The 235,288-nt window shown below is 43.2% G+C and overlaps 5 protein-coding genes, 2 long non-coding RNA genes, 1 other non-coding gene and 1 pseudogene across 26 annotated transcripts; 5 read left to right on the forward strand and 4 right to left on the reverse strand.

The window, feature by feature from the left end:
- Nucleotides 1-234: 234 nt before the first annotated feature.
- On the forward strand, nt 235-24,788 carry LOC139562247 (rho GTPase-activating protein 22-like). 5 transcript variants are annotated; one of them, XM_071379757.1, is made up of 11 exons: nt 235-693; nt 1,006-1,103; nt 9,194-9,372; nt 9,700-9,787; nt 16,186-16,311; nt 16,679-16,895; nt 17,281-17,413; nt 17,617-17,690; nt 18,571-18,692; nt 19,597-20,779; nt 20,928-24,788. In XM_071379757.1, the coding sequence occupies exons 2-11, from the start codon at nt 1,079-1,081 to the stop codon at nt 21,142-21,144; spliced, it is 2,364 nt and encodes a 787-aa protein (XP_071235858.1). In that variant the 5' UTR covers nt 235-693; nt 1,006-1,078; the 3' UTR covers nt 21,145-24,788. The 5 variants fall into 5 exon arrangements, 4 of the variants coding, with proteins under 4 accessions (XP_071235858.1, XP_071235857.1, XP_071235859.1 ...); XM_071379756.1 differs by lacking the exon at nt 235-693 and adding an exon at nt 704-889; XR_011672327.1 differs by lacking the exons at nt 235-693; nt 1,006-1,103 and adding an exon at nt 2,536-2,854 and having other exon boundaries at nt 20,928-22,184; nt 22,236-24,788.
- On the reverse strand, nt 11,597-13,194 carry LOC139562248 (uncharacterized). Its single transcript, XR_011672329.1, has 2 exons — nt 12,934-13,194; nt 11,597-12,646 (listed from the first exon to the last, which is right to left on the reverse strand). It is a non-coding gene; the product is annotated as an uncharacterized lncRNA (long non-coding RNA).
- An 11,528-nt stretch (nt 24,789-36,316) lies between the features above and the next one.
- On the reverse strand, nt 36,317-56,112 carry LOC139562697 (mitogen-activated protein kinase 8-like). 4 transcript variants are annotated; one of them, XM_071380632.1, is made up of 12 exons: nt 55,922-56,112; nt 47,379-47,557; nt 45,091-45,220; nt 44,578-44,636; nt 44,145-44,283; nt 40,923-41,088; nt 40,198-40,269; nt 39,722-39,904; nt 39,514-39,638; nt 39,283-39,346; nt 38,779-38,859; nt 36,317-38,441 (listed from the first exon to the last, which is right to left on the reverse strand). In XM_071380632.1, exons 2-12 carry the CDS (start codon nt 47,504-47,506, stop codon nt 38,278-38,280), a joined length of 1,311 nt encoding a protein of 436 aa, XP_071236733.1. In that variant the 5' UTR covers nt 47,507-47,557; nt 55,922-56,112; the 3' UTR covers nt 36,317-38,277. The 4 variants fall into 4 exon arrangements, with proteins under 4 accessions (XP_071236733.1, XP_071236730.1, XP_071236731.1 ...); XM_071380629.1 differs by lacking the exon at nt 40,198-40,269 and adding an exon at nt 40,685-40,756 and having other exon boundaries at nt 55,922-56,111; XM_071380630.1 differs by lacking the exon at nt 40,198-40,269 and adding an exon at nt 40,685-40,756 and having other exon boundaries at nt 38,174-38,446; nt 55,922-56,111.
- A 5,060-nt stretch (nt 56,113-61,172) lies between these two features.
- On the forward strand, nt 61,173-74,193 carry LOC139562160 (BLOC-2 complex member HPS6-like; annotated as a pseudogene).
- Nucleotides 74,194-86,490: 12,297 nt separating this feature from the next.
- Nucleotides 86,491-118,141, reverse strand: LOC139562202 (prominin-1-A-like). 2 transcript variants are annotated; one of them, XM_071379663.1, is made up of 24 exons: nt 117,857-118,141; nt 108,980-109,255; nt 101,500-101,555; nt 100,897-101,102; nt 100,669-100,789; nt 99,334-99,397; nt 99,068-99,157; nt 98,624-98,820; nt 96,927-97,001; nt 92,246-92,309; nt 91,135-91,291; nt 90,876-91,028; nt 90,546-90,669; nt 90,336-90,424; nt 90,118-90,202; nt 88,874-89,017; nt 88,700-88,768; nt 88,495-88,581; nt 88,244-88,297; nt 88,037-88,117; nt 87,550-87,618; nt 87,214-87,303; nt 86,994-87,106; nt 86,491-86,727 (listed from the first exon to the last, which is right to left on the reverse strand). In XM_071379663.1, exons 2-24 carry the CDS (start codon nt 109,221-109,223, stop codon nt 86,676-86,678), a joined length of 2,484 nt encoding a protein of 827 aa, XP_071235764.1. In that variant the 5' UTR covers nt 109,224-109,255; nt 117,857-118,141; the 3' UTR covers nt 86,491-86,675. The 2 variants fall into 2 exon arrangements, with proteins under 2 accessions (XP_071235764.1, XP_071235763.1); XM_071379662.1 differs by lacking the exon at nt 117,857-118,141 and adding an exon at nt 117,435-117,452.
- Nucleotides 118,142-128,142: 10,001 nt separating this feature from the next.
- On the reverse strand, nt 128,143-172,407 carry LOC139562251 (LIM domain-binding protein 1-like). 11 transcript variants are annotated; one of them, XR_011672330.1, is made up of 13 exons: nt 172,273-172,407; nt 165,829-165,930; nt 140,342-140,447; nt 140,198-140,242; nt 139,976-140,051; nt 139,740-139,842; nt 139,438-139,610; nt 139,116-139,238; nt 136,601-136,684; nt 136,175-136,298; nt 133,042-133,178; nt 130,889-131,801; nt 128,143-130,685 (listed from the first exon to the last, which is right to left on the reverse strand). XR_011672330.1 is itself a non-coding variant. In XM_071379770.1 (12 exons), exons 2-12 carry the CDS (start codon nt 165,854-165,856, stop codon nt 131,046-131,048), a joined length of 1,041 nt encoding a protein of 346 aa, XP_071235871.1. In that variant the 5' UTR covers nt 165,857-165,930; nt 172,273-172,407; the 3' UTR covers nt 128,143-131,045. The 11 variants fall into 11 exon arrangements, 10 of the variants coding, with proteins under 10 accessions (XP_071235871.1, XP_071235868.1, XP_071235863.1 ...); XM_071379770.1 differs by having other exon boundaries at nt 128,143-131,099; nt 133,048-133,178; nt 136,601-136,678; XM_071379767.1 differs by having other exon boundaries at nt 128,143-131,099; nt 136,601-136,678.
- LOC139562252 (uncharacterized) lies at nt 171,271-179,744 on the forward strand. The gene is made up of 3 exons (XR_011672332.1): nt 171,271-171,437; nt 174,345-174,456; nt 174,553-179,744. It is a non-coding gene; the product is annotated as an uncharacterized lncRNA (long non-coding RNA).
- Nucleotides 179,745-181,470: 1,726 nt separating this feature from the next.
- Nucleotides 181,471-227,168, forward strand: LOC139562249 (peroxisome proliferator-activated receptor gamma coactivator-related protein 1-like). Its single transcript, XM_071379759.1, has 14 exons — nt 181,471-181,630; nt 193,987-194,112; nt 194,283-194,435; nt 203,042-203,122; nt 203,387-205,556; nt 205,664-205,717; nt 215,443-215,503; nt 215,796-215,863; nt 217,369-218,083; nt 218,411-218,626; nt 224,373-224,451; nt 224,759-224,880; nt 225,431-225,582; nt 225,758-227,168. Exons 1-14 carry the CDS (start codon nt 181,550-181,552, stop codon nt 225,856-225,858), a joined length of 4,179 nt encoding a protein of 1,392 aa, XP_071235860.1. The 5' UTR covers nt 181,471-181,549; the 3' UTR covers nt 225,859-227,168.
- On the forward strand, nt 225,091-225,232 carry LOC139562729 (small nucleolar RNA SNORA50). Its single transcript, XR_011672436.1, has one exon. It is a non-coding gene; the product is annotated as a small nucleolar RNA SNORA50 (small nucleolar RNA).
- Nucleotides 227,169-235,288: the final 8,120 nt, after the last annotated feature.

Raw genomic sequence — 235,288 nt, forward strand, 5'->3', positions numbered from 1 at the left:
CAAATCATTCCACCTCTCTTTCAGAACAGACGTAACTTTTATGTTTGCAGGTTTTGCAACCATGGGGTGGTCAACCCTCCTCCTGGAGAGCGATGGGATGTGCAAGTTTTTTTCCAGTCCTGCTTTAACACACCTGATTCAAGATCCTGATCAGCAGCTGATCAGCAGCTGATTAGAATTAGGTGTAAGAGCAGGGTTGGACTTGGAACTAAATCCTGCACAACCAGTAACTCTCCCAGGAAGATGGGGGTTTGCCATCCCTGGCACAGACGAAAATGTGAATGTTAATGCTACGACTGTCAGTGTGGGCTGTCTATTAATACCTAGAGGAACCAGCATGTGTTTAGCCAGAGGGCTGCACATTCACTTCTCCATACTGACTACCCACTTCCTGAGAGACAGAGAGAGAGAGGAAGCGTGGTCACACAGCACATGATTCTGACCCCACACTATGTGAAGACCTGTGTCTGCATTTCGTACCACTGTCTCCGAGCTGTGTATTTCTTTCTGTTTTCTGTGTGTGTGTGTGTGTGTGTGTGTGTGTGTGTGTGTGTGTGTGTGTGTGTGTGTGTGTGTGTGTGTGTGTGTGTGTGTGTGTGTGTGTGTGTGTGTGTGTGTGTGTGTCCTATCTCCACAGTGAGCTATTGAGGACTGAAAGGCGTCTCTCTCTCTCTGTCTGAGATGACGTGGCAGGTAATAGTCTCTGTCTCCTTAGTAGCAACATCAGTCCTGAGCATAGCCTTCTATAGCTCCAGACTATCACTGCTCTGGTGTGCTGGTGTCAACTCTGGGTATATGGCATTAGCGCTATCATTATCATCTGATTGCCTCTCACAATGATCAATTATATGACTGACCGACTGAGCATTCAGGCTGCTGAATACATCTTGTAAGTGGAGTGACGGTCATGGATTGAGATAGTTGTTGACTTTCTGTTGTAGTTTTTCTCAGACTCTCTCTCTCACTGTGTGTGTGTTGACTCTGAATGTTTGTGTGTCCGGTCAGCATTCCAGATCGTGGTACCGAGCAGTAGACAGATGGAGTAGTGTCTGTGATTAACCTTTCCAAGACTCTACCCATGGACAGACAGAGACGAGGCTCAGGTAATGACCAGCTCTATGCTCTAACAACACCTGAGCTGTGTTCGAATACCCATACTAACATACTGTATACTACATACTAAGGAGTGTATGTATTTTATTCCCCCTACCAGAGCTGGTTAGGCTGTTTTTGTGTTATCTAGAGCGTTGGTGACTAACTGTGCTGCTGGCAACAATTTAATTATGCTTTTTTGCCGACTTTTACTGACACCGGTCATATTCAATGGATGTTGAGCGTTTGTAAATTCATCAGTTATTCTGCACTCTGGCACACTCAGACACAAGTGCTCTGAAATCGGAGTAGAAGGCCGGAGCGAATTAACAATGACCATTGAGAACGCACAACAACTATACCACTTAGCTAAGGCAAGAATGACATATAGTTAATATACTGGCAAGTTGGATGTATTAGTAGCCAACTAACGTTAGGTAGCGAGCTAACATACCCGTACATACTGCTGTAATGATATGCTACGAGGATAACGAAGCTAACAAATTGTCAGCCAACGTAACGGATTTGAAAAAGTCATTACTTTATTGACACTGCTGAAAATGTTCTTAACATTTGTCATATTTACTTAAAGCAAAGAAATTGTATCCGCTCTCGCCGGACTTCGGCTGCATATTTTCTGCCATTTTCTTGAAATCTGAAAATGTTGTGAAGCCACGCCCATTTTCTGAAGAATTGTATTATGGGCCCTAAAAGCACAGAAATAGTGTCCACAGCTTGTATACTTCGTATTTTGGCGAATTTAGTACGACATCTGGTAACTTTTGGCATACTAACTCTATCCTTACTATAACCAATAAGCATATTACATACTCGATTTACATCACAAATAGTATGGTTAGTGCGGTTAGTATGAGTATTCGAAACACAGCTCTAGAGTGTTTGGTGTACACAGAATATGCTGTTCTAAAATGATACGGACAGCATTGGTAGTCTTTTCTTCCTTTTATTGTATGTATTTTCAATTGTCTGTACCTTTCCATAATGGGGTCCCCCGTCTGCGTTGCTGGCTTTTTGAGGGAGTCATGTGGAAAGAAAGTCTGGTTGCAGAAGGCTAGTGAATGGTTTACCTGAAAACAAGAGTAGAATAGTTTTACATACCTGGCTAGTAACCTGAAGTGGACTATGGCAAACTGTGAACATGTGTGTTTGTGCATGTGCTTGAGTGTGTGTGCGCCCGTCTGTGTCTGTCTGAATAATGCAGCAGCAGTAATATTAGAACTGAGCATGTGCAGGAGATGTCTATCCCTCGCTATACCTCTACATCCCTCTAAACATATACCTCTCTCTCTCTCTCTCTCTCTCTCTCTCTCTCTCTCTCTCTCTCTCTCTCTCTCTCTCTCTCTCTCTCTCTCTCTCTCTCTCTCTCTCTCTCTCTCTCTCTCTCTCTCTCTCTCTCTCTCTCTCTCTGTGAGGAGGAGAGTGGGCAGGGCTGTAAGGAGAATGGGCTAGTGAGACAGAAAGAGAACGGGAGAGATAAAGGGGAAGGAAGAGAGAGTGTAACTGGAAAGGAGAAAGAGAGGGAGAGTGGAAAGAGAGCCCGGAGGGTGCTTGCCCAGAAGGAGATTGGGTGGCAGTGAAGAGGAGAGATAGAGAAAGGGTGGTGCCTCAGTGAACAAGAAACAGGGTGAGGCAGCAGAGTGAGAGGAGAGAGCAGTGTGCGTGTGACTGAAGGGATCCAGACATGGGACTAGCACTGCAATGACAACCATGCTTAGCCCTAAAAACAGACAGACACGCAGGGGTAAGAACAATCTTTAATCTCTCCTCCCCTCTTTCTCTCTCTGCAGCATCTCAGCAGTATGCCGGTCTTGCTGTCTCACTCTCTCTGCGACTGTGATAGTAGCTGTGTCTCCATAATGCATGCAGCACACTTGATCTCTTAGTGTTTTGGCTGTGTGATAGTTTACTTCTGTATTTGGATGATATGATTATTGTATCTCCTTGGATGTGATAAAGACACTATCTGATGAGAGCTGTTCTTTCTTTTCCAGTCTCTGCTAGGCTCAATGAAGTTTATGGAATTGATAACAATTGATCAAGTATTCAGAATCCTTGACTTTTTCCACATTTTGTTACGTTAAAGCCTTATTCTAAAATTGATTAAAAAAAATATTGTCATCATCAATCTACACACGATACTCCATAATGACAAAGCAAAACAGGTTTTTAGCCACTCTTCAGTAAAAGGCACATGACAGCCCGCTTGGAGTTTCCCAAAGGGGGCCTAAAGACTCTCAGACCATGAGAAACAATATTCTCTGGTCTGATGAAACCAAGGTTGAAATTCTTTGGCCTGAATGCCAAGCGTCACGTCTGGAGGAAACCTGGCACCATCTCTACGGATTAGCATGGTGGTGGCAGCATCATGCTGTGGGGATGTTTTTCAGTGGCATGGATTGGAAGACTAGTCAGGATCGAGGGAAAGATGAACGGAGCAAAGTTCATCTTTGGACCTCAGACTGGGGCGACCTTTCACCTTCCAACAGGACAACGACCCTAAGCACACAGCCAAGACAACGCAGGAGTGGCTTCGGGACAAGTCTCGGAATGTTCTTGAGTGGCCTAAACAGAGCCTGGACTTGAACCCAAACAAATATATCTGGAGAGACCTGAAAATAGCTGTGCAGCAACGCTCCCCATACAACCTGACAGAGCTTAAGAGCATCTGCAGAGAAGAATGGGAGAAATTCCTCATATACAGGTGTGCCGAGCTTGTAGCGTCATACCCAAGAAGACTTGATGATGTAATCACTGCCAAAGGTGCTTTGTCATTATTGGGTATTTGGTGTAGATTGATGAGGGGGGGGAAACTATTTAATACATTTTAGAATAAGGCTGTAACGTAACAAAATGTGGAAAAAGTCAAGGGGTCTGAATACCTTGCGAAGACACTGTATCAAAATACACGTTCTAACACAGCGACCATGTTATTTTTGTGAAGCCCGTTTGATTTTTGAGTTCAGACATATAAAGTTTATATGTGAAAAATATTTCTAAGATCAATACTTTCAGTTTATCCAAATTCACTTCACTTGCGCAAAAGAAGGAAGCTCGCGCTGCTCATGCTAGCACATACGCAGATCAAATACACTTCTGTAACTCTGATTAAGGTGTTTACATAATCTTAATCATTAGAAAGATTGCTCAGAAAACCTCACGCCAATTAAGATAAGCGGAGAAGGGTGTTTTACATGACTAATGACATACTCGGGCCTGCAGCCATAATCAGTTTAATATCGAATCGTTAGTGTACATGTAAACGTACTCCTTGAAAATTATACACTGTCTCCTTAAGAGCATATGTGAGTGAATACATTGTTATGGACCTTGTATCTTCTAAAGAATCTATCCTTTTTCCTTTATTTCTGTGCCCCCAAATGTTTAGATATATTGGTAAAGTAACCAGGTTGTTAACTAGCTAGCTAATGAGGTAACATGACTGAACAAGGTGTAGCCTAAACAAATGCCTGTGAGTGGTTTTGGAACGAACCCTTTTGTTCCACCAGGCACTGTGGTAGGTAGATACATTATTTTTTTTACCAGCCAATACATTTATTTGCCATAATAACACCGGATTCGGATTTCTGAAACCGGTGGGACTGGTGTTTTGCTAGCAGTATTTCTGTACTGAATGCACAATAGCAGAGCTTGCAAAACAAAAGACCACCTGATTGTTACAAATGATCGTGATATCATATCATTCTACCAGTTAAGCCTACTTTGCAGTTAACATTTAATTTGGAAAGTTTTATGGGAAAGCCTTTAGAAATGACTGTTTCAGCATAACTAACTGGCTACACAAAGTGGTAGACACAGGTATTCCCATGTGTTACCTGTCAGAAAGTTGCAAAAAATGATTGCCAAGATAATCCACCCACCTGACAGGTGTGGCATATCAAGAAGCTGATTATACAGCATGATCATTATACAGGTGCACCTTGTGCTGGGGACAATAAAAGGCCACTCTAAAATGTGCAGTTTTCAGGGAGCAAAAATGTCCAACAGAGCTGTTGCCAGAGAATTGAATGTTCATGTCTCTACCATAAGCCGCCTCCAACGTTGTTTCAGAGAACTTGGCAGTACATCCAACCGGCCTCACAACCGCAGACCACGTGTAACCACGCCATCTCATGACCTCCACATCCGGCTTCTTCACCTGCGGGATCATATGAGCGTGGGGAGGGAGGTGCTCAGGATTATTTCTGTCTGTAATGAAGCCTTTTTGTGGGGGAAAACAAATTCTGATTGGCTGGGCCTGGCTCCCCAGTGGGAGGACCTGTTTCTTAAGTGGGTGGACCCATGGCTGTGCCCATGCCCAGTCATGTGGAATCCACAGATTAGGGCCTAATTAATTCATTTAAATTGACTGATTTCCTTCTATGAACTATAACTCAGTAAAATCTTTGAAATTGTTGCATGTTGCATTTATATTTTTGTTCAGTTTACAAATCACTGATGCATGCATTCTTTAAAGGTACAATGCAGCCATTTTTATCTCATTATCAAATAATTGCTATTTAACATTTAAGTACCTTACTGTGATTGCTTTCAATTAAAATACTAAAAAGAAACCAAAATAGCTTCTTAGCAAAGAGCAATTTCTCAAGCAAGAATTTTGCTAAGACTGTCTGGGAGTGGTCTGAGTGGCACTGGCGAACCGGACACCCCTGCAGCCTCCGCAAGGCGTGGGGCCCACGAGCTCTGGGAGCCCATGCTCCTGTCATCATTGTCTATTTTTTATATAAATAATTTTAACAGTAACCCTCCGAAAGGTTTTCATAAACCTTTTTTAATTTCCATATGTACTAGGAAGCTAAGTGTTTGTTTCTTGGGCTTGAAGAATGGGATCAAAGTGCCTCAGACCTTGAAAAAGAAATGATTGAACTGATTGAAAATAAGGGGATATTGTAGCGCTCTCAGTTCCATTACATTACACATAAGAGTCATTGGACAAAGGCGTCTTCTGTATGGGGGAGTTTTATTAAGAGCTGCAATGCTCGGTCTAAACATTAACACGTATCGTTTGCAGTACGGTTTTCGAAACATATCAGCGAGAAAATCATAAAAAAAAGGTTCAATTGATACACACGGCCATATTTCCATGGTACAGCGCTTGTTTGCGGAAAACAGACAGAAGACAGAGTGGACTACCTGTGCTAATTAGCTATCTGTGTCTCCGAACACCTGCGTGTAAATAAAAGACTGACTCCACAAATGTGTTGTCAGCTGCAACTGTGTTAAAACCAGTTAAAACAGTGTACAATAAGTGTGTATTTTACATTTGTGAAATTATTTTGACGTGATATGAAAGTAGAGTGATTTATGTTTCTAGAACCATACCCCAATTGAGAATCGATTCACGTTTAGACGGATTATTTGGCTGTTTTGGCTTCCAGAGCCAATTCACCCTTTAAACAGAACATGTAATGTCCTTGTTAAACTGGACAGAAAGGAGTGGTGCTTCAAATACAGCAGTTCTGGAACATCTTTAGTTCAGCCTCTTGCATTCACCTTAATTGCCAGCCTCAACAGGTTGCGGAAAGAGATTTACTGTAGGATTTTGGAAGCTCTGGGCAAAGGGTGGCTACTTTGAAAAATTCAAAATATATTTTCATTTGTTTCACACTTTTTTGGTTACTACATGATTCCATATGTCTTATTTCATCATTTTTATGTCTTCACTATTATTCTACAATATATTACAGAATATTATTTAGTTTATGTAAAGACAAGATTAAATCAAGAATAGTCTGATGGGTGACAATATTACCCTATCACTTGTACCTTTCCCCAGATCTGTGCCTCGACACAATCCTGTGTCTGAGCTCTATGGACAGTTCATTCAACCTCATGGCTTGGTTTTTGCTCTGACATGCACTGTCAACTGTGGGACCTTATATAGACAGGTGTGTGCCTTTCCAAATCATGTCCAATCAATTTAATTTACCACAGGTGGACTCCAATCAAGTTGTAGAAACGTCTCAAGGATGATCAATGGAAACAGGATGCACCTGAGCTCAATTTCGAGTCTCATAGCAAAGGGTCTGAATACTTAAGTAAATAAGGTATTTCAATTGTAGATTTTTTATACATTTGCAAAAATTTCTAAAAATATGTTTTCATTTTATCACTATGGGGTCTTGTGTGTAGATTGATGAGGATTTTTATTTCTTTAATCCATTTTAGAATAAGGCTGTAACGTAGCAAAATGTGGAAAAAGTCAAGGGGTCTGAATACTTTCCAAAGGCACCTTAGGTATAAAACACAGTTAAATCAAGTTTATGACTGCACTGGTCCTTTAATATTATTTACATGTAGCCTTTGAAGTGAATGAATCAGCACTCACTTTTTCAGAAACAACTGTAAAGTGAAGCCTATCATTACAACAGTTGTTATCTAGGTGATTTTCTTCCCAGGTCGCACAGCATTATATCTAGGAGCATGTGCAACCAAAATGGTCGCACTTTAGAGCCCTGGTTACGGATATGCATACATATGCATCTTACAGTCTACAATTCCACACTAGGGAGTTATAGTTATTGATTAATGAAAAATATGGTTGCTTGGCCCTCTTATCTCAGAAGGATATTTCTATATTTCAATAGAAGACGGAGCTGATCATAGTGTACTGTACATACTACGTCGAGATGTTGTATTTATTCCCGATGATGAATTGTAGTTGTGGCTTTGTGACATGTAGGACTTACTACTGCTGTATATCACAGCTTACTACTACTGTCAGGGCTAAAAGTGTCCATCACAACAGCTGAGTGATAAACATAGTTCCTCTCACACGGTACTAATAACTGACGCAGTAGACAGCTCCAGGCCTACAGGCAGGCAGACCTGCCCACAGCGTGACATACCTCATGCATGACTGGATGGACATGGATATGGAGGCAGTAAATCACAAGACTGAGACTAGGCACAGACTGTATGATGTACTACCACTTAACTCTTGCTCTTGTCGTTCATCCACTCACACTGCTATTTGAAGAAGGTTTTACTTGAAAAGATTGATCGGTGGTTATTTTACCTACCAAATGTGTCGTGAAATACACGTCATCTATTGCGATCGTGACTCTGCAAAATACAAGAGAGAGGTGGAGAGCGAGAGATGGAGAGAGAGAGCTCAGCCCTGAGCTGTCCTCAGCAGAAACAGGGATGCAATTAACAAGAAAAAGATAAATAATTTATTCTCTCTCTGTCTCCTCTTGCTCTCTCTCTCAGCCTGACACTGAGGTTTATCCGATACACCAGTGTCTGATGTGTAGTTTCTCTTTTAATCAGTTTGTTATGGTTGTTCTGAGCTGTTGGAGAGACAAATAGGACCTCTACAAGCATTTATATCTACGAAATTGGAGGGTTTTGCTTCAACTTTATTTCAACATACCTGATCCTATAATCATCTGCCCCATTGGCTGTATCAGGTGTGTTAGAGCAGGGTTAGAGCAAAAGCCTGGACAGTCAGTAGCTCTCCAGGATGGTTTTCAATTACTGATAATAGACCGGTCCAGGTAGTAATGGATAAATCAGCATGCGTGGCTCCATTGGCTCCATTGGCTCCATTGGCTGTATCAGGTGTGTTAGAGCAGGGTTAGAGCAAAAGCCTGGACAGTCAGTAGCTCTCCAGGATGGTTTTCAATTACTGATAATAGACCGGTCCAGGTAGTAATGGATAAATCAGCATGCGTGGCTCAGACTCTGGGATCAGCCTGCTCTCATATTATAGGGACCTCAGTGAATAGAGGTTAGGGATGCTCTAGCTGTGTGTGCCTTTGTACATGCATAGGTTATGTGTGTGTTCATCTCTGTGGAGAATGAACTACGATTCAGGTGTGTTAGAGCAGGGCTCCAGCAGCTGAGGGTTGTCCATCCCTGATAATAGACTGGTCCAGTTGATAATGAATAAATCATTATGCAGGGCTCAGACACTGGAATCCGACTGTTCTCATAGGGACCTCAGTGGAGAATGATTAGGGATCGTGTGTGCGTGCATCCGTGCGTGTGTTTGTCCGTATATAGGTTATATGTGTCTGTGTTCATGTTTCTCTCCCCTCCCCCGTCTCGAACTCCCCAGCCCGCTCTAAGAGCATGGTGCTGGGCCGCTGCAGTTCTCCTCTTGGCCAGGAGATGACGCTGAAGGCCGGCTGGCTGAAGAGACAGAGGAGCATCATGAGGAACTGGCAACTACGGTGGTTCGTTCTCCACACTGAAGCACTGTACTTCTATAAGGACCAGGATGAGACTAAACCTCAGGTATCCTACACTCTAGTTTAATGCACATACTCAGGACACTTTCAAGTCACTCTACATATATCAAGACTAAAGGAGACGATGGAGTCTATAATGTTTCGTGACATTTCTGTGATGTTTTTCATGCACAGCACGTCTTCCTTCCCTGTGCTTTAAGTGATTTCCATTTCAAACAGAGTTAATTAATGTTTCTGTTTGATTATAGCAAACCACACAATGCTCTACCTTTAATACTGTGTTCTCTCCTTTCTTTCTCTCTCTCTCTCTCTCTCTCTCTCTCTCTCTCTCTCTCTCTCTCTCTCTCTCTCTCTCTCTCTCTCTCTCTCTCAGGGATGCATCATTCTCCAGGGCAGTCAGGTCAGTGAGCTGTCGGCCAATCAGGATGAAGCTGGTCGCCACCTGTTTGAGATTGGTCCAGGTAAGAAACCATGGAGATCATCTAAACCCTCCCTCTGATGATACACTTCCTGGTTCAAATCAAATCAAATTGTATTCATCACATGCTTCGTAAACAACAGGAGTAAACTAACAGTGAAATGTTTACTTACAGGCCCTTCCCAACAATGCAGAGACAAAGAAAATAGAGAAACTATATAAAAGTAAAACACATAATAAAAGTAACAATAAATACACAAGTAATGTGTGGCTATATACACAGGCTATCAGTACCGAGTCGATGTGCAGGAGTATGCGGTAATTGAGGTAGATACAGTATGTACATAAAACTAGGAATAAAGTGACAGATAATAGACAGTAGCAGGAGCGTATGTGATGAGTCAAAAAAGTTAGTGCAAAAAGGGTCAATGCAGATAGTCTTGGTAGCTACAGATGAAGTCGTAAGTTTACATACACCTGAGCCAAATACATTTAAACTCAGTTTTTCACAATTTCTGACATGTGATCCTAGTAAAATTCCCTTTCTCAGTTAGGATCACCACTTTATTTTAAGAATGTGAAAAGTCAGAATAATAGTAGAGAGAATTATTTATTTCAGCTTCTATGTCTTTCATCACATTCCCAGTGGGTCAGAAGTTTACATACACTCAATTAGTATTTGGTAGCATTGCCTTTAAATTGTTTAACTTGGGTCAAACGTTTCAGGTAGCCTTCCACAAGCTTCCCACAATAAGTTGGGTGAATTTTGGCACATTCCTCATGACAAAGCTGGTGTAACTGAGTCAGGTTTGTAGGCCTCCTTGCTCGCACATGCTTTTTAAGTTCTGCACGCAAATTTTTTATGGGATTGAGGTCAGGGCTTTGTGATGGCCACTCCAATACCTTGACTTTGTTGTCCTTAAGCCATTTTGCCACAATTTTGGATGTGTGCTTGGGGTCATTGTCCATTTGGAAGACCCATTTGCAACCAAGCTTTAACTTCCTGACTGATGTCTTGAGATGTTGCTTCAATATATCCACATAATTTTCCTCACTCATGATGCCATCTATTTTGTGAAGTGTACCAGTCCCTCCTGCAGCAAAGCACCCCCACAACATGATGCTGCCACCCCCGTGCTTCACGGTTGGGATAGTGTTCTTCGGCTTGCAAGCCTCCCCCTTTTTCCTCCAAACATAACGATGGTCATTATGGCCAAACAGTTATATTTTTGTTTCATCAGACCTGAGGACATTTCGCCAAAAAGTACGGTCTTTGTCCCCATGTGCAATTGCAAACCGTAGTCTGGCTTTTTTATGGCGGTTTTGGAGCAGTGGCTTCTTCCTTGCTGAGCGGCCTTTCAGGTTACGTCGATATAGGACTCGTTTTACTGTTTCCTCCAGCATCTTCACAAGGTCCATTGCTGTTGTTCTGGGATTGATTTGCACTTTTCACACCAAAGTACGTTCATCTCTAGGAGACAGAACGCGTCTCCTTCCTGAGCGGTAGGACAGCTGCGTGGTCCCATGGTGATTATACATGCGTACTATTGTTTGTACAGATGAACGTGGTACCTTCAGGCATTTGGAAATTGCTCCCGAGGATGAACCAGACTTGTGGAGGTCTACAATAGTTTTTTCTGAGGTCTTGGCTGATTTCTTTTGATTTTCCCATGATGTCAAGCAAAGAGGCACTGAGTTTGAAGGTAGGCCTTGAAATACATCCACAGGTACACCTCCAATTGATTCAAATGATGTCAATTAGCCTATCAGAAGCTTCTAAAGCCATAATATTCTGGAATTTTCAAAACTGTTTAAAGTCACAGTCAACACAGTGTATGTAAACTTCTCTCAATCAATCAATCAATCAATTTTATTTTATATAGCCCTTCGTACATCAGCTAATATCTCGAAGTGCTGTACAGACACCCAGCCTAAAACCCCAAAACAGCTAGTAATGCAGGTGAAGAAGCACGGTGGCTAGGAAAAACTCCCTAGAAAGGCCAAAACCTAGGAAGAAACCTAGAGAGGAACCAGGCTATGAGGGGTGGCCAGTCCTCTTCTGGCTGTGCCGGGTGGAGATTATAACAGAACTATGCCAAGATGTTCAAAAATGTTCATAAGTGACAAGCATGGTCAAATAATAATCATGAATAATTTTCAGTTGGCTTTTCATAGCCGATCATCAAGAGTTGAAAAACAACAGGTCTGGGACAGGTGGCGGTTCCATAACCGCAGGCAGAACAGCTGAAACTGGAATAGCAGCAAGGCCAGGCGGACTGGGGACAGCAAGGAGTCACCACGGGCGGCAGTCCCGACGCATGGTCCTAGGGCCCAGGTCCTCCGAGAGAAAGAAAGAGAGAAGGAGAAAATTAGAGAGAGCCAAGATTTTCAAAATTTCCATAAATGACAAGCATGGTCAAATAATAATCAGGAATAAATCTCAGTTGGCTTTTCATAGCCGATCATTAAGAGTTGAAAACAGCAGGTCTGGGACAGGTAGGGGTTCCATAACCGCAGGCAGAACAGTTGAAACTGGAATAGCAGCAAGGCCAGGCGGACTGGGGACAGCAAGGAGTCACCACGGCCGGTAGTCCCGACGTATGGTCCTAGGGCTCAGGTCCTCCGAGAGAAAGAAAGAGAGAAGGAGAAAATTAGAGAGAGCCAAGATTTTCAAAATGTTCATAAATGACAAGCATGGTCAAATAATAATCAGGAATAAATCTCAGTTGGCTTTTCATAGCCGATCATTAAGAGTTGAAAACAGCAGGTCTGGGACAGGTAGTGGTTCCGTAACCGGAGGCAGAACAGTTGAAACTGGAATAGCAGCAAGGCCAGGCGGACTGGGGACAGCAAGGTGTCATCATGCCCGGTAGTCCTGACGTATGGTCCTAGGGCTCAGGTTCTCAGAGAGAAAGAGAGAACGAGAGAATTAGAGAGAGCATACTTAAATTCACACAGGACACTGGATAAGACAGGAGAAGTACTCCAGGTAACCAACTGACCCTAGCCCCCCGACACAAACTACTGCAGCATAAATACTGGAGGCTGAGACAGGAGCGGTCAGGAGACACTGTGGCCCCATCCGAAGAAACCCCCGGACAGGGCCAAATAGGAAGGATATAACCCCACCCACTTTGCCAAAGCACAGCCCCCGCACCACTAGAGGGAAATCCTCAACCACCAACTTACAATCCTGAGACAAGGCCGAGTATAGCCCACAAAGGTCTCCACCACAGCACAAACCAAGGGGGGGCGCCAACCCAGACAGGAAGATCACGTCAGTAACTCAACCCACTCAAGTGACGCACCCCTCCTAGGGACGGCATGAAAGAGCACCAGCAAGCCAGTGACTCAGCCCCTGTAACAGGGTTAGAGGCAGAGAATCCCAGTGGAGAGAGGGGAACCGGCCTGGCAGAGACAGCAAGGGCGGTTCGTTGCTCCAGAGCCTTTCCGTTCACCTTCACAAACGAGTTTTAATGACTCCAACCTAAGTGTATGTAAACTTCCAACTTCAACTGTATATACAGTATTTTATAGCATCTATTGCATCTTGCATATGCCGCTCTGTCATTGCTCATCCATATATGTACATGTATATATTCTTATTCCATTCCTTTACTTAGATTTGTGTGTATTAGGTAAATGTTGTGGAATTGTTAGATTACATGTTAGATATTGCGGCCCTATCGGAACTAGAACTAGGAACTGGAACTAGGAACCAGAACTAGGAACCAGAACTAGAACTCACTATTGCTATTTTACTGCTGCTCTTTAATTACTTGTTACTTTAATCTCTTATTCTTTTCCGTATTTTTTTTAAACCGCATTGTTGGTTAGCGGCTTGTAAGTAAGCATTTCACTGTCGTATTCGGCGCATGTGACTAATAAAATTTGATTTGATTTTAGAAGCACAAGAATTTCTCTACACTCGCAATATCATCTGCTAACCATGTGTATGTGACCAATAAAATTTGATTTGATTTGAGCTAGTTGGATGGTTAACTAGTTTCTCTAATGAAAAACTATAGAGCTTACATTTTTTTCGTCGGCCATCGTCCCTAATGCTACTTCACCATTAAACCGTTTTTCAGGGGAAACGGAACATAGGTTGAAAATACTGTACCCCTGAAACCCAGATGTTAGTGTTTTCTGGCGACTCATAGGCTACTTCCTTACTTTGCCTTTCACCGTCAAAATCCGATTGGAGAGCAGTCAAGCTGTGATCGGTCCAGAAACCTGATGAATTGCGTTTCAGTAAAATGCTACAGGCTATGTTCATTACCTAGAATTAAAGTAAACGATTGCAGTTGCGATATTTTTGGGTGTGAGATGAGAAATCCATGTGGGGATGCAATGCATTTGTGAGAACGCCGTAACTTCTGAGTTTAGTAAGTATCTGCAAAACAACAACAAAAACTATCTCTGTTCTAGAATTCATATTTTGCAATAATGTTCTGATCACTCAAAGTGACACTTGCAAGTGCAACTCAAGTTTAATTTGCGTGACCCCTGCTGCCTGCCCGCTCGTGGGACCCGTCCGCTGCTCGCTCAACCACATTCTGCGCTCTCGACTGGCCTTTGTGCTTGTGGAACCCATCCTCTGCGCTCTCGACTCAGTGTTTGCTTGCTCAATTATGTCTGATCTTGCTCGACAGCGCCATCTCGCACGTGCTCGACTTTAGAGATCCATTTGACACCATACATATAGACAGACAGGACTGAACATGCCCTGTAGTATCTAGGGGCTCCTGAGTGGCGCAGCGGTCTAAGGCACTGCATCTCAGTGCTAGAGGCGTCGCTGCAAACCCTGGTTCGATTCCGGGCTGTATCACAACAGGCCGTGATCAGGAGTCCCATAGGGCGGCCCACAATTGTCCCAGTGTAGTCCGGGTTAGGGGAGGCAGGGGTAGGCCATCATTGCAAATAAGAATTTGTTCTTAACTGACTTGCCTAGTTAATAAATAAAGGTTAAATAAAAAAATATATAATAATAGATTGATATTAGGAGCAGAATATCTTATATTTTAGTAATTTAGCAGATGCTCTTATCCAGAGCGTGCATTCATCTTAAGATAGCTTGGTGGGACAACCCCATATCACAGCATAGAAAGTAAATTTTTCAGTAGAGTCAGAGCTAGTGCTGGTTGTTTTTTTTTTGGGGGGGGGGTTGTGGTGAAGAGGAGGTTGGGTGGCAGAGGAGAGTGCTCGGGTTGGGGTGTAGGGTTTGACCATAGCCTGAAGGTAGGGAGGGGCAGTTCCTCTTGCTATTCCGTATGCATGCACCATGGTCTTGTAGTGGATCCAAGCTTCGACTGGAAGCCAGTGGGACTTGGGAAGGTTGAAAACCAGGCGGGCTGCAGTGTTCTGGATAAGTGGCAGAGGCCTGATGGCACAAGCGGGAAGCCCAGCCAACAGCGAGTTGCAGTAGTCCATATGGGAGAGAACAAGTGCCTGGATTAGGACCTGCGCCGCTTCCTGTGTGAGATAGGGTCATACTCTACAGATGTTGTAGAGCATGAACCTGCAGGAGCGGGTCACTGCTTTGATGTTTGCAGAGAACGACAGGGTGTTGTCCAGGGTCACACCAAGGTTATTTGCACTCTGGGAGGGCGACACTATGGAGAGGTCTTTGAGTGGCAGGCCTTCCCCGGGAGGAACAGCAGTTCCGTCTTGTCGAGTTTGAGCTTGAGGTGGTGGGCCGACATCCAAGTTGAGATATCTGCCAGGCACGCAGAGATGCATGTCGCCACCTGGGTGTCAGAAGGGGGGAAGGAGAAAAGTAGGTGAGTGTCATCCGCATAGCAATGATTGGAGAGACCATGTGAGGATATGACGGAGCCTAGTGACTTGGTGTATAGAGAGAAGAAGAGAGGGCCTAGAATTGAGGCTGGGAGACACCAGTAGTGAGAGTACGTGGTGCAGACACAGATCCTCTCCACGTCACCTGGTAGGAGTGGCCTGCCAGGTAGGATGCAATCCAAGAGTGTGCAGAGCCTGAGACGCCCATCCCTGAGAGGGTGGAGGGGAGGATCTGATGGTTCACAATGTCACTGGCATAAGTTGCACCACCAACATCTAGTGGTCTGCTCAGAAAAATACAAAGATTAGCGCAACTGTTAAAGGCTCTTTGTATGGCACATAAGCACAGAGCATTGCATGATGACACTGACAATACCAATGACAACGTACTATGTAGATGGCATCCGTGCTAAAGACAAGCACTGTGCTCATGAAGACATCAACAGTGCACTCTGCATATAGTTACCAATGACAATGTACTACGCATACAGAATCAATTTCCACCTGCCATACTTGATGCTAGTGGGTCCTGCGTTGTTTCTAAATCCCCTCAGAGACTGAAGAGTAAGTGTTTAAATGTACACTGTTGGTGCCATGTCGGTTGCTCACACAGGTTGTGCGTGTGTGTGTGTGTGTTTGCAGGAGGCAGTGGAGAGAAGGATCGTTCAGGTCTGAGCGAGTCTTTCCTGTTGATGGCTAAGTCTCAGAGTGACATGGAGGAATGGGTCAGAGCCATACGGAGAGCTATATGGGCCCCGCTAGGAGGAGGTAACACACACAAACACACACACACACACACACATGCTCATACACATACTCACACACAAATACACACACAGACACACACGCACAGAAAACACACACATACTCACACACAGACACACACGCACAGAAAACACACACATACTCACACACAAATACACACACAGACACACACGCACAGAAAACCCACACATACTCACACACAAATACACACACAGACACACACGCACAGAAAACCCACACATACTCACACACAAATACACACACAGACACACACGCACAGAAAACACACACAAACACGTAACGTCCTGTAAGAGCCAGTTGATTGTGTGTGTGTGTGTGTGTTCTTGGAATCTGGGTGTCATTGCTCTAGGTATTTTTGGGCAGCATTTAGAGGAGACAATGCAGTGTGAGAGTGGGTGTGGCAGCAGCAGCAAGCCTCTGGTGCCTCTGCTGGTGCAGCAGTGTGTGTGTTTTATACACCAGCACGGCCTAACGGAGGAGGGGCTGTTCAGAATGCCTGGACAAACCAATCACGTACGAGAGCTGCAGGATGCCTTTAACTGCGGGGAGAAACCACTGTTTGGCAGGTAGAAGTACTTTCCCTTTACATCCCTTTTCCTTTACAGGTCACAGAATAACACAATGTAAAACACAACCTATTGGGGGGCTCTCGAGTGGCGCAGCGGTCTAAGGCACTGCATCTCAGTGCTAGAGGCGTCACTACAGACTCTGGTTCGATTCCAGGCTGTATCACAACCGGCTGTGATTGGGGGTCCCAAAGAGCTGCGCATAATTGGCCCAGCGTCGTCCGGGTTAGGGTTTCGCCGGGGAAGGCAGTCATTGTAAATAAGAATTTGTCCTTAACTGACTTGCCTAGTTAAATAAAGGTTTAATTTTTTTTTTTACAAAAACACAACACAGACAGGTAGATGAGCTCTATTGTAAATCAGTCATAATTCTTATGTTTAACAGTAACACTGATGTCCACACGGTGGCGTCCCTGCTGAAGCTGTACCTCAGAGAGCTGCCAGAGCCTGTGGTGCCTTTCAACAAATACACAGAGTTCCTCTCCACTGCTCAGCTCCTGGCCAAGGACCAGGAGGAGGTGTGTGTGTGTGTGTGTGTGTGTGTGTGTGTGTGTGTGTGTGTGTGTGTGTGTGTGTGTGTGTGTGTGTGTGTGTGTGTGTGTGTGTGTGTGTGTGTGTGTGTGTGTGTGCGCACACGTGACACATGTGCCCCTTTTCAAAGTAGTAATGCTCTCATTCAAACCCTAATGAATAATGATATTGGGACTTTCTCTTTTTGAAGGGGATCCTTGAGCTGGGCAGGCAGTTGAAGAGTCTTCCTCAGGTCAACTACAACCTCCTCAGCTACATCTGCAGGTAAAAATATGCTCTACCAGACGGTTGAGTTGCCCATTAAAGAAATGCTATTAAGTCTAAGCTAGTGATAATGGGCAATAAAGACATATTTTTATGGGATTTTCTTTGTCTGTGCAAATATAATAAATTTAAAAAATTAATATCATTATTTACTGTCTGCCTGTTATCTTCAATATGTTTCATAATATCATTCCGTACATGTCATTAAAATGTAAATGCATACATTTACATGCATTTGAATATTCAGATTTTGACACACAAATGTAGCATATTTTATTAATATTTCATATCCTTATCTTCCATTATAAGTAAATTAAGCAGACATAATGTAAATTAATGTATATTTTTTGTTATTATTTAAAAAGTATATTCAAATTCCAATACAGTTTACTCTAATTGGGCAGCTCAACCTGCTGGTTGAGATGTTTGCCCTGTGTTATCTATCAAAGTTTAAGTCATGTAAACAAAAATGATTCATTTATGGCCTATATATAGTGAGGCTAAATACACATATTTTGCAGAACAATAATTTTTCTGTTTTTTTTTTTTTCTTGGTGTGCCAGTTAAAGGGTTAAAGACATCATCTAACACTAGAAATAGATGTTTAATGGCATCGACAGGCAGCTGAGACAGCAGAATGAGGCAGATCACACAGACCGTGGCAACAGCATGACTCACCACCACTTCTCATACTGTATCTGTCTCAGGTTGAATCATACCGAACATACAAGAGTTGAGATATTCAGACAGTCTTGGAGGAAATAAAATGTTGCTTCAGGGGGCTATTTATATTTCTATATTATTCTTATATTATTATTTTTGTGCGTGCATATATGCGTGTGTGTGCTTGCATGTGTGCATGTGTGTATGTGCACTACAGATTCCTAGATGAGGTCCAGTCCCACTCAAGTCAGAACAAGATGAGTGTTCAGAACCTGGCCACTGTGTTCGGACCCAACATCTTCCGACCCAAGATGGAGGACCCACAAATCATGATGGAGGGTAGATACCAGCACATTTTTCTCTGTGATGACACGTGCTATGAGCAATCTAACCATAACATTTCACATAGAGGGGATTTGTTCAAGTTGAAACTTTTATTTTACAATATCAGTGAGAAGGAGGCATTGTTTAACCAGAGTTTAAAGCCAATATATGTCATGTATTTCTCAGCCAACCAGCAGCCCTGCCACTTTTTTGCTATAATCTGTGGGATGAGGCTGGAGAAAGCATTTTCATTGCCTGGTGTTAGGTTCTGAACAAACTGAGTAAAAACTCTAGGAAAAAACAACTAGGAAAAGCTGAAACCAAGTTTATTCACCCACTGCGTCAAACAGCTGCAAAGACAAAGATATGTTTACACCAGCACATATATTTATACCCTCCTACTAGGAATATTCAACTTCTTGCACATCTAGACAGCCAATAAATACTTTGTTGCTAGTCAGGAACTTAAGTAGTTCCTCTCAATGATGTAGTCATGGCCCTGCCTCATGCTAGAACCTTCGTGGGCATGGAAATACATGTGTGTGGGATAGGACTGTTCCTTCTCACTTCATCTGACCTGACCTCGGGCCGAATTCCTTGATCCTCCCTAATCCACGGCTGTCCTAATTTATCAGTGACTGAAACCCTTTGCCTCCCTCCTTAGGAGCCATGAGATTGAACAATATCATGTTTTGACAGAATGCAAACTTTCTGCACTCCCCCCTCCTCACGCAGTAACTTTCTATACACCTAGTTCTTATCCCCCCTCCATGGACCCCAACATATACATGTAAAGTAATCAATAAGTTCTAGTATGGAAACATGAAAAAATATATATTTCAAGCTAGAATCCCACACTGGAAAAGGGGTACATACAAATCCTCTAAATAACGATTTGCTTTTTTATTGCACCCTGCAGGCAGTTCCCAGGTGCAGCACCTGATGACTGTACTGATCAGTGAACACTCTCGTCTGTACCAGGGGCAGGCAGAGACTCCCAGGCAGGACCAATCTGCCCCTCCTCCAACTCCCTGTCCCCGGATCCCCTCGATTCAGCGCTGCAGTGTGGAATGGAACTCACAGGAGGACATCCCGCCCCCCAACCCCGCCAAGGACTATCCATCCCTGGGACAGACCCCTACCACCCCAAGTCAGGAACCACTTCAACCCCTCCCGACCTCCACAGTGTCCTCTCTTGACACTGACCACCCTGGATCAACCCCCAAGGAAAGAACAGAGGGGGATTCTGAGGGAATGAATGGCGGAAGAACAGAAGAAAAGACGGAGAGGAAGAGTGAAGGAAAGAGCCAAATAAAGGTCTCGGGTGGTAGTGGCGCAGACCTCGGTCCCAGTAAGCAGTCCAAAAGCCAGTCTTCATGGAGGTCCTCTTTGAAGGGCAGGTCCGGGTCAGGGGGGGTAAGGGGGAAGTTGGGGGGGTCAGCAGTTGATGTGTCGACAGTCACCGGAGGCCACTGGCTGATGAATGGCCTGACGTCCTTCCGGAGTCACCGGCGGACCGCTTCGACCGGCGAACGACTCAAAGAGTCCTCGCTTTGCCTGAAAGAGACACATATAGACTCTCCGCTAGACTCATATACTGAGTCCTCTTTGTTGCTAAAAGACTCTTCACACTCCCAAAGAAGCACCCTGAAAGACTCAGCTCCTTTACATATAGACTCCTCCTGTTCTACTATAGTCTCCTCCTATCCCAAAATAAAGCCCTCCCTATCTGTCAGAAACTCCCCCCATTCCAACAGGCTCTCGACCTATGACAACGTTATTGTCACTCCCTGCAGTCTGAGCTTGCCAATTGGCAGCCCCTCCCCCTGGACCTCTTGTGAGATCCCGTTGGCTGAATCTACAGGAATTGAGCACGACACACTGATTTCTGGTTTAGGGTCAGGGCAGGCTGTGGCGGGGTCCTCGATGGCTGGGGGCAGTAGCTCTCCTCTAGAACTGTGTGTGAGCAGCGCTGAGGGTGACTCTGGGGATGATATCACAGGTCAGAGGTCAGGGGTCAATGAGGGTCTGTTCAGCCTGGAGACAGAGTTGAAGGAGGAGCTAAGGAGACAGAGGATCAGCTATGAGACACGCATACACAAGTAAGAACTAGCTTGTGTTCTTGTTGATATGGCAATGTTATGTTGTGGTGTTTGTGTATATGTGAGTGTGTGCACGTACATGCATGCGTGCACATCCACGCGTGTGTGTCTGCTGTACTCTCTAGCCTCTCTCTCTTTCTGTTCTCAGATTAGAGGATTCGTGTTCAGGTCTTCGTCTCCAGTCTGGTCGTTTAGAAGAGGATCTAGGCCAGGAGAAGAAGAAGTTATTCATGATGGAGATCCGACTGGGGAACTCGGAACACGCAAGGCAAGATGCTGAGAGCCGGAATGTTCTCCTGCAGAAAGAGATGGAAGAGTTATTTGCTACACTGGGGAACCTGACCACTGGCACAGATACCAGCTAGACCTGAGCAGACAGCGTTAGCCCACCGAGCAAAAGCCTACCCGCTGGGCACAAACTGGATGACTCACTGTTGTTTCAACATAATACGTCAACGTATAGCGACATGGAATTTATGTGGGAAATACATTAGATTTGGGAAAAAGTAACGAACGTAAAATGTGGTTTGGGTGAAATTTCAAACACAGGATTATGTCATCATGGTAACCAGATGTCAACATAGACAAACCTTGTATAAAATATGTTGAACTTGTACCTTTAAGAAAACATCAGATCTTCAACCTTATATCCACAATCAAAAAAATAACTATAGGCTGGGCAGCACCTCCTACTGGATAATTTATCTATGACTACCCTTTGGTCTACCATCCAGGGTTTTAACCAGGCCCTGCGTAACTATGATAGTTGTCACTGACTATCACCAATGTGCTATTGCGAGAATGATTGTTGAGAGATCTCCACTTATTCCACAAACTGGAATTAAAGCCAGACTAAATCAGTGGCACAGATGGAACTATCCAAGCAGAAGACACATCTCCTTCAAATGTTGATATTTGGTTGTGTTGACAAACAAACACAATTCAATGTCACTTTTGAAATACTATAAATAGCCAATAAACTTGTCGACAAATGATATGTTGGATTCACTTCTCCAACTCAACCAAAAATACAAGTTAAAGAATGGGATTAAGCCAGTGGCTCAGATGCAACTATCCAAGAAGTAGATACATCTCCTAACACAATTCAATATGGGCCCGATTCAGACTTAGGAAAGGCGTACACACTTTTCAGTAGTTCCTATTCAGACTTAACTTATGCAGGTGCATAACGGGCTTTGCAGGTGTGGTTCCCTTGCACGCTCAGAATAAATGTAATTCAACTGCTGAAAACCCTCCCACTTGCTAGCTAACAGATTTTCTTGTGGAGTTTTCATTGAATAGGGTTTTCAGTACCTTACCCCTTTAAATTAGGTGTACCTTTTCATTTTCATTTTCTCAACAGACTCACTATTCAGAGCCCTTGGCTTTTTCCACATTTTGTTACGTTACAGCCTTATTCTAAAATTGATTAAATTGTTTTTTTTCCCCTCATCAGTCTACACACAATATCCCATAATGACAAGGCAAAAACTGTTTTTTTTGTGCGAATTTATATATATATAAAAAAATAAAGGAAATATCACTTTTACATAAGTATTCAGACCCTTTACTCAGTACTTTGTTGAAGCACCTTTTGCAGCGATTACAGCATCAATTATTATTCGGTATGACGCTACAAACTTGGCACACTTGTATTTGGGGAGATTCTCCCATTCTTCTCTGCAGATCCTCTCAAGCTCTGTCAGGTTGGATGGGGAGAGCTATTTTCAGGTCTCTCCAGAGATGTTTGATCAGGTTCAAGTCCGGGCTCTGGCTGGGCAACTCAGGGATATTCAGAGACTTGTCCCGAAGACCCTCCTGTATTGTCTTGAATGTGTACTTAGGCTCTGAGGTCCTGAGCGCTCTGGAGCAGGTTTTCATCAAGGATCTCTCTGTACTTTGCTCTGTTCATCTTTGCCTCGATCCTGACTAGTCTCCCAGACACTTTCGCTGAAAAACATCACCACACCATGATGCTGCCACCCCCATGGGATGGTGCCAGGTTTTCTCCAGACGTGACGCTTGGCAATCAGGCCAAAGAGTTCAATCTTGGTTTCATCAGACCAGAGAATCTTGTTTATCTTGGTCTGACAGTCTTTAGGTGCCTTTTGGCAAACTCCAAGCGGGCTGTCGTGCCTTTTAATGAGGAGTGGCTACCATCTGGCCACTCTACCATAAAGGCCTGATTGGTGGAGTGCTGCAGAGATGGTTATCCTTATGGAAGGTTCTCCCATCTCCACAGAAGAATTCTAGAGCTCTGTCAGAGTGACCATCGCGTTCTTGGTCACCTCCCTGACCAAAGCCCTTCTCCCCCGATTGATCAGTTTGGCCGGGTGGCCAGCTCTAGGAAGAGTCTTGGTGGTTCCAAACTTCTTCCATTTAAGGATGATGGAGGCCACTGTGTTCTTGGGGACCTTCAATGCTGCAGAATTTTTTTGGTAATCTTCCCCAGATCTGTGCCTCGACACAATCCTGTCTCTGAGCTCTACAGACAATTCCTTCGACCTCATGGCTTGGTTTTTGCTCTGACATGCACTGTCAACTGTGGGACTGTATATAGACAGGTGTGTGCCTTTCCAAATCATGTCCAATCAGTTGAATTTACCACAGGTGGACTCCAATCAAGTTGTAGAAACATCTCAAGGATGATCAATGGAAACAGGATGCACCTGAGCTCAATTTCGAGTCTCATAGCAAAGGGTCTGATTACTTATGTAAATAAGGTATTTCTGCTTTTTATATTTTATAAATGTGCAAAAATGTTTGTTTTTTTATGTTTTCGCTTTGTCGTTATGGGTTATTGTGTGTAGATTGCTGAGGATTCTTTTTTTTTGCATTTAGAATCAGGCTGAAACTTAACACAATGTGGAAAAAAGTCAAGAGGTCTGAATACTTTGCGAAGGCACTGTATGTAGACAACGGTTCAGAAAATTAGAGATAATTTAATGAAAGCCATGTAAATACACACATATGTCTCATTTTCAGCATCTATTGGTATATTTAAAAATGCTCTGATCTTGTATTATTTAGGGTTAGGAAATTAATTATGAATAAAATAAAATAAAATAAAAACTGGTTTATGCGCAAAATAATGGTGAATAAAACAATAGAAAATATTCCCACGTGAAAACCTCTCACATGTAAACATTTTAATTGGTAGTTTCATGTGAAAAACGTTTACATGTGATTGTTTTTCACGTGAACTTGCAATTCCACATGTGAAAGGGAGAATTTAATGTGAAAGTTTTTCATATTTGAAACTGCAAATTAGATTTGTTTTACATGTGATTTGTTTGCAATTTGCAATTCCACATGTGAAAGTGAAAATCTAATTTGCAGTTTCATGTAGAAAACTCCACATTTACTCCAATGTTTGTAAACAAAGTAAATGTAAACAAACCATATATAACCTAAAAACATGCTTTAAACTATAATATTGATATCATGGAGTTCTTGCAGCCATAGTGTAGTCTATGGATTTGAGAGCAGTTGCATTTCTCCAGCCCCAGGCCTTAAATTTTTTTGCGAAACAAAGGTAGGGATCACACTTAGTTCATGATTAAATTAAGGATTGCCGCTTTAAACACCTTTAATAGATTAGTAGTGTTATTATATGGTCCAATCCTTTAGTGATTGAGTTACTTTTGTGCCATTAGTATCAAGCAAAACTTCTTTTTAATGCGAGAGCAATAAATTGTAAATGGATGCAAAAAATGTGTTTTCAGGTAAAACATTTTTGATAACGCAATTAAATAAAACATCTCCCTCTTTCCTGCAATTTTCCCTATCTTTGATTGTTAACCTGGCCTTTTTTCCAGTTGCAAGTTTTAGCACATTAATTCCAGCAACATAGCACCCTGCATCACACTTCTGGTTTGCTGCTGAAGCGAAGTACGGTTTGTCCTGTTCGGTCCCTGGATGTAGCTGGAAGTGGTGTCCGAAATCCAAGTCAGACTCGTGAACATTTCACATGTAAAACAAATAAATAAAAGTTATATGTGATTTTGTTCATGTGTGTCTGAAAACCAAGCTTTTTTCACATGCTTTATTTCATGTTTTGTTTTAAGGGTTGGAAGGTGAGAAAAGTGTACAATTGGGGTTAAACAGTAGTCCTATAAATATACCCTAATAATCCTCACTAATCATGGAACTGTGATAACGTTCTTGTAACACCAGGTGAAAGTGTTTTGCACCCTAAAAGAAACATTGTAGAAATCATACACACAACTGGACAGTTTTTGTGTTTTGCAAACCTATCTTGTTCCCATAGGCGTGTACTATCTATGACAGCCTCGGCAGTTAGCTACCACTTTTGTGATGTCCTTACAATGTTCTCACCTGCCATATAGAAAACTCCCTGAGCCACAGAAAGACTGAATTACTGCAACGCACAGCCCCACAAACACCTTGAAAACTACTCGTTCCCATAGGCGTGTACTATCTATGACAGCCTCAAATCAAATCAAGTTTATTTTATATAGCCCTTCGTACATCAGCTAATATCTCGAAGTGCTGTACAGAAACCCAGCCTAAAACCCCAAACAGCAAGCAATGCAGGTGTAGAAGCACGGTGGCTAGGAAAAACTCTCTAGAAAGGCCAAAACCTAGGAAGAAACCTAGAGAGGAACCAGGCTATGAGGGGTGGCCAGTCCTCTTCTGGCTGTGCCGGGTGGAGATTGCCTCAGCAGTTAGCTACCAAAAGCTCAGCAGCTTTTGCCTCAGCAGTTAGCTACCAAAAGCTGGCAGACATGTTTACATTTGGTTACATTTGGTTCGTGTTATTTAGATGGAAAACGTGAGCTAAATACTGTAGCTCTATAACTAGCTAACGTTAGCATAGAGGAAGTAATCTAGCCCTTTCACTTACCCAGTTCACTTCCATGGCAGTGATTTTTTTTTTTAAGTGCAAAAACAGCAAATAACGTTCTGTTTCCATGCGCTTAACTCGGGTCGGGAATTCCCCCCTATTACTTTTGTAATACAGTATAGCCTAAAGTTAAGTCTATTTTATAAACTAATGTAAAATTCATCCTTAAAATGTGACCCACCATCTCTTTTCTGTCTTATGTTCTAAAATTTGATTATTTTTTTTTTTTTACATTGGATAAAAGTAAAGACTGACATTTAAAATGGCATATCATTCACTGTAGTTGGAGGAAACATGGGGAAGTAATGATGCTTTAAAAGTTTATACATTTATAATCTCATTTAGGATTAAAAAAAACATTCAAAAATGTTGCTGTGATTTTCACACTTGCTCTACATTAATCCTTGGGTAACATATAAACAGAAAGGCATACTTTCACCTAAATGCACTCTCTGAACATTGTCACATTAACAAACATAAAATCGCTTATTGTTGTATAATAAAGAACCTTTCACATTGAACAGCTACAGTACTGTTCTTTGTTTACCACCATTTATGCACGCTCACAACCTCTAAAGCTTTACACCAACCCATCTCTTCACTTTGGAACACGTGACTGTGGCCATGTGCTAAATCAGTGAGGTAGTGCTTAAAAAAAATAAAGGAAAGATTTCAAACATAAAATACTTTATTAACTAGGTAGTAGCCTACAATAACAGTACCAGTCAAAAGTTTGGACACACCTACTCATTCCAGGTTTTTCCTTATTTTTACTATTTTGTACATTGTAGAATAATAGTGAAAACATCAAAACTATGAAATAACACATATAGAATCATGTAGTAGCCAAAAAAAGTGTTAAACATTTGTATTTAAGATTCTTCAAAGTAGGCACACTTTGCCTTGATGACAGCTTTGCACACGCTTGGCATTCTCTCAACCAGCTTCATGAGGTAGTCACCTGGAATGCATTTCAATTAACAGGTGTGCCTAAAGAACACCAATAAGAAGAAGAGACTTGCTTGGGCCAAGAAACACGAGCAATGGACATTAGACTGGTGGAGATTTGTTCTTTGGTTTGATGAGTCCAAATTTGAGACTTTTGTTTCAAACTGCCGTGTCTTTGTGAGATGCAGAGCAGGTGAACGGATGATCTCTGCATGTGTTGTTTCCACCGTGAATCATGGAAGAGATGGTGTGATGGTGTGGGGTTGCTTTGCTGGTGGCACTGTCTGTGATATATTTAGAATTCAAGGCACACTTAACCAACATGGCTGCCACAGCATTCTGCCGCGATACGCCATCCCATCTGGTTTGCGCTTAGAGGGACTATCATTTGTTTTTCAACAGGACAATGACCCAACACACCTCCAGGCTGTGTAAGGGCTATTTGACCAAGAAGGAGAGTGATGGAGTGCTGCATCAGATGACCTGGCCTCCACAATCACCCGACCTCACCCCTATTCAGATGGTTTGGGATGAGTTGGGCCGCATATTGAAGGAAAATCAGCAAACAAGTGCTCAGCATTCCAGGTGAAGTTGGTTAAGAGAATACCTAGAGTGTGCAAAGCTGTCATCAAGGCAAAGGGTGGCTACTTTGAAGAATTTGTTATTTCATAGTTTTGATGTCTTCTCTATTATTCTACAAGGTAAGAAAATAGTAAAAATAAAGAAAAACCCTTGAATAAGTATGTGTGTCCAAACTTTTAAATGGTACTGTAGTAAAAACGTATACGTACACAAAGGTAAAAACAATATGTTAACATAGGCCTACAGTTGAAGTCAGAAGTTTACATACACCTTAGGCAAATACAATTAAACTTGTTTTTTCACAATTCCTGACATTTAATCCAAGTAAAAATTCCCTGTTTTAGGTCAGTTAGGGTCACCACTTTATTTTAAGAATGTGAAATGTCAGAATAATAGAGAGAATGATTTATTTCAGCTTTATTTATTTCATCACATTCCCAGTGGGTCAGAAGTTTACATACACTCAATTAGTATTTGGTAGCATTGCCTTTAAATTGTTTAACTTGTGTCACACGTTTCGGGTAGCCTTCCACAAGCTTCCCACAATAAGTTGGGTGAATTTTGGCCCATTCCTCCTGACAGAGTTGGTGTAACTGAGTCAGGTTTGTAGGCCTCCTTGCTCGCACACGCTTTTCAGTTCTGCCAACAGATTTTCTATATGATTGAGGTCAGGGCTTTGTGATGGCCACTCCAATACCTTGACTGTGTTGTCCTTAAGCCATTTTGCCACAACTTTGGAAGTATGCTTGGGGTCATTGTCCATTTGGAGGACCCATTTGCGACCAAGCTTTAACTTCCTGACTGATGTCTTGAGATGTTGCTTCAATATATCCACATAATTTTCCTCACTCATGATGCCATCTATTTTGTGAAGTGCACCAGTCCCTCCTGCATCAAAGCACCCCCACAACATGATGCTGCCATGCAACCGTGCTTCACGGTTGGGATGTTGTTCTTTCGGCTTGCAAGCCTCCCCCTGTCACGACTTCTGCCGAAGTCGATGCCTCTCCTTGTTCAGGCGGTGCTCGGCGATCGACGTCACCGGTCTTCTAGCCTTCATTGATCTATGTTTCATTTTCCATTGGTTTTGTCTGGTCTTCTTACACACCTGGTTCCAATCCCATTCATTAATTGTTGTGTATTTAACCCTCTGTTTCCCCTCATGTCCTTGTCAGAGATTGTTTACTGTTATGTTCATGTTTTATGGATTGGTGTGCGACGGGTTCTTGTACCCACATTGATTTTATTCTGGACTTTGGTTTTGGTGTTCATGTTTTAAGTTATTAAAATACTCCATTTATACCAAGTTTAATTCTCCTGCGCTTTACTTCCCTGCCACCTACATACACGACGTGACAGAATCTCTGACCCAAAATATGGAGGTGGAGGAACGCGTCCAGGAGCATACGGAGAAGCTTTACCATCTGAGCGTCGCCATGGATCGCGTTGTCCAGAATATGGACCGCTGGGAGAGACAGGGAGTTCTTCCAGTGCCTTCACCAGCACAACTGGGGTCTATCCTGGGCGCCCCTTTACCACCTGAACCCAGTGGGATCCGTCTACCCATAGCACAGGGGTACGACGGAAGTGCTGCCAACTGCCAGGGTTTCCTCCTCCAATTAAACATTTATCTGGCCACGGTCCAACCAGCTCCATCGGACCATGAGAAGGTTTTCGCCCTTGTCTCGTGCCTCACCAGGAAAGCACTGGAGTGGGCCAGCGCCGTCTGTGGAGGGGAAGATGCGGCGTTGGACCATTTTGAGGAGTTCACCAGTTTTCGACCACCCACCCGAGGGCAGAGCGGCGGGTGAGCGTCTCTATCATCTGAGGCAGGAGACGAGGAGCACGCAGGAGTTTGCTCTGGAGTTTAGGACCCTGGCTGCCGGCGCGGGATGGAACAACAGTGCCCTGGTCGACCATTACCACTGCAGTCTACGCGAGGACGTCCGTCAGGAGCTGGCCTGCAGAGACACCACCCTCACCTTCGACCAGCTGGTGGAACAGTCCATCCGGCTGGACAACATGCTGGCTACTCGCCGACGTCCAGATCGGGGTCTAGTGGTTCCATCCTCCCGCACCCCCTTTCCAATAACCATGGAGCTGAGAGGGACGGTGCGCAGGGAGACCGGAGGGGGTTCACGCTCGTGCACCATCTGTGGCCGCAGAGGGCACACTGCTGGTCGGTGCCGGTTTGGTTCCTCTGGGAATTGAGGCAGCAGGCAGGGCGCTCTTGCGTCACCCCAGGTGAGTCGGCACCATTCTCACCCAGAGCCCTCTGTCGCACATATATTTGTGTCTGTCACTTTTCCAGATATATATATATTTTTTTCATTGATAAAGTGTTAGCTCATAGTTTAGGGACTCCTATTGTTCCCGTGGATGTACCTATCCCCGTTCACGCCTTAGATAGTCGACCATTAGGGTCAGGGCTTATCAGGGAGACCACCGCTCCTTTGAGCATGGTGACGCAGATTAGTCTTTTCCTTATTGACTCTCCTGCGTATCCAGTGGTGCTAGGCCTACCCTGGTTAGCTTATCATAACCCCACTATTTCTTGGCCACAGAGGGCTCTCACGGGGTGGTCGCAAGAGTGCTTAGGAAGGTGTTTAGGGGTTTCCGTTGGTGCTACTACGGTGGAAAGTCCAGACCAGGTCTCCACCGTGCGCATCCCCCCAGAATATACCGATTTGTCTCTCGCCTTCTGTAAAAAGAAGGCGACTCAATTACCACCCCTTCGACTGTGGGATTGTGCGATAGATCTCCTGGTAGACGCTGCACTTCCCGGGAGTCACGTGTTTCCCCTGTCGCAAGCGGAGACGGTGGCTATGGAGACATATGTCCCCGAATCCCTGCGTCAGGGGTACATTCGGTCCTCCACTTCGCCCGTCTCCTTGAGTTTCTTTTTTGTGAAGAAGGATGGAGGTCTGCGCCCGTGCATTGATTATCAAGGTCTAAATCAAATCACGGTGAGGTACAGTTACCCGCTACCTCTTATCGTCACGGCGATTGAGTCAATGCACGGGGCGCGCTTCTTCACTAAACTGGATCTCAGGAGTGCATACAACCTGGTGCGTATCCGGGAGGGAGACGAATGGAAGACGGCATTTAGTACCACCTCAGGGCATTATGCCGTACGGGTTGATGAATGCTCCATCAGTCTTCCAATCCTTTGCAGACGAGATTTTCAGGGACCTGCACGGGCAGGGTGTATATCTATGACATTCTGATATACTCCGCTACACGCACGTTAAAGCTTTGAAGATGTGGAGACATTTGCTTGAGGGGGCTAAACACCCTTTCCTCATTTGGACTGAACACCGCAATCTGGAGTACATCCGTGCAGCTAGGAGACTGAATCCTCGCCAGGCGAGGTGGGCTATGTTTTTGTGTTTACCCTCTCTTACAGACCAGGTTCCCAGAGCGTCGAGGCAGACCCACTGTCCCGGATGTATGACACGGAGGAGAGGTCCGCGGATCCCACTCCCATAATTCCAGCTTCTTGCTTGGTGGCGCCAGTAGTGTGGGAGCTGGACGCGGACATTGAGCGGGCGTCACGTGCAGAGCCCCCTCCCCCACAGTGTCCAGTTGGGCGTCTGTACGTTCCGTTTGATGTCCGCGATCGTTTGATCTGTTGGGCCCATACGTTACCCTCCTCTGGTCATCCTGGTATCGGTCGGACAGTGCGCTGTCTTGCTAGGAAGTACTGGTGGCCCACTTTAGCTAAGGACGTGAGGGTTTATGTGTCCTCCTGCTCGGTGTGCGCGCAGTGCAAGGCACCTAGACACCTGCCCAGAGGGAAATTACAGCCTCTTCCCGTTCCACAACGACCATGGTCCCACCTGTCGGTGGATTTTGTGATGGATCTTCCTCCGTCACGGGGTAATACCACGATCCTGGTCGTTGTGGATCGGTTTTCTAAGTCCTGCCGTCTTCTTCCTTAGCCCGGTCTCCCTACAGCTCTACAGACTGCGGAGGCCCTGTTCACCCACGTATTCCGGCACTTCGGGGTGCCTGAGGATATAGTTTCTGATCGGGGTCCCCAATTCACGTCTAAAGTCTGGAGGGTGTTTATGGAACGCCTGGGGGTCTCGGTCAGCCTCACATTAGGTTTTCACCCCGAGAGTAACGGGCAGGTGGAGAGAGTCAACCAGGATGTGGGTAGGTTTCTGCGGTCCTATTGCCAGGACCGGCCGGGGGAGTGGTCGGTTTTCATCCCCTGGGCGGAGATTGCCCAAAACTCCCTTCGCCACTCTTCCACTAACGTATCTCCTTTCCAGTGTGTGTTAGGTTATCAGCCGGTCCTGACACCGTGGCATCAGAGCCAGATCGAGGCTCCTGCGGTGGATGAATGGTTTCGGCACTCAGAGGCAACATGGGACGCTGCTCATGTCCATCTACAACGGGCCATCAGGCGGCAGAAGGCGAGTGCCGACCGCCACCGCAGTGAGGCCCCAGTGTATGCACCAGGGGACCGGGTCTGGCTCTCGACCCTTCACCTGCCACTTCACCTGCCCTGCCGGAAGCTGGGTCCTCGGTTTGTGGGGCCATTTAAAGTCCTGAGGAGATTGAACGAGGTTTGTTATTGGTTACAACTCCCCCCTGATTACCGTATTAACCTCTCGTTCCATGTGTCTCTCCTCAGGCCGGTGGTGGCTGGTCCGCTCCAGCAGTCTGAGGTGCGGGAGGTTCCTCCGCCCCCTCTGGACATCGAGGGAGCCCCGGCGTATACTGTGCAAGCCATTATGGACTCAAGACGTCGGGCGAGAGGCCTTCAGTACCTCGTGGAGTGAGAGGGGTACGGTCCGGAGGAGAGATGCTGGGTGCCGGTGGAGGACATCCTAGATCCATCTATACTGCAGGAATTTCACCGCCTCCATCCGGATTGCCCTGTGCCTCGTCCTCCGGGTCGTCCCCGAGGCCGGTGTCGGCGCGCTGCTGGAGCCGATGCGTCAAGGGGGGGTACTGTCATGACTTCCGCCGAAGTTGGTCCCTCTCCTTGTTCGGGCGGCGTTCAGCGGTCGACGTCACCGGATTTCTAGTCACCACCGATCCATGTTTCATTTTCGTTTGGTTTTGTCTTCATTATACACACCTGATTTCTATTCCATTAATTATGTTCCTTATTTACCCCCTGGCTTCCCTCTCTGTTTTGTGCGTTATTGTTTGTCATGTGGGTTCTCGTTATTTGTGCTTTTGATGATTGTTTACTTTCCTTGTTGGAATCTTACCTTTTATTGAGTAAATCTTGGATTATTACTCAGAACTGTGTCCTGCGCCTGACTCTGCCTTTATTCAATTTTACCAACGGCCTCACACCTGCTTCCAGACCAACAATTGCCAACAATTGCAATAACTAGCTAGATTTATCAAACATTTAGCTTCATAATTACCAGCTGGCTGGATGTAAATGGTATTCATCTAGCTAGTTCAAGATGCAAAAAAGTGACATCTAAAATCCAATAGCTAGCTAGCTAGTTAGCAACGATAAAATGATAGCTAAATAGCTAGCTTGCTATTGGATTTTAGATGTCACTTTTTTGCATCTTGAACTAGCTGGTTAGCTAGATGAATACCATTTACATCCAGCCAGCTGGTAATTATGAAGCTAAATGTTTGCTAAATCTAGCTAGTTATTGCAAAAACAACTTAGTATGTATCCCTATGACGTAACATGGGGTTTAATAAGCACTCGCACCACAGTGGCTATTTTCAGAAGCTAGCTAGTTAAACCTCTACCGACCCCCCCTCACGGATCCGGGATCCTCCTCATCAGAAACGCTGACTAGGGAATATCATATAATATAATTTCATGAAATCACAAGTCCAATACAGCAAATGAAAGATAAACATCTTGTGAATCCAGCCAACATGTCCGATTTTTAAAATGTTTTACAGCAAAAACACAACATATATTTATGTTAGCTCACCACAATAGCCCAAAACACAACGCCATTTTTTCACCGCAAAGATAGCTTTCACAAAACCCACAAATAGAGATAAAAATAATCACTAACCTTTGAACAACTTCATCAGATGACAGTCTTATAACATCATGTTATACAATACATTTATGTTTTGTTCGAAAATGTGCGTATTTATAGCTACAAATCCTGGTTTTACATTGTGAACATGGCGCCAAAATGCTCCAAATTGTCCGGAGAAATTTTAGAGAGTCACGTAATCTAACAGAAAAACTCATCATAAACTTTGCTGAAAAATACATGTTGGACATATAATTAAAGAGACACTGGTTCTTAATGCAACCGCTGTGTTAGATTAAAAAAAATAACTTTAGTAAAAAGCACAGCATACAATAATCTGAGACAGCGCTCAGCCATTCTCCGCCATGTTGGAGTCAACATATTCAACAGAAATACGAAATAACATCATAAATATTCTCTTACCTTTGATGAACTTTCATCAGAATGCAGTGCCAGGAATCCTTGTTCCACAATAAATCGTTGTTTTGTTTTAGAATGTCCATTTCTTCTGTCGAATTAGCAACTTTGGCTAGCATAGTGGAGCTCACGTGTCCATGAAAGTTTGACGCATGGAACGAAAAATTCAAAAAGTGATAATAAAAGTCGAATAAACTGGTCAAACTCAGTTGAGAATCCATCTTTAGGATGTTTGTCTCGTATGTATCCAATAACGTCCCAGACGGAGCATTTCTTCGTGTCTACCTAAGGCATTGCAGACAACGATATGGTGCACCCAGGTGCGCAGCAAAATACTGCCAATATGGCTGACCTGTCACTCCAAAAGCTCTCATTCGGTCCCACATCAGGCTAGACACCTCATTCAATGTTCTACTGCCTGTTGACATCTAGTGGAATGCGTATGAAGTGCATACATATCCATAAATACAAGGCAATTGAATAGGCGAAGCCTTTCACAGAGACCCATTTCAGAATTTTCACTTCCTGTTTGGAAGTTTGCCTGCCAAATGAGTTCTGTTTTACTCACAGATATAATTCAAACAGTTTTAGAAACTTCAGAGTGTTTTCTATCCAATAGTAATAATAATATGCATATCATATGATCTAGAACAGAGTACAAGGCCGTTTAATTTGGGCACTATTTTTTCCCAAAGTGGAAATGGCGCCCCCTATTAATTAAACATCACAAACATCACAAACATGAAAAACATTATTATCATGTTATGCATGCCTGAGCACATCAGCAATCAACATTAACAGCAGAACGCAACTGGCCACCTCAGCTTGCTTAACGTTGCCTCGTCCCACAACGAGCCATCTGTAAACAATGGTTCATTGTGAAACAAAGCAAGCTATAACGGTAAGTACAGTACCTGTAAGCAACTGTCTAACTACCTAGCTATATACACTACATGACCAAAAGTATATGGACACCTGCTCGTCGAACATCTCATTCCAAAATCATGGGCATTATTATGAAGTTGGTCCCCTCTTTGCTGCTACAGCATAACAATCTCCACTCTTCTGGGAAGGTTTTCCAGTAGATGTTGGAACATTGCTGCAGGGACTTGCTTCCATTCAGCCACAAGAGCATTAGTGAGGTCGACCACTGATGTTGGGCGATTAGGTCTGGCTCGTAGTCGGCGTGCCAATTCATTCACAAAGTGTTCGTTGGGGTTGAGGTCAGGGCAAACTGTTGCCACAAAGTTGGAAGCACAGAATTGTCTAGAATGTCGTGTTAAGATTTCCCTTCATTGGAACTAGCCCGAACCATGAAACACAGCCCCAGACCATTATTCCTCCTCCACCAAACTTTAAAGTTGACACAATGCATTGGGGCAGGCAGCGTTATCCTGGCATCCGCAAACCCAGATTCGTCCGTCGGACGGATAAGATGGTGAAGCGTGATTTATCACTCCAGAGAACGCATTTCCACTGCTCCAGAGTCCAATGGCGGTGAGCTTTACAACACTCCAGCCGACACTTGGAATTGCGCATGGTGATTTTAGGCTGCTCGGCCATGGAAACCCATTTCAGGAATCTCCCATTTTAACTGTAGACTCTTACCGGTGTATGGATTATGATGATTCACTGCTTTAGCCACAGAAGACAGAGCTGTGTCGATGCCAGCAGCTGTATTCAGGACAACACCGGTATTGAAAGCTGCAGCTACACTTTACATAGTGCACGATGAAAATATGAGTAAATCCAATGGCTCTTTTAAATATTAGCGGTAGCAGAGAGCAGGATGTTCCATTTGACAGAGAAGCCCTTGAATGACAGAATGGACTCTCTTTCTTGTGAATGTCCCATCCCCCTCATTATCTGCACCAGTGTGTCAATTTAAGTAACAATCAAAAAATCCCCATCCAAATCTGTCAGTTTAAGCTAGAGATATGTTTTTGTTTTTGCATGGGCTGTGTCTCAATCCACCTCATTTGCCTATTGCGGCTTTCCGCATCTGCGGAGGAAGGTGGCCGAGCTGCAGCGATGTTTGTCAGACCATATGACCACTCTACGGAGAAATGAGACTCTGACGAACACAATGGTGATGTTTTGCTCCACGACCCCCACAAGTGTCACGGGACTCGTCTGAAGTCGGTACCGTCGTCGTGCCAACGTCTGCCCGAACCGTTTGGGCTCCAAACTAATGTGAGCCCGCTTTCAGGACCCGCTTTTGTTCCCACGTTCGTGTGAACTGCATTCACGGTAAATGCTGCATACTGTATGTCGGCTCAATTACCTTTAAATGTCAAGCGCGTTATAATCGCAGATCTACAGTTGATTGGAATTAATCTCGGCCTTAATCTGTGTCTGGGAAACTGCCCCTGTGTGTGCTAGACTGTTAGTGATCACTTTATAAAAAAGCCCTCTAAATGGTTACATTTGATACTTACTGAACTTTACACTGTTAAAATATCTACCTCAGGTGTTCCAAACATTCTAGGCTAAGAGATGCTGTATCTCTATTCCCGCTCTTGAATACTCCTCAGAACCAGATAACTTTACCACGCCACAGTTTCACCACACCACAGAAAAGTTTAGCGATTTTTTTTTTTATGTGCCTTGTTTATCATAGCGGTATCAGGTACATGTCCCAAAACTGACCAGACTCTAGTGAAAGCCTCCATTCATTTGTCAACATAAACAAATGTCCTTAACAAGAAGTATGTGTTGAGAATAAAAACAATTGAAATATAATCAAATTCAACCCTTTATTTGCAGGAGTTGCAGGTTGACATTGTCTAACTTTTTCCAGTGTGTACATTAAGTCTGTAGTGAGGCCTTGTCCAGATCAAAAGGCTAAAATTTATACAACTGGCCTTCGCGGAAAACATCACGAAACCTGGGTTGCGTTCAGGATGGTGAAACTTACTAGACGGATTCCACAGATTCCATCTGAACGTTCCAAAGCATTGAGCCCTCCTGAACGCAGCCATGTTTCTGGTGTGTGATAGGCCTGACCACAGCCAGGGATGGGGCCCAGTTCCAAACATACACAGGGCATATAGGGGATTGAACGGCGAGAAGAGGGGTGAGGGATCGGTTTGGAATCGAGCCATCGAATACGTCTTCATCTAGAAAAAGGGAAACATGGCTGGCGGCAAACCTTTTTGAAAACCCCTGGAGAACATCCATCTAGCATACAAATCAACCACTCACTACCTACTCTATAGTCTACAAATCATAGGTATTGCACATCAACTGAAAATAAAACAAAAATAAATGTATATACACATAGGTTGACTCAACATCGTTTCCACGTCATTTCAATGAAATGATGTTGCACCAACGTGGAAAAGACGTTGAATTGACGTCTGTGCCCAGTGAGTACGTACAATACTAGCAGTCTTCTAACATTGATAATTGTACATTTCCAAATAAATCAATCAAACGAAAACTTTATTCACATCTGTTTCTTTAAGACCGTACGCTGCGGACTGTTATGTCAATCAGAAACTCATATAGGCGAGGTAGTTCATAGTAACCAAGTCCTCTAACAGAGACGGCACAAAGAGAGGAGCTTAGGCTTGACTAAGCTAACAAAACACTCTTGAGTGCCTCAACAGCAGAGCGAGATAGAGAGGGGTTAAAAACACAGACAACTGTAAGAGCACTTAAATCAAATCAAATGAATAGGGCTAGGGGTCCTGCCTGGTCATGTAACCTGAGGAAAGACTCCTGGCCCCACCAATAAAACATAAGCAGCCAATTTGTCCCAAATTGGTCCCTTACCGTTACCCTTGGCCCCGACCCGTTGATGTTTGCAGAACTGTACAGGTGTTTATACTTATCCAGAACTACTAGATCTGCAAACATCGAAGGGTGAGGGACAAGTAGGAGGGTCGGGGAGCAAATTGTAACTGGTTGAAGAAGTAAAGCAACAAAGAGGGGAAAGTGTCTAAAGTATTTGGGCCAAATTATTTATTGCCTTCCCATACTCCCATATCGGTTCATTAACATTTGATAACAAAGCTATCTCCAGATCCAACACCCAGAAACGTTACAATTACAGTCATATAATAAATAAAGAGATGTTCCACTAATAGAAAAAAAGTTGTAGCCATGACTACAGAACACTACAGCTACGGGTAGGCAGAGTAACAGGGTGTCGAAATATGTTCAATGGTTTTTAGGATCCATATAAATAGAGATGAACACTAAATACTAGAAAATGAAATATGTGTTTGTAAGGAAACACTTTCTAATAGAGAAAAGGGGGAAAAAGTTCCATCCACTGTGAGATCCAAAAGACTATAACTTACAGCATAGAAATACTGTACACAGCTTGGAGGGACAGAAGCTGACACAAGAAAATAAATAAATAAATATAATAATTTACAGCATGTACACAATCGGCAATACAGAATATAGTATTAGGAGACAGAGAAATTAAAAGAAGCTGTACATAAAAATAAAAAAAACATGTTTTTAACAAAGGACCCTTAAGTGTCTCAAACTATGTATACTATGACAGGATGTGTGTGTGTGTGTGTGTGTGTGTGTGTGTGTGTGTGTGTGTGTGTGTGTGTGTGTGTGTGTGTGTGTCCGTGTGCGTGTGCGTGTGTGTGTGCGTGTGTGTGTGTGTGTGTGTGTGTGTGTGTGTGTGTGTGTGTGTCTGTGTGTGTGTGTGTGTGTGTGTGTGCGCGTGTGTGCGTGTGTTATCTGCAGCAGGCCAGTGCTCCCAGGGAGGTGTGGCTGTCCAGGCTGATGTCCGTGTCAGAGGTCATGGTGGGGTCACTTGGCTCAGTCGACATGGAGGATACGTCATTGGCCGAGGAGGAGGATGAGGCGGGCTGAGGGGAGCTGTCAATCACTGCTGCACCTGTGCTGCGAGAAACACACAGGATGACTGATACACCTGTACTAGGTACTAGCACGCGCATTTACAAACACACACACTGTCCTGTAAGCTACACCTGTGTGGCACACACCATAGGGTGCCGGAAGAGCCCCTCTGAGTCTGTAAGGGGTGCAGCAACCCCCCTCTACAGTATCCAACTACATAATTCACCTCCCTCCTATGAGTCAGATCTGCATGCTCTCTTTCAGTAACAGCCTTTTACTCGTGGTGTTTTTCCAAGTGAAATGTAATACAATAACAGCAGAGACCAGCTCACATAAGTACAATAAAAAACATCAGAAACAGTCTGTTAACTAACCTAAAGGAGGAGGTTGTCCTCTGATCACTCCATTCTGCTTGGTCCATTCGTCCCACTCATACACCTCCTTCCAGATCAGGTCTAGGAAGAGAGGGAAGGGAGGGAGAGAGAGAGAGAGAGAGAGAGATTTGCCCTCATGACAAGTAACAAAACACAGAAATCATCACCGGGGGAAGATCATAAACACCCATTGGGGGGGGGGGGGGGGGGGGGGTCAGTATCAGTGATATTTACACCCAGCCTTTGAACCTGGCCAGCACTGCAGCATCACGTTTCACACCATAACATGGGAGAGTCGTAAACCAGTCAAACGTCAACATTACAGTGAAAATGTTGTCGTGAAAAGTGAAAGCTCCTCTGGTACAATGGAACCAAAAATGAAGTCCTAAAAGTGCAAACTCCAAGATAAATCGAGCATATACGTTCAAGTATTTCAAAGTTGTTGACAAATATGTATGTGACACATGTCTAGTGAAAAGTGATAGTTGTAGTAACGTCTCTAACCTTTCCACTCCTCCACCGTATGCTCTCGCTCATCCAGCTGCTTGTCTGTGATCTTTGGAGGGGGCTGAGAGGGAAAAGAAAGCAAAAGGAAGACAGGAAAGAGGGAAGAAAGGTTCATCCCTACATCAAACCATTGACCGTAGTTCACCCTTCTGACTAGGAGTGTCAACCGTTTCAGTCCAATTTCCAAGTTTCCCCTACAATAGATCATACCACTTGTTAAACACTTACTGCCTCCACTTCTGCTGGGTCGTACCACACGTTGATATAGGGGTGTTTCAGGGCCTCGTCCACCGAGATCCTCTTAGACGAGTCGATCACCAACATCTTAGACAGCAGGTCTCTGGCCTGGCTCGCTGGGAATGGAGAGAAAATATAGTTCAGACCAGCACAAGCATACACACAAACCCTACCCACACACATTCTCAGTCTCCAGTACCTTTCAACTTGTTGTGTTCTGAGTCTGCAGGGAAGAGGACGTCAGGGAAGAGCTTGTCGAAGCTGTATCCTGCGTAGCGCGGTCGGTTCTCAACATACGTCCTTACTGATTGGTTGAGCTTCATCAGGAAGTCCTGGGGCGGAGTCCCGAGCTGCTCTATCACTTTGTTCCACTGGTCAATGTCTGAGCAGGTGGAGTTAGGGAAAGAGTACACACAGATTTCTCCACAAACACACTTTTACTTTGTTGGAGAACTACTTTTCCAGAACTATCTCTATTTTCTAGAACTATCTGTGTGTACTGGCAGAAGCTGAGGGGATTATTGGGGAGGGAGGATGGCTGTACTTGGATATGGTGGATATGATGGTGGGTGGAGTGCAAAAGCGGTGCTCTATAGAGCTGTGCTTGATGGTATAAACATGGTAAAAACACACAGACAGGACAAAATGATATTATGGTAAAAGAGGAAAGGATACGGTCAGTGCCTGGGAACAACACACTACCTCTGACCATCTCAGCCACAATACAGCCCACTGACCACACGTCCACTACACGATGATCGGAGAGATGACATGCGAGCACAACGGAGAGAAAAAAAAAATAAGAACAGAGGAAGGAAATGAGAGAGTAAAAAATGTATGGATTACAAAAAAAATGGATATCACAAATAAATCAGATGAATGAAACAGAAAATGGCAAGAGTGATAAATCTGATGAATGAAGGAGAAGCATCGAATGAGTAAATTGGGTAAATGAGAGTGAGAATGGATGCAGCATGAAGCATCTGCAAGTCTCGAGCGACGGAGCCCTCTGTCAAACGGGAAGGAAAAAGCAGGAAATCAGGACGTGCAATTCATTCTCCATCTCGGGAAACTGAGAGACTGAAGAGAAATGGCTCCACAGAGGTGGAAAACTGTTTTATTACTCAAGGAGATGATTCACAGCCAGAAGCACTAAGGATACAGTCCCTTCCTGGGAACAGGATTTTGTGACGGACCATTTCTGCCAGAATACACCCCACAGACCATATGTCCACTGTTTACAACATGGAGAAGAGGAGGGGAGGGGGGTGGAGACACAGAAACAAGCTAATTAGATTTTAGCAGTTAATAAAGAGACCATTGTTTCTGCGGTGGTGGTAAATGCATACAATCGTTATGGGTAGAATAAATATTTGATTGATTGATCGACAGGTACTGACCGTTGGCCTGGTAGCCCATCCCCAGTATGACCTCTGGTGCTCTGTAGTATCTGGTCACTACGTAGGGGGTCATCAGTAAACCTGTAGCCGCTGTCCGAGCCAAGCCAAAGTCCAAGATCTTTAATGTACAGTCTGACTTCACCACAATGTTACTGGGCTTCAGATCCTAGAGGAGGGACAAAGAGAGATCATAATTAGCAACGTTGTCATCATCATCATCAATAGCAGCAGCATACTTTAAGGCCCAGACACATACACAGGACACTCTCTCTCTCTCTCTCTCTCTTTCTCTCTCGCTCTCTCAGGACCTGAGCCCTAGGTCCATGCCTCAGGACTACATGGCCTGATGGCTCCTTGCTGTCCCCAGTCCACCTGGTCGTGCTGCTGCTCCAGTTTCAACTGTTCCGCCTGCGGCTATGGAACCCGGACCTGTTCACCAGACGTGCTACCTTGTCCCAGACCTGCTACCCTGTCCCAGACCTGCTGTTTTCAACTCTCTAGAGACAGCAGGAGCGGTAGAGATACTCTGAATGATTGACCTGTTGCACCCTCTACAACCACTGATTATTATTATTTGACCCTGCTGGTTATCTATGAACATTTTAACATCTTGGCCATGTTCTGTTATAATCTCCACCCGGCATAGCCAGAAGAGGACTGGCCACCCCTCATAGCCTGGTTCCTCTCTAGGTTTCTTCCTAGGTTCCCGGCCATTCTAGGGAGTTTTTCCTAGCCACCGTGCTTCTACGTCTGCATTGCTTGCTGTTTGGGGTTTTAGGCTGGGTTTCTGTACGGCACTTTGTGACATCAGCTGATGTAAGAAGGGCTTTATAAATACATTTGATTGATTGATTGATTGATTGATGGTAAAGGAACATAATGCTCCCCAAACAATGAGAGAGACAGATGGGGACATTAGTGAAGCTACGTAGGAGTATAGGAGTGGCGTCAACATAATATATTATAACACAGTCAGCATCCATATTCCTCATCATATTAACAACAGTAATGAGTCACACCATTTTAACTACAATAGTATGGTGAGTCATCTTTCACAGATTTGCATGTATGCTAGCAGCTTAGTAGTATGACATACAAACCAGTTACAGTGTTATAGAATCAAGATTAATCTCAGAATGATCTCGATGGTCATTGGGATTTTACCATTCTTGTCTAAGGTGTACAGTTGAAGTCGGAAGTTTACATATAACGTATGTTGGAGTCATTAAAACTCGTTTTTCAACCACTCTACAAATTTCTTTTTAACAAACTATAGTTTTGGCAAGTCGGTTAGGACATATACTTTGTGCATGACACAAGTAATTTTTCCAACAATTGTTTACAAACAGATTATTTCACTTATAATTCACTGTATCACAATTCCAGTGAGTCAGAAGTTCACGTACACTAAGTTGACTGTGCCTTTAAACAGCTTGGAAAATTCCAGAAAATGATGTCATGGCTTTAGAAGCTTCTGATAGGCTAATTGACATAATTTGAGTCAATTGGAGGTGTACCTGTGGATGTATTTCAAGGCCTACCTTCAAACTCAGTGCCTCTTTGCTTGACATCATGGGAAAATCAAAAGAAATCAGCCAAGACCTCAGAAGAAAATGGTAGACCTCCACAAGTCTGGTTCATCCTTGGGAGCAATTTCCAAGGTACCACGTTCATCTGTACAAACAATAGTACGCAAGTATAAACACCATGGGACCACGCAGCCGTCATACCGCTCAGGAAGGAGACGTGTTCTGTCTCCTAGAGATGAACGTACTTTGGTGCGAAAAGTGCAAATCAATCCCAGAACAACAGCAAAGGACCTTGTGAAGATGCTGGAGGAAACAGGTACAAAAGTATCTATATGCACAGTAAAACGAGTCCTATATCGACATAACCTGAAAGGCCGCTCAGCAAAGAAGAAGCCACTGCTCCAAAACTGCCATAGAAAAGCCAGACTATGGTTTGCAACTGCACATGGGGACAAGGATCGTACTTTTTGGAGAAATGTCCTCTGGTCTGATGAACCAAAAATAGAACTGTTTGGCTATAATGACCATTGTTATGTTTGGAGGAAAAAGGGGGGCACTTGCAAGCCGAAGAACACCATCCCAACCGTGAAGAACAGGGGTGGCAGCATCATGTTGTAGGGGTGCTTTGCTGCAGGAGGGACTGGTGCACAAAATGATGGCATCATGAGTGAGGAAAATTATGTGGCTATATTGAAGCAACATCTCAAGACGTTGAGATCAGTCAGGAAGTTAAAGCTTGGTAGCAAATGGGTCTTCCAAATGGACAATGACCCTAAGCATACTTCTAAAGTTGTGGCAAAATGGCTGAAGGACAACAAAGTCAAGGTATTGGAGTGGCCATCACAAAGCCCTGACCTCAATCATATAGAAAATGTGTGGGCAGAACTGAAAAAGCGTGTGCGAGCAAGGCAGCCTACAAACCTGACTCAGTTACACCGGGCTCTGTCAGGAGGAATGGGCCAAAATTCACCCAACTTATTGTGGGAAGCTTGTGGAAGGCTACCCGAAACATTTGACCCAAGTTAAACAATTTAAAGGCAATGCTACCAAATACTCATTGAGTGTATGTAAACTTCTGACGCACTGGGAATGCGATGAAAGAAATAGAAGCTGAAATAAATCATTCTCCTTACTATTATTCTGACATTTCACATTCTTAAAATAAAGTGGTGATCCTAACTGACCTAAGACAGGCAATTTTTACTTGTATTAAATGTCAGAAATTGTGAAAAACTGATTTTAAATGTATTTGGCTGAGGTGTATGTAAACTTCCGACTTCAACTGTACATGCTCCATTGCTCCAAATATGTATCCCAAATGACACCCTATCTATCCCTCCCTATACAGTGCCCTACTTTGACCAGAGCCCAGGAATAGAGTAGTGTTTAGATCATTAGCAGGTTCCTCTTGATCTCCTGTGGATTTAGCCAACATCAAAGCTCTGACATCATCACCTACTCTTTGTGGAGGAGTTACTGTAATCAGAGCTTTGAGCTTACTTCTCCTGGAAATACAAAAATGCCCCAGAATTTGTAATGACAAGCTACAAATCATAATGATGAGCTACATTACTGCTACATTATTAGCTTAGTGTTACCCTGTTAGCTAAGTGTTAGCACGTACAGCATGAGCCGATGGCTGCGTCTACATGTTAGCTTAGCGTTAGCGTGTATGAGCCCGCGTGAGCCTTACCCTGTGTATGATGCCGGCATTGTGGAGGTGTTTGATGCCACAGAGCATCTGGTAGAGCAGGTAGGACAACCTCTCATGGTCCAGCTCCATCTGAATCACCTGGCACAGGTTGGCATCCATCAGCTCCATCACAATGTATCTACACAGGCAGGAAGTGAGATGAGAATATGCACACACAGGCACACATACGTAGGCGCAGACACACACATCATGAGGTAACTGTGGAGCCAGCTGGATGGCTCGAACAGAGAGAGATATGCCGCCGGCAGAGAGATTTCACACAGTTATTCTGGTAATAGCCGAGTCATTCTGTCACGGATGACAGACAGGCCTGTTCAAAAGACCCTCCTGTGTCTTAATTTCCGAACGGCATGTAACCATTTTACACTGTCAAAGGTTGATCGTGTTATTCGACACCAATTCATGTACTTACACGTCTGCAAATTCCTCGAGTGATTTTTGTGGGCTGAACACGTTTAATAAGCCAATGATCTGTAGAGGTAACGACATCAACACATGAACACAACAACATAAGTCACACAGGTTGCTTGCTAGATTAGTTTCCTCAATATACGAAAAACAGTCCACGTGTTTGTAATCAATTCAATTCAATCAAAACGTTGATTAATGTGCACTGTCCCTGTAAAAATAAAAATAAACTCAAACTCAATTTCAAACGTATTATACAATAAAACAATAAAAAGTCCTCGATGCTGATTGACTGAAACCGCCTTCTAGTCCTCTGTATATTCACAATATAAGCTACCATGGCAAATGCCTGTTTACTGTTCTAGCTATCGAAGTATCATTATGCATTTATAACATATTATTCCTACTGATCCTGTCCAGCCAGGCCATTCATAAACATAATTGAGCATAATTATCATAGAGTCTCATCTAGAATATAACAGAAACAGCAGGAAGAAGTAATTGGCCAGTGACTTACATTTTTGTGATTGACACATTTCATTAACACCAGTTCTCTGTACGCTCTCTTGGCATGCGTCTGGTTCTGGAACGGCCGACTCAACTTCTTAATAGCCACATTTCTCTCAAGGTTGTGGTCATACGCTGAACTGAAAGGCAAGACCAAGAACATGGCAATACATGAACACATCCGTGACAATGGCGTGATACAGACTGTAGTAAATAGGGTAAATAGGAATTTAAATGGATGTCTGATTGGTGTTTCTTTTCATTGGGTCTTTTACAGCATATGACCTTGAAACATAACCTAAAATGAGGACACTGTCCAAATGAATGAATTCCATGGTCCATTTTGCCATTGATGGACCAGCTTTGGCATTAGCCTTGGTCCATTGATTCAGCACCACAGTGTTTAGACAAATTCAAAACATTGGGGTACTTTGGTGTGTAGCTTTAAATTGTATGTTACCTTGGAAACCAATTGAATCTCAAATAAAAGTATTTCATGGGGCTAAATAAAATTCTAATAAATCTCAAGCAAAAAGGATTTGAAAACAATAAACTGCAACACTATATTTGGCATCCCATCGTTTACTGGTAATTACCTGGCACAAACCGCTGTTCAAACATTAATGAAGTAGTATATGACTGGCAGAAAAAAACTAAGGGGAGGAAAAAGTACCCAATTGTCATCCTTGAGCAAAAGTAAAGATACTGTACCTTAATAGGAAATGACTCAAGTAAAAGCGAAAGTCAACCAGTAAAACACTACTTGAGTAAAAGTATAAAAGTTTTTGGTTTGAAATATACTTAAGTATCAAAAGTAAATATAATTTCAAAAATGTACTTAAGTATCAAAAGTAAAAGTATAAATAATTTCATATTCCTTATATTAAGCAAACCATTTGGCACAATTGTTAGTTTTTTTAAATTTACGCATAGCCAGGGGCACACTCCAACACAGACATCATTCAGAAATAAAGCACTTGTGTTTAGTGAGTCGCCAGATCAGAGGCAGTAGGGATGAGTGTGTGAATTTAACATTTTCTGTCCTGCTTTCAAAATGTAATGAGTAATTTTGGGTGCTGGAGGGGCCTCCCGAGTGGCACAGTGGTCTAAGGTACTGCTAGCTGTGCCACTAGAGATCCTGGTTCGAGTCCAGGCTCTGTTGCAGCCAGCCACACCGGGATACCCATGGGGTGGCACGCAATTGGCCCAGTATCATCTGGGTTAGGGGAGGGCTTGGCCGGCAGGGATGCCCATTGCGCATTAGCGACTCCTGTGGCTGGCCGGGCGCAGTGCACGCTGACATTGTCGCCAGGTGTACGGTGTTTCCTCCGACACATTGGTGCGGCAGGCTTCCGGGTTAAGTGGCCATTGTGTCAAGAAGCAGTGTGGCTTGGCTGGGTTGTGTTTCGGAGAATGCATGGCTCTCGACTTTCGCCTCTCCCAAGTCCGTACGGGAGTTGCAGCGATGGGACAAGACTGTAACTACCAATTGGATACCATGAAAAAGGGGTTAAAAAAACAAACAAAAAACTTTTAGGTGCCATGGAGTAAAAAGTACATCATTTTCTTTAGGAATGTAGTGAAGTAAAAGTAAAAGTTGTCAAAAATATAAATAGTAAAGTACAGATACCTCAAAAAACTACTTAAGTTGTACTTTAAATAATTTTTACTTAAGTACTTTACACCACTGCCACCAAATTAGATTTTGTTTTTTAAATGTATCGTGGGGCTGACATTTTCCATCAAGGCACTCTTGAAGAAAACAAATTGATGAACTTGTTGATTAAAGCATTTATTTTCTTGCCATTTTTTTCTAAATATTTTAAAGCATAACAAACAAACACCAATGCATTTCGGCATGATGTCAGCCTTCATCTGGGGGTAAAGGTTGTAATGTCCACATGGGGGCTCTATAAATCACATTTGAGTGGCAGAATAACTTATAAGAAAACATATCACATAAACAAAATAACAACATAAGGAAATTAAACAGGGGTGTGAACATAAAGTAAATTATAAAATAATAATTAAAATTAGCCCCAAAAAATCATACAAATAGCATAACAAAGATATATACACAAAAAGTACCATACCAATCGAACAATTTGTATTTACTGTATTTACTAAGGGGTGACCTTCACCCCCTTGGTTTTTTCTGCCAGTCATAGACTACCCTTGTCAAAGAGTACCTTGTACCAAGTCTCCATGGCCTTATAGTTTTAACCCATTTGAGCCCACCAGCACATTGTTTTTTTCTTCTCAGTAATGAAATAGTAATTGCAAAGTGATTACACTTACCAGACGATTCCCTGTGCTCCTGAGCCGATGGGCCTTAGATTCTGGTAGCGCTTCAGAACTTTGAAGGTGGAATCTCCGACATCTAAACTATAGAACTCCCTCTCTTCTCCTCGCTTGTTTTTATTCATGATGAAACCTGGAGGAGCTACTTTCTGGGCATCCAAACTAGGCTCTCTGTACTATGGGCCCGCACACACACACGCACACGCTCGCGCACGTGCACAAACACACACACACACACACAGAGAAAGAGAAAAAGAGAGAGAGAGCATAACATATTTTTAGGATACAGAACACAGGTAGCTACGGTATGGTCGGAAGTGCATGTTTCTAGCTTTAAGATCGAATCCGCATTAGGGGAAATAGCAACACTGTTCACCCCCAGCGCCTTTGTTATTGTTTTTTTTGCTGTTGATAAAAACGGAGGAGAGTTGCATTCGGCAGTGTGGTTAAAAAAATGTTTTTGCATATTCTGCTGTCCTATCGTGAGTGCAATGATGTCAGATAAAAAAAGTATTTGATGTTTGCAATAACTTCTTTATTGTTGTAATATTCCGAACGGACATTGCAGTTCCACAAATTAAGGATTCCAGTTTGAACCTATTCTTCTTCTTAACCTTATCCAATGTGATCCAGTTTCCTTCTTCAACCTAAAAGGTTTCAAAAATCAGATGATCAGATGTTTTCAAAACTCAAAAGCAATCTTCTCTTGAGATAAGTCCATGTCCCAGGCCATGTGTGTATATGCCACAATCAAAAATGAATGGAGAAGATAAGCACCGTGCAATTTCCAAATCTGTGGTGCTTATCTTTCAATTATTCTGTTGGTTGAGGTACTGTATATACAGTGCCTAGTGAAAGTCTTCACACCCGTGAACAGTTGTCACATATTGCTGCCTTAAATTAAAATCTAAAAAGGAATATAAAAATATCATTTTTTTCCTACAGATCTGCATAAACTGCTCCACACTTTCAAAAGCGTAAGACAAATTGTAGACGTATGCGGAAATGAATAAAAAAATGGAAAACAAAGATATCTTGATTGCGTAAGTCTTTACACACCTTCCTGTGTGAAGAGCAAATATTTTCAGGAAAAAAAATCGCTCAATTTATTGAATGGTGTCCACCTGTTCACATAAGTAGTGGTTCTCATTATTTAATAATAACTTACACTGTCTTTGTAAGGTCCCCCTGTTAGATAGTGATATTCAAACAACGATTCAACCTCAGAGCCACCAATTAGTTTTAAAAACATGTCAGTGATTCATTTTTAGACAGGGGAGGTTCCAAAATATTTCATAGACACTAAAATACTTGGGGCGGCAAGTAGCCTAGTGGTTAGAGCGTTGGGCCAGAAACCGAAAGTTTGCTAGATCGAATCCCCGAGCTGAGAAAGTTCAAATCTGTCATTCTGCCACTGAACAAGGCAGTTAACCCACTGTTCCTAAGCCATCGTTGTAAATAAGAATTTGTTCTTAGCTGACTTGCCTAGTTAAATAAAGGTTAAATATATATGTCGCTTTGGGTAAATAATGTGTAGGCGGTGTATCATATCACTGGGGATCTGGCTGTCCTTCCTAACTGAGCTGCAGGAGAGAATGGAAACTGTTCAGGCATATCACTATGTGGCCAAATCTGATTTTAAAACAGCCACAGAGTTCATTGGCTGAGCAGAGAGAAAACTGTGCATTGATCAACAACATTGCGTTCACTCCACATTACTGGCTTGTTTGAAAGAGTGAAAAAAAATGAATCTTTTACTAAAAAAAATCCCTACTGTTTGCAACATGGCCCTTAACATGGCCCTTGTACTTCAAGTCAGCATGGCAAAATATGACACTTTTTGGACTAAATGAAAAACAAAGTTTTGGGTCAAATCCCACACAACACATCACAGAGTGAAGCCCTCTACATTTTCTTGAATTGTGGTAGTAGTATCATGTTATAGGTATGCTTGTCACAAGCAGGGACAGGGGGAGTTGTGTCAGGCCCAAAGTAAATATGAAAGGGGCAAAGCCCAGGGAAAAACTTTTGAGGACCTGCATCAGTCTTTTGAAGACCGAACACTTCTTTTTCCAAAGGGTAAATTACACACGTTTTAAGACATAGGACACACCAGCTTTCCAAAAGGTGTTGAGTGTTCCTGAGTAGTCCAGTCTCAGTGCTGTCATAAATCTGTTTGAAAACCTGAGATAAGACCTGAATATTGCTTGTCCATCAATGATCCCCAAGCAAATTGACTTAGCTTCAGCAATTTTGCCAAACACAAAGGATATATACTCAGAGGACTGTTATTAGCATGTTTAACCACTCGTTCGCATGTTTAACCACTCAATGGTAGATTATCAGACACTCAACAAGGTCTGATTTAATTATTACTGAAACAGGATACAAGTGGTAAATATAATGATCCAGTCCATTTAAAAAAATTGGAGGCCCCTTACACTTCAGTGTTGCGATGCAAAAATTAGAGCAAAATGTACAGCGCATAGAATTAAAAAGGTATTGTCTGACATTATTCATTCTAATCAGACAGTTTTTTTTTACATGGATGATACATTGGAGATAATATAAAGGCAAGTTCTGGAAACAATAGAACACTATAAAAAAAATATGGGAAACCAGGCTTGCTATTCATAGCTGACTTGCCTGGAACATTTCAAATTTAGAGAATCTCTTATAAAATGGGTTAAAATCATGTGTAGTAAAATAGTAAATAATGGCTACTTCTCAGCAAGTATTAAACTGTCAATAGGAGTAAAACAAAGTTGTCCACTATCGGCATACATGTATGTTAGCTATTAAATTCAGGTCCAACAATAATATCAAGGGATTAGAAATGTGGTGTCATTGTTTGCTAATGATTCATGTTTTCTTTTAAATCCTCAGAAGATCTAGATATTTTTTTCTAACCTCTGGATTACAAACAAATTATGCTAATTACGTATTTGATCATTCAAAAAAATCGCGCTTTTACATTACCGTGTAGTTTACCAATAAAATGGTCTGACGGCGATGTGGATATACTCTGTATACATATTCCGAAATAAATCATCTCACTTCTATAAATGTTTATAGATAATATCTTGCTACCATGGACAGTTAAATAGCTGTCTATTTGTGTGGGAAAAAATCACCCTGATTAACTCTTTAGTCATATCCCAGTTTACCTACTTGCTTATGGTCTTGCCTACACCTAGCGAACAGTACAAAATTATGAGAAAAAAAATGATTAAAAAAACACCTTATGGAACAGCGGGGACTGTGAAGCAACACAAACATTGGCACAGACACACGATAACATACGCACCATACATACACATGGATTTTGTAATGTAGATATGTTGTAGTGGTGGAGTACGGGCCTGAGGGCACACAATGTGTTGTGAAATCATTAAGGCAAAGTGTGGCTACTTTGAAGAATCTCAAATATAAAATATATTTAGATTTGATTAACACATTTTGGTTACTACGTGATTCCATGTGCATAATTTAATAGTTTTGATGTCTTCACTATTATTCTACAATGTAGAAAATAGTCAAAATAAAGAAAAACTCTTGAATGAGTAGGTGTGTCCAAACTTTTGACTGGTACTGTATATATATTTGAATAAAAAATATATGGAGGATTGGAAGTGATGCAGACAATTACATTGATGGAAGCTACAATCTATCTGAAAAATATTAAAGCTGATCTACCCCCCCAACAACAACAAAAATAAGGATATATGCTGCTCCAAGAGTTGTGTAAAGTTGGTGAAATCTTACTCAACATGATTCACAGCTGTAATTATTGCTTCCCAAGGTGCTTTGAACAAGTATTAACTCTGGGGTGTGAAGACACATGCAATCAAGATTTATGTTTTTTTTATTTTTTATGAATTTTTTAAAATGTTTTTTTTATTTACTTTTAAGTGTAGAGTAGGTTGTGTAAGTCAGTAGGAGAAAAATATAATGTAATCCTTTTTATATTTAAATATAAGGCAGCGAAATGTGACAACTGTGCAAGGGGTGTGAAGAGTTTCCCTCGGGACTGTAGCTGGATCTGAACAACGGATGGTGTGGGATGTTGATTCTTCGTGACATAAGACTACTTTCGTGGTCTGAGAACACCTGACAAAATGTGAAGCGGAATGTAAATGTCCCTTAAACTTTACAAACAGAGGAGGTGGGAGTATACAATATCCTCAGAAGCCACTGGTCTGAGTGTGAACCATAGGTGGTCTACTTCTCTCAATAAAGTTGTATATGAAACATGAGGGTTCAAGAGGATGGGGTCATACTGATACTGACCCTCCAATGAGTGTTTCTCCCTCTTTCTCTCTCTCCCATCTTCTCACTGATCTACACTGAACAAAAATGTAAACGCAACATGTAAAGTGTTGGTCCCATATGTCACGAGCTGAAATAAAAGATCGCAGAAATGTTCCATTTGCACAAAAAGCTTATTTCACTTTTTGTTAATTTCTCTACCATTCTCCAACGTTGTTTTGGAGAATTTGGCAGTACGTCCAACCGGCATCACAACCGCAGACCACGTGTAACCACGCCAGCCCAGGACCTCCACATCCGGCTTCTTCATCTGCGGGATCGTCTGAGACCAGCCACCCGGACAGCTGATGAAACTGAGGAGTATTTCTGTCTGTAATAAAGCCCTTTTTTGGCAAAAAACTCCTTATGATTAGCTGTGTCTGACTCCCCAGTGGGTGGGCCTGGCTATCAAGTGAGTGGGCCTATGCCCTCCCAGGCCCACCAATGGCTGCGCCCCTGCCCAGTCATGTGAAATCCATAGATTAGGGCCTAATTCATTTATTTAAATTGACTGATTTCCTTATATGAACTCTAACTCAGTAAAATCTTTGAAATTGTTGAATGTTGCATTTATATTTGTGTTTAGTATAAGTTTTCACTACTGTCTTAAGCCCAGTCTGAACTGGACTAAAACCCAGAAACATTGGCCAGATTTGACTACACTGAAAATACATCCTTTGTAACCATCAGGTAGTAACGTCTGCATTCACCTATCATGTCAGACAGCCTAGTGGTAGCCTCGCGGTTAAGTGCATTGGGATAGTAACTGAAAGATTGCTGGTTTGAATCCCTGAACCGACTAGGCGAAAAATGTGTTGATGTGCCATTGAGAACTTAATCCTAATGCTCTGGATAAGAGTGACTGCAAAATGACTAAAATGTAAATCAATGATTTCCCTCCATTTTGAAATACATCCTTCTTTACCATTGGAGGTAACAGCCACTAAGGGTTTCATTCGCTTTCACATATCTTATCAGCTCAAAACTGTGGTTTCCCAAGGAAGGGAGGACGGAAGCATGCATTGTGATTAGTCCATCATAATAGGGCTAAATATGTTTCAGCCCATGCTGTTTCCTCTGACGTCCCGACTGTCCTGCTAACGTCACACTTGCGCATCAGCGACATCCCCCGCCGTGTCAAAGTAAACACTCAGATTCCACACACACACACCCCGCACAGTGTTACAGTAATTATTTATATCAATCATCAGACAGAAGCCAGGCATTCGTACGATCATGGTTCAGATGGATCAGGTGAGTGGACGGAGCGTGGTCCTTAGCGTACTGCTTTTAACTGTAGGTTATATACCTGCATGGGTAACATACTGTAAGTCTGAATGAATGAATGAACAATTGCTGTATAATGATTACAAACACACCAGGGTTAATGAATAAAGCACAACCTTATGCAGCCAAACTTATGCTATACCAAATTGAGCTAAAAATTCGACTTAGCTCTCGGATGATGTCAATTACTGTAAGATGCAGTTACCAGTGAACGGTAGCACCTGTTAATGTGTTACAGTGACTATTTATTATGTGTAATCGTTACGAGACAAAAGGATGCATACTGGCGATAAACGCAGTATCTTATCTGTCAACTTCAGTCAGTGACTGGCTGCACCAATAACAGCTCTCTTTCTCTCTCCCCCTTTCTATAGCTCCCCTCCTCCTCTCGATCCTTTCTCTGTCCATCTCCACTTGGCATTATTAGGTAGTCTATCGAGGGCCGATGAGTCAGGCCGGCAGCTACACTTCTACAGCCCTGCAATTACAGTCAGCGACCCTCCACTCCAGTTTAATGACTGATGATCTGTCTTCCTAATTAACATGATAAACAGCCCCTCAACACTGGCAGTCAACCCTGAGCACCACCAATACAGGAACTGACTATAGCGTATATCTGACAAAACATCCACAATCATGAATCTCACCTCGAGCTATTAAAGGAGCAATGCAGTCAAAAATGTGATTTCCCTGTGTTTTACACATATTTCCACACTATGAGTTTGAATATAATACTGTTAAATTGTGAAAATTATGATAATGCCATTTTAGTGTAAGAGCTGTTTGAAAAGACCACCTGAAATTTCTGCTTGTTTGCACGGGTGGGGTTTTTGGACCACCTGGCGACATCACCAGGCGGTGTAAGTTAATACACCAATAACAAAGAGTTTTCCCTTCCCTCTGTTAAAGATGCACTATGCAGATATCGCTCCGCCATTTCCTGGTTGCTAAAATTCTAACAGATTGCTTAATTTCAGTTTATGTGACAAAACAAGCAAGTATAGTGTAGAGAATCATTGTACCAGGGGCCAACTTTCACTGGGGATGGGGAGGGACATGAAAATAGAAATAGCACACATAGAACAGATCTACCACGTCATAGACTTGCTTTCAATGAGAATGACAGATCTATAACACACATTTCTATGTGAATTTGGTTACATATTGCAGTTAGTTAATAGCAGCTAATTTTCAGGTTACATATCCCTCCCATTAGGCTCCTCCAACTAGGCCCTTCACTCAGGCCACTCCCAGATAGTCCTAGCGAAATTCTTGCTTGAGAAATAGCTTTTTGCTAAGAACCTATTTTTGTTTCCTTTTTTACCATTTTAATTGAAAACAAATTACATTAAGGTACTTAATTACTTAATTTCTGTTACCCAGAAATTATTTGATATTGACACAAAAACAGCTGCATTGGACCTTTAATACAGTATAACTAAGCAATAAATAACATTGGAACATACACATAAACCGTCTGATTAAATTCCTACATTTCCCTCTGTATTTTTATATAGAATAATAGATTGTTCACCAATGTCATTACCTATATGGGCTTAATAACCTCTACGGGATCAGTGTCTCCCCCACGCGATGGTTGAGCTAACATAGGCTAATGTGATTAGCATGAGTAACAAAACAAAATCCCAGGACATAGACATATGTGATATGGGCAGAAAGCTTAAATTCTTGTTCATCTAACTACACTGTCCAATTTACAGTAGCTATTACAGTGAATTAATACCATGCTATTGTTTGAGGAGAGTGCACAATTATGAACTTGAAAATGTATTAATAAACCAATTAGGCACATTTGGGCAGTCTTGATACAACATTTTGAACAGATAGGCAATGGTTCATTGGATCAGTCTAAAACTTTGTACATACACTGCTGCCATCTAGTGGCCAAAATCTTAATTGCGCATGGGCTGGAATAATACATTATGGCCTTTCTCTTGCAATTGAAAGATGGTACAAAAAAAAAATACCCCAAAAAATTCATGTTTTTTTCTTTGTATTACATTTTACCAGATATAATGTGTTATATTCTCCTACAATAATTTCACATTTCCACAAACGTCAAAGTTTTTCCTTTACAATGGTATCAAGAATATGCATATCCTTGCTTCAGGTCCTGACATACAGGCAGTTAGATTTGGATATGTCATTTTAGGTGACATTTTTTTTATCCTTAAGAGGTTTTTAAGTCTTGAACATGTTATTGTATAAGTGGGTGGGTATACAGATAAGACCATAAAATAATATGGGCCTATTCTGGCACTAGACTATATGTAAATACTAGGCCTATACTTTCCACTTGTTATTGTACCTTAAATATATCCCAGGCATAGCTGTCTTCATCATAACATTGTACACTGAACATCGTGTTGCCAAGACTTCAAGAATGACAGAGGGAAGATCTTCAGGCTTAAATATCGACCATTCAGATTGTTTATAATCAGTAGTGATCAATTGCTTTAATGGCCCTGACAATCCCCGGTGTGTAACTACAGTCATGATAACCTTGGCCAGCCGACCCTTTATCGTTATATCTAGATGTGGCTGCCAGGTAAAAACAACACAGGTGCCTTGAAAACATGACAATAATATGACAATAACCAACCTCGCTACAATGTAGCAAGTGAGTCTATACTTCCAAAGCCGGCTTTTGGTAATAGCCTGGTTATTACCGCCTGTATGTAGCCTAGCCTATGCGATGCAGTATTGTGCTACACATAACAGGATAACTTATTTTGAGCGCTATCTACAGCAACATTAAATCATGGACACGTTGTGCAATTAGCTAAATACGATAGAATAAATTGCACAATTCTAATCTATTTACAACAAACAGCATCTGTAAATTGTGTGCGGTGCGGCGAAAACGACCCTCCCCCACAGCTAAACAATACCATGGACAGCGTCGCGGAAACATAAAGGCTTACCTCCGTCACCAAAATACAGAATGTCAGTTCTGGATTAGCCACAAAAGTCCGAGTCCTCGAAGATGAATTAAGTTTAATTATTTGGATAATAAATGATGGCTATTCTGTTGTCCTGCTACAAAACATGACCTCACGGAATGCACTACAATCTCTCTGCATTGACAGGCCGAGCGCGCACTGCAAGAAGGCATGCGTACTACGTCACTAAAGCCCTACGCATCCGTGAGATAGGAGCTACCGCCCTATCCTTTCCTTTTATCAATAAAAATACATACAAAAATATCCTCTTCCCTTTAAATGAATAAAATCAATACCAAAATCAATACAAATCTCTCTCTCACACGCACATTCTGGGCCTACCTCAACCATTTTGGCTGAATGCTGGTTTCAGGCCTGTCTTTTTGGGATGGTACCATATCAAATGATTATCTTCCACACAACAGCCAATCCACAGACTTTGCTATTATATTTGTACAGGCCTATTCATCCACCTCTGTTTTGGAATGTTCGGAGACTGATGGCAGACATGTTGTGACAGAGGCAGTAAACTGAGGGATAATGAAACGAGAACATTAAGAATGTCAGCTTTGGCACCCAGCCAATGAGTTAGTACCTTCACACTAAAGAGTCATGCCAGTAGTTATTTACACAGTGACAGTGGGTCAAAAGTCAGACGGAAAGGGGTTAAAACACAAAGCACAGCGCAGTGCATTAGGGAAGAATTCAGAACCCTTGACTTTTTCCAAATTCTGTTTACTTTACAGCCTTATTCAAAAATCGAATCAATCTACAATCTATGGGCTCCCGAGTGACGCAGTGGTCTAAGACACTGCATCTCAGTGCAAGAGGGGTCACTGCAGTACCTGGTTGGAATCCAGGCTGCATCACATCCGGCCATGATTGGGAGTCCCACAGGGCGGCGCACACTTGGCCCAGGGTAGGCATTCATTGTAAATAAGAATTTATTCTTCACTGATTTTCCTTTTTAGACATTTTCGCAAAAACGGAAATATCACATTTACATAAGTATTCAAACCCTTTACTCAGTAATTTGTTGAAGCACCTTTGGCAGCGATTACAGCCTTGGGTCTTCTTGGGTATGGCGCTAAAAGCTTGGCACACATGTATTTGGGGAGTTTCTCCCATTCTCCTGTGCAGATCCTCTCAAGCTCTCTCACAGCTATTTTCAGGTCTCTTCAGAGATGTTCGATCGGGTTCAAGTCCGGGCTCTGACTTGGACACTCAAGGATATTCAGAGACCACTTGTCTGTGTGCTTAGGTTCGTTGTCCTGTTGGAAGGTGAACCTTCACCCCAGTCTGAGGTCCTGAGCGCTCTGGAGCAAGTTTTCATCAAGGATCACTCTGTACTTTGCTCCGTTCATCTTTCCCTCAATCCTGACTGGTCTTTAAGTCCCTGCCGCTGAAAAACATCCCCACAGCAGGATGCTGCCACAACCATGCTTTACCGTAGGGACGGTGCCAGGTTCAATCTTGGTTTCATAAGACCAGAGTATCTTGTTTCTCATGGTCTGAAAGTCTTTAGGTGCCATTTGGCAAACTCTAGGTTGGGCTGTCATGTACCTATTACTGAGGAGTGGCTTCATTCTAGCCACTCTATCATAAAGGCCTGAATGGTGGAGTGCTGCAGAGATTGTTGACCTTCTGGAATGTTCTCCCATCTCCACAGAGTAACTCTGGAGCTCTGTCAGAGTGACCATCGGGTTCTTGGTTACCTCCCTGACCAAGGCCCTTCTCCCATGATTGCTCAGTTTGGCCGGGTGACCAGCTCTAGGAAGAGTATTGGTGGTTCCAAACTTCTTCCATTTAAGAATGATGGAGGACACTGTGTGCTGTACATTCATATACACATACATACACTACCATTCAACACTTTTGGGGTCACTTTGAAATGTCCTTGTTTTTGAAAGAAAAGCAATTGTTTTGTCCATTAAAATAACATCAAATTCATCAGAAATACAGTGTAGACATTTTTTATGTTTTAAATGACTATTGTAGCTGGAAACGGCCAGCATCCCGGAGTCGCCTCTTCACTGCTGATGTTGAGGCTGGTGTTTTGCAGGTACTATTTAATAAAGCTGCCAGTTGAGGACTTGTGAGGCGTCTGTTTCTCAAACTAGACACTCTAATGTACTTGTCCTCTTGCTCAGTTGTGAACCGGGGCCTCTCACTCCTCTTTCTATTCTGGTTAGAGCCAGTTTGCGCTGTTCTGTGAAGGGAGTAGTACACAGCGTTGTACCAGATGTTCAGTTTCTTGGCAATTTCTTGCCAAGAAAGAAAGTGGTTTCATTTCAAGTTAAAGTGTACTGTTAGCTAGCTGAAGTTACTGTGTGTGTGTGTGTGTATGTGTGTATGTGTGTGTGGATGGCAGGCTAAACCGAAATGCGATACTTCGGCAATGTATTCAATCGTGATCTGCTGGCATGTCGGAGAAAGCAGACAGGTTTTATTTAGAGGGGTGGATTGTGTAGTTTACTCAATGGGAAAGTTTATTTATGGAGCTTACTGCATGAGTTGTGTTTTGGGAGCCTATGTTTGTCTGCACTTGGGCTCTCTGTGTGTGTGGATGGCTCAGTTTTCTATAGAGCATGCCTGCGGGCTAAATTGAAATGTGACGATTTGGTCATGCATCTGATCGTAGATTTGGGGTCAGTCCGGGAGACAGGCTTTCTTTGGATAGGATTTTGTTCAAAGGTAAAGTTTATTATTTTTATCTTAGGATCAACGTTGTCACAGTTGCCTCTTGTTGAAGAGGCATCAGCTAACTTTAGCATTTGGGGCGGCAGGGTATCCAAGTGGTTAGAGCATTGGTCTAGTAACCAGAAGCTTGCAAGATCCAATCCTGAGCTGACAAGGTAAAAATCTGTTGGTCTGCCCCTGAACAAGGCAGTTAACCCACTGTTCCTAGGCCATCATTGAAAATAAGAATTTGTTCTTAATTGACTTGCTTAGTTAAAAAATGCTATAGCTATCTATCCTCTTCCTCCGTTTCTGAATTAATTTTTGGCTAGCAAAATAATTGAGCTAGATTTTGTTTGTGCACTACCATATGTCGATAGCCAAGTTTGTCACTGGTATGGGATAGTAAATGTCCTTAAGCTAGCCAGCCAGACAGTGATAGCCGCAAGCTAAAACCGGAGAGAGAGTGAGAGAAGTCACTTTCTGTTTCAAGTCCTCAAATACATTTTTCTACATTTAATTGATGAAATTACATTTTTATTCTATAAAGATTGTAATTGTGGCTATAAAGCCCTCACAGCCGTTTTCCATACTAAAACATGAAGCACAACTTCATGCACACCAGCTTACCGTGTACAGTAAGCTCACTGTGAGCCATCAAAATTGCAGTCTTGAATTCGGGCGTTTCCAGTAGACTTCGTGGTTTTATATGCGGGGAACAAACATTGTCCAATCGTAAAATAACAAATCATTTCTCGAGTTAGAACACATGTATGCTGAACAAAGATAATCTACCTGACAGGTGTGACATAACAAAAAGCTGATTAACAGCATGATCATTACACAAGTGCACCTTGTGCAGGGGACAATAAAAGGCCACTCTAAAAATGTGCAGTTTTGTCACACAACACAATGCCACATTGGTCTCAAGTTGAGGGAGCATGCAATTGGCATGCTGACTGCAAGAATGTCAACCAGAGGTTTTGGCAGAAAATGTAATGTTCACCATAAGCTGCCTCCAACATCATTTTAGAGAACTTGGCAGTATGTCCAACCGGCCTCAAAACCGTAGACCAAGTGTAACCACATCAGCCCAGGACCTCCACATCCGGTTTCTTCACCTGCGGAATCGTCGGAGACCAGTCACCCGGACAGCTGATAAAACTATGGGTTTGCACAACCGAATAATTTCTGCACAAACTATCAGAAACCATCTCAGGGAGGCTCATCTGCGTGCTCATCGTCCTCACTAGGGTCTTGACCTGACTGCAGTTCTGCGCCGTAACCGACTTTTGTGGGAAAATGCTCACCTTTGATGGCCACTGGAGAAGTGTGCTCTTCACGGACGAATCCTGTTTCAACTGTAGATGGCAGACAACGTGTATGGTGTTGTGTGGGCCAGCGGTTTGCTGATGTCAATGTTGTGAACAGAGTGCCCCATGGTGGAGAAATCCTGAGACACATTTTCGTGCCATTCATCCGCCACCATAACCTCATGATTTAGCATGATAATGCACGACCCCATGTGGCAAAGGATCTGTACACAATTCCTGGAAGCTGAAAATGTCCCAGTTCTTCCATGGCCTGCATACCCACCAGACATGTCACCCATTGAGCATGTTTGGGATGCTCTGGATCGTTGTGTACGACAAAGTATTTCAGTTTATAGAGATGAGGAAAGGGCCTAGAAACGAGCCCTGGGGCACACAGTGAGAGTATGTGGTGCAGACACAGGTCTTCTCCACGTCAAATGGTAGGAGAGGCCTGCTAGGTAGGATACAATCCAAGAGTGTGCAGAGCCTGAGATTCCCAGCCCTTAGAGGGTGGAGAGGAGGATCTGATGGTCCCCAGTGTTGAAGGCAGAGGATAAATCTAGGAGGATGAGAACAGAGGAAAGAGAATCAGCTTTGGCAGTACGGAGAGCCTCTGACACAGAGAAGAGCAGTCTCGGTTGAGTGACCTGCCTTGAAGTCTTTTCGAAAGAAAATAAAGATGTTTGATGTCAGAGGAGTGGAGTGTTGGTTTCTTGAGGAGGGGAGCACTTGGGCTGTTTTTAAGTCAGAGGGGACACAGCCAGTGGTCAGGGATGAGTTGATGAGGGAAGTGAGAAGGTCTCCAGAGATGGCCTGGAGAAAAGAGGAGGGGATGGTGTTGGTTGTCGGGCAGCCGGACCTCACTAGTTCCAGGATTTCATCTGGAGAGAGAGGGGCGAAAGAGGTCAAGGCGTAGGGTAGTTCTGTGTCAGTGGGACCAGTGGACTCAATAGGCTGAGTGAATGAGGAGCAGATATTGTCAACCTTCTTTTCAAAGTGGTTGACAAAGTCATATGCAGGGAGGCAGGGGGTGGAGGATTAAGGAGGGAGAAGAAGGTGGAAAATAGTTTCCTAGGGATAGCGACAGAAGCTTGACATTTAAAGTGATAGAAAGTGGCTTTAGCAGCGGATACAGAGGAAGAGAAGGTAGAGAGTAGGGAGTGAAAGGATAATAGACCTCCGGAAGTTTAGTTTTCCTCCATTATCACTCAGCTGCCCAAGCCCCGTTCTGTAGGCTCGCAATGAATCAATCAGCCATGGAGCAGGAGGGGAGGGCCGAGCTGGCCTTGGAGGAAAGGGGACAGTGAGAGATAGGATGCAGAAGGGAGGAGAGTAGGGTCGAAGAGTCAGGATCAGGAGACAGGATGGGTAAGGATTTAGCAGAAGGGAGAGATGATAGGATAGAAAAGGACAGATTAGTGGGAAAGAGAGCGTAGATTGTGACCATCTGTGTAGGGCTGAGTGGTTAGGGTTGGAGGAGAGGGAGACAGAAAAGGAAACAAAGTTGTGATCAGAGACCTGGAGGTGGGGGTTACAACGAGATTAGTAGGTTAACAGCCTCTAGTAAAGATAAGGTAAAGCATATTGCCTGCCTTGTGAGTGGGAGGGGACTGGAAAAGGATGAGGTCAAAATAGACAGAGTTGAAAGAAATTAATCGAAGTCAGACATCGGGAGGTTGAAGTCGCCAAGTACGAAGAGCGGTGAGCCATTGTCAGGAAATGAGCTTATCAGGGTGTCAAGGTAATTTGAGGAACTCTAAGGACACCTGGTGGTGCGAAAGATGACTACAATTTTAAGCTTGAGGACACCTGCCTGAATGAGGAGTTGGACAGGTGAGTGAGGGAGAAAAGAGAACATCTCCACATAGGAGAAATTAGTAGCCCTGTGCCACCAACGCGACGACCAGATACGCTCTGACTATGAGCGAAAACATAGTCAAAGGAAGAGAGAGCAGCTGGAGAAGCAATGTTCTCTGGGGGCGATCCATGTCTCCGTCAGGGCGAAAAAGTAAAGGGACTGAAGGGCATCATATCTGCATTCTTGACCTCAGATCGGCAGTTCCAAGCGCTGCCAGAGACCAGGAATTCCACATGGGTTGTGTGCGCAGGGTACACTAAATTAGAAGGGTTGCAGCCAAGAGGTGGGGAGCGTCTGTAAAGCCTACAGGGAGAAGAGTGGACAGGTATAGAAAACACACATAGTTGCCAAAGCTACAAAAGAGCTAAATGAGATCTGAAAATAACTAGGTAAGATACTCAAGTGAGAGAGTGGTGTGGAACCTTCCTCTCTTCACTTCCTCAAACAACTCAGCAGATACCGTCTTAGTTTTGCAACGAGACCGCCACTGACACAGCCGCCTCAGAGAAAACAGTGGAGACTGAAGTACTAATTACTAAATGCCTTGCAGAGGTGAAAAGCACAACTCCCAGTGCTAATTGCTAACTGACTAGGAGAGGAGAAACCACCTCGCCTCCAATACAGCCACTGATTACCAAAACAACAACAGTCACGTATTGCTCTGCCCCTTAATCCTGGTTGACGAGTCAACAATCATCTGCAAGTTATGCGCAGTCAGCGGTTCACACACCAGGTAGGCTACTGGGAAGACAGGCAGCACTTAAAGTAGCTAGGCTCTATTTAGCAAAAAGACAATAAGTACTAGACAACGACAGACAAACAATTGATTTAGCACTCCTGGGGATATCAGGAGTCTTCTAGCTATAGAAGGACTAACCAGTAACAAAATAAAACAATACTGTGTGTCTTTCTATGCATTTAATGTCTGTGGGTGAATTATGCAACAATTACTGTAAGCAGATGTGCTAAAAAAATGTGATGTAGATTTGTTTATGCCATTGCTTGATCTATTATACATAATATATCACATTATGGCCTAGTTGTCACGATCGTCGTAAGAAGCAGACCAAAGCGCAGCGTGGTTTGAATACATTCTTCTATATTTAATGAAGAGCACTTAAACAAAAACAACAAAATAAATAAGACGAACGTGACCGCTATATAAACACAGTGCTAACATGCAACATAACATAGACAATAACCCACAACACAAAACAGGCTACCTAAATATGGTTCCCAATCAGAGACAATGAATGACAGCTGCCTCTGATTGAGAACCATATCAGGCCAAACGAGAAAACCCCACATAGAAACAGACAACATAGATAATACCCACCCAACTCAAGTCCTGACCAACTAAATAAAGACTAAACAAAGGAAATAAGGTCAGAAACGTGACACTAGTAGTCAAAATGATGACCAGTCGGTCTAATAGAGGACACAATTATGACCAACTGTTCAGAAAAATACATCATATTCGGGTCAGTAAAAATATATTTTAAAAATTCAAATAGTTTGTGACCAGAAAAATACATACTGACATAGGTTTATGGTGCTTTCAAGACAACTGGGAACTTTGAAAAAAACTAGGTGAAATCATGACGTCAAGTGGTCTTCAGGTCGGAAAGTCGGAGCTCTAGAAAGATGTCTTCAACGCACTAAAGAAGGTTCAAATCGTCTTACACGGAACACATCTTAACACTTGTATTTATCATTTTTCACTTGCTTTTTTCAAGTGTCAAATGTCATTTTTTGTACACGTGTTCTTTACACCTGTTTGGTGTGCATTTACAGGGGATTAGAACGCTTGTTATGGTCATTTTTGCACGTGTTCTTTACACCTGTTCTGTGTGCATTTACAGGTGATTAGAACGCTTGTTATGGGCACATTTTTACACGCGTTCAGCCTATTGGGTAAGGAATGGCGTTTTGTACTTGATTTTGGATAATTGCCGAAAACAACTTATTTGGTAGCTTAACGTCACATTTTGTGATTTATTAAAAACATTTATGTATTGAAAAAAGCTCAAAAAAGCTTCATAATTGATAAAGGCATTGTTAAATTAATGATATTATCTCATAGAAGAAAACATATAAAATCTCCTAAGCCCATCTTAACCTGACCTTATTTTAGGCGGTTTTTTTCATATTTCTACCCTTATTACATTTACATTTGAGTAATTAAGTTCTGGTAATATTTTGCTAAATGCATATACTGTAACTCACATCCCTGGGCCATCTTTTAGCATTTTCCTCACATTAATACACATTTTCAGTCTTTATTGGTCTTGTTACACAAATTATTAATTCATTTCTGCCCAGAAAAATCTATTCAGTCCCTCCACATTGAAATAAATGGTGGCCAACTTGAAAATAGGCTGCTGAATCCATGATGACTCTATGAAACTTTTCCAATGGGTCTCCTTGTTCTGTGGGAAGTTTGGTGTAGTTATTATCTTGGGTACCATGTAATAATAAAGCACATCCCAATGCTGCCCAATATGTCTCATAAATATCCCCCAGAATACATACAGGTACTGTATGACCTTTGACCCCCCCCCCCCCCCAAGTTGGACCCATGGAGATATCATTAACATTCCAAACATGTTATACCTTATTTCATACCTCAAGTTAATAACATATCAATTGCCTTATTTGTCAAAGATTGTTCCCTGATAATACATTCATTTCTATTTTCTGCATATCAACAATTTTGCCTCTGAAGTAAGTCCATGTGAAAGCAAATCCCCTCCATTGTGTATTAATTATTTTATAGTAACAATATGTTCCTCCAGCCTTTGTCTTGAATAGTGATTTCTTACTCATTCTAATGACACTATATATCCACTAGATGGGGGTGTTTTGACTAAAGTACCTACTTTTCCAAAATCTCATCTGTTTGATGAATGTGTTAATAGTCACTACCCTTTCCAAGCCACAAAGCATGGAGGAAAAGACCTGGCTGCAGTGGAGGAAGGACATGGGTCATTTCAAAGGCCATTTATTCTCGAACAGGGTTATAAATCAAATCAAGCTGTATTGATATAGCTTCAGACATGCACTTCACAGGAAAAAACTATGAAATTAAAAACTGAAATATTTACACAATAAACAAAATTATTATTATTTTAAACTAAAAGACTAAAAAACCACCCTAAGGAAAAGCAAAGCTAAAAACGTGTGTTTTAAGATCCACAGTTTCGGGCCTTATCAGGTTCTCCGGCAGGCTATTCCAGAGGCAGGGGGCATATTAACTAAAGGCTGCCTCTCCATGCCTCTTGGTCCTTTGACCCCCCCAAGGTGGATAGTTAAAAGATCAGTGCCAGAGGACCTGAGGGACTTACTGGGTACATAACTCAAAAGCATGTCTGACATATATTGGGGTGCACAATCGTTGATTGATTTAAAAACCAATAGAAGAATCTTAAAATGAATTCTAAAACTCACAGGCAGCCAGTGCAGCGACCTTAAAACCGGTGTGATGTGTGACCTCCGTCTGGTCCTGGTCAGTACCATGCTGCAGCAGTCTGTTTGTTTTGCATTTGACCAATGGCTTTGTTGGGTAGACCAGACAGGAGAGCATTACAGTAGTCAAGCCTGCTTGTAATAAAAGCATTGATGCGTCTCTGTATCAGCCTGAGATAAAAACGGACGTACCTTGGCACCTGAGGGGTGGTAAAAAGCTATTTCGGTCACAGTCGTAATGTGTGATTAGAAGTTGAGTTCAGAATAAAAGATTACACCTAGGGTTTTTACCTAGTGTTTTATCTTTGGTGGCCGTGAATTATCATGTCCGGCCCGATTCTCTCTGTGATTTGGCTCCAATAATTACCACGGTCTTGTCTTGATTTAGCTGAAGGAAGTTAAACTTGCTTGAAGGAATTAGTCAGTGGGCTTCTATATTTACATATTGTATATATATATAAAAATATCTAAATGTAAAGGCTTTTGGATAAGAGAAAATCAACCATATACAATTTTCCTACTTTGAAAAGCAACTTCACAGAAGACACTAGTTTTCTACACTTGTAAATGCAAACACAACATGTGGAAGAATCACGTGTAAAAATGTACACCAAGGGATTAGAACGTTTGATTATTGTACTTTCAGACGCATGAAATTGTGCCACCGTTCCGAATGCACGTTCCGAATGCATGTGTAGTAAGGGGCCCATATGGGATCAATATCATGCCAAATGTATTCACAAATGTAAATCACCAATCCACGAATGTAAATCGCTATCCACAAATGTAAATCGCTATCCACAAATGCAATTCACTATCCACAAACAAACACTTTTTGATTTGTATTTGTAAATCGATATATTGCATTTTAGTTGTTTTATCACTGCAGATATGCAGGTCATTCCTAAGGGCCTTAAGTAAAATGACTGCCATAAAGATTTGCACATAGGAGAGAAATGCACAAACATGTGCATTGACGAGACGAAAAACACAAAAAGTTAGCACTCGTAGAAAGCGATTTGTATTCATAGAAAAAAAGTTAGCACTCGTAGAAAGCGATTTGTATTCATAGAAAAAAAGTTTGTACCCATAGAAAGCGATTTCTATAAATGAGAAATTATAGTACGGTAACCATAGTATGTTAACCATATGTGTAACCATAGTATGTCCAACGTAAATAATCGAAACCCTGGCCCTAGATTACTCTATATTTCCAACACTATTGCGGTGTACACCCGTTCATCACCCAAATAGTTGAATTAGCTGGCCAGTGTGATGGCACCACTAAATGTGAAGGATATGTCATACATTGTAAGTGATTATAATCCATCCGCTGTCTCATGTTGCACAGACGATGAGCATTAAGGATACATAAGTATTCCTGAGGACTCTAACCGTTTCACCAGGAGAGGCATGCAAAAGGTAGTAGGATATGGAATCAGACTTCGTAACAGGATTGCTTTTGCCCCAACCTGGGCTTGAACCAGTGACCCTCTGCAGACATCGACAACAGTCAAGTGCCCCTGACTGCAGTGTGTAGTTCGTGGTGAGGCTCAATATGGGCGGAGTCAAATGTTTGACCCCGCCCACCAGTGTTTTTTTTGTCTGAGGTTTGACAGTCTCACACTGAATACAAACACACACACGTTTGTGCAAGGTACATGTTGAATACAAACGCATTTCATTTTTGAAGATCGTAAGAAATACTATATATTAAGTGGTACCAAAACATGTGTTGTAACACTTTTTGCTTCATGCTATATTTGAGACAAGCTACTGATATTGTTGCAGTGAACAGCAGATTTATTATGCATGTCAGGTACTGTTAAAATTGTGTTGATAAATGTTATAACTTTGTAATTATATTATTTAATTGAGCACATATATACAGTTACTACCTATCCTGATTCATAATGCTATTTACTTTCCTCATGAGAATGGAGACAGACTATACCATATGGACATATTGACAAGTTGAATGTGCACTGTATATTAAGATATACCAGCTCCAAAAAATAGATCAGAGACTCGGGTGACTTCTACGTCATCTTTATTAAACAACATAACACAATTAACACAGCAGACAAAAACAAGATTTGACCACTCCTCAAAAACGGCTTCACTCCTGCTCCTCAAAAGAGGCAAAGACAGTCATTTTCTTGTTGTCAACTGCCTTCACATAGAACATCTCATAATCTCTCTTTACCTGGAACGAGAACATGAATGATTCCTTGAGGAGAATATTTTCCTCTTCATCCAGGCCATGATACAACTGTAGTTCTTTAAGGGTTGTAATGCGGTCTTCCCCGTCCATCCCAACTAGCGAGGGAAACGGTGCCTTTAAATGTTTGGCGTTCGCACCACCTTGCTGCCTCTAGGGCAGTGGTTCTCAATCCTGGTCCTGGGGACCTAAAGGGGTGCACATTTCTGTTTTGCCCCAGCACTACACACCTGATTCAAATCAACAACTCCTCATCAGACTTTGATGATTTGAATCAGGTGTGTAGTGTTAGGGCAAAAACAAAAATGTGCACCCCTTTCGGTCCCCAGGACTAGGATTGAGAACCACTGCTCTAGGGTGTCCCTTAGAAGAACATCTGCTTCCTTGGAGAAAAAGGAAGAATAAATATTAAGAGTAATGGCTCATTGGGTGATCAAGACAAATTACACCCCACTTTCACAATACCACCGTGCAAGCAAAAGCCACTATTACTAAAGGGGTTTTCAGTGATATCTATAACTGCGCAACAAGTCATCACAACTATTATATCTTGACATGCATCAAGTCTTCAGCATTACACACAGTAGACTACATACCCAGTTCACAGCTTCCAGTTCGCCGTGCATTTTGTTTTCAGTATCGTTTCGAAAGAAAACAGACTGTGGACATTAAGTAGTGTAATGGAACCTCTAGGGATGTGTGTACAAGAATGTGCCTTACTTTAGCTAATAGCCTATACAGTACCTGACCCTGCAGAGCTGGATGCTGATGTGACATGTTGTGACTTCTTGGGGGGGGGGGCATCTTCTACATCATCCTGAAATATATTGGAGAGGGAGGGGTTTAAGTCTTTAAACATTGGTTTAAGACTTAAACCCCTCATCATATGAGGAGGATTTTTTTTTAAACGTCTTTAAACATTTGTTTAAGACTATACCAGTCATCATATGAGGAGGGGGGGGGGGGGGTTACGTCTTTAAACATTGGTTTAAGACTATACCACTCATCATATGACACCTCCTACCTGTAGTGTGTTTTGTTTTTTCTCCGCCTTTTTCGATCTTTCAACCTCTCTTCTTCAGACCTTAGTGAATGACATACATTACATACTTTCAATATGAAAATATATTCAGGTCAGTCTGGCTACAGTGAAACAAGTGATTTTAAGGATGCAAATGAAAAGTTTTTAAAATGTTCAAAACCTACGGCATGGGAAAGTTCTGCAGGAGAACTAGGCACCACCGTCGCCTAATTTGCAGCATGTTTTCCTTTGAAAAAGAAAATCACACAATCCGATGGGTATCCCAAAAAGAACTTACATCCACTAGTGATGAGAATTTAAGGGTGCTCTTGAGGGGCCACTGGATGCTGATGGTATGTCAGGTGCTTCAGAAACTGTGCTCTGTTGAATATTGTTGCCGTGCAATAGCAACAATGAACGTGTGTCGCATTTCTACAACTGAAGTCACACTTTATGATTGTGAACTCTGAAAGAGAGGAATAATACTAAAGTAACAAGTTATACAATTGAATTAAATACGCTGATGTAACTGAAAAAAATCATGAACCTATCATGAAATATATTCAATAAACAAAGAAAGAAAGAAAAAGAAACAAAGAAACAAAGAAAGAAAAACTTGAACCTCAAATATATTCAATAAACAAAGAAAGAAATAGTACCTCTGTGCCTCACTGAAGCATGACCTTTGATGTGGTTGTTGACCTTTGATGTGGTTGTTGACCTTTGATGTGGTTGTTGACCATATATTGTTCAGCCATATATGTGCAGAAGAGGCAGTGATGAAGTTGACTGCTACTGCATTTTTTAATTTTGGTCATTTGGGTGACCTTGAAGGAGACGGGAAGGGTTCGGGTTAAATGCGTTTGACTCCGCCCACATCGAGCCAAGCCCTGAACTGCACACTGCAGTCAGGGGCTTCTCACAACAGTCCCCCTCGAAGCATCGTTACCCATCGATCCACAAAAGCCGCGGCCCTTGCAGAGCAATGGAAACAACTACTTCAAGGTCTCAGAGCGAGTGACGTCACCGATTGAAACACTATTAGCGCGCACCGCTAACTAGCTAGCCATTGTACACCTTCTCCTTTTCCGCAGCAACCAGTGATCCGGGTCAACAGCATCAATAGGATCAAATTTATTCGACCAACTTTTTTCTACGACTACAGATCGCTTTCTACGAGTGATAACTTTTTGTCTTGATGGCAGTCATTTTACTCAAGACCCTTGGAAGTGACCTGCATATCTGCAGTTATAAAAAAAAGTATAATGCAATATGTCGATTTACAAATACAAATCAAAAGGTGTTTGTTTGTGGATAGTGAATTGCATTTGTGGATCACGTTTTACATTTGTGGAAAGTGATTTACATTTGTGAATTGGTGATTTACATTTGTGGAAAGTGATTTACATTTGTGGAAAGTGATTTACATTTGTGAATTGGTGATTTACATTTGTGGAAAGTGATTTACATTTGTGGAAAGTGATTTACATTTGTGGATTGGTGATTTACATTTGTGAATACATTTGGCATGATATTGATCCCATAGCTCTCACTTTGCCTCTTTCTCTCCTCTGAAACTATATCGCCAAAGAATACATCTAAGCGAGCAAAACAGCGCCCCTCTGTATGTAGTCCATGTATCTGAATCTGACTGGCCAGAAATAGTGTGACATGCCATACTCTTGGTCCAAACAGCATCAGAGACATGGTCTACACATATTGAGACAGAGACAGAGGGGCAAGGAGGTACGGTAGGGTGGCCCATAACGCCAGCCCTGAAAAAAAGCTGTCACACCGTTGGAAATCTGAGGCTGTATGGTCCATTTTGGGCCTTATTGTTAACAGTAAGCCTTCCATATGATTTCACCAAAACATGTTTTCATTGCTTTTTATACTTAAATTGTCAAAAAAGTATTGTTATTTACATACTGTATATACATTCAAATGGCAACACACTAAATGACTAAGAAACGGACCCCTTTTGAGGCAATGGCAGAGAAGTGCCATATTTTTTATACATCACTCTGATAGAGCTTACAATCTGTTCAGGCCATGTGCTCCAGCCATGTCTTTTGTACTTCCTCATTGCAAGAGAATGACACAGTATGGTGACACGGTATTGGCACAGTATTGTGTCACACGAAGTGGACATCGCTTTTAGGGACAAAATGTAATCTATAAAAAAAAAACTGATTTGATTTCACGAATAGACTTGGGAACTATTGTGTATGAAATAAACTTCTGTGATAGAACTAAAAGAGTAGGTGAAGGGAATTGTATACTTTTTAACAATTCATTTACTTGAAGTTCAAAATTCCACAACCTTACCGGGGACAGTCACACCATTTGGGCAATTGTCACGTTTGGTTCAAAGTTGTAGGAGAACAAATAATACACTGCATGAATTTACTCACAAAGCTTTTAGAATTACATCACCATTTTTGAAAAATGTAAGTTATATTTGTGTTAGCCATCATGGACAAAAAAGGGGGGTCCCCTATAAGTTCTCAGAAGAACCTGTTTAAAAATGTGCTGTGTGCAATAATAGTGTTTAATATGATTTTTGAATGAGTACCTCATCTCTGTGCACAACATATACAATTATCTGTAAGGTCCAGTGGCGACCCGTCATTCAGGGCAGGTGGGGTAGAGCCCCACCAATTTTGAGCCCCACCTGTTTAGCCAACAATTTTTTTATTATTAGAATTTTTTTGCCTGTTTTGCATGTCATTTTTCCATTAATACGCATCACATATCAGTTTGCAAACAATGTATAATTTTTTTTTTTTGTTAGTAATAAAGCTGGATACAAACATGGTCTCTTTTTTGATTTCTTGAGTAAGGCAGCTCCAAAATGGCTCAGTGTTCTGTCACTCATAGGGACACTACATAACAGCACAATCTACGGGTAGAGCCCAAAAATTCAAGCCCCTTGGGTGCTGCCACAGAGTTACATTAGAAGTGCCCATCCAAGAAGGCTCAAGGTCATTGGCCACAGATACAATTATGTCAAATCACATTATATCCACCATAGCTTTGATTGGACTGATCATGTCAACATCATATTTTCGAGATCTTAACTAGAAAGCTAAACAACCTGTCATCCTCATGAATCACGTCAACCATTTTACCTCCTTTTTGCCAGCATGTTACATGTGCAACCAGAGGGGAAAAAACTCTATACCACTTTTACTCCACACACAGAGACGCGTACAAAGCTCTCCCTCGCCCTCCATTTGGCAAATCTGACCATAATTATATCCTCCTGATTGCTGCTTCGAAGCAAAAAATAAAGCGGGAAGTACCAGTGACTAACTCAATATGGAAGTGGTCAGATGAAGCAGATGCTTAGCTACAGGACTGTTTTTCTAGAACAGACTGGAATACGTTCCGGGAATCATCCGATGGCATTGAGAAGTATAGCACATCAGTCACCGGCTTCAGCAATAAGTGCATCGATGACGTTGTCCCCACAGTAAAAAAATATATATACTGTATATATTTCACCTTTATTTAACCAGGTAGGCTAGTTGAGAACCAGTTCTCATTTACAACTGCGACCTGGCCAAGATAAAGCACAGCAGTTCGACACATACAACAACACAGAGTTACACATGGAATAAACAAACATACAGTCAATAATACAGTAGAAAAATGAAAAGTCTATGTACAGTGAGTGCAAATGGGGTAAGATAAGGGAGGTAAGGCAATAAATAGGCCATGGTGGCGAAGTAATTACAATATAGCAATTAAACACTGGAATGGTAGATGTGCAGAAGATGAATGTGCAAGTAGAGATACTGGGGTGCAAAGAAGCAAGATAAATAAATAAATACAGTATGAGGATGAGGTAGTTGGATGGGTTGTTTACAGATGGGCTATGTACAAGGTGCAGTGATCTGTGAGTAGCTCTGACAGCTGGTGCTTAAAGCTAGTGAGGGAGATATGAGTCTCCAGCTTCAGTGATTTTTGCAGTTCGTTACAGTCGTTGGCAGCAGAGAACTGGAAGGAAAGGTGGCCAAACTCGGAATTGGCTTTGGGGGTGACCAGTGAGATATACCTGCTGGAGCGCGTGCTACGGGTGGGTGCTGCTATGGTGATCAGTGAGCTGAGATAAGGTGGGGCTTTACCTAGCAGAGACTTGTAGATGACCTGGAGCCAGTGGGTTTGGCGTTGAATATGAAGTGAGGGACAGCCAACAAGAGCATACAGGTCGCAGTGGTGGGTGGTATATGGGGCTTTGGTGACAAAACGTATGGCACTGTGATAGACTGCATCCAGTTTGCTGAGTAGAGTGTTGGAGGCTATTTTGTAAATGACATCGCCTAAGTCGAGGATCGGTAGGATAGTCAGTTTTACGAGGGTATGTTTGGCAGCGTGAGTGAAGGAGACTTTGTTGCGAAATAGGGGTGTGTGAGAGTCTAGTGCAGCAGGAGGTGGGGAGAATCCTCTTGTCGTCAGAGCTCGACCGAGACTCTACGCTACCTCAACTCCATCTTCAGCCTGTTCCCCGGTCAGGCCTGGAGGGCCACTCAGAGCGCTTTGCAGCTACACTGCAACATAGAGGGCTGTCTGTCTTCTAAAGCATCCACAGAGGTCTGGAAGACTGTCCTCAGCCCTGTACAGGTCCATACTGTCCCGACAAACCTTCCCTACACCAATGGCAACAGCCAGCCTAAACTCAAGTCACCCAAACCTTGCTCCAGCACTGGCCCTAGTTTGAAACTTAGACCCAGCCATAGCTCCAACTCCAGCCCTACTGCCGCTAACTCGGCCATTCACATCTTCGAGCTCCTGTGTCACTCCGTCTTCCGCTTCCAGCCCAGCTGGCTGCCCAGGTTCCTGGAGCTAGCCCAGAAGCAGCAGTCCTCGGCGAGCTTCGAGATGGGTCTAGGCTTGGGTGGCTCCATCTGGGGCTAATCTGGAGGTAGGGGATCAGCTGAGAACGGAGAGAGCCTGTCCCTGTATAAACACGCCCTGTTGACTCTGCCTCTGCCTCTGCCCTGCCCCGGATCAGACCTGAAACAAGACACAGATTATGAACAAAACCAGGACTTGGAGGTGGATCTTCTCCTGGTGAGTGGTAGACCCAACACGGTCCTCCAGGCTCTGAGAATCTTGATGGGGAGACGGCAGTGGGAGAAGGTCACCCAAGTGGCCCAGAGGTTCTGCAGGCAGAGTCCCTTACTGATCTTTACTACATTACTGTATGAGGTGGCCCAGCATCAAGACTTGGATCCATACCTAGACCTCCTATGGGCCCTGTGTCCTGAAGAGCTCACGGTCACGGCCATACTCAACATGGTGCTGAAAAATATACCTTCATCATCCTCCTTGAATGTCCCTCCCTTCTCTTCCTCTCTCTCCTCTTCCTCATCCTCCTTTACCTTTGCTGATCCCCAATCCAGCCAGTTGACCATTGGGTTGTTGAAGACGTTGCTCAGTGGGGTTCTACAGAGAGTGACCAGTCCCAACCAGCGGTATGCTGACGTCCTCCAGTCGCCCTCGTCCCCCCCTCCCACGCCCCCTCGCCAGGCTAAAGGACTGCCCAGGGATACTACCGATCCCAGTATAGGCTTAGCTCAGCAGCACAATCATGATGTCAGCAACACGGTGGCCATCTTGGATCAACATAACCCTTCTAAACACAGGACTGTCCCCGGGGGCAGGGTGACCTCACTTCCTTACCCCATCTGAGAACAGACACACTTGACTCTCACCACAAAACCCCCGTCTGACTCTCCCACAACCTGTCAACCCTTATCCTGCCATACCCTAAACACACACACACACACACACACACACACACACACACACACACACACACACACACACACACACACACACACACACACACACACACACACACACACACACACACACACACACACACACACACACACACACACACACACACACACACACACACACACACACACACACACACACAGTCTCGTTCTGCTCTATACAGAATAGAAGAGCTCTACTTTGGACATTCCCAGCCTTACTTGGTTGGGGAGATATCTTGATTTTACTCTACTTGATGTGCAGTTAGCTACGAAAACATTTTAACAGCCAAAGCATATGAGTAAAAATAACTGAACTATTGATACCAGTATTGACATTTCTGTTGATTGGTGTGTGGTAGTGGGTTGTTAGATTGAGATTGCTTTCATCTGCTATTGAACAACATTAAACTAGTATCTCTTCAGTGCTTCCTATAGACTGGAGCAGGGCTGTGCCCGAACAACGAAGTCGGTCAACAAAACAAATGTTTCTCCTTTAGGCAGGCTTTATGAGTTTATGTGCTGTTGTCAATCATAGGCAGATTAATGGCCATAGCTGACAGCGTACATTCCGAACAAAATATCACTTTAAAGTTTTTCCAGGTTATTAAATGACTACTAAATCTTACCATTGTACATACCTCTCTTTGACTTTCATTTTGTATTTTAAAATGTGTATATACACGTGGTGTTATTTAAGTATTATTGTGTGATCAGGAATGCACACCGAGTAGAATGCTGTCTTGCATTTGATAGGCTATTAATGTTCTTTCGATTTAAGTCTATTATAAACTGGGTGGTTCGAGCCCTGAATGCTGATTGGCTGACAGCCATGGTATATCAGACCGTATACCACGGGTATGACAAAACATTTATTTTTACTGCTCTAATTACGTTGATAACCAGTTTATAATAACAATAAGGCACCTCAGGGGTTTGTGGTAAATGGCCAATATACCACGGCTAAGGGCTGTATCCAGGCACTCCGCATTGCATAAGAACAGCCTTTTGCCGTCGTATATTGGCCATATACCACACCTCCTCGGGCCTTATTGCTTAAATATACACTGAGTATACAAAACATTTAGGACACCTGCTCTTTCCATGACAGACTGACGAGGTGAATCCAAGTGAAAGCTATGATCCCTTTATTGATGTCACTCGTTAAATCCATTTCAATCAGTGTAGATGAAGGTGAGGAGACAGGTTAAAGAAATATTTTTGTGTATCAAGAATGGTCCACCACCCAGAGGACTTCCAGCCAACTTGACACAACTGTGGGAAGCATTGGAGTCAGCGTGGGCCAGCATCACGGTGGAACGCTTTCGACACCTTGTGGAGTCCATGCCCCGACGAATTGAGATTGTTCTGAGGTCTAAGCGGGGTGTGCAACTCAATATCAGGAAGGTGTTCCTAATGTTTGGTATACTCAGTGTATGTATTGATGTTATTACATGTGCATGTCACAGAGCTACCATTCTTGTCTGTAGTGTGGTTGAAACACATTAAGGTTTTTCCCAATTGCTAAAACACAATTTTGCAAACTAGGCTGGTTTTATCAAAATACTTAACACAATTCACAAAACCACACACCCAAACTGCAAAATACCTCATATATCCTGCAAAATGAAGCATTGCAACCAAAATACATATAGCATTATCAAAATCAAACGTTTGCACAAAATGGCACACACTTCATATTACCAGATTTTTGTCTAACCAACTACACACTGTTGGGCATAATGAAAAGCACTCTCATCTTTAGTATGCTTTGCCATAATACTAAAATAGTTCAAATTGTAGAAAATTCTTCAGATGCACAGAAATATTTGCAGATACACACACACACACACACATGCGGTTGAAACATTTTTTATTTTTTTTTTCACCAAACAAGTCAGTGCAACATATGCACAGCAGATATATTTACATTGGACTGAACAAAAATATGCTCACAAAAAAACAGTAAACTGAAAAAGAAAATTGCAGAAAAAATATATAGAAAAAAAGAGGCAAGAAAAATAATTAGGCAGCATCTTGCCGCACAGCTGGGTCTGGCCACAACGCCTCGTCCACATCACAGGCAATATCTTCCCTTGCCAGACATCGAGGGAAGAAGCGCCTTGAGTGCCTTATCCATCCCTGAATCGCACCCACATCAATCTCATCACATGCCTCTTCCATAGCCTGCACAAGAGGCATGCGCACAAAGGGCTGCCGGTCGTATATACCTTCCACCGCCGAAAATAACTCTTCTATGGGGTTCAGAAATGGTGAGTATGGTGGGAGGTATTGCACGAGAAATGGTGGGAGGTCAGCAAACCAGTTTTGGACTGGGGCTGCACGATGAAAGCTCACGTTGTCCCATACTACAACGTACCGGGTTCTTTGATGGTCTGCATCATTCATACGCTCTGGTGGTATGAGAATGTTGTGGAGTCTGTCCAGAAATGTGAGAATATGGGCTGTGTTGTATGGTCCAAGGTTGGCATGACGGTGGAGGACACCATGCGTATTGGAGATGGCAGCGCACATTGTGATGTTCCCACCACGTTGGCCAGGAACATCTATAATGGCTCTGTGGCCAATGACGTTTCTCCCCCTTCTTCTGGTCTTTGCTAGGTTGAACCCAGCCTCATCTATAAAGATGAACTCATGTGGGATTGCATGAGCATCCATTTCCAGTACTCCCTGAAAACAAAGAACAAAAGCAGTCAATATGGTGTTATCCACTACACTGGGAAACAATGCTGCGTGTAGTGTACTGCAGTCAATATTGTACTTACATCCATATGCTCGTCTGACCTCTTTGTTTCTTTGAGAGTTTCTCTCAAACGGCACCTTATAAAGTTGTTTCATTCTGATTTGGTTTTGCTTGAGAATGCGAGCCAATGTGGACAGACTGACTTGTTGAATGTTGTTGAATATGGTGTTGTCTTGTTGTCTTTTAATTTCTCGTAACCTGATTTCATTATTTTCCAAAACCAAGTTTACAATGGCAGCTTCCTGTACCCCGGTGAACATTTGGGCCCTTCCTCCACCATGGTTGTGTCTCTCAGTCCTTTAGAAAAACAAAAAAACTAAAATATAGAGCTTGGACAATGCAGCCTAAAGATATTTCCCCCACAGTAGAGTAAATTCTACAGGAAATTTGTGCAGTTAGTGTATGACATCAGCCATTCATGAAGTAAACAGGTGTCACCCAACTGATACACTATGACATGGGGTGTACTACATAGTGTGAAAGAAATGTTGGTTACATTCCTGTACTCCAGTCTAACTGTTCGGATGACACAGGCGACATTCTCACCCTCCCTCTTCCTCTTCCTCTCTCTGCAACGGCTTCCATTGTTGTTGTAAAACAAAAGGTGCTCACCTGTGGTCTTTTCATAGTGCTTACTTCCTGATTGAAATGTTAACAATTAACCATTGAGGTGTTTGGCCAGGTGGCACATGTATTGGCCAATTAGCTCATGTAGTGTCATTTCGAATGGCAGTGTTTTGAAATGGCAAACATGTGACTTTATGTCAGATTGTTGTGTCTTATGCAGAGAACTGTGTGCAGTGCATTTAAAAAGTGCCATTTTGAATTGCAAAATGTGTGTAAAGCAGAAAATGTGTTTAGACTTTTGGTGACTTGAGAAGAGGTTTTGCTCTCTGTGTGTCAGTTTAAATAATTGCGCTGTGCATGTCATTTTAGTGTGTTAGCAATTGGAAAAAACTGTAACTGCCCTCTTTTTTTATTTGTATTTTTTTCTCATTGTCACACCCTGGTCTTAGTTATCTTTGTTTTCATTATTATTTTAGTTAGGTCAGGGTGTGACATGGGGAAGTTTGTGTGTTTTTGTATTGTCTAGGGTGTTGTATGGTTTAGTAGAGTGGATGGTTTAGTGTTCAGTGTAGGTGTCTAGGAAAGTCTATGGTTGCCTGAATTGGGTCTCAATTAGAGACAGCTGGTTATGGTTGTCTCTGATTGGGAGCCATATTTAAGGTAACCATAGGCTTTAGCTGTTTGTGGGGAATTGTCTATGTTGAAGTGTTTTGTGTCAGCACTGCTTTTTGTATAGCTTCACGGTCGTCTGTTTGTTGTTTTGGTTAGTTTGTGTATAGTGTTCGTTTTGTGTTTTTCCTCTTTTAAAATAAAATATGTACTTTCCACGCGCTGTGCCTTGGTCCTCACTCTCTTCAGTAGATGATCGTGACACTCATCAACTTGCTCAATATTCATTTATTGTTGTGGCTTGTAGGCACAAAAAACAACATGTTTTCAAATGGAAAATGTTAAAGCTACAATTAACATTCTCATGTTCAGGTAGTGCCTCCTGTCGTTCAAAATGCTATCTTCTATTTCGGGCCTACTGTACACAACCCGGATCTGTTTTTTTTTGCTTTTGCCAACTGTGTCAAATCATCCCAGGTGTTCTACTGTATAAAGCCCTTTGTCAGCCCGTTGTGATACAGTTATCGGACCCTGATTCTGTGTTGAATATTTAATTTGTTTTGAATATTTTTAACCCTGGAGCTTTAGGGGGTAAAGGTTTAGTCTCTGGTACGAAACTTCTGGGTTTAGTTTGTTACTCATAAAATCAGTCAACAGTTATGCTCAACTTAAACTATCTTTTACTGAACCGTGTCTGTTTGACAATAACATTGACATAGTGACACCTTTTCCAGCAGCAGTGGGAAAAAAATCTATGGCGAAACATATTATTCAAGAAATGTATACAGCTCTTCAGTAAAAAAAGTGTGCCCATTTTCTTCTAGCGGTAGATGGATATCCTATGAATAAAACACAATCAAATATTCCTACTTCTTAAAACACTCTCTGCGTTCTCTCTATTTCCATTCTCCTCTTAGCCCTCTCTCCAATCTCTCCCCTGTCCTTCTCTCTAGTACCTTTCTTCAGTCCCACCTAGTACATTCCTACCAAACTTCCCTGTAGAGTAGAGGTGACTAACCGTCTTCAAGCACCTGTAATTGAATTAGGGATAACTGTTATGCCCTTGGTTTGGGTCTACCCCAACCCCACAAAGGCATATCGTGCACACGCACCATGCAGACATGCACACACCACGTGCACACGCACACAGACTAGGCACGCTGCACCAGGTCACGTCTCCCTGCATGTGTCCAGTAACACTAATGTCATTATAGATGTAAGACCCTCCTAACATTTTTTTCTCTCTTCCTATCCACTGTTGGGATTCTCTCTTTCTTTTGTTAGCGTTCCTTGTCACCATCTCTGCTCTCTGTCTCCTCTTTCTCTCCCTCTGATAGCATTCTCCCCCTCTGTCTTCTGCCACATGGTTCAAACACACATACAGACAGATGAGCTTTCCCATTGTCAGTATTCTAGAACATCCTATTTATTGTTTATTTGTCATGCCTGGGTTAAAGGTTAAAGTCTGGAGATCAAACCTTGTATATGAAGCACGATGGATAAAGATCATTGTTTTAAAGTGCCTAAATGATTGTTTTCTAAAATGTATGTCTTTTTTTGTGTGCCTTTTGCTGTGATTTTGAATTTAAACTGATTCTCTAAATGTTTTGTGCAGTGCAGTAACCCGAGGTACAGACAGATCCGGGACTCAGGCTAACAGAGCTGTGGAACCACCTCGAAAGATTCTACATTTTTAATGAGGCTTGCGAAGCAACAGTCCCCACTTTAATTCTTAGACCTTCTTCTTTCTTTTAATTTGGAAGGATACTCCTACACTGTTTAAGCTAGAAGCGGCATTCAAACTTTTTAAAACAGTGCAGGTCGGTCTGGAATAGTGTGCTTGTATACAACTTTTAGATTTATTTTAAACTATTACGCTTTTTGTCCTCTATCCACTTTCATGGGCTTTTCTCAACACTCTAAAAGGCCCCATTTTGTGAAATCATCACTTTCAACATTCCATTCACTTTAAATGCAACAATGTAACTTTTGACACAAATCAGCTACTTTGATCACTTTGCCAACAATTTAGACCAAAAAATTGAGCATATGAACTCTTCCTCTACTACTTTGCTTTTAAAATCTGAACGCAGAACAAAAATCTTATTCCGATAAGTTACAGCTTTTCTCAAAATACAAAAAACAACAAAGTGAAAAGCAAAACAGTTCTATCTGGTGCAGACACACAAAGACTGAAGACAACCACCCACAAAACCCAACAGAAAACAGGCTACCTAAATATGGTTCCCAATCAGGGACAACGATTGACAGCTGCCTCTGATTGAGAACCATATCAGGCCAAACACAGAAAACCAACACAGAAATAGAAAACATAGATTACCCACCCAACTCACGCCCTGACCACACTAAAACAAAGAAAATACAAAAGAACTATGGTCAGAACGTGACAAATATATTGTTTTCTTTCTTACCCATGTACACAATATCCCACAATGACAAAGATAACATGTTTTTAGACATTTTTGCAAATGTATTCAATTAAATACAGAAATATCTCATTTGCATAAGTATTGACACTCCTAAGTCAATGCATGTTAAAATAACCTTTGGCAGCGATTACAGCTGTGAGTCTCTTTCTGGGTAAGTCTAGACTTGACAGTTATGCAGCTTTTGTATTCTGAGAATGGAGTTCTGAACACCTCATCTGTCTACATTTACATTTGTCCACCATGTCCACATTGTGTCCATTCCCGTGCTATATTCAAATGACAGTATGCCTTCTACAAACGGTGGAATAGGCAGAATATGATAATACAACAACTGATGGTAGTAGCTAATGTAAGTAGCCAGCTAACCTCTAGTTAGCCAACAAGCTAGCCAGCAACGCTAAAGGGATTGCAAACAAGTTAGCATAACTCTAGCCAAACACATTTTTTATTCTAAATATTAGCTAGCTGGCTAGCATTTGAGGCCAGCAAACACATTTCCACATGCTAGGAACGTATTTCCTCCAACGTTATAATGCAAAGGTGCCTCTCGTTTTCTGGAGACGTGGGAGGAGTGCTGATGACGTTGCCCACTGTATGCACTTTCCGTAGCCTGATTGTATCCAGACTGAGAAGAAATCCGCGCACAGTGCATCCCTGACCCCTTCCTGATAGATCTGAACACTATCCAGACCACTAAAAGACTTTTGTGCCTATATACCAGTCTTTTCAATGCGAGCTTCGTATTCTGCTAGCAGAAGTCGCATGTAAGTGTAAAGTGTAGCCACAACCTAAGAGCTTTCGAAAACGTGGATTGTACAAAAGTTGCACATTATTCTTTTAAAAAATCTTCAAACTCTGTCAAGTTGGTTGTTGATCATTGCTCGACAGCCATTTTCAAGTCTTGCCATAGATTTTCAAGCCGATATAAGTGAACTTTAACTAAGCCGCTCAGTAACATGCAATATCGTCTTGGTAAGCAACTCCAGTGTATATTTGTGTTTTAGGTCAGGGGTTCCCAATCTTTTTCAATCAGGCCCCCTTTTGAACATTGGACAACATCCCGCACATGTGCATGCCACATCTATTTCTATGAGCACAAGCACTATTCACACCCCTCTTTTAGGTTTAAAGCTTATTTCCTGCCATTCTTAAAATTTTGTCATGAGATGCAGAGAATATTTTGCTGTTTTTAAAGCTTATTTTCTTGCAATTCTATACATTTTGCCATGTCTAATGTGTATTTGTGTGATGTTTGAGGGACTCAAACATTACAACATAATCTATGGGCTACAAAACATTAGCTGACATGGACTAGTTGATCTGGACATTTTGGACAAGTTATAAATAGCTCCCCCTGCCGACCCCTTGCACCCCAGGTGGGTGCCCCACAGTTTGGGAACCACTGATTTAGGTTGATGCCCTGCTGAAAGGTGAATTTGTCTCCTGGAAAGCAGACTGAACCAGGCTTTTCTCTAGGATTTTGCCTGTGCTTAGCTCTATTCCGTTTATTTTAATCCTAAACTCCCTAGTCCTTGCCGATGACAAGTGTCATGACGTTGCAAAGACACGACACAAGCATACCCATAACATGATGCAGCCACCACCATGCTTGACAATATGACTAGTGGTACTCAGTGACGTGTCGTGTTGGATTTTCCCCAAACATAACGCTTTGTATTCAGGACCAATAGTTCATGTCTTTGCCAATTTTTTTCCCCCAGTTTTACTTTAGTGCCTTATTGCAAACAGGATCCATGTCTTGGAATATTTTTATTTTGTACTGGCTTCCTTCTTTTCACTGTCATGCAGGTTAGTATTGTTGATCCATCCTCATTTTCACCTATCACAGCCATTCATCTCTGTAACTGTTTTCACTCTTGGCCTCATGGTGAAATCCCTGAGCGATTTCCTTCCTTTCCCCAACTGCGTTAGGAAGGACGCCTGTATCTTTGTAGTGACTGGGTATATGGATACACCATCCAAAATGTAATTAGTAACTTCACCATGCTCAAAGGGATAATCAGTGTCTGCTTTAAAAAATTTAAAAAACGATTAGGTGCCCTTTGCAAGGCATTTGAAAACCTCCCTGGTCTTTGTGGTTGAATCTGTGTTTAAAATGCACTGCTCTACTGTGGGACGGTAACAACTATCTGTATGTGTGTATAGAGATGAGGTAGTCATTCAAAAATCATGTTAAACACTATTATTGCACACAGAGTGACTCCATGCAACTTACTATGTGACTTGGTAAGCACATTTTTACTCCTGAACGTATTTAGGCTTGTCAGAACAAAGGAATTGAATACTTATTGACACAAGACATTTCAGATTTTTTTTAAATATGAATTTGTAAAAAATGTCTAAAAACATAATTTCACTTTGACTTTATAGGTTGTGTGTAGGCCAGTAACAGAAAATATCTATTCAATCCATTTTAAATTCAGGCTGTAATACAACAAAATGTGGAAAAAGTCAAGGGGTGTTAAAACTTTCTGTAGGCACTATATCCTGTAAATTGGTAATACAGCCTAACCGACTGAATGCTGTGCTCACCAAATGTGGCCTGCTGAAGCAGACACAGTGAGACTCCAGAATGCTACCGGACAGACTGAGTTCCTTCAGAGAGCTGCTGACCCTCACACATATCTGCTCTAATGCCGTCACCACCACCGCTATAGATACAGCAGTCAGGACCATGGGATGGTGACCATGGGATGGTGTGTGAGACGGGGCGATGAGCTTTTCCTGATCACACGACTCGGCCAGGAAAAACTGGTCGCCTGCTCTGAGAGCCAAAGATGAATTTGCTCTGTGCCCAAATTCTCCATCCTTTTCCTTTAAGTGGTTCAAGGAAATACCCCACATAGATTAAACAGCATAGGGCTAGTGTAAGCACGGGTTATTACACCAATCCTATGCTTTTAAATCCATGTGGGGGAGTGCATACTAGAGCGAAAAGGGTTGAGAATTGGGACGCAGGATATGACTCATGAGATGCTGTGATGACGTTCTGTTTGATGTTTCACGGTGCATATGATGAGTATGTCCTAGGTCCTGGAGGGCCAAAATGTCTCTTGATTTCCATTACCTTTTAATCACAGACTGTGTATATTCTCTCTGGCCAATCATTGACATTGACTGATCAATAAGTGAAGCTTGTGCCAGAATGAAACTGAAACCAGTAGGATTAGATGGCTCAATGGCTTGAATGGATGTGTAAAGCTTTAGAACATGACAATAACAGAAAATCCCATTGCCTAGTATCCTACTGTTCAATCCAGACATGTTTTTAAATTGAACCTTTATTTAACTGGGAAAGTCAGTTAAGAACAAGTTCTTATTTTCAATGACGACCTACCGGGGGAACAGTGGGTTGACTGCCTTGTTCAGGGGCAGAACAACAGATTTTGACCTTGTAAGCTCGGGGATTCATTACAGCAACCTTTCAGTTACTGGCCCAATGCTCTAACCACTAGGATACCTGCCGCTCCAGGTGATTGTGCTCTTAAAAGGAAGTCTTTGTTTATTTGCCTTGGCTCCATTTTGACAGGCGGAGTTCCCCATTTGTATTGCCTGTTATCAAAATGTTTATTTCCCGATCAGTTCTGAAAACTGTCCAGCAGTGTTTCATTTTCAGCCACACAGATACAAAATGTTTGGGTATTTATGAATGAATGCAACATATGTGTGTTATAAAAGTTACAACTTCAACGTGGTCTCTGTTTGTTTGTGTATGTTTGCTATTTTGGAATAAACTGTTTGATTGGATTGTATAATATTTTGTCAGCTTATTTCTGATTTACGCTAACTGGTCGTTGTCAGGTACCCAGGCTAACTACAGTAGTTGTGTCATTGGGTGCGTTCCAGATAACCATATTGTGTGCAAGCTTGCAAAGTTTACAAGATCATTATAACATAGTGATGTGGTAAAGATGGTAAAGATCTGATATTCTACGCAGGACTTAGCATTTGTCTATCTGGAATGTGCCCAGTATGTGTGTCACTGTGAGAAGTGCCCTTTTCTGTTTTGACCTTCTCTGTTTTGTGAATAGTTTGTCATCCTCACCATATGGCATGGCTCCCACAGGTTGTTCTGTTTGATAGGTCGTTGACATCGCCAACTCACTCCGAGTTTCAAAAACATAGTTGTTACCCTTTGTTTAAACTAGCCTGGTACCAGATCTGCTCGTGCCATAGGAGTTGGCAAGATAGCTCAAACAGACCAATCACAGAAATTGAGGAAATACTACATTTACTAGAGCTACATTCAAGACACATTACCCACTGCTCCCATAACTTTGGATTTTAACCTCAATATGGCCATAGCCCAGCAATGACCAAATCTCTTTATAGCTCCACACAGCCTTGTGTGTGAACCAGTGCAGTTGGTTAAACGTTGTTTTTCTCCTGTATGCTAATTATGAGAACAATGCCCATACCATGTCTGCTGAGCAGCACCACTCCTTATTGTCATGGCTATGGAACTGTGTGTGTGTGCATCTATGGAGAAGGGAGAGAATGGTGGGAGGGAAGGGAGGTGCACAGAGGACCGGCACCCACTCATTGTCTTGCGTCAGATTGTAGTCTGCCCTCTCAGTCGAGGAGCCCTTGGAGTGATGCCAACAGCCTGAAGACAATGGGGAGTCTTATCTCTTTGTTAGAAAATCCTGCTGTGGAGAGAGAGAAGGACTGATGGTGAGAGAGCAAGGCTGCTCCAAGAGGCTAGAAAACCGCAGATACGTCATTTGGGTTCAAATTCCAACCCTGATATCCATGCTTCCATCCCCCACCTCCCTCTCTCCCCCATTGTGATGCTGAGAGGCTGTGTTCACTGATTCAGGTGCATCTGTGCCGTAAAACTACACGCATCGATTGATTTGTTCCATTTTTAGACCGCATCCTGTAAACAATAATCTAATGCAGAACTCGTTTCTGCTGGCCGTTGATGCTATTCTATCAGAAACATGCTATAGTACAAAGTACTATAACAGTGACACATTTGAGAAAGAATTAGCTGACACACAGTCATCTCTATCAGCAGCAAATCTTTAATTACAGTAATTTGCACAATGCTAAAAAAAAAATGGAAATATATAAACAGACCTAATAAAGTGCTTTGTAACATAAACATCCTACTCATTATTTGGCACAACATTTTATCATCGCGGAATCACATATTTCAGTCAGTATAATTATTATTTTTTTTTTTAAATTCAATAAAAACTAAAAACCTCACAATGAAATGATCATAAACATTATATTGAATACCTATCCTATTTGATTTCATATATACTGTATCATTATACCAAAAATACTGGTTGAAAACATACGTTATATACATACAGTCAATCCATTAGATATCATGAACCACATTTGGGAAATGTTGAGTTTATGTAGATTGCATTTTATCCTGCAACACTCCTGAGAGGGAGGGAGGGAGGGAGGGAGGGAGGGAGGGAGGGAGGGAGGGAGGGAGGGAGGGAGGGATGTCTGTCTGTCTGTCTGTCTGTCTGTCTGTCTGTCTGTCTGTCTGCGTACTGCAGACATTGAGAATGTGGCCTTTAATTCCTGACACACAGCATGGAAATATGAGGCGCATGTGTGGCGCACATGCCGTCTCCAGAAAACAGTTCCTCTGTCCATTAAGTGAGTGTGAGATCGCTCCTCCATTTCAGTCCATCAATGAGGGAGAGTACCACTTCCTTATTGAAATACACCATGTGATTGTGTTCAGTCCTGTTTTGAATGTTCCCATGTAGTAGTTTTAGGTAGGTGTGCCAGAGTCCTGTTAGTGACAATCATTTGATTTCTATGAAGGTTTCTTTCTTTCTTTCTTTATTTAACATTTATTTAACTAGGCAAGTCAATTAAGAACAAATTCTTATTTAGGTGACAGAGTTCTGTTTGAAATGCTCCATGATCCTCTGTCAGGGAGTTGTGACAGAGTCATGGTTGTAGTCCCTGAGGGCAGTAACAGTCCTGGCCAGTCCTCTTTCCCTCAGCTCAGTAGGGTTGGATTTGGGCTCGGGGGATGATGTTCATGGCTATGTGGTTGCTGTGGGGAGAAAGATGAAACAAGAAAAAAAAGAGTTTGTATCTTGGTCCCACACCCCCTTTATCACAACAACGTTTCAATCATAGTGTCCTGGGCCCGTATTCACAAAGAGTCTCGCAGTAGTAGTGCTGACAAAGGATCGGTTCAGCCTTTTTATGTCGTATTGAATAAGAAGATAAGATGATATGAGGCGGGGGGATATGGGGCCCACCCAGTACCTAAGTGCAATCATCGGATGCATGTGTGTAAATATCTTAGCTACTCACTCGTAGATATCGCTGTGCTTCATTCTCCTGTAGAACTTGGCCAGATTGATGGAGAAGATGATGCTGGGGACCAGGAAGATCGTACACCAGCCCAGACTGAACCAGAATGCGTTCTGGACAAACACACACATTTAGGTTAATAAACAATGTTAGATTAGCACAGTGAATCCTTTTCTGCCTGTCTGCCTGTCTGCCTGTCTGTCTGTAATAGTTTTCTCACCAGAGATTGCACCATGTTTGAGCAGACTATAACCTCAGCTGAGTCCATAGCTTCTGCCACTGGGCCACAGAGACCAACCTGTTGAGTGATCTACGAAACACACACACACACACACAGAAGTGTCAATCAATCAAATGTGTCAGTCAATTGTATTTTATATACCCAGCCTAAAACCCAGGCCGTGTCAACCGAAGATGATCAACCACAACCACACCTTCTTACACGTATGGTTGAGGCTAAACCACACACACAAACATAGGAACCTAAAATTAAACCAAACACACACGGTAGAGTAATGCAGTGACACAGTAACAGTAGTACACTAAGTGAACACACCGTGAAATTAGCCCAGTCAGCGTACGCCGTGAAGTACCCCATCTGACAGTCTAGGAACGCCCTACTCTCCTGAGACAGAGAGAGAGAGAGAGAGACAGAGAGAGAGACAGAGAGATAGAGAGAGACAGAGAGAGAGAGCGAGAGAGACGTGTAAATTCGATACACTCAGAAGTCATGAGAGTCAGTGGAGCTTTGCAGCAGAGAATCAGGGGGACTTCGCTGTAACTATGTGAAGTGGGCCTTGTGAGCTAAGATGTGAGTAATGGCTGTGGTGCTACAGGATAAGTCAGACAGAGAGCTGTGCTTGTCACACTCATCAGAACTCATCTCTCCCTCTTCACTGCACAGAACACAAAGTCATGAACCAGATTAAATGGTTTATCTTTATAGAAAATAAACACAGTGCGGTAAATGTGGCATATGACGTCGTTTTCTGGTTGTAAAGTTTTTTTTTCGTGACGGGATGTGCGTGTGTGTGGCTACTCACGGCCTTGACAATCTGTGAAGTGTTAGTGTCGAGGAAGTCTTGAGCTGTTCCCACTTTACTCAACAGATCTCCTACTGTGCGCTAAAGAAGAGAGGGAGAGAGAAAGAGAGAAGGGATGAGCGCGCGTTGCACAGCTAGATTGTGACGGGGTCTCATGAAAGAACACTCGCTGCTCATGCTTTCCGGAACATTCGGCCGCATACTCACGTTGATATGTGACGCTACGACACCGAGGGCATCTATGGTGGAGTTCAAACGAGTCTGAAACACAAAAGGCAGACACTATATCTACATGTGTACACAACATGACTCTGCTCTGAATTAATGACCTCTGACGAATTGACGAAATAGTCATAGAGAGTTCGGATAGCTGTACATTTAGTACAACCACACGCACGGGACATTTAGCCGACATTGTCCAGAGCAGAAACCGACAGCGCCAGGCCGGTCGGACGTACCAGTTGTGGGATGACGGCAGTGTTCACGTAGAACTGGATCGCTCTCAGGTCTGTAGCCTCCTGTGTCAGCTCTAATTTAACACCGGTCTGGAGGGAGACGGCGGGACATGCTTCCCATTTAGTGTCTTTCTACAAATGTCCATATGCACAGTCCACACTGAGGATCACATTATCCGATGATGACTGAGTGGGTTTTACTACTCACTTGAACAGAAGCAAGTTGGTCTAGCCTGTCTGCTGTTTCATCCAGATTAATGCTGGAAATATTGTTGATCTAAAAACAGATGTAGAAACAGTTATGGTATGTCATATGATATATACTCAAATTCGATACAAACTATGAGACCAAAGGTCACACAGATGCGCACACACTTTGTACCTGCTGTGTGACAGAGCTGAAGTCGACATCAAGGGCCTTGTCAGAGAAGCTGTGTAGCTGTTTGCGTATCTCATGGGTGAGCAGGGTGATGGTAGACAGTTTGATCTCACTACTATTAAAGTGCTGCTGAATCTCTTCTGTGTACTGGGAGGGGAGAGGTCAACACGTAATTAGAAGGACTAGAGGAAAAATTGTCCTAGGAGAGCAGATGGTTTAAAATATGGCCTTTACACCAATTTGGAAGTGGAAACATAAGATGATTCATTTGGGAATTAAATCCCCATGTAAAGTGATTCCCAGTGATCATCAATAGACAGTATATGGTGATAGAAAAAGTTGAAACCATATGTGATCGAGTAGAAACCATACGTGACAGAGTAGAATCAGTAGGAACCATACGTGACAGAATAGAAACAGTAGGAACCATACGTGACAGAGTAGAATCAGTAGGAATCAAACGTGACAGAGTAGAATCAGTAGGAATCAAACGTGACAGAGTAGAAACAGTAGGAACCATACGTGACAGAGTAGAAACAGTAGGAACCATACATGACAGAGTAGAAACAGTAGGAACCATACATGACAGAGTAGAATCAGTAGGAATCAAACGTGACAGAGTAGAAACTGTAGGAACCATACGTGACAGAGTAGAAACAGAAGGAACCATACGTGACAGAGTAGAATCAGTAGGAACCATACGTGACAGAATAGAAACAGTAGGAACCATACGTGACAGAGTAGAATCAGTAGGAATCAAACGTGACAGAGTAGAATCAGTAGGAATCAAACGTGACAGAGTAGAAACAGTAGGAACCATACGTGACAGAGTAGAAACAGTAGGAACCATACATGACAGAGTAGAAACAGTAGGAACCATACATGACAGAGTAGAATCAGTAGGAATCAAACGTGACAGAGTAGAAACTGTAGGAACCATACGTGACAGAGTAGAAACAGAAGGAACCATACGTGACAGAGTAGAAACAGTAGGAACCATACGTGACAGAGTAGAAACAGTAGGAACCATACGTGACAGAGTAGAAACAGTAGGAACCATACGTGACAGAGTAGAAACAGTAGGAACCATACATGACAGAGTAGAAACAGTAGGAACCATACGTGACAGAGTAGAAACAGTAGGAACCATACGTGACAGAGTAGAAAGAGTAGGAACCATACGTGACAGAGTAGGAACCATATGTGACACAGTAGAAACAATAGAAATCGTAGTGTGACAGTCGTACTTTGGACACGTTGAGCAAAGCATTGAGGTCTATGAGATCATACAGATGGAGTGTTGTCCATAGAGGCCTGTTCTTTTCACAATCACTACAAACACACAACAATACATCGTTACATTGCACAATAGCAGAACAAAAACAACATGACATTTCGAGTGACTTATAATAAGCAGAAAGCAGATATTTTAATTTGTATAACCCTTTATAATGTTTCTACATACTTGTATACTTCAGTGAGTGTCAGGTTGCTCTTCAGACCCAGTGTCTTTCCTAAATTGAAGCCATGTATCAGGCCCGGAGTGTCAGCAAACTGGGGAGGGGGGAGACACACAATCAATCACTGAGTCAATGAATCTATTGTGTGTGTGTGTGGATGTATGAGTGTGTGTAGGCGTGTGAGTGTGAGTAGGCGTGTGAGTGTGTTTGTGTACCTGTAGTAGCTGTCCACTGCGCCAGGGCTGGCAGATCAGTGTGTAGACATTTCCTCCCAGTATAAACAGTACTAACACCACCAGCATGAAGAGCCAGGAAAACAGGAAACTTAGCCCTGCACCCCTACACACACAAATACGTTGAGATCACTCTTTTACTAGATGACTTTGGTTAAGGGCACGAGCGTCACTTATGCCGATGCTCTCACACACACACACACACACACACACACACACACACACACACACACACACACACACACACACACACACACACACACACACACACACACACACACACACACACACAGTGACAGTGACAGTACATACGCCATGAGGAAGGTTCCTCCACAGTCTGCGGTGCTGGATCGTTCTGTTGGCTCGTCCTTTGGGCTCAGCCCAACCGGACCCAAAAACAGACCCAGGAGGTTACAAACTACAACCAGGAGAACTAAACAGCTCAGGATAATACACACACCCCACCTAGAGAGACAAAAACAGAGGATCTTTACCTTATCTGTTCAGTCCTGTCAGGTCAGTGTGTGTGTATGTGTGTGCGTGTGGGTGTATGTGTATGTGTGTTCATTACCTGGTCATCTCTACCCTCTCTGACTGTTGTGAGTACATGCCGATGTATCTCTGAGCCTCTCCCAGTGTGTCTGAGATGTTTCTGAGGGCAGAGACAGGGATGTTTCCCTTCACCTCAGAGATTTGTCTCTCGATGCCTTGAAGCTGCTGCTTCACATCTGAGGGAGAAGGATGAATATACCTCTAGACACTGATCCAAGGTCAGTTTTAAAGGTATTTAGGTAAGGTTAAAGCATAAGATGTGGCTGTAAGGCTAGTAGACATAGACTCTTGATAGTGTGGGTGTGCATAATGACCTATACAAGGCAGAAGTTTAACTGAATCTAATTGATTTATAAAGCAATTTTTACATCAGCAGATTCCACAAAGTGCTTATACAGAAACCCAGCCTAAAACCCAGAGCAGCAAGCAATGCAGATTGTGGCGTACAGCAGGTCTGCCACCAGGGGGAGACTCGTCTAGGTCTTGTGACAGACGGAGTGTACATCACAAGGCGATGGCTCCCTCTGCTGGACGTGCCAGGTCCTCGACGGGATCTCCGGCCAGGACTAATTGGGGCTAATTGGGGTTGGTGAGTAATCAAGGGCTGATTTCTCACCAGCCGTATGAGTCCCATAAAGCTGCCAGAAGGGCAGCATACAGGAGAGAGACTGGAGGAAGAAAGGACTCCCGTATAGTTGGGGACGGTTCGAGACATAACAGAAGGCAGTTCAGTTTTTTTTATCCCCACGGGACGGTATCCCGGAGAGGGTCTCATGGGGGAGACCTGTTCTTTTCTTTTGAACTATTATTTTAATAAACACCTTTGAAACTGAGCTAATCCTACTCTGTCCATGTAAACTTTTTGCCACAAGATGTAGAAGCACGGTAGCTCTGACAATCTCCCTAGAAAGGCAGGAATCTAGGAAAAAACCGAGAGGAACCAGGCTCTAAGGGGTGCCCAGTTCTCTTCTGGCTGTGCCAGATAGAGATTAGAAGAGTACAAGGCCATTAAGGCCAGATCGTTATTCAAGATGTTCATAGATGACCAGCAGGGTCAAATAATAATCAGAGTAGTTGTAGTGTCTTAGTCCTATAACAGTTAGTAGTGACATTGAAGGTAAAATACTCACTCTGTACCACGTCCTTGGTGTCATTGGTCACTTTTTGGGGAATACTGGCAAAGAAGTCTTCTCCCTGACACACACACAGTCAGAACCATACTCAGTAACTCAGTAACTCATAAATGATGCATAGAAGTCAATGGAGGACTTGCATGAAAAATGTAGTAACACGCATGGATCTCAATTTCCCCCTCAGAACAGGACCATGCATACTACTGTATCATGCCAGTAACACTTCACTAATCTATTGCAACTGTGTGTAAACCTCAGTGCATTGTCTATCCCCCCCCCACGCACAAACACTCAAATCAAATCCAATTGTATTTGTAACATGCACCGAATCTGTCACATACGCCGAATGTGAAGACCTTACCGTGAAATGTTTACTTACAAGCCCTTAACCAACAATGCAGTTTGAAGAAAATAAAGATAAAAAAGTGTTAACTAAATAAACTACAGTAAAAAAAAAGTGCGGGGGTACATGTTAGTCGAGGGAATTTGCACAAGTAGGTAGGGGTAAAGTGACTATGCATAGATAAACAGCGAGTAGCAGCAGCGTAAAAGCAAAGGTCCGGGTGTCCGTTTTCAAATAGTCCGGGTGTCCGTTTTATTAATTGTTCAGTAGTCTTATGGCTTGGGGGTAGAAGCTGTTAAGGAGCCTTTTGGACATAGACTTGGCGCTCCGGTAACGCTTGCCACGCAGAAGTAGAAAGAACAGTCTATGACTTGGGTGACTGTAATCTTTGAAAATGTTTTGGGCCTTCCTCTGACACCACCTAGAATATAGGTCCTGGATGGCAATAAGCTTGGCCCTGTGATGTACAGGGCCGCACGCACTACCCACTGTAGCGCCTTATGGTCAGATGCCGAGCAGATGCCATACCAGGCGGTGATGCAACCGGTCAGGATGCTCTCGATGGTGCAGCTGTATAACATTTTGAGGATCTAGGGACCCATGCCAAATCTTTTCAGTCTCCTGAGGGGGAAAAGGTTTTGTCGTGCACTCTTCACGACTTTCTTGGTGTGTTTGGACCATGATAGTTTGTTGGTGTTCTGGACACCAAGGAACTTGAAACTCTCGACCCACTCCACTACAGCCCCGTCGATGTGAATGGGGGCATGTTCGGCCCTCCTTTTCCTGTAGTCCACGATCATCTCCTTTGTCTTGCTCATGTTGAGGGAGAGGTTGTTGCCCTGGCACTACACTGCCAGGTCTCTGACCTCCTCCCTATAGGCTATCTCATCATTGTCAGTGATCAGGCCTACCACCGTTGTGTCGTCAGCAAACTTAATGATGGTGTTGGAGTCATGCTTGGTCACACAGTCGTGGGTGAACAGGGAGTACAGGGGTGGACTAAGCACGCACCCCTGAGGGGCCACCGGGTTGAGGATCAGCGTGGCAGATGTGTTGTTGCCTACCCTTACCACCTGGGGGCAGCCTGTTAGGAAGTCCAGGATCCAGTTGCAGAAGGAGGTGTTTAGTCCCAGGGTCCTTACCTTAATGATGAGCTTTGAGGGCACAATGGTGTTGAACGCTGACCTGTAGTCAATGAACAGCATTCTCACATACAGTGGCTTGCGAAAGTATTCACCACCCTTGGCATTTTTCCTATTTTGTTGCCTTACAACCTGGAATTAAAATAGATTTTTGGGGGGTTTGTATCATTTGATACAACAAATACAACAAACAAAAAAAAACGGAAAACTTGAGCGTGCATACCTATTCACCCCCCCCAAAAGTCGATACTTTGTAGAGCCACCTTTAGCAGCAATTACAGCTGCAAGTGTCTTGGGGTATGTCTCTATAAGCTTGGCACATCTAGCCACTGGGATTTTTGCCCATTCTTCAAGGCAAAACTGCTCCAGCTCATTCAAGTTGGATGTGTTTCGCTGGTGTACAGCAATCTTTAAGTCATACCACAGATTCTCAACTAGATTGAGGTCTGGGCTTTGACTAGGCCATTCCAAGACATTTAAATGTTTCCCCTTAAACCATTCGAGCATTGCTTTAGCAGTATGCTTAGGGTCATTGTCCTGCTGGAAGGTGAACTTCCGTCCCAGTCTCAAATCTCTGGAAGACTGAAACAGGTTTCTCTCAGGAATTTCCCTGTATTTAGCGCCATCCATCATTCCTTGAATTCTGACCAGTTTCCCAGTCCCTGCCAATGAAAAACGTCCCCACAGCATGATGCTGCCACCACCATGCTTCACTGTGGGGATGGTGTTCTCGGGGTGATGAGAGGTGTTGGGTTTGCACCATACATAGTGATTTCCTTGATGGCCATTCTGCTCAATTTTAGTCTCATCTGACCAGAGTACCTTCTTCCATATGTTTGGGGAGTCTCCCACATGCCTTTTGGACAACACCGAACATGTTTGCTTATTTTTTTCTTTAAGCAATGTTTTTTTTTGGGTTCTCTTCCATAAATCCCAGCTCTGTGGAGTGTACGGCTTAAAGTGGTCCTATGGAGAGTTACTCCAATCTCCGCTGTGGAGCTTTGCAGCTCCTTCAGGGTTATCTTTGGTCTCTTTGTTGCCTCTCTGATTAATGCCTTCCTTGCCTGGTCCATGAGTTTTGGTGGGCAGCCCTCTCTTGGCAGGTTTGTTGTGGTGCCATATTCTTTCCATTTTTTAATAATGGATTTAATGGTGCTCCGTGGGATTTTCAAAGTTTCTGATATTTTTTTATAACCCAACCCTGATCTGTACTTCTCAACAACTTTTTCCCTGACCTGTTTGGAGAGTTCCTTGGTCTTCATGGTACTTCTTGGTTGGTGGTACCCCTTGCTTATTGGTGTTGCAGACTCTGGGGCCTTTCAGAACAGGTGTATATATACTGAGATCATGTGACAGATCATGTAACACTTAGATTGCACACAGGTGGATTTTATTTAACCAATTATGTGACTTCTAAAGGTAATTGGTTGCACCAGATCTTATTTAGGGGCTTCATAGCAAAGGGGTTGAATACTTATGCACGCACCACTTTTCTGTTTTTATATATATATATATATTTTTTTTTTATACAAGTTACTTTTTCATTTCACTTCACCAATTTGGACTATTTTGTGTATGTAATTTAAATTACAGGTTGTAATGCAACAAAATAGGAAAAACACCAAGGGAGATGAAAACTTTTGCAAGGCACTGTAGGTGTTCCTTTTGTCCAGGTGGGAAAGGGCAGTGTGGAGTGCAATTGAGATTGCGTCATCTGTGGATCTGTTGGAGCAGTATGCAAATTCGAGTGGGTCTAGTGTTTCTGGGACGATGGTGTTGATGTGAGCCATGACCAGCCTTTCAAATCACTTCATGGCTACCGATGTGAGTGCTAAGGGGCGGTAGTCTCTTAGGCAGGTTACCTTTGCTTTTTTTAAGCACAGGGACTATGGTGTTCTGCTTGAAACATGTAGGTATTACAGACCCGGTCAGGGAGTGTTTGAAAAGGTCAGTGAAAACACTTGCCAGTTGGTCCGCGCATACTCTGAGTACATGTCCTGGTAATCCGTCTGGCCCCGCAGCCTTGTGAATGTTGACCTGTTTAAATGTCTTGCTCACATTGGCTACGGAGAGCGTGATCACCCAGTCATCTGGAACAGGTGGTGCTCTCATGCATGCTTCAGTGTTGCTTGCCTCGAAGCGAGCATAAAAGGCATTTAGTCCGTCTGGTATGCTCGCATCACTGGGCAGCTCAAGGCTGAGTTTCCCTTTGTAGTCTGTAATAGTTTGCAAGCCCTGCCACATCCGACAAGAGTCAGAGCTGGTGTAGTATGATTCAATCTTAGTCCTGTATTGACGCTTTGCCTGTTTGATGGTTTGTCTGAGGGCATAGCGGGATTTTTTATAAGCGTCCGGATTAGTGTCCCGCTCCTTGGAAGCGGCAGCTCTAGCCTTTAGCTAGGTGCGAATGTTGCCTGTAATCCATGGCTTCTGGTTGGGATATGTACGTGCGATCACTGTGGGGACGACGTCGTCGACGTACTTATAGATGATGCCGATGACTGAGGTGGTACACTCCTCAATGCCATTGGATGAATCCCGGAACATATTCCAGTCTGTGCTAGCAAAACAGTCCTGTCTGAATGACGGGGATTTGGGCCTTATATCCTTCGCGTCAAACTCATTAAACAAAAAATCTTTATCCAGTTCGAGGTGAGAAATCGCTGTTCTGATATCCAGAAGCTATTTTCGGTCATAAGAGATGGTAGCATCAACATTATGTACAAAATAAGTTACAAGCAATGGGAAAAAACATACAAAATAGCCCAATTGGGTAGGAGCCCTTAAAACAGCAGCCACCCCCTCCGACGACATTCTTCTAAAAAGCACACACACACACTAACTCACTGTCTTCCATGCAGAGGTGACCTTAACCTGTACTTACAAAACAGGGATTCCCATTGATTATGAATCTGAGATACATTATCTGTGATCACTGACCGACTGACCTGACCTATTTCTACTCATGTTTTCCACAATGGCATACAGTACGCAATACTGACAGAACAAGAAAGGTGCCGTTGTGTATGATTACTTTGCATGACATGCCACAAAACACCTCATTTGGACATTGAACATATGTTGCATATAAAATCAACTAGTTAATTGATAGTCTTCGCTTCCGTAGCCCATATGGAACTATCCAAATGCATAGTCTTCAAAAATGTGTCTATTTAAGTCCAGACAGACTCACCTCTTTCACTTTAGAGTTTAGATCAGCCTTGGTGACGTTATTAACAGCCGACTGCAGCTCACGCAGACTGGGTACCTGTGGAACACACACACACATACACACACACTTTAGACTGCAAACTGCTCATAATCTTCAATGACTTCTTTGCAGTAAATGTCATTATTATGCTTTGGCAGAAGGGGGCAGCAAAGCCAGAACTATCAACTATGCTGACATTGCCTGCCTTATCTTTATTTATTTTTATTTATCCCGGTTTTTCTCATTGAGATAACATCTCTTTTCCAAGAGAGACCTGGTCCAATAGCAGCAGGGGGAACAATATTTCAGACAAAACAACTAACATACACTAACACAACATTAAACAAAACCATAAACCCAACATACGGTACAACAATGACCTATTACGTTAAAAACACGAAAGTCTTGACTAAAAACAGCTGTCCTAAAGACAATTACACCCTTCTATGCTATATACATCGATCAAGTGTTTAAACTCCACAAAACGAAACTAGATCATCACATTTTAAAATGATGCTTGTTATCGAAGTAGATCAGTGATTGGGATGAATGAAATACTGCATTGTCTATGATAAAATAAACTGATGTCTAAAAACAACATTTATATGGAACTATTCAGGCCTTTTGTTGGACATGTATTTAGAAGATAAATACACAATGCAGAGGACGAAAGGTCAATAGAGTACCAAAGGTCAAGAGGACTAAACGTCATTAGAGTACTAACGATTAATGGAAATAGTTTTTTTTTTCCTGTAATAGGGATTAATGATCAATGGGTCAGAGACATGGGAGGAATTTCAGTCCGGGACTCATAGCTACATGGCAAGTTCTCATTGGTCCAAATTGTTTATACATTGAGCCCGAAATAGGATACTTGTTACTTGGCCATTGGCACAGTTTTATTGCAAGGAATTCTAATTGGTCAACCACAGGCTAGGGCTGGGTTATAAAACGACATCCTGTCCCTTTGTTCTGTGGAGAGAATCACTGAGGACAGGGGAGAATGAACATCTACCTCTCAGCATAACATCTACGATTTGTCCTCCTCTTCGAATAAACCAATTTTTCTCCCCCCGATATGCTTAAGGGTCTGTGTTATTTTAGAGTAACATCAACTGCTAACAGACAGAAATGTCTGGTTTCGTCTTGTGTCACTGACAAGGTGTGTGTGCATGTGAGCATGCATTATGAGCTGTAATTTTCCTGAAACCCAAGCCTTCATTTGTGGTAGCCTGTTTGAGAGGGGGGAGGAGAGGAGAGAGTGCGTCAGAGGGAGTAGGAGGAGGAAGAAAGGACAAGTCAGGTCAGATTACAACCTGAAACCTGACATCGAAAGATAACACCATGAGTCAATTCTACTCATTTGCCTGTGTCGTATCAATCTCATTAACCCAGCAATGTGTTCCTCCTGTTGCAAGGCAATTTCCTCAAAACACAGTCCATCTCCACACACCACAAACTGTCCAAAACCACACACACACACGTTACCAGGAACACACAAGAGGTTGATTGTGTTTAACAAAAGGCCTGAGTCCTTCCTTATCAAGAACAAACCAGTAGGATGAAAAGACACACACCAGTGTGTACAGGGTGATAACAGGGTACCAGAACCACCATGGAATTGGCATTCAATAGTGGAAATAGGAAGAGGCGGCAACACGAAACGAAGTTGTACTCACAGCGATAGTGGTGGCAAATGTTAGTTTCTGTAGCTCTGACTGATGGGTAGAGCACGCGGTACAGTTAGGGTTTCTCAGTGTGCTGTTGATGCGGTCTCTGACAGAGCTAACATTAGCCTGGACCACAGATACATCCGACTGGAACTGGGTTAGAGTAGAGTCTAACCTCACCAGCAGGACACTGGTACTGTTCACCACTAGGATACAAATGCAACATACACACATATTAAAATGCCAGAAGACTTTAAAAAGCACTTTGTTAAACAACTAATGTAGATCATTCAAATGAACCTATATCAGAAGAGGAACATACACACAAACAAGCGCACACACACGGAAAAACCCGTTAGAATATCGGAAGAGGAATACACACACACACACACACACACACACACACACACACACACACACACACACACACACACAAACAGGATGGAGTTGTACCATTGGCTATATCTCTGACAGACTGCAGGGAAGGTTTCAGGGGCCCCTCTAGTCTTCTCTGGATCTCCTTGCCCAGCAGATTACCTATATCTGGGAGCGAGAGAGAAGGTAGAGATGTATGTAATTGTTGACCGGTGTTTCCCAAATTGCGAATGGCAGCTGGTCACTTCTGGGTCAAAACGACGATTGGCATCACAGTTGTTTCCGTGTGTTTGTACTTTGCAGAACTCGGGATGCATTATGTGACTAGAGGCTCAGGTACTCACTATTGAGGCTTCGGGTGACTTCATCCACTGTCTCATTGCTCTCCATCAGCACACTATCAATTTGCTGAGGAGAGGATGGAAGACACACGCACTTAGACACGGGAGAGACGACGTAACATTGAGGAGACAAAACTGAAACTTCAAAGCCACTACCGACAGCCAGAATGAATGATTGACCAGTTCTAACAACACGGCCTGCTCCACCATTAACTTATCCTTCTCTCTCTCCATCCTTTCCCTCCCTCTTCCCCCCCTTCTTCCTCTCTCCCTCTCATCCTCTGCCTTTTTCACCCTTGTCCCTCTCTTCCCCCGGCCTCCCTCTCCCTCTGTCGTACCAGATAAAAGTGTTGACATTGCAAGCTTGACAGTCCATTAACCATTAAGGTGAATGGGAGACTAACGGTGTGACAGAGGGTCAAAGATCATACCCCCAAGACATGCTAACTTCTCGCCATTGCTAATAACAGGGGTGGTGAGCATGTTTTGGGGGTATGATGTTTGACCCACTGTTTTTGAATCACTCGTCATTATTCACAATTCATTTAGGATTATCCGTAACCACGGTATCATCCACATGAACGTCGAAGTGTTTAGAAACATATTATATTGTTATTTACAATAAAAGTGACTCCAAAATAACAATACAATATTTACCATTGATTTCTAATGGGCACGAAATAATCTGAAACACAACCAAAACGAACTGCAAATGCATCCGACAAGTTTGGAGAGTCACGCTTGATGTAGTCATTGCGTCCTAGGAATATGGGGCCAAAACGTAAACCTGTGACAACTTTATTCATAATAATCTTTAGGGGTGTCTTTTCTTGAGAAAAAAATACATATTACTTGTTAAACAAAATCTCTTTCTCTGAGCAGTTGTATTAGTATAAAATAATGTCATTTCCCCCCAAAGAAATTGCATACCAAGGGCAGCTGAGGGGAGGACATCTCATGATAATGGCTGGAACGGAGTGAATGGAATCGTATCAACCACATGGAAAACATGTTTGACGTGTTCGATGCCATTCCATTTATTCCGTTCCAGCCCTTACCATGAGCCCGTCCTCCCCAATTAAGGTGCCACCTGTTGCCTGTAGAGCATACTCTCTAGCTCCAGTATTTGAATTATTTATTTTATAGTCATTCTTGCTCATCTTTATCAATGTTGTCAATCATTTCAGACCCCACTGTGTATCTATAAAACGGTCTGTATTGACATGTCTATAATGTTTTAGAAACTAAACTGGTCTTCCTTCTTCATTTATTATTTAGGTTTTCTACTCCCTTCTGAAAATCACAGGTAAGTCCTCTCGCGCACGCACACGCACACACCTGTGGGACAGCTGTGAGGTAGGTTTGAAGGTTGTCAAGTGTATTGTTGAGTTCTACAGAGCTGTTCTCGACACTCCCGTTCAGAACCTGGTTGCTGAAGAACATGCAGATGTTCCCTGAGCTACACACACGTGCACAGAAGAGTTAGTTTGTGTTTCATTGTTTCACTTCATATCAAAAATGCTTGTTTTGTCTCATCCAAACGCTTAAACGTGCGCACACGCTTACAGTATGACTAGCGTGGTGAGTAGCGTCGCCCAGTAGAATCCTCTCCTGTGACAGTGGACAGCTTTAGTCTGCTTCTGGTACATGTGTCCTCCACAGTGTCCACAGCAGCGACAGCAGGCCAGGCAGAACCCAACCAGGGGCATCAGGATAATGTATACGATCCCTATAGCCGCACACACTAGGAAACCAACTTCATAGAGAAGGACCTGAGGAGATTCACACACAGTTAACATACAGACACACACACACACATTAACATAAACACACAGACACACTAGTCGGATATATAGGATTATAAACACAGTGTAAATAATAATAAGAAGAAACGTTGGCTGATTCAACATTGGTGAAGAGAAAGATGATGACACTGCTCAAATATATTAACATTGCACATTACTGTGTAGTGTTAGCGTACTTTACACTGTCGTCTACTACTACCGCAATACTGTGAAAACTGAATTACCAGAAATATTCATTAGACCAATCTTCTATCTAAAACAATGAGGAGTCATTGTTGTTCGACGGGACGTCACACTGTCAAATATCCCTGGACAATAGATTGACTGTGACGTGGACAGGAGTCTTACACACATCTGTTCTCACCTCTTTAATGGTCTTGTCGTCATTGTCATTTCCCTCCAATAAATTAAGCAGCAAATCTAAGAGAGAGGGATGGAGAGGGAGAGAGAGGGAGAGAGAGATAAAAAAGAAAGATGAAGGGGGATCTGGATAAGCACTACACAATACGTACAAGTATACGGGTCTTGAAATCATACGGCATATGAAAACAATTATGAAAACGTACAGTTATGATATAACTATTGTTCCCTGAAGGAGGGAATGAGGTATAACATTCTACGGGGAGTCGACAACCAATCGTATTCACCTGAAGAACTGAAATCACGCCAAACGAGTGCCGAGTGCCGAGCCCGCCCTCGGAAGTCCCGCCTCCCTGTCTATAATACCGGGGGTCGCATACATTTCCTCAATTAAGTACCGCTCGTCAGCGAGCCCAATTCCCCTGTAGGCGCGGAGTGATTGTATGTTCCCATAGTATGTTATACCTCGTTCCCTCCTTCAGGGAATAGTAGTTATATTCATAGCTGTACGTTCCTTTTCAGTTGGTCACTCGGTATAACATACTATGGGAACATACAATCCCTCACCAAGCCTAGCACGCCTATGACAGCCCATGCACACACAGGAGGGGGGGGGGGGGAATGGCGGCGCATGTGACAAATAAAATTAGATTTGAGACCCTGGGGTAGAACTGCCAATACCTACATGACGCGCCAAAGTGGCTGCCACATAAGCTTCAAATGTATAAAAAAAGGAGAAACTCCTTTAACCTGACATCAAACCTCAAACGCACGCCACTTATATGTATACAACCCTCTCGTAGAGGGCGCACGGGCCGAGCGTATAGACATAATCACATTCGAGGGTGAACCCCTAGCCGTCAAATTCAACCTTTCAGGGGCCAAACCCACAGATCCATATCTGCGGCGGTGGGTAACAAATTCTCACTTGCGACTGGGACAATAGATCCCAACGACACGGAACCTTTCATGGATCCCTGTCCAACAGGCGGATGGATTATCTCTGGGAATCAAGGTTGTTTGGGCCAACGGGGTGCCACCAGAATCAACAGACCCTCCTGACGGACCCTCTCCACATTGGCCTGAATCAGGTCCGGCGGAGGAACGCACGGACCAGGATCCAAGTCCACTGACACGCCAAAGCATCTGTTCCCAACGGAGCGCCCATAACCGTCATTGAGAAGAACAAATGACAATGCACATTTTTCGAGCGATCTGGGAAAAAGGGGTGCAGTCTCCACTCCCCCTTGGAAAGTAGAACTGTCCCATGTTGAGAGATCGGGGAAGATACATCGCCCTGAGTGACGGAAAATGCACACTGCTTCATACGAGCGTCCCCCACTGCCTGTTGATGTACGCCACCGCCAGCCTGTTGTCGGACATTACCAACACATTCTCCAACATTGGAAGGAAATGCCTCAGTGCTCGCAAACAGTCAGTGGCTCTAGGTAATTGATATGCAGCGCCCTTTGCGCTGTTGACCAAATCCCTCTTTTCGAGTAGCCCACACAAAGCGCTCCCCATCCCAGTAGAGATGCATCTGTCGTGATCAACATGCAGCACACTACCCGGCCCATGAGAACCCCTTGCAAGAACTGACTCCATGGAGGGACCCGCGTTTGTTGTTGCAAGGGGTTCTCATGGGCCCGAGTCAACTCTCGCAGTAGCGAGATGTGTCCAGATGCGTAGCAGTCGCTAGCGCTGAAACAGACGCCTCAACAGAAGTCCCAGAGGCACCACAGCTTTCATAGAGGCCATCAGACCTAATAACCGCAGGCACAAGCGAAAAGGCGCAGAATGCCCCAGCTGAAACCGTGCCAGACAGAGCCGGAATGCGACCCTCCTTTGTTGGGACAATAAACACGGGATTCAGAACCGTGTCCAGAATGAGACCCAGACACTGAAAGCACTGAGCCGGAGTCAAACAACTTTTATTGTAGTCCACTATGCACCACAGAGACTTAATATGGGAAACCAGCGTGGCAGGGTGGAGCTCCACCTGTTCCCTCAACTCCGCTATGACCAGCCAATCATCCAGATAGGCCAATACTCTGATCCAGTGGCACTGCACCGGTGCCAAAGTCGCCTCCACTGCCATAGAAAAGGTGCAGAGCGATAGGGAGAGTTCGAAAGGCAGGACCAGAAACTCGTAGGTCACACCCTCGAAATGAAACCTCTTGAAATTAAATCTTCCGTGGGGAGAATGTATAGCCACATGAAAATATGCATCCTTCAGATCTATGTACGTAAACCAAACGCTGGAACACACCGACTGCAATAGACGGGCGAAGTATTAGCATTTTGAACTTGCAAACCTTGAGGTGATTGTTTAAAACACGCAAGTCCAGGATGGGACTCAGCGTTCCATCGCTCTTGGGAACTGACACGGGGACCACCCGAATAGCCTGCTTTTGAAGGAGAGAGGAAATCTCCTCTCTCAAGACAGGCGCTAGGACCTCGGAGACCATTGACATAATGACATCAAGAAAAGGAGGACGCACAGCGAACTACAGACTGTACCCCTTGTCACCATCCTCATCACCCATGGTGAAACTGTGCATGCCAGCCACTGGACGGAGCACGCTGCCAGTCTCCCATGCATACTCATGCCTCCTTGCAGCATGCCTAAGGCACGTTCACGCAGATGAGCAGGGACCATGGGCATCTTTCTTTTGCTGTTTTTCAGAGTCAGTAAAAAGGCCTCTCTAGTGTCCTAAGTTTTCATAACTGTGACCTTAATTGCCTACCGTCTGTAAGCTGTTAGTGTCTTAACGACCGTTCCACAGGTGCATGTTCATTAATTGTTTATGGTTCATTGAACAAGCATGGGAAACCGTGTTTAAACCCTATACAATGAAGATCTGTGAAGTTATTTGGATTTTTACCAATTATCTTTGAAAGACAGGGTCCTGAAAAAGGGAAGTTTCTTTTTTTGCTGAGTTTATAAACATCTTCTGGCTTGTTCATGTGAGAGGATCAGAGTTCACACTTTCACAGGCTGAATGGAGATCAGGCGTCTCATTTTACATCAACCCTCTGATCTCTCTCACTCTCCTCTCCCTCCCTCTCTTCGTTTGTTCCTCCCTCTCTCTCTCTCCTCCATTCCTCCCTCACCCTCTCTCTCTTTCTTCCTCTCTCTCTCTCTCTCTCCTCTCTCTGACAACAATGAGATAGGAAATAAAACCGACCGTGTGTTATTTAGATGTAACCTAACGTAAGGATCGTGAAACCGTGGGTAACCATACCAGTGTTGTAAGACCTGAGCCAACCACACATTAAAGAACTGTTTGTCCACCAGTGTCTTGTCTAACCCTGGTAGTTATGGTTATTGTTCATACACCAACGGCTGGCATTCTGGAGAGAAACTTGAGAGGAGATATATCATTGTCTAGTTGGTAAGGAGGAAATTCTGCTTTTTCCCATTCTCTCTCCATTTCTGCATTTCTCGCTCCCTCTTTCTGTCTCTCTCTCACACAGAGCTATTCACAGTCTAGTGAATGCTGACGGACTAGGTAAGTTGCATTGAATTGTGAAAACTGTTACAGAGTAACAACGAGGGGTAAACCACCGTATTGTTTTTTGAATTAGTGTTTTTCTCCTCTGTTTCACAAATGTGTGTGTTGGTGACTACCACACATGTTGAATATATCATCTACAGATGAGCGGTAACCATCATTTGTTTTTCTTAAAAGTTTAAATTACTGCTCATTGCCTGGCACATAATAACAGACAAATGTAATGTTCTCAACAAACATAAAACCAAAACAAGGGTTGAAATACTAAGCTACAATAATACCTCCAACCCTGATTGGATAGAAGCCTACGATCAAAGAGACTATCGCTATCCAATCCGTGCATAGCAACCTGAGAGCTCTCTGATCTAAGACGAGTTTCACCTGGGCCAAGGTCAATGACTGATTAACTTGTGTGTGTGTGTGTGTGTGTGTGTGTGTGTGTGTGTGTGTGTGTGTGTGTGTGTGTGTGTGTGTGTGTGTGTGTGTGTGTGTGTGTGTGTGTGTGTGTGTACCTGAGGGACCTTCACTGTTGTTTGTCAAACGGGATCAATAATGGCTGTAACAAGGAAGTAATAGGTCAACTGAGCCAGCTCTGAAATCATAATGAAACGTACTGTCGTGACAAAGGAGATGGACAATCAGATTCCATCAGTGAGACAAACTACAGTGGAGTATTGTCCACAGGCCTACGGTGTTGCTCTGCTCTGTGGATTCTGAGTTAACCATAAGTGTATGAGTCACTCACTTTATAATTTTTTTTTAAGGAAACACACCATCTACAAATACTTTTATCTGACTACAGTAGTTAACCATTGACAGCCTGACCCACAACACACTAAAGGCATTCCCATGAACACACTTACTGGCTAACGGCGTCACCAGTTTCTATGGTCATAGAGCGCTGGTTGGTTCTAAATGTTTAACCTATCACATCACTATAGGCACACATGCTCAAATCTTTGGGGAGAGTTAGGAGTAGAGCAAACAATGCATTTCCTGGTGGAAACTAATCTCAGTTAAGCTAGAAGTAAAATATCGTGTAATGTTTACGTAGTCTGTTCACAAGAGATTAGTTGGCAACAGAAGGAAAAAGTACAATATACTTCTGCTATAGCTCTATACCATTTTCCCTCTGCAAATTGGAGGAAGCCCATGTATTTGTATGGGATTTACATAGTGGCTACACACAACTGGCTAGGTCAGTATGACGTCAGTATGATATATTGACTGCTGTAGAAAAGGAGCGCTGTCAGACTAGGCTGTGTCCAAAACGGCACAATATTCCCTTTTTTATTTCACCTTTATTTAACCAGGTAGGCTAGTTGAGAACAAGTTCTCATTTGCAACTGCGTCCTGGCCAAGATAAAGCATAGCAATTCGACACATACAACACCATAGTTGTAAAAAAAAGTTATTTTCTACACAGAGACAAATCTTCTAGATTGCTGAAGAAGATCACTGGAGAGCAAAGATTTGTCAGTAACACTTGGCAAATGTCTGTAGACATTTCATTTAGTACAAAATGCCTTGATTCTAAAAAGGAAGATACCCCCCCTAGCTAAACCTGGGACATATTTGAGGTTGGTCTTCTAGAAGTGTAATAAACACATGGAATAAACAAAACATACAGTCAATAATACAGAAGAAAAATAAGTCTATATACAATGTGAGCAAATGAGGTGAGATAAGGGAGGTAAAGGCAAAAAAAGGCAGTGGTGGCGAACTAAATACAATATAGCAAGTAAAACACTGGAATGGTAGGTTTGCAGTGGAAGAATGTGCAAAGTAGAAATTATGGGCTGCAAAGGAGCTAAATAAATAAATACAGTAGGGGAAGAGGTAGTTGTTTGGGCTAAATTATAGATGGGCTATGTACAGGTGTAGTAATCTGTGAGCTGCTCTGACAGCTGGTGCTTAAAGCTAGTGAGGGAGATAAGTGTTTTCAACTTCAGAGATTTTTGAAGTTCGTTCCAGTCATTGGCAGCAGAGAACTGGAAGGAAAGACGACCAAAGGAGGAAATGGCTTTGAGGGTGACCAGAGATATACAGTGGGGAGAACAAGTATTTGATACACTGCCGATTTTGAAGGTTTTCCTACTTACAAAGCATGTAGAGGTCTGTAATTTTTATCATAGGTACACTTCAACTGTGAGAGACGGAATCTAAAACAAAAATCCAGAAAATCACATTGTATGATTTTTAAGTAATTAATTTGCATTTTATTGTGTGACATAAGTATTTGATACATCAGAAAAGCAGAACTTAATATTTGGTACAGAAACCTTTGTTTGCAATTACAAAGATCATACGTTTCCTGTAGTTATTGACCAGGTTTGCACACACTGCAGCAGGGATTTTGGCCCACTCCTACATACATACCTTCTCCAGATCCTTCAGGTTTCGGGGCTGTCGCTGGGCAATACGGACGTTCAGCTCCCTCCAAAGATTTTCTATTGGGTTCAGGTCTGGAGACTGGCTAGGCCACTCCAGGACCTTGAGATGCTTCTTACGGAGCCACTCCTTAGTTTCCCTGGCTGTGTGTTTCGGGTCGTTGTCATGCTGGAAGATCCAGCCACGACCCATCTTCAATGCTCTTACTGAGGGAAGGAGGTTTTTGGCCAAGATCTCGCGATACATGGCCCCATCCATCCTCCCCTCAATACGGTGCAGTCGTCCTGTCCCCTTTGCAGAAAAGCATCCCCAAAGAATTATGTTTCCACCTCCATGCTTCACGGTTGGGAGGGTGTTCTTGGGGTTGTACTCAACCTTCTTCTTCCTCCAAACACGGCGAGTGGAGTTTAGACCAAAAAGCTCTATTTTTGTCTCATCAGACCACATGACCTTCTCCCATTCCTCCTCTGGATCATCCAGATGGTCATTGGCAAACTTCAGACGGGCCTGGACATGCGCTGGCTTGAGCAGGGGGACCTTGCGTGCGCTGCAGGATTTTAATCCATGACGGCGTAGTGTGTTACTAATGGTTTTCTTTGAGACTGTGGTCCCAGCTCTCTTCATGTCATTGACCAGGTCCTGCCGTGTAGTTCTGGGCTGATCCCTCACCTTCCTTATGATCATTGATGCCCCACGAGGTGAGATCTTGCATGGAGCCCCAGACCGAGGGTGATTGACCGTCATCTTGAACATCTTCCATTTTCTAATAATTGCGCCAACAGTTGTTGCCTTCTCACCAAGCTGCTTGCCTATTGTCCTGTAGCCCATCCCAGCCTTGTGCAGGTCTACAATTTTATCCCTGATGTCCTTACACAGCTCTCTGGTCTTGGCCATTGTGGAGAGATTGGAGTCTGTTTGATTGAGTGTGTGTACAGGTGTCTTTTATACAGGTAACAAGTTCAAACAGGTGCAGTTAATACAGGTAATGAGTGGAGAACAGGAGGGCTTCTAAAAGAAAAACTAACAGGTCTGTGAGAGCCGGAATTCTTACTGGTTGGTAGGTGATCAAATACTTATGTCACGCAATAAAATGCAAATTAATTACTTAAAAATCATACAATGTGATTTTCTGGATTTTTGTTTTAGATTCCGTCTCTCACAGTTGAAGTGTACCTATGATAACAATTACAGACCTCTACATGCTTTGTAAGTAGGAAAACCTTCAAAATCGGCAGTGTATCAAATACTTGTTATCCCCACTGTATACTTGCTGGAGCGCGTGCTACGAGTGGGTGCTGCTATGGTGACCAGTGAGCTGAGATAAGGCGGGGCTTTACCTAGCAGAGACTTGAAGATAACCTGTAGCCAGTGGGTTTGGCGACGAGTATGAAGCGAGGGCCAACCAACGAGAGCGTACAGGCCGCAATGGTGGGTAGTGTATGGGGCTTTGGTGACAAAACGGATGGCACTGTGATAGACTTTATAGTGCACTTGTTTTGTTTTTGACTATGGCACCCTGTTCCCTTTGTATACTGTAGTACACTACTTTTTACCAGACAAATTCAGCCCTAGACTGACCTTTGGGGAAGGGGTTGGGCTGGACGGTGTGGAGGAAGGACTGGACCACCCCGGACATGAAGCCTGTGTCTGCTCCTGGGACTGACTGGTACTGGGGCTGGCTCAGGTTCGAGGGAGTGACTCCTGTAGGACAGGAGTCAGCGGGAGGCTGGGCCAAGCTGGAATCCAGGAACAGTGCCCCGATCCAGGCCAACACCGCCCCGACGCAGCCCCCCAACCTCCAAACTCTTCTATATGCTCCCATCACTGCAGCTGGAGACAGGGCCGGAGGTTGTGCTAGGGTAAGGATGGAGAAATTAGTGTGGCGCAATCAACTTATGGCACAATCTCAGTATTGCTGGGCCTGCAAACGCACAGAGCAGAGAGAGACTGGGTTGAGGGTGGAAACGCACAGATACAGAGGAGAAAGCCAAGAAAAACACAGAAGTAAAGAGATTGTTGTGAAAAAGTGCAAGCACTGGAAAGGAAACACATACACATATTGTATAGTAAAGTATTGTATAATAAAGTATTGTATAGCAATTGTAAGAAATCCTGCCTTGAAGGAAACCATACATGTGATAACAAGTGAAACGTTCTTCTGTTCATGTGTAAAGCGCTTCCCTAATGATCTGTAAACATTTGTCACAGCATCATTCTAGAGACCATATGTCCGTCTTAGGCCTATGGTTGCCTATGCAACCATGAAAAACACATTAAAATGACAAATAGTTACACATATATGTTTTTGTTTATATTCAACTGTTTATCAATGACAAAACATACTGCGAAACTTTGTTTATGCATTGTTTAAAGTACTTAGGGTTAGAAAATTGGCTTGTCCCAGTAGTGATGTGTAGAGTTGTAGAGAGATGTTTTGGGGATTTAGAGAGATATCTATTATTTTGAATGCTAGAAAGTTAAAAAAAGTATTTCATATATTGTATAGATCAAAAAAAATGAAGAAGGCTATTACAATACCAATCGTTTTTTACTAGTATAATGTCTTTCCCCCAGTTCTATGTCATTGGTGTTACCATCTTGAAAATAATTCCCTCCAATAGCAAACTGTTATCGGGGGAAGGGTCTATTTTAAAGAAAATTGTTTTCTAATCACACCCTTTTAGTAGGTCATAAATTTGAGTTTTCCATTGATAATTTGGTGTCTAAATGTGTCACTTGAATGTGAAAAAGCACTTGATGTTATTCAATTTAAATGAAGGGAAATTATTACATTGTGAGCAAAATTATGAATCATATCGCTTAAGTAAATTATTTTCAAACAGTTAATGACCTTAGATTTGTGCATCTGTGGCCTCCATTTAAGAAAATCCTCAATAACCTCAAATTTTTCATTGGTGTTACCATCATTGGTGTTACTACTCCTACTGGTGGCACAATATTATCATAATGGTAAAAATTATTCAAAGTCATTAACCCCTTACACCCGTGGAAATTTGTCTACAGTATATGGATAGGGCCAAATTGAAATGTTTGTAAAAGAAGAACTATAAAAAGCATATGCATAACCATGGTAGCAATTGAAAGAGAACACTTTGAAGATTATGGGGAAATGATCAAACTAAAAGGCGAGGACACAACAGTTCACCTGACAAGACTGAATCCAAACATTACACTGTTGATTTTATGTGCATTTTACATTTATTGTCATTTTCACCGCATTTGTCAATAATGAAATCTGAAAATACTCTGGAAACATTCAGTAACATAATAATAATAATAATAATATTCATTGGAATTGTGGAGAAAGTGCAAGCTACCAAAAAACGATTACAATGGTTTGAGTGAGAGGTTTAACTGGTGTCTCTAAGTGGCCAAACACCTCTCCAAACTGTGCACAGTTCTTAAGTAATTTCAATGTACTTTTATGACAGAAGGAACGAGCCTTTAACTATAAAGTGCTATTTTTTTTTTTTTAATCTCTCCTAGCTTTGACATTGAGGAACTGAAGCAAGTTTTTTGTTTGGTAAACAGCCCTGCGTCCCCACCGTCACACAAATACTGTTGTTGTTTACGCAATCCCAAAACTTTTCCTATATAAATCAGTATCTAGGTCAGGTGGGCATAATTTAAAAGCTTATTCTAATGCCAACATGGCTAGCTAAGTTATAAAATACGATATTGCAGTGTTAGGCTTTCAAAAGGCACTTCAGACAAACAGGTTGTCATTTTGAGTGCATTCAAGTGCGTGTTCCGAGGCAAGTTTTCTTCACATTACGACAAACACAGGCTCATTCTTTTCAGGACAACCCAGGGTATAACGCATGTCGTCCTTGTATCTGTGGATCAAATATAGCAGGACATGTTTTCAAATATGAAATGCAAATTTGGACTCATGTGTGTGTGGTTTGCTTGTATGACAACAAAGTGGTATTTATTGAAATCCTCAACGTCTCATCTTTCAGAACACAGACTTCTCTCGATTTACAGCATTTCCCTGACTCAGACAACAAAGGTGCAAAAGTAGCCCAATTAGCTGGAGGGATGAGGGCATCTTCTTGTGTTCAAGTTTTTAACGGCTATTAGGCAAACCCAATAGAGCGCTGTGGTGGAGAACCACGTATAGCATGTTACTGTACAGCCACTGCGTTCAAACATAGTAGCTTATCAATGACAAAATCTGCAATTTTCAACCCCTATATGGGATGACAGAGGCTGTGAGTGGAAAGAGCTACGCAGCCATATTAGTTTATTTAGAATGGGAAGATGTACCCAGATCATTTTTTTAATCTAGAACAATTTTGTAAATTCTTTCCAAAATTCCATTACCAAATGACACCACAATTCAAGAACGACCCAGATGCTTTTACCTGACGCTATTTACAGTAATGCGTGCATACATTTAACTTACGGGTGGTCCCGGGGAATCGAAACAACGATTTTGGAGTTGCGAGCGCCATGCTCTACCAACTGAGCTACCACTGATAAGGTTATCAACGTCTTTAAATACTTGAGTTTTGATCAATTAACCACCAACACATAATAATACATTACTTGAATCGTGCAATTCTACATCCTCTTCCTATATAAATAAAGAAGAAACACATAAAACCCTGAGAAAGATCCTGAGACAGATCACCAAAAACATAAAACATTTCCATAATGCAAAACCACACTGTATTCTGAGTCAGAAAATCGGTAATGTTTGTAGAAAAACAAAGACTGCCCCAACAGATCCATAGATGATGCAATCTCAATTGCTCCCCACACTGCCCTCACCCACCTAGAATACCTATGAGAGAATGCTGTTCCTTGACTACAGCTTATCATTCAAAACCATTGTCCCCTCCAAGTATCTCTAAAATTATTGATGTTCATCAGTCCACGGTAAGACAAATTGTCTTAAAATTGCTGCACATCTGAAGTTCGGAAAAGAGCATCTGGTTGTTCCACATTGCTAACCTGATGTTACAAACAGGGCCGTAGGGTGATGACATGGCAGCGTGGTAGGCACAGCTTGTCCCATGAATTGATCACAAAACTGGAGGATTAGTTGATAACTACGAAACAAACATTCTGGATAATAGAGAATCTGGAACTATTTATTGATCAGCATTTAAGATATTTCCTTGAGTTCGGCGAGCAAAACGGGAAGAAAGCCGCCGTCTAAATTTCCAAACTTAACATTGGAGGGGGACGTTTTTATAACTACAGTTGAAGTCCGAAGTTTACATACACCATGCTGACGAGACCGGACACGTCGCGTGCGCGAGCGTCGCAAAATAAATTCAGAAATCCATGTTATTCAATTATTGCGTGCGCCAACGAGCGTCTGCGTTTGCCAAGGGCTAAAATAAAACTAATTCCTATTTCTGACGCAGATCGCGCTGAAAGTCCTGCCTCTCCCATCTCCTCATTGGTTTATAGAAGCAGGTACCCACGTGCCATCTCCTCATTGGTTATACCCACGTGGGCGATTGAAAGACGAAATGTTTTGCAGGTTGTCATGGTAAAAGTGTAAGTTAGATGCCAATCACCATATAAATTCAAAGATGAAAAGGAAGGAGGAGCGATGACTAGAAACGAATCGGCTAGGTAATTAACGTTAGCTAGCAAGTTCAAAGTAAATTGCCATACATGTTTAATGCTTTTCGACCTGTCCCCAAATTAATGTCATTGGTTCAGAGTTTGTTTTGATATTTTAACCTGCGTGTGGTGATCCCGTTTGGTGTGGGTGCGGCAAAATACATTTATGCACGATAGCGCAGCTGGTTTGGGTTCCGCGCAGCCGGTTTGGGTTCTGTTTTAGGTTGTGTTACATGAGATGACGCTGGAGAGACGAAGCAGGAACGGGAAGTAAAACATTTAATAAATAACGGACATGGAACGAGACAGGAAAGCATAAGAAAACTTATAAAAAAGACAAAAACAATACAATGAAGCAGCGGGGAACAGAGCTGGGGAACTGACAAATATAGGGGAGGAAAAATACAGATGATAAGTGAGTCCAGGTGAGTCCAATTTCGCTGATGCGCGTGACGACGGAAGGCAGGTGTGCGTGATGGATGGCAACCTGGTGACCTCAAGCGCCAGGGGGAGGGAAGAGCGGGAGCAGACATGACAAGTTGGAGTCATTAAAACTCGTTTTTGAACCACTCCACAAATGTCTTGTTAACAAACTATAGTTTTGGCAAGTCGGTTAGGACATCTACTTTGTGCATGACAAGTAATATTTCCAATAATTGTTTAGACAGATTATTTCACTTATAATTCACTGTATCACAATTCCAGTGGGTCAGAAGTTTACATACACTAAGTTGACTGTGCCTTTAAACAGCTTGGAAAATTCCAGAAAAGGTCATGGCTTTAGAAGCTTCTGATAGGCTAATTGACATCATTTGAGTCAATTGGAGGTGTACCTGTGGATATATTTCAAGGCCTACCTTCAAACTCAGTGCCTCTTTGCTTGACATCATGGGAAAATCAAAAGAAATCAACCAAGACCTCAGAAGAAAAATTGTAGACCTCAACAAGTCTGGTTCCTCCTTGGGAGCAATTTCCAAATGCCTGAAGGTACCATGTTCCTCTGTACAAACAATAGTACGCAAGTATAAACACCATGGGACCACGCAGCCGTCATACAGCTCAGGAAGGAGATGCGTTCTGTCTCCTAGAGATGAACGTACTTTGGTGCGAAAAAAGGAAATCAATCCCAGAACAACAGCAAAGGACCTTGTGAAGATGCTGGGTAAAACGGGTACAAACGTATCTATATCCACAGTTAAAACGAGTCCTATATCGTCATAACCTGGAAGGCCGCTCAGGAAGGAAAAAGCCACTGCTCCAAAACTGCCATAGAAAAGCCAGACTACGGTTTGCAACTGCACATGGGGAAACATATTGTACTTTTTGGAGAAATGTCCTCTGGTCTGATGAAACAAAAATAGAACTGTTTGGCCATAATGACCATCGTTATGTTTGGAGGAGAAAGGGGGAGGCTTGCAAGCTGAAGAACACCATCCCAAACGTGGCAGCATCTTGTTGTGGGGGTGCTTTGCTGCAGGAGGGACTGGTGCACAACACAAAATAGATGGCATCATGAGGAAGTACAATTATGTGGATATATTGAAGTAACATCTCAAGACATCAGTCAGGAAGTAAAAGCTTGGTCGCAAATGGGTCATCCAAATGGACAATGACCCCAAGCATACTTCCAAAGTTGTGGCAAAATGGCTTAAGGACAACAAAGTCAAGGTATTGGAGTGGCCATCACAAAGTCCTGACCTCAATCCTATAGAAAATGTGTGGGCAGAACTGAAAAAGCATGTGAGAGCAAGGAGGCCTACAAACCTGACTCAGTTACACCAGCTCTGTCAGGAGGAATGGGCCAAAATCCACCCAACTTTGACCCAAGTTAAACAATTTAAAGGCAATGCTACCAAATACTAATTGAGTGTGTGTAAACTTCTGACCCACTGGGAATGTGATGTAATAAATAAAATCTGAAATAAATCATTCTCTCTACTATTATTCTGACATTTCACATTCTTAAAATAAAGTGGTGATCCTAACTGACCTAAGACAGGGAATTTTTACTAGGATCAAATGTCAGCAATTGTGAAAAACTGAGTTTAAATGTATTTGGCTAAGGTGTATGTGAACTTCCAACTTCAACTGTACATTGTTATTGGATTTTTAGTTTGCAAGAAAGGCATTTCACTGTATTTGTGAATGTGGATGGGGGCAAGCACGATGGGGCTGCAGTGGAGCAGGTTGAGAAGTTCCTCGGTGTCCAAATCACTAAAGACTTTAAATGGTCCAAACACACGCAAAGTTGTGAAGAAGGCGCGACAGAGCCTCTTCCCCCTCAGGAGGTTGAAAGAGTTTTGCATGGGCCCTCAAATCCTCAAAAAGTTCTACAGCTGTACCATTGAGAGCATCACTGCCTTGTATGGCAATAGCACCGGCCTCGATTGCATGGCACTACAGAGGGTGGTGCGGACAGCCCAGTACATCACTGGGGCCGAGCTCCCAGCAATCCAGGACCTCTATCAGGCGGTGTAAAAGCAAGGCCCGGAAAATTGTTAGACTCCAACCACCCAAGCCATAGACTATTCTTTCTACTTCCGCACTGCAAGCGGTACCAGTGCATCAACTAACAGGCTCTTGAACGGCTTCTATCCCCAAGCAATAAGACTGATAAATAGCTAACAAAATAGCTACACGGATTATCGGAGTTCACCTTGTATCTTCATTGACCTTTTATTATTCTTTTGGCTCTGTGTCTATGCACACTCACAGGGCTCTACTCACACTCACTCCATCATCTTCTCACTCACACAATATGCACATACATTTATACTGACTCTACACACACACACACGCACAGCCACTCACATACAAGCTGCTGCTACTCGGTTTATCTTATATCGTGTTGCCTAGTCACCCCTATTCATATCTACTTCCATCATTACAGTATCCCTGCATTGTAAATACGGTATTGGAACTGACACTGTATATAGTATGCTTATTTACTTAAATATTTCTTCTTATTTCTCGTGTTTTTTTTTATAGTATTACGTTGTTATTGATTATTGCATTGTTGGGTTTTGAGTTGGCAAGAAAGGCATTTCAGTGTATTTGTGCATGTGACATTTAAAAAAACTTGATCTTGGTCCTGCTTACTACGATTGTGTGACTGAACATACCGGTATTCTGTTTGTAAAGTAAAGAGAAAAGCTTTTACTGGTTTTGCATGAGCTCAAACACAGTATTGCAATGTCAATGTTTGTCCAACAAGTTTCGGTACATTATATTTCTTTATACAACGGGTGGGTCTGATCCTGAATGCTGATTGGTTAAAACCGCATTTGAACCGGTGTCTTTGCCACAAGTTGCCACCGGCTAAATCTACAACGTTAAACTGCCTATTTACTCTGTTCCATCTGACTGCGCAGTCCACTGTCTCACCAGCCCAGTCGGGAAATGTATCAACTTAATCTCCACTATGAAAAGCATCTAGACATTATCTCACATTTCTTTCAGACTAATATTTAGTTGTCAACAGCGGAGTTTATTGCTGTCTGTCTATCAGACATTTGCAACATTGTTTCAATATTCCAATTCGATCTCCAGCTCTCCCATAGTAATGAACGTGACAGACAGGCAGGCCGCGTTTCTCAGCCAGTCGAAAACATGAATCAGCTGGCATCATTTTTATGGATATATACAAAGAAATGTCAATAGGAAAAAAGCTCAAACGAAACGAAGTGCAGCTAGTTGGCAGTCTTTCCAGCTTCAGTTTGAAGTGATTGTGTTAGCTAGGTTGTTAGCTAGCTCCTCTGAACAACAGTGTCCTGACGGGAGAACACATTTTCTATGCTAGGCCTCATTAGCTCATTGTTATGGAAGTATTCAAATAAATGTCACTAGAAAACAGCTTAAACAAATGCAACTACTGTTGTTATTCTAGCTGTTTGACATGGCTGTAAGTTATCCATAGTTTGCTAGCTAGCAAGCAAGGGATAAGAACGTTGCCAGCCAGTATGGACTGGGTCTTTTTGTTCCATAGATACAGAACAAAAAGACTGAACGACCAGGTCGTCTCTCTGACAACCGAACCGATAGAACGAACGACCAGCCGGCTTGGGTAGCAACCCTAGATTTGTATCGGGACTATATCTTGTGGAAGGATGAAATAGTATGAATAAATTCAAAATGTTTTTAATATAAATATGTCAATCATTATTTGAATATGTCGGTAACCCGTTGTATAAAATGGACAATGCCCTCGGAGCCGGTGTTTGGAGGAAAAGAGTCGGGCCTAACAACACCCGTGCCAATACATCTTCCTAACACCCGGCTTCTCTGGCATTGTAACATGATTACACAATACTAGGACAACAGAAAGAGGGAGAAAATAGATAGAGAGAGAACATAGATAGGGAGAGAGAGTAAGAAATAAAAAATAAAAGAAAGCAAGAGAGAAAGTACAGACTGAAAAGCTCTCACTCACTTCCCACAGTGCAAACAGAGTTCTGTTGAGAGTCGAGCAGAGAGAGAGAGCAGGATGTATGGCTCCTTTGTACACTACACACACAGTCCTATTGGAACACAAAACACACAGTCCTGGAGTCCAACCCTCTACAACTGCTGCTTCAGCTGTATATAACTACTCCATAGCTCTTCTATAGAAACGTGGCTTTATTCATTAACTACTGATATTGCCTCTGGGTGTTTACCTCAGTATCTCTGGGAGCTAACTGCAGAGCTGTTAGCCTACCTTCCCTGTATGAGGCTCTGGGAGTGTGTGGCGGAGAAGGGGAGACAGATAACTGGAGAGAGGACAGGAAAGAAGAGGAAAGAAAGTAGAGTGTGTTGGAGACTAGAGAGGAGAGTGATATCGGAGAGAGGAAGGGAACGAAAACAGGACTTTACCTGTTGTTCCTTCAGTCGAGTCAGGAAAGGGGTGAACCAGTAGAGCTGGAGCGTAAAGAATATAGTCCAGGTGGGTGGGTGAGTTTGAGTGTGTGTGTCCGCTTCCTGGACTGCAGGTGAGTGAGTGTGTGTGTCTGGTCTCTGCCCTGGTCTCCCCACTAGTGTGTTTGTATGTGCGTGTCTGGTGTGAGGGAGTATGTATTCCTTCCTTGATAAATCTGATAGGGTCTACAACTGCTGCGGTGAAGGTCAAGTTGACTGCCTCTCTCCCTGCCTGCCTGTGAAATACTGGCACTGAGAATAGAGGGAGGGAAGAAGGGATTGGAGGAGGGAGAAAGGAAGGGTTTTAACTGGACAAGAGCGAGAGAGAGAGAGAGAGAGAGAGGGAGACATGGGAAGGTGGGGGGAGGGTGGGCTCAAAACAAATACTTTGAGGAGGGGGTGGTCGCTTAGCAGCAGTGGTGTAAAGTACTTAAGTAAAAAGACTTGTAAGTACTACTTAATTAAGTCGTTTTTTGGGGTATCTGTACATTACTTTACTATTCATATTTTTGACTACTTTTACCTCACTACATTTCTAAAGAAAATTATGTATTTTTTATTCCATACATTTTCCCGGACCCCCAAAACTACTCATTACATTACTCATTACAGTCTTCACTAATATTTTACAATGTAGAAAATAGTTTTTAAAAAATTAAAAAGTAGGTGTCTCAACTTTTGACTGGTACTGTATATTTTTGCAATAACATTTACATTTGATACTTAAGTATATTTAAAACCAAGTACTTTTAGACTTTTACTCGAGTGGAATTTAACTGGGTGACTCACTTTTACTTGAGTCATTTTCTATTAAAGGTATCTTTACTTGTACTCAATTATGACAATTGGGTACTTTTTCCACCACTGCTAAGCAGTGAAAGGCTACTATACATAAGTGATTTTCCTCGTCTTGGATCAAGCCCAAGTGGTCAATAGAACATTGCTAGGAAATGTCAACTACAGTCCACAAATTACAGTCTGTTTCAAAATGTGAACATTACTCAGAGACATCACTGTCATTCACCGGAAGTATATTGTAATTACAACATAGTTTACAGTGGAACCTAATGACTCTCCTGGCCGTAACGGGATGACGACACTGTTTATAGTTTATGGTAATATACTGTATGTCTCAAGTACATCCATGTATGTATCCCTAAGTCACACTGTCTCATGTATCACTCGAAGTGTGTTTATCATTGATTTACTGAAGCCGTGTCTAATAAAGGGATGGGTCACACAAAGCCACACAATATGTATACCTTAATTTGTAACACATAAATCTGCCATTATAAATGCTTCATCAACTATTGTAAATGTTATAAATGCTTATGACTTGTGCGTAATGCTTAAAGGCCTACTTTAAATAAGTAGTTATCTAAAACATGTCCAAAATTCTGTCAACAACATGCAGTAAAGGGAAACTCCCTTCTTAAATAAAAAAATATATAAAAAACGCAAAGAAAGCAGCTGTCCTAACTTCAGATCCTTCTCTTGGAGCAGAAGATGGATGCACCTTCCCATCTTACCCAAGCAGAATTTTTTTTTTTTTTTTCATGATACTTATAAAGTGTTACTCATTAATTCGTTCAACAGGCTAAAAAATAAGACAAAGGGTTTGGAATAGATACAAGTTCTCTGATGAAATACCACCACCAATCCACATCACCAGTGATATGGTGCTTATACGTGTAACAACACAGCCCAAATATGCAGGCGGTGACTAGCGGAACATAAGCAGGTAAATGCAGAGGAAATGAGGGCAGGGTTTCAGGAAGTTAGATTCAAATAGTACATTCAAAATGATTCGAGTTACCTTTGAATGTTATTCATTTGTCTTGTAAATATTAACAAACAATATGCTCAGTCATTTCGGTGATAACCTTTAATGACAAGACTATCGTTATGTGAGGAGATGGAGTAGGAATGTATAATATTGAGAACCCAGAACAAAACCCCACATGCCTGCTGGCCAGCTACACGATTTGGTTACTCATTGTTTGTTTGAACAGTCAGTCACCAGAGACTACAATGTACACTGCACTGTGCTGAAAATAGCACTGTGTGGGATAGCCTAAGGGGGAATATTACACAAAAGATTCCCTCTTATCATAAACATGAATGTTAGGCGGCAAGTAGCCTAATGGTTAGATCGTTGGGCCAGTAACCAAAAGGTTGATGTATCGAATCCCCAAGCTGGCAAGGTAAAAATGTGTCATTCTGAACAAGGCAGTTAACCCACTGTAACCCACTGTATGACGTCATTGTACATAAGATTTTGTTCTTAATTTACTTGCCTAGTTAAATAAAGGTTATATTTAAAAATAAATGTTAAAGGCCCAATGCAATTTTTTTTATGTCAATATCACACAAAAGGGAAAGCCAGCCGAAAGCTGCCCAGTGACGCGAGCCTACCAGATGAGCTTCCTGCCTTTTATGCTCGCTTCGAGGCAAGTAACACTGAAGCATGCATGAGAGCACCAGCTGTTCAGGATGACGGTGTGATCACGCTCTCCATAGCCGATGTGAACAGGTCAACATTCACAAGGCCGCAGGTCTAGACGGATTACCAGGATGTGTACTCGGAGCATACGCAAACCAACTGGCAAGTATCTTCACTGATCTTTTCAACCTGTCCCTGACTGTATTACCTACATGTTTCAAGCAGACCACCATAGTCCCTGTGCCCAAGAAAGCGAAGGTAACCTGCCTAAATGACTACCGCCCCGCAGCACTCGCGTCAGAAACCATGAAGTGCTTTGAAAGGCTGGTCATGACTCACATCAACACCATTATCCCAGAAACCCTAGACCTACTCCAATTTGCATACCGCCCTAACAGATCCACAGATGATGCGATCTCAATCGCACTCCACACTGCCCTTTCCCACCTGGACAAAAGGAACACCTTTATGAGAATGCTGTTCATTGACTACAGCTCAGCGTTCAACATCATAGTGCCCACAAAGCTCATCACTAAGCTAAGGACCCTGGGACTAAACACCTCCCTCTGCAACTGGATCCTCAACTTCATGACGGGCCGAAGCCCAGGTGGTAAGGGTAGACAACAACACATCTGCCACACTGATCCTCAACACTGGGTCCCCTCAGGGGTGCGTGCTTAGTCAACTCCTGTACTCCCTGTTCACCCACGACTTCCTGGCCAAGCACGACTCCAACACCATCGTTAAGTTTGCAGACGACACAACAGTGGGAGGCCCGATCACCAACAACGATGAGACAGCCTATAGGGAGGAGGTCAGAGACGTGGCAGTGTGGTGCCAGGATAACAACCTCTCCCTCAATGTGAGCCAGACAAAGGAGATGATTGTGGACAACAGGAAAAAGACGGCCGAACACCCATTCACATCGACGGGGCTGTAGTGGAGCGGGTCGAGAGTTTTAAGATCATTGGTGTCCACATCACCAACAAACTATCATGGTTCAAACACACCAAGACAGTCGTGAAGAGCACACTACAAAAAATGTCCCCCCTCAGTAGGAGGGGGACATTTTCCCCCCTCTAATAGTGTTAGTTTCATCAGCTGTACAATATAATATACAACACAGGACAAACTGAATTTTGATTGCACCGGGTCTTTAATGGAACACATCAGCAGATCTGACTTGACCAGATAAGACATGTTTATGGCCACTGGCCAATAAAGGATATGAATATAAAGTCTGAGAGAATCTCCTGTAATTTCCTCACATTGATATACAATAAACCTGTAAACTATCTGTCATTTTGACAATGATGGCCATATAACCAGTAGCTCAGTGGCTCTGAGAGGCACTTTGCAACATGGACCAGTGCAATCCTTTTTAAATTTAACCTTTAACTAAAACAATAAAAGTGTTTTAAAATAGAACATGAAAGTTTTGTTTGAACATTATGAGTGTTGTTTAGTGTCATTTAGAGAGCATCCTTACCTGAGGATATGTGACCCTAGGTGTAGGGTGCTTCTGTATGGGTGAGAGGAGTAGATGACAGGACACGCTGATACCCTGATCCCTTAACCAAACTTGCCACCATCTCCCACCAGCCACTGCTGATTGTGACCGATGACCCTTCGGCCTCAAAACACACAGGTCCTGGGGTTCTCTAGTTTGGGCCAAAAGACCGTCCTCTGTCCTCCTAGTCGAGGAGTGTCAATTTGTTAGTAGGCGAACGGAAGTGTCCTTCCCTCCTCGATCGCCACCTTTCACCGAGTATAGTTTTGATATCTGCCACACCCCCTTTGAATCAGCTTTTGTTTTGTCAGAGAAGAAAAACATGCAACCGTTGTCTAGAAAATGTCTTTCACAACTAACTTAATTTGATCACTTTACACATTTATATACCCGTAGCACATTTATGCTATGAGGTCAATTTCACCATAATCTGATGCATACGCTTGGCACAGGAGCGTCTGCCAAAACTCACACACCCATCCTCATCACTCATTCGTGGGAATGAGAACACAGGGGCGCAACTTCCACTGGGGACAGGGGGGGGTCATGTCCCCCCCACATTCTGAAACGGCATCCCCTCTCCAGTTTTATAATTACAATGTGATACAAAAAGTGGCAACGGGGTGCCTTAGGACCATGCGGATGACTTCGAGTAGTCAGGTAGGCTGTTTGGAGTGTTCAGCGGGTTGGATTTAGGCTGCGTGAAGGCAAAGCTTCTGGAAAGCTGGCTGGACCAGAATGGGAGAGTTGAGCATAGCATGGCAAAGAGGGCCTTTGCAATTCATCTGATCACTCTTCATAACATTCTGGAGTATATGCAAATTGCCATCATTCAAACTGAGCAGACTTTGTGAAAATTAATATTTGTGTCATTCTCAAAACTTTTGGCCACGACTGTATATTCTAATTGAGAATACACGAGCACCTGATCTCGCAGGTATGGTTACTGAACGGGAAGCAGCGAGAATGATGACGACAGTTGCTACATTTTGCATAGGCCTATAGGATATAGCCTACTTTTTAGGAGGACGATTTGCTTATTGAAAATTAAAAAGGCGCAACGCTCACGCACCATAGTAGCCTAACCTACGTGCGCCCTTTTCCTTTTCAATTATCAATTTTTTTTGATTGTACTTTGACTGACGTTGGTTGAGCGCCCTCCCCTTCGTTCCATGATCGATACGCATTTACAGACACTGCAGTAAAACTAGGGTCTAATCATATTTAAGTTCATTTCATATTCAAGTTAACTGCCACGTGCTTCTCCGCCCTTGCAGCCTACTCTGTTTTAATGAGACCACACATACTAAGCCACCTTGAACTCTCACGCCCAACTAGGAGAGGCAGGCTACTGAAGTTGAAGCAGCGAATTCTGTGTGTGTGAACAATTTGAAAAATGTGTGCTTCTAATACAATTCGGTAGGCTAACTCATACAAAGCAAAAAGAGGACCGTTTCCAAATAATCTGTGGGACAAAAAAAATATTTAATCCCGAAGTCGTCTGTATGACCGGCAACATGAAAATTGCCATTTGCGCGCAATGATCTGTCGGGACCTGGCATCCCGTGGGAATACAGCCATCTAGTGCAGTCAGTACACAACACTATGCTCAGCATGTCTTAACAGGATCAGACAGCCAGGGAAGACCAGTCTACAGAGCTCAGGTGAATTTTGCAGTACAGTGGGGCAAAAAAGTATTTAGTCAGCCACCAATTGTGCAAGTTCTCCCACTTAAAAAGATGAGAGAGGCCTCCCGGGTGGCGCAGTGGTCTAGAGCACTGCATCGCAGTGCTATGCTGCGCCACCAGAGTCTGGGTTCGCGCCCAGGCTCTGTCGCAGCCGGCCGCGACCGGGAGGTCCGTGGGGCGACGCACAATTGGCTTAGCGTCGTCCGGGTTAGGGAGGGTTTGGCCGGTAGGGATATCCTTGTCTCATCGCACTCCAGCGACTCCTGTGGCGGGCCGGGCGCAGTGCGCGCTAACCGAGGGGGCGGGTGCACGGTGTTTCCTCCGACACATTGGTGCGGCTGGCTTCCGGGTTGGAGGCGCGCTGTGTTAAGAAGCAGTGCGGCTAGGTTGGGTTGTGCTTCGGAGGACGCATGACTTTCGACCTTCGTCTCTCCCGAGCCCGTACGGGAGTTGTAGCGATGAGACAAGATAGTAATTACTAGCGATTGGATACCACGAAAAATTGGGGAGAAAAGGGGATAAATTTAAAAAAAAAAAAAAAAAAAATAAAAAAAAAAGATGAGAGAGGCCTGTAATTTTCATCATAGGTACACTTCAACTATGACAGACAAAATGAGAAAAGAAAATCCAGAAAATCACATTGTAGGATTTCTTATGAATTTATTTGCAAATTATGGTGGAAAATAAGTATTTGGTCACCTACAAACAAGCAAGATTTCTGGCTCTCACAGACCTGTAACTTCTTCTTTAAGAGGCTCCTCTGTCCTCCACTCGTTACCTGTATTAATGGCACCTGTTTGAACTTGTTATCAGTATAAAAGACCTGTCCACAACCTCAAACAGTCACACTCCAAACTCCACTATGGCCAAGACCAAAGAGCTGTCAAAGGACACCAGAAACAAAATTGTAGACCTGCACCAGGCTGGGAAGACTGAATCTGCAATAGGTAAGCAGCTTGGTTTGAAGAAATCAACTGTGGGAGCAATTATTAGGAAATGGAAGACATACAAGACCACTGATAATCTCCCTCGATCTGGGGCTCCACGCAAGATTCCACCCCGTGGGGTCAAAATGATCACAAGAACGGTGAGCAAAAATCCCAGAACCACACGGGGGGGACCTAGTGAATGACCTGCAGAGAGCTGGGACCAAAGTAACAAAGCCTACCATCAGTAACACACTACGCCGCCAGGGACTCAAATCCTGCAGTGCCAGACGTGTCCCCCTGCTTAAGCCAGTACATGTCCAGGCCCATCTGAAGTTTGCTAGAGAGCATTTGGATGATCCAGAAGAAGATTGGGAGAATGTCATATGGTCAGATGAAACCAAAATATAACTTTTTGGTAAAAACTCAACTCGTCGTGTTTGGAGGACAAAGAATGCTGAGTTGCATCCAAAGAACACCATACCTACTGTGACACATGGGGGTGGAAACATAATGCTTTGGGACTGTTTTTCTGCAAAGGGACCAGGATGACTGATCCGTGTAAAGGACAGAATGAATGGGGCCAATTATCGTGAGATTTTGAGTGAAAACCTCCTTCCATCAGCAAGGGCATTGAAGATGAAACGTGGCTGGGTCTTTCAGCATGACAATGATCCCAAACACACCGCCCGGGCAACGAAGGAGTGGCTTCGTAAGAAGCATTTCAAGGTCCTGGAGTGGCCAAGCCAGTCTCCAGATCTCAACCCCATAGAAAATCTTTGGAGGGAGTTGAAAGTCCGTGTTGCCCAGCAACAGCCCCAAAACATCACTGCTCTAGAGGAGATCTGCATGGAGGAATGGGCCAAAATACCAGCAACAGTGTGTGAAAACCTTGTGAAGACTTACAGAAAACGTTTGACCTCTGTCATTGCCAACAAAGGGTATATAACAAAATATTGAGATAAACTTTTGTTATTGACCAAATACTTATTTTCCACCATAATTTGCAAATAAATTCATTAAAAATCCTACAATGTGATTTTCTGGATTTTTTTTCTCATTTTGTCTGTCATAGTTGAAATGTACCTATGATGAAAATTACAGGCCTCTCTCATCTTTTTAAGTGGAAGAACTTGCACAATTGGTGGCTGACTAAATACTTTGTTGCCCCACTGTATATTAAATATCAGTGAATGGTACAAAATTCCATCTTGAGTTGATGGGTAGACCTACAGTAGCTATAGTACAGCAGTTTAAGCTTAAAGTTACAGTCTGGGATCTGGGAATAATGGTCATTTCAATTAATGAACCATTGATTCTATTCTTAGATAATATAACGAATAAATGCACACCAAGGTAATTCTTTGTCATGCCTCATTTTAGGAGGATCAGATTGTGACAGGGGTCTCAGCAGGGTCGGGCAGCCAGGGAAGACCAGTCTGTGACAGAGGGGAGGTGAATTTTTGCAGTTAACACTTTATTCTCTCTATGCAGAAAACACTGCACAAACCAGATGCTATTTTAAGGCAGTCTGACAAACCTCCAAAGTTGATTTCCAAACTGTATCCAGGGTTCAGAGGCTTTTCCCAATGACACAAAACATGTAAAGCAAAAATGTGAGGAAGACCTGATAGAAGCTATTGATGATGATGATGAATTGATACAGATATGTTAGAATGCTCAGTCATGTTCATATAATCTCATACATAAATTGCTGCAGTCTAAGACCATCCATAGAACGTACTACACGCCAGTGAAACTGAATTACATGCACTCAGAAATGTCATTCCTCTGCTGGAGGCTGGCTGAATTCTGGCAAAGAGCATGTTCTTTTATCTCAGCATGTCTACAAATTCGCCATTCTTTGTTTGCTTGGAAATGGGGATACTGGAGACAGTTATCTGAAGAAACTGTGTAACCAAGCATTTACAGCGGCTTACAAATGTATTAACATTAATTGGAAGGTTGGTTATCCTCCTACAATGTCAAGTTATGTATCACTAGATTTGATTTATTACAAGATTAAGGGTATACTGTGCAACTTTCATAAGGCCTGGATGCCTTACTTGGAATACAGTGTGACTAAAGGAGTCTGTATTGAAAACATGCCCACATTAGGGGAAATACCCATTCAGGCAATCCCTAGCTGCTGGGCTGCTCAGTCCTGGCTCTGGGGGTCTGCCGTCCTATGGGTTGTCATTCTGGCCTTGGCCTAACACACCCGGAACCAATAATGAACGTTTCACTAAGATCCTGAAGCCGAGTGGGGTGTATTGGGTCGCTGCAGGGTGGTGGATCCTTAGGGACTGGACAGGGCAAGACAGCTATATTGTGTGAAAGTAAAAAAAAGAGCGCTACAGTACTATTACTATTAATTATATGGAGGATTTTCAGATTTTCTGTGTGTTAATGTATATTTGAGGTGTGGGTTTTGTTTTTTTGTTTCAAAGCCTTGTGAACTGGGAAGGAAATTGTGTTGGGAGAATGTTGAGTTATTGACTAGACCGGTGGGGGTCTGGTGTGCAGGCGGTTCGGGCTGGCTGGTCGGTCTGGCTGAAATTTGATATAGGTCTTAATAAAGAGAATATAAGTCTTAGTTTTTTTTAGAGTTGTTCATTTGTTTGGCTATTGGTTAAAAGGTGCAACACAATATGTATTATTGAATTACCTTTGATCTAGTTCAGTCTTGTTAAATCACTTAAACATATTTAATAATCTCTTACCAAGCTTGATGACTGTGGGTATTTTTGCTTAGTTTTTGTTCTAGAGATGGCATATTGGATTGTGTAAAAATGCAGGAAATTAGCTTTAGACAGCAAAAAACAACACTTGGGGAGGACCCCCCCCCCCACACTTCAAAAACCAAAGTGGCACCCCGGTGAAGAAATGTCAATTCTACTCATTATCATCTCCCACATCATGTATCAACGGTCTTCTTATAACCAGACGTGATATTTTAGAATGGAAATAACAGTATTGGTAATTGCATTCTAGTCTTGGAGCTTTCCGTGCTAACATGAAGGACAATTTGACAAAAGTCAGTCTCTCTCTATATCTTCGAAGGCCTGAGGCTACTAAAACACTTATTTACCCACCCGCTAACTCTAGGGCAAAACCTAACTTCCACTTAAGTCACATTTTCACTGTCTCCCATTGACATCAATGCAAGACAGTGAAAAGTTGACTTAAACGGATTTGCCTCTGTGCTAAGAACAGACATAGCAAGTGAAGAACCTCAGTCAACTGCGCTTAAGAGAAAGTGTCTTTATTGATACCGTTACATTACTAAATGACAGAAACGCGGCAAAATATAATATAAACCGTATATCAAACCACGCCTATGATGCGCTAACAGGGACATGTATGGGTACGTCACACCACTCAGACGCTAGTACTTTTGACCAGCGCTATACGTGATAGTGCCCTATATAGGGTGTAATTTGAGACGTGCCACAGTCTCTACTCAGTCGGCCTGCTGAAGGGAACATGATTGGAAAGTTGAAAACATTATACAGTTAAGTCTGGTGATGTCTGAATGGATTTAGAGACAGTTTGGGAGTTAGTAAAAAAAGGGTTGACCCTGCAGACTTGTGGGCTGCTCAAGCTCTGGAGACCCCTGGTGGTGAAACTAAGCATCTACACCAAGTTATGTACAGAGAAAGCAGAGGAATCATTCATCACTGTCAAATCAAATTTTATTTGTCACATGCTTCCTAAACAACAGGTGTAGGCTAACAGTGAAATGCTTACGTACAGGTCTTTCAACAATGCAGCGTTAAAGATTAATATATAGAGCGAGAAATGCATTACTCGTTCAACTTAGGACCTGATGGATTTGACATAGATTTTTATTTTTAAGTAGTCCTTTTTCTATAATCTTTTTCTTCCTATGGTGATTTCTTCCTATTGACTTGACTGAAAAGCATGTCAAGTTACCTATGAGAAACGTATGGAAAAGCATGTGAAAATAATGTAATTCTCTAGTCTTTTCAGACATCTGAATGTTGATCGTGACATCGGAGTCAGTTATTGAAAATGTGAAGTATAGTTGAGATGACATAGCCAGAAAAGCCTACAAAATGACATTGGGGGCAAAGGCATAGATATTGTACATGAACTTGCAAACTCATTAACCAGGTTTCCATCCAACCATTTCATGCAGATGAATTACCTGGCGCATAAAAGTATCGACAGGGCTGATTGAAACAGGAAATGCTGGTACAATTTTATAAAAGCCGACAGCCAATTTGTTTGTTCGACATGGTGGCATCTTTTTGTGTCTCAAATTAATTGTGCAAAACAATGGGGGTGAAACACCTTTATGCGCAAATATTGATATAATAACCATAATATTTTAGTAAACTTGGGAGTCACGCGATGATATGGTATATGGTTCTCCTACGACGAGTTTAAAGTAGGCTACAGCTTCATAGGGTGGTGAATGTGCAAGGTGAAGAACTTGATGCTCCTTTCCACTAAATATTGAGGATCTTATTCTGGTGAAATGATAGATGCTTGGCTGCAGTTTGACCAATAAAAATCGCTCTTATCCATAATCATCTTATAATGTAGGTAGCCTACCCGCACTGTATCTGTGAGCTGTTGGCTAGAGTGCACCTGTCAAAACCAGAGCGTGTACATTTGCTACAAAAACGCAACAATGTTCGTGACAAAACCATCAGTAGAGTTGAAAATGCAATAAAAACCTATTTAACTTGAATACATAGGAATTTAACTGCAAAAGTTAGTTTTGTCTACTACGTCATTGCGCACAGCCTTTTATCAGCAAAAAGTCCGTTTGATGGAAACATCTCTGGTAGGAAAATGCGCATATTGTTTTATGCAGATTTTAGAATATTCGCATGAAAATCTGTCGCAAAGTGGATGGAAACCTAGCTATTGGCATCGGTATCAAAATAAATAAATTGTATGTAGAACAAAAATTCATAGCCAGCTCTCATGATTGGTGGTTGTACCCTTGAATGGAATTTCCAAACAGTAAAAAAAAAAAAAATTTTTTTTTTTTTTTAAATGTATCTTTACATTGGAGAAATGCCATAGGGTGTTGATCTAAGGAAGGATACGTAAAAGAACAATTATACAGAAACTACCTTAAATATACAAGCACAAAGACACAAAAACATAAGAGGGAAAGAGCGCACAAAATTATTCTTAATACAAACAAATAGCATATCGGGGATCAATATTTAAAAGGATCTTGCAAAGTAGCTTCTTGGTTTGTAGCTTTCAAAAATAGTGATTACAAATTATTGGGAAACGCAAGCCAATACAAAATGTGTTGTTTTCTTATATCTTACAATGCCGTGCCAAAATGGTCTTCAAAAGTTTCCGTAGCATATCGGAGAGAGAAAATACGTGTCTGTACTGTCTGAGGTGTGGACGTGAGGTACTGAGCAGATAAGTAGACAGGGAGTTGGGATGGGTCTCAACTGGCACCCTATCCTCTAGATCAGCAATTCTCAACTGGTGGGTCTCTCGTGAGAGGTTTTGAATGAGTCGCGAGTGTCCCAGTTAAAAAATAAAATACATCCTCAAGTCTGAAGTTAAACAAACAATTATAATGAAACTATATTTAATTTAACCTCAACTATTTTTCTTAAAAATCACAGTATTTTCAATATAGAGTTATTAGCAGCACTATTTAGCAGAATGGGTTGATTTTGTAGTCTCAAACCAGTGAGTTTAACATTCTTCAAGAATATGGGCAAAATTGAACTGTGGTTCCCTTGTCATATAATTGATACATTTACTATCAATATAGCATTGAAAATAGTATGCATTTTGGCAACAACAAACAACGCAATGCAAATACTGGACCACGACAGACCTGGTTCAAATTAGGTCCCCAGGAAAAACCAGTTGAGAACCACTGCTCTATATAGTGCACTACTTTTGACCAGAGCCCTATGGGTCATTGTCAAAAGTAGTTCACAGGGAACATGGTGCTATTTAAGTTGCAGGCTTGGACATTAAAAGAGGTGGCTTTTCCCTTCAGATCCGAATCACTGGGATTCGTTATAACGTCATTACCATGTCTGACACTGACAGGCAACATACTGTATCAGGCATAGACAATTCAATATTACATAGATGTAGTAATCTTAATGACAATAATACAAATGATCTAACAGTAATATTTATACAGTTACATACCGTAGATTCTCCTCTCCAGTCACAGGTTTCTGACGCTTTACAATTTCTTTATATAAGCCATAATAAAAAGAACAAAATACACCATCAATTCATAAGAAAAATAGATTGAAGATAGTGGAAAACAGTAAAGAATATTCTGGGGTGTATTTTTGTTTCATTTATTTGTTTGCTCGTCTGTTTCATTTTTAGAAATTGATATAAAAATAAAAAATTTAAATCAAACTAAAAACATAGAAAATTAAAACCCACTTCTGTATGGCCTGGTGCTCTGGTCCAGGTGGGGAAGTAGGACCGCTCTCCAGTACCTCAGAGTGTCTGTGTGTGTGTGTGTGTGCGAGCGAGTTGTGTGTGTGTGTATGTGTTGCGTGCATGTGTTGTGTGTGTTTTAGGTTTAGCGTAGCGGTTCTCAACTCCGGTCCTCAAGCTCCGGCAGTGTACAGGTTTTTGTTCCAACCAGGTCCTACAAAACAAATAATTTAGTTTTTTAAAAACTGAACGTTGGATTTATGCTGTAGTGCACACAATACGTTTTACTCTGCTAAAATCTAAGAGATAATAAATAAAAGATAGGTATTCCTTCCCTGTGAGGTGAGCACAACAGAAATAGAGGTACGGCTGTCAAGGCAATACACCCAGAGACCCGAGGTTGGAACAAGAACCCGCCAATATGTCCGCCAGCAAAATGGCCAACATGGCTAGCTAGCACTGATCATAGAAGGCCGAACCCAGCTCTGACTCAAACACTCTGACCAGTAAGCACAGGCTCTCTCACACACACACAAACAGAACAGAGTCAGGCCTAGCACTGATGAGCATGGGGAAGAGGGCCGGGGTTGAGCACCACTGAGCATGTGCGAGAGAGAGCATGAGTGGGATTCATTTTGCAGGTAGATGAGTAGCGTATCTGGGTGGTGAGTTAGGGTTTATGGTTGTGGCTCTACTGTGCGTCATTCTTGCTGTCCTGGCTGCTGGGCGTCTTGTTGTTCCAGGGGGAGTGTGCGCCCCCCAGAGCAGGGGAGCTACCAAAACTGTCCTCGTCCTCCAGGCCCCCCGCTCCGTTAGCCGTGTCGAACTGACCGTTCTCCAGCCGCGTGATCAGACGCTCATCTTCGTCTCCGAACTCCCCTCCCATCAGTGTGGGCTCGCCCACCATCATCACATCCTAAAGAGGGACAGCAAGGGCCGGAACATTATCCCCATAACCACGGGGGAGAACCGAGCATGGACGATCCCAAAGGACTTCGAAAATGGGATGGATGGGGCTGGGACTACCGTGGTTACATGTAATGGTGGATTTTAGGCTAGATGACACTTATGATTAATATTTTACGTAACCTTTAGGTCCTTGAAGGCCTAAAATGATATGGACATTTTAGAATGAAGCCTTTCAGTACCTATGAAAATAAGGATAACTCATGTTTCAGTGTGTGTCCATCAATGCTCAACCCACTCACAACCAGACATAGCTCTGGGTTTCAGGCACACAGCCCAAATATTCAACACCATCTACAGCAGGCGCAATGCCAGCCTCTGTTCCAGGGATTTGGGTAGTATTGCCCTTCCCCTATTGGTCAGCGGTGGGCAGCCCTGATCCTCGAGTGCTGCATCATGGGGTTTTTCATTCCACCTCGGGTCTCATTGGCTCACTTAACCAACCAAAAGCACCTAAGCTGTCTGTGAATTCTACGTTTTGATAAAACCAGCTACTACCGCTGTGCCTAAGTTTGTAGGACAATAAAGCAGATTGAGCAGAATGTCTCACCTGCTCCAAGTAGAATTTACCCCTAACCACAGACCTAGAATCAGATTGGTGCATCTCCACTCCTAACTAACATTTAGAGGGTTGATATAGTATCTCATCCAGGACCAGTGGTAATGTCTACCTCCTGTATGTGTGTGACCCGTAGGCCAGAGGACCAGGGACTGCCCAGCACTGGCTCACGTCAGACAGGCATCATAAACATAATACACTACCACCATTTCCCAATCTGATCCTAAACCCAAAAGGCCCCACCTCCACCCTTCTTCCTCTCAACCCCATATCCTGTCTTCTCCTATCCCCAACAAACCTGTCTTAAACTCATATCCTTATCATACCAGCCCCATCTTTCATGCCCCATACCCCCCCCATATTCCTTTCCTACCTGTCCTATCTCTCCAATCTGACCAGAAATGTCTACCCCCATGTTACCTGTCCCAAACCCACACCCATCACCCCCCCCCCCCAAAAGGCTGTGATTGGGAGTCCAATAAGGCGGCGCACAATTGGTCCAGCGTCGTCCGGGTTTGGCCAGTGTGGGCCGTCATTGTAAATAAGAATTTGTTTTTAACTGACTTGCCTAGTTAAATAAAAGGTTAAATTAAAAACAAACAAAAAAAATATGTAAAGATGGGATGCTTACAGGTACCTGTGTGGAGAGAGGGAAGTTGTTTGCAGGACTCTTCTTCTTGCTGTTGTTTCCTCCACCAGCGCTCATGTTGCTCCCGCCAGACATCTTCCTTTTCCTCCGCTTGTTGGGCGCTTGTCTGGCAGGCTCAGCTGGAGAGAAATAGGAGGAGAGGTGTACAGATCTGCAGCGTGTGTGTGTGTGCAGCTTGCATTACTATCTTCGTGGGTACCGGAATCCCAAAAGTCCCCACAAGGATAGAAAAACAAGGACAATTTGCCCTTGTTGGGACATTCCCCAAGGCTATTTTTGGCTTACAATTAGGGTTGTGGAAAATAAGATTGAATGGAAATAATTGTTAGGTCCCCACAAGGATAGTTAAGCATATGCTGTGTGTGTGTGTGAGAGAGAGAATCGGATTCATCTGTGCACCAAGCTAAAGGGTTCAAGTCTCAAGTAAGGTTGTGTGGTTTACCTAACATTAGGGATGGGCATGCGTAATCGAGGACTCGAACGGCCGTCAAAGCTCGATCTTTAACAAGAAATTTAAAAAACATTGTAAAACTATTTGGTGGAATGTCATTTGTGTCTGCCCAAACAGGCACGTGAAAAGTTTTTTTATTGTCTCTTGAAGACGAATGTTAATTTGCTTTGACTCTGGTTTTCTATTTGTACAGTCGTGGCCAAAAGCTTTGAGAATGACACAAATGTTAATTTCCACAAAGTTTTCTGCTTCAGTGTCTTTAGATATTTTTGTCAGATGTTACTATGGAATACTGAAGTATAATTACAAGCATTTCATAAGTGTCAAAGGTTTTTATTGACAATTACACAAGTTCTCAACGAGATTAAGGTCTGGGGAGTTTCCTGGCCATGGACCCAAAATATCAATGTTTTATTCCCCGAGCCACTTAGTTTTCCCTTTTGCCTTATGGCAAGGTGCTCCATCATGCTGGAAAAGGCATTGTTCGTCAACAAACTGTTCCTGGATGGTTGGGAGAAGTTGCTCTCGAAGGATGTGTTGGTACCATTCTTTATTCATGGCTGTGTTCTTAGGCAAAATTGTGAGTGAGCCCACTCCCTTGGATGAGAAGCAACCCCACACATGAATGGTCTCAGGATGCTTTACTGTTGGCATGACACAGGACTGTGCTTTTGCCATAAAGCTTTTTTGAAATCTGACACAGCGGTTGCATTAAGGAGAAGTATATCTTTAATTCCATGCATAACACTTGTATTTATCAACATTTATGATGAGTATTTCTGTAAATTGATGTGGCTCTCTGCAAAATCACCGGATGTTTTGGAAGCAAAACATACTGAACATAACGCGCCAATGTAAACTGAGATTTTGGGATATAAATATGAACTTTATCGAACAAAACATACATGTATTGTGTAACATGAAGTCCTATGAGTGCCATCTGATGAAGATCAAAGGTTAGTGATTCATTTTCTCTTTCTGCTTTTTGTGACTCCTTTGGCTGGAAAAATTGCAGTTTTTTTGTGACTAGGTACTGACCTAACATAATCGCATGGTATGCTTTTGTCGTAAAGCCTTTTTGAAATCGGACACTGTGGTGGGATTAACAACAAGTTTATCTTTAAAATGGTGTATAATACTTGTATGTTTGAGGAATTTTAGTTATGATATTTCTGTTTGAATTTGGCGCCCTGCAGTTTCACTGGCTGTTGTCAAATCGATCCCGGGGAGCTGCGCGCCCGTGCACAGTTTAGAGCAGGGGGGGGGGGGGGGGGGGGGGACGGCCCACGGGACATATCTGGGCCCACGGGCACTTCAATCCGGCTCCCTTTTTTCCTCCCCAATTTCGTGATATCTAATTCGTAGTTACAGTCTTGTCCCATCGCGTCAACTCCCTTACGGACTCGGGAGAGGCTAAAGCCGAGAGCCGTGCGTCCTCTAAAACACGACCCAGCCAAGCCACACTGCTTCTTGACACAATGGCCGCTTAACCCGGAATCCAGCCGCACCAATGTTTCGGAGGAAACACTGTTTACCTGGCGACCGTGTCAGTGTGCATGCGCCCGGCCCGCGACAAGAGTCGCTAGAGCACGATGGGACAAGGAAATATCAGCCTTCCAAAACCCGGACGACCCTGGGCCAATTGTGCGCCGCCTCATGGGTCTCCCCAGTCACGGCCAGCTGTGACACAGCCTGGGATCCAGCCTGGGATTGAACCCGGTTCTGTAGTGACGCCACAAGCACTGCGATGCAGTGCCTTTGACCGCTGTGCCACTTGGGAGGACCCCGCAAATTGATTTTAACAATCAATTGGTCCCCCAAAAAATGCATCCCTCCGTTGAACTTCAAAATCCCGATGAGGCCCTTGTGCCAAAAAGTTTGCGCACCCCTGGCTTAGAGGGAACATTGCTCCCACATCACACGCATGCTGAGTGTGCACACAAGCTCCCCTTAGGCCTACAAAAATAAAAACCTATAAAAAAGTATCTAACTGATAGGATACACAAGCTACATTCATTGCCAAATGGCATTCAAAATGGACTGGTTGATTGAAGTAGGAAGATATGTGATCCAACAACGAGCTGCAGTTTTTGAATAATTGTGTTCCGTCTATTTTCCGCAATTTGTGGCCTGCTGGAGGTCATTTTGCAGGGCTCTGGCAGTGCTCCTCCTTGCACAAAGGCGGAGGTAGCGGTCCTGCTGCTGGGTTGTTGCCCTCCTACGGCCTCCTCCACGTCTCCTGATGTACTGGCCTGTCTCCTGGTAGCGCCTCCATGCTCTACTGAGAAGTGGTCTGTGGTCACCACCTGCAGAATCACTCCTTTATTGGGGGTGTCTTGCTAATTGCCTATAATTTCCACCTTTTGTCAATTCCATTTGCACAACAGCATGTGAAATTTATTGTCAATCAGTGTTGCTTCCTAAGTGGACAGTTTGATTTCACAGAAGTGTGATTGACTTGGAGTTACATTGTGTTGTTTAAGTGTTCCCTTTATTTTTTTGAGCAGTGTATTTCTTACCAGTTCGGGCCTTGCATTCTACAAATAAATCAAAAAATGTATTTGAGTACTCAGATTTTTTTTTGGTGCGAGTACTGGAACAGTCAAAAAATGTCAGATGCACATCCCTACCAAGTGGATTGTCTGTGTAAAGTCTGATTGTTACCTGGTGGGGCCACCATGCGTTGCCACTTCTGGAAGAGGCAGGTCTTGAGACAGTCTCTGGGACTCAGACTGTAGGTCTTGTGTCTGGACATCAACTCCTGCATCGGCTCCAAGATCACACACAGCTAGATGAGAGAAAGACAGTCAGAGAAACAGATTACCAACACTGCTTAAGTACCAGCATCTCTAACCACATTTACCATTCCACTGACTAAAAAGCACTGAACGAGACAACCAGTGGTGGCTGTTGGGAGGAGCTATAGGAGGACGGGCTCATTGTAATGGCTGCAATGGAATTAATGGAACGGTATCAAACAAAATAAAACCTATAGAAACCACGTTTGACACTGTTCCATGAATTGCATTCCAGTCATTACAATGAGCCTGTCCTCCTATAGCTCCTCCCACCAGCCTCCACTGGACATACCCTGAGGTAATTGAGTGTGGAGTTGGACAGGCCACATCTTGTGATGTTTTTAGCCAGCTGATCCAGCATCTGAGGGTCCTGCACCTTGGAAGAGAGTGAAGAGAGAAGGGTGGAAAGAGAGCAGAGAACAAACATGGGAAGGTGGTCAGTAACACTGGTCTGGAAATCAATTCATAAATCAATGTCAGGGTTTCCATTAGGAAAATGTGGCACCGGAAATTTGTGATATATACCGGACCATATGCATTGCGTAACCTGATTAGGGCGTCCACCCACAGTGCTCAGAATGACAGAAATCACATTTAGATTACGGTCATTCATATTAACAGAACATGCAGGTCGGGGATCCAACGATGTGCAGTCCTTCTTACTGAATTCTGATGCGTACTTTGAAGATGTTAGAATAACTGTCCACATTTACTGTGTGGCAACCCGGGGGCAAGCAGGGAGCTACAAAGGAAGGAGCAGGACCATGGTCAGCACCAGAGGGCTAGAGAGGCCAAGTTGAGTCAGCACCATGGACACCTCTACCGGCACCAACTGGGGCTGGTGATCCAACACTAATACTACCCAGTCCAGGTGCTGCAACCAATTGGCACCTGGAATTGGTCCCACCTGTCCTTCGTTAACCCAAATAAGTATAAGTAGAGGTGCAGTCACTCGGGCGCTTAAGCAGACAGGCAGAGGGTATGCCTAGACCTTAGAAGAACTGGAGAAGAGGACCCATTCCCGGGCAGCATGCCACCTGCAAGTTGATAACAAGTATTGAAACCCCGGACTCATCGCTCTCTCTCTGTTGTTCATTACCACAGGCGGTCCAAGGAGCCGCCACGCTGGACACCGAGTGACCCACCCGTTACCTGAGACGCCTTTCAGTTATTTCTCCCCATTCCCCCAAAAATTTAGTAAGGAACAACTTTTGTTTGAGCACCGCAAAACAGTCTCCCACGGTCTTATTTTATTGTGAGTTTCACCTCTGTTTCCCCTGGGATGCCATATTGTCTATAGCCAACAAGACGAGTAACAGCAAAATCACTAGCCTACGTGAATCTACTATCGCCCAATGGAAGTTAACCTATTCTATTGGTAGGTTAACAGACTCTGGGACAGTTGTGGGAGGATAGACTAGCCTATGTAGCCTGACGCAACAGATCAGAACGTTTAGCTTAAAATGTTGCTAAACTATTATTTCTTCACATTATTAGCGCAGCAATGTCCATTCCATAGTGGGGATAACACCATTGTCAAAGCACACCGCACATGCGAGTGGTTTCTTGTGACAGATGAAAATATCAGTTCGACATTTTGAAAGAGACGAGATCTAATATGCAACAATTAGCACGGGTTGCTAATATGACTAAGATTGTGCCTTTGGCGACTGGACAATGAAAGAAAGTTGATATAAAATAATTGCCTCCACGGATATGGTCTGATTTTGGGTAGCCTACTTTGAAGCAAGGTAAGACATGTCTCAATACGTAGTAAAATGTTTGTTTTAAGCACCTTTGGCAGCGATTACAGCCTCGAGTCTACTTGGGTAGGACGCTACAAGCTTGGCACACCTTTATTTGGGAAGTTTCTCCCATTCTTCTCTGCAGATCCTGTCAAGTTGGATGGGCAGCGTTGCTGCACAGCTATTTTCAAGTCTCTCCAGAGATGTTCGATCGGGTTCAAGTCCGGACCACTCAAGGACATTCAAAGACTTGTCCGGAAGCCACTCCTGCGTTGTCCTGTTGGAAGGTGAACCGTCGCCCCAGTCTTAGCGCTCTGGAGCAGGTTTTCATTTAAGGATCTCTGTACTTTGCTCTGTTTATCTTCGCCTCAATCGTGATAAGTCTCCATCGACCTCATGGCTTCGTTTTTTGCTCTGACATGCACTGTCAACTGTGGGACCCTATTTAGACAGGTGTGCCAAATCATGTCCAATCATTTGAATTTACCACAGGTGGACTCCAAGTTGTAGAAACATGATCAAGGATGATCAATGGAAACAGGATGCACCTGAGCTCAATTTCATGTCTCAAAGCAAAGGGTCTGAATACTTACATAAATAAGGTATCCTTTAAAAAAAAAAGTAATACATTTGCAAAAATGTCTGTCATTGTGTGTAGATTGCTGAGGATATTTTATAATAAGGCTGTAACGTAACAAAATGTGAACAAATTCAAGGGGTCTGAATACTTTCCGAAGGCACTGTTTTCAAAATGCATACTGCCTCCAGCTCAGTGTAAAGTGGTGTGACGCAACGATGAAGCCCAACTTCCGTTGCCTATGCATTTGTTTGAGATTCTGTATATATACCATACATAAACAAAATTATGCAAATTAACCTATAGACCGATAAGCATGACCGATAGACTCGAATTTCCATAAATTGACTAAAAAGCATTATTTCACAATAGGATTTCTCTCTTCTTCTCAGGGACAATTGGCCGGCGCCAATTGAACATTTATTGACCAACCGCCTGCTATTACTGGCTAACCCTGGAAACCCTGGTGTGTGTGTGCGACTCACGTGCATGGCCAGTATGCTGCGAGGCAGGACTTCTCTATGTTGTCTGATGCTAAAATGCCACGTCTTGATCCTCATCATGTCGTCAAACATGAACTCCAGGTACAGACGGCCCTCCACACACACCTAAAGGAGAAAGAGGTTAGAGGTCAAACACCTAGATCAAGGTAAGGTTTCTTATCATACAGTGCACAGAAAATAGGGGGAGAAAGACTAAAATACATGTTTGGATTTGTAAATGAAAGGAGGAGTTGTGGAATTGTAAGTGGGGAATGTAATGTGTATTTGCAAATGTTCAAATGTACCGGAAAGTGTATTTTCGTACCTGTGTGAACATGGGCTTGCCGTTCTGTGTAACCATGGTGCACTGGTCACAGTCCAGAGACACAAAGTTAGTGTGGAAGGACTCTTTAGGGTGCTTCAATGTGTAGAACAGCTCAGTGGCGCCACCTTCAAAGATACTCCGGAAGTACCGCGGGATCAATGTCCGGCCGATAGCTAGGGAGAGGATACATTTACTGTTTCAATAAAATTATTTAGTATCAAATGCAGATTAACACGTTATGGTTAGAGGGTGAAATATGCAATCCCATAATAAAGCATAGCCGCCCTGGAAATGTTTCGTACTGTATCGTTTGGGCCCGTCCTCCAGACAAAAGGTGATGGTGAGCATGGCATCATCCTCAAAGAACTCTGTGGTGAAGGCATCCCACCAGAGATTGTCACAGTCCTACAACACACAACCAAATCAGTCCAACAGTAGAGGGGAGAGAAGATATTCCCACCATCAGTGAATCAATCATTCAATAAATCAATCTCCCACCACAGACTAAGGGCACAGCCAAATCGCCATCTTTGCTCACCTCTGTCCAGTTTTGTAGCCGTTTGTTGAGCTCAAATATCCTGTAGTCTGTCTGGTTGCCGTATGGTGTTGGTCTCCTGCAACAGGACAGAGCAGGGTTAGTACAGATGGACTGGAAGGCACAACAACTTTATTTTCTAATTAAAAGCTTTGCTCTAACACTATTTTGAGGCCTGGGGGGGGGGTCAAGGTTGATGCTGTGATCGTCAGTCGTTGTACTCACCCCATGCCAGGCTCTAGGTATGACGGGGGGTACATTGGTGTTGGCCTGCAGACCGAAAGACAGGAGAAAGTCAGAATTAAAACCCAGTACTAATAGTAATACACTTACAGTACGAGCTAAGTGGCAAATGTGTGCATGTCCTACCCCACGTCCCTGTCCAGCATGGTGCCGGGGTGGAAGGGGGGGAAGGCACTGCCGTTAGGGCCGGGCTCCTTGGGGGAGTACAGCTTGAACGACTTAGACGAACAGCCTGGAGAGAGATTGAGAGAGAAAAAGAGTGAGCGATTTGGACAACGGGATTACAGCCTGAGGCTCCGTACACAGCCCGTGCTAACAAAAACCAACCAATGAATTGCAGCCTCGCACCAACACGCTCCACCATTAAGCCAGCTACAACCAATTCATTTACTTGCTTGTTTTTGCCCCTCCATGTGTGAAAGCTGACTATTAGACAAATATGCAGCTTTAAATCTTATTTACACTCTACCAGGTAGGTTGACTGAAATAACATTAATTTATAGCATATTTCAGAGTACGGATGAGAGAACAGATTTTAAAAAACTACATTATGGGAATTTTACCAATATCGTATTTTCTTGTGTGCAAATAAATACAAACCAATCATATGCCTACAGTGTGATACAAAACCCTTTCAATGGTGATTTGGGACAATTTCAACTGAGATCGAGTGCGCATGTTCACCGATGAATATGTATGAACTTTCCAATTTGTAAGTCGCTCTGGATAAGAGCGTCTGCTAAATGACTTAAATGTAAATGTAAGATCTCCCCCATCATCATCATGAAAGATATACTTCGACCAACAATTCAAATAAAATGGGTATTGGGACAAAAAGGAAATTAAGATTTGAAAACATGCCAGACAACAGCGTGTCCGCTGCAACATTAATTTGTTACAAGCATTTCGCCTACACCCTCAATAACATGTATGTGCCCAATAAAACTTGATTTGAAAAAGCCCATGATCATCAGACATTGGAGAGGTGAGCGAGAAAAATGCCCTGACATTTTACGCAGCTTTTGGCACTCCGCTCATAATCTACATTCTAGGCCTACTTTCACTGTGTTAATAGTAGGCTAAGTCAACCTAAATATTTATTGAAAAAAGGCTATGGTAAATAGGAATAGGTAGCTCATTTGACACCTGGCTGTGAGCTGCACTGTTGTGCTCTGCCTGACTCTGGCAAGGCCAGTCATGTTTAAATAGGTTAAACTATCGGTTTAAAAAATGAAAATATAGAAACTATCGTCTGTCACATCACAATGTCATATCTTCACTCGATTTTAGAATTCTATAGTAGCAGTCAAATGGACCAAAATTTGTTTGATATTGTTTCATTAACCTTCCTACTTCGTCAGAAACACAGACAGATGTAGGCAGTCATTGTAAATAATCATTTGTTAACTGACTTGCCTTGTTAAAAATAAAAAGTTGTGAGCCATTGCCAAAAGCTATGCAATCTGGTTGACTGAAAATACTTAAGACTTTTGTATCCTACTTTGTAGTAAAAATAATATTAAACTATAAAAAGGCCAAATGTACTCAAAATACACACTTGCTAGGTAAATATTTAGTAAATGAGCCATTTCATGCTCAAGTTGACCTTACCATGGAATTGCTCTAAATCTCTATTGATAAACTGGGTAAATCAAGATGTAGCCTTGGTCTATTCATGATACAGATTAATGCATATTATTCAACACGAGTGTGTGAATGCGTTGAGCTATCGAGCTTGTTTAAACTGATTTTGTGGGGCTACAGATGACAATCCCTTCCATGTAGGACTTATATTATTGTACTTAACATTTCCATAGAAGAAGCAGTCTTTTATAAAAGTGTGCGCTGTCTCTAAGAAAGTAATGACGTCATTTGTGAGGCAGAACATGGCGGTGGATTCTGGCTTTGTGGGTGGCTGTGGAATATAGGGGAAACCAGGCAGGAAGGAAATTAATGAGTTTATGGTGGTGAGATAGACAAAGTGAATTGATCAAGTTTTGGGTGAGAATCAGCTTTGAAATGTGCATATTTTTCATTATGTTTGCATATTATCACAGAGAGTACTAGGGTAGTGAATGTGTTGCTTCAGCTGTAAGCTAGCAAGTAAAGTTAACCTTCAATTAAAGCTAGTATGGTCTTGCATTGTAAAAGTGTTCTAGCCTGTATGAACATTGTTTTGCCAACAGTAATTCTGTTTAAATTTTTACATGCCATGTTGCATTATTCAAGTGTGTTAATTTATGTGCAGCATGAGTCAGGAGCTAACAACGCAGCCCAGGCAGCTCTTGCAATTACTGAGTAAGTGGAGAAGGTATTTTGCTCTATAGACAGACTTGATCCTCCATCACACGAGACACATTTGACAGAAGTAACAAATTCTAGTACCAAACAGCTTTTTAAAATAAAAAAAACATACAGAAGTTTCAGTAAACCATACAACACTAAGCCCCTCTCTTGCATACAGCAGCCTAAAATCATGTGATCACAGTCCTGTTGTGTGGTGTCCTGCCCATCCCCCACCCCTCCCTCTAGCTTGCTGTGATGTTAACCTTCTCCTGCCTAGATGATCTGTGCATACTGAAACACTCAGGCCTTCATTACAACGCTGCTGTAACTAAACACCCCATCTAAGGCTTACTGAATTTGAAGAACGAGAAACACTGCGTTGAGCCTCAACCTGTATTCAATAACATCACCATCTGTAGAAGTATGGCTGGAATATAAAAAAATAGGCTACTCTGTGGCCTACTTCGTCAACAACAGGGATGGGGGGGGGCGTAGAGAGAGATTAGAGGGAGAGATGGGGATATGTGCACTGTCCTGAGCTGCCTGCCCTCCTTCCTCTCCAGTGCACAACTCAGCCAGCCCAGGTCATTATAAAATGCATCCAAATGCTTCCCGGCCAAAACTGTTCGGAAGAGTTTGCATTTGTGATGTTTTATTTCGTTTTGGACTTCTGTGAGGATTTGTTTGGCTGTTCGACACACATTTTATCTGGAGGCAAGCTGAAGTCTACACCTCTTCCTCTGCGATTGGTCAACAGTAGGGATTCTTCAATAAAGTATTGTTTTTAAACGAGAGGACTCGTTTTCAAATACCTTTTTTCATTGAGAAATACAGCACCAAAATACTCATTTAGATGTGAAATTGCACGAAAAAGATCTCCTCTGCAAAAGCATCAAAATTAATGACAGATATCTTGAGTAATCGTAGATTAATTCAGACTATTTTGAGGATCTGGCTATGGCTTCACAATATGGACAAACAGTACTACTGCCGCTTTTTTCTTGTATTTTCAATCAAAGGTCTTTTAATGGAGTATGCGAGTACACATGTTCGGTTAGCCGAGTTTGGCTAGGCACCAGCCGAACTGAAGCGTGCTGAGGCCTTAACACAGGAAAAACGATAGCTTCTACTACAACAACTAATATGCTCCCAAAAGCAGAATCCTGCATCTCACCAATTAAGCATTGTTTGGAGAATAACATTACCCATATTATATACCGCCCCTCCCAAAAAAAGCACACTCAAACCCCCCCTTGTTTCACTGCACCCCATAGAGGCTGTCTAGCCTCCTCTCTCCGGCCCTTCTTTACAGGGTTCACTGCAGTTCTATTGGCATGACCTTTGACCTGGCAGCAACCCCAAACCCTGGTACACCAGACATCCCCCTGTATACACTCAGCCTTTCTCTAAGCTAGCCAGGTACGTCATATTAAATTACTCATGAATCATCCTACAATCAATAAATATACTGTTCATTGCACAGACTGGCTTCAAGCCTTTAACCTCTGCATATAGCCATGCCAACATTGCCAACATGAGAACAGAATGGATAAGCAGTTGGTGGCATCCACTCACTCTACTCTGGGATCAATCCTAATTCTCAAAATGGAGGGGGTTTAGTGTCTTTATGACATATGTAGATGGGTGACATCAGTCCAAGCTTCCAGAGATCTGGGGTAGAAGCATAGAGTAACATGGAGGAGCATCATGTCACTGTCTGAGAGATGTCATATACAGAGGAGAATCACAGACAACCTCTCCTATATTCCCCAGATGACACACACACTATCCAATGAAAGCGCCATTGACCTATCTTGGAGTGGGTGAAGTTGCCTCTACTACTAGAGAAACTGATCTACGGCCTTTCTTGAATTTTCCACTCAGAAATTTGGATGAGCTTATACTGTAGGCTGGGGGTTATGATTGATTAGAACGAGAATTGAATAATACAACAACAAAAATCGACAATTGCTCAATAAACACACCGAAAGACAGCATTATGAGCCTAGTACAGATTACGTTAGTTAAACATCGAAGTGACAGAGCTGAGAAGCTAGCAGCCAACTACATGGTGAATTCTTCATTAATTGTCTTATCTTGATGAATACTGACGCGTGAGATCAGTTGAACAAAGGTTTGACTCGATGCTGATAGCAAGCTAGCTACAACAGCAAGATTGTCTGTGTTGACCAGTGGCAGTGAAGTTAGCTAGCTGGCGTTAGCCATCTAACTGTTAAGTAACTAAGTACGTTAGCTAGCTGCACGAGCCGCATTCGACATTTCGTTTCCATCATAATAATTCATTGCTACTTAAATTGCAACAAGACTAGTACCTAGAGTTAATTGCGAACACTTCAAGCCACCATACCTGCACCGAATGGTTAAACGAAACGCGGTGGTTTTTTTTCAACACCACTGCTCGGTTAGCAGGCTAGCTTGAATGCTAGCTGTCCCAATTTGAAGCACCTTCAGGCTCAGCTTAAAATAGCCGTTATTTCAGTGCTCCTCCGAAACAAAACGAAAAGCAAAACAAAAGTGGCAATAATTAGTATTTCCTCAGGTGCGTTATTTTTGCTCCTCCAAGGTAGCGTTTTTTTTTTAGCAACACAGATGTTGAAAAGTGGTGAAGGAGCCAACCCCTTTGTTCCTAGCCAGCAGCGAACAATGCCCCCCCCCCCCGTCTAAGCACTTGCTCTTCTTCGATGAGGTTTAACGGCGGTTGGCATCTAATAAAAATTGCATTACCGCCACCTACTAGACTGGAATACAACTCCCTTATACTTTGCTTGAAAAAACAAAGAAATAAACAAAATACCCTACCATCTAACACTACTCTCTCAAAAAAAACTAAAACAAAATACCAGCCAACTCCATTATATAAATCTATGTAGTCCTACCTCAGGCCAACAACCTGAAAGGATGGGACACCACCACTTAACACACCCTGTAACTCCTCTGATGTATAGTCTCGCACACCCAAATAATGCTGCCAAACACCAGTCTCAACGTCAACAGTGAAGAGGCGACCCCGTGATGCTGACCTTCTAGGCAGAGTTGCAAAGAAAATGCCATATCTCAGACTGGCCCCCCCCCCAAAAAAAAGATTAAGATGGCCAAAAGAACACTGGACAGAGGAACTCTGCCTAGAAGGCCTGCATCCCGAAGTCACCTCTTCACTGTTGACGTTGAGACTGGTGTTTTGCGGGTACTATTTAATTAAGCTGCCAGTTGAGGACTTGAGGTGTTCGTTTCTCAAACTAGACACTCTAATGGGGCAGCAGCATTGGGCCAGTAACCGAAAGGTTGCAAGATCGAATCCCCGAGCTGACAAGGTACAAATCTGTCATTCTTCCCCTGAACAAGGCAGTTAACCCACTGTTCCTAGGCCATCATTGAAAACAAGAATTTGTTCTTAACTGACTTGCCTAGTTAAAGGTAAATTTTTTTTTTAATGAATGTACTTGTCCTCTTGCTCAGTTGTGCACCGGGGCCTCCCACTCCTCTTTCTATTCTGGTTACAGACAGTTTGCGCTGTTCTGTGAAGAGAGTAGTACACAGCGTTGTACGAGATCTTCAGTTTCTTGGCAATTTCTCACATGGAATAGCCTTCATTTCTCAGAACAAAAAAAGACTGAGTTTCAGAAGAAAGTTATTTGTTTCTGGCCATTTTGAGCCTATTTATTTATTTAACTAGGCAAGTCAGTTAAGAACAAATTCTTATTTTCAATGACGGCCTAGGAACAGTGGGTTAAACTGCCTTGTTCAGGGGCAGAATGACAGATTTGTACCTTGTCAGCTCGAGGATTCAAACTTGCAACCTTTCGGTTACTAGTTCAACGCTCTAACCACTAACCCACAAATGCTGATGCTCCAGATACACAAGTAGTCTAAAAAAGGCCAGTTTTATTGCTTCTTTAAATCAGAACAACAGTTTTCAGCTGTGCTAACATAATTGAAAAAGGGTTTTCTAACGATCAATTAGCCTTTTAAAATGATGAACTTGGATTAGCTAACACAACGTGCCATTGGAACACAGGAGTGATGGTTGCTGATAAATGGGCCTCTGTACACCTATGTAGATATTTTTTTTTATGGAATAAGCCATTTCCAGCTACAATAGTAATTTACAACATTAACAATGTCTACACTGTATTTCTGATCAATTTGAAGTTATTTTGAAATGGACAAAAAAAATGAGCTTTTCTTAAAAAAAATAGATTTCTAAGCGTCCCCAAACTTTTGAACTAGTGTATATCCTAACATCACTTTGTTGGGAAAAGACTCAACATTAAAGCTCAAAAGAACAGAAGACGACTCTTCTGTTTCACCACTCACGCCACCCTGTCTGCTTCACACCGAACATCACAAACACCGGGAATCTTCCCCAACTCTGTTTTCACCCACCCTGAAACCAGAAATGGGTCAGCCAAAAGGCAGGGGTCCACTTTTTCAACAACAAAAAATGGTCACAGACTCATCTTTATCCTGACCCTCGGGCTTCAAGAACTTCACCACACCTACCACCTCCAACCGCATTCACTTCCATTTCTCCTCCCATCTTCAGCTCACTCTGCTTACACTTTCCACCATTCTTCTTTAACAAACCATCTCCCTTTTCCCCGCCATTTTTAACCGACTCGAGCTCAACCTCTTCCTCCCTCTCTCTCTTAAGACCTCCTCTGCCTCTTTTTTCCCCTCCATTCCTCCTACGTATTCCAAGTAAACGCCTCCTTATATCGCACTTCTCCTGACATACATCTTGTTCTTGCCTTCTCAAGGGACGCCATTTAACCGGCTGTCACAATCTCCGTACAGTCAGCACGAACCCCTCGGGATGTAGCACTCAACAGTGCATCCCACTTATTAAGCAGCTGCTTCGTCTTGATGTTCTTCTTTAGCAAAAGCTACTGCAAAGCTTTTCCAATTCAAACAAGCACGCTCTTCCAACCACCATCCACTGTCTCACTTCCTTCTCTCTCTTCCCCCTTCTCGCTGTTTTGTCTTCTTCTTTAAATTTGTATTAGCGGATCAAAACCAAATGAAAGGTGCATAGACCGCCACCTACTGTACTGGGGTGTGAAGCCGGTCCCTGTTCATATTTTTCTTTTCTAGCCCTGTGTTTCCACCTACTGTTCTGGAGTGTGAATTCATTACACTTTGTGACTCAAAAAGGATGGGGAAAAGGGAAGAAATTGGCTTACCAACTAACCTTACACCCAGCGGACAATTCCAATGGAGTTTTCCCATCTCCTCAAAAGTATCTCTGACGGGAATTCATTTAGTGTGGACGGATTTGCTGGCGACGGTTGTTGGGATGTGGGTTGATCGGAGCTCCGGTATCAATAGTTGATAAACAATCAACATTTACTCGGTGTGGCGGCGGTTCGGCACGGGTGTGCTGTGACTGGGTCAGATATGGTAGGAGATAGTGATGGAGAAGCAAGTATGGAGCATAGCGGTACAAATAAAAGGGGGAGTAGAAAATAAAAAAGAAAGCGGGAGAGAAAGGGAGTAGGGTTTGAAGGGAAGCGAGAGGTTTATGGAGGCAGAGAGATGTCAGAAAACTACATTCGAGGAGAGCAACATGGTGTCCAATGTTAATAGAAGTTCGGAGGTAGAGAGTGCTGAGGAAGTGCGAGATAAGTTGCGAGGGGAGCATGGAGGTGAGGAGGAGCACAGTGATTCCGAAGTTTAGGGAGGAAGGGGGAGTTGGGGGCGATGAGTCCAATAAGGTTGACGGCTGTGATGAGAGTTGATTGGGGAAGTTGTCAATGCTAAAAAGTGTTAAGAGATGGGAGCTTGTTGGTGTTCTGTAAGGAAATGGCACAGAGGGAAAAAAGGGAAATGTAAGGTGATGTCGAGCAACTGAACTGATCAAGCAGGGAAGCAGTAGATTAAAAGGGTGATAACAGGAGTGCCTGTGAGTGTCAGCATTAAAAGAGGTAAGCGACAACTTGGAGGCATTCCATTGAATGCTCAACGATTGCAAGCAACAAGGGGTGGAGTTAAGGTAGATATCTTGTCTATGCTGTTACACTTCAAGGACAGGGTACTGCCAAATAAAGCAACCATAGGATATATGAGTTATTATGTGAGGGTGTATGAACCGAAGCCTTTAAAATGTTATAACTGCCAGAGATTTGGGCATGTGGCAACAGCCTATAAAGAGAAAAAGGGGTGTGAAAGATGCGGAGGGGAGTATTAAAAGTGTAATGATGGTGTACAACCAAAGTGTTGCAGCTGTGGGGGTGCTCATAGTGTGGCATATGGTGGGTGTGAGGCAATGAAGCAGGCAGTGGAAGTGCAACAAGTGAGAGAAGGGAGTTATACGCTGAGCCAGTGAGGGTGGTCAAGGTCGAGGGAGATACAGGTTCAATGAAGAGATGGGTAGGAAAGGGAAAGGGGCATACCTAGTCAGTCGTTCAACTGAATGCATTTAACTGAAATGTGTCTTCCGCATTTAACCCAACCCCTCTGAATCAGAGGTGCGGTGGGCGTGAACATATAGACAGGGGATTACAGGGCAGGTGGGTGGTGACTGGCGACTGTGGCTCAAACCGACTATCATTCAGGGATATGTAGTGGTTCGTGTGGACAGAGACATAGGGGGAGGAGGGGATGTGCCACCTTCATAAAGCAAGGACTTCCTTACAGGATGCTAGGCAAAGGTATTGAACAGGAATATGTGGTGGTGGAGGTGGGGTTGAGAGGAGGGGTGCTAGTGGTAGTGAACTACTCTTATCTTTATCAGATATTGGACCTGGAAGTACTGGAGAGGGTGGAGGGCCATGATATAAGTAATGTAATGTGGTGTGGGATTTTAATGGCTATAACACGCTCTGTGGGGTGGCCAAGCGTTGTACAATTCGGAAAGAAATGAAAGATCTGATGTGCCCGATTGATGGCTGAGGGATCAGGATTGATGTAGCCATAGAGAAATAGCCTGCCTTGGACCTCACTCTGGTATCTAGTGCGATGGCAGGTATCTGTGAGTGTGAGGTATGGGAGGAGTCCACAGTAGGGGGTGATCATTACCCTATAGCATGCACAGTAGGCCGGAGGGAAGAGGTGTCAGTGGATGGAGTAGGCAGGTGGGTGTTTTGAAGGGCAAAGTGGAATCAGTTTCAGGAGCTGAGTGAGCAGGTGATGGCTCAAGTGGATACGAGAGGGGATGTGGATAGTATGAATAACTGGGTGAGGACAGCTTTAGTCGGAGCAGCTGCTGAGGCGATACCTATGAGTTCGAGAAGGAGGAAAGCAGTCCCATGGATGGAGGAGTGTGGCGCAATGGTGAGGAGTAGGAACAGGGCATTTAGAGTACTGACCATGACGCATAACTTCAAACATCTGATTCAGTATAAGCAAGCCCAGGCCCTGGTGAGGAGAACTATCCGTCAGGCAAAGAGGTCATGTTGGCGTCGGTTCTGTGACACCATTGGAAGGGCGACACCCGTGGGAAAAGTGTGGGGGATGATTAAGAGAATGTGTGGGGTCAGATGGGAGTGGGATTATCCAGTGTTGACGAGTGGGAAAGATGTGGCAGTAACAGATGAGAAGGCAGAGATGATGGCCAAATCGTTTGTCGAAGTGCATAGCTCGGCAAATTTGTCAGAGGGGCAGAGAGAGAATGATGAAGGAGCACCTGGATAGGAGGGAGGACGTAAATGTTGCTTTGAATGCACCATTTACCATGGCAGAGATGAAAAGGGCAATAAGTAAGGCTGAGTTAACTTCACCTGGGAAAGCTGAGGTGTGCTATGTTATGTTGTCACATCTTAGTGATGAGGCACTGGATAAGGTATTGGTGTTGTACAACAGAGTGTGGGAGGAGTGGAAACAACCAGGAAGCTGGAAGGAGGCTGTAGTGGTACCAATCCGGAAGCCAGTGAAGGACCCAACGAGGCCAACAAGCTATCGGCCAATAGCTTTAACATCACACGTATGTAAGATTATGGAACGTATGATTACGTAGAGGCTAACTTACTTCCTGGAGAGCAGGGACTAGTATCGCCACATCAGAGTGGGTTCAGGAAGGGTAGGGGAACTATGGACCCAGCGCTCTGCTTATAAGCAGAGGTCAGGAAGCCTCAGGTGAACAAGGAGACTGTTGTAGCTGTCTTTTTTATGTGGAGAAGGTGCATGATATGATGTGGAATGAGGGGTTGTTAATCAAGCTTGATATTATTGGGGTAGGAGGAAGAAGGTACAACTAGATAAAGGATTTCCTGTTTGGAAGGTCTGTCCCAGTGAGGGTTGGGAAGTATATACCAGGCAGCTACCTGGTGGATAACGGTACACCGCAGGGGAGCGTGATTAGTCCTCTGTTGTTCTCAATCATGAACAATAATGTTTACCTCTCAAGTACAGATGGATATTGGGAGGTAGCTATTTGCAGATGATGGGGCCTTATGGAAGAAGAAAAGAAATGTGCCATGCATAGTCAGGAAGGTACAGAGAGCAAATGATGAGGTAGAGCGGTGGGCATTCATGTGGGGATTCAGGTTCTCTGTAGAGAACTCAGACAGTGTTCTCTACCAGGAGGAAGGTGGGAGATGAGGTATGCTTGAGGTTATATGGGAGAAACTTGGAGATGGTGGGGTCCTTCAGGTTCCTTGGGGTATATTTTGACACTAGACTGACCTGGGCAGAACACATTGAGAGAGTGGGGTCCTTCAGGTTCCTTGGGGTATATTTTGATACTAGACTGACCGGGGCAGAACACATTGAGAGAGTGGTGGGAAAGTGTCAGAAGGTGCTAAATGTGATGCGCTGTCTGACGGGGAAGGAGTGGGGGGCTGGGCGTGCCTCATTGAGGACCATGTATGTTGCATTGATCCTGTCTGACGGGGTAGGAGTGGGGGGCTGGGCGTTCCTCATTGAGGACCATGTATGTTGCATTGATCCTGTCTGACGGGGTAGGAGTGGGGGGCTGAGCGTTCCTCATTGAGGACCATGTATGTTGCATTGATCCTGTCTGACGGGGAAGGAGTGGGGGGCTGAGCGTTCCTCATTGAGGACCATGTATGTTGCATTGATCCTGTCTGACGGGGAAGGAGTGGGGAGCTGGGCGTTCCTCATTGAGGACCATGTATGTTGCATTGATCCTGTCTGACGGGGAAGGAGTGGGAGGGCTGGGCGTTCCTCATTGAGGACCATGTATGTTGCATTGATCCTGTCTGACGGGGAAGGAGTGGGGGGGCTGGGCGTTCCTCATTGAGGACCATGTATGTTGCATTGATCCTGTCTGACGGGGAAGGAGTGGGGGGCTGGGCGTTCCTCATTGAGGACCATGTATGTTGCATTGATCCTGTCTGACGGGGAAGGAGTGGGGAGCTGGGCGTTCCTCATTGAGGACCATGTATGTTGCATTGATCCTGTCTGACGGGGAAGGAGTGGGGGGGCTGGGCGTTCCTCATTGAGGACCATGTATGTTGCATTGATCCTGTCTGACGGGGAAGGAGTGGGGGGGCTGGGCGTTCCTCATTGAGGACCATGTATGTTGCATTGATCCTGTCTGACGGGGAAGGAGTGGGGGGCTGGGCGTTCCTCATTGAGGACCATGTATGTTGCATTGATCCTGTCTGACGGGGAAGGAGTGGGGGGCTGGGCGTGCCTCATTGAGGACCATGTATGTTGCATTGATCCTGTCTGACGGGGAAGGAGTGGGGGGCTGGGCGTTCCTCATTGAGGACCATGTATGTTGCATTGATCCTGTCTGACGGGGAAGGAGTGAGGGGCTGGGCGTTCCTCATTGAGGACCATGTATGTTGCATTGATCCTGTCTGACGGGGAAGGAGTGGGGGGCTGGGCGTTCCTCATTGAGGACCATGTATGTTGCATTGATCCTGTCTGACGGGGAAGGAGTGGGAGGCTGGGCGTGCCTCATTGAGGACCATGTATGTTGCATTGATCCGATCTATAATAGACTACAGCAGTATAGCGTGTGGTTCGGCAGCCCGGACGTCATTGGAAAGGCTAGATGTCATACAGGGGCAAGGGCTCAGAATATGTAGTGGGGTGTTTCGGACCTCTCCAGTGGCTGCGCTACAGTTGGAGATGCTGGGATATGCCATTGCAGATTAGGAGACAGCAGCTGGCAATTAATTATTGGGTCACCCTACAGGGACATGGGGTGTCTCATCCTGCAAAAGGGATTTTACAGGCATGCTGGGAACATGAGCGAAGACAGAACGCAAGCTTTGGGTGGGTGGGTAATGTCCAGGCGAAGGAGATGGGACTGTATGGAAGGGAGTTTAGTCCAAGGGTAGCTATTCCTGTAAATCCACCATGGCTACTCCCACCTCCAGTAGTTGATCTAGAAGTGTTGTAGAGACTACGGAAAGAGGGAGGATGTTGATCCACCTGATTTGTTTAAGAGAAGTCTGGATACTGTGCATCAGGATTTTGTGGCCATTTACACAGATGGTTCAAAAGATCGAAACGACAGGACGCACTGGGTCAGCATTTGTAGTGCAGGAATGTAGGGTGGCAGTCAGGATACGTCTTACAGATCATCTGGCTGTATATATGGCGGAGCTGATGGCCATACTGTTGGCCTTGCAGTGGGTGGAGGAAGTCAAGCCAGACAGAGTAGTTATTTTCTCTGATTCATGTGCAGTGTTGATGAGTCTGCAGTCCTTTAGCTCACGTAACAGACTCTGCTTTGAGGTACTACAAACCGATGGCAAGATTAGACAGATGGGTATACAGATGATATTTACTTGGGTCCCAGCCCATGTGGGGGTGAAGGGGAACGAGGCAGTTGATGTACTGGCTAAACAAGCACTTAGTAGTGGGGATGTTGAGATTGTAGTTTCAATGAGCAAGTCAGAGGCAAAAAGCCTGATATGGACAGTGATGGTGCAGAGATGACAGGAGCAATGGAAAAGAGATACTAAAAGGCAGGCATTTATTTAAAGCACAGAGGAAAGTCGGGGAGGGGAGGACGGCAGAAAGGGACAGATGAGAGGAGGCAATTTGTTTACAAGATTAAGGGTGGGACACAGCCGATTGAATACGACTATTGTGATTATTGCCAGGAAACAGAGACCGTGGATCATGTATTGCTACAGTGTAGGCAGTATCAGAGGGAAAGAGAGATTATGAGATCTAGTATGGATAAGAACAGAGGTGAGACAGAGTCAGCTTAGGCAGTGCGGAGAGCCTCATTGACACAGAAGACAGCATTCTCAGTTGAGTGACCCATATTGAATCCTGACTGGTTAGGGTCAAGAAGATTGTTCTGGGAGAGATACTAAGAGAGTTGGTCAGAGGAAGCAAGTGTTTTGGAAAGAAAAGGATGCCTGTCTATAGTTTTCGATGTTAAAGGGGTCTATTGTTGGTTTCTTGAGGATGGGAGAGAATCAAGCTATTTTGAAGTCAGAGTGGATGCAGCCAGTGGTCAGGGAGGGGTTGATGTTGGGAAGTTCACATACACCTTAGCCAAATACATTTAAACTCAGTTTTTCACAATTCCTGGCATTTAATTCTAGTAAAAATTCTCCCTGTCTTAGGTCAGTTAGGATCACCACTTTAGTTTAAGAATGTGAAATGTCAGAATAATAGAGAATGGTTTATTTCAGCTTTTATTTCATTCATCACATTCCCAGTGGGTCAGAAGTTTACATACACTCAATTAGTATTTGGTAGCATTGCCTTTAAATTGTTTAACTTGGGTCAAACATTTCGGATAGCCTTCCACAAGCTTCCCACAATAAGCTGGGTGAATTTTGGCCCATTCCTCCTGACAGAGCTGGTGTAACTGAGTCAGGTTTGTAGGTCTCCTTGCTCGCACACGCTTTTTCAGTTCTGCCCACACATTTTCTATAGGATTGAGGTCAGGGCTTTGTGATGGCCACTCCAATACATTGACTTTGTTGTCCTTAAGCCATTTTGCCACAACTTTGGAAGTATGCTTGGGGTCATTGTCCATTTGGAAGACCCTTTTGCAACTAAGCTTTTACTTCCTGACTGATGTCTTGAGATGTTGCTTCAATATATCCACATAATTTTCCTCACTCATGATGCCATCTATTTTGTGAAGTGCACCAGTCCCTCCTGCAGCAAAGCACCCCCACAACATGAGGGTGCCACCCCCATGCTTCACGGTTGGGATGGGGTTCTTCAGCTTGCAAGAAATTTGTGGAGTGGTTGAAAAATACGTTTTAATGACTCCAACCTAACTGTATGTAAACTTCCGACTTCAACTGTAGGAGAAGGTCTGGAGATGGGAAGAGGGGATTGGGTTGAATGTGCAGGTTGGGCGGACTGACATCACTAGTCGCAGGATTTCATCTGGAAAGAGGGGAGAAAGAGACCAAGGCATGTTCTGTGTGAGAGGGACCAGTGGACTCAATAGGCTGAGTGGATGTCGTCAACCTTCTTTTCAAAGTGGTTGACAGTCAACTGCAGAGAGGGAGGGGAATGAGGTGTTGGAGGAATAAGGAAGAGAGAAGGTGGCAAAGAGGCAGAATCTTGATATTTAGAGTGATAGAAATTGTCTTTAGCAGCTGGAAGAGAATGTAGAGAAAGGATGATAGGTCCTCCGGAAGTTAAGTTTCCTCCATTTTCGCTCAGCTGCCCGCAGCTATGTTCTGTGACCTCGCAATGGTGTCACAGCCACGGAGCAGGAGGAGAGGGCCAAGCCGGCTGAGAGGAAAGGTTACAGTGAGTCATAGGATGCGAAACAGGAGGAGGAGTAGGGTCAAAGAGGGAGAATCAGGAGACTGGAGGGAGAAGGATTTAGCAGAAGGGAGAGATGATTGGATAAGAGGAGAGAGTAGTGGGCGAGAGTTAAGATTGCGACGACACATGACCATCTCGGTAGGGGCTGGAGGAGAGGGAGACGGAAAAGGAAACTAAGTAGTGATCAAAGACCTGGAGGGGGGTTGCAGTGAGATTAGTAGGCGAACAGCATATAGTAAAGTGGCCTGCCTTGACTGGGAACGGGTGAGGTCAAAAGAGGAGAGGAGTGGAAAGAAAAGAGGTTGAAATAAATTAATCGAATGCAGACGTCGGGAGGTTGAAGTCGCCCAGTACAATGAGTGTCGAACCATCGTCAGGAAATTAGCTTATCAAGGTGTCAAGCTCATTGAGGAACTCTAATGGCACCCGGTGGGCGATAGATGACAACAATGTTAAGCTTGAGTGGACAAGTGACCATGACAACATGGAATTCAAATGAGGAGATGGACATGTGTGGAGGAAAAGAGAAAATCTCCACTTAGGAGAAATGAGTAGCCCTGTGCCACCACCATGACAACCAGATGCTCTCAGACTATGAGAGAACACATAGTAAGATGAAGAGAGAGCAGCTGGAGTAGCAGTGTTTTTGGGGGTGATCCATGTCTTCGTCAGGGCCAAAAAGTCCCTTTTGATTAATAGCGGAGGTGATTTGGTCAAGTGTGAAATGCTCTATCTAGAAACAATTTATCCTTGATTGCAATGTTGTTTTTTCTGTTCGTTCCAGAGTTTCAATTAGCTCAGGAAGTACAACGCAAAACACCTTTTGTGGGAATATGTGTTAAAATGTCGCACAGTAAGTGGATCTTTTGTATTTGTAAAGTTATTTTGTGGTGATATGAAAGTAGAGTTTTTGAGGTTTCCAAAACTGTATTGCACGCTGTGATTATGAATGGTTACAGAGCGTCGGGACAGCTGTACACATTTCCCCTCTGGTGCATCAATCGACTCTAGGGGTATAAACACAGTGTGTCAATCTAAGTAACATATTAAAGCTAGAGATATGATTTTCTTTTTTGCATTGGATGCGTCCCAATCCTCCGCATCTGCCGATGTCGTGAAAGGTGGCAGAGCTAGAGCGGTGGTTGGACAGACCTTGAGACATCCTGAAAAATCGGTATTCTCACAAAAACATCCGTAGCATCTGAATGGTTTGAACTACAAACTATTATGACCATTCTATTGACAGGGGAGACTCACAAACACGATGTTGGCCTTGCTCTAGAACCCCACAAGTGTCGGGACTCTGAAGTCGGCACCGTCGATGTGCCAACTTCTGTTTGTAGCATCCGAACCATTTGGGCTATAAACTAATGTGACCCCACTGTGAAAAGGGTAGATTCTCCATTTTGCTCTTACTCGTCTGAAGGTAAACGGTATCTGCTTAAAAATATTCATGGAAGTATGAAGGTAGTTTTGTGCCTAGCCAATAAAGGGCTTAAATACTGTAGGTGAAAAACATATATATATATATTTTCTGAGCTTTCTTATATTGTCTGGATATATAAAAGACAAACACTTCAAAACCTTGTTTCTTATGATAATTTGTTTTACTGTCTTTTTTGCCATTTATGTTATTTAATGCAATACTCTGGGCTATAGTAGTAAAGGCCAAATTCAATATTTTCCTCAAATGTTTTTATATATATTTTTTGGGTCCTAAAACTCTAAATCAAATAGCTAAATGATCCATTGTATGACCATCTTTAAACAATTCCATATATCAGCTTAGAACCCCCCCCCCACACACACACAAAACAGAGCCACGGGAGGCACTAGATGGCAAACAGGGCTCCGTCTTAGTACACACTCATTCATGACCAGTGATCACTAATCTGTGTTAACCCAATCCACCCAATCTCTACTCTTTAGTGGACTGGTCAGGGAGGGAGGAAAGGTGGGAAGAAAGCTAGGAAGGAAGAAAGTTAGCAGGGATGGAAGGAGGGGGGGAATGTAAGGAGCAGAGGAAAGTAGCATCTTGAATTATTGAAACAAGAATGAGAATCCCACTACTAGCCTAATTCCCAGCCTGATGTTTGTTCCATATGAGGCATGTGATCAGTCACGCCTCACTAAACTGTTGCCTTCTGAAGAGGGAGGTAGGGGTGGAGAGGTAGAGAGAGAGATTTATGAAAAAGCATCCCCCTCTACTGGACCAGCTGAAAAACAGCTTCACCTCTCTTGTCTGTAAAACTCAATAATAGACTGTGTGATCTGATACAGTGCCTTCAATAAGTATTCAACCCCTTTATTATGGCAAGCCTAAATAAGTGCAGGAGTAAAGATTTGCTTAACAAGTCACATAATAAGTTGCATAGACTTACTCTGTGTGCAATGTTTAACATGATTTATGAAGGACTACCTCATCTCTGTACCACACACATACAATGATCTATCAGGTCCCTCAGTCCAGCAGTGAATTTCAAACATAGGTTCAACCACAAAGACCAGGGAGGTTTTCCAATGCCTCGCAAAGAAGGGAACCTATAAGTAGATGGGTAAAAAAAGCAGACATTGAATGTCACACCCTGATCTGTTTCACCTGTCTTTGTGCTCGTCTCCACCCCCCTCCAGGTGTCGCCCATCTTCCCCATTATCCCCAGTGTATTTATACCTGTGTTCTCTGTTTGTCTGTTTGTTTTGTTTGCCAAGCCTACCAGTGTTTTCCCCATTGCTCCTGACTTTTTCTAGTTCTTGTTTTCCCGGTTTTGACCATTCTTTCTGCCCTGGGCCTGCCTGCCATCCTGTACCTTGTCCCACCACACTGGATTATTGATCTCTGCCTGCCCTGACCCTGAGACTGCCTGCCGTTCTGTACCTTTGGGACTCTGATCTGGATTACTGAACTCTGCCTGCCTGCGACCTGTCTTTTTGCCTGCCCCATGTTCTAGTAATACACTTTTGTTACTTCAACACTGTCTGCATCTGGGTCTTTCCTAAAATGTGATATAACTTCACCATGCTTAAAGGGATATTCTATACACCTAGTCACTACAAAGAAACAGGCGTCCTTCCTAACTCAGTTGCCAGAGAGGAAGGAAACTGCTCAGGGATTTCACCATGAGGCTAATGGTGACTTTAAAACAATTAGACTTTAATGGCTGTGATAGGAGAAAGCTGAGGATGGATTAATGACATTATAATTTAGGTTATTATTGTGGAGTACCTACAGAGTGAAAAAGGAAGAAAGCCTGTACAGAATAAAAATATTCCAAAACATGCATCCTGTTTGCAATAAGGCACTAAAGTAAAACTGCAAAAAATGTGGCAAAGAAATGTACTTTATGTCCTGAATACAAGAGTACCACTCTTCATATTTTCAAGCATGGTGGGGGCTGCATCATTTTATGGGTATGCTTGTCATTGGCAATGGATTTCTTTTAGGATACAAATAAATGGAATAGAGCTAACTAAGCATTGGCAAAATCCTAAAGGAAAACGTTCAGTCTGCTTTCCAACAGACACTGGGAGACAAATTCACCTTTTAGCAGAACAATAACCTAAAACGCTTGGCCAAATATACACGAGTTGTTTACCAATAATGTATTGAATTGTCCTGAATGGCCTACTTACTGTTTTGACTTAAAAATCGGCTTGAACATCTATGGTAAGACTTCAAAATGTCTGTCTAGCAATGATCAACAGCCAACTAATAATAATGCAAATATTGTACAATCCAGGTGTGCAAAGCTCTTAGAGGCTTACCCCTAAAGACTCACTGCTGTAGTCATTGCCAAAGGTGATTGTAACATGTATTGACTCATGTGTGTGAATACTTATGTAAATTATATTTCTGTATTTCATTTAGGACTGTCCCCGACAAAAAAAATCTTGGTCGACCGAGAGTCATCTGTTCTATCGACCAATCGTTTGATCGAAATTTTAAAACTTATTTTTCCACATATAGACACATCCTATGTGTTTTAATCAAATCAACTATATGCACTGAGCTTGTCTGATGCGTTAAGTGCACTGTTTGATGAAAAAATGAAGACGCACATGACTAGAGGGACGCAATTGATTTGCTTGTGCCGGGGCCAGGTTCAGACTTACTGAGCACCCGTTCTCTCTCTCTCTCAGAACAGCAACAGTGTTTTTCGCGCTGTCCATGTTGCTGAAGGTGCTACATAATTACAGCCATTTCTGACTGAAAAGTTCTGTTATCAAAATCCCTAATATGTTTATGAAAAACATTCCCTATTCCCTCAACCCTTGCTCTTTTAACGTGACATGTATGCTTCGCATGCCCCAATAGCATATCATATTCACATTAATAAATTGGTTATAACACACTCAGAACACCTTAAAACATGCGGCAGAAAAACAGATGACGAGGACGTCACAAATAAACAGAAAAGACTAAAAACAGTCGCATGCAATTGCCGACATGGAACGGTTTATTTATTGTTTAGGCTAATTATTCAAGGGTCGCTTTGTTATTACATTTTTTTTTTTAACTAAAATGCTTAATTGCTATTCAAATCATGAATGACTCATGCTGTGTGATGACATTAACAAATTAATTGATACAGTAGCCTATATAAAAGTATTGAAATACAGGCCTAAGTAAGTTACGGTACTAAGACTAAACAGGATGCGCTCTTAGGCCTACAGTTCGATGGTGGTTATATGAAGCTGCAATACTAAGCCTACCAATGATAATGACATTACTTATTATTATAATGATGATCATAATAATAATTTAAAAAATAATAACAACAACGAGATCAAGAAAAAGGAGGGTTAATATTATTATTATAAATATACACTACCGTTCCAAAGTTTGGGGTCACTTAGAAATGTCCTTGATTTTGAAAGAAAAGCAATTTTTTTTGTCCATTAAAATAACATCAAATTGATCACAAATACAGTGTTGTAAATGACTATTGTAGCTGGAAATGGCTGATTCTTTATGGATATCTACATAGGCGTACAGAGGCCCATTATCAGCAACCATCAGTCCTGTGTTCCAATGGCACGTTGTGTTAGCTAATCCAAGTTCATCATTTTAAAAGGCTAATTGATTGTTAGAAAACCCTTTTTCAATTATGTTAGCACTGCTGAAAACTGTTCTGATTTAAAGAAGCAATAAAACTGGCCTTCTTTAGACTACTTGAGTATCTGGAGCATCAGCATTTGTGGGTTCGATAACAGGCTAAAAATGTCTCGAAACAAATAACTTTCTTCTGAAACTCAACAGTCTTCTTGTTCTGAGAAATTAAGGCTATTCCATGTGAGAAATTGCCAAGAAACTGAAAATCTCATACAACGCTGTGTACTACTCCCTTCACAGAACAGCGCAAACTGGCTGTAACCAGAATAGAAAGAGGAGTGGGAGGCCCCGGGGCACAACTGAGCAAGAGGACAAGTACATTTGTGTGTCTAGTTTGAGAAACAGACGCCTCACAAGTCCTCGACTGGCAGCTTCATTAAATAGTACCCGCAAAACACCAGTCTCAACGTCAACAGTGAAGAGGCGACTCCGGGATGCATGCCTTCTAGGCAGTTCAATTTGATATTTTAAATGGACAAAAAAAAAGGTGCTTTTCTTTCAAAAACAAGGACATTTCTAAGTGACCCAAAAGTTTTGAACGGTAATGTAATTTTTCAGACAGATGTCTTGCACCCCATGATTATATATATTTTTTGCTCAAATAAAGAAATCTCGGTCGACCAACAGCCCATCAACAAAACAATCGACCAGTCGACTAAATGGGGATAGCTCTATTTTCAATAAATTAGCAAAACATTTTTTTTTTCCCACTTTGTTATCATTAGGGAATTGTGTGTAGATTGGTGAAAAGAAATTCAGTTTCTGAGAACTGTACATCACTGGTGAATAAAAGTCACATCAGGCTGAGAATGTAGAATACTGTAGACACAAAACACACACACACACAGCTTGGCCTTTCTGTGGTTCTTTGCTGGGATTAGGAAGACACAAACAATATGGTTGTACGTGTGCGTGCATGCAAGTGTGCACATGTGTGTTTGTGGGAGTGTGTGTGTGCGAGCTTGCGCTCGTGCGTGAGCGAGTTCTTAGAAACAGCAGGACAACGTGCTGGTATGCCAGCACAGCCTGTTAAAGCCAGTAATCCCTATGCCCTCCACTGTGCCATTGTGTGTTCAGTACAATAGACGGGTTGACGGAGTACGTCACGGAAATGATGTGCGTGCATAGATATGTCCAGGTAGCGTACATTGTTATGAATCAGATAGCTAGCAACAATGACAAGACGCTGCCGTGTGGGGAATTGTAGGTGGCTCGTCTCAGCTTGTTCCATCTTGTTACTGACACCATTTTTTGTTTTGACTGATGCCATGTCTATGCTAATATGGCTAACATTCACTACCGAGCTAACCAAAACTGTAATCATGTATTTGAAAGACAACAAGTGCTCATTGTGCAAATGTACGTTTGAAATTAAACATTGAGAAGAAATATAGTCTACAGTTTGTCAAAAGTCTAAGCCAACCCTGTCTGTTTTACTCCATAGTTAAGCACGCGTTGGTTATGTTGCTAAACAGTGTCTATAGGCGGCACTATATATACACAAAATGATGTGGACACGCCTTCAAATTTCAGCCACACCCGTTGCTGACAGGCGTACAAAATCGAGCGCCCAGCTGTACAATCTCCATTGACAAACATTGGCAGTAGAATGGCCTTACTGAAGAGTTCAGTGACATTCAACGTGGCACCGTCATAGGATGCAACCTTTCCAGCAAGTCAGTTTGTCATTTCTGCCCTGCTAGACTTGCATCGATCAACTGTAAGTGCTGTTAGCGCTTAAAAATCATCTGTCCTTAGTTGCAACACTTACTACTGGGTTCAAAACTGCCTCTGGAAGCAATGTCAGCACAAGAACTGTTCGTCCAGAGCTTCATGAAAAGGATTTCCATGGGCGAGCAGCCACACACAAGCCTAAGATCACCACGAGCAATGCCAAGCGTCGGCTAGTGTGGTGTAAAGCTCGCCGCCATCGGACTCTGGAGCAGTGGAAACGCATTCTCTGGAGTGACGAATCACACTTCACCATCTGGCAGTCCGACGGCCGAATCTGGGTTTGGCGGATGCCAGGGGAACGCTACATGCCCCAATGCATAGTGCCAACTGTAAAGTTTGGTGGAGGAATAATGGTCTGCGGCTGTTTTTCCATGGGTCGGGCTAGGCCCCTTAGTTCCAGTGAAGTAAAATCTAAACGCTACAGTATACAATGACATTCTAGACGATTCTGTGCTTCCAACTTTGTGGCAACAGTTTGGGGAAGGCCCTTTCCTGTTTCAGCATAACAATGCCCTGTGCACAAAGCGAGGTCCATACAGAAATGGTTTGTCTAGATCGGTGTGGAAGAACTTGACTGACCTGCACAGAGCCCTCAATCCCATCAAACATCATTGGGATAAATTGGAAAGCCAACTGCGAGCCAAGCCTAATCGCCCAACATCAGTGCCTGACCTCATTAATGCTCTTGTGGATGAATGGAAGCAAGTCCCCGCAGCAATGTTCCATCATCTAGCGGAAAGCCTTCCCAGAAGAGGGGAGGCTATTTTAGCAGCAAAGGGGGGAACAACTCCATATTAATGCCCATGATTTTGGAATGAGATGTTAGACGAGCAGGTGTCCACATACCTTTGGTAATGTAGAGTATTTTAGAAATCATGAAACGGATGATTTGGCGTCCTCTTGTGATCTTCCTGAATATCTCCTTACTGTGCTCTGCTTCATCAAACCATCTAGATCATATCAGAATGCTCAATATAACTTAGTTGTGTTCAACTGGAATGCTGATGGAATTTACAACCTTGAATGCCCTATGGAAAATTCACAGTGAAGCTCAGACGCCCCAGGTTTCAAACCCGGACAGACCTCGCTGAAAGGCGGGCCCACTGTAGTCTCATTCACAAGTCTAACCTTTACCCTAGAAGCCTGACGCATGTGTCTTGTCTTACATCACTCCATCTACTCAGACTCTGCTCTCTCAGCGTTTCCTGTAAAAGGTTAGGCAGAGCTGATGATGGACGCCACTGTGTGCTTCACTGGCCAACGGGCTTTCATCTACACAGATCTGGGGGATGTGTATTAGTATGGCATACAATGGAAAATGTTTTGTGATGGGACTCGAAAATTGTCATTTGTGATTGGGATTAGTGTTTGTTGTTATTTCAGGTCGTCCTTGTTTTGTCGACTTTCTTCCAATTGGCGACTATTGATCATGACCCTGCTGCAAGATGACAAAATGTCCCCTCCAATAGCTGTGTTGACTTGACAGGCAGCAGGGTCAAGGCAAATTCCATTAAGCAATTAATGATCATTGAATTAAAAGATGATTTTTCAGTTCATTAATGACATTTTAATTCACTTCCTGAAGGGACGGACGTTGACACCCACGCCCGGGGAGGCATCATGCGTGTTCTGAATAGAGTGATTCAGACTTGTACTTGAAAATGAAACTGACCCTGATAAGATACTGATATTGGAGGTGAACTGTACAAAAAGTCAGACAATTTCTCTCAACAAAGAAAGACCATATGTACGCACTTCTCTCTCATACACAAGCAATCACACACACCACACACACACACACACAGCCCGTGAATCTATCTTTTAAATGTCTCTACAGGTTTTAGGTCTCAGACAAACAGCATAGTTGGAGTGTGTCCCCTTTGTTTGTACACTTATGATGAAAAAGTAAAAAATGAAGAAGGGTAGTGATGAAAAAAGCCATTAAGCTCAGACTAAGTTACCGTTATATAACCGCTTAGTTACATACAAACAGTTATCAAAACAGAAGCCCGTCAGGATTGTCATAGCTGCTCACTGGTTGTGATAGCAACAAGGAGGCCAACAGAATGGCAAACAAAGCAAGTAGTTAGAAGCTGAAAGAGGGAGACAACGGGGACGAAAAAGAGTGAGAGAAAGCATTAAGCCTATATATATACTCTATCCCTTCTACTGAGTCTATATGGGATAGCAGGGGTTGTTGAGGCCGGGCACAATTATGGGCATGCCTAGTAACCGTCACTGCTCGCACAGACATGATCCACTGAGATGGAATTTAAAAGAACAGCAAATAGTTGCTGTCTCTTTGCTTGTATTACTCACCATAGGCTGCCTCTCCTTCAGTGCTAAACCACATACCTCACTGGCTAATTATTATATAAAGCTATGCAATACTAGCTTTATGTTGTTCATCTTTTAGTGGTCTTCTTCTCACCTATTCCTCACAACTAAGCTTTCTCTGAACACTGGATGGATTGTGTTCAACTGAGTGACTTTGTTTACGTGTAATCTAAATTTTCAACCATGTAGAAAACCCATTTCTCATTCCTCCTCTCCTCTCTCCAGTCAGTGGCTCATGCCAACTTTCCTCTGCTCTCCTCTCTCCTTGCAGCACGTGACATCACATCGAAAGCTGTCTGTATCCCTTTCTCTTCTCTCTGCATCCCTCTCTCCTCTGCATCCCCCCCTCTTCTCTATCCCCCCCATCTCCTCTGCATCCCTCTCTCCTCTGCATCCCTCTCTCCTCTGCACCCCCCCTCCGTTCCTCTCATCATCCCTCGTCTTACTGCATTCTTTCTGACGGGAGGGGACAGTGAAAATGGGAGAGTGGTATCAGTCAGCAGAGGCAGTCCCAATCTATCAGGGAAAGAGTGAATCGGTTCACTCCCCCTGCCTGCCATCTTAGTTCTGCTTCAAGTCCTTTTCCCTTCAATCAAGGAGGCAGACCATGTGACTTTCTGCATGAGCTGGTGCCCACCGATGGCGAAAGAGAGTGAGAAAGCGAGAGAGACAACAGGGAGTGAGTGGGAGAGGTACAGAGAGGAGAGTGGTAGAGGAAGAGACAGGAGAGGGGAAAGAGCAGCTTGCATGCGTGTGTGTGTGTGGGGGGGGGGGGGATAATTTAGCACACGGGCATTCTATTTTTACCAGGCTGTGACTACCTCCACCATGATAGAGCAGTGAGATCTGTCTTGCAGTACTTACAGATCAGACTCTCGCGGACTGTTAGGACGTAGTCATGTCAGTGTTCCACAGCACAGCCCACACTCAGTCTTACACAGAGCCACAAACACACACACGCACACACGCACACATTGAGGGGGAGGATCCCTCTCAATACAGGAATGTAAACAAACTAGCTTTCAAACAGGACCACTGAGTTACTGTGTGCTTGTCCTCTTTATCACTTTCTTTCTCTCCCTCTCTCACTCCCTCCTCCTCGACCCCACCCCCACCCACCCTCCATAAGGAACATGATTGTTCTGAGGGCACAGGAGCGCTCCACTGGCCTAAACTTGTCCCAGCAAGAAAACATTGCTCCCAAGTTCTGTTTACAATCTTTACCTCATTCAACATGGGGGAAAGCCACATATGTGAGTTAGCAATAGCTAGTAAGTTGTTGTGCAGTCTTCTTGAGATACAGTATAAAGTACCCTGAATATTGAGTCAGGAAAACACTGTAAAGCAGTTGGACCTTTTTTAACAGTACATTCTAAACAAATATGTGGATACCATCAAACCTTTACAGCAGCAAAGACACCTAGAGATCACATGAGAGAGCGATAGAGATGGGTGGACTTACCCGGGCAAGCGCAGCCTCCAACAGACATCTTCTCACATGTTGTAGGTCTCTGCTCTGCTGGAAACAGCTGCCTTCAGTCCTCCCTCCGTACGCATGGACACACTGGACACATGCAAAGAGAAAGAAACAAGGAGAAGAGTGAGGGAAAAAAAGGTGTAGAACAACAGGGAATATAATGAAACAAAACTGGATCGGAACTCTCTCACTTTCTCTCGCTGAGAATCAGGAAGTAGGAAATAGAGTGCACTGGTTGGTTCATGAATATGCTAATTGCAACACTGGTGGGCGGAGAAAGATATGAGAGAGGAGACAAACCATAGGTCTCTTGAAATGGCTTATTGTGGCAAACGTATCAGTGACTATGCTTATACAGCGCAGCAACGTGATTATACAGGGCAACATACGGGGCAATCTCCTGTTTTTTTCCAAAATGTATGATGTCGTGCAGAGGCTATGTGCTTCGCAAACATTGATCAGCCAGTGCCGGCTCTCGTATTTAATTGCTGGCCTTAATGTGCAGTTCATTGATTTGAGCGTCCATTTGTAATGTTCATTCGTGTAAATAGGAATAACCTCAAAACACTCCCTCTCACTCTCTCCCTTGTCCTCCCTCTGTTTTGTATCTGTGTGTAGAACAGCAGTGTTAATCACTACAGTCAGCATCGATTAAAAATGCAAAGCCCTCCTGGAGCACTGCGACACTGGAGACACACAGACACATACACAAGTGGGAGAAGCTGTAAGAGGACGGGCTCATTGTAATGGCTGGAATGGAATCAATGGACCGGAGGCAAACATGTGGTTTCCATATTTTTGATGCGTTTGATACAGTTCCATGAATTCCATTCCAGCCTTTACAATGAGCCCGTCCTACTATAGCTCTTCCCACCAGCCTCCTCTGACAAACGCAAACAGACATACACGCTACCGTTCAAAAGCTGAGTAACTTAGAACTGTCCTTGTTCTTGAAAGAAGAAAAAAACTCATACAACGCTGTGTTCTACTCCCTTCACAGAACAGCGCAAACTGGCCCTAACCATAATAGAAAGAGGAGTGGGAGGCCCCGGTGCACAACTGAGCAAGAGGACAAGTACATGAGTGTGTCTAGTTTGAGAAACAGACGCCTCACAAGTCCTCGACTGGTAGCTTCATTAAATAGTACCCGCAAAACACCAGTCTCAACGTCAACAGTGAAGAGGCGAGTTCCTCTGTCCAGTGTCTGTGGTCTATTGCCCATCTTAATCTTTTCTTTTTATTGGCCAGTCTGAGATATGGCTTGAGACTGGTGATTTGCAGGGTACTATTTAATGAAGCTGCCAGTTGAGGACTTGAGAGGCGTCTGTTTCTTCAGCTTGTTGGCAATTTCTCGCATGTAATAGCCTTAATTTCTCAGAACAAGAATAGACTGATGTGTTTCAGAAGAAAGTTAATTGTTTCTGGTCATTTTGAGCCTGTAATCGAACCCACAAATGCTGATGCTCCAGATACTCAACTAGTCTAAAGAAAGACCAGTTTTATTGCTTCTAATCAGAACAACAGTTTTCAGCTGTGCTAACATAATTGCAAAAGGGTTTTCTAATGGTCAATTAGCCTTTTAAAATGATAAACTTGGATTAGCTAACACAACGTGCCATTGGAACACAAGAGTGATGGTTGCTGATAATGGGCCTCTGTACGCCCATGTGGATATTCCATTTTAAAAGTTTATTTATTTATTTTTTAAATCATCCGTTTCCAGCTACCATAGTCATTTACAACATTAACAATGTCTACACTGTATTTCTGATCAATTTGATGTTACTTTAAATGGATAAAGAAAATGTGCTTTTCTTTCAAAAACAAGGATATTTCTAAGTGACCCCAAACTTCTGAAAAGTAGTGTATACAGTTGAAGTCAGAAGTTTACATACACCTTAGCCAAATTTGAATTTGAACTCAGTTTTTCAATATTCCTGACATTTGATCCTAGTAAAAATCCCCTGTCTTAGGTCAGTTAGGATCACCACTTTATTTTAAGAATGTGAAATGTCAGAATAATAGTAGAGAAAGATTTATTTCAGCTTTTATTTCTTTCATCTCACACCCAGTGGGTCAGAAGTTTACATACACTCAATTAGTATTTGGTAGCATTGCCTTTAAATTGCTTAACTTAGGTCAAATGTTTCGGGTAGCCTTCCACAAGCTTCCCACAATAACTTGGGTGAATTTTGGCCCATTCCTCCTGACTGAGCTGTTGTAACCGAGTCAGGTTTGTAGGCCTCCTTCCTTGCACACACTTTTTCAGTTTCAGCCCACAAATGTTCTATGGGATTGAGGTCAGGGCTTTGTGATGGCCACTCCAATACCTTGACTTTGTTGTCCGTAAGCCATTTTGCCACAACTTTGGAAGTATGCTTGGGGTCATTGTGCATTTGGAAGACCCATTTGCGACCAATATTTAACTTCCTGACTGATGTCTTGAGATGTTGCTTCAATATATCCACATAATTGTACTTCCTCATGATGCCATCTATTTTGTGAAGTGCACCAGTCCCTCCTGCAGCAAAGCACCCTCACAACATGATGCTTCCACCCCTGTGCTTCACGGTTGGGATGGTGTTCTTCGGCTTGCAAGCCTCCCCCTTTTTCCTCCAAACATAACGATGGTCATTATGGCCAAACAGTTCTATTTTTGTTTCATCAGACCAGAGGACATTTCTCCAAAAAGTATGCTCTTTGTCCCCATGTGCAGTTGCAAACCGTAGTCTGGCATTTTTTGGGTGGTTTTGGAGTATTGGCTTCTTCCTTCCTGAGCGGTATGACGGCTGCGTGGTCCCATGGTGTTTATACTTGCATACTATTGTTTATACAGATGAATGTAGTACATTCAGGCATTTGGAAATTGCTCCCAAGGATGTACCAGACTTGTGGAGGTCTACATTTTTTTTTTCTGAGGTCTTCGCTGATTTCTTCAAGATTTTCACATGATTTCAAGCAAAGAGGCACTGAGTTTGAAGGTAGAACTTGAAATACATCCACAGGTACACCTCCAATTGACTCAAATTAGCCTATCAGAATTTTCCAAGCTGTTTAAAGGCACAGTCAACTTAGTGTATGTAAACTTCTGACCCACTGGAATTGTGATACAGTGAGTTATTAGTTACAAAATCTGTCTGTAAACAATTGTTGGAAAAAATGACTTGTGTCATGCACAAAGTAGATGTCCTAACCGACTTGCCAAAACAAGAGTTTGTTGACAAGAAATGTGTGGAGTGGTTGAAAAACAATTTTTATTGACTCCAACCTAAGTGTATGTAAACATCCGACTTCAACTGTATATATAAAAAATAATAATAATAACACACACAAGGTCGCAGTTGTAAATGAGAACTTGTTCTCAACTAGCTTACCTGGTTAAATAAAGGTGAAATAAAAAAAATTAAACGCACACACACACGCTAGTGTAACAGTATAGCTTCCGTCGCTCTCCTTGCCCCTACCTGGGCTCGAACCAGGGACCCTCTGTACACATCGACAACAGCCACCCTCGAAGCATCGTTACCCATCGCGCCACAAAAGCCACGGCCATTGCAGAGCAAGGGGAACAACTACTTCAAGGTCTCAGAGCGAGTGACGTCACCGATTGAAACGCTATTAGCTCCCACCACCGCTAACTAGTTAGCCATTTCACATCGGTTACACTAGCTCTCTCCTCTCTTTAGCCTCCCCATCAAGCGTGTCTGCTCTCCAAACCAATAATCTTAGTCCACCACACACACGTGCACAGACAGACAAACAGACACACACACACTCCTCTGAGCCCCTTGTCTACTCTTCCTCGCTCCACTACATGATATCTTAGGAACATCAAGAATGGTGAGGAGAGAATATTAAATAACACACACACACACACTCGCAGTGACACACACATATACTCACAGTAGGAGTGGGGCTCCTCTCCACAAGCTACAGCTCTTTGTTATCCGTCAGTCAGGATCAATACGTTGAGGAAACACAACAACCATTTTACAAAAACGTCAAAGTGGGACACGACATTCTCTACAGGCTATCAAGCGCCGTGTCGATGACCGAGCCATCAGAGCTGAATGTCATACATGCGGTTAGACACATTTCTGAGGAACTATCACCACCCTCCCTGAGGCCTTTACTGTCAGTCCTCACATCTCTCTCTCTTAGATCGCTCTACTCTTGTTTCCTCTCTCTCCCCTTCTCTCTCGCTCTGTCCAGCCAGACCAAAACAGAATTATCTCAGCTGGTAGTAGAACTCTGTTTTTGAAATGGCGTACTGAGAACAAAGGCATATATAAGTATTTTCACACACACACACACACACACACACACACACACACACACACACACACACACACACACACACACACACACACACACACACACACACACACACACACACACACACACACACACACACACACACACACACACAGAGAGTGTTTGTGTGTCTGTGTGTGTGTTTGTGTTAGTGTGTCTGTTTGCATGTACAGTATGTCTGTGTGTCTTTCTCCACTGCAGCTTTGGCGAAATGGCTCCTGTTTATATACCAGGTAGGCTTTAAGCCTAGAGATATACACTTCACCGCTGACTGCACAAACAGGCAATGTTTATCGCACCGGCGCTCACACTCACACACTCTGTCACTCACCCGCCGAAGCAGCTTTTCCGAAAACAAAGATGGTGTCGCTCTGCCTTTCTCTGTCATAAGGCATGCAGCAACAGCACAACAGTCATGTCAGAGGAGGAGTCAAGTATTTGCACAAACACAACTGAATGAGAGGCATCACACAACATGTAAAGAACATGTTGACCTCTGGAGGTAAACAAACACTCATTATGAACATTACATTTTACACACCCAAAATAAGGACTTTGACATAGTCTAGCCTGAGAGGCATGACATCCATCTCCCAGGCACCAGTCCATCTCAGGTGAGGTCACAAAATCATTCTTACCTCTCCTCTTTGTCGGTCTGTCTACTTGGCACCTCACTACACAAACAGGCACACGTACACACACACGCTATCCATGCTTACCTTCCCCCCCCCCCCTTTTGTCTCCTCCGGTCTTCTGTCCTTGGCTGTAGAAACACCAGAGCCAGTTCACTATAACATCCACCAGGTCAACCGCAAAGAAAAATAGACCGCCAGAAACAGAGAGAGATGTAATGGATCGCGGAGGTATGGAGACAGCTAGCTCTCCGATGGTATAAATATGACGCAGAGGCAGCAGCCAGAGTCACTTCTTTCCTCTCCTCTCCTCCACCCCATCCCTCCATACCCACGAGAGAGGGCACTGTATCCATGGCAACTACAGAGCAGCAGTAAGCTGTGGTTGCTGAGCGCGCTGGGGCACAGCAGTGTTCTCTCCCAGATCCCCCCCCCCCTACACACACACACCTACTCTCTCTCGCTCTTTAATGAGCACACTATCTCAGTCTGTTCCTGACATGCACACAGCCTGTGTGATTCCCTCTAGTCCTCCAGAGTAGCAGTGAATGTCCTAATGATGACAGACTACCACACTACAAGGGGACCTAATTTAGGGTCCCCCTCCCTCCATCTGCCCTTCTCAGCTTCTGAAGATGTTTTGGTGAGGTATGTAATCTCTGGAAAGAGGCTGGTCTTTGGCAATAATGCCATGTCGTACCTCAAGCCACCTCCAAAATGGCAAGTTTTTTATTTATTTTTATCAATCGATGATGAGAAGGTGAAGGTCTTCAAGGGTCCAAAAAGTTGTGCAAAAGAAAAAAGACCCGGGGCAGAGGGACAAGTTAGAATTTTGGGCCTGTTCTGGTCCTGGGTCCAGTTTTCGGGTTAGCGTACCACGAGGGTCCAAAATTAAACTTGTCCCTCGGGTCCAAGTCAGGTTGAGTTGTCAATTGTCATGGATCAGGTCTATGTAAGTAGAGCTGATATATACCCGAGTGGACCCCTACGAACCTGACCACAGCTCTTTATAGCTTACATACTGTGGGGCAAATTAGCTGAATAACGTTTTATTTGTCACTCAGGTCCGATCTGGTCGGGTCTCTTTTTTTGAAAATCATTCGGTTCGAGTAGAATATCCACAGCTCCAGTTCATGTCAGGTACAACTTTTTGGATCAGTGAAGAATTAGATTAGGCTATAGGCCTAGTAGTAGCCTAGCCTACCTTAACCATGCCTACTGCTGTTGATGAAGTAAGCAAATTAATCATTCTTACAAAACCACATTTATTACTGTTTTACTACAGTAATAAATGTGGGACAAGTTAGAATTAGTGATCATCATTATAAGCACACAAATTGTACTATCGGACAAGGTATCCCCCTTTCCCTAGTAGGCCTACTCCAGCTACACATACTTCATAAATATGTCAGTTTTTTTTGCATAAGCTAAGCTTTGACGATCATCACACAGTTGGCTACACTGATTCCATCCTAAAGCTTACCGTATGCTTGCCAGTCAAAATAGTTCGTGCATATACAGTATTAGTACTTTTTTTTGTTCGTTTTGGTCTTCGGCAGGGTTTTTTTCAGCTGATCCAGCACACCAAAAATGTTCTTGAGGCAAGTCGAGTATCAGTTGCCGAAGCCTACGCCCCTTCGTCAGTGATTGGTCAACAGTACTACTCCAAACTGGAGTGGGAACATTAACTGTTTGTTGTCATTCAACGAGAGATGACTAGTTTTCATTAAACATTTTTTGCACTTGAGAAAAACTACACCAAACATCTTAGTTTTTATTGAATCTTTATTTTTATTTATATACAGTACGAGTCAAAAGTTTGGACACACCTACTCATTCCAGGGTTTTTATTTATTTTTACTATTTTCTACATTATAGAATAACAGTGAAGACATCAAAACTGAAATAACACATATGGAATCATGTAGTAACCAAAAAAGTTTTAAAAAATGAAAATATATTTTATATTTTTGATTCTTAAAAGTAGCCACCCTTTGTCTTGATGACAGCTTTGCACACTCTTGGCATTCTCTCAACCAGCTTCACCTGGAATGCTTATCCAACAGTCTTGAAGGAGTTCCCACATATGCTGAGAACTTGTTGGCTGCTTTTCTTTCACTCTGCGGTCTGACTCATCCCAAGCCATCTCAATAGGGTTGAGATCCGGTGATTGTCGAGGCCAGGTCATCTGATATAGCCCTCTCCTTGGTCAAATAGCCCTTACACAGCCTGGAGGTGTGTTGGGTCATTGTCCTGTTGAAAAACAAAAGATAGTCCCACTAAGTGCAAACCGGATGGGATGGCGTATCGCTGCAGAATGCTGTGGTAGCCATGCTGGTTAAGTGTGCCTTGAATTCTAAATAAAGCACAGACAGCGTCACCAGCAAAGCACCCCCGCACTATCACACCTCTTCCTCCATGCTTCACGGTGGTAACCACACATGCGGAGAGCATCTGTTCACCTACTCTGCGTCTTACAAAGACACGGCGGTTGTAACCAATAATCTCAGATTTGGACTCATCAGACCAAAGGAAGATTTACACCGGTCTAATATCTATTGCTCGTGTATCTTAGCCCAATCAAGTCTCTTCTGAATAATAGGAAATGTGAACTATTTGCAATGAAAAGATGTGACTTGAACTCAAAATGTAATATTCCTGTAAAGGACGTGATAACATATCTTGGAATTAAAGTTGGCAAAGATCAAAAAGAAAAGGACAATTTAAATGTATCTCCTATTGTAGATCAAATTGGAAAGAGATTTAACTCCTGGTTATTAAGAGATCGTAATTGTACTTTTATCCAAATCTGAAGGTTTGTCCAGATTAGTTTATACCTCCTTTGTCAGTAACTAAAATGGTTGATACAAAATCATTTAAATTGATATGAAGAATAAACCTTATTGTTTAAGAAAATAGGTCCTATGTAACACCCAAGGTGAGTGAGTGTTGAATGCTCTGGATTTTAAAACCTCTAACAGAATCTTTAAGATCAAAGAGATCCAAAATTATCAAAGAAATAATGATTGCATTTGGAATATATTCCCTAATTTAATATTCCAACAGGTTGGTGGTCTGGAGTTCTTAGTCAAATGCAATTTTGATTTGGGTAAAATCACTATTACATTCACTACAAAGATACAGTTGCCGGAAAAAACTCAGTTGCCAGAGAGGAAGGAAACCGATCAGCGATTTCACAATGAGGCCAATGGTGACTTTAAAACAGTTACACAGTTTAATGGCTGTGATAGGATAAAATGGAGGATTGATCAACAACATTGTAGTTCCACCACAATATTAACTTTATTGATAGAGTGAAAAGAAGGAAGCCTGTTCAGAATACAAATATCCCAAAACATGCATCTTGTTTGCATGAAGGCACTAAAGTAATACTGCAAAAAATGGGGCAAAGCAAGTAACTTTTTGTCATGAATACTGTCACATCTGCTCCTGCTACGCCCTCTGGTGTTCATCCGGTGTCTTCTTGACCTGCAATTACTCCGCCTGTACACTCTCTCTCTCTCCCTCTCTGTGTGATTGTGTGGTTGGAGACAGGTGTGCTGGAGTCAGAGCAGATCCCTACCAGCTGCAACTCGTTCCATAATCAAGACCTCTACAAATACTCAGTCCTGCCACTTCCACTCTGCCATATTGTAATCTCTGCTCAGTCAGTTCATGATTCTAGCCATTTATGATTATTCAAGATCCTGTTACTCTGCTGTGCCTGTTTCCCTGCCTGACCCTGTTTATCCTCTCATTGCAGTTACCGCTCTGGCTCCTGTTCCACATTTCACCACCCAACTACCTTGCTCTGGATTTTACTCCCCACCACTACCTTGGATTCCCCTCAGGACCTGTTTACCCTGTTCTACTCAGCTAACTCCAACCTCAGTCTCCATATCTGGTTTTTATGCAACTCATCCGAGCTTCCCCGGAGCTGCACTCCATATCTCCCTGTGTAACAATAAATATTTTGGTTCATTCATCCCTGTTTCCTCATCTGAGTCTGCTCTTGGGTTGCCCTGTGTCGCTCCACTTAACAAATAAAGTGTTAAGTTAGGGTCAAATCCAATAAAACAAATACTGAGTACCAGTAAAGACTGGGAAGTTTTTCAGGATAAAAAAGAAATGGAGCTAAACACAGGCAAAATCTTAGAAAGGAAATCTGGTTCAGTCTGCTTTCCACCAGACACTGGGATATTAATTCACCTTTCAGCAGGACAACCTAAAACACAATTCCAAATATACATTGGCGTTGCTTACCAAGAAGACAGTCAATGTTCCTGAGTGGCCGATTTGCTGTTTTGACTTAAATCCATGTCACGTCTACTCCCGCTCCCCCTCACTGGCGCTGTTTGTCGCCAGTTTATTCATAATTACGCACACCTGCCAACTGGCAAGTGTCTTCACTGACATTTTCAACCTGTCCCTGACTGATACCATGTTTCAAGCAGACCACCATAGTCCCTGTGCCTAAGAACACTAAGGTAACCTGCCTAAATGACTACCGACCCGTAGCACTCAAGAAGTCTGTAGCCATGAAGTGCTTTGAAAGGAAGGTCATGGCTCACATCAACACCATTATCCCAGAAACCCTAGATCCACTCTTAATTTGCATACCACCCCAACAGATCCACAGATGATGCAATCTCTATTGCACTCCACACTGCCCTTTCCCACCTGGACAAAAGGAACACCTATGTGAGAATACTATTAATTGACTACAGCTCAGCGTTCAACACCATAGTGCCATCAAAGCTCATCACTAAGCTAAGGACCCTGGGACTAAACACCTCCCTCTGCAACTGGATACTGGACTTCCTGATGGGCCGCCCCCAGGTGATAAAGGTAGGCAACAACACATCCGCCACGCTGATCCTTAACACGGGGGCCCCTCAGAGGTGTGTGCTCAGTCCCCTTCTGTTATCCCTGTTCACTCATGACTGCATGGCCAGGCATGACTCCAACACCATCAAGTTTGCCGATTACACAACAGTGGTAGGCCTGATCACTGACAACGATGAAACAGCCTATAGGGAGGAGGTCAGAGACCTGGCCATGTGGTGCCAGGATAACAACCTCTCCCTCAACGTGATCAAGACAAAGGAGATGATTGTGGACTACAGGAAAAGGAGGACTGAGCACGCACCCATTCTCATCAACGGGGCTGAAGTGGAGTAGGTTGAGAGGTACAAGAGACTCACCTGGATTCCATCACCTTCCTGATTACCTCCCCTATATCTGTCACTCCCTTTGGTTTTTTCCCCAGGCTTTATTGATTATGTTCGTGTTTTATGTCTGTACCATACTCGTGTTTCTTGTTTTGTTCCATGTTTAATTTATTAAATTCACTCCCTGTACTTGCTTCCTGACTCCTAGCGTACCCGTTACAATCCTGTTTGAAAATCTATGGCAAGACCTGAAAATGGTTGTTGAGCAATGATCAACAACCAATTTGACATAGAATGAATTTTTTTTTAAAGAATAATGGGCAAAAGTTGCACAATCCAGGTGTGGAAAGCTCTTATAGACTTAACCAGAAAGACTTAAAGCTGTAATCGCTGCCAAAGGTGCATCTACAAAGTATTGACTCAGGGATGTGAATATTTATGTAAATGACATATTTCTGTATTAAATGTTCAATTCTGTCACTATGGGGTATTGTGTGTAGAAATCTATTTTATCCATTTTGATTTCAGGCTGTAACAACAAAATGTGGAATAAGTCAAGAGCTGTGTTCCAATACCCATACTACACACTTAATGTGTATATACTACATGCTATATACAATTAGTTCATTTTAGTATACTGTAAACGAACAATATCGTTTAATTTGAAAGTACTAGAGCTTCACCTGTCTACCGGAAGTTGATGCCGTTGCTATGCAACCTCTTGCTAGCTTGTTAGCATAACAAATGACTAGCTAAACATTTTACAATTTCGGTTGTGTTCGTAAATTCAATCTGGAGTGCCAGAGTGCGTTAACTGGCTAACGGTGGCTAGTAACTTCCAAAAACAATTTGAGAACACCTCACTTTACTCGCCCCAGCACAGCTGGTTAGGCTGTTTTTCATGTTATCCAGAGTGTTGGTGACTGTAACTGTGCTGCTGGCAACAATTTTATTACACTTTTTTTGCCGACGTTTACTGACCCAGGCCATATTTAACGGTGCGTGAGAGTGCTCTGAAATCAGAGTAGGCAGCCAGAATTTACAATGTCCATTGAAAGCACAACGACTGTACCACCTAGCTAAGAATGATGTGAATAATCGAGTCAATAAACGTTGGTTAGTTAGTTAGATAGCAGATAGTTAATATACTGCCTGGCAAGTTTGATGTATTAGTATCCAACTAACATTAGGTAACTAGCTAACATACCGGTACATACTGCTGTCATGCTAAATGTAATAACATATATACAGCGCATTCGGAAAGGAGAGGCATGACTTTTTCCACATTTTGTTAGGTTACAGCCTTATTCTAAAATTGATTAAATAAATGTTTTTCCTCATCAATCTACACACAATACCCCATAATGACAAAGTGAAAACAGTTTTTTAGAAATGTTTGCAGATGTATTAAAAATAAAAAACAGAAATACCTTATTTACAAAAGTATTCATACCCTTTGCTATGAGACTCGAAGATGAGCACAGGTGCATCCTGTTTTCATTGATCAGCCTTGAGATGTTTCTATACCTTGATTGGAGTCCACAGTTGGTAAATTCATATGATTGGACATGATTTGGAAAGGCACACACGTCTATAAAAGGTCCCACAGTTAACAGTGCATGTCAGAGCAAAAACCAAGTCCTGAGGTCAAAGGAATTGCCCGTAGAGCTCCGAGATTTATTTTTCGAGGCACAGATCTGGGGAAGGGTACCAAAAAAAATCTGCAGCATTGAAGGTCCACAAGAACACAGTGTCCTCCAGCATTCTTAAATGGAAGAAGTTTGGAACCACCAAGACTCTTCCTAGAGCTGGCCGCCTGGCCAAACTGAGCAATCGGCGGAGATGGTCACTCTGACAGAGCTCTAAAGTTCCTCTGTGGAGATGGGAGAACCTTCCAGAAGGACAACCATCTCTGCAGCACTTCACTAATCAGGCCTTATTGGTAGAGTGGCCAGATGGAAACCACTCCTTAGTAAAAGGCACATGACAGCTAAATCATGCAAATATAACTTGTCGGCTATAGCCGTATATAAGACAATTGCTGGGACTGCCCAGGCAGAGCTTCTGACTGACGTATACTATGGTGCATTCAGTTGATTGGAACCTCTCCAGCGCGCAGACAAATAAAGGATGGTTACTTAAAGTAATAATAATGATAAACAATAAATAAACAAATTAGAATAACAAATCAAATTATTTACATTTAAGTCATTTAGCAGACGCTCTTATCCAGAGCGACTTACAAATTGGAACGTTCATACATATTCATATTCAAATTGGAAAGTTCATACATATTCATATTCAGCCTTCACCGTGCGCTGCCACTTTAAGAGCGCATGAGCAGTAAGGAAGGAGGAAATAAAAGACAGCTCCTTCAGCTCTTTGGGGAGGAGTCTTAGGTGGCGCGACAGTTTGATTGTGTGTGCTATGCTGCAGAAGTTTTGTTTGTTTTCTGCGTGTGTAGATTATAAAGTATTTAACTCAATCATCGGTGTGACCGCTCTAGGTCGTGGTTGTTTTCGTTTGGGACCGCGCCTGTTATGGATCGCATGGATTAGTAGCAACATTGTTGCGAAGCTTTAACATACAAACCATCGGACGGTCAGACAGTACACCGGCACGCCTGAAGACCACAGCTAAGATCTCTCTAGTTCTCTTTCTCTTCTCTCCATCGTTCCAGTGCTTTACCCTGCAACAGACTCTCTATTTTTCAAATGCACTTCCCATTGAAGTTCATTAGAGTTGGACTATTATTGCCCTGCCAGAAGTATTTGGGTGGACATTTTAGTTAAGGGGAGGTTGCTTGTAAGTTGTGTATTGTTATTTGAACTGTATTTAGGTGGGATGTAGTAATGACATGTGGCCAAGAAGATTGTGGACATTTTTTAAGGCCTTTGTTGTCTATGAACACCCCCCACATTCATACCCTCTGCACTCCTCCACTGGAAGATAATACAGATTATTCCAAATCCTCTGTTGATGACTGGGTTCTTGTATGAAGTTGCTGTTAAATTGCTCTGCCATTATTATTACTATTATTATATGAGGTATTCTTGTTGGGGTTACCCCTGTGCTGTGATGTGTGTATTCTCTAATCTCCACTGGCTATCTGGTAAACAGGCTACACTCTAGGCAGTCTCTTCTGCTGATGTGTGTGGGTCTGGTAGTGGTACTCTCTCTATTCTACTCTTTTCCTTTCGGCATGGTTAATACCTGCCTGGTGCCTGAACAAAATCTTTCTTTACCCCTCTCTAATAAATACTGGTACAATATAAACTAATTCAGAGTGTACCCTATAAAGACCTTTATTGTACAGACTCAAAATTGCTATTGATGACAAATGTGTGTTTTGTGGTTGTGACCCAGAAACTATTGACAATTTATTTTGGGACTGCTCTCATGTCAGAAGATTTGATTGAGTTAGAATACTTTATTTTAAGGGGAACTAATTTCAATGTTTATTTGGAAAACTGATTTTGTGTTTTATTTTGACCCAACTGACACGGACCCCGATTTCCTTTTCATTGTTAATTTGATTATTTTTCCTGGAAGATTTCTTTATTCAAAAGATGAAGAGAACAAACCCCTATTTAAATTGTAATTGTTTAAGATTGAACTGAATCATTACTTAGAAATTAAAAAGCAGTATGTACCTAAAACTTTTTGACAAATGTAAATGTTATTTTGACTTGTAATAACCCTGTCTGCGTTTAAGTTGATGTACTCTTGTCCATATATTTATATTTTTGTGTTACTGTTCAATAAAAATGTACATTTCAACAACAAAAAAGCCCCCCCCCACAAAAAAAAAGTATATGCGAGCACAAACATTCACTTCCTGTAGGCGCAAGAGGCGATGGATAGCGTAGGTGTTAAGAATGTTGGCCCAGTAATGAAAAATGTGTTGATGTGCCCTTGAGCAAGGCACTTAACCCTAGTTGCTCCTGTAAATCACTCTGGATAAGAGTGTCTGCTAAATGATGAAAAGCGAACTTATGTATGCAAACGCCTTTGGAACGTTTGAGCCCTACCGACTTCACTGTCCAGACCAGGGATGGGCAACTTTCATGGGGGCCACAAAAATCTGAACTCATCATGAGCGGCCGCAGTGGCTCATGGGTCTGTGTTACCATAACCACACAGATTTTTGTAATCTATTTGTGGAGCACTTACCTCTCTTAACTAAATCCAGTAGGCTAGTGTTTTGGGGGCCCTAACTGAGATTTGGTTGAGGGAACCCCCACCTCACGGGCGAAACATTTAACTGACCACAGTCTTGACTCCAGAGAGAAATGTAAGTTTGAGAGTTATATCCTGCAATTCTACACATTTTGCCATGGTGCACCTTGTGTATTCTACTATTCTAACAGTAAGTTGAGACCAGTGGTGCAAAGTACTTAAGTAAAAATACTTGAAGTATATGTACTTTACTATTCATATTTTTGACAACTTTTACTTCACTACATTCCTAAAGAAAATTATGTACTTTTTACTCCATACATTTCCCCTGAAACCCAAAAGTACTCGTTACATTTTCAATGCTTAGCAGCACAGGAAAATGGTCAAATTCACACACTTATCAAGAGAACATCCATGGTCATCCCTACTGCCTCTGATCTGGCCGACTCAAACACACATGCTTTTTTTTGTAATTGATGTCTGATTGTTGGAGTGCGCCCCTGGCTATCCATAAATAAAAACAAGAGAATCGTGCAGTCTGGTTGGCTTAAGATAAGGAATAAGAAATGACATATACTTGTACTTTGATACTTAAATTTGAGCAATTACATTTACTTTTGATACTTAAGTATATTTAAAACCAAATACTTTTCGACTTTTACTCAACTTGTATTTTACTGGGTGACTTTCACTTCTACATTATTTCTATTAAAGTATCTTCACTTTTACTCAAGTATGACCATTTAGTACTTTTTCCACCACTGGTTGAGACCCTGACTGAGTTCAAAATTATAGACATTTTTTTATTTAAAAAATTGACTGGGGTGTTTTTGGAAATTGATCTGCGGGCCGCCAGTTTAGTTGGCCATCCCTGCTCCAGACCACTGAGGTATAATAAAAAACGGTACAGTATGAAGAAACTGCTTCTGCTATAGAAATCCCCGATCACGCTTTTAGGCGATATCATGGCGACGTTGGGGTGGTTTCGCGCATGAGTGTGCAAGTAGAGATACTGGGGTGCAAAGGAGCAAATGTATGTCACAAGGTTGGGGTAATGACATGTTAAAATACTTAAAGCATTGGCTCGAATCTAGCCTTTGGATTTCTAGAATATGAACAACTAAGGAATAATATCATACCCCTAACCCCGGCCTGGTCTGCCACGCAAGCGTTCGCGAAAGTCTCCCGATGTTGCATCTCTGGGTATGGGAAACTTTGTGGTTTATGCCACTGTCTAGTTGGTCCAGACCATAGATTGGTCCTACTTCGGCGAGGGCGGAGTTAAACTCTGACCCTATAGATCATTTAGCCGGGAATCCAAATACCACGTGTCCCCGCCGGGTCTTGTTCCATCAGTGCAGGATTCACATAAAAAAAAAATCCCCGCAAAGAGCAAGAGTTGTTGCTAAGATGGCGGCGCGGTGGGGAGCAGGCGAGGCGATGTTAACTGCCTGCAACATGGATTTTTTCTCTACAAATACACTGGACGAGGTAAAGTACAATGATTTGACACTTAGGTGTTTCATATTTGGTATCATGCGTGTATTTCTGCTGTATGTGAATGTCTCGTGTGCTGGGAATAATGCGCTGGAAAAAGTGACACGTGGATAAAATCACTGCTGCACAGACGAATCATGGCATGATTATTAGCAGATGGTAAGATTACAACTAAGATATATTTATACGTAGAATGTTTTCATGGGTGTTTGTTAACTGCTGCATTAGTTAGTATACAAACCTTCTGAAGTAGCCGGCTAGCTAAGTAACGCATTGCTAGCCGGGATAATGCCCGGATGTGTGGTTAGCTGTAGACAACGTGTTTTAATGTTGGCTTTAAATGTGTTGAATTTAGACTTTAATTTCATTGTTTACTACATCGGTCAAACAATGCAATGAGCATATAGTGTAGTAATCCGATGTCCATTACTGAATGTACGAATTTAGTTAACGTAAAACCACATGGATGACTAATAGGGAGTTGTCCAGTTTGTTTGGCTAAGATGAGGCCATTGACAACTACCTGGATATCAGTATAAAATCGTGACAAGTCGATGTCTGTCAATTTTAACATCATATAACCAAATGTGTTGATTGGATAAACGTGTAAAGGCAATCTATATGCGCCATGTTAACGGATGTTATTTTGGGCCTAGCTTTAAATTCGTTCTCAAGATGATTCATTCCCACGTGGTTGTAAATGTATGACGTAAACCATTCAATGAAACTGCATAATCCCGAATGCGAGTATATAGATTGTCAATGTAATGTACAAAATGGGCATTATCGTTAACGTTGTTTTACAGTTAGATGGTTGCAGGTAAGTTGGCTTGAGAAATGGTTTGTAATGAGTGAACCCCTGGCTACACATGCAACCTTGTTTTAGACCATAATGGCACACCTTTGGGCAATTGGCAACACTTCTCTTTTAACCCGATGTTGTATATGAGATTGTAATATTATTTCCACTACCATGCTCATTAGTATGAGCAACACGTGGTGTTTGCGAATGAATCTCTTGTTGACTCACTCAAACCAACAGCACTAGCTACGTTTCCTCGGCCATCCATGAAACTTGCATACCAGTCTGTGTATATTTCAGATAACTGAGTTGTATTTGAGGTATTATTAGCACAGATGTGTATACAATAGTGCCTGTCTGGATTCCACGAGGGTAGCAACCGTCTTTCCTGCAGTGGAGCCGCGTTTGTTGTAGTGCAACACGTGGTAATGAGGAAGGAGATCCCTTTGGGTGAGGTGCGTGGTAGCAACATTTCCTACTGCGCAGGGTCAGATAATTGTGCATGGACTGAACGACACGTGGGTTACAGAGAGAGAGAATGTTTGGCCAAACTACCATATCTAAATAATCGACAGCTACATGGATTAGGTATGAGGTATATGTGCTGTACAATGATTTTATTGCAGTTGTACTTCCATCTATTTTATGTCTCCCCATAAATGGAATGCAGAGTTCCCAGGCATCCATTACTGATGGCGGGTCTTGTGTAAGTGGACGGTAGTGAACATAACTGTTTATGTCCTACCATAAGAATACTTTTTATTTCTTCTTCATTGGGACATCTTCAGTTTCACACTTGGAATGGGGGCCTAGATACTAGGCTACATTTACCTCTACAATGCTATGATGGTCTGGCCCAATGTAACATTATGTATGTTGGAAAGCTTCCAAAGATTTTTCCTCATTAGGGCTGTGCTGCTGCAGTGTTAAGCTCAGATGGAGACTGATCTTCATAAGTGACTCACTGGCTTCTGATTTGAAAGGACTGAGTATTGGATGCTGGGTGGTATTTATTTTGTTGGTTTGATTTTATGATTGTTGCATGTAAACAATTCTGACATCTGGGCTATGGGATGGCGTGAACCCTCTGCCTGAGGCGGATTCTTTGTCACTGTAGAAGACAGCCTTCGCACCCTGGCCTAGTTCTAAAGACACACAGATACCCCTCTTGCACACACCACCTGGACTTTAACTTCAGATTCTGGAGCAGTTGGTAATTTGCATCGGAATGCTCTCCCCAGGGCTCCTATCCTCGTGTGTCGTGTTTGTTTGTCCTGCTCACATCAAATCAGCCCTAACCTGCTTCATTGTCCTGTTGCGTAACATTACCTTGTTGTGCTGGTGTGTAGGTAGTCCCAGGGTGTGACCATTTGTCGCATATGCTCCTAAATATTTTGCTGTGCCACCTGGAATTCTAAGTTGAGAGCATTGCGCCTAAACATTTTTATGATTTAAGCTTCGCTGTACTGTTTCTGAATGCCATAGAGAACTGAGCATAGATTTGTGACTTTATTGAATGCACCAGCGAAAACTGGTTTCTGGCCCAACTAGTTCAAAAGAAATGACCCATAATACCCGCTGAACTTGTCTTCCTGTAGCGCATGTGTCAAACTCATTCCGTGGAGGGCTGAGTGTCCGCGGGATTTCGCTCCGCCTTTGTACTTGATTGATGCATTAAGTTTGCTAATTAGTAAAGACTTCCCCTCACCTGGTTGTCTAGGTCTTAATTGAAAGGGGGAAACCCGCAGACCCTCGGCACTCTGTGGAATGAGTAGTACGCCCCTGCTATAGTGGATTGGCTGGCCTCATTTTGCATTCAAACCATGTCGCATGCCTTTATAAAACTCCTCGGGCCATTAACCATTTGTTTACTCGTCGTTCAGTCATTTTTATTACGTTGTTGGTAGCTAGCTTACGACCTGGTAGCTTTACCAGTATATCCAAACATTTGGGGGCACGGAGATCATTGAATGACGGATCTCTTGCATGTTGTAGATCACAAACCTGACTTGGAGACAGTGTACAATTTTTTACAAAGCATTTCATTAGGAAAATAGTGCATTTACACAATGTAGAAACCTAATATTCCACAAAGCACTTTTGTATTTTCAATTATCTATTTGTATCAAGGTTTTAGCATTTTATAATAAACACATGCATTTACAGGATTCAGTATTAGTTTCTAGTGCACGTGAGCTTCAGAAGTACCTAGAATTCATCTAGGTTAGGGATGTAACTATTCACCAATATGCATTAGTGTTGTCACGATAGTAGGGCTGAACCCATTTAGGCAACTGTTTAAACGAGCGTTTAAAAAATAAATTGTCGCACAGTTGCTAAAATATTTGTGCCACACCTGTGTGTTTCGTCTCAGTAGTCTAATCCTTTGCGGAGGCCGCAGTGTGGCTAAGATGCACACGGCACATTTCTCTAGAATGTGCTCTCTCCCGCCATTTAGTGCGTATTCATTGTTTCATAGCTTAACTATGAATTGTTTGCCCTTTGTTATTGTCTATCAGTTCGCCATTACATAGATCACCAGTAGTACATTTACCGTTAACCCTTGGCCTACAATTTCCATGCCCTGCAGAAATCTAACACAATGCAAAAGTCCCCATCAAAATCCCTCTTAAGCTAGCTGTGTTTATTTATTTTTAGGATGGGTAGTGTCTCAATCTGCCGATATCGCCCTTCCTCGGCCACAGTGAAAGGTGGCAGAGCTATAGCGGTGTTTGTGACCATGAGACACAGTGAAAATCTGTCTATGCACAAAATCATCTGTAGCGTCCAACCGGTTTGACCGAATTGAAATAAATTACTATAAAAATGTGACTTTCATGAAATCACACATTCAATATAAGAAATTAAAGCTACACTTGTTGTGAATCCAGCCAACGTGTCAGATTTCAAAATTGCTTTACGGCAAAAGCAAACAATGCTATTATCTGAGGATAGCACCCCAGCTAACAATCACAGACCATCATATTTCTACCCTCTTGGCGCAACACAGAACACATAAATAAAAGTGTAATTCATGCCTTACCTTTGACGAGCTTCTTCTGTTGGCACTCTATGTCCCATAACATCACAAATGGTCCTTTTGTTCGATTTATTCCGTCGATTTATATATCCAAAATTTCCATTTATTTGGGGCATTGGATCCTAGAGAAGTTAAGTTAGTTTAAAGTGCCCAAGTAGGCTACGTGGTTATTTGATCGTAATGTAGGCCTACCATCAAACAATGGAGAAAATGCATCCCATAACATTTCAACATGGAAATAGCTGTTCCATCATTCTGCCAACAGCAGCAGCCAATGTGACGATCAATGTAGGCCTACATTCCATGAGACTTTTGAGAAAAATGTTTGGAAGAAACCACTACGAAATAAGTTGCATTATGTCCATACCATTTACTACAGAGAATCTGACAAAGTATGCTACCCTCTGCCTATTGACTACTTGGCTTATTCAAGCCTGTCACAAAATATGACACTTACTCTAAGACAAAAAGCTCTTTACCTGGCTTTTCAAGGATGTTTAGAAATGAGCACCTTTGTGCTCTTGTAGGAAGCGATCACTCCCCTTTTGCAGACTACAAATGATCTAGAACTATGCTAATAACTCACTAACTGGCAAAGGATGTGAACAAAAACACATGGCTACATTCAGCTCTTGCTTTGATCCAACATAAGCGCATCTGCTCTCAACCACAGCTGTAAACACCGTTCAGTTCAAAGTAAATGGCACAGTTCCATATATGGCAATGGTCAATTTGCATATAGGCTTACTGCAGCACTGATTGTTTATGGCGCACAGGTCTGTAGAGCACGGGCTGAGTCATGTGCAATAGAATCCTACTCTGTTCTGCCTACATTCTCTTGCATAGTTTTGTTTTGGTATGTTGCATTGGAAGTGGCTAATACTGTGTCCATTCGATCACAATAGCCACAGTCAAGAGAACGTTGATAGTGTTAACAGGGAAAACTAGACAGTTGAGTGAAGTGAAATCGTGTGCGTCTCCCTGGTGGGCTGATATTTCGTCAGCGCTCTGCAGGTGGCTACTGCTCTTCAGCACACCGTCGGTGGGTGCGTCAGCTTAGAGGAAACACTGCCTACACGATCCCATACTTTACCTAATGATACCAGGGCCAAGTATCCCGATACGGAAAATGTCAGTGGCCTAGCATCCTGTTCGCCCTGTCCCAGACACTTCCCTTTTCTAAATGTTATGCACACGTGCTACACAAACCCGATTCCCACTTCTCTATACAACACGTTGATTTTAACTTCACACTATGCCCTGCATAATACGACAGCCTACCTGTGATATGGCTGGAGGAATATCAACTCGGCAAAAAAAGAAACGTCCTCTCACTGTCGCCGGTGTTCATTTTCAAGAGACTTAATGTGTAAATATTTGTATGAACATAAGACTCAACCACTGTGACATAAACCGAACAAGTTCCACAGATGTGACAAACAGAAATGGAATAATGTGTCCCTGAACAAGGGGGGATAAAAAATAAGTCAGCATCTGGTGTGGCCACCAGCTGCATTAAGTACTGCACTGCATCTCCTCGTGGACTGTACCAGATTTGCCAGTTCTTGCTGTGAGATGTTACCCCACTCTTCCACGAAGGCGCCTGCAAGTTCCATAGAAATTTCTGGGGGGAATGGCCCTATCCCTCACCCTCCGATTCAATGAGGTCCCAGGCGTAGTCACTGGGATTGAGATCCGGGCTCTTCGCTGGCCATGGCAGAACACTGACATTCCTGTCTTGCAGGAAATCACACTCAGAACGAGCAGTATGGCTGGTGAGACACAACCGCGTCTCATCAGTGAAGGGCACTTTTTGCCAGTCCTGTCTGGTCCAGCGATGGTGGGATTGTGCCCATGTGTTGTTGCCGGTGAGGACCTGCGTTACAACAGTCCTACAAGCCCTCAGTCCAGCCAGTCCAGTGTTTAAACCCTTTACAATGAAGATCTGTGAAGTTATTTGGATTTTTATGAATTATCTTTTAAAAAGGGACATTTCTTTTTTTCTGAGTTTGTGCATAATGACCTGATTGTCATTGGCGATAAGGGGAAAACACTGCATGAAACCTTTACTCTTCATAAAAAGAAAATCCACCCAAAAACCATCTTTTGGTATTTTGTTTCTTTAGGCCAATGTTGACAGTCCCAAGATGTTTTGCTTGTCATAAAGCATTTTTGGGTGAAATTTTCCATTTAAAACACACTCCCAACTTTAAAAATGTTAGGCACCAAACAATGTAATGCGCACCAGAAAGTGTTTTGTTTTGTTTTTGTTTTTTGATAGGCCTAATGTAAGACGACACTATGAATCCTACTTTTATTATTTTAAGCATAACTCATGAATAGCAGACCCTTTTCCTTTCTTCCTGTGCCAATCACTTGCCTAGACCTACTGTCAAGTTACCAGGTCGTTGGCTAGCTTGCTAACATGACTGAACATCAGTTTATCAAAACCATAATAAGCGGCCCGGGATTAGTATAAAACATGGTTTGTGAAGTGAAATCATGCAGAAAGAGAAAGTAGTGCCAGTTGTGAGTCCTTAAACAACTGACAGCTGTTTGAGCTAGAGGAGCTGTTTCCTTTGCTGTTATACCTCATTCATGACTGTCGTAAAGCTGCCCCCCCCCCCTTCTGGCACTGCAAACTTGCAATGCCTGTCTGGCCTGTGCTTTTGGTCATACCAGGGATGAAATTAGATGTATGAGTATCAAAGTATCAAATGTAAAAGAAGAACGATCAGGGTCTGCACCCCCCCCCCCCCCGCCATCAAGGGTACATTTTTTTTTAAATTATTGAATAATAGGTGCATATGAAGAGTGGACGGAGAGAAGCAGGTGAGTGGTGGCTGGAAGAGGTTTTGGCTGGTGGATTACAGCTGCCACACGCGTATGAAAGTGGACATTATTGTACCGGTGCATACAAGTGACTAGTTGCTGTTGCTTCAAATTTAACGGCATTTATAGACAACTGACTTTATAAACATTTTATTACAGGTGCGGGTTCTTTTAGGTCAGTAGGGCTGAGAAATTTGGTAGTATCGTGTGAAACGGTACTATGGTTTTCAAAAATGTTTCATGTTTTTGGTACCGTGATGTTAGTGTAACATGCAGCACTGGCATTGGTCCATTATACGTTATGAAGCTTACTTAGTTCGCCAGCACAGTTGAGCCAGTCATGTGTTTGTAAATAGCACAACAGGAGGAAGCGTGAGCATGCTGAGTCCATCTCTATTGAAGGGCAATTTCTTTTTTTATATCGAATGTTTCTTTGCTTGATCAGGGACATGCAACACTAGTTTTCCTTCATAGAAAATACATTACGGCAACAGATTCAACAGCTTCATTTTCATCAGTGTCAGAGGTGCAACGCTATTTGGCTGACAGCCACAAGTAAATGAGCTTACAATGAAAAAAGCAAGGTATCTTTTTGCGTAAGCTTTGCATTGCCATTTCTCTGTAGGCCCATAGAAAGAATGTAGCCAGCTACACTACATGACAAATTATGTGGACACCTGCTTGTTGAACTTCTCATTCCATAATCATGTGCGTTAATATGCAGTTGGTCCCTCCGTTGCCGCTTTAACCTTTCTGGCGCAGGCGTTCCGCTAGCGACCCACCTCGACATCATCCGGTGAAATTGCAGAGCTCCAAATTCAAAATACAGAAATAGTCACAAACATTCATGAGAAATACACGTGTTATACATCGGCTTAAAAATTAACTTCTTGTTAATCCAGCTGCTTTGTCAGATTTAAAAAATGCTCAACGGCGAAAGCATAACATGCGATTATCTGAGGACAACGCCCCGCCTACAAAAGCATACAAACATTTTACAACCAAGTAAAGTAAATACAGAAGTTAGAAATATAGTGAAGTTAATCACTTACCTTTGAATATCTTCATATGGTTGCAGTCACGAGTCCCAGCTACACAATAAATGTTCAATAATGTTCCTCCTTATGTCCCAAAAACTCAGTAGTTGGAGCGTTTTGTTCAGTAATCCACTGGCTCAAAGGCGGTCAAAACATGCAGACGAATACATCCTAATAGTACCGGTAAAGTTTGTCAACATGTCAAACGATATTTATAATTAATCCTCAGGTTGTCAGTTGTCTAACTCGATAATATTTCAACGAGACAATAGCTTATTCAATAGAAAGGAAAAACAACGAAGTGCGCGCACTCGGTCACGAGCAAAACCAGCACAGCATGATTCTACAGTCCACTGACAGAAAGGTCTCCTTTAAAAAAAAAACAAGCCTGAAACAATGTCTAAAGACTGACATCTAGTGGAAGCCATAGGAACTGCAATCTGGGTCCTAATCCATTAGATACTCTATAGGCATTCAATTGAAAATACCCACATTAAAAATCCATCCAGGAAGTGGGACTTTTTCCCCTCCGGTTTTTGCCTGCCATATCAGTTCTGTTATACTCAGACATTATTTTAACAGTTTTGGAAACTTTAGAGTTTTCTATCCAAATCTACCAATTATATGCATATCCTAGCTTCTGGGTCTCAGTAACAGGCAGTTTACTTTGGGCACGCTTCTCATCCAGATGACGAAATACTGCCCCCAAGAGATTAACACCCTCCGCTCTTCTGGGAAGGTTTTCCACTAGACGTTGGAACGTTGTAGGGTCTTGCTTCCTTTCAGCCACGAGCATTAGTGAGGTGGAGGTCAGGCACTGATGTTGGGCGATTAGGCTTGGCCCGCAATCTATGTTCCAACTCATCCCAAAGGTGTTCAATGGGTTTGAGGTCAGGGCTCTGTGCAGGCCAGTCATGTTGTTCCACACCGCTCTGGACTAACCACTTTGAATGGACCTCACTTTGTGCATGTGGGCATTGTCGTGCTAAAACAGGAAAGGGCCTTCCCTAAGTTGGACGCACAGATTCGTCTAGAATGTCATTGTACGCTGTAGTGTTTCCCCTACACTGGAACTAAGGGGCCTAGCCCGAACCATGAAAAACAGCCCCAGACCATTATTCCTCCTCCACCAAACATTACAGTTGGCACTGTGCATTGGGGCAGGTAGCGTGCTCTTGCCATCTGCCAAACCCAGATCCTTCCGTCGGACTGCCAGATGGTGAAGCATGATTCATCACTCCAGAGAATGCGTTTCCACTGTTCCAGACTTGAATGGTGGCGAGCTTCACACCACTCCAGCCGACGTTGGGCATTGTGCGTGGTCATAAACTTGTGTGCGGCTGCTCGGCCACGAAAACCCATTTCATGAAGCTCCTGACGAACAGTTCTTGTGCTTATGGTCCAGAGGAAGTTTGGAACTTGGTAGTGAGTGTTGCAAATGAGGACAGACGATCTTTACACACATCTTTACACACAACGCTTCCGCAGGTAAGTTCTGTTAGCTTGTGTCGCCTACCACTTCACGGCTGAGGTGTTGCTCCTACACATTTCCACTTCAAAATAACAGCACTTAGGTGACCGGGGCAGGGTGGAAATTTGACAGGTGGCATCTTATGGTGCCACATTGAAAGTCACTGAACTCTGCATTAAGGCCATTCTACTGCCAATGTTTGTTTATTGAGATTGCTTGGCTGTGTGGTCGATTTTATACACGTTTCAATGAAATGGCCGAATACATTAATTTGAAGGGGTGTCAACATACTTTAGTGTATGTTTTAGTGCCTTCGGAAAGTATTTAGACCATTAACTTTATCCACATTTTGTTACGTTACAGCCTTATTCTAAAATTTATTAAATAAAAAATTACTCGGCAGTCTACACCCCATAATGATAAACTGAAAACTGTTTTTTTTAAAGATATTTTTGCCAAAAATAAATAATATTTGAGACATGAAATTGAGCTCAGGTGCATCCTGTTTTCAATTGATCATCCTTGCGATGTTTCTACAACTTGATTGGAGTACACTTGTGGTAAATTCTATTGATTGGACATGATTTGGAAAGGCAAATATAAGGTCCCACAGCGCATGTCAGAGCAACAACCAAGCAGTGAGGTCGAAGGGTTTTTCAGTGGAGCTCTGAGACAGGATTGTGTCGAGACACAGATCTGGGAAGGGTACCAAAAAAATGTGCAGCATTGAAGGTCCCCAAGAACAGTGGCCTCCATTCTTCAATGGAAAAAGTTAGAACCACCAAGACTCTTCCTAGAACTGTCCGCCCAGCCAAACTGAGCAATCTGGGGAGGCAGAAGCCTCTCAGTAAAAGGCACATGACCGGCTGCTTGGAGTTTGCCATAAGGCACCCAAAGGAATCTCAGACAATGAGAAAAGATTCTCTGATCTGATTACACCAAGATGATACTCTTTTGCCTGAATGCCAAGTGTCAAGTCTGGAGGAAACCTGGCACCATCCCTGCGGTGGAAGCGGGGTGGCAGTGACTGGGAGATCAGGATCGAGGCAAAGTACAGAGAGCTCCTTGATAACTTGCCCCAGAGCGATGAGGACCTCCAATTGGTGGGAAGGTTCACCTTCCAACAGGACAACGACCCTAAGCACACAGCCAAGACAATGCAGGAGTGGGTTTGGGATAAGTCTCAATGTCCTTGAGTGTCCGAGCCTGGACTTGAACCTGTTCGAGCAACTCTGGAGAGATCTGAAAATAGCTGGGCAGCAACGCTCCCCATCCTACATGAGCGCTTGAGAGGATCTGCTGAGAATGGGAGCAACTCTCCACATACAGGTGTGCCAAGCTTGTGGGATCATACCTAAGATGACTCGAGGCTGTAATCGCTGCCAAAGGTGCTTCAGCAAAGTACTGAGGAAGGGGTCAATACTTATTTAAATGGTTTTGTGTAAATTTGTACTATTCTAAGCTTGTTTTTTGCTTCGTCATTATGGGGTATTGTGTAGATTGGGGTGAGGGCATTTAATCCATTTTAGAATAAGGCTTTAACCTAACCGTGGAAAGTGAAGGGAACTGAACACTTTACCGACACTTTTTAGTGTACATTTTTCTAATGTTTTGCTTAGTTAGTTTTGCATTTTACTGGTAGAAAAATAGGCTGGCCACACTGAAGTACAGAGAAAAGAAGCTACGCATCAGTCAGAGCATTGTCTGCTGATAGAATGCCCGTTCATTTATTCTCATCTGGGTTTAGAAGTGCAACTGAAGCACATAATTAGTGAGGCCGAGCAGATATTACAATATAAATATTTTTGATCTATTAAAAAAAATATGCACCAATGTGTTTATGCATTTTTCTTTTTCTGCGTGAATGTGTTAAACTAGGGGTTAACTTGCGATCGAAGTAAATGGCTGAATTATGAAGGTGGCGGCCCATATTAGTTTTCTGCCGTGTTTTGGGAAGGCAAATCCCTTTGGATTAGTTATTTGTACAGCTGCCACTACTCTTGATTTCATTGCGTTTTCTTTTCTCCTCTCAGCCTGTCTGCTCCTCCCCCCTCCGAGCAGATCATTGCGCTAGTGACGGCTGACTCCACACAGTGTAGACATGCTGCTGGAGAGCCAGTACTGCATGCGTCAACTTTGTTCATTTTAGTTTCTCGTTCACATTCGCTTGTAAATGTCAACTTACCCAAAATGACGTTCTGTTGCTCCAACCTGTATAGATAGATATATCTTTGAGCTGGATTGTCTATCTTTAGAAATGTGTTTTTGTTTGTGCTCGTTACCATATTTAGCTAGCAGCCTCCATGCAAATTCACTATTACTTGCGCACGTTTTGTTAGCATTCTGGTAATATATGCCTATTGGACTTTTTCCCCAACCAAACCGGTAATACTGTAAATCCCGGGGTGAGAGAAGGAAGATATGAAAATCTGGATACGCCAACCCTAGTGAGTGCATTGGTCTGTGGGAGCCCACATTTATCCAAATTAATCATGCACTGGTCAGAAAACCGATTTCAAAAGTTATGACTCGAAGGTTCACTAATGTTTGCTGCTTTTTTAAATTCAGAAAACACCAGTTAATTGACGCGTCCTCTCCTTCAGTTCAGTAGCCTATCGAACGTTATTGCATGTAACTTGTCGGCTTTTTGCTGATTTACAGTTGAGCTGGATCTGTCCGCAGGGACTTCTAAGCTGTTTAAACCAGAGGCCCAGCTCCTATTCATTTAACATGGAAAATTGTGTTAATGCAACATGTATCCCACTGGATTGTTTCAAACTAAAACATATTGGAGCCCATGCATCTAGAATCGTTAATGAAAATTCACCATTGGTGAAAATTCACCATTGGTTTGAAAACGGGTATCCTAAATTTTGTTTCCATAACTTGAGTAAACGCTGTTATACTTAGAGCCATTGGTGGTAGGCCTGCTCTCCATGTGTAGGTTTGAGAGGAATGGCGCAGGGTTAAAGTAATACATTCCCAGCCGGTCAAAGGGCAAGATGAAGCTATCGATCACTACTGGATGTATTGATTAAACAACGCATCAAATATGAGTTGCAACTAGCCCGGGTGTTGGCGCTAGTGGTTGATTTCGGATCGCTTTGACTTGTTAGGTTCTGGTTCTTCAGGCTTGCTGACCCATACTCCCCTGTTTCTCCCCATCAGGCAGTGATCCTCCACGGGGGGATGTCTAGTGACAGTCTGGAGCTGGAGACAGGAGAAGCTCTGGAGGCCCTGTGCTGTCTGGACGCCTCCATACTGTCCATATTTGAGGACACAACCACAGGAGAGGTAAGGCTCAGAACAAAGTTCAAATCACTTCCTGTTTCTTATATAGTGCTCTACTTTACTTCTGACCAGAGCCACTTTTATGTAATTAAACTTTTTGCTAACTGTATAATAGTTCAAATTTAACAGAATTTGCTGAAATGTCACAATTTATATAAAAATAAATTTCGCAGAATAAAGTTGGACTTGATGAGGATAATGAGGCGGCGCTGCTCACAGCGCTGACTGAGATCCTGGATAACGTGGACAACGAGAACCTGTCCCCCTTCGACACACTGCCAGACTCTGATTTACTGACTGGCCAGAAAGGCCGGGAACACTCTCCGGTGAGTCCCACATACAAACTGAACTTATCCCTGTTTGACATGCTGCACAACTCCGAACATGTGTTACGCACGCCTCTGAGAAGAGGGAACGCAACACCCTGCTACAACTCAACTCCCCGTGAAATAGGTATGGGACCGTAGGTGAGAGTAAGGATGACAAAAAGCAGAATTGACCATTTACTAGGATTTTATTCCTTTACACGGTAATATGGGGAAAAGGGGCTGGACGGAACCAAAGCAAAGAAAGTAAATGTCAAAGCTCCCCCTCTCCTATCTAACCTGCCTACCCACTACTTACCTAATTTAGCACTGCCTGGTGCGCTAACCAAAATACAGGGGGTGGTCCGCCCAGATCTTACCTAGTGTGCCTAGACAGTGAATATACTACGGGTATATGTATGCCCGCGGGCTTCTTGCCTAAGCACTCCCTAGGTGCCTTCCCCTTCCCCCCTGCGAACAAATGAAACAGAATATTAAACAATCCACTTCACAACAAAACTGAGAAAACAACTAACTCAGGCCTTTAAAGAAGCTCTGACAAAGCAACAAACACAGAACATATCAAAGCTGCTACCCAGCAACCACTAACACAGTACATACCAACAACCAACATGCTATAACCCTCAGCCATCAACCTTCTCTCAGCAATTATCTTAGCCTGCCTATGATCTCTCTCTGCCAATGATCTATATAACATTCGATCTCTCTCTGCATTCCTTCTCTCCTATGATCTCTACCTACAATGATCTAAGCCTGCCTATGATCTCTAAGATTCAATCTCTCTCTGCATTCTGAACAGAACACTGGCTTTTATAGCTTCAGGTGGCAATGGTAATTAGAGACAGCTGTATCTTGACGAGGGTGCGGGGTCAGCTCTCCAGTCATCAATTGGGGCCGACCAATCAGCTGCTTGGGGAGAATTAGTTAGCCATCTCCTGAAACACACACACTCAAATAGAAACTACAACATAGAAACTGGGGAACGTAACAACATGTAATAAACAGATTTTGTTAACTTGCTGTTTGAGGTGAAGAACAAATTACTTAATTCACCACCACTATCAAACTTTTCAATCAGAAATACTATCAGATCCCCCAAATAGGCACATTTACAAGACTACATTTGTGACGTCAAGTAGCCTAAGGCTACTTCTGTGTAGTCCGGTGTGCATCCTTACTCAACATTGACAGGAGCGCTACAAACAAATGACGATGAATAAATTGACAACTCCTAAATGTAATGAAATAAACAGACTTGTTCCGCAGAAGTGTAGCCTGGATTGTGCGGTCCGCAACTGGGTCCACTCCAATAATAACGGTAATTCCGTATTCAATGCATTAACATAAATTACCATAAACAAGCATTATAGATGAGAAATTGTGGGTATTAAAGTTAAATTATACTGGTGTGCCATACCTGCGGCGTCCGCAATGTATTAGTCCACTAGGACGGCTGTGAATCAGACTGGTGTCTCCTGCCATAAAAAAAAGGTGTATAAACTCAACAGAAAAAGAAAGGTCCCCTTTTCAGGATCCTGTCAAAGATAATTGGTAAAAATCCAAATAACTTCACAGATCTTCATTGTAAAGGGTTTAAACACTGTTTCCCATGCTTGTTCAATGAGCCATAAACAATTAATGAACATGCACCTTAAGACACTAACAGTTTACAGACGGTAGGCAATTAAGGTCAGTTATGAAAATGTAGGACAATAGAGGCCTTTCTACTGACTCTTGGGGAAAAACACCAAAAGAAAGATGCCCAGGGTCCCTGCTCATCTGCGTGAACGTGCCTTAGGCATGCTGCAAGGAGGCCTGAACTGCAGATGTGGCCAGGGCGATAAATTGCAATGTCCGTACTGAGACGCCTAAGACAGTGCTACAGGGAGACATGACTGACAGCTGATTGTCCTCGCAGTGGCAGACCACGTGTAAGAACACCTGCACAGACCATTTCTTCCTAACAAAGACTGATTAATTTGCCATAATTATGACATAACATTGAAGGTTGTGCAAAGAAAAAGCCATATTTGGGGTTGCTTCCCATTCGATAAAATGCGTAACGGTCCCGTATTTCTCTGAAAGAATAAACGTTTTATTTTCGAAATGATAGTTTCCGGATTTGACTTAATTATGGCTGAGATCCCATTAACGGGATCGGCTTGACAACAGCCAGTGAAAGTGCAGGGCGCCAAATTCAAACACATCTCATAATTAGAATTCCTCAAACAAATCTCATAATTAGAATTCCTCAAACATACAAGTATTTCACACCATTTTAAATATACACTTGTTAATCCCACCACAGTGTCCGATTTCAAATAGGCTTTTCGGCGAAAGCACCACAAACGATTGTTAGGTCACCGCCAAGACACAAAAAACACAGCCATTTTTCCAGCCAAAGAGATGAGTCACAAAAAACAGAAAGAGAAAATTAATCACTAACCTTTGATCTTCATCAGATAACTCATAGGACTTTGTTACACAATACATGTATGTTTTGTTCGATAAAGTTCATATTTATATAAAAAAATCTCAGTATACATTGGCGCGTTATTCCAAAACCATCTGGTGATTTTGCAGAAAGCCACATCAATTTACAGAAATACTCATCATAAATGTTGATGAAAATACAAGTGTTATACATGGATCTTTAGGTGCACTTCTCCTTAATGCAACCGCAGATTTCAAAAAAGCTTTACGGAAAAAGCAAACCATGCAATAATCTGAGTACGGCGCTCAGAGCCCAAACACGACAAAGATATCCGCCATATTGTGCAGTTAACAGAAGTCAGAAATAACATTAAACATTCACTTACCTTCTATGATCTTCATCAGAATGCACTCCCAGGAATCCCAGTTCCACAAATGTTTGTTTTATTCGATAATGCCCATTTGTCCAAATAACTCAGTTTTGTTCACGTGTTCAGTACACAATCTAAACTCACGACGCGCGGGCAGGTTCAGACAAAGTCATATTACAGTCCGTAGAAACATGTCAAACGATGTATTGAATCAATCTTCAGGATGTTTTTAACATCTTCAATGTGCCAACCGGAGAATTCCTTTTGTTTTCAGAAATGCGATGGAACAGAGCTCGCTCTCACATGAACGCGCATGGTCAGCACATGTTCAGCTCATGGCAGACCTTACTCAATCACTCTCATTCGGCCCCACTTCACAGTAGAAGCATCAAACAAGGTTCTAAGGACTGACATCTAGTGGAAGTCTTAGGAAGTGCAACATGACCAATATCCCACTATCTTCAATAGGGAATGAGTTGAAAAATGACCAACCTCAGTTTTCCCACTTCCTGGTTGGATTTTTTTTCCCGTTTTTTTGCCTGCCATATGAGGTCTGTTATACTCACAGACATCGTTCAAACAGCTTTAGAAACTTCAGAGTGTTTTCTATACTAATAATATGCATATATTAGCAACTGGGACTGAGTAGCGGGCCGTTTACTCTGGGAACCTTATTCATCCAAGCTACTCAATACTGCCCCCAGCCATAAGAAGTTAATGACCAACGGCTCCTATTTCTGTGTTTATTATATTATAATTAAGTATGATTTGATAGAGCAGTCTAACTGAGCGGTGGTAGGCGGCAGCAGGCTCATAAGCATTCATTCAAACTTTACTGCGTTTGCCAGCAGCTCTTAGCATTGCTTGCTTCACAGCGCTGTTTATGACTTCAAGCCTATTAACTCCTGAGATTAGGCTGGCAATACTAAAGTGCCTATTAGAACGTCCAATAGTCAAATGTATATGAAGTACAAATGGTATAGAGAAATAGTCGACGTGTCATACCGTAATTTCCGGACTATAAGCCGCTACTTTTCCCCACGCTTTGAGCCTCGCGGCTTATACAATGACGCGGCTAAATTATGGAGTTTTCCCGCTTTCACAAATTCATGCAGCCAAAAAATTTAGCGCCGTCACATAATGTGACGTAAATCGAGCGCGCTCAAACTTCCCATCATTCTGATTACGGTAGTCATTTTGTCACCCTCATCATGGCAAAGACACGGAGAAATGCATATGATGCAGCTTTCAAGTTGAAGGCTGTTGGAAAAGGAAATACAGCTGCTGCACGGGAGCTTGGCCTTAATGAGTCGATGATAAGACGTTGGAAACAGCAGCGTGAGGAACTGACTCGGTGCAGAAAGACAACAAAAGCGTTCAGAGGGAAGAAAAGCAGGTGGCCCGAACTAGAAAATGTGCTTGAAGACTGGGTCAACACACAGAGAGCAGACGGCCGAGGTGTTTCAACTGTGCAGATCCGACTGAAAGCCAAAACAATCGCCACCGCAATGAAGTTTGAGGATTTTAGAGGTGGACCATCGTGGTGTCTAAGATTTATGAGACGTAAAGGCCTGTCCATCAGGGTACGGACGAGTCTGTCAGCAGCTCCCTCCCGACTACGAGGAAAAAGTTTCAATCTTCCGCAAATTCACTGATGCAAAGATAGCGGAGCATTCCATCGGCCCGCACTACATCATAAATATGGATGAGGTTCTTCTGACGTTTGACCCTGCCTCTCACTCGGACTGTCAACAGGAAAGGCGAATCATCCATCACGCTGAAAACAACTGGGCATGAAAAAACGCACTTCACCTGTGTTCTGAGCTGCACGGCATCGGGAGAAAAGCTTCCACCGATGTTGATTCTCAAACGCATGACGATGCCCAAAAGAAAAATTCCCGAGAGGATTTGTTGTGAAAGTCAAAAAGAAATGACGGAAAGCCTAATGCATGAATGGCATACGGAGTGTTACGGCAAGCGACTGGGAGGATTCTTTCACAAGAACAAGGCATTGCTCGTGTTGGACAGCATGAGGGCCCACATAACAGATTCTGTGAAAGAAGCCATCAAGAGGACAAACTCAATTCCAGCTGTGATTCCTGGGGGCACAACAAAGTATTTGCAGCCACTCGACATCAGTGTAAATCGTGCATTTAAGGTGGCGCTCCGTGTTCAGTGGGAGGCTTGGATGACAAGTGGGGAGAAATCCTTCACTAAAACGGGCCGCATGCGAAGAACAACTTATGGTCAAGTCTGCCAGTGGGTCCTGACAGCGTGGAGCATTGTCAAAAGATCCACTATCGTCAACGGGTTTCGAAAGGCTGGACTGCTGCGTGTTGAAGAGGGCAGCATGAGCTCAGCGGGGAATTTGCCTCCGGATGAAAGTGACAAGAGCGACAATGAAAACGATCCAACATCGGATTAAGCAATTCTGAGGCTATTCAACTCCGACACCGAAGGAGATGACTTCAGTGGTTTCAGTGCACAGGAGGAGGAAGATAGTGACCAATGACTTTCTTGGTAGGCTACTGTTTACTGCTATTTTTTTTTAAAAATTTGTTACAAGCCGTGTTTCGTTTAAAAGCCTATTTATTTTTGTTACAAGCCGTGTTTCGTTTAAAGGCTGTGTAAAGTTCATTTGTTTCAATGTACCGGTAGGCACCTGCGGCTTATAGACATGTGCGGCTTATTTATGTACAAAATTAAAAAATTAAAAAAATTCCGTGGGTGCGGCTTATATTCAAGTGCGCTTAACTTCTACTTGGTACTCATCCCGGATCCGGGAGCACCCTCAACAGTAAGAAAGCTGACTAGCATAGCCTAGCATAGCGCCACAAGTAAATACTAGCATCTAAATATCATGAAATCACAAGTCCAAGACACCAGATGAAAGATACACATCTTGTGAATCCAGCCATAATTTCCGATTTTTAAAATGTTTTACAGGGAAAACACAATATGTATTTCTATTAGCTAACCACGATAGCAAAAGACCCAACCGCTTATTTCCACCATTTTTTTACTGCATAGGTAGCTATCACAAATTCAACCAAATAAAGATATAAATAGTCACTAACCAAGAAACAACTTCATCAGATGACAGTCTGATAACATATTTATTGTATAGCATATGTTTTGTTCGAAAAATGTGCATATTTCAGGTATAAATCATAGTTTTACATTGCAGTCACCATCACAAAATCTCACCAAAGCAGCTAGAATAACTACAGAGACCAACGTGAATTACCTAAATACTCATCATAAAACATTTATGAAAAATACAGTGTACAGCAAATGAAAGACAAACATCTTGTGAATCCAGCCAATATTTCAGATTTTTTTAAGTGTTTTACAGCGAAAACACAATATAGCATTATATTAGCTTACTACAATAGCCTACCACACAGCCCCATTCATTCAACATAACGTTAGCGATAGCGAATAAACCAGCAAAATATATACATTTTTTCACTAACCTTTTCAAACTCAATCAGATGACAGTCCTATAACATCATATTACACAATACATATATGGTTTGTTCGAAAATGTGCATATTTAGCGGCACAAATCGTGGTTATACAATGATAATAGTAGCCAAACTGCAAACAAAATGTCGGGAGAAATCTTGGGAGAGGCACCTAATCTAATCAATAACTAATCATAAACTTGACTAAAAAATACAGGTTGGACAGCAAATTAAAGATACATTAGTTCTTAATGCAACCGCTGTGTTAGATTTTTAAAATTAACGTTACTACGACATACAGCGTGCGTTAAAGCGAGACCGCGCCGAGATTAATGGCGGAATAATAGTTTACCATTTTCGACACATATACGAATTAACATCATAAATAGTTCTTACTATTTGATGAGCTTCCATCAGAATCTTGTACAAGTTGTCCTTTGTCCAGAATAATCGTTGCTCGGTTGTAGATTGTCGTCTTCAACTTTGGAATTAGCAGCAAACATTAGCCATGTGGCGCAGACGTGTCCAAATCCCCAGAACGCAGCACAAAGAAAATACCGAAAATCGCAATATACTGATATATACTGATATAAACTGATATAACTCGGTTTAAAATAACTACATTATGATGTTTTTAATACGCATATCGAATAAAATCAGAGCCGGATATATCTAACGCCTATAACAGCTTTTCAGAACGCAATCCTGAGGTCTGTCTCGCGCCATGACGAACGTTGAAAAGACTGCACCCCCGGTTCCAAGAGCTCTTGTTCGGCCGCAGATCTACCTAGACACCCCATTCCAATTCTCACTGCTTACTGACATCTAGGGGAAGGCGTATGCAGTGCATGTAGACCCATAGATTACATGCAAATTAATAAACTGACCCTGGAACAGAGCCCCCGATTTCAGATTTCTCACTTCCTGACAGGAAGTTTGCTGCAAAATGAGTTCTGTTTTACTCACAGATATAATTCAAACGGTTTTAGAAACTACAGTGTTTTCTATCCAATAGTAATAATAATATGCATATTGTACGAGCAAGAATTGAGTACGAGGCAGTTTAATTTGGAAACGAATTTTTACAAAGTCGAAATGGTGCCCCCCTATTGAGAAAAGGTTAATAGTCCAGAAATTACGGTAATTCCTATAACTACAACCTAAAACTTCTTAACTGGGAATATTGAACCACCAGATTTCATATGTTCTGAGCAAGGAACTTAAACATTAGCTTTTTTTTGCGTGGCACATATTACACTTACTAATCCAACACTGTTTATGCATTCTTTATTTGAAAATATAATCTATTGAGTTAAAATAAAAGGGTTAATAATTGTTCATTCAGTATTGTTGTAATTGTCATAAAATTGGCAGACTAAATCGGTATCGGCTTTATTTGGTCCTCCAATCGGTATCGGTGTTAAAATCATAATCGGTCTGCCTCTAGAGCATATACGCACTTTGTAATCCGCATTTCAAACTGTCATTTTGTGAGGTGCAGCCAGGAACTTGTACAATGGCCTGTGGGTGGGGCCGACGAACGAGGATTCTCCATCGTTTAGATCTCCAGTTTGGAACATTTTGGCTTCCCGGTAGATTACAACGCCGATGAACAGTTTTGGATATAATATTAACAGTATGTCGCCAATGCTCAACGAGAATAACCTTATGCCACTGCCAACACCTCAAACATCTTGACACATTTACCCCGTCGTCATCCCCGGTTTCCTACCACCGGAGCAAGACGGAAATGGAAAATAACGCCACTTCGTCTCCAAGCAGCCTTTCGTAGCTGATTTTGTCCGGGCCAAAGAAATGACCGGAGCGATTTTTTTATAGCCACTGATATACGCACAACTCTCTTGCTTATTAACTAATTTACAGCATGGTGGTGTCACAATGGAAGGCCAGTACTCAATCCCACTTTTCAAACGGCTCATACACCAAAAGGGTGTTGTCGTCATTGTCGTCATTTTCACAATTGAAGTATTCCAACCTAATGTGGAAATGCATATGAAACACAGGAATATCACTTGACTGCAATAGGCCTTTGAATAAACAAACGACAAGAACTGTCATTTCATTTTCTCGCTGTACCGAAACCAAACCGTGACCCTAAAACCGCAATACGTACCAATGGTTTGGTGAACCGTTACACCCCTAGATATAACTGTATACATGCCGGTAAACTTCGTAGGGCTCAGATAGCCCTGCTTCCTAGAGCTGGGTACGTCTAAACAAATAAGAAACTGGTGACAATGTGTTCCAATGACGTCATTTTTTTTATGCCTAACTGTTTCACTGTTTGTCCTGTGTTTTTCTTCTGATATTGTAGCTGAGGAGAATGCTTTGCTTGTCCCACTCGCCTCCAGAGAGCGAGACACCCTGCAACACACGACAGTTCTCCACCGGAAAGGTAGCACACCGTTTCATTACCTCCCTGTTGTACATGCCCTCAACTGTATCACTCTCAGCGTTTGCTCTATTTTCATATTGACGTGTACATAAGTCTTCAGAGAAATCATGAGCCTTATTGCGGTGACGTGCAGACAACCCAAATAGCCTAGCTGTTGTGAAAAGTCTGCATTGTGCAGGTGGTCCAGCTGACGTTTATAAACCTCCAAGCTGAACAGGGAAAGCTCCAGACGTTAACCAAACGGTTTCCCCTCTCTTTATCCAGAGTCTCCCTAGGACACAGGAGTCTGTCCAGAGGAGTGACGGAGAGGAGGAAGAGGACGCAGAGGCTTGTTCTCCCTCCCTGAGCCCAGACAGACAACCCTCGTCCCCAGAGCAAGAGCTCCTGAACTGGGGTGGCCTGTCCCTGCCTCTCCCTCTGGCTCTGGAGCAGCACATGGATGGAGAGAGCATGTCAGTGAGTCTAGGAGAGCTGGTCAGACACATGCACCCCTATTGCATGGCAGTGTGCATGGAGGATGAAGGGGAAGAACTGCTGCTGGCGGAGGAAGGGATACTGCTGGAAGTGGTTGAACATGGAGAGCATGGCGAGACTATATTTGCCATCCCAGATATGGGCATCCCTTGCTCTCATCTCTCTCTCTCCTTGCCGGGAGTAGAAGACTCATTCAAAGCGGAGCAGAGGATCCCGGATGAAATTTCTGAGGTGGATATGTTGGAGACGCCAGAGTCTGAGGCGGCGAATGACGTCGTAGTCGACGACACAGCAGAGGTGGCTGACCCTGCCGCGACCCTGAGGGCAAAAGCAAGTGGTGAGAATGTTATCTACAGGAGACCAAAGGAGGAGACTGTAGAAAGATGTCTGTCTCGAAGGAAAAAGAAACGGAAAAACAAAGTGAAGCGTTCACCTGCTGAGGTCACCCCTGAACCTGCCCAGGCTGAGGGGAGGGTCCTGAGGAGCGCCGCCCATAGGTGCGCAGCCCAGGAATCCTCGCCCCGGAAGCCCATCAAGGAGACGACCAGACCAGAGAAAAAGGACAAGGAGTCATTTTCTTATGCCATATCTATGGCCGCCCCCGAAGCCCCAAAACAGAAGACAAGAGCGACACATGCTGGCGAAACACAACACATACAGCGGCAGAGCCATGTGGAAGTCACAACCCTAACACTATCCACACACCCCAGCGTTAAGGTCATCCCCGCCTCTGACCATGTGTCAAAGGTCATGGCCTCTGACCTGTTGCCAGTGACTATGACCCCCGAGAAGGTCCCCCAACCAACCACAGGCTGCGAGAAGCCTCAAAGCCTTCTAGCTTCTGCAGCTAACCCAACAGCCCCCCAGGCAATGACAATCAACCCTGCAGCACCCCAGGCGCTTAACCCAAGTGAACTACCTGTGTCAGTGGCCCCTCAGGCAATAATGCAGTCCAACGGTGCCTCTCTAGCGGTCCCCCAGGTGATCCCTCAGGCCTCCCAGGCTATTGAGCCCAAGCCTAAGCCCCTGTCCCTCCAGCAGTACCGGCTGCTGCGGCAGCAGAAGAAACCGGCCCCCTTAGAGAGACCAGAGGACCAGAGCACCAAGTGGCCCAGCCTCCCTGATGCCCCTACCGAGTTGCCCCCCATCCCCTGCCTCCCCATCCCCTCTCCCAGAGACCCTCGTCGCCCCCACCCCTCCCCAGGGAAAACCGAGGTGGAGGTGAAAGCAGCCTGGCAGCCCATGGGACCAGGAGCACCTCCTACTCCCGAAGCTCTGCTTGTGCCTCCTGCTTACATGCTGGCCTCCAAATCATCTTCCCCAAGCAAGGCTTCTAGTGCAAATGCATCCCCTACCACCCCTCCCCAGCAAGCGGCTGTTCCTACTCCACAGCCAGCTAAAGCTAGCCAACCCCCCATCTCCGTTGTGCCTTCATCCAGTACTGTGAGTGTAGTACCCCCACCACCCCAGAACCCCTTTGTGACGTGTAATATACCCCAGGCCCCCCATCCTGCACTCACGAACCCCCTGCTCCAGTCCCAGGTACCCTGCAAGACTGTGGTCCTTATCAAATCTCAGAGCTCCAGTGGAGCCTCTTCTAAAACCACTACAGATGCCAACAGGCCCACCCTAATTGCTACTGTAGCCCAAAAACCCACCCCCATCGCTGCTGCTCTACTTGAGAAGACGTTAAACTGCACCGCCAACGCTGCTGCTGTTTGTGTTCAGAAACCTACCCCTGCGGCTCCTTTGAAGGTGGTTACTACTCTACAGAAGGGGGTAGTCACTCTGCCCTGGCCTAAGATGCCTGAGCTGCCTACAGTCACTCCTGGGTCTACCCCAGCCAAACCCTCCACCACCCAGTCCTCCAAACCTGCAGTGAGGTGTACTACAGCCCAGGAGGCCCCCAAAGTCAAGAGCCCTACTCAGGAGCTGATAGAGGCATTCACCAGTGAAATTGGTTAGTGGACACAAGTACTACTGATCCTCTGGTTGCTTAAATGTGTTTAGACTTGCCACCCTTTGTGGTTTATTGGTATAGTACTGAGTGGTTCTGTTATCTCACAGGTATTGAAGCTGCTGACCTCACCAGCCTGCTGGAGCAGTTTGAAGAGACGCAAGGTGAGTGATACTGAGTATTGACACTGGCGTTCTCTTTCTTTCACATTTCCATGTTTCTTTGGCTTTAGTTAATCTATAACGAATTACCCACTGTTTATTGAACAAGACAGTCTGTTAGAAAACAGTCAGGAATTTTGCTTTAATGGTTGACTGTTCCTGGCTGAAAATATAATCCACGTAGCCCTTACTCCTCGAGCATGCTAGTGGCCTAATGGTTTTGGTGTAGGCCAACAGCAAGTCAGATGTTAGCTAACCGCTCAGTGGGTCCGCTAGTTCAGTGGTACTAGACTAAATCTGTCACCAGGGTCACTTTCACTGGACTGTATAGTGGAGGGAAGTGGCGTGTAGGGTTGCAGGGCTATCTCTGGCCCTGTATGGGATGGGTGGAGGATTTTAGAGTGCCAAGACTCCTGAGGATAAGAACGGGCACCTTGCGAAGTCAATGGCTGACAAACATTGGACTTTGCAGGTCCATCTGCAATGTGCTCAATGTCCTGTGTGTTTTGGTGCAGGTAAGTAGCGTTATCAATGTTTTGGCTTAAATAGAGGGGCCTTCATAGTGGATTGACCGACTCATTTCTTTGCTTAAGATATCCATGTGATGTTACATATTAGGATATACCATGACTTGACTTTTATTTAATAAGACGGACTTCAGAATGTAGTAGCCTATATGACGTGCGCCCCCAGCCTTCGTGCATGTAGCTTTTTTCAAATGAAGTGATCACTACTACAATGCAAGGTGGAATTTAAATGGTGGAATAAAAATGTAAAATAAGGAGTATGCTACAGCAACCAGCAGGTAGGCTGTGATTTTAATATGAACAGAGTTAAGGAGAAGGCACAGCAAAATATAGCCTGGCTAGTTTAGCTAGCTGGCTTCTTGAGGTTACGCCGATTTGACGCAGTCAAGATGGGCACTGTCAAATGGGGTGATGAATAACATTGTGGCTGCTGCAAGTTAGCCAGTTTAACTAGTCTTTGACGAGCTAGCTTGGCTCCATGTCTATTTCCCTCCTGTCAGCTCCACTCGCATTTCTCACACCATCCGGCCCTTCCCCCGCAGCAGCAGAGCTGTAGTCTGTCCCTTTGTGCTCAGGTTAAAAACATAAGTAAAAACAAAATGTCATGTTTTCTGGATATCAATTTCCCCTCCATTATTTGAGTATTACTTTTCTTTCAAACGCCCATCCCTAGTTCTGAGTTCATGTTTGGTTACATGATTTGTGATGTATTCAGCAAGTGAATAATGAACGTGATGGTGACAGTCTTATCTAGTTAAGTGTCCAACTCGAGTGAGAAAGCATTGGTGTGAAAGTTGCTAACTTGGGATATGGCTGTTTCAGGAGATGGGTTTTGGTGTCCCAACCTTTTTAATGAGCCTTCGTCATTTATTTTCCCCAAGGGGGTAGGGCTAGGCATTATACCTATTTAATTATATAAAGGTATTGATGCACTGAGCGGTTTGGGTTTTACCGTGCCTGCTATAATGGTATTTCAATATAAGGTTTGTTAAATGTGATGCCCAACTCCATTGCATATGTCAATTTTTATAGTTTGCTTCCTGCAAGTCAAGTCTCACCCTGTTCTCCTGCATGTCGTAGCCCTGCCCTATCACTCAAGGGGAGCATGTTGCTCGACTACGGAGTCACGGGCACTTCACTTGCCATTCAGTCGGCATGGTCAGAAGAAAAGAGATGTCGGTGACACCGATGCTGCTTCCAAGTGTTGTATAATTACACGATTACACTGCAGAAAAAAACATAAATGCAACATGTAAAGTGTTGGTTTCATGAAATAAAACGTATTTTTCCATATGCACAAGCTTATTTATCAAGTTGTGCACATTTGTTTACATCCCTGTAAGTGATCATTTCTCTTTGCCAAGATAATACATCCATTTGACAGGTGTGGCATATCAAGGAGCTGCTTAAATGGCATGATCATGACGCAGTTGCACCTTGTGCTGGGGATAATGAAAGGCGCACTTGTCACACAACACAATGCCATTGATGTCTCAAGTTGAGGGAGCGTGCGTGCATGCTGACACCTGAGCTGTTGGCAGAGAATGTACTGTTAATTTCTCTACTACAAGTTGCTTCCAATATCGTTAAGGAATTTGGCAGTACGTCCAACTGGCCTCAACCATAAACCATGTGTAACCACGCCAGCCCAGAACCTCCATCTGGCTTTACCTGCGGGATGGTCTGAGACCAGCCACTCAAACAGCTGATGAAACTGAAGCTCCTCTGCATGCTCGTCTTGCCAGGCAAATGCTCACCTTCGATGGCCACTGGAACGCTGGAGAAGTGTGCTCTTCACGGAGGAATCTGTTTCAACTGTACTGGGCAGATGGCAGACGTGTTGGCAACAGTGCCCTATTGTGGCGGTGAGGTTATGGTATGGGCAGGCATAAGCTACAGACAAGGAACAATTGTGTTTTTAATCGATGGGAATTTGAATACACAGAGTGATCCAGAAGCCCATTGTCGAGCCAGTCATCCGCTGCCATCACCTCACGGTTCAGCATGATAATGCACGGCCCCGTGACGCAAGGATTTGTTCAAAATCCCCGGGAGCTGAAAAATGCGTACTCACCAGGCATGTCCCCATTGAGCATGTTTGGGATGCTTTGGCTCGATGTGTAAAGCAGCGTGTTCCAGTTCCCACCAATATCCAGCAAATTCGCACAGCCATTGAGTGGGACTACATTCCACAGGGCACAATCAACAGCCTGATCAACTCGATGCGTAAAGGAGACGTGTCGCAAACGGTGGTCACCATATACTGACTGGTTTTCTGATCCACGCCTCAGATGCATATCTATTCCCAGTCATGTGAAATCCTTAGATTACAGCCTAATGAATTGATTTAAATTGGCATATTTGCTTATGAACTGTGACTCAGTAAAATCTTTGACTTGTTTCATTTTGCCTTATTTTTGTTCAATGTAACACAAGATAACATGGTACAAACATCATTGGGCTCAAAGGGTAAGAAGGTAGAGACGATGCATCACGCAAAGCAGCCACAACTGTCAGTAGGTAGCCGGCAGGTAGCCTAGTGGTTAGCACGTTGGACTAGTAACGAAAAGGTTGCCAGATCAAATCCCCGAGCTGACAAGGTAAACATTTAAATGAAGAGGAAGAACTGTCCAGTTTGACTGTTTGCGGCTTGTTCCAGTCTCTAGCTGCAGTGAACTGAGAAGCGTAACCCAGGGATGTGTGCTGTGGGGACCTTTTAAACAGAATGTGACTGGCAGAATGGGTGTTGTAGGTGGACGATGGGGGCCGCAGTAGGTATCTCAGATTGGGGGGAGTGAGGCCTAAGAGGGTTTTATAAATACGCATCAACCCGTGGGTTTTGCGACGGGTATACGGAGATGACCAGTTTACAGAAGAGTATAGAGTGCAGGGATGTGTCCTATACGGAGAATTGGTTGCGCATCTGATGGCCGAACTCGACAGCACCCATACCTGCCAATCTATGAATTGTCTCCATAATCTAGCATGGGTGCGATGGTCATCTGAATCAGGGTTGGTTTGGCAGCTGGGGTGAAAGAGGAGCGACTACGATAGAGGAAATCAAGTCTAGAGTTAACTTTAGTGTTACGAATCGCTTTGGCTCTACAGTCTAGGGGGATGGCAACGAGACCTGTAACTTAACTCATGCAAATTATAACAGTAAAGTGAGAACAAAACCACAGACAACATCTACCGTCAAACACTCATGGTTTATTTGGTAAACACACAGTAAAAGGGGGGGGGGGGGCAGGAAAAAGGGCTGAGCTGGACCCAAGGAAAGAAACAAATAACCCAAAACACCCCCAAGGTAGACTAGCCTACTTCAATACAACTAACCAAAAATACAGTGGGTGGTCCGCCCAATTCTAACTAGTCTTCGACAAAGTATTCCTACGGGTAGTGTATGCCCATGGACGACTTGTCTTGGTACCTCCCTTTTCCACCATCAAACACCATAACAAAACAATACTCACAGGATAACGTACAAAGTTACATGTAGTTGCTAAACCAAATGAGAGATCTACAGAGAGATTGCATGACCGAGAGATGGAGCTCCAGAGAAAACAACTGAATGGGTTTTTAAACCAAGGGAATGTGATTGGGTAATGGAAACAGGAGGTGTGTCTTCTGATTGACTGATTGGGGAATGATTGCCACCTGTGAGGGGAGAAGGAGAGCAAAGAAATACACACACAGGATAAGCTAGGATAAGATCCGTAACATTTAGCCTGCAGCTTTGTGCTGAGAGGAACAGTGTACTGGCTTGCCATACTCCCAAGTACTTGTATGAGGTGACTACCTCAAGCTCTGCCCCTCTCCCCACAGGTGTGATTACTACCTCCTGAGGGTTTATTCTTCTTACAAACCACATGACCTGTTTTGGAGGTGTTCAGAACAAGGTTCAGGACAGAGAAAGCTTGTTGGACACTAAAAGCTTTTGAGTGTTTAACACAAAATCCGGGGAGGGGCCAGCTGAGTATAAGACAATCTGCGTATAAATGAATGCGCTTCCTACTGCCTGAGCTATGTTGATGTAAATTGAGAAGAGCGTGGGGCCTAGGATCGAGCCTTGGGGGTACTCTCTTGGTGACACGTAGTGGCTGAGACAGATGTTCTGACTATACACTGCACTCTTTTGAGATGGCTAGTTAGCAAACCAGGCCAAAGACCCCTCAGAGACACTACTCCTTAGCCAGCCCACAAGAATGAAATGGTCTACAGCTGGTTTTCCCAAACTGGTGTACGTGCAATGCCGTCATGGGTCCAGCAAATAAACATGTGATCTACATTTTAAAAAATATAACAAGTAAATTTATATTTTCCATTGGGGCTATACATTTGGGGGGGGTTCTTCCCTGAGTGGCCTCTGTTTAATTTTATTTCTGGCAGTGAAACATCTGGTGTTCAGTGAAATAACACAATGTCAAATACAGGTAGCCTAGTCAAATTAACATCCTATCACATTAACCGTTACACTCACGGGAATTCCGCTAACGGTCCAAATGTAGCTGCAGCTCATTCCGTTTGCTTAAATTGATAAATGGTTAAAAGGCCCAGAGACATACCAGCAGTACTGCACCTGTCGGCGACTCAAGTTCTGCATCCTCGAGCACGTCTAATGCTAGCGTCAGTAATTCTACATTTGTTGTTAGCCCAGCTAGCATGGACACTGACAGTTGTGAATCTGATGCAGCCGAAAAGCGGCTGTCCCCTTCCCCGGGAAAGCGCCGAACAACAGACGGGGATGTTGGACCATCAGAGGCGCAAATATGAGAACTGCATTGATTTAGGGGTTCACTTATATTGGGAGGAGTGCCATTCCTCAGCCACAGTGTGTTAGTACTTTTGCAAATATATCTCACAACTCGATGAAACCTTCACTCTTGTCCAGTCCTTTAGAAACCAAACATGCCAATTTGGAAAATAAGCTATGGAGTTTTTTGAGCAAGAATTAAGGCTACTTTCGAGTAAGACGTGTATAAAAGCAACACCTACCATTTAATAAGGGGCTAGAAGTGTCTTTATATGGTGAGCTACCGAGTGGCTAGGACAGGAAAGCCTCGTACTATTGTTGAGGACTTAATTTTTCCTCCTGCCGCGGATATGGCTGGGACAATGCCGGGGGAAAAGGCCTCAAACAAGTTTCATGATTCATCAGTGACATAGATGTTTTGAAACAATTGCTGCGTCACATACAAGCTAGTGATTTAGATGCGTTAAAGCTGGATGAGTCAACAGACGTGACGGGCCTGGCACAGCTCCTGGTATGTCTGTTACATTTATGGGCGGTCAATTAAGGAAGACATCCTATTCTGGAAAACAGGAGAGGATATTTTTAAAGTACTGGACAGCTTTGTGACATCAACTGGACTTTGGTGGTCAAGATGTGTTGGTATCTGTACTGATGGTGAAAAAGCCATGACAGGGAGACATGGTGTTGTGGTAATGTGCGGGCAATCAGTTGCTCCCGACGCCACTTGGGTACACTGCAGCCTGGCGGCTTGAAAGACGTTTGGACAGTGAAAATGGTTAACGTTTTTAAAGCAAGGCCCCTGAACTCGCGTGTATTTTCTGCACTATGCAATGATTTGGGCAGCGACCATGTAACGCTTTTACAACATACTGTACACAAGTGCGCTGGTTATCAAGGGGCAAAGTATTGACACGTTTTTTTTTAATTCAGAGACGAGCTTAAAGTTTTCTTTACTGACAATTTTCATTTGTCTGACCGCTTGCATGATGAGTTTCTCACACGACTGGCCTTTCTGGGTGATGTTTTTTTCTCGCCTGAATGATCTGAATCTAGGATTGCAGGGACTCTCCACAACTATATTCAATGTGCGGCACAAAATTGAGGCCATGATTAAGAAGTTGGAGCTCTTCTGTCTGCATTAACAAGGACAATACACAGGTCTTTCCATCATTGTATGATTTTTTTTGTGTGCAAATTAACTCGAGGTTACGGACTGTCAAATGTAATTATAGCGAAGCACCTGAGTGAGTTGGGTGCGCAATTACACAGGTTCCTTCCCGAAACGGATGACACCACTGGATTCGTTATCCCTTTTCATGCCTCAGTCCACTTACCGATATCTGAACAAGAGAGCCTCATCGAAATTGCAACAAGTGGTTCTGTGAACATTTTGAATTTAGTCAGAAGCCACTGCATGATTTCTGGATAGGGCTGCGCTCAGAGTATCCTGCCTTGGCAAAGCGCGCCTTTAAGACACTGATGCCCTTTGCAACCACGTACCTATGAGTGAATTCTCGGCCCTTACTAGCATAAACTAAAAAGGTACAGACTGTGTGGAAACTGATTTAAGACAACTCTGCAGTGTTGGTTGTATTGGAGAGTCTATGTCCATCCTTTCAAGCACGCCCTTATTAACCTGTGGGGAGTTATTCACAATTTCCGACGAACAAATTAGGTTTTATATGTAAGATGGTTAAATAAAGAGCATAATTATTGGTTATTTTTGTGCCCTCGTCCTATAAGAGCTGTCACAACCCGGCTCATGGGACAACTCACTCATTCTTATGTTTAATAAATGTATAGTATGTGTGGCAGGCTTACAATGATGGCAAAAAAAACATTTGAGTGTGCTGACCATGGTGCTAGAGGGTGTACGCAGTTGGAGGTTGAATTTAAAAAGGTGTACGGGACTATAAAAGGGTCTAAATGTTTCAGGAGCTCCTTTAGTACCTCGGACTCAGTTTCTCCCTGCAGGCAGTCACTCTGGTAAACAGTGATCATTAAGGTCATTACAGAAAACACCAGACGGATACCTATCAGGATTATTTGTGAGGATAACATCAAGGAGAGTAGCCTTTTCTGGGTGTTGGGAGTCATACCATGTGCGATTTGGTAATCTGAGAAAGATTTACGGGGACCCATTGCTTTAGGACTTGGTCAGGTGGTTTAAGCATGTCCCAGTTTAGGTCACCTAGCAGGACAAATTCAGAGCTTGTGTAAGGGGCCAGGAGAGAGCTTTGGGCAGGTAGGGTACAGGCCGGTGCTGATGGAGGACAATAGCACCCAGCAATAGTCAACAAAGAGCTATTTGAGCATTTTGCAAGTTACATGGGTGGTTTGCCTTTTTAATTATTCGAAAACCTGTACTGTCTTACTATGAAAAGTGAGATGTGTGTGTGTGTGTATATATATATATATACAGTGGGGAGAACAAGTATTTGATACACTGCCGATTTTGCAGGTTTTCCTACTTACAAAGCATGTAGAGGTCTGTAATTTTTATCATAGGTACACTTCAACTATGAGAGACGGAATCTAAAACAAAAATCCAGAAAATCACATTGTATGATTTTTAAGTAATTAATTTGCATTTTATTGCATGACATAAGTATTTGATACATCAGAAAAGCAGAACTTAATATTTGGTACAGAAACCTTTGTTTGCAATTACAGAGATCATACGTTTCCTGTAGTTCTTGACTAGGTTTGCACACACTGCAGCAGGGATTTTGGCCCACTCCTCCCTACAGATCTTCTCCAGATCCTTCAGGTTTCGGGGCTGTCGCTGGGCAATACGGACTTTCAGCTCCCTCCAAAGATTTTCTATTGGGTTCAGGTCTGGAGACTGGCTAGGCCACTCCAGGACCTTGAGATGCTTCTTACGGAGCCACTCCTTAGTTGCCATGGCTGTGTGCTTTGTGTCGTTGTCATGCTGGAAGACCCAGCCACGACCCATCTTCAATGCTCTTACTGAGGGAAGGAGGTTGTTGGCCAAGATCTCGCGATACATGGCCCCATCCATCCTCCCCTCAATACGGTGCAGTCGTCCTGTCCCCTTTGCAGAAAAGCATCCCCAAAGAATGATGTTTCCACCTCCATGCTTCACGGTTGGGATGGTGTTCTTGGGGTTGTACTCATACTTCTTCTTCCTCCAAACACGGCGAGTGGAGTTAGACCAAAAAGCTCTATTTTTGTCTCATCAGACCACATGACCTTCTCCCATTCCTCCTCTGGATCATCCAGATGGTCATTGGCAAACTTCAGACAGGCCTGGACATGCACTGGCTTAAGCAGGGGGACCTTGCGTGCGCTGCAGGATTTTAATCCATGACGGCGTAGTGTGTTACTAATGGTTTTCTTTGAGACTGTGGTCCCAGCTCTCTTCAGGTCATTGACCAGGTCCTGCCGTGTAGTTCTGGGCTGATCCCTCACCTTCCTCATGATCATTGATGCCCCACGAGGTGAAATCTTGCATGGAGCCCCAGACCGAGGGTGATTGACCGTCATCTTGAACTTCTTCCATTTTCTAATAATTGCGCCAACAGTTGTTTCCTTCTCACCAAGCTGCTTGCCTATTGTCCCGTAGCCCATCCCAGCCTTGTGCAGGTCTACAATTTTATCCCTGATGTCCTTACACAGCTCTCTGGTCTTGGCCATTGTGGAGAGGTTGGAATCTGTTTGATTGTGTGTGGACAGGTGTCTTTTATACAGGTAACGAGTTCAAACAGGTGCAGTTAATACAGGTAATGAGTGGAGAACAGGAGGGCTTCTTAAAGAAAAACTAACAGGTCTGTGAGAGCCGGAATTCTTACTGGTTGGTAGGTGATCAAATACTTATGTCATGCAATAAAATGCAAATTAATTATTTAAAAATCATACAATGTGATTTTCTGGATTTTTGTTTTAGATTCCGTCTCTCACAGTTGAAGTGTACCTATGATAAAAATTACAGACCTCTACATGCTTTGTAAGTAGGAAAACCAGCAAAATCGGCAGTGTATCAAATACTTGTTCTCCCCACTGTATATAAAATATTTTTGCCATATTGTCCAGCCCTACAAGGGGGGAAATTGGGTTCACATTTGATACTATTGCTACTGTGCCTTTAAAATAAGATGCTGCATAGTCAGGGTGGCTGCTATGCGGACATGTCCACTGAGCTGGAATTCTGCCCTGTCTGCAGATCCATTTAACTTTGACCACTGCCTTTGTCCGGCTGGATGTACAGGCCCCAGCTAGAACAACTGGCCAGATGTGTGTGTGTGTGTGTTGGCACTGCCACTGACTAGTCCAGGCCTTGCATAATGGCTGAAACATGTAGATCTAGCCCAAAATGTTATCCTGGAAACGAGTGCCTATGAATGTGTTGGTGAAAGGTGAGCATGCTACTTTGCTGACCTCTCCTCCTTCCCTTGATTTTACTCATTCCTTCTCTCTCTTCTCTCCAGCTAAAGAGGAGCAGTATGTTCTGGAGGTCTCTGGTAGAGCAGCAGCTGTAGGAAACTCTAGGTGAGTTACCCTACAGCCCCATGCTGCTCTGGGTGTGGGTACTTTGTATGTGTTAACTTGAGACCTACCGCACACTGAAGACCTTGATGTCTGACCGCACAATGGGCCAAGAGATCCACCATTTAGTTTGTTTTTGGATAAAATAAATTAAACTTTTTTTTTTCAGCAATTCCCAATTGTTCTACTGTCCTTGTCTGTGTGGCTTCTGGACTTAGCCTTACACTTCATCTTAGAAGTGTACCTGTTCAATGATGCGGTGTTGAAGGTGTGTGTTTGTTTGTTTCTATTGTAGTGTGGAGCAGCCATGTGACAGGACAGTTGTGGAGAGAGTCGGTGCACATGACCTGGCAAGCACTGCAGGTAAGAACTACTGTACTAATCACCCTGTCAGCTGCTAATGCTAACTGTACACTGCTGATGCTAATTTGTATTCTGCTAATCATAAACCAATCACCCGGTCGTCACTAGTTGCCACGTCATAATCCCTGTCTATTTACTAAATGTAACTTGTCAAATCTGATTTAAACCTAACCACACTGCTAACTTTATGACTAACCTTAAATTGTGACCAAAGCCTCCCCCCCCCCCCCCCCCCATATAGACAATTTTGTCTTTGGCTATGAAATCTAGTGGAATCCCAATCACCCAGTACAATGCTAATCACACACCAATCAGTCTGTACACTGTAATGGTCATTGTACATTGCTAATGCTAGTCATACACCAATGGTCATGCATGGCTCAGGTGGTAGAGCATGATTTATGCAGCGCCAGGATTTTAAGTGTATTAATCGCCCTGTACACTGCTAATGCTAATCGCACACCAATCAGCCGGGGCCCGGTTTCCCAAAACATCTTAAGGCTAAGGTTCATCTTTCGAACCTTCGTAGGAACATAGGTTTGCTCACTTTTGGGAGATATAACAATCATTAGGAAAGTTGCACTTAAACAGTTAGTTGCTTTCGACCACTCGTAGAACAGCTAAGTGCGTCGTTAGGTATCTTTTTTTCCTTCCCCTACTGTGTCACCATGCACAAATCTCCGCTAAACATAGAATCAAGATTATCTGTCTGACTGCCGATAACTACGAAGTTGATATTTGTAGCCATAGGCGATATCTCTAGGCGCTGATCCGTCATCAGTATTGTTGGGTTATTTCTAATATTAAGGTAAGATTAGAATGGATAAAGCTGATCAGAGAGCAGCGCTGCCTTTCTTTCGATCCTATCAGTATTGGTGCATACTCCAATGACCCACTTAACTAACTTTATTTTCCCATGGTGTTGGGAAATGCATGCAACCTCTTTGGCCGTTGTAGGAACGATGCATCGTTAAAACACTCGGAAGCCTGAGTTCCATTGCTACGGGGAAACTGGGCCCTGTACGCTACTAATGCTAATCATACACCATTCAGCCTGTACACTGCTAATGCTAGTCGCACACCAATTACCCTGTACACTGCTAATGCTAATAATAAAAAACATGTTTTATTGTCACACAGTGGATAGGTGCAATGAAATGTTTGTGTCAGTCAATGATAGTATGGTGCCCCTGGAGCAAATTGGGTTTAAGTGCCCTGCTCTAGTCTTCAAACCGGCGACCTTTCGGTTGTAGGTTGACCACTAACTGCTAGTTTACCTGCCGCCCTATACACTGCTAACATACTGAAAACATGGCAGAGGTTTACACCCTAAAGATAAATTGCTGTCACTCATGGAGTAAATGGAAAATTGGAACACCTGCCTGTATCTCCTGGTAAAATGCTTGACATCCATTCTTGTGGTCTAAAATCTACCTTTAAATGACAATGAGGCATTCTGCTTCAGATTTAACAGCAGTGGACTACTCTCTGTTCCCGTCTCCTAGGTCTGACCCCTCCAGCTACTCCTCCTCACCAGATGTGGAAGCCCTTGGCCCCCGTGGCACTCCTCGGGAAGAGCCGAGCGGCTGACGCTCCCAAACCATCGCCCTCCAAGGCCATCCAGATCAACGCACGGCCCCTGCCCACCACCAAGCTCCGGAGCAAGCCTCCCAGCCCCCCTGTAACTCCCACCCCCAACACGGTGGCTCTCAACCTGGCCTTCTCAGACCACGACTACTGCCTCCCTCAGAAGGAGCCTGTGGCTATTGCTGAAGAGCCAGGCAAGCGCTGGAATGTCAAACAGCAAGCAGCCATCACCATCAGGACCATCGAGCCACTTGGCAGTACCACTACCAGGGCACCCCAGAGGATCCCTGCTCCCTCCCTCCAGACCCTGATCCCTGCCCTGGGTACGAAGACCCAGCAGGCTCTCCTGCCCCTGGATGTAAGGACTGATAGGACTAGCTCTGCGCTGGGGACCCCTGAAGCTTCTCCCACCAGGCAGGAGCAACAGGTTTGTCCCCTGGAGATGAGTCCCAAGAAAGGGAGATCCTACCGGGGCCACAACATTACCTGCTCCCCCAGCCCCAGGGAAGGAAAGGGAGGACGCGAGAGGAAAAGGAGAATGCACCATTCCTCCAGCCCTTGTTCTACTGACTCGGAGTCTGACTTTCACTCGTCCTCTTCTCAGTCTAGATCTTGCTCTCCACCCAGGAAGAGGTGAGATGCTCATCCCCTCTTTGTTTCTGTCTTAAAATCTATTTTTCCCCTCACTGGGCAAGGCAGTGTCCTCTAATGGCACTGAGTCTTAAATCTGACGGGATGAGAATGTCCATATTCATCCCAGTCATCTCTAGTCAGTGTGGTGAAAACGGATGGTTCATGCTATGGGCACAGATGTCAGTTTGAACAGACTTAGCATGAGTTCTCAATCTGCTACCAATGTAGCACTCAAAAAGGTGATGTCACATGTAAACCGATGACTAATGGCGATATCTAGTCCGTCCGTCATCTGACATCACTGACAGATTCCCCTCTCTCCTCCAGGTACAGGCCTCGTCACTCTAAGAGCAGCTCCAGTTCCTCGTCTTGCTCCTCTCGTTCCTCCTCTCGTTCCTCCTCTCGTTCCTCCTCTCCTTCCGTGTCCCGCTCTCCTCCCAGGCGGCGCTATTCCTACTCCTCTTCCCGGTCTGGGTCCTGGAGTAGGTCCCGTTCCCGCTCTCCCCACAGACGGGCGTGGCGCAGAGGCAGGAGTCCACGCAGGTAATTAAAGCACTTTTCTTGTGAACAGCCGTGGGGTAAAAAACTAAAATAATCGGTGGAAATTAACCGCATGCAGTCTGTGTACATTGCCTAAAGAAATGATTCACCCCTGGACTTAAACATTTTCTTGCTACAGCCTGAATTTAAGATGCCACTGGCCTACACACAACCATGTCAGAAATTATTTAATAATAATGAAAAGCATAAATGTCTTGATTATTCAACTCCGTTATGGCAAGAGTAAGTATTTGCATTCACAAGTTGCATGGACTATTTCTGTGTTTAATATGATTCAATAATGAATAGCTGTATTGCTGTGGCTAGCAAGGTGTGGTGGTGGTGTACTGCATCAAACGCTGGTCAGTCAGGTGAAATGTTGGGACTTTGCAAGGCTGAGTTCAGTGCAAAGCAAACCTCAGGAAGACGCTGATCCCACCTTGTGTGCTGGTCCTCCACAAATGAAGCAATCATCCCCTTCAGGGTGCTGTTTACCCTCTCGTCAGGTTTGTCTGAGGATGGTAGGCAGTGGTCAGCTTGGCAGCTACACCCCAGTAGGTACTGACCTCTTTGTAGATTCCTGAGATTAACTGCGGACCTCGGTCAGATTTTGGTCTGGAAACCTGACTCTGGTAAAGACCTCCCTTCACAGAATTGGAGCAATGGCGGATGCAGTGGCTTTGTTGGGGGGGAAACGACTCCACACAGTGTGTAGATGTCCACTACCACCAATAAACATTCATTCTGGGTCCCCTGGCTGGGAGGAAAAGGTCCCATGAGGTCAATTCCCAGCATTTCATTTGGTTGGTTCACTTCGGTCTGCTGCCAGAAATGCAAAACTGCAGACTTGACACTGCTGTACAAACTTCTTGGTATCAACCCACATGCCTGGCCAGGTAAGCCGCCTCCTGTAATTTTCCGTAGGGCTTAAACGCCAAGATGGCTACTCATGATAAGCTTGGATATCTGGTCAGTCAATGTAGAGGGGATGACGACACACTAATGGGTGCTATGTGTTTCCTCTCCTCTTGGAGTTTTGCAGCATGATTCAGGATAAAGTATTGAACTTCTCATTGACGCGAGACAAGTCTGCGTTGTACAGACTCTTGTGGATCGCCATGATGGCGGAATCATTCTGCTGTGCTCTCCACACACATCATCCAGACACATAGCGGAATTTCACTCCCTTAAGGTGGTTGAGTGCTTCGTCACAAATACGTGGTGCCATACCCAGGAAGCGCTGAAAAGCCTTGAGGGATCTGGGAATTGGGAACTGCTGCAACTTTGGCTGGATTACATGGATACCCTCAGCATTAATCACATGACCAAGGAACTTTGTTAGTTCTGGCAAGCAGAAATAACACTTTACTCTGTCGAAGACAGACTGTCTTGCAGATGGTCAGTGACAGGAATAGATTATGATTCCAACTAGATACACAAGACTTTCCTCTCAGATCCCCCAGGACTTTCTTACTCAATTTATTGTCCCCATGGGGAAACTTTGTTGCAGTGTCATGTACACATTTAAAGTAGCGTTTAAACGGGGTCTCCATTAGCCTTTAGAAGGTTGCTGGAGCGTTCTTCAAACCAAAAGGCGTGATTTTGAAGGAGGGGTGACAAAGGCAGTCTTGTCCTGACTGGCGGGATCCATTGCCAATATCCGCTGTTCAGATCCAGGTTATTGAAGATGGATGCTCCTGCCAGAGATTCCAGTATGTCATTAATGCTCGGTAGAGGGTAGTTATCGCTTTATGGCATTCGGCTTCCTGTCTACACAGAATCGATATCCACCATCTTTCTTTGGAATCAGGACAACTGGTCGAAGCCCATCCATTAAAAAGGTTCCACAACTCAATTATCCAATATGCTTTTTGAGATTTGCCAGATTGGCGGGGGCTAGCCTGTAGGGACGCTGCTTTATGGACTTCATGCTGGGTCTTGATTTGGAGAGTTTGGAGACTGTCTGGGGGTAAGAGTTCAGACCTCACTGTTCCTCTCCAACATCTGGGAGAGCTGCCACCTGTCGTTATGACAGACATGCTTGTTTGATGTAGAAATCGGCATCAAGTTTGCTTTTGCTCTCGGATAAGAGGGGTACGGCTGTAAACTGGGTGATAGCCTGGTTCCCTTGCTTCACTGGTAGAACTTGTTTTTGTCTGTCTTGACCTAGCCAGTACTCTGGATAAGGTAGCAGGCTCCAGCCTGAATTCAGTGCATTTCCAGGTTGAAATGGATGAGGCCAGGAATGGTCAGAGCGCAGCTGATATGACGGTTCGGACATCGAGATGGTCAGTCCACTGAAGTGCATTCAAGGACTACAGCAAATGCAAGGCACGTATCTGCAAGAATAGCCACAGGAAGGTTAATCTCATGCAGCTTTATTTTCATATAAATCCAGCCTGAGGGAGTGGTAGGTTTTCCAATGGCTAAGTACAATGGTCCTTCCTCCAAGGTTTGAAGCTCCTCATGGGGTAATGCCATATTTTGCTACAGGGACCTCGTGCATCAGGGTGTAAGTTGTATTGTCGATTTATGGCCTTCCTCCAGTTCCTAACAGTCAAGAGTTCCCAATAGTTGCGAAATAGAAGAGACAGCTAGTTGTGCTGTCTGAAGGCTTCATGGCGGACATGGAGGCTGACCCAATTGTCTTCCATTCTTTCTGACATTTTTTTAATTCTTATGCTGGCCAAAGAGGGGGGCAAGAACCTGGAGGGTGTGACTTTACACCTCCAGCACGTCACTGGACTTTTGTCTTGGATCTTGGGCACGTACGGCTGAGACTGGTTATCCCCACGAGTTGTTTGCATTCCGCCATGAGGGAACAGGGTTTTGAGTTTGAGAAGGGCTAGAAGCACCACGACGCACCAGATCGTGCACATTCTGCGCATGTTCCTGACGTTGACTGGCAAGGCGGGGAACCATGTTCTTAAGAATGAGTTTGACCATCTCCTCCTCAGTGATGTCAGCCTTCCATCTCCTGACTAGAACTCGATAGGATTAGGCAACGTCCCATATTGTCTCTGCTTCACCCTGGACTCTGTTGGGAATCCATTCCACCAGTTCATCCTCATAGTCCTCTGAGAGGAATAGTTTTGAAACTCCTTCCAGGTTGACATGTTCATGGGCAATCTCCCACCAGTCTCTTGCTGTACCATGGAGAACACTGCGGAGGGTGGCAAAAACCTCTAAGTCAGCAAGGGACCGGATAGAAAGTATCATTACACTTAGGAAAAACATCTTCTGGGCTGCCAAAAGTGGGGGAAAGTCGTTTGATGGGGAGGGAGCTCTAACTGTGGCAGGGGGTCTTGGGGAAAACAACAGGAGTTCTGTTTAACAGTATCTTCATAGGTTTTTTTTGTGCTGTTACCTGTTCATATTCCCTATTTATTTAACCAGGAAGGGCTCATTGAGATTTGAAGTCTCTTTTTCAAGAGCGTCCTGGCCAAGATGGGCAGCACCAAGTCATTACACAATTACAGACAACATGAAAAACTACAAGTAATCTAGTAAAAACCATAGAATTCAAGAGTATAACAAAATCATAAAACAGCAAATTAAAAACATTGACAGGTCAGGGACTCGGTCTCAATCCTTCATCAGTGATTTAAAAACACCAATCGGGACAAGTTCTTCCAGTTTAAAAGTATTTTGTAAGGCGTTCCAAGCTGCCGGCACAGAGTACATAAATGCCCTTACCAAATTCAGTTCGGACATTTGGAACAGTCAGCAGGATCAAGTCCTGCAAACGAAAAGTACCCACCACATTTCTGAACAATAAAAATTAAAGTAAACACTTTGAAGTTTGGAAATGTGATATTAATGTAGTTGAATATAACACATGAGATCTGGCAAAAGATAATGCAAAGGAAAAAACATCCAGTTTTTGTTCATAGACGAAACAAAAGGCCTCAATGTCAATCTTCTCGGCCAAATGTAAATAGTCCCACACAAAATCGATACAGTTCAAACAATAACTCAAGCAAACTTAAAAATGTCACACCAAATACGACTGGCTGGGGACTAATACTCCGACACTGAACATCAAAAGGAGCACGTAGGAAAGTCTGCAGTGAAAAGCACTGGAGCGATAGAGGGGACATAAGAGAGGGGTCTTAGCTGTTGACTTCTGGCCTGCAGTTGCACGGTCTGTCTGATACACCTGATGGTTTGTTTTTCAAAGCTTCGCAACAATGTTGCTACTACTCCATGCGAACATTGACAGGAGTGGTCCCAAAAGATTACAACCACGACCTAGAGCGCAACACCGGCGACTTGACTTAGACACTTTACAACTTAGCACGCTGAACATAAACGACTTCTGCAGCGTTGGACACTGTCAAGCTGCCGCACCAACCGAGAGCCATCTTTATTTTCTCCCTGACTGCTGGTGCGCTCTTAAAGTGGCAGCGCACGGTGAAGGCTCCGTGCAGGATTTTGCCTCAATTTCTTTACCCCACACATACAACTGTCAGGTCCCTCAGATGAGCAGTGATTTCAAACCACGAAGACCAGGGAGGTTTTCCAATGCCTTGCAAAGGGCACCTGTTGGTAGGTGGGTAAAAAAAAATAATTTTGGATGGTGTATCAATACACCCAGTTGCTACAAATTAGAAACGGAATATAGCTAAGCACAGGCAAAATTCTAGCGGAAAACCTGGTTTTCTGCTTTCCAACAGACACTGGGAGACATTCACCTTTCTACAGTACAATAACTTAAAACACAATGTGAAATATACACTGGAGTTCTTGAGTGGCATAGTGAGTTTTGACTTAAATCTATGGGTGTCTAGCAATAATCAACCAACTTGACAAAACTTGAAGAATTTTTTTTAATGTGCAAATCAAGGGTTGTAACTGTTTCAGGGACAGAACCATGAACAAAGTGATCTATACTATTCCGGAACAGAACCATTATTTTAAAAGCATTGGAACCGGTTAATAGCATTCTTTTACATTTTCAGGAGTTATTTTCCAGTCCCACAAATCAAAGCGCCTATGCAAAGCCCTCACTGTAACGCAAACTTATTCCAGCGTCTGCCTGCCAGCTGGAAGTCTTTACCAGTGGGTGTAGGCTACCTGCCCCTCCCCCTCTGATGAAATTAGGGAGTGATGTTAAGGATACTATAGGTTTCATGTTGGATTTATTAACTACTAAGTGTTTTAGCTAGGTAATGTTAGTTCTGGTCCAACGCTAAACCAACTCGGAAGGTCAAAGACATTCAAAGTTCCTCCATAGAAGCTGCTTCTCCGTAGGTATAATTCTGTGGGCCTAATTCAGATAATGCATGTCCTAACAAGATGCCCTTCAAGGAATGCTTTTTCACCCTCAATTTCTGAATCTCATGCCCTACACTGACTGTCTTTCATTATCATTAAACCATGCTTATATGGCAAAATACACATTTCTCTATACAGATTAAATCGCTTACCTGCTGCACAGCAAGCTACTCTATCCTCACCGATTGTTTAAATTTGTCTAGCTAAATAAAAAAATATATTTCAGGTTTACAGAGAAAGGAATGATGAACAGTTTTTTTGGGGTTTGAAACCGGTTCAAAACTTTATTTTGCTGGTCGGAACAGTGGCTGTAACGCAACAAAATGTGAAATATGTCAAGGGGTATGAATACTTTCTGAAGGCACTATGTTCTCCTGACTACTTGGGGTAATGTACTTGGCTTTATTGATACAGATTTTTTTTAAATTATACAACATTGACCGCCTCGCTCTCATTCTGTTTCTTCCCATAGCCCCTCTCTCAGACCAGGCTACCGGCCTGAATCTAGAGAAAACAACCAGGAGGTGAAGAGACTCAAAGAAAAAGCGATCGTGAGTACATTTCTATCCAAGTGAAGTTGGCGATTTGTGCCTTTTTTAAAGAATTGCTGCTATCTGTGCCCATTTAGTAACCTCCATAAGAGGTTTTCGTGTATCAATGAAGAACAAGTCGGAACGGGACAGTCTGTCTCTGGGTCAAGTTCTGTGTCTTTGGGTTCAGTTTTCCAGCGCAGCATGTCCTCCAGTTGAAGACTGAGGCATTTGTCTGAGAAGGGTCAGGAAGGGGGGGGAGAAATTAAGCCAATCGTGGCGCAGGATAAGAAATGTCATCTGACTGTCATTCTCACTCCCCCCTCAGGAGGAGCGTAGGGTTGTTTATGTAGGGCGAATCCGGGGGACAATGACTCGGAAAGAGCTGAGGGAACGCTTCTCTCTCTATGGAGAGATTGAGGAGTGCACTCTACACTTTAGAGACCATGGGTAAGTACTCTCAAACATAGGTCATGTTTTGTTTCAACAACGAGTAATTCCTCATGTTCAGTAGGCACGATTATGGAAAACATTTTGAAACTAAAAACAAGTGTCTATAGAACAAGTCTGTCTTACTGCCTCATCACAGAACATTTTCCTCGGTTTTACGCTTACTGGACCATACTTGAAAACAGATTTTACATGAACCCCCCCCCCCCAGTGCACTGTCTTTGAACCTGGTTGATCCTTTCTGTGGTCTCTCAGGCCAATCTACAGCTGCTACAGCAACAACCGGGCTTGTTTATAACTGGGGCCTCTTGGCTAAACCACCAGGTGGCTCTTTTAAGAACAACTCACACCTCGACACACATAGTAGTCATTGGTAGTGTTCATGTCACCAAACGGAAGGAAACCGACCAGCAGGTCTACCTGGACTATGACGTTTATTGTAGTCTCTGCATTTTATACAAATATTATCAATTGTGTGCCCTAATGAATCAATACAACCCTTGCTGACTAATGCATGTGTTTTCATATTTGCTTTCCATCTCTGTGATAGGGATAACTATGGGTTTGTGACGTACTACGATACGAAGGACGCTTTCACAGCCATCGAGAATGGTGGCAAGCTCCGTAAACCCGACGAACTCCCCTTTGACCTTTGCTTTGGGGGAAGGAGACAGTTCTGCAAGGCCACCTACGCTGATCTAGGTAGAACATACTTTTTTGGGGTGTCATCAACACTGGTACAAGTTGTCAGTTTTCAGATAAAATGATCATAGATCTTTATTGTTCTGGCAACTTTCTTGATATACACCTACATTGATTGCAGTGACGCAAGGAGAGTTAACAGTGACACTAATGTTCTTTCTCTCTTCCCCCCCAGATTCTAACCGTGAGTATGACCCATCGCCTGCAAAGGGCAAGTTTGATGTACTTGACTTTGACACTTTACTGAAGCAGGCCCAGAAAGGTCTGAAGAGGTAACAGAGGTCAGCCCACTGGGGGCGCCATGCTAAGACTTACCTCAGAGCTGCGGCAGGCTCCTCCCACCTTCAACTCTGCCTTCGCCTTGACCTAGGGGTGGATCGCAACCAATGGTCAAAACGTTAGCCAGCTAACATTGATAAACATACAGATGTAGCTCTTTTCTGGTTCATAAAAGCTACAGTTTAAAGCTGCAATCTGAAGAATTACCTTAGATTTTGGGTTATGAGAGTAAAGCATTGTAAGACGTTCAAAGGGCATTTAAGTTATGTTCAAGTCGATGGAATCGATTGTCATTAATTGAATCAATACATCAGAATCCGTGTCATTAATTGAATCAATACATCAGAATCCGTGTCATTGATTGAAAATGGTTGGATGGCAGGAAGTCTGCCTTGTCATATGGGTTGTTTTAAGTGTGAAATCATTTATGCCATGTTCGTTTCAAGCCTGTATCTTTATGAACTCTGAAATGTTATTTCTGAATATTTTGAAATGACAGCTGGCTAAAGCATTGTCCTGCATTGTGACATAGCTACCGGTCTTTATTTAGGTAGGGTTTTTTGTGTGTTTTTGTTTCTGCAAGCTTACACCTTCTATTGAAGTGAAGATTTGTATGAAAAGATTAAAAGCAAAAAAATAAATGAAATGGAAAACTTTTTAACAGGAAAGAATTTATTTAAATGTATAATCAGATTTTCCACAATGTATGGAAAAATTACGTTTTAGAAATGGGGGGGAATACTTAAGTGAATATTCCCTGATATTTGGGAGAAATGTACCGCAAACCTAAATAAACCAAACATTTTAAACTGGTTGACATTTTGATTTTTGTTTGGAGTATATCACTGACTGACCTGAGTCAAAATTGGTTTTGAACATGGCTCCAGTCTGTGTTGCTTTTCATTCATTCTTGACAGACTGATTCCAGAGCTGGGAAACCAGAGGAGACTCGATTGGTTTTGCTCACCTGTCCTCCCCTCATTTTGTAAAGGGTCAAAGCTAATCGAGGAAACTAATGTGCTTGTATTTAATGACTCCTCCACTTGCCTGTCATCAGGAGAATGAGTGTAAAGTGATAATACATTTAAATTAGTTGTAAGACATTTTACAGATTAGGATGAGAAGCATGCTTTTCTCAGAAAACTGCTGATTTCAAAGGGGGTGTGAAGAATCTTCTAGATTTGGCATTGTTTAAGATTTTTGTTCATTAACGCCTAAATGAAACTGTCTCGTTGAGTAGGCCAGGAGGCTAAACCAGAAAAACCTTAACCTCTACCAAATAAAACTATGGCGAAGCCACAAAAGTACTTCTGTGCAAGGGTGTTCATTTACATAGTACCATTTTTCTTTCGGAATCACTACCTCAAAGTATACATGAGGACAGCTAAACAGTGCTATCAAAAAGCCCCCCCCAAATACCAAACATCAGCTTTAATTTTCCACACAGCTAAACGTGAGTTTTTAATTGAACCTTTGCAATTGGTATATAACATTTACAGAATCCCATCACTGCTGACATGGTGTCTTCCAATATGACTAATCACATTAACGCGCCATTCGGGACAGGCACTACAAAGCCAGCCCAATTGCCGTAGCTAGGGTCCTTATTCCAGCATACCCAAAACCTACAGACGGGAACAGACACAGCGCTCATCCAGAACATTAAGAGGAATGTCAAATTGAAGATGAAAGCTTGTCTGTGTATTCCTTTATATCATACCAAACTTACTTAAGGGAGGTAATGTATGAACTGAGATCGCTAAGTTAACTTGTGTCGACCCACATTGCTAACATAGCTGAAAAGGTAGCAGGGAAGGGTAGATAAGTGTGTTAGCTTACCAAATGGTGCCATTGACGGACTTCTCCATCACGTTACCTTCCTTTCCCGATGCGACCAGGTTTCGGGAAGCCGGGATAGGCAGCCTGCCGTGACATTTTCTTTTCCTGCCTTGTGACGGACACAGAACCGGAAGGGCTGGAGCTCCAGATACCACCTGGTCACGCAAGCATGCCTGTCCTTCATGGTCTGGATCCACGTCAGGGGTCTGTGTGCAGGTCAAATTCTCTCCCAAGAAGGTAGTACCGGAGGCTATCTTGTGCCCACATCGAATACATGGTTTCTCTGGTCAAGAGCTTCCGACTCAGGTACAGCAGTGGAGCGCTTCTCCTGGCCCCCCTTTTTGTGCATTAAGGTACTGCAGTGCCAGCTAAACCCGCCATAAGCCCATCGACTCACCCGATGGCAGGTCTCTGGGGAGATGTCAAACTTCACCAGCAGTGCTTCCTTCAGGTCCTTGTAGACGTTGGACAGCTCCTCATCCATTGCTGTGTAAACCTCTTAAGGCCTGTGAGCAATGGGACTAGCCTGCAGGCCAGGTGTCAGACATCTTGCTTCACACAGGCAGAAGACAAATACTCCAGTGTCTTTGTGAATCAGGGCTGCCGCTCAATGCAAGCCATTTCAATCTACGGTGTTCACAGATCGATTTTTAAGCAAAAACGTAGGTTGGAACCGGTACCAGAACCACACAGGTCACCTAAACAGGGGACTTTACATCAAAGATGTTAAGAAATGCTAGCGGCCGTGACTGAATTCAAACATGAGTTGGCTTCAGAGTGTGGTCAAATTATTTTGACAATTCGCTTTAGCCAGCTGGTGTGCAACTGTGGCAAAGTTTGTTTGACTTTGGATAGCCTATCTCCGGGGCTAGTTAGGGACTGTCAATAAATTACACAATCTAAGTTGTAAAAAATATTGTCTGTTGCACACCTTTTAGTTCTCATTGAATGCTTTTCAATATGTGTATATACATTTCTACAATTTATTGTTGGTTTGAGCTTTTGCAGTCAATGAAATGTGGAGGTACTGGAATTTTAACATTACCCCAAGTACATCGTGTAATTTATAGATGGCCCCTAACTACCCCATACGGTCAACCCAAATTGACCACTGGCATTAGAGATTGGGTCACATGCAGCTGCACTCCAAATTGATGATTAGACTACTTGTGTGCTGCCAGCTGTGGGCAGGATGAAAAAAAAACCACTTTCATTTACATTGTGATGCTGTCACGACCACCAGTCTCACAAAACTCAGTTTTGGACAAGACTGACTTTATGACAAAAATTATCCTATTTACACTTTGTACTCAATTTTGCCAGTAGAATAAATGTTTGACTCAAATCGATGACGCATAGGCTGTTTTCTAAATGACAAGTTGTTTTTTAGGAGCAGTTGCTCTTTAAAACATTTCCACACTAGGTGCCGAGAGGATATTCTCGTGCTTCCTCTGCTGAAGTAGGTTATCGAGGAGGGGAGAATACTCAGAGGGGTTTTCTCTTTTGGGCAAAAGTCTGTCCTCTCCTCCGTGACCCAGAAACCGATAAGTGGTCGAATGGTCAAGAAGGGGGTACACTTTTCACTCCACTTCGATTATAAGTGATTTTGATAACCTACGATGTTAATTATCCTAACCTGCTGTGTAAGTTCTCCTAACTTGCTACACAGTGGCGTGAAAATAGTGTTTCTCGGTCGAGGAGTGTGCCAATTCGTTAGTAGGCAAATGGAAGACGGTCCTCCGCTCCTCAATAGTCACCTTTTGGCGAGGAAGCATAGGGGTATCCTACTGCGGAAGGGTTTTGATATCTGCCACACCCGCTTTGAATCAGCTGTTCTATGGTCGGAGTAGAAAAGCATGCAGATGTTTTTTTAAAGTATTGCTACTTTTCTTTTGATCTATGACAGGGATTGGCAACTCCAATCCTTGGGGGCCTGATTGGTGTCCCACTTTTTCCCCAGCCCCAGCTAACACACTTGACTCCAATCAACTAATTGTGATCTTCAGTGTGTATTTGCTAGGGATGGGGGAAAGTGTGACGGCACTCCGGTTGCCCATCCCCGATCTATAAATTGTCTTGCACAACTAACTTTGGGATGGATCGAAATTTACAGAATGGTTACCTGGAGGAAAATGAGGGAGGGTCATGCTTTTTAAATTTTAGTCCAGGGGAGGGTCATATAATTTGTAATTGATGACATTTAAATATTTCTGTGTTTTAGAATGAGTTGCTTATTAGGCTATTTTTCGGTGATATTTAGTATAGTTTTTTTTTAAATGTTTCGCTATTTTTATTTTTCCAAAATTCACTAAAGAGGATGGTCCTCCCATTCCTCTGAGGAGCCCCCACTGATCGATGTGTGCCCGATGCCACCCCCCATCACGTGCGCCTATAGCCTATTTAATGTGGTCTCAATCAAATTATCTATAACCTATATGCTATAGGCTACGAAGTGCATGCTCGGAGAAGAACTGAGGAAAGTTATATTTCAAAAAATATATTTATTTAACTATGCAAGTCAGTTTAAAACTAATTATTATTATTTACTACCAGGGAACAGTGGGTTAACTACCTTGTTCAGGGGCAGAAGGACAGATCTTTACCTTGTCAGCTCTTGGATTTGATCCAGCAACCTTTCGGTTACTGGCCCAACACTCTAACCGCTAGACTACCTGCCACCCCAATAAATGCTGGGATGATGTAAATAAAACTACATACCCCAACCGACATTACACACTGCAATGGATATTCCAACCCTGAGCCCCAGCTCTGCTCTTGCTGATCCAAAACTTTTTTGTGTGCTGCCTAACTAATGGCTGTGCTGCGTAGGCCTACAGTGTCAATTCAGGAGGAGAGTCAAAGGCTTCCGAAAATACATTATTTTTTTTATTTTTTTTTCACCTTTATTTAACCAGGTAGGCTAGTTGAGAACAAGTTCTCATTTGCAACTGCGACCTGGCCAAGATAAAGCATAGCAGTGTGAACAGACAACACAGAGTTACACATGGAGTAAACAATAAACAAGTCAATAACATGGTAGAAAAAAAGAGAATCTATATACAATGTGTGCAAAAGGCATGAGGTAGGCAATAAATCGAATAATTACAATTTAGCAGATTAACACTGGAGTGATAAATCATCAGATGATCATGTGCAAGAAGAGATACTGGTGTGCAAAAGAGCAGAAAAGTAAATAAATAAAAGCAGTATGGGGGGTGAGGTAGGTAAATTGGGTGGGTAGTTTACAGATGGACTATGTACAGCTGCAGCGATCGGTTAGCTGCTCGGATAGCAGATTTTTAAAGTTGTTGAGGGAGATAAAAGTCTCCAACTTCAGAGATTTTTGCAATTCGTTCCAGTCGCAGGCAGCAGAGAACTGGAAGGAAAGGCGTCCAAATGAGGTTTTGGCTTTAGGGATGATCAGTGAGATACACCTGCTGGAGCGCGTGTTGCGGGTGGGTGTAGCCATCGTGACCAGTGAACTGAGATAAGGCGGCACTTTACCTAGCATAGCCTTGTAGATGACCTGGAGCCAGTGGGTCTGACGACGAACATGTAGCGAGGGCCAGCCGACTAGGGCATACAGGTCGCAGTGGTGGGTCGTATAAGGTGCTTTAGTAACAAAACGAATGGCACTGTGATAAACTGCATCCAGTTTGCTGAGTAGAGTATTGGAAGCTATTTTGTAGATGACATCGCCGAAGTCGAGGATCGGTAGGATAGTCAGTTTTACTAGGGTAAGTTTGGCGGCGTGAGTGAAGGAGGCTTTGTTGCGGAATAGAAAGCCGATTCTTGCTTTGATTTTGGATTGGAGATGTTTGATATGAGTCTGGAAGGAGAGTTTGCAGTCTAGCCAGACACCTAGGTACTTATAGATGTCCACATATTCTAGGTCGGAACCGTCCAGGGTGGTGATGCTAGTCGGGCGTGCGGGTGCAGGCAGCGAACGGTTGAAAAGCATGCATTTGGTTTTACTAGCGTTTAAGAGCAGTTGGAGGCCACGGAAGGAGTGTTGTATGGCATTGAAGCTCGTTTGGAGGTTAGATAGCACAGTGTCCAAGGAAGGGCCGGAAGTATATAGAATGGTGTCGTCTGCGTAGAGGTGGATCAGGGAATCGCCCGCAGCAAGAGCAACATCATTGATGTATACAGAGAAAAGAGTCGGCCCGAGAATTGAACCCTGTGGTACCCCCATAGAGACTGCCAGAGGACCGGACAACATGCCCTCCGATTTGACACACTGAACTCTGTCTGCAAAGTAGTTGGTGAACCAGGCAAGGCAGTCATTAGAAAAACCGAGGCTACTGAGTCTGCCGATAAGAATATGGTGATTGACAGAGTCGAAAGCCTTGGCCAGGTCGATGAAGACGGCTGCACAGTAATGTCTTTTATCGATGGCGGTTATGATATCGTTTAGTACCTTGAGCGTGGCTGAGGTGCACCCGTGACCGGCTCGGAAACCGGATTGCACAGCGGAGAAGGTACGGTGGGATTCGAGATGGTCAGTGATCTGTTTGTTGACTTGGCTTTCGAAGACCTTAGATAGGCAGGGCAGGATGGATATAGGTCTGTAACAGTTTGGGTCCAGGGTGTCTCCCCCTTTGAAGAGGGGGATGACCGCGGCAGCTTTCCAATCCTTGGGGATCTCAGATGATACGAAGGAGAGGTTGAACAGGCTGGTGATAGGGGGTGCGACAATGGCGGCGGACAGTTTCAGAAATAGGGGGTCCAGATTGTCAAGCCCAGCTGATTTGTATGGGTCCAGGTTTTCCAGCTCTTTCAGAACATCTGCTATCTGGATTTGGGTAAAGGAGAAGCTGGGGAGGCTTTGGCAAGTAGCAGCGGGGGGGGCGGGGCTGTTGGCCAAGGTTGGAGTCGCCAGGAGGAAGGCATGGCCAGCCATTGAGAAATGCTTGTTGAAGTCTTCGATTATCACGGATTTATCGGTGGTGACCGTGTTACCTAGCCTCAGTGCAGTGGGCAGCTGGGAGGAGGTGCTCTTGTTCTCCATGGACTTTACAGTATCCCAGAACTTTTTGGAGTTAGAGCTACAGGATGCAAATTTCTGCTTGAAAAAGCTGGCCTTTGCTTTCCTGACTGACTGCGTGTATTGGTTCCTGACTTCCCTGAACAGTTGCATATCGCGGGGGCTCTTCGATGCTATTGCAGTTCGCCACAGGATGTTTTTGTGCTGGGTCGAGGGCAGTTAGGTCTGGAGTGAACCAAGGGCTATATCTGTTCTTGGTTCTGCATTTTTTGAACGGAGCATGCTTGTCTAATATGGTGAGGAAGTAACATTTAAAGAATGACCAGGCATCCTCAACTGACGGGATGAGGTCAATATCCTTCCAGGGTACCCGGGCCAGGTCGATTAGAAAGGCCTGCTCGCAGAAGTGTTTTAGGGAGCGTTTGACAGTGATGAGGGGTGGTCGTTTGACCGCGGACCCGTGGCGGATACAGGCAATGAGGCAGTGATCGCTGAGATCTTGATTGAAGACAGCAGAGGTGTATTTGGAGGGCAGGTTGGTCAGGATAATGTCTATTAGGGTGCCCATGTTTACGGATTTAGGGTTGTACCTGGTGGGTTCCTTGATGATTTGTGTGAGATTGAGGGCATCAAGCTTGGATTGTAGGACTGCCGGGGTGTTAAGCATATCCCAGTTTAGGTCACCTAACAGAACAAACTCTGAAGCTAGATGGGGAGCGATCAATTCACAGATGGTGTCCAGGGCACAGCTGGGAGCTGAGGGGGGTCGGTAGCAGGCGGCAACAGTGAGAGACTTATTTCTGGAGAGATTAATTTTTAAAATTAGAAGTTCGAACTGTTTGGGCATAGACCTGGAAAGTATGACAGAACTTTGCAGGCTATCTCTGCAGTAGATTGCAACTCCTCCCCCTTTGGCAGTTCTATCTTGACGGAAAGTGTTATAGTTGGGTATGGAAATCTCAGAATTTTTGGTGGCCTTCCTAAGCCAGGATTCGGACACGGCAAGGACATCAGGGTTGGCAGAGTGTGCTAAAGCGGTGAGTAAGGCAAACTTAGGGAGGAGGCTTCTGATGTTGACATGCATGAGGCCAAGGCTTTTTCGATCACAGAAGTCAACAAATGAGGGTGACTGGGGACATGCAGGGCCTGGGTTTACCTCCACATCACCCGAGGAACAGAGGAGTAGTAGGATGAGGGTGCGGCTAAAGGCTATCAAAACTGGTCGCCTAGAGCGTTGGGGACAAAGAATAAAAGGAGCAGATTTATGGGCGTGGTAGAATAGATTCTATTAAGCCTAGTCCCAAACAATCACTATCTTCCACACGGACTAGCCTATAGCCTATGTACTGTTCAGTTGGAGAAGGAGAGTGCAGGGATGATAAGGAGGACTAGAGGTCAACAGAGTTATTGACCTCACAATAAGCCAGATTTGAGTAACTTACATTGTGGTGCTGAAACTTGAAGCAGCGGCGGCACAATCATTCGGAAACGGACAGCTCATGGTGCTGAAAGTAAGCAAATTCGAGTAGGCATAATTGACACCAACCATCTTGATTTTAGTTAGACTTCACTAACAACAAGATGGCTTTGTGTTGGAGCATATTTCTTCCTATTTAAGAAATAAGAGGTGGGCCTACCTGTTTGACAGACGAAATGAGGCTATAGGCTGCTATATCCATACATTTGTCAGTCAATTCCTCCACCCTCCATGCACTTTTTAAATAGCACATCTCAGTGTCAGTGAAGGGCTGTTAAGTTAGATCCAAGACTTGAATTGAGGGGGTATGAGACCTACCTTTTATTCAAGAAAATGTCAGATTTTATTTGTCAGATTTTATTTGTAATATGTGCCGAACCTTACAGTGAAATGCTTACTTACAAGCTCTTAACCAACAATGCAGTTTAAAGAAAAATAAGTGTAATTTTTGTTGTTGTTGAAATAACAAATAATTAAAGAGCAGCAGTAAAATAACAGTAGCGAGGCTATATACAAGGGGTACCAGTACAGAGTCAATGTGCGGGGCACAGGTTAGTTGAAGTAATTTAGGTAATATGTACATGTAGGTAGAGTTAAAGTGACTATGCATAGATAATTAACAGAGAGTAGCAGCACAGCAGTGTAAAGGGGGGAGGGGGGACAATGAAAATAGTCTGGACAGCCATTGGATTAGCTGTTTGGGAGTCTTACGGCTTGTGGGTAGAAGCTGTTAAGAAGCCTTTTGGACGTAGACTTTACGCTCCGGTACCGCTTGCCACGCAGTAGCAGAGAGAACAGTCTATGACTAGGGTGCCTGGAGTCTTTGACAATTTTTAGGGCCTTCCTCTGACACCGCCTGGCATAGCGGTCCTGGATGGCCCCAGTGATGTACTGGGCCATACACACTACATTTACATTTACATTTTAGTCATTTAGCAGACGCTCTTATCCAGAGCGACTTACAGTAGAGTGCATACATTTTATTACATTTTATTTTTATTTTTTTATTTTTTGGGGCACAGGGACTATGGTGGTCTGTTTGAAACATGTTGGTATTACAGACTCAGTCAGGGACAGGTTGAAAATGTCAGTGAAGACACTTGCCAGTTGGTCAGCGCATGCTC

Source organism: Salvelinus alpinus, chromosome 32 (assembly GCF_045679555.1).
Source record: "Salvelinus alpinus chromosome 32, SLU_Salpinus.1, whole genome shotgun sequence".
NCBI lineage: Eukaryota > Metazoa > Chordata > Actinopteri > Salmoniformes > Salmonidae > Salvelinus > Salvelinus alpinus.

What these genes read in the sequence shown, in the direction of transcription:
- LOC139562697 (XM_071380632.1), bottom strand. Translation starts at nt 47,506, where the DNA reads ATGAATAAAAACAAGCGAGGAGAAGAGAGGGAGTTCTATAGTTTAGAT. An exon ending in AATGTGTCAATCACAAAAAT is followed by an intron (nt 44,637 to 45,090) that starts GTAAGTCACTGG and finishes TTACCTCTACAG; the next exon opens with ATCATTGGCTTATTAAACGT. An exon ending in AGAACACAACAAGTTGAAAG is followed by an intron (nt 39,639 to 39,721) that starts GTACTGGAGACT and finishes CTCCATTCCCAG; the next exon opens with CGAGCCAGGCCAGAGACCTG.
- LOC139562249 (XM_071379759.1), top strand. Translation starts at nt 181,550, where the DNA reads ATGGCGGCGCGGTGGGGAGCAGGCGAGGCGATGTTAACTGCCTGCAAC. An exon ending in TGCTCTCCACCCAGGAAGAG is followed by an intron (nt 218,084 to 218,410) that starts GTGAGATGCTCA and finishes TCTCTCCTCCAG; the next exon opens with GTACAGGCCTCGTCACTCTA. An exon ending in CTACACTTTAGAGACCATGG is followed by an intron (nt 224,881 to 225,430) that starts GTAAGTACTCTC and finishes TCTCTGTGATAG; the next exon opens with GGATAACTATGGGTTTGTGA.
- LOC139562247 (XM_071379755.1), top strand. Translation starts at nt 2,812, where the DNA reads ATGACAACCATGCTTAGCCCTAAAAACAGACAGACACGCAGGG. An exon ending in ATGGGCCCCGCTAGGAGGAG is followed by an intron (nt 16,312 to 16,678) that starts GTAACACACACA and finishes TCATTGCTCTAG; the next exon opens with GTATTTTTGGGCAGCATTTA. An exon ending in TGGCCAAGGACCAGGAGGAG is followed by an intron (nt 17,414 to 17,616) that starts GTGTGTGTGTGT and finishes CTCTTTTTGAAG; the next exon opens with GGGATCCTTGAGCTGGGCAG.
- LOC139562251 (XM_071379760.1), bottom strand. Translation starts at nt 165,856, where the DNA reads ATGTCTGTTGGAGGCTGCGCTTGCCCGG. An exon ending in CCACACTCAATTACCTCAGG is followed by an intron (nt 136,299 to 136,600) that starts GTATGTCCAGTG and finishes TCTCTCATCTAG; the next exon opens with CTGTGTGTGATCTTGGAGCC. An exon ending in ACGCATGGTGGCCCCACCAG is followed by an intron (nt 133,179 to 136,174) that starts GTAACAATCAGA and finishes ATTTCTCTCCAG; the next exon opens with CTGAGCCTGCCAGACAAGCG.
- LOC139562202 (XM_071379663.1), bottom strand. Translation starts at nt 109,223, where the DNA reads ATGGGAGCATATAGAAGAGTTTGGAGGTTGGGGGGCTGCGTCGGGGCG. An exon ending in CTCACCACGCTAGTCATACT is followed by an intron (nt 100,790 to 100,896) that starts GTAAGCGTGTGC and finishes ACGTGTGTGTAG; the next exon opens with CTCAGGGAACATCTGCATGT. An exon ending in CTGCCGTCATCCCACAACTG is followed by an intron (nt 88,298 to 88,494) that starts GTACGTCCGACC and finishes TTTGTGTTTCAG; the next exon opens with ACTCGTTTGAACTCCACCAT.